Below are 288,358 nucleotides of genomic sequence, written 5' to 3'. Positions count from 1 at the left end.
TCCTAGTCCATCGATACAGAAAATTCCATCATCCTTTTTATAAGATACAGGGAAGGATTCATAGGCACTTGGTAAAGGACAGTCCCCTTCCAATGCATGACAGGGCCATTGCCCTCTCTCCACCCGTGCTGGATCCTTCCTCCTACAATGTTCCGCGGGGCAGGGGACACAGATTTCCCACACTGGTCCGATATGCTTTGTGAGATGTCCTCTTCTTCATCCTGTTTGCAGATACTCCAGTATGGCCTGTATCACCTCTGGACAGCGGGCCAGGTGTCTTCCCAAATGGGTCTTCATTCATCTGTATCCATGTGAGCAGCAGAGCCGCTGGACTCGGGTGAACATCCAATGTTCTCAGCTACGAGGCTGCCCACAGATGAGTCTTCTGGTTAATCCACCATCCAGGTGTCTGCTTTACAAGTCCAGCAAAAACAGGGCATCCCAAGCACTCTGTCGGCCACTGAGGCTGCCCTCGAGGCTGCCATGGCTCGCTCATGCTCCCAGCGGGCCCAGCCCGAGCCAGATGGTGCCTCCCCACCCTACCTCCTCACCGCAGCCTCTGCCCACCACTCCCCTACCCCCTAGTCCATTTTCAAATTAGGTGGTTTGTTGTCGTTTGTTGTGGTGTTTGTTGATGCTGCTGCTGTTGTTATGGTGTGACTCAGTTATATGCACATATTTTCCATTATCTCTCCCAGGATACAAGGTCTGGAAATAATACCCCTCCAGGGTAGACCTTGCCATGGCTCCCGGTCGATTATTCCTTTACTCACAATGGTACAGGGCTTCCAGCTTGAAAGTCAAAACTCTGCAGGCCTCTAACCATTGCTGGCATCCACACCCACCACTGTGTTTTCAAACACTGTTCCCGCTACAATGTCACCTGTCCATTTCTACCTTTGTCTGTTTTTTGATACCTGATACTGGGTAATCTGTGAATTAAAAGACATTGTTAGACACTGCTTGTCTGGTGACCCCTAGTTGGAGGCTGGTGCTGGTTTCCTCACAGTTTGAAGGATGCAAGCACAAATGGGCAGAGAAGGCACAAAGGCTCACTTCATAGCAACCCACTCTTGAGAAATTTCCCTATTTCTTTCTTGGATGGACATGCAGGCCTCCCTCCGTCCCAGACACTTAGGCCCCGTGCTTATCCACCCAAGCCTTCTCAGTCTGCTGCAGGCTGCCGCACTACTACGGGCTGGGAGTAATTTAACCAGTCCTAGCCCTTCCACTTCATGTGCAGTCAATCCTCCCACAAGACCTTGCCAAATTGAGAGCCTCGCAGTTTCCTGACTTCAGGGTCCTGGCCCTCTGCTGTTAAGCAACACATTTGAGAACTGAAGATTGGCTGAGCAGTCCCTGGTTGCCACTACTCAATCACAATGAACAACAGATGGAGACGCTGGCCTCCAAGTGCATGAAGCCACCAACTCCAGTCACTGCTCTGATCTCAGCATAACCAGGATATCCAGCCCAAATATCCGGCTTCCCCACCCTCTCCAGCCCAGGTTCCTCATTCAAGAAGCCAGGAACCTGGAGTGCTGCAAGTCTCTCGCAATGCCCGAGGGGAGTTATGCAGAATCAGGAGAGCCTCGGCAGCATACCTGACCTTCTGCCTGTCTTCCACAGCAGAACAGATGCCCTGGTTGCAGACGACTGGGTCCTGAATGTAGACTTCAGGGATCTGGTTGGACGTCCTGTTGCTCTGGTCACAGATGACAGAAGCCTCGGTAGCAGTACCAGGAGTCTGGGAAGAGATGTTGGAGACCCGCAAAGGCATAGAGCAAGAGAATGCATTCTGCCAAGGCAATCCCATCCCCCCAAGATAACAGACCCTTCGGCCTCCACTCCTTCCGAGCAAACCCCCGTCTCTAAGAGGTTCTTCTCTGTCCTTCCCTTCCCTTCTAGAGACCTTGTTACTACTCATTTACCAGCCAGGACTGGTGCTGGCTGAACAAGAGGAGCAGTCAGGGCGCTGGGTCACATCAGAGACCCTGAGAATGAGGAGAGGAGAAGCCAGGAGCTTAGACAATCCCCATGAACACAACTGCAAGTACTCACGTGGAGATGGGTTCCCTGCGAGACCGGGCTGCGGGGATGTGAATATCTGCAGACAGTGGGATATATGACAATGGTCTTTGGGGTCTGACTGGACCCTCTCCTTAATTCACCCCCTTTTCCTTCCAACCTCCTTCCACTCAAGACAATACTCTCAAGTGTGACCTCTTTTCCCTGGGTAAAACGAAGATCGCCGATTGCTGCTTGAGCGCGCAAAGCACCAGGAAAACGTGAGTATGGCCTTCTTAGAACATTGGCTCTTGCCTCTACTTTGCCCACTGCCCACGAGTCACAAAGGATATGCCGAGCACGGCTGGCAGCCACATTCTCTGCTGTCCTGGAACAGTTCCCTGGGTCTCTGTGGCACTCCCGAATGTGCCTCCAGGTTTCAACAGAACCTTCTCTCGTGCCCATTCACCTCTGCCTGAATCAACAGTCTCAACGCATTTGACAGGCAACCATGTGGTTTCAGCATTGTGCTTGTCCACTTTAGTGCTCCTGGACAGACTATTTTACAAATATGCCCACCGTGAGTGCACACCTTAGAGAGATTCTTCGCCAAGTGTGTCAATCAGGAAATAGCAAAACTCTGAGGATCTGGTCCTCAGTTAGCCTTGTTCGTTCGGCTTGCAAGTTAGGCTGCAATGCTACTCTGTTGTTCCCCTTTCATTTTCATTTCCTTCAAAGCACCCCTCCTTCACCTCATCATTCCTTCCCCCATCCCTCACCCTGCTCTTTCCATGTGTCCCTCTCTACCTACTGTCCCTTCTTCTTTCTTTGGCTCCTAGTTCTATGGCACTAAGCATGAGGCTTGATGCACAGGGCAATAAGCCGCAGCAGGCTCCACGGTCTTATTTTGTACTCACAGGCAGGGTATAATCATAGGCTAGCTGAGATCCCTTGGGAAAGATCGGGTCATTTGTGGGTTCAAAGTCACCGGAGTACGGGTCATATTGATAAATATGGGCCACAACAGCATCAGAGGCACATGGAACATTTCCTGCAAGGGCAGACAACCCTGTTAAAGATAAGCTGTTGACCACCAAGACAGAAAGGATGGCAATGTTTTAAGATGGTGAAAGCTGTGGAGAAAGGCATAGCTCTCCAAACCTTGGGGACCACACAGCCTCATATTTTTGGCTTCTTTTTCCTTCCTGTAATTGGGACTATCGAGTCCCAAAGAGAACTGAAGCCTTTCCCCAGCCTGGATGCAGGTACTAGAGAGGATTGATGGTAGACTCAGAGTTCAGGGCACAGTTGAATCTGTCTGGACAGTGACTGCTGGCTTGGCGCCTCTCCAGGCAGCCACTTGGTTTCCTTACCTGTCGGGGACCTGTGGGAAGCAGGACTTCAGGCTGTTAAAGGAGATACAACTGCACATCTGGAAGACACGATGCAGAGCTTGTCAGAACCTCCTTTCCCACCATACTCTGCTGAAAGCACCCCTCCCTTCTGAGGACTGGTGTTCCTGTCAATCTTCTCAATACTTCACCCTCAAAGTTTCTGTTTTCTGTAAACAGGAGATCCTTCTCCTGATGGGGCACCCATGCCTTGGACAGGTTAAGGCCCGAGGAAGCTTTGCCTAAGGTCAGGTGGTGATTCTCTTCTCTTCATTGTGACAAGGAAGCCCTTGGGATTACTGTACCCAATTTGAGACCCCTTCCCACACCGTGCCTCTTGGCCAGAGACACTCACCCATGGCATCTGATCTGGTTGAACACTGCTCGGCACTCATAGGAGAGTTGGGGGCACCAGCCAGTATTCTCGGGCCTCAGGTCAGGAGACTCTTTCTCCATGTCCCCTGTTCTTCTTCCCAGAAATCAAAGTGGGCAAGGCTCTACCAGGTTACCTAATTTAGGAGTTGGAAGGACTCATGTTAGTCACACATACAGGAGGCCTGTCCCTTCCCCTACAGATAGTACACTCACGAGAAGGTGTGGAAGATACTCGCAGGCATGGAAGAGGCAGGAATGTGCTTCACCCCAATTACTTCTGACTCTCTCATGGGTGTGACACGTTCAGAGCAAACTACAGGTTCTCTGACACCTAGTTTGTCCTCCCACCCCTACTTTTGCTCAGCTGGTCCCATACCCTCTACCAGGTGGAGTCAGAATTCCAGGAGAAAATAGATCCTATCTGCCTTCAAGTTTCTTATTCCATGGTTGGAGTGTTGGAGGAGGCAACCAGAGTGGCCACAGGAATTTCTACCCCCAGTGTACTTACTCTACCGCCAGACAACTCTATCTCCAGAGACTAAAATCCTGCTCTCCTCCTTCCCGCTCACCGCGGGAAGCATTCCCTGCAACATCACCTTCTCCTAACCACTGCTCTCCCAAGCCCCATAACAGTGCACCCTGATCCTGGGGTCCCTGCTCACCGTCACCAGCTCACTCCCTCACTCACAGCAACCCCACTGTGAGGCACAGACAGGTGTCCCTGAATCTCCTTCATCAGCCACAACTCTCTGCTCTGTTGCACCATCCCCTGCCCTGGCAAAGCCAAACACTGTCCTGGTTCATGGGTGAACACTTGCCCACCTCCCTTAAGTCCTGTATTGATTCACTACCCACATGGAAGTGAATGAACTTAGTCACTAGCTCAGAGGAACCCATATATTCCCCATTCTCCGTCCATTAGGATTTACCCTCAAGCCCTGCTTTAATCTCAAGAATTCCGTTGATCCCCTTCAAAACCAATGACCACTTGCTCCTCATCAAACCACGATACCATCACCTCCCCAAGACAGCTTGACTGCTTCATGCCACAAATACCAGCCCATCAAGGCTGAGGCAGGAGAGCGTGAAGTGGCTAACCGGGCATATCTTGTCTCCAATAATAACTACACCAAAGACATAAATAATCATAAAAGACTCTACACTTCTCTAGAGTCGTGGACCACTTACATTTATGAATCTTCCTGCATCCTCCATTTTCCTCATCTCACCATTTTCCTCTCCAACTGAAAATGTACTTTTGACCCCGGGTGAACCCCTGTAAGAGCCATTGGTACATAGCTTGGAGCCAGCGCCTCCTCGGAGGGCTGTTTTTCTCAGGACAAATGCTATGTATGCCCTCCCTGTCCTACCAGCAGATAGGTAGGAGAAAGCTTGGCCTCAGCAAGCTGTTTTTCTCAGACAAAAGACCCTCTGGGAGCTGTAGAGGTGGCTCAACTGCTAAGAGCACTGGCTGATCTTCTAGAACACCGGGGTTCAGTTCCCAGCAACCATATGTTGGCTCACAACTGTCTACAACTGCAGTTCCTGGGTTTCTGATGCCCTCACACAAATACATGTAGGCAAAACACCAGTGAACGTAAAATGAAAATAAAACTTTAAGAAGTAGTGTCTTTTCTGTCAGGAAAACAGGTCCCATTACCTCTGGCCAACCTTCCAGATGCTTCTCCATGTTTCACCAATAGCACCTGAGCACAGCTTCTTTCCTTCCTTGGTAGTCACCTCCTTGTGTCTGTCATCCTGTGACAGTTCAAAGAGCACAGGTTCTCCTCAGTAAACCCAGTCATCCCTTTCTGCCCCACCTCAGTCAAAAGTATTAGTAGCCTCCCTCAAGTTCCCGCCACCTGCAACCCTTGGAGCCCGCGCTCCTCCGTGATGTGGCAGGGTAGGCTAGGCGCTTTCAGGTTAAGCAGCGCATCTGGCCTCACCCTCACCGCTATAGACTTACTTGAGGAGGCTAAAAGGTGAAGGAATTGGGCGCCAAGAGATTCGGTGTCGGGTGGGGGTAAGGCGGGAATCTGCAGATCTTATTCTTGATGCCAGCCTCTAGTTACCTCATTGTCCAGCGGGTCAGAATCAAGATGTTGAGTTCTGAGGGAAGATGACCTTCCTCCCCTCTGCCACCTCAGTTTCCTGACAATGAGTTGCCAGGGCTTCTTTTTCTCTCCAGAGCACCTGTTCCTAGACCAAGGAGCTTCCAGGCTTACTCCCTTCATACAGACTTCTTCGCCAACTTGTGGCTGCTCTGAGACCCATCCTGACTCCCCAGTGACCCCTGTTCTCCCCTGTAAGCACCCAGTGACTCCCTGGAGAAAAGATTGCGCTCTCTAGTGGTGTTTACCTGAGTTGCCTCCGGTTTCGTGGTGCCAGCATTTTCAGGTTAGCTGCTGACCAAGCCCCTGTTGACCGTTCCAGAGTACACCAGGTCAGGGCTAAGGCCAGCACCTTGGCATCATGTGCCTCTCATCCCAGCACTGGGGAGGCAGAGGCAGTTGGAGCCCCGAGGTTGGAATCAGCATGGTCCACAGAACGAGTTCCAGGATAGCCAGGGCTGCACAGAGAAACGCGTGGGGACACACATACACACACAAAAAGGGCAGCAATAACTCGGTCTGTACATAATAACACTGAGGACCAGAGTCTGAACCCCAGAACACATGCAGAACTGCTGGTTGTGTAGGAAGGATCTCATTTTCTCAACACTGGGAAGGCAGGGACATGAGGACCCCTGGGGCTCGCCTGCCCATTTAACCAAATCAGAGACATCCAGGTTCAGTGAGATACTGTGCCTCAAGAAAGACGGTGCAGAGCGATTGAGCTAGACACTCGGACTCCACCTCTGGTTCCAACACGAATACGTGCACAGGGCAGTGTGCATCCACACCCACACAAACACCCCACCGTTCCCTGTGCTTGGGTTACTTTCACGCAAAGATGGAGATTTTGCTAACAGGTCCTATACAGAACCTGAACCTTCATTTCTTTAGAGCAGTGATCCTGGAACACTGACTAACTTCAGAGTGACCGATGCTTGTGGGTTCCTAGGTTTCTAATTTGTCCTTTTCTTTTGTTCTTGTTTTCAAATTTATTTAAAGATTTGCCGATTTATTTAATGTTTCTGGGTGGTTTGCATGCATGTGTGTCTGCGTACCACGTGTGTGCAGTGCCTTCAGTAGCTCAAAGAGCTTTTGGGACCCTCTGGAATTCACTTTGTTGTAGATGGTTAGTAGTTGCCATGTGGGTGCTGGGAATCAAGCCCACATCCTCCAGAACAGCAGCCTGGCTCTTAGCTTCCTAGCCGTCTCTCTAGCCACAAACATTGTGTTGAAAAACGGTCTTACTTTGTAACCCTGTGTGCTCTTCAATGCACAGTGTAGATCGGGCTGTCGTTTTACCCTCACTTGTCTTCATGCCTCAGCCTTCTGAGTGATCATAGGCATGAAGGAGCCCCATGGCAAGCTCACAGTGTCCTTTAATACACAGTGTTGAGCTCCATATTTGTCCGCTCAGGTTAGAAGGCCTGCGTGAGAAGCAGGATCTGGCATTGCACGACTCTGTTCTCTCTGCTGACGGTGGGGGTGTCTGCGGCTGTAGGCAACCTTAGTGATCCAGTGGAGGAGAAAGGACAGCAATTACCCACCTTCCACTGTCTTAATCCCTCAGTGCAAATCTCCTTTCATTTGTGCCTCTGTTCATCTTATCTCCCAGATAATTTTCAGGCACGTTTCATTAAGCAAGGTCATGTCCAGCTATACAATAAGAGGAACAATCGCTCCCTTTCATCTTCTTTAGCCTGAGAGGACACAGATGATGACAAATACAGTGACCACTCCTTTACCTGAACCATCCATAGAAGTGCATCGCTTCAACTCCCTTGGTTCTTGTAGGGGTTGAAGTTTCACCTTGCCTTTTCAGAGTTTCCAACACTTTCCCTTGCCTTCCCTTACTTTGCCACACAACTTCTATGGACCGTACCCTATTGTTAGGCAAACGCAGTCATTCATCTCACCAGAAAATCTGTTAAGGGCAAGTAGCATCCAGATCGCCAGACAGTTCTCTCACCTTCCAGACTACAGTTTAAACAGTCCGTTTTACCCTGCTCTCTCTGTGTTGGTTTTAAAGGTGATCTTTATATAATGTTGCAAAGGATTTTGCTTCTTTTGGAAGCGAACAGCAGGTCTTTGGTTATTTCCTAATCCTGTAGTTCTTTCATATAGTTATGAAAATCATCGATTCATTAAGCATCAATTTACTTCCAGAGAAGTCAGCTAAGATTTTCTGCATGACCTCGAGTCAAGTACGTCTAGTGGAAAGGGAGTTCAGACCATGAAGGTAAAGTGAGTCAAGGAGAAAAGTGAGCCAGGCCCACATATGGACCATGTTTCCTTGGGATGCATTAAAATTTAGCCTCTTAAAAGTATGGCAGGATATGACACAAGCACACTTTTTGTCTGGTACACTAAAATATTGAATGAGAGTAGATAATTTCTTATAACAACAACAACAACTACTACTACTACCACTACAAAAATATCACTTTGAAAACAGCTAGCAGGAGTATGCATAAGCTGGCCTAATGGTAAAAGTGTATAAGCTCATTTGCACATAAGATGGCAAATTCAAGGTCTATTTGGGTTACATAGTGAGTTCGCTTACAAGGTCCTTTGAGAAACATTCTCTGTCACAATGAAATGAAAGAAGTGTGGGATTTGTTCTATGTAACAGTGCGCATCTTGCAGGAGGTACGTCTAATTCCAGCAAGGAGTACTGAAACAGTTAAATATGGTACACAGAAAAACATCCCTAAATACAGTTTGAACACCATTTCTGGATGACACAGACTACAACTCCGAAGGAAAGAGCACTGGACCATGGGTAGTGGGTAGTAGTAGTGGGTCTTAACTGGAAGGTACTCCTCCAATAGTCATGACAGAGAACCATGATAAAAATAAAACTGGGAGTATCTGTGGCAGGGAAGCAAATTTGAGACTGTCAATTTATTTTCTACAAAATCATGACAGACTATGGTCTCTGAAGCACGTACCTCCTAAGTACAAACACTTTTATTCTGTAAGGAGGTAGGTTTTATTCTGTTAAGGAGGTAGGTTTTATTCTGTTAAGGAAGTAGGTCTGGTTCAAATCCTGCCAAATCCACACATGTCTGCCTTATATTCACTTTGGCATATTCGTGCTTCTGCATATGGTTTCAGCTTAGGTTTTGGGTTAGGAGAAAGCTGTTTTATCAGCATAGAGGTATAGCCTGACAGCAACGTTAGTAGAAACGGGCCCAGTATTAGCAAGTGGTAAGCATAGGAACCCGTGATCTAAGTAAGGTTTATGGATCAATCCATGCCTTTGCAGCCTCTAGAAAGACGATGTAACTGATATGCCGGGTATGTCAGAGCAGCAGATGAAAGGGATCCAACCTGCAGATTGCAGAAAACCTCCAATTCTCTGTTTATCATCACTACAAGTACCTGAACATAGTTTTCTAGCCAGGTGATGAACTGTGAGGCAGGTCTGGCATTGAAATACACAATCTCTCATGTCCTTTAAAATTTGTTCATTCAAGGAACAGGTGACAGCAACTGCTGGTGTGTATACAGTCAACAGTACATTTTCCTGTAATGGTTTCTAGTATTTTATAAGTGGAAATCAATTATTTATTGCAGTCTCATTAGTCACATTTTCCCCAAGGGCCATTTGTGTTTTTCATGTAATTATGCACTTGAACGGCTCGACTCTCTCACACCTCTGTTTTCAGTCGTGAAAGTCCTTGAGGTCCAAGTGCCTATCATTCCTGCAGTTTTGCCCCCGATGTTCCTAGATTCAGCATGAGTAGCTTGGCTTTCTATTTTCTGTACAAAGCAGTGTGTAGTAAAGCACAAGGTGTGGCAGCTGTGCATGACGTGATACCAGAGTTAATTTGTACCATCCACTTGATTACGTTAAGAAGCACTTAAGATATCAACCATCACACACATCACCCACGAATGGGTCTCTGAGGCTGTTTCCAGAGACGTGTCACTGAGGTTGGACTATCCATCCAGAACGAGGGTGGTCCCACCTCATGGTCTGGGGTGACAGACTTAAAACAACAGGAATAGGGAGAAAGTCAGCTGGAAGGTATTCACTTTTCTCTACACCCTGGTCAGTGCCACAGACCAAGGTCAGGGCCAGTCCTGGTGCCAGGAATGCTGGAGTGTGTTTCTCTGAATTCTGACCCTAAATAAATGGTTACTCACTTAAGCTGTTTTTGTCAGGTATTTCAAAACAATTAACAATAAGATCTGCAACAGGTAAATCTCCCTCTTCCCATAAGAATGTGGGCTCTCCACATTTGAGGCAGAACACTGAGAGACCATGACTACCCAGCTCCCTTGCAGAGACTCTCGGATGCCTTGGTCTTTTCTCCTCAGAACTTCTGAAATCCAGCTCTAGCTGGATTTAAAACCCACCCTGAGGGAGGGACTAGCTAGCGATCCAGGAAAGACACACAAACACTCCTGTGAACTTGTGCCTTCAGTTGGGCGACATGTGCCAGGATCAATAGGAGGGCAGGAGCTGGTGTGGGTGGATTCTGTCACCAGACATTGGTTTTCTTCTATCCAGGTTCTAGCATCCTCTCACCTCCACAGCTGATTCTGCATCTTCCTCCCAGTTCTTGGAGGTTATCTCTTCTGGGACCTAACACCGAACCATGTACAGGTGCCGACATGTACACGTCATCCAGAACAATGCAGCACACAGTTCTGCCCAGAGGAACTTCTCAAAGACACCATCCTTTACAAGACTGGACTTTGATGTGCCACACACCTCCTCGAGCACTCCCAAGGTCTCATAATATATGTGAAAGATTATTTTAGGGGTCAGCAAAGTAATCAACATGCGTTTATAACATTATTTAAAAGTGATGTTGGGTTAAAGGTGATGCGTGATAAAAGAAAATTGGGGAAAGGTGTCCTTCGAAGAACTTCCCTACAAGAATACCAAAATGACTCTCAACAGGCAGTAGAATGGATAGAGAGACACCTTGGCAGTTAAGAGCACTAACTACTCTTCTAGAGGACCCAGGTTCGATTCCCAGCACACACACATGGTAGCTAGCGAATATCGCCAACTCTAGTTCAAGGAGACCTGGCAGCTTCTTTTCCCTTCTGTGGAAATACATGAAGGAAAAACAAGCCTACACATGAAACAAAACTGACAATAGTACTTCAAATCTCCATGAAACAATTAATTGGAGTACCACTGAAAGGAATCATTGCCATTAACAAAGGCTAAGGGAATACAGGACAATGATGAGTTTGACGTTGTGTGTGTGTGTGTGTGTGTGTGTGTGTGTGTGTGTGTGTGTGTGTTTGTGTCTGTGTGTGTGTGTGTGTGTGTGTGTGTGTGAGAGAGAGAGAGAGAGAGAGAGAGAGAGAGAGAGAGAGAGAGAGAGTGAGAGAGAGGCAGGCAGGGGGAGGGGAGAGCCTAATATTCTGCCTGGAAAACCAGATATTTTCAATGTTCAGTCAGGAGGATCACAATTTTCAGACCCTTTTAGGACATATCACAATTTGTTGAGATCATTTCTTTAGAAAAAAAAATACCGTCACAGCAGAAAAAACTTGAAAGAACAGTAATCTATTTCAACCAGAAACTGACTACTGATAGACTGTTCTAATCTGATGTAAGGAACAGGTTTCCTGCTGTCCCCTTCATGCCTATTTTGTGCTCTTGGATTCTTTCCACACACCTGTTCCTCCTCCTCAGCTCCTTGTCCCTGGCCCCACTTGTACACAGCTGGGCCTCAGAGTCCCCTTTCCACTTTCCTTTCACAGGTTTGCGACTACCTTCCTTCTCTGCTTCCTTGAAGCTTCTTTCTTCCCCCTCTCACGGTCTCTGCCTAGTTTCCTGATTTCTGCCAAAACACGCGCACACGTGTGTGTGTCTGTGTGTGTGTGTGCGCGCGCGCGCGTGTGTGAGTGTGTGTGTGTGTGCGCGCGTGTGTGAGTGTGTGTGTGTGTGCGCGCGCCTGTGTGAGTGTGTGTGTGAGTGTGTGTGTGTGCGCTCGCGTGTGTGTGAGTGTGTGTGTGTGTGCGCGCGTGTGTGTGAGTGTGTGTGTGCGGGCGTGTGTGTGAGTGTGTGTGTGCGCGCGTGTGTGAGTGTGAGTGTGTGCGCGCGCGTGTGTGTGTGTGTGTGCGCGCGTGTGTGAGTGTGTGTGTGTGAGTGTGTGTGTGTGCGCGCGTGTGTGTGAGTGTGTGTGTGCGGGCGTGTGTGTGAGTGTGTGTGTGCGCGCGTGTGTGTTTGTGTGTGTGTGTGTGCGCGTGTGTGAGTGTGTATGTGTGTGTGTGTGCGCGCGCGCGTGTGTGTGTGTGCGTGCGTGTGTGTGAGTGTGTGTGTGTGTGAGAGTGTGTGTGTGTGCGCGCGTGTGTGTGCGTGTGTGTGTGCGCGCGCGCGTGTGTGAGTGTGTATGTGTGTGTGTGTGCGCTCGCGCGCGTGTGTGTGTGTGTGCGCGCGTGTGTGAGTGTGTGTGAGTGTGTGTGTGAGTGTGTGAGTGTGTGTGTGTGCGTGCGTGTGTGTGAGTGTGTGAGTGTGTGTGAGTGTGTGTGTGAGTGTGTGTGTGTGCACGCGCGCGCGTGTGTGTGTGTGAGTGTGTGTGTGTGAGTGTGTGTGCGCGTCTGAGTGAAAAGGATCCACATATGAGATTAACATAAAATACTGTATTTCTGAGTTGGCTTTCCTCAACGTACTAAGTTTTCCAATACCTCCCATTGTCCTGTAAATTTCACTTTTCGTTATGGCTGATTAAAATCTAAATTTTGTGTATGTCCTATATTTGCACTATCAATTCATCAGTTGATGCCATCTACACTGATTTCATTTGCTCATTATTGTGGAACAGAGCAAGAGTGAGCATGCAAATACCACAGTGATAGGACTTAGAGGCTGCATACCTAGAAGTGATACCGCTTCTGGTTTTACAGTTTTAGCCTTCTGGGAACTTGCACGCTGATCCCCGCAGCGGCTGCATCAGCTTATACTTGCACTGACAGTCATGGTTTCCCTCTCCCCATGACCTCACCTCAACGCATCGTCATTTGTTTTCTCGTGATACCATTCTCACTGAGATGAAATGGAAGTTCAGTGTACTTTTGCTTTGCCTTTCTCTGATGGCTATGGATGTTGAACACTTTGAAGATACTTATCAGCCATATGCTTGTTTCCAGACTGTCTGTTCAGTTGTCTGGCCCATCATATTGATGGTCAGTGTTGAAAACAAGGTATGTTGAAATACAGGAATGATATATTTGTACACCACATGCACTAACCTAAGGCTGACATGTGGCTCAGAACATGTAGACCTTACTGCCGCAGTAGGAAGACCTGAGTTCAGAAACCCAGCACACAGAATAAACAGAAACCCCAGGGCTAGTAGTGGACACAGGTGAATATTGGGGTCTTCAGGTGGAGAGTGATAGAAGAAAACACTTAATTTTGTTCCCAGGCCTACACAGACACACACACACACACACACACACACACACACACACACACAGAGAGAGACACACACACACACTCAAACTAAAGCAATATCTTCTTGGTGTAGAGTTGGAAGGACTGTGAAGGCTTACATCACTGAAAGAAATGGTTTGGAGACAGAAGTGTTTCAGGGTTTGGAGGAATTTCATGTTAAGGCATTAATCTGAATGAGACATTAAGCATCTTGGATGCATTCTCCTCATCAGAGTGATGTTCCCCACAATCACCTGCAGGATGACTGGAATAGGGAGTGAAGAATAGAATGACAGAGCAGGCCCAACAACGTCATCCTCACCAGAGACAAAAGCTCACACTTACTGTGTGTGCATACGAGACTCTCTGAGTATCAACCATGGGATTCCAGGTCTCCGATGCAGTGGGATTTGCTGACAAACAGAGTTTGAGACAACAGGGGAGACCAGGGAGACAAGAGATATGTCAGGATAAAAGACCACGACCGCACAGCTACAGAGCCTAGAGATGACCGTAAGGGAGGGAAGAAGGAAGCTATGTAAATTCAACTTCCCATCTCTACCCTGGAGTAGTTAGGTAATTCACTTAGACAGGAGTGTGAATTTTCAGTGATAGGAAATGAACTACCAGCCAGAGCTGAAGACATGATGGGTTTGCTTTTCACCCATTTGGAAGATACTCAGAACTGTATGCGTCACCTATTCATCATGAGCTCTTTAAACGTTTGGCCTAAAGGTATATCTTTATACATTTGAAAAATATAGCTGTTATTAAGCCTGGCTTTTCTCAACACAACATTACAGTATCAAGATTGCTTCAGACCTGGGCAAGTTCAAAGGTTTACAAATTGCATTTTGAATTTGCATTGGCAGTTTATGCTGTAGTTTTTGAAAGTGTTAACTGTAGAAGTTCTCAAATGAGGAGGAGCAGCAGAAAATACAGCTCGCTGTAAATGCTGTTAAAGTTGGGCTAACCCTTTTAACTCCTCCCAGAGGACCTGTTCAGCTGCTGCTTCTTGCAGACTTCAGGAACCAGGTCCCCACAATCGCCTTAATGTGACATCAGAACGTAAGTTTTTCAGATCCACTGACATTACTTGTACTGCTCCAGGATCAAATCAAATCCCTATTACGAGACTGACATCTGACTCTCTGTGCCTCTGCAAGAGGCAGCCGGGGTGTGATCACCATGTGCGTGCAATTCTGGAAATGTCAGTGTCTTCATATGTGGATGACGTCACAAGGAAAGATGACATGAATTACCTAATCTGCCGATTCTGGAGGAAGGAGACCAATTCAGAAGTCTTCTGTTGCCTGTTCTCTTGGGTCTTAGGGCTGGAGAATTGCATTGAAGCCAATCCTTGATTTGATCCAGTGTGTTCTGTATCTCTGCAAAGGGCTCTCCCTCTTGTTTCTCATCCATCCCCTTTCGGTCATGTTATCATCTCCTCACAATTGCACAAGTGTCTTGGGGATTTCCTGTCGGTGGTGCTACCCGTGCTCTTCTGAACCCTGTACTGCTGTGTGCAATCTAATTTTAACCCACATGTTTTGCTGCTGCATATCTCATTCTGTTTTATGCTCCTGACTTTCACTAGGTAAACACTTTCAGAACTTCTATTTATGGGATATTGATTTTGTCAAGTGGAGAACAGGCAGGGATTACTAGCAGATCTACTGAAAGTGCAAAATATATCAGTATCACTTCCAAACTGTGACACAAAATTGCAGCGTCTTGCCTCACAAGAATACGTACGGGGGTGTGGTGGGGGTCGGTGAGTTTCTGGGCTATGTATCCTTCTGTTCTGATGCAGTTCCAAACCAATCTAAAATGAAGATGTTCATCTCTAGTGTAGCTATCACATAGCAATATGTGGCCAAGTACCCAAATGTGCATTGAAACATCAAATACTTTAACTGTACACTCTGCTCAATATTTCCCAAAAATCTTTTTGTTATTAAAATACTATTTTCCCAGAGGCTATAATCTGTTCTTTGCCTTTTTGGCAGCAGAATGTTAATTGGATCTCCTTTGAGTTCACCTTGTGGGGAAAAGTGGGATAGGCTCTTCCTGGACCACAACAGTCAAGTGATAACCTTTAAGTCGCTCGAGTGTCATTCCTACACGCAGGCAATCACTATAATCTAAATTATATAAGGTCACCACCGTGTCCGCTATACCGTAAATTAAGAAACGTGTAGTCAAAATTCATCAATCCCTATTTATTTTCAACCTCTCACTATTATTCATGTTTATATAGTAGTTACTCTGGCAGTTTGAATTTAAAAACATCTCTCAGCTTGGGAGTTCATTGGCTGGAACTGTAAATTCAGCAAGTGAGGGGCATAGAGAATTTACCGCCTTGAACTCCCTTTCCCCTAGAAAGCTTGTGTTCGGCCTGTATGACAGCAGAGATGGTTTTACCTCAACACTTACTGTTCAAATCAAAACACTCTAATGATGCTCTGAAATGATGGATATGGTCAGACCTAACCATGGACGCCATGTAACGTATGAGAGTCAAAAACGTATGAGGGTCAAAACAGAACAGACGTGAGGTTTTAAACCTGTGAACTCTGACCGGACACGACAAGGGGAGACATACCCAAAAGTTTAACACTGAAAATTTACACAGGGATGCAAAGAGAACTAAAATATTCCAGATAGAGACTCATTATGAAAACCTTGGACGGGAGATTGTCAGATCTGAAGACCTCTGATACAAGGACACCAGGCCTCGAAAAAATCAAAGGGTCCAGGGACATCAGTCTCTTACTTTCCCCAAATGTCTATTGTGTTACTCCTTCTGTCTTCCCTCCTCTTCTTATGCTATGTTCTTCTACCAAAATACATTTCCCCTTTCACTTAACTGTGGAAACAAGGCGTGGCTTTGACATCATACCACTGCAGGCGCATGGGGACACATTCGTCTGTCACTGGAGGATCACAAACTTTGGAATGAAAGGAAGAAAGAAGGTATGTGATGGACGTCAGCCCAGCTTAATTCTCCAAATCCTCGGTTATTTCACAGGCTGGCTTCTCGGCCAGCAGACAGGGAATGTAAGAAGCCTGACTTCTCAGAGCCTCAGAAAATAAAGGAATTGTGGTGTTGGATAGCGTCACCTTCAAACACGTGTCATCACAAATACAAGCAGCAAGCCAGACAGGGTAAATCATGTCTGCAATCTTAGCCATGAGAGGCTGAGTCAGAAAGATCATGGTAAGATCCTTGGAGGTGAGCCTGAGGTACAGAGTGATCTCATGGTCAGCTGGAACTCCACAGTGAGATCCTGATTTTTTTAACGAGGCAGTGAAGAAAGGACAGAAGTAAAAGGACACTAAAATGTCTACATCGAGCTGTGGCCAGTTCGTTGGCTGTCTGCCTGGTGGGGCCCGCAGTTCACCTGCTTGGAACATTAACAGAAGACCTGGAATAGTCTGGCTTTAAAACGTTCCTGTCAATCTTTCTGTGCGTTACCCTGGGAAACAAATAAAGGGCGCTTTTGCGAAAGCCTTCTACCCGATGCCTGCTGCATGGACGTTGGAAGTTTCATTCAATAGTTAATTAAATAATAAATGACTTGTCTACTTGCATACTTGGTGGAGGTCACAACCCTCCTTGATATTTGTCTTATGGTGTTTTAAAAAACGACTCACATTGTTCAGAGCCTACAGCACATGTTTATTATTTGCCCCTCTACACATGCCTGGACACATTGGAAAGTCTTCGTGATTCCACATGAATGATTACATGGTGTGCCAGCGAGTGAACAATCACAGGACAAATGAAAATGCTGGCATCCGAGCCCACTCGGAATCCCAGTGATTGGTCACATTGGAGCACACAATACTGTTTTTTTTCTCTACGAGCCACAGAATGCAATTATTCCAAAGGAATAACAGAGAGAGAGAGAGAGAGAGAGAGAGAGAGAGAGAGAGAGATGTGCAACCTCAAACCTTACTCAAGTAAATGCCCTATACGATAAAAGGGTCTGGAAGCTTACAAAACTCCTGAAAACTTAATGATAATTTGTAGAAAGCCAGGCATGGTAAAACATGCCTATAATCTGAGCACTTGGGAGGTGGAGAAAAAAATCAGGAGTTCAAAATCATCGTCAGCTGTGTACTGAATCCAAGTCCAGGCTCGCTGTGTGAGATCTCATTGCAAAAAATAAAAATATTTAAAAACACTTGTTCCTTTAGATGAAACAAGATACTAAATAGGCAGTGCTGTAGTGAGACCTCCCCCTCTGGTCTCTTAGGTGAAGAAGGACATGCACTCCAGACTTCCAGTAAGAGAGACGGAGTTGGCAGCCCTTGAGCGTGGTAGGTGGCGGCTACGAGGCTGCAGCCCCTTCTCTCCATCAGAACCTGAAAACACAAAAGGAGAGGCCAGAGCCAAATCACATATGTGTCGTCACCCGGCAGACCCTCCCACTTTGGTGACGCACCCAACCTAAGGTTTGTCCCTGCATCTGGGAACAGACACGTCCCCTTATCTCTGATTTGGGCTCCACCATTTTTCCGTCACAGTCACCAAAATACCACTTTGTCAAATCTGGGGTCTGTAGATAGGATCCTCACTGGGTAAGGGACGTTCTGCCCCTCCTCACACTCCTCCCCTAGATTTTCTGGCCTAGTGTCCATCACCATTTCTCCCAGACCTCTGTGAGAAGCAGAGAGTCAATTTTCCCTCATTGTTCTTCATTTTAGTGTTTCGACCACCCACAGTGGTCCCCACTAACGCCCTTCATCAGGTTGTTCTTCCTTGTTGTTTGGTTTGTTCTGCTTTGGTCTGGTTTGATCTGGTTTGCTTTGTTTTGGTTTGGTTTTGTCATCAGGGCTCGGCCTTCCTTCCCAGCCTCCACAGCTATGGAATTCTCTCTCCTCTGAGCTCATGACTGGAAGGCACGCAGCCTCCATATCTATACATCAAAATGCTCTGAGGTCATCCATCCCCACGCCCTCGTTCCCTTTCAGATCATTCCTTCCTGTGCATGACCTCCCAGGCCTCTTCAGTCTTTAGTGAACAGGGAATGCTGACCTGGGCTGGGAGTCACATGCCTAAGTCTATTCCCTCTATTTAATATGCTCTTGAACTCAGATAAGACCTGGCCACGTTGGGAGCTCAGAATCATTACTAGAGACCATATTCTTGGAGAAATGACATCAGTGATCCAAACTCTGATTAAAATGATTATGGAATCTTCATTTCTCGCTTCAGAGAGCTACTGAGCGCAGGCAATATGTGGTATTGGAGTCATTGCTCGGGGGCCTGTGATGCCATTACCTGAAACTGTGAAAGAAAGACATGAGTGGTTGTGGAGATCCCAACATGTTGGAGATGCCAGGGTAATGAGACATCAGTCAAAGAGAGCTAACTAAATACAGGGAGTAGGACCAGTCCAAGAGACATTTATGTTGCACACAAAAAAATAGTTTGCCTTTTTTATTTTACACCGAGGTGCAATTATGAAATTGCCTTGGAGCTGGTCCAAATAGTATGAGAGTGTGAGAGGTCCTGTCTCTCATCCCCTGGCTGCAGCACTCTGGAGAGTGAGCCCTACATCTCCCGGGCAGCACAGTATAGCTGACCCTGGTGGTAGGGCCCTGTGTAAGCAGGCCTTAAGGGCAGGCCTAAGGGAGAGCTCACACAGCCACTCATCCTCTGTGAGGGGGCATGGGCACAGGACAGATACACTTATCCCCCTTGTCCCTCACCACCTGTGGCAGGTGGGAGAGCTGGCCTCTGGGTCATCAAAGCAGAAGTGCTGGCCCAGCACCTCACCACTTGTACGGCTTAGGAGGGAAAGAGCCCTGTACCTCACCTGTGCAACACAGTAGAGCTGGCCATACTGGCATAAGTATAGCTGTGGGTTTCTTGGCTCCTCAAACATAACAGTGGAAGAGCTGGCCCTGCCTCTTGCTGGCTTTGGCGTTGGGTAAGCTAGCTGGGGCAGTGTTGGAGATCTTGTCCTAGTGGTGTACTGGCAGGCTGACCAGCTCAGCTATCACTCAGGATCAGATCCAGGGCTTTGAGTTGGCCCATCCCAACATCATTGGAGTGCTTGCAGGGGCAAGTCCTGCAGAACCAAGCTGCACGACCTCCATGACACAAGGCAACAAAAGAATATTTGAGAGGAGTCCCAGGGAGGATCTAGTATTGATAGCATAGCGGAAGCCAGAAGTCTCAATCCAGATCCTTTTTGCAATGAATATTTGCAAATAAAGATGTGTGGACAGGTGAATAGAAATGGCAGATGAGTAGAACAGGATTCCAAGATGTGAAATTCACAAAGAATCTATTAGAAGTGTTTTTAAAAGGTAGAGTGATTTATAGAGAGTACAAATCTGTCCCTTTTATTGAGGCTACTGGTGGATAAATGGAAACAAAATAAGGAGAAATAAAACAAAGAAATTGTCTCAAGTTTCAGTAGAGCCTTTAGATTTTTAAACAGTGTTAAGACCCTGGGAACCCTTGAAACTGGACAAAACACATTTTGCAATTTTATATATCCAGGAAACTATGGGGGCCGGGATTAGAATGTGGGGGTTTGAATGAAAAATATTCCCCATAGTCTGAGGCATTTGAACCCTTGGTTCCCATTTGGTAGCAGTGTTCCAGTACCTTAGAAGATGTGACCTTGCCAGGAGAAGGATGTCACTGGGAGCAGGATTTGAGAATGTAAACATTCAGGCCATTTCTAGTTGCTTTCTCTGCTTTTCCTTAAAGATTAAGATGTGAGTCCTCAGTTTCCTGCCCTAGTCATTACATCAACTCCTGGCTGCCATGATTCCCTGCCACAACAGTCTCTTAATCCTCTGGAACCCTGAGCCAAAATAAACCCCTTCTTCTGTAAGTTCCTTTGGTCATGGTATTTTATTATCGTGGGAGAAAAGTAATTAATACAACTCATAAAATGTCATTGAAAGTTTGCTTCCTTTTTCGATTCATCCAGAGATGTTCAGCTGTTGCTTCCTGCAGGTTTAGGGCCACAGCTCTACTCAATCACTTTCATATGCCGTCAGAGTGTAAGTTCTTAAGATCCCCTGAGGTTCCCAGTGCTGATTCAGTGAATGTTCTCCATGCTCCATACAGTAGAACATAGGCAGGCTCAGGATACTTTGTCTTGTTGGCCTCAAGGCAGTTCATGAAGCCCTATAAGGCACTCAGCTTATCAAATACCTAGTATGAACCTAATGTCTAACTGTTTACCCCTGCCAGATGTTTACCTGAAAGGTTCTACCTGTCATTTTTCAGCAGTGATTTTATGGCTTGCCTCAGTGGGGAAGATGAACTAAATTATACCATCAACTGCTGCTCGGCAAAGAATTCCAATTCTATATTTTTCTATTGTCTGCTTTTTTAGATTCCATGGCTTCAAATTTTGAGGACTAAATTAAAACCGAATAATATATGTTTCACAAGGTTCTATTCAAACTATGCAATGCAGCCCTTTCCTTTAGTTATTCATTGAGTCCTATTATTCACCATGCCATTTGCCTTTAACAAGTATGCAAATGCTCCAGGATTTGCATTTCTAGCGTTTTGTTTGTATGTGTTCTTCTGAAAGGTGCATTTGTTATTGGTATGGATTTTAACCCACATAAGTAGGTGTTATGTATCTCATTTTGTTTTGTACTTCTTGCTTTATACAGATAATAAATCAATCATTCAAATTATTCTTCCATGTGCTGACAAAGAGATCAGTAAGCATATATGTATATTGTGAACGCCACTTCAAACGTGATAGCTATATTGCTATACCAATTTGGAGACGAACTGTACTAGTAACTATTATATAAATATGAAACTATTCTAAAAATAGTTTATTTCAATCACAATGAATCACAAATTAAATTATTTTCAAACCAATTGTTTCCATAATCAAAGATGGACTGATATAAAAGCAGCAGGAATATTTTTCACTTTCACCTTGTGAAAAGGCAGACAGATTTTAATTCAGTAACTCTTCTTTTTCTTCTTGTGCCTTCTTAAGTCTTTTTAGGTAATTTTTAGATGATGTAAAAACTGCATCATTTCCATGTGGCTTTCCAATATATCTTGTGGCAATAATGTCTCTCACCAAGTGGGCTTGGCACCTTTGTCAAAGAGCATTTGACCAATATGGCTGAAGTTTTATTCCTGAGCACTATGCTGTCCTTCTGGATTGTTTGTCTTTGTGCATGCACATACCAGAATAGTGTGATAAGTGTAGCTTTATAATGTAATTTAAACTAAGAAGTAGGGGTTGGAGAGAAGGCACTTGTTCTTACAGATGACCTGCACTCAATTCCCAGTATGGTGATTCTCCACATTTGTATCTATGTGTGGTTTACCAGTAGTTCCAGGAGATCCCATGCCAATTTCTGAAGTCCCACAGGCACTGTTTATGGATGTGAAACATATGCATAAATGCAGGCAAAACACTGACACATACAATAAAATAATCTAATGAAAATTAAAAAAAAAACAAAAAATATCAGACACTAGTCTGGTATATATTTGACTTCTGTCTTCACTTTTGTTGTTTTTTGAACATTGTTTCGACTATCTGTCAAAGTTCTCTTACTTATCAATACAGTTTTTGTGTTTCCTTTCAATTGTTCATGAGGTCGCTCCTAGTTCTGAGTTCTGGCTTAACGTACAGGAAGACTGCTGCCAGTGGGTCAGAGGTTCAGTTACCTGTATAGCTTTTCCTAGTTTCCGGTTCCCAGCATTTTAGGCCTGCAGCTCTTAAATGCTGCTGGCCTCTGTTACGAGTGGCTTCCAACTGTCAACCAATTTCCTGAAGCCTTCCATGTCAGGCAAGATAGAATCTAGTTCGTCATATAGCTGCTAAATAACCCAGGACATTGAATCTCTCAGCCGGTCTACCATGTCAGTCCCAGTACAGGAGATAAGTGTTCCAGATTTCTCCTGGTTGTTCAACAGTATGTATAATAGAGATAGGAGCATGGAGATACATGCTTGAGAATTATCCTACACCTATAGCTAGAATTCTATCTTGTTTTTATCATGGCCTATGTGCTATGGCTTCTCAACAAACCTCCACAGTTCTCACAAGTCTTAGAGTACACGTATTCTTGACCATCATTATATAGAGAGTGTTTAATGTATGGTGTTTGTATAACCAAATGTCTTCTTTATATTGTATCTGAGTTTAAATTTTAAATGGAGTTCAGATAAAAGTTAAATACCAATATACCATACTTCTGTGAATTCAGAATTGCAAACATTGCCTAGTGGTAACTACAAATCCAGAAGGACTAACTCAGCTATGGGACCAACATGGGTCAAAGATACCACTGTATAGCAAGACCTTGGTTCTTTTTAAGGAATACTTGACTTTAATCATTTGTCACTGTGGAAGTATGGACTTAGGGATCATTTGTCCATGAAACTAAACTAGTCAAGGAAGTAGAAGAGAAGTGAAATGTTTTTTCAGTCTTGCTCCATATCCTACTTTTTCATGTTGATTTTTTTTTACCATCCGATGGAGAATATCAGAATTCTGGTTAATAGGGCATCAGGACAAAAGGGAATAAGAGTAGGGATATATATTATCAATAACTTGCAGTGAAATGAGAAGAGGCATGGAAGGAAAGGTGGAGAATGAGTGTATCCAACAAAGTCTGGTTGAGATTTCTGTCTGTCTGGTGGGGTCTCTATTTCTGCATTGAGTTTGAACAATGGCAGATACAAAATTTCATGTGACGATGAAAGAGCCCATTGAATACTGCATAATGTTGACTTGGATACCAAATAAAAGACATTGTGACTGATGTTTGCTCTTTTGAACCTGTTGCCTGATCCTTTAATAGAATTGATTTTGAGCTAACTGGTTAACAAAGTACCCTTCCTTGATATGTCGCTTAATAAAAAACACATACTACTTAATGCCTTACAAAATTATTTATTTTTGGTAACACACAAATCTAGATGCAATGTGAAAATCCTCATGTTTCCACATGCATGTTTAAGTACAGTAGTGCACAATTATGTGTGCAAGTGAGTGCACACAAAGGAAAACACTGGCATTTGATACCACTCAGAACCCACTGATTGATTGATCATATTAGATTGCACAAAGCATTTTATAAGACACATAAAAAGCCCCAGCTTCCAAAGAAATAAGGGGTGGGGTAAAGAACATAGGAAAGCCAAGTAATTGCCCTACATCATAAAAAGGATCTGAAAGCTTATAAAATACCTGAATGCTTAAAAAACACATTAAGCACTTTGGACAGGAGCCATTTTGCAAGTTCAGAAACAGGAATCAATCAGGCAGTGCTTTAGCGAGGCCTCATAGTCTGGGTTCTTAGGTCAAGAGGGACATGCAATCCAGATGTCCAGAAGGCAGCGAACCAGAGCTTGCAGGCCTTGGTGGCATAGAGGGGTTGGGCAGCTGCAGTCCCCTCTCTCCAGCAGTACCTGGAGACAGAAAGACAAAGTCCAGAACCAAATTATGTATGTGATACTCCGCTCAGCTCTCTCTTCACCATGTGTGTGTGTGTATGTGTGCGTGTGTGTGTGCGTGCGTGCGTGCGTGCGTGTGTGTGTGTGTGTGTGTGTGTGTGTGTGTGTGTGACACAATCTTGGATTTTTCAGTGAGACCAGAATGTACCCATCCCCATCAGAACCCTTTATCTCTGTTGTTAGCTCTACCATCCCTCAGTCACAGCCAGCCATCCCTTTTTTTCAAACCTGGGGTCTCTAGACATGATCCTTACTGGGTCAAGGAAACTCCTCACCCCACAGGTTTGCTGGTCCACCTTACATGAAACTCCCTGCTAGACCTCAGTGACAATCTCTCTAGCTTCATTAATTGTCTTTTGTGCCAGCATGTCCACCCAGAGTGCCTTCCCACTCACAAACCAGTTTGGTATTTTTGTCTCACCAGTATGCAGCCTTTCATCTCAGACTTCCCAGTCATGTAATACTCCTCTGAACTCATGAAGCCCTTCATGTTTGAGTGAGAAATTAAAACCTACTGGTCAAATTTAACCTGAAACAACTGCCTAGGCTCCATATCATATCTCCATGAGGATGTTCTAAGTCAGTATCCATTTCAGACTCTTATCCCCTGGGCTTGTCCTTTCAGTCCTTCTCAGTCTACAGTGGACTGTGACACAACCACAACCATGCATGGGGAGGAGCCATTACACAGTTCTAATCCTTCTACTTGATATACTGTCAACTCTGCTATCTCAGGGACCTTGGTCTACCTGTTTCTTGATGTCAGGACACTGGCCATTGGTTATTGAACAAAGATGGCAGCAACCTGAAGATTTGCTGAGTGACCCCAAGGCACCATCTCTCCAGTCAGACTTAGGAACTTGAGAGTTTGGTTCTGAGCTGGTTAAAACCACCAACACTGGGTTCCCAACGATCAAAAACTCATCACACAGCCTCTTACCTCCCAAATACCCTACATACCGGGCATGCCACAGGGCTGGTGACGTGTCTGAGAAGAATTTTTCAGAGCCAGCAGAGCCTCAGCAGCCTCCAGCATCTCCTGCCACTCTAAGGTGGCAGAAACTGAAGCCTGGTTGGAGGCACTGGAGCCCTGTAGAAGAAAGGGTATGGTAGAATGAAGACTAGGAAAGTATGTGTCCTCCCCTACGACAAGTGACCCTCTAGCACCTAGTTTCTCCCAGTTGCTCCCCCACCTCCCTTGGTCTACTAGTGTCCCCATCCCCAGAAGCTGTTGCCTCCCATTGTTCTGAATCCCAAGTCTTTGCCAGGACCTGTGGCTGCAGTAGCATCGGGTCGGTGGTGGCACAGGGCTGAAGAATCAGGCTTGGGCACCTGGAAGAAGAGGAGAGGCCAACGGATTAAAAGTTCTCATGGAAATCTACTATCAGTAGACAGAGTAGCAAAGATTTGCAACATAGAGGTGTGGGAATCCAAATGATTGCGTGGGTATTTGTTCTTAGACTTTGGATAAACTCCTCCTATTGACAGACACATTTTCCTTCTATCCCTCTTTTTCCTGCATCTCTGAGAAAACAATTTGTACTGGCTTTTTCCTCTAGGGACTACAATGAAGATGTTTTAGTCTGAAAGTGACTGAAGGTATGTGAGGACCATTCTTTTGAGAGGCTCCATCCTGCTTCCATTTTACCTAATCACCTCAAGCCATGAAAGCCAATTTAGATTTATTTCCAGGAATTTTTTTCTGCTGGTCTCTAGGCATTTCCCTGAGGCCCCATGACCCTCTTTATAATACTCCAACAGTTCAACAGGACCTTCTTTCTGTCTGTCAAAAAGTAATAACATTCTCACCACTTTTGAGGGGCTCCTATGTGGTAGACCTTGTGGTAGTCCTCTTTCCAATGCTATACATATAGACTATGCTACACTTGCTGGGAAACAGAGACTTTGAAAAATAGACGCACATCCAGACAGATGTCAACTCTGAGAGTGTTCTGTCCTTGCCTCTTTGCCAGAGATGCTGCCTTCTCCTTCCCCTACTCCTTTACCTCTAACTTCCTATTCTCACCCACTTGTTGCTACCTTCCGTGGCACTAAGCACAACATTGGAATTCTCAAACACAGGACACTCCATGTTTCTTGGTCTACTCACATGCTTGGCATGGCAGAGGGCCCATAGGGCTCCCCAGAAAGGGACACCGTCAGTTGTTGCCCCATTGTCTCTGGAGTATATGGCACAGATGTTGTTTCTGGGAGCTGGCTCAGAAGCACAGGCCCTTGGGAGCTCTCCTGAAGTGGCAGAAATCAAAGATGAGAATCAGGCACCCAGATGTTTATAGAAAGATTAAAGAAGGAGTATAGTTTTAGATGAAAATAAGAACACTCAATCTTTGATTTGCCACGAGAGGAGTAGGCCATATAATTGGAAGTGGAAACTCTCTCTGGGATATAGTGGAAAGATTCTGGGCAATGGCGATGAGGAAATTCCCCTTAAGCAATAGACTCTTCTTACCTGCTGAGTTGCTGTGTCAACCTGGGCCTGGAGTTGGTGCACACTGTTTTTTCCAGCTGTAAAATAAGAATCATGTATGAGTTGGTGCTTCCTCCCCCACCATCCCTACTAAAATAGCCAAAACCCATACTGAGTTCTAGTGTCATCATAGATCTTTTCAGCTCCCTGACACTTGGCAAATCATTTCTTCTTGTAAATACTTAGTACCTGACACTGATTTTATTTTACACACCAGAGAGTTCTTGCTGAAAGTCACAATGAAAGTCAGTGATGGGACAGGTCACAGAACAATTCACGCTTCCTCCTACAAGTTCAGGTATGTCACTGAGTGAAAGATACTTACTGCGAACTCCTTCTTCCACAGTCAATTTCTTGACATGCACGTGCGATTTAGGGGCAGCAGCCATAGTCCCTTTCTGTCTCCGAACCACGTGTTTCTTTACCCGTGTGGCCTGCTCCTTCTTGGAGGCACTCACAGCAGAAACTGCTTTACGTACTTCCCTAAAGTAGAGGGGATTTAATATCTAATGTTCATTACATATAGAAGCCTGATTATTTCCTTTCCCAGATACTATACACAGGAAAAGAAGGCATAATTTTGACACTCCCAACACTTGAAGAGGCATAAATGTTTTTATTTCCTGATTTGGATGGTGATGCTATGGCTGTAACAGTTAGCAAAGCAATCTGCCACTGAGTTGGGGCTAACTTGAATCTCCCAAGTTGCACCAGCCACCATAACTTGCCTTAAATTTGTGCTCTTAGGTGTGGGGCCATCCATAGGAACATAGGAACACCAGGGCCACACCTCAGGTTCTCCCTAAGCCCAACAATTATCAATAGTTTATAACACTTGAGTTACATGTGGAGATTCATGAGCCCCTTCCCAAAGCATGCTAGATTATTGACTGGCTTGATGTTTTGCTGGTTACGTGCTATGAGTTCACAAGTAAAGTGGTCCTGACACAAGTGGAACACGCTGTCTTGACCTAGTCTTTCTTGTCTTTTGTGTCTCACAAACATCCTGCTTCTTGTTTCAATTGTTGCCCGAGCCTTGGTGGGGGAGAGGAGAACATGTGATACAGATAAACCAGTTATGGCTGAACATTTCCCAGGCACTTGTTTTCTGTCCTTTGATCAGTAAGGAATTGCTTACGTAATTGCATTCCACTAAACATAAAGAAAACAAAACAAAAAACACCTCTGGATTATCTTCTTTAAAAGTGACATGATAGCTGATACAGAAAATAATATACACTCCAGATAAAAGTCATCCCCTAAATGGCGGAAATGTTGTACGAGGTTACTAATTGAAAATTTTAGTATACAAAAACCCACTAAAATTCAATCAACTAGTTGCTCAAGGTGTTTTAATACAGTCTTCAATAACAGTAAAATAGACGACGTATCTGATGGGAATGTTGGCCTAATCACTGAAAGACTCAATGAGAGAAAACTGTTAAAATCTGGCTGAGAAAAATTAAAATAAGAGAAAGTATGAAGCTCATCAAAAGGTCAGGACTGTCCCTCGCTGAAATCATTAACAAAATAAAAGTTATCGCTCGAAGTTCTATGGGAATGTGTAGGACCCAAAATGGCTGACGACATTTGGAGGAGGAACAAAGATGGAGGAGTGAACTCCAGAAATAAAAATTAGTATACAATATGGTGGTAAGCGCCACAGCATGGAGTCACCATGGGACTGAACATACACATCAGTGAATTCAAAGGAATACCACAAACAACACTGCAAAACCTCTGAGATAAGCAGATACCCTCAAAGAAAATTTTTTTAAAAGCAAATACACCTCAATTGTTCCCATGGCTCACAAAGACTTACCTCAAATAAAGGCAAAGATTTACGTTTAAACTGCTAACTTTAAAAACCTTTGTCTGGATCATGACGACTGCCCTGCCCATTGGAGAAGCCCCGCAGGCCCCAAAATATTTCCAACACCCACCTTCCACTAGAAGGAGTCACATGGGAGCAATTATGTACGCAACCTATAGGTTGCAATCCCCTCAGGGAGGAAGGCTAGAGACAAGTCCCTATGGCCTCAGGGCGCCATGCCCAGCACAAACTCCAGGCTTTTAGAAAGCATTTGGACACAGAACATCCTGAGAGCCATGAGAAACATCATAGTCCTAATTAGAGGAGGAGACCACAAACAGGCCTCAAGAGCACCCCACAGAAGGACCACTCACCGTGAACCCGAAGGCCTCTGCATTTTCAGTTCAGCCAGTGGAACGTGTGTTCAGGCTGCTGAGCTGACCAGAGTGAAGAAGGAAAGGCAGACAAGTAACAAGAAAGTTCGGAGGGGAGGGATTTAGGACACAGGCCACACACCAGAAATGTATCCACTGGTTGAGCACAGTGTTCTAGGCTGAAAGAGGGAGGAACCAGGCAATGAGAGGAGCTGAGAGCTATGAAGAGGGCAGAGTTTGGGCTATGAAGAGGGCGGGTTTGAGCTACACAGGGGGCAGGACAGAAACTCCACACCCAGCGTAGAGGGTAGCTACGCAGATCCGTGAGCAGAAGTCCTAGAGTGAGGTGTCCCTGGAACCATCAGACAGGCTGTTGGAAGCATGATCTTTGGCCCCTTCTTTCCACCTCCTGAGTCTGCATGCTCATAGTATGTGGGATGAAAAACCCTCCATGTTGGTCTGAACAAGACAGGTAGCCCCTATTCTCGAGCCTCTGCATCTCCAACAGCTGTGCGGAAGCACAACACAGTACCCATATGTGGTTGTGGACAGCAGCCATGTTGGGACTGAGTGCCACCTTAACTCTAACTTTCAGATTAGGAGAAACCCAATACACTTCTCCCAGGACAGTGTGGTCTATGCTCACACCATGGAGAACTCATCCAACAGCCCAAGAGGGACCAGGGAGCCTGCTCCTCCACGAAGGAGATGGAGGGGCCGCTTCTAGAGAGCCCTGGCAAGCATGTCCAAGTTCTTCAGGTGAGGACCCCAGCCAGCCCTTGCCTCTCTCTCTATTCGCGGCTTGCCAGGCTGTCTCCCTTGCTCTCCCCCACACAGAACCTGAGCCCTCTTCTCAGTTCCAGCAGGCGTAATAAGGGTCCACCTGTCTGTCTGTTTCCTCCTCAGCAGAGGACGCTGACCAACCCAAGGCTGAGACCACGGGAGTCCTAGACAGGGACCCATGCACAGTGATCAAGACCTTCGGCACCTCAGGTCCCTACTCTCCGAAGAATCCTGTCCCGTGATGTTGAAATAAATGCTGGCATACTTTCCAATGTTCTTTGGCTTTGTGAAACTTCTTTCACATTCCGTACTCACATCAACTTAAGAAGTGTTGGGGATGATGTTTCGGTGATGCGGGTGGGAATATCTGAGAGGGGAGAGATAGAATCATTCTACCTGCCCCCAAAGCGATCGTGTTCCCTCCTTGAATCAATGATGCTTGCTCTGGGCAGGGGCATTTGTTACAATGCAGTCTCCACTCGAGTGTGTTTCCTCACAGATGGCAGCTCTTCCCAGAGCCTGCCATACAGCAAGGACCCTTGTCCTCTAAGAAAGCTTCATAGTTGAATATCTTGAGCAGTGGTTGTGAAGGGTGTGGGGCACACACACACATAAAGAATCTACAGAGACACTTAAGGGGCTTTAAAAATCATGCTCACAAACAGTATCCCCCCAATCACAGCTCCTCAAGACCAGAGACCCCCACAAGAGGTAACCTTGCCTCCAACTAAGCAAGGCTGCTCTCCACATAATGACGGTTTCTTCACTTCCTGGTGACCTTGGAAGTTACTGCAACAGAGTTTCCTCAGGGCAAAGCTGGAAGGGAGGAGAGAGCACAGCTGCTCTTTTTACCCTGAGGTAAAAGCAGGCAGTTTTACTGAACTATGGAGTGTATTTTCCCTGTAAGAGAACATAAACGGCCTATAGAAACACCGAAAAAGGTTTCCCCCTTTAAAGAACATAGTCTCCGGTACACTTGAAACTAGTGAATTAAAATATGCTTGGCTGAGGCCAGCTGACCCTCCTCCTTTCTTCCTGGGAGAGGGAGGACCCTCTCAGAGGTGGTGTATGAGCAGAGAGCAGGTTTTCAAATCCCAAACCCTTGTTTTCAATTCCTGTAGAACAGCCAGGGCGAAATGCAGAGGGAGGGGACTAGCCAACTAGTCCCAAAGCCCATTTGCTCACAAACGTCATTGCTTTCAAAAATAACTCACAAAGTCTGTATCTCGGCTCACTGAGTGAAAGGTACACACCTGGGGCAGGAGAGATGGCTCAGGGGTTAAGAGCACTAACTGCTATTAGAGGTCCTAATTTCAATCCCACCAACCATCTGGTGCTCACAACCATCTGTAAAAAGGGCTCAGAGCCCTCTTCTAGTTTGTCTGAGGACATCTGCAGCATTTCATATACTTGAAATAAATAATTATTTTAAGAAGGTACAATTCATCCTGGAGGAGAGTGTGTAAGCAGAATTCACTGTGGCAGGAGCAGGAAACTTTCCCAGTTTTCACAACTGGGAAAAATGAACCTCATTGAGCAGGGGACACTGGGATTTCTATTTCCCCTTTTATTGAACCCTGAAACACAGTCCATGTAAGGACATGGTCCACACTCATAAACCGTCCACCTCTCCTCAGGACAGTGGTTCCAGAAATATCTTCACAGACATATGCGGAGTTATGTCTCCCAGTTGATTCACAATACAGTCAGATCCACAGTGAAGGCTGGTCATTACCACTTTGTTCATCCCAGTGACTTAGATACATTCTGTCTATGGCACATTTGATGCTCTGAGCGTCATCTGTCCCCAACAGTCATCAGTCTACTCACTCGGGCCCTATGATAGCTGGTTTCCTATTGTTGTGAATAACACCATGGACCTAAAGCTATCTGGGTAGGAAAGGGCCTGTTTCATCCCACAATTTAGGGTCCTACTCTTAAGTGACCGAGGAAGACAGGAACTCAAGGCAGGAACTGAAGCAGAGTTTATAGAGCAAGGCTGATTACTGCCTAGTTTTCTTGGCTCGTTCAGCCTATTTTCTTATATAACACAAGGCCACTGGCCTAGGGACAGCCCTGCCCCAGTAGACTGGGCTTTCCACCATCACTGGTTAATCAAGAACATATGCATGCCAGTCTGACACAAAGATTTCCCCAACTGAGCTTTCCTCCTGCCAGATGACCCTAGCTTATGTCACGTTGACAAAAAGGTAACTAAATCAGTCCAACCTCAGTTGGGAGGTTGAGCACTATACCATAACGTATCAAGTCATAGTTGAACCTGAGGTCCACCATCCCAAAAGAAGCATAGAATTTTCAATTCCCAGCACACAGGTAGTCTGCCCGGTGTTTATGCGATCTTACTTTATAAACCTATGCGTGTTCATGTGAGTGACTGTCTTCCTCTGTGTGTGTGTGTGTGTGTGTGTGTGTGTGTGTGTGTGTGTGTGTGTGTGTGTGAGAGAGAGAGAGAGAGAGAGAGAGAGAGAGAGAGAGAGAGATTAAACACTGGATGTCTATTGAAATATTTCGTGAAATGTGGTTGGACTCAGTAGAGACACTAGGACTCAGGTAGGACAAACGCAGCTGGATTGAACTATGAGGAGCCCTCGCAAATGCTCCTCCTCCCATTCCATACCCCTCTGCCCAGCACTCACTAGACTCAAGTTTACGATGGCCACAGAAGTACAATCTCCCCACTGACCACAAGACACTCACTGGTGTCATTCAGCAATATCAGGACATTTTTGTCTCCCAAATGATGTACCTCTGCCACTGATCTCACCCTTGCTCCAATCACCTATCCAAGTCCTTCTAGGACAATGGTTCTCAGCCATTGGTTCTCAACCCCCATGGGGGTTGCATATTGATATCCTGAACATCAGATATTTTTACTACGACTCACAACAGTAGAAACTTAAGTTCTGAAGTGACAATGAAATAATATTTTGTTGGGGTATCACTGCATTTGGAAGGTTGAGAACGACTGCTCTAGGTGCTGACAAGCCTGTCTCTTGCCTCCTGCTCTGTACACAGCTACAGAGTCGCAACTTCACAGGAGAAGATACTTTCGTCAGTCACCCTGGGCTCTCACAAGTGATTCTTGTACACTCACCAATTAAACGTTTGTTCTAAGCCAGGACCCAGGACACGGTCCAGTGTAAGTGTTGGCTCTTCTCAGGCCCAGAGCATGTGGAGTTTTAACCCTGGGATCTCATAGCTGTATGCATGTGTTCACCCCAGCGTTCTCAAAACAAAGCTCAAAATAAAAATTGTATGCAATTAGGATTTAAAAGTATATGAAACATTGTGAAATGACTACCATCAAGCTAAAAAGCACATCAGTCGTCGCCCAGAGTAACCATTATTCCTTTGTGGTGAAAACACTCAGGATTTCTACCTTGCTGGTTTCAAGGGCACAGGGAAGTCTTAAATATATGCTGAATGTAAGTGTTTGATACAGATTTAAACTTGCAATGTTGTATCATAATGGAACCAAATAGTAGACAATTTCGATGTGTTTTAAAAGTTACAAACAGCTAACACAGCCTATTTATTACGTACTTCATAGAGCATATACAGCACCTATACAATCTTCAGCTATGAATACTCTTAACCATGAGCACCGAAGTCTACATTATATTCTTATACAAAAAATAAGTGTGTGTCTGTCAACGGGCCTCTTCCCATTGGCCACCTGTACCTCCCAGACGATGGCAACCACTGGCCTCTCACTTTACCTCTGAGAAAGCAGGAAACACATCCTTCTTTTTTTGTTTTTGTTTTTGTTTTTGTTTTTTTGGGGGGGTTCTTTTTTTTTTGGAGCTGGGGACTGAACCCAGGGCCTTGCGCTTCCTAGGTAAGCGCTCTACCACTGAGCTAAATCCCCAGCCCCCATCCTTCTTTTTTAAGTCTCGGTGCACCTTAGTCCTACTTCACCCATGTTAGTGAACAACAGCCAACTGAAAGCCCTGCCGGTATTTCTCTCTATTGCTAGCTAAATGGTGTTTTGTGTGTGTGTGCACATATGACTCTGTGTCTGAGAAAGGGTATTTTTTAAAGACGCTGTGGTTTGTACATTAGACTTTTCACATGGTAAGTAAGCATTGTCCTGCTTGGCTATATCCTAGCCCATCTTTACAGTAGGAAGAAATTTGACGTTATCTACTACGTTTCAGCACGTTGTACTTACACTCACTCTCTAGCACATGCAAGCCTTCCTCCCTCTGAATCAGCCTCCAAGGTGCCTGAAATTGGAGGATTTGCCTCCCCACACTCAGATCCAACTATACTGGTGATCTATTTGTCCTCTAACAGACATTGAGCTTATATCGCTAAAACAGGTGTTGGTGGTGATTCTTCCCCCGGCATGGGAATGCAGAAAGTCTTGCAATGATTAATGGTATTTCCTTTGGACACACCACCAATCTGGGTGCAGCTAGAATGCAAAGTGGTTCACATTTTAATGTTTTGAGATACGTGCATGGTGTTTTCTTCAATAGTTGCTGTGCTGAATGGGGGAATTTGCTCCTCGTTGACCCTAATTCCCAAATCTGCCAATATGGTAATACAAAGGTGAGTCGACATCTCACTTTGAATTTCACTCATGTTTCCCTAATGATTATTGCTGAAAACTTTTGTCTATATCTGTTGGCCTTTTGTATCTCCTTTCACCAATGTCTAATCAGGTCCTTTGTACATGTGTGATCCTCCTGCCTCAGCTTCCTGCAGCAAATGCTACTGGCATGTGCAACTACAACCGGCTCCTTTGTCCATTTGTAAGCATGGATGTCTGTGGGTTTATTTTGCTACTGAGTTCAGTCTCTTCCTTATATTTTTGATATTTATCATACCTTGATGCCCACATGAAGTCCTACCAACATTCACAGTATCTAGAGGACAGAGACCTAGCATTTGGAGGATTGTGTGCTGCCTAAATGGTTGTCTGAGGGACGGCACAAATTTTTCACCTCAGCTGAGACGACATGGCTCTCCACCCATTCAACACTTGTGGCTACAGTGAAGACCTGAGTTAGAGGAATGGACCTGGAGAGGCAGGTACTAAATAATGGTCAAGGCCAATGTGAATCTCTTGATACCCCTACCCCATACATCTTGAGGCTCACACAGGGTCCTGTCCAGCACACCCCATCCTCAGGGCAATTCTGGGATGTTTTGTCTCTTGGGGTGTGGTGGAAGTCAGACACTTATAAAGTTATAAGGACAGTTGATTGGAGTTTTTACAACAGTGGGCTGTGAAAGCTGGCAGTGAAAGTTTCCAGAGCTTAGCTTGGTCATTGCCTTGTGAGTGGGGAGTGTTTTTCCTTTTTACCTAAATTCTCACTATATCCAGCAGGTATGGCCTTGTTTTAATATGTGTGTCACTGGGAGTGGCTTTGAGGTTTCCAAAGCCCACAGCATTGCAGGCGACTGGCTCACACCCTCTCTGCATGCTTACTTTCTCAAAGACTTAGCTCACAGCTACTACTCCAGCAACGTGGCTGTCTCCTGCCTGCTAAGCACTATGTCTATCTGCCTACTGCTCTGCTTCCGGCCATGACTTTCATGACAATTTCTTAGTCTGTAAACAACCCCCAGCCAAACACCACTTTCTTTAGCTAGTTGCTTTGCTCATGGTGTCTCTTCAGAACAATACAGAAGTAGCTAAGACACTGACATGAAACTCATGATGGATATCACGCTATCCTAAAACTTACACTGCTCCAGCCTCAGTCTCCTCTAAGGAGATGGCAGGCATGTGCCAAAATGCCAGGCTTAGGTTATATTGCATGTGTTGTCCATCCACAGCTGAGAGGAAATAGTTGAGGAGCAGAGCTAACAATGGCAAGAGTCGGCATGGGCCCAGGCACTTGCATAGCACTTGGATCTCTCTCTCTCTCTCTCTCTCTCTCTCTCTCTCTCTCTCTCTCTCTCTCTCTCTCTCTCACACACACACACACACACACACACACACACACACACACTCAAACACAGAGTAAAGCTGGTTAGCTGGCCCTATACACTTGTGTAGATCATCTTCGGAGCACTGTTCATCAAGGATTCCTCTCCTTCAAAGTTGGTTACATATCGTGCAGCTGAAAAATCTTTCTCCTTCTACTGCAGATCAGAACCATGCATTGGCCGTCTTGCGCCATGCTTGTATCCTCAGTGATACAGATGCTGAGGTAGAACATTATGAGTTCAAGAGCTACACTATCCACAACACTTTCCACAAGAGCTACAACAAAGCAAGCATCTGCTTCTGACACCAATGTTATGGGTCTCGGGTGTTAAGACCTCAGGAACAAGCACGATGTTCTAGCAAGCTTTTAACCCACATTGCTGCAGGCGATGCCAGGGCATGCTCAAACGCCAGTACCATGGAGAGTTCCCCTGGATTGGGGCCTTTTTCAAGACTCAACACTAGATGTGGATCTTCTGACAGATGCAGTTAGTGAACATTTTCTCCCATTCTGCACGCTGTCTTGTCAGTGGATTAGCTGCTCTTTGCTGTTGATCTCATTGGTAAAGAAGGCCAGGGCTTTACAGGAACTCCTCATCTGTGGTGATATCTGCATCTAGCAATTTCAGAGGTTCAGGTCTGACACTAAGACAGTCATTCGTTTGCCATGAATTTCTCCACAGCCAGGTGGGTAAGTAACACTGCTCTTCTGCAATTGCCATGTACATTTTTAAGTGAATTCAATCTGGCCAACAAATCTTGCATGTATTTTCCTTCTGAGGATCACGGGTTTTATATAGTTACATAAAATCATAGATACGTAGATGATACTATCAAAGTAGAATAGAAGCAGTGTAGAAAGAACTTGGGGCTTGCCATCCGTGAGGAGGGAACAACGTGAGAGGAAGTGGTTGTGGTGGGTTATTCATATACTTGCATGATATTGTCTGCATGAAACTCAGTTCTGTGTAAAATGAATAGACACCATTTATGAAACAAAATGCCTACTGGTGTGTTGAGCACATCAAGGAGAAGAAGACTTTCAGGTCCAGGATTCACAGGGTCTCTTTGAGACAGTTTCTGCCTGTGGGTTTCCATGTGGTACCTCTTGGCTTCCACCAACCCATGGAAGAGAAACCTGGAGTTTGGTTACAGATCCATGGTGGACCTGGGGTGTTAGACATGGAGAACTTATGGATGTTCAGGAGACCAAGAAGAGCCTCTCTGTATATTCACGGAATTCGCCAACATGAGGATAGAACTGGAAACTGGAAATATTCAACTGACACATGAATGTGTTATGTTTTAGTAACTGCAATTCGCACAGTGCAAATTCTTTGTTCCCCAAGTTTTAAGCTAGAGGATTTATACACACCATTTTCAATAACCCTGTTTATTATGGGTCTTGGTGTACTGTGCGGGTACAAACTATTGATTAGAACGGACTTGGAGGAGTAAGGAGGAGAGGAGTGGAAACAGATATGCAAGTCAGGGAGGAATCCCAAGGCTCAAAGGAGTCCAGAGAATGTATCAAGTTCTTGGCCAGCAAGGACTTGTCTGCAGAATGGACTGTGAAAAACAGGGCCAGGGACAAAGGGATAAAAACATCAGAGGGAACAGAACATCAACCTTCAAAACACAATGAGATGAATGGCTTTTCGTACCCCTGAAACTAACTCCTTTTGCATGCCACATGCACGTGACACTTCTGGAAGATCTGAATGAGCCTGCATACTGTTGTGTCTGAGACAGGACGTACCTGTATGAAGACAGAGAAATGCTCTCCCTGGAGGCTGCTCTCCACCCGCATGCAACAGAAAGTTTGGGTCCTAACATTGAAGGATATGTAGATAGATCTCACTTCCTTCGCCATGATAAGCAAACTCAAGAACGTGTGGTGTCAGCTTCCATTCAGTGTGACTGATTGTTTAGCACAAAGGGACAGGAACACAGATCTTTAAGATTCACTGCCGTGTGGAATGGATGTAGGTCTTGGCTGGCTGTGGTGGATCCTACTGTTAGGATATGTTAAAGTCAGAGTCAGACAGATCACGAAACTGAACCCACTGTATCTACAGAAAGCTCCCAACTAACACTTGGTGAAGGCCAGCAGTATCATGACTAGGCCTAAGAATTATCAGGGCAAGGACTGGCTATGCTTAACACATTGTGCTTCCTAATTTTTTATTATTAATTGATTATTTTCTTGATATACTTCCAAAATTGTGCCTACCTCTTGGTCAGCCCTCACAGAATTCTTCCCGAATCCTGAATTCCCTTTCTCTCTGAGAGGTGGAGTTGTGGGCAACGCCCCTCCTGAGGTATCACCTCTCTACAGAATTAGGCAATCCTCTCCCACTGAGGCCAGACAAGGCAGTGTTCTGCGACAAACGTGCCAGGGGCCTCAAAGCAGCCTGGTGTTTGCTTTTTGATTGGAGTCTTAATCTCTGGGGCGTCCAGGGGTTGTGGAGAGTGACACTACTGGCCTCCCTAAGGAGTTGGCGTCCCCTTCAGTTCCTTATTCATCAGGGAAATGTAAATCCAAGTGACCCATGGATTCCCTCTTACACGAATCAGAATGTAAGAGATCAAAACCACAAGCAACAACACATACTGCCAAGGCGGTGGACAAAAACAAGACAAACACTCCTCCATTGTTGGTGGGATTGCAAGCTGGTACGACCACTTTGGAATTCAATCTGACAGTTCCTCGGAAAACTGGAAATAGTTCTACCTGAGGACAAGCTATACCACTCCTGGGCACATACTCAAAAGATGCTTTACTTTACCACAAAGACACTTGCTCCACTGTGTTCATAGCAGCCTTATTCACAATGGCCAGAAAGTAGAAGCAATCCAGATGTCCTTCAACTGAAGTATGGACACAGAAAATATGTTTCAGCTACACAATGGAATGCAACTCAGCTATTAAAAACACAGACATCTTGAATATTGCTGGCAAGTGGATAGAAAGAGAAAATGACATCCTGAGTGAGGTAACCAAATCCCAAATGACCTGAAGGTTATACATACACTGGTAAATGGATATTAGACAGAAAGTACAGAATACCCATGATAAAACCCACAGACCCTGAGAAGTCAAACAAGAATGAAGGCCCAATTGAGGATGCTTGATCCCACTTAGAAGAGGGATCAAAATAATCATGCGAGGCAGAGGGAGGAAGGGAGCTGGGTGAGAGACAGGCAGGGAGAGGCAAATAGGTGGCAGAAAGCCGGGTGCGAAGGGACAGGAGGAAGGAGTTCCAGAGAGCCAGGAGAATGAAAATATGCAGTTGACGGGGGTTAGAGAGGTTGGGGAGCCTTATGAAAGTCCCAGAGACTTGGGATGGGGAGGATCCCAGAACTCAATGTGGGTGACCTTGGCTGAAATGCTCAATAGTGTGGACATGGAACCTGAAGAGACCACCTCCAGTAGATAGACAGGATTCCCAGTGGAAGGATGGGGAAACAAACCCATCTTCAAATTTTTAGACTCCAAAATATTCCTGTCTAAAAAATGAAGGAATATAAATGGAACAGAGATTGAAGGAATAACCAACCAGTGACCTGCTCAATTTGGGATCTATCCTCCGGGAGGGCACCAATCCCTGATGATATTACTGATGCTATGCTGTGCTTATAGACAGAAGCCTAGCATGGTTGTCTTCTGAGAGGCTCTAGTAGCAGCTGATTGAGACAGATACTCACAGCCCAGCATTGGACTGAGGTCTGGACCCCTATGTGGAAGAGTTAGGGAAAGGATTGAAACATTGTACTTTCTATCCACCGGTCTCCCTCCCTCTGCCTTATTTCTTTCTTCCTGTCTTTATCTTCGTTTCAAGGCAAGGTTTCCCACACAGGATGGCATAGTCATCACGATTATGTACTTGAGCTTCTGGCTTCCTGCCTCTACCTTCTGAGTCCTGCAATTGTAGATATTTGTGACCACACCTGGCTTTTGGCTTGCATGGATAATTTCTGGGGCTCACAGTATCCCCAGACCCAATATGCCCTTTTATCAACACCAGAATACATTTTCATAAGTCCTATTGGTCAAGGACGCTCAGTCTTTCCCCAGAGTCTTGAGGCACCCCTATAGACACTAGATAGATGATATGGGTGGTGGGGTGTCCCATGCGAGCACCCCAGCCAGTGTCTGCCTCTCTCAAAGCACCAACTCTAGCATGTGCCACAAATTCTCTACTTGCTCGAGGATCACTTACTCCTCTGGTCTCCTTCCCAAAGAAGACGAGTCAGGAACTCAGATAGCAACAGAGTCACAGACATGGAGTAACAGGTGGTGAAGTTCTGTCTGCTGCCCTGAGGTCCTTACTCTCAATGTTTCTCAACTTCTAAGCACATTTCAGTCGTGTGGTTTTATAAAATCTGTTCTCCCTGCCACAGGAATGTATATCCTCTGTATATAACATTTGTGTGTTTCTGAATTGTGGCTGTATAATATTGTTGGCCAAGCCCACAGGACTGTATACATACGGTCTGTGTATGTGGTTTACATGTTTTGCAGTAGGTGCCAGTAAGTCACTAACACATGAAGGTCACCATAGTACTGCTTTCTGGTACTTCATTTCAAGTGGTTGTCACCATCAGGCACTGAGGGACAGCTGTAGTGCTCAGTGAGATGACCGAGGGTGGAAGGTTATGGAGCTGGGTCAGAAGGAGCCAAATTTTCCCAGAAATCACCCTAGGGCACAGAGGAAGAAGTAACTTACAATGCCACCCCGACCCGAGAGAGTTTCATTACCACAAGGTGTCGTTCATCACCTCTGGTTATTTATAGCACAATGTGTCACCCTGTGTGTTTCTGCCTTTTGGGAGAATTCGGATAAATAACAGCAGGCATGATCCCCACCTGTCTCGGGTGCTAAGAAAATCCACAGAGGCACAAAAATGGTTTGACTGTGGCTGAGGCTTTGAGTAGGAATTTTGGCTTCCTGGGTACTGGGATCCTGCCAAATGGATCTGTTGAGCTCGTGGCACTGCCTCCCGTACAAGGTTCCACTCACTATGAAGCATCTGGCTCTGGAACGATGTGTACAGAAGCTATGGGGGATCCCCTTTGTTGTATGTTTTCCACATTTAGAATGTGTTCCAGTGCAGCACCCCAGGGAATAATGCGCCAAAAAATCAGAGTATAACAGGGCCCACCCTACTGCTTGCCAAACTTGTGTGTGGCTGTAAGTGCTGCTCCCTGCCTGTAAGCGTCCCCTGAGTACTGGGAAGCTGCTGAGTACTCTTCCATCTATACTCAATGCTATCTTTCCTTCAGATTGTCTCCCACCACCTGTCCTGCCTATATGTTTCAAGTTTGTGGAGAAACATGTGAGGTAAGCAAGCACTCTTCTAGAAGAGCCCCAAAGGACAACGTCATGTGGGCACTTGTGCCCCCGCCCCAAAATGGGCCCAACAGAAGGCCATGCTTCTAGCCCAGAGGATTTGGAAAATGTGAACTATGGCCTTCCTGTTCAAGGGCAGGTTATCTCAAGACTTAGCTTTCCCTTCCATCCTTAGGAAAACTTCCCTTTGCAGCAGGGACTGCACACAATCCTGGTGGAGATGGGCATCTGGCAGGGAGCCCATGGCAGTATATGTCTAATTGCCAGAAAGTAGCTGAGGCCACCATCCATCTGCCCATTAGGAACTGGAGCCTGCCAATAGTTGGTTCGCTTTCAGTCAAGCCTATGGAATAGACCCCATGGTCCCTGGGCGTCTGAAGCCTCAAATGCAACGGGGTTTCTGAAAGGGTGAGAAGTGGGTGCAGATTCCCTGATTCCCCAAACTCTCAGAGGAATAGTGTACATTCTCTTAAGCTGTTCTGCTTGGACTGATTTGCTAAGGATCAGTTACTAATGGGGAAGACAACAGGAATACCCACAGCTTGTGAACAAGTGGGAGAAGGCCTGAGACAGCCTGGGAGGGTTTCCTGTGACCTGGGAGGCACAGAATGCGCTCACTTCTCAGTAAGACCCTGGGTGGGGTCCCAGGTTTGCAGTGAGTCATCTGTGTGGCTTGAAAAATTTCATGATGCCCTTTAACCTGAGTTAGTGCTTCTGTGAAGTCAATGGACACTGACCTTCAAGACTTGTTAAATATACAGCAATTTAAATAGCCACTGTGGCAACAACTGGAATCCTCTAGGCACTTAGGAAGCAGTAGGCTTTACTATTAAGGTAGGTGACCTTGTTCCTACCCAAAATTCACCTCTCAGGAGTTTCCCCACTGACTCAGGAGTCTTCTGGTCCTAAAAACATTATCTGGAGGCAAAATATCTCTCCAGTAGGGAACACAAAATCCTCTGTTCTGGACGGGAGGCACATCAGACAGCATACATTTCTATAAACAATGGTACTGTGAGGAAGAGAACGCTGGCCTTATCAGTGCACAGAATGAGGCCATGTGGTATGGACAGAAGGCCAAATACACTCCTTCCACGGCCTCCATGACCCTCGTCTCTCCTGAATCCTCCCATCAGTTCCGTCCGGCGAAATCTGCCTGTTGTCCTTGACTTACTTTTTAGGTCCTGGCCCCCTAAATCTGCCACTTGTCAAGCATTTCCAATGTGCTGGGACCCTTTCATTTCTTTCACAGCCAGGCTGGAACAACAATTAAGTCCCATCCATGACCTAGTGAAATGGCATATCCCAGCTCCACCGGGCCACAGAGGAGAGGCTCTGGGCACTGCCCCTTGTGCAGTCACACACATGTACATTACTTTGGCCTTTCCATCAGGACCTCAAGAGGGTCCATTAAGCAAGCCCCACAACATACATACTGCACAAGTCCCAGGGAACATTCCTAAACAGTCTTGTGGAGCCTTCCTTCTCTATCAGCCATTTCCAAATGAAAAGATTTTGTAAGAGAATTTGCCTCACTTCCACACACCTTCCGTCTCACCCCCAGCCTCAGGAATCTCCACAGTACTGTGAACTCTGCCTTCACTCAACAAAGAGAACCTCCAATTCTCCTCTCCCTTGGGGCCTTTGCACTTCCGGCTCCTCTCTGGACCCACCGTTCTCTTACAAGGCGTTCACTTGCAATCTGGGTCTGTGAGACTGTAAATTAATTGCAGGCAATAGTTCTCCCCAGCACACACCACAAAAGCAACTCTTCTCCTGAAAGAGGGGCAGATCAGTGTGGATACTTTTGAAAAACTTCATGTGTAGAGGAAGAGCCTTATGAAACCAGGATGGGTCTGTGATGCTGATGCAGATGGCAGAAATTTTCTCTATCCCCATGTGATCCTCTAGTCTTCCTCACTTCCCCTTGCTGCTTCTCCTCCCATTCAATTCTAATCCACTTTCCAACCCATTCTTTCTTGCTACAACACTGCAGGCTGGTGGACATTTTCTGTTTCTGCTCTAATGAGTGCACACAACCCTACACACACCCACTCACACAAACACAGTGTTCTCTTCTCCCCATACCTGCTGCACACTGACCTGTGGCCTCAGGAAGAGCCATTGTCAAAATTGCCCATATTCAGACACTGCTCTAGGGAACAGCTTTGCCTTCATGACCTGTCCCACTCTTGAGGCATCTGGGAAAAGGCTACACACTCCCCTTTTGCTGGCCCCAACAGGAACCCAGACATTCGCAGAGCAGAAGGCAGACCCAGTTGAAGGGGGAGAGCAATCTGACTGAAGGCTTTTGGGAAATCCAGAAATGTCTGTAGGATGTTCAAATGAACACTGGGTAGTACTAGAGAGAGTTTGAGGATAGGGGAGGAGGGGGAGAGAAAGAGCGACAGAGAGACAGAGGAGGGGGGAGATGAGGTTCTGATGCCTGTTCTTCCTTTCCACTCTTCAGGACACTGCTGGAAGTAGAAACTTTAGTGAGAGGATGTCACTCTCCAACTCAGAAGAAGGCGAAGGAAGTGGTGAGACTCATCACAGCTCAAAACCAACAGGCCATGAAGGGATTTAAAGGAGTGGAGGCCTCAATATAAGGTGCCCTAACCTCTCTCTCCCTGCACAGCACACAGAGAAAGCCAAACAGAGGACTCCCATTCCCCATTCAGCAGAACTTGATGTCCCAGCTATACCACCTCACTCCTAATTGATTTGGCAGAAGGCCACTGCTTTTAGTGTCAGACTGGCACAACCCTCCTCAATTGTCCTTTTCGTGGTGGACGCTTCATTATGCCTTAGGTCCTGTCCCCCGTCCATGGGTTCAAGGCAGGACCCACAGGTCACCCCTAATTAGAATCATAGTGTTCTCAGATTGCTCGCTTGTCAGTGGTACCTTCTATCTCTGTGACAATAAACAAGGTGAAACTGTTTCCATGGCTACCATTCCCTATCATCTCTGTACAGCGAAATCTTTCATTGAGCGACCTATGAATTTCTGTATACCTGAACATACTTTGATTCCAAATCCCAGGGTACTGGGACAGGGCAGCCTGGTGGCAAGGTTCCTAAGGCCATCGGTGTCAGAAGGGGCTGCCTCCAATGAATTGTCCTCCATGTACCCATCTGCAATGACATTGTCACCCTGACATGGTCCTCTCATCATATCCAACATGGTCAATTTTCAAAGCCCAGTGCAACAATGTGGGTGGACTGAATAGCTTCAGTCAGACAGGTCTGTAGGACATCATCAACCCTGAAGTCACAGGACAGACCTCCCAAATGCAGACCAGTCAGATCCTTCCCTGTAAATTTCTCAAGAGCCAAACCCTTCTGAGCAACCTGCCCCAGAACACAGTGTACCCACTTTACAGGAAGCTGAACTCTGTTGTCTCCTGGTAGCCATGCTTAAATTTTGCAAACACAAGGTAGAGACAGCAGCAGCTGCTCCTTTGTGGTTTCAAAGGTCACTGCAGCTGCCTGGTAGTGATCCTCTTGAGTCCTCCCTCTCACAGCCCCCTCCACCATAGAATGCCTCTCCTCACTCATACCAGAGAACTAATCCTCTGCAAAACTTCCCTGATTCCATGGCAACCGCCAAGGCTGGAGAGTTTCCAGACTGAGCTGACAATCTCATGGTACCATAGCTTCTTCGATCCTCTCTGCTCTCCATGTGGCTTTACTGACCTCACCCCAGCCCAGGTAAGGAGGCCACCTCTGAGTACTGCCTACCCAGATTAAACCCTGCCCCAGGATCTCAGCTTGAGTCAAAGGGACATTTTCTCAACATTTCTCATATGTCAGCCATCAAAGTGGCAAAACTGAAGGGACAGCAACAGCAAAATCAAGACTGAAGGACAATAAACAACAACTGAACCTCACACGTGCACATATTTTCCCTGGAGATTCTTCCATCCATGGTCAATTGATGCTTAAATTTAACATTATAGGGGGCTCCAAATTGTATTTCCAGGTTTTTTCTAGAGAACAGGCTCTGTGACTTCAGAAGCGTGTTAAAAGTTGAAAGCTAAAAGGCTAGGAAAAGGTCCCTCCGTGTGGACATAAGGAAAGTTGGCACTTGGATTAGGTTACAAATACTGTGCGTGTGTCTTGAAACTTATCAGCTCATCGCTTTCTGAGATGACTGGTAAGTTGTCTCGATCGTCAGGTAAAATTAAAATAAAAAAATTAAAAAAATTTCTTTCTACTCTGTGCAATATGAGTCTATTTTTGTATCTAGGAAAATCAGAACCATGTGTACCCTTGGAACCACACAGAGGCATGTAAATGCATGTTTGCAAAACCCTGAGTAACGGGGCTGGTGATGGTGGAAATCACATGGAGGGGCTTCTCTTAAATCTGTCACCTTTCCTGTATTCTTTGGTAAGAAGGTACAGTAGGACGATATGTGAGCATTACAAGATTTAAACAGGACCCATTGCCATGTGTCCTGCAAATAGATCTGTAAGCATTGTAATAAGCAACAGGCCTCCCACCTTTTAAAAGCTTCTGAGAAGCCGTAGGCCAGTCACAAGACTTTCCTGGGACCCACCTATGCACATAGTCCTTCCCACAAACAATTACCTGTAATGTATCCAGTTGTTTCTCTGGGCTGACAGGATCTGGACTCTCCTCTCTGGAACACGCACTACAACAGAAGGCTTGAATGCACTCATTCTTCCCTTAACCCTTTTCTCCCACAGCATCCAGTAAAGCCTAGGCTGCCCCCAAATGGCTTTCTTTTTTCCATATGTAATATTTTGATAATTCGATGAAATTTCAGACATTACAGGAAACATTCAAACTCACAGTGGGAGAATCTATCATGCCACACCCTCTCCCACATCCTGAAGATCTCGGGGACCCATCATAATAGGTGAGTGTAGGTAACTTTTGTTCTTCACAAAATTCCAAAGGGGCAAACACCCATGCTTCACACCCAGTTTCAGTGTCCCAATGAGCAAGCTACCTGTGACTTATCCATAGGAACCCCGGGTTCATTCTTCAGAGAATCGCAAGGATGGGCACACTGGTCCACTCTGTGGACTTCCATAAAATTAATACCGAAGACAAGATGATTAGAACAACAGATTTATTTCCTGATGGTTCTGCAGACTGGCAAGTACAAGATCAAAGTGTGTCCAGGCTTGGCTTCTGCCTAGCATCCCAGCTTAGCCTGCTTCTCACTGAGCCCTCACACAGCATCTCCTTCTAGCATTTGTGCATACACAGAGCAAGTTGTCTGCTGTTTCTTCACATGATGACATTAATCCCTGTACGTCAGCCTCCCACTTATGGCTAAGATCCATCTTAATTCCACACTTAAGGTTCCAAACCCAATAATCTCTGGGTTTAGGTGTCAAAAACAGCAACATAAATTGTGAGGAGACATGATTCAGTCCAAGGCAGACTGAGAAGATCCTGTTGCTGACACTGACCTTCTGCTGTTTCTGATTCCCTGCTGTCAGATGACTGACATGGTTACATTACCTTGAGACAGTGACACATACCACTTCCCTCATCCTGTTTAAGCAGCCAACTTCCACACTGCCATGCTGGTAAGGGAATGGACCAGTAGGCCTACCCACGGGAGCCAGTCCTCCATCGTCACTGCAGATGTCAGGGCCTCTCAAGCAGGGCCTGTCTTCAAACAACTTACAGGACAAAATCTTGGCAAGGGCAGTTAGCTTATGACTGATTTGGGCTCCTGGGAAACCTGGTCCAGAAGCTGCATCATAGAGAGCTCAGGGGTTCTGTCTCCGACAGCTCTCCCATCTTGTTCTGCCCCCTGGTGGTAGCTCAGCATGGCAACAAGTGCTGGCCAGGGAACCAGGAGTTCTATTATGGTTGCTGGACCAAAAGGTGGACCTTTCTCCTGGTTAGCATAGGGACCTTGTGGGAGTTGGGTACATGGACTGGAAAGGGACACAGCGAGGACAAGGAAACATATTCACCTCAGAAGGGAGGCCAGGACAGTTCTGAGCATTGGGCAAAATGTACCTGGCGATTTCGGATCAGCACCTCAGGGACTACAGATAGCCTGTCTGGAATGAAAGAGTTTGTCTGGCAAACTTCCTCTTCAGTGACAGCCCCACAACAAGCATCACTCCAACTCTTCCCCCAATCTCCCTCCCACTCCAGGTCCACCTACAACTCTGTAGTGATGCCCATGGGGACCATCGAAGACAAGCGATGGCGGATAGCCACAAATAGCTTCACACAGCACATGTAGTCAAAGGCCAAAGATGCCACCCTCCATTTTCCTCCGCATTGTGAAGCTACAGAGGCACTTCAAAATGGCACAGCTTCATCCAAATGATCCCTCATGACTTCACCTACAGGATTTCACAGCTCAGTGTGTGAAACCCAGCGCAGAGATCTATGTCGGGAGCTCTATGATGGCACTGACTGCTTGAAACACAGTATAAAATGTCCCTGCTTAAGTGACACTAGACCGGAACTTTTGAAAGAACCAAAGACAAGAAACCTGACAGGTAGGTGCACACTGGGATCAGGAGAGTCTGCTGAGGGCACAGGATCAAATACTGTCCCCCCAAATGAGGTATGGCTAAAATTTAAGCAAGCTTTCTTCTCACAGTGGGACCACTGAGTGTCTCTCTGCTCAGGAAGAGAACTAGTCTTGAGGCTTCCGGGGTCCAGTGGAGATGACGGGCAGAGATCGAGACAGAGGGTGTGAAAATCAAAGTGAAGTTGGAAGAGGAGGGAGGGAGGGACACGGAGGAGATAAAGATACAATGGAAGGGAGGGGAGGAAGTAACCTTGAAGTGAGAGACACAGGAAAATAGAAGAGGTCACTTATCAAAATTGTATCCACTGGTGGGGCTGAATGTACCAGACTGAAGCCGGGAGGAATCATGGGCAAGGGAAGAGTGGGCAGTCACAGGAAGGAGCACTGTGGGCAGGCAAGGGGAGGAGCAAAGTGGGCAGGCCCTGTGAAGGGGCACGGTGGGTAGGAAGAGACGGGGCAGAATGAGCAGGCCTAGACACAGGCCGAGTGGGCATGCGCAGACTGGGCAGACTGGGCAGACTGGGCAGACTGGGCAGGCACTGTGAAGGGGCGTGCATAGCATTTATACTCAATCAGAGAAATTGAGAACAGAAATCAGCTCCACTGATCACTGCAAGGGAGTCCTAGGAGTTCCTCCAGACAGAACAGACACTCTGGGAAGGATGATTTTTGTCCCCTTCTTTCCGCATCCTGGGTCGGTAATCTCATAGTATGTGGGCTGGAAGACCTTCCTGGGAGGCTGAGGTATGAACAGGACAGGTAGCCCCTCTTCTCCTTCCTCCACATCTCCAACAGCTGTATGAATGCACAGCACTGTAGGCGAATGTGGTTGTGCACAGCAGCCATGATGGGAATGAGTGCGGCTTCAACTCTCTCTTTCAGATTAGGAGAAACCCAACGCACTTCTCCCAGGATGGTGTGGTCTATGCTCACACCATGGAGAACTCATCCAACAGCCCAAGAGAGACCAGGGAGCCTGCTCCTCTGCGAAGGACCTGGAGGGGCTGCTTTCAGAGAGCCTTGCCACGCGTGTCCAAGTTCTTCAGGTGAGGACCCCAGCCAGCCCTTGCCTCTCTCTCCACTTGCAGCTTGCCAGGCTGTCTCCCATGCTCTCCCCTACACAGAACCTGAGTCCTCTTCTCAGTTCCAGCAGGCCTAATAAGGGTCCACCTGTCTTGTCTGTTTCCGCCGCAGGAGAGGACGCGGATCAACCGGAGGCTGGGACAATGGGAGTCCTAGACAGGGACCCATGCACAGTGATCAAAACCTTCGGCACCTCAGGTCCCTGCTCTCCAAAGAATCCTGTCCCGTGATGTCGAAATAAATGCTGGCATAAATGTTCTTTGGCTTTGTGAAATTTCTTCACTTTTCACACTGATACTCGCCTCGGATGCAATGACTGAGCTGTCAGATTTGTGACGCTAAGGGCATCAGGAGTGTAAATGGCAGGAACTAGTGTCTTTATTTGTTCTGAAAGGCCACTCACTCACACTCTTTTTTTTTTTTTTTTTGGTTCTTTTTTTCGGAGCTGGGGACCGAACTCAGGGCCTTGCTCTTCCTAGGTAAGCGCTCTACCACTGAGCTAAATCCCCAGCCCCTCACTCACACTCTTGAACCACTGCTGCTTTCACAGTAATGGTAGCATCACTGTTCAAGGCACAGAGACCAGTCAACAGGAAATTTCCCACAGATCCACCTGTGATCCCCAAGGGGCACCTGCATGTTCCCAAAAAACCAAGGATGGAATCGCTTGTGTCTTTGCCCCCTTTCATTGCAAAAATACCCTCATATGGAGTAATCCTGGGCCTTATTCATCAATTGGTCATGGAGGGGTAGAGGCAGGAGTATTACAAGGAGAAGGGTTCATGAACAGGGGGTCGGTGGCCCTTTTAGAAAGACTCTCTGGTTCCTGTTCTAGCCTTCTCTCTTCACAAACATTTCCCAGTCCACACATTACACCTCAAGAGAGACAGCCTGCCAGAGAAAACCTTTGTGCCAACTACACATGGTTTTTCTGCCTGTGTGAGCATTTCTTTCTTCTCCTTGGTGACCTTGAATTTCAGTGTAACACAGTTTCCTCAGCACAAGGCTCCAAGGGAGGATAGAACACAACTGAACCCTTAATTTCATGTGGAGGAGAACATGTTACAAATCGCAACCGCTTGAGGTGGACAGATGGCTCAGTGGTAGAGAGGACCTGGCTCACACTATGACTCACAATGGAGCATGGTTCCAGTACCCAGACACCTGTCTCACCACCCTTTTGACCTCTGTGGGCACTGGACACACACCCAGTCACAGATGTGTGCTATACAGCCATAGAGAGAAAATAAAAATCATAATGGAAAATAGAGAAACTGCAACACCAGGTAGCAGAGAGCGGGACATTAACACACTGGACTTTAGAACTAGGGGGAATTGGAATTCTTGGGACTCTCAAAATACATTGCTCTCTTTTCTGTGTAAATGGGGGCTTGTATCACACAGTGCTACCCAGAGTGTTGTCTCATCCTTCTAGAAATGGTGGAAATATTGTCTCCTCTTCTTAGGGACAACAACAAAAAGAGGAGCCATCTGCTTTCTATTGCTTTTATCCCATCTAGGTGGAAATATGTTTTCCTACATCTGGTATGTTCTGTAACAGTAGTGTTCCTGCACAATCATCACCCCGCCCCCCAAACAAAACCAGACAGGTGGGATGGACTTGGCATTTCGAGACAGAGATCATTCGATGGTGCAGGTAAGTAACAGGTGGACAGATAACATCCTTAGTGCTTTCAATGGGGCAGAAGAGCTCGCTAAGGTACCTATTAGTACTTTAGGATTGTGTGCTGTAGACAGTCTATCTCCATGGGTATTCTGGAGGAAAAAGAACTACCATATATGGCATTTATTATTCAGTGTTCACTATTGGCAAGGGGTTACCTGCTGATAGACACCTGGGGATGTCTGGCACACCAAGGAAAGGGCTTAGACTGATGTCCACATATTCATCCCCAAGAGCCCAACTCCAGAGAAAGTCAGAGATCATTCCCACAATCCCCACTACAGTCCGCCTCAGATTCTAGTGTTATGGTCACTCTCACCCCACCAGCAGACACTTCTCCTTGATGTCTACACAGTATTGAACGAATTGAGCAATTTAGATACAATGCTCTCTGGACTATATATATATATATCTGAGGGGAGGCCCCAAGAGTGCGGTGACCAGATCTGTTCACGGTTCTGTCTAGAGGCGGGGAGCTTTCCAAGGCACAGAAGCACACAAGTTAAATGTGCCCAGCAGTCTGTAAGAGTGAAAGGTCAGCTGAAAGGCCAGCTACTCTGCTCCTGATACCCACTGGAAGCTGGTCTAACTTATCACCGGATATTGGCTCCTTCAAATCCATGTCATGCAGGCCTATATTTCCATCAGGACCCTATCCACGCACACAACTTGTGTAGCTATGTTACACTGGACTGGTCCTCAGCTGGGCCATCAAGGCACTCACTGGCTCTGATCCAGGCTAAGACACACTTGTCTCTCACTTCTGTCCACAGTGAGACAACACTCCACACACCATCAGAATCCTTTACTGCTGTTCACACAGCTTTGTCTTTCTTTTTTCATTCATGAAACTTCCCTGGAATCTTACCAATACCCTCATAAAGCACTGAGCTCTGTCTCTCCCAAGCCTTGGGAGACAACCTCTGTTTTGTGCCCATGATTCAGGGGACAATCGCTGTACAGTGAATAGACAGTTACTACCATCCTGCTACTCCTTAGAAATGATGGATGAAAGGATGCAGAGTGTGTAATGCACTAGCTGCACGGGTGCCAGAATCCAGAGCAGACACCACAGCTGCTGGAGGTGGGCCTTCCCTCAGACTCACCTCAGAGCCAAGAGTGTCTACTCCCGGGTACTTCTCACGCCCTCTCTCCTCTCACAGCACAACTAAAGTGTGTGTCTTCTGCACACAAGTTCTCACTCTCACAGCCTAAGTCCAGTATCTTGCCAGGTCCACGGAAGCAAGATGTCTTCCAGGTATCCACAATATCCTACAGGGGTCTTTGGCAGTTTAACCGTCTCTAGTGCTGTAGGTCTCAGGTGCTGTTCCCTGACTTCAATAAAGCCTGCTGCTCCCTGCTGCTCCCCTCCCAGGTTGCCATGCCTCTCCTCTGGGCTCCCTGACCACCTGGTTCACACCATCACCCCATCACATCTGAATGCCACATCTACCTAACTTATTTACATGGAGAGCCTCAACCAGACTCTCAGGGGTGTGGCAGAGGCTGAATCTGGTGTATCCTCAGACTTCCAGTGCCCTGAACAGTGCCTCACGTATGGTAACCAGTCACTAGATGTATGTTAAATAAATGAGTCCATGAGCAAGGTGTCTAAGTCAAGTTTATTTCCCCTACATTCCAAAGCTCTGGGTTCATACAAGTAAATGTCACCTGGTTTTGTTGTGTGTCAGATTTTGGCCACATTTGTGTTTTGCCTCTTAATATCTCGAGCAGGGGATCAGTGTGTTGGAAATTCCTTCAAAACCTCCAAAAAAAAAAAAAAACAAAACAAAAAACTAACCACTGACGCTTATGTCGTGTATTTGAGATATAAAGTGACAGTGTGTCACATGTGTTTTGTGTAAATGAATAAACCTCTCCTAAATAAGGAACAAGGAAACACTGGATGCATGCCAAGCATGAACGTAGATGCTCCTACTTAATCACACGCCTTAGAAAAGAGAGGGTTTGGGAAAGATTTTAGTATGCCTTGACTTCCACGCTGATCTGACACAGTTCAAAGGGAGTCCCCTTTGATTGGTTTTGCTTTATGGTTCCTGGGATGGAGCCCATAGCCTTCCCCACGTGAGGAAAGACTTGCACCACTCAACCACCTCCTCAGCCTCCATCGCTTGATTCCCTCACAACCGTTCATCAACCGGAAAGGGGGTAGCTACAAAGCAAGCACGACCTTGCCGTGGGGATTGAGCGCCAAGTCACCGCGAAGCACAGAGAACTGGATGGAGCACAATACTGTGAATGCTTCCTGCCTCCACTCTGCCCCTGCACTCTTTCCACATCAGGGCCTCAGGGCCCGCTGCTCCTGCACCCCTTGGACTATCAAAACCAAAGCAAGGAAGCCTCAGCATCAGCCATCCCTGGTGGCAGCAGAAGCCCTGACTCTGGCCTGAGATTGTGACTGGCACCGGCACTGTCCCCGGTACTGACCATCGTTACTCCTACATGGCTCTAGCCCTGGCCCTGGCACTTGCATTGGCACTGGCGCTGACACTTGCTTCAGCCGTGGTACAGGCCCTGGGACCGGAACTCGCACTAACACTTGCACTGGTCACATCATCACCAGCAGCTGCTTCTGGGCCACCGCTCAGCACCGGGCACTTTCTCCTCTTCTTGCAATGCCTCATTTACTGCCACAGCAAGGCTCTGGGCCGGATGTCATTCACTTGGGCCACAAACTCCAGGACTTCCATCTGTCTTGTTTCCTTTGAAATCCCCACAAGAATACCGAGAGCAAGGGAGCGCTGTTGGACACCTACCCTCTGTGCACCAGATGCTTGTGCTGCACACAAGCTCTGGTGGTGCGTTTTGTGACGGCTCCCCAAGGACGGGATGCTTTGGGGCGAGCATACCTCCACACCCTCCACACCTCCCAGGACACCTCCTCTGGGACACAGCTGGCCTGCACGAAGATCAAGTCCGGGATACTCATCTGAAGGCCAGTCTTTGGCGTGCCCCTGTCGCCTGTCATGCCCCAGAGGCAGGGCAGGATGGATTTTTGGTTTTCCTGTGCGGGACATAGGAGTGCTCTGGAGGGCCAAGTTCCTTCACCTAGACCCAAAGACTAACTCGGGGAGGTCAGAGGCTCTCTTGACAATCTCGGGGAAGAAGCTCCTGCACCTTTAGGATGACACACTTCAGCATGTCTGCCCTTTTGATCCACACCGTCTTCGCGTTCTTAACCAGCAGGTACTGCGCCAGCAGCAGCTCAGCTACTTTCTAGCTCCCGGGGCCTCTGGGCATGCGCGCCAGGGGTGGTGGGGCCCGCGGGGTGCTCGGCGGGGGAACCCCTAGGGGCTTGTGGGGTCCACAAAGGAGCTCGCAGAAGCGCCTGGGCGGGGGCTACGTGCCTCAGAAGAAGTGCTCTCGGGGCTCGGGGAGCACTTAGCGTCCCCGCTGCAGGCGCCCCCGCGGGGTTTCCTGGGCAAGGAGGAGAGCAGAAGGAGGCCAGGGGGCCTCTGAGACCCGCAGGCCCTGGGTGCCACCTCTACCGCGGACGTTCTCACCTGCGGCTTTGGCTGGCCCAGGAAGCAGGAACTCGGGGAGGAGATGCGCGTCCACGGGCATTCGGCGGCCGGCCCGAGCGAGCGCTGGCTGCGAGGCCGCGAGGACCGTGACGTCGCCGCGGACGCTGCGGCGGCCGCCGAGAACACCCGCAGCCCCCGGCTCTGGAGTCCCAGGCCGCGGCCCTCAGACCCCAAGGACCAGGAAGCGGGCAGGGGAGGGGGCGCAGCCTCCGCCGCCTGGCTCTGCGGCCAGATTGCTGTGGGAACGCGCTGGCGCCGCCCCGCAGTGCCTCTGCCGGCCGGGGCCGGTACTGCAGCCCGGGGCCTGAAGGATGCGGGGGCGCTGCTCCCAGAGGAGGGGGTCCTGGTGCCAGCCTTAGAAGCGACCAGAAGCCTGGGGACCACACTTGGAGCAATACTCCCCCCCCCCTCGGTTGCCTCTCACTGGGAAGACTCCTGTCTTTGGATCAGCTGTGTCTCCCACTCCCTGCCACTGGAGGAGGAGGCTCCCTGGGAGACAGATGCCTCTGCCCCTGAGTGGAGGCCTTACTCCAGCAGCAGGCCCTTGTGCTGGCACTTCAAGTGCTCCACTTAGAGCCTCTTTGCTCATCAGTGTCTGGCCCACAGAGAGCACTCGGTGACTGCTCCTTTCTCTTGGTCTGTCTCTTCACTAACTTCATACAGTACACACACATTGCTTGGCTTAAATCACAAAATATGGCCTGGAGGAAAAACACAGCCCTCCCTGGAGATGTGCTGGTCTGTTTCCTTTCCTAACTTTTGGCCAGTACACCGGGGGGGGGGCAGGGGTGATACCATACCCCTCTGGTGTGTTACTTCTCCAGGAGATAGTCCAGAGGAGTGCTGGTTATAATCTAACTTTCCAAATTTAATGGTGTCTTGGTTCCCTTGGTTCTCTGCTTCCCACCTCACCGGGCGTCTCGCCCCTTTAATAAAGCTCGGGATCAATATCAACTCCTGGAGAGCCCCCAAGGAACAAGAGGTGGTCTCCACCCAGCAAGTGCTGCCTTTTTGGCAACATGTCCAACAGACTAGAATCGCATTTTTCATCCTACTCTTTCTAGACCATAACCATCCATCGTCTTTTCCTTAACATTGGTACCTGGCTCTACATCCCAGTACAATGGTTCCTATATTTCCACTTGATTTCTGATGCTTCTCTTGCCAGATTTCTCCCACTGCTGGCCTGCTGTGGAGAGTTGAACATCACTTTTCTTATCTGAGTAAAATAGCACCCCCATCATTTTTTCCTTTTAAATCTTTGTAAAAGGTGTGTGTTGTATAAGAACATCATAGTCAAAATCTGCCCACATCAATGGACACTTGGCTTGCACTAGAATTGCTTGCTCTGTAGATACCACTTCAAGGAAGGTTATCATCTGTAAAATGTGGAGGCTTGTCAACCAGACACAGACACACACACACACACACACACACACACACACACACCACACACACACAGACACAGACACACAGACACACAGACACACACAGACGACACAGACACACACACAGACACACGTAGACACACACAGACACACAGACATACATAGACACACAGACCCACACACACTCAGACACACAGACACACACATAGACACAGACACAGACACACAGACACACACAGAGAGACACACAGACACACACAACACAGACACAAATACACAGACATACACAGAGACACACACAGAGACTCACACAGACACACACAGACACACACACACAGAGACCGACAGACACACACAGACACACACAGAGACACAGACACACATATTGACACACACAGACATACACACACAGACACACACAGAAACACAGACACACACAGAGACAAACACACACACAGACAGACACACACAAACAGACACACACAAACAGACACACACACAGACACACACAGACACACACACAGACAGACACACAGACACACACAGAGACAAACACACACACAGACAGACACACACAAACAGACACACACACAGACACACACACAGACACACACACAGACAGACACACAGACACACACACAGACACACACACACACAGACACATAGACACACACAAACATACACACACAGAGACATACACACAGAGACAGACACACAGACACAGACACAGACACACACACACAAAGACACATAGACACACACAAACATACACACACAGAGACACACACACAGAGACAGACACACACAGATACACACACACACACACAGTATGTCTTCCATTGATCCCATTGATTCAGAGTACTATTCAGAGTTATCTTTATACTTGGCCTTCCGTGCCTAGTGCACATTTCTGATGCTTGTCACTGCCCTTTGTAGTTCTACTGCTGCTCTGGGTGGATATTCTCACGTTGTATATTCTAATTGATCTTTGACATGTCCCGAGTCGACCTCTGTCATACATTTGATAAGGCCACCTTAACAACTGTCCTCAGTTGGAGTTTGCTTTCAGTGGGTACTCTTTGCATGCTGGGATTGTTGTGCTCAGTCTCTTGTTTCTTACCACCCTGGCTAGGATGATGATACCACATTAGCTAATGTTACTACTGTGAGATTTTCTGCCTGTGGTTGTGGTTAACGTGAGGGACTCTGGTGCTTTTGAACCCAGTACAGCGTGCTGTAGATTTCTGGTGTCCTTTGAGCTAGCTGTCTAATTATTGTTGTTTTATCCGGGTCCAATTCAAATTGGTTGAGCCCTAATGCCTGTGGCCCTTTCTACTGTACCAGGAAGTGAGTGCTAGGTGCTATAGGCTCCAGGCACTGGAGTGGCCCAGCAGGGCCTAGCAGGAAATTGCATTCCTTCCATTCCAGTATTTAGGTTATTATGGTGCTCAGGGAAGGAGGTCAGAGGCCACCAAGACAAGCTCCAGCTGCCTGTGAGGCCCTGCTCTCACTTCTGCAGCTGCTTCTGAGCTGTCCTAGCTTCTCATGGGCCACCACACTCCCAACTCTGTAATGTAGGTCTCTTCTATAGAGCCACACAGACCCTTCTTCTCTGGCAAGTGTTTTCATCTTTCCACATCCCTGCCATTTCTAAGAGGTCTGATGGCAGCCAGGGAGGGAGACTGCTTTCTCTTACTCCCACACACCAGGTCCTTTCTCACCCTACAGGTAGGAACAGGTCATTTGCACCCAAGACTTTTGAACTCTTAAAAGGACCCAGTCACCCTGTGGACTGCTCAGGCAATCTTGATACACAAAGCGCTTAGTCTAAATGACAGCATCATTTCTGCCTCCAGATTGAACCCTCACCCTCAAGGGAGTTATCCACAGAGTTAGTTGTTTTTATGAGACCAACCGCTGTAGAACGCTATTTGCACATGCACTTTAAGTTCCCCTCCAAGGTGTTTCATTATTAATGATTCTCTCCTCAGATGGCGTTTCAACTTTAAAAATGAGGAAGGAAGGAAGGGAGGGAGGGAGGGAGGGAGGGAGGGAGGGAGGGAGGAAGGAAGGAAGGAAGGAAGGAAGGAAGGAAGGAAGGAAGGAAGGAAGGAAGGGGAAAGAATGCTGAGGGAGCATGCCAGAACTTCTGGCTGCACATTCTGCAGAGTTCTGTCTCAGTACACAGTCTCCTCTCATTCCCCTCTAAAGGCTGCCTTTGGATACTTGATGGATTCTACCAGTGGTTTGGAGACTTGTTTCTTGGAGCCTACTGCCTCCACTGTGAACCTTGCGCCAGCTCTTTTCTGTTCCTCTCTGCAAAGCCAGCACCACCCCAGAAAGATGTCTACTACTTACGTCTGTCCAAAAGCACACCATACTGGGCTCTGAAGTCCACAAAAGAGGCCAGAGGCCAAGGCCAGAATGCTTCCCACTACCCAAGAGGTGCCAGCACACAAGGACCCAGGCTTACAGTACCCTGATGCTATGCGTGTTTATGGTGTGTGGATGGAGTCACATTTCTGTCTTGCTTTGACTCTCTCTCTGTGCTATGGCTGAGACTTGGGCACTCTAAACTTGACCATTGCCACGGACTGCTGAGGTTGGCCTGCTCTGGGAAAATAAAGAGATTGGAAAGGGCAAAGAAACATTGCCATCCTCTCCTGAGTCAGGAATTCACAGGGTGATAATTCTTCTCTCAAGTGGTCAAACCAGTGGGAAATGCTGTACAGAGACAGGTTTGAACCGACATATCAGCCAAGACAATTTAATGGGCATCAAAGGTGGTAAAAGACTAGAAATGGGCTTATAGTATTTAGTGACATTTTTAGTGCATAAGCGCTTGCTAAAAGAGTTTACCTGTAGATGGGGATCTGGGCTCTGGTTGCCAGGTAAAAGGCAGGATGCCCAGGCAGACTTGACTTCAGGGGTACAGCGAAGATCTTTTTGGTGTATACTTTTCCTATGGGGAGAGGCAGACTTTTAGGAGCACAACTTCAAAAGCCTGAATAGTTATTATTTAGATGAAAATAAAATTTATCTAGATGCCCTGTTACTGTGTTTGCAGAGTCTGGAAAAATCCTCAAGCAATAGTCAGACATACTGAAAATGTGAAGAATTACTATTGCCATATTATCTCTAAGAACCAGCGAAATGAGAATGCTAGAGATGTTTATGAGAAGAATCTTTGAACATCTACACTGTGACTAATGCCCCATGCAAATTAAAAGATTGGTGTGTGTGTGTGTGTGTGTGTGTGTGTGTGTGTGTGTCTGTGTGTGTCTGTGTGTGTGTGTGTTGACATGAATAAAAATGTGTTCTTTGATTACAAATATGAAATCAGATCATGATATCAGGCAACTGCCATTCCAACAAATGTTAGGGCTTGGCATGAGTTCTGGACCTCAAAACCAGAAGCTTCTACAAAGTGATTTCTAGGCAGGCCTACCCTGCTGGGGACTGTCTCAAACTAAATGTCCTGGAGCAATATTTTGAATTTTATATCACTGAGTGAATTAAAGCAGAGAGCAAATAGTGCACAGTTGTGAGGGAAAGTCCATCATTGTAAGTGCATAAAAGTAGGTCTAAAGGGATACACAGTGAGCTGCTTCAGTCAACTTTTTGAGTGACACCTTTGATTTAGGCATTTGAAACTTACTTAAACTTTAAACTTACCTAAATTTTCCAAATTATATGTCCACAATTTCAGAAACCTGTTGATATATCTCCCCTTGATACCACGCAGTCAGACCTAGTCTAGGTGTTCTGTCATTGGAAATGGGTCTGGGTTTGGCACTGTGTGGACCAGGCTGATCTTTACTTGTGGTGATCATCTAGCCACTGCCTCACCAACTCTGGGGCTGCAGGCATGTGCACACAGCCTTGGCCTCTATGGGTGCATCTTTAAATCACTTATACTAATGCATGTTTCCCCTCCTAGTCTTTCACTTCCACAGTGACATAACAACTGGAAATGTGCACTGCTCTCCCTTCTACAGGAAAATCTTCAGTCCATGAGTTCTCCACCTTCTCTAGAGGGAAACTCCAAATATGTTGGACTGTTAGCCAAAGTGTCGTCCAGAGGTGATGGGATAGTATGGCACGACTGTGCCCTCACTGAAAATCATCAAGGTAAAAACAGTGTTAAGTCTGCTAAATTCAGAAACGCTCTTTCTGATTGGCTTTTAGGAACATATAGTTCCCAAGTGCAAAGTCTCAGGTTCAACTAACACCATTAAAATACAAATAAATAAGTACCCATAGGGAAGAAAAGGATCAGAAACAGAGAGAGATTGAGAAGCTGAGTGGAAATACAAATTAAAAATAAAGCTGGAGTATAGATTCCTGTTGAGGGTGATTTTGTACTGAGTTGATTCAAGTGTCAATTTCATTCTCTAAAATGCACAAATCCAGGTGGTAAGTCAAGAGATAGCTGATTATTGCAAAATGCACTGGACCTTGTAGGAGAGCACAGATCAGAATGCGGATAATGTCAGTCAGTCCCAGAAAGAGCCCTGTGTTCCTCTCTACTCAGTACCCACTGCCCTCCCCAGGTACACCTACCTTCCTTTCTTCTTTGTGTCAGCTTAGATGACTTTTGCCCATTCTGTCCCTCTTTACTTACTGAACCATCAGATGTTCTTTTGCCTGACTTCTTTTTCTTTTTAAATTGGGCAGTGTTTTACGTTTTAGTTTCCTCTACAATTTAATAAATGCTTCTTGATGACTGCACATGGGTAAGGCTGCTTGGTAGTTCAGAAAGATCACAGCGATGGCGTTTTGCTGACAGTGAGTAGTCTCAGGTAGTGAGTAGAATGCCTTGATGACATCACTGTCAAACCAGCAAGACTGCTTTTATGCACCCATCATTTTCAGGATTGTTGGTAACTTGAGCATACTTTCCCCAAATCACCCTGCCTCCTTGTGTCACAAGGCCCACTCCCTCACATGCACTTCAATGACCGGTAGTACCTTTGGTGCTCACACCCAGGGTTGTATATAAAGGGTTGGATGGATTCTTTTTCACCCCGAGTATGGGCAGGCAAATGGTAGCTTTCAGCTCAGGGTGTATGACATAGGCTTTTTTGAAATGTAGACCCATCAGCCTAATGGGCCTTTCATACTTAGGTGGTTTTCTTGTAAAACCGTCACCAGCAAAGCAGACTTTTGTAAGCATTCTATTCCATGACTTCTTTTTTCTTTTTCCTGTTCGAACAACTTTCAATACTTCTGATTCTCCTTGGGCATGAACTTTGGGTAGAGGGACCTCCCATTTTCCGGCCTTTACTTTCTGTTTCTGCTTAATTCTGTTGGAAAGTACTTTTGCTCTCCAGTACCACTCTCTGTCTAGCAGGTAGGCAGGGACTGCTCCCTGTGGAGTCTTTCTCTTTTCATGCATCGTTTTCATTTGGGTTTTCTCAGCCTGGCAGTGTTTATGGGAGAGCTTTACCTACAGGTCAATTTTTCTTTTGCCTTTTTTGAACATTCACAGTCCTTCCAGCCTTTCTTTCTCTTTTTCTCATGGTAGTCAAAACCATATCCATATCATTTGCGGTGCAATTCAATATATTCATTTTGTGGCATGATGACAGCCACAGAGCAGCCAACCTCGACCTCCTAGGTTTCAAACACCTCTTAATTTCTGGGTGTCACTGGCCCATTATGAGCCTGCTTTGCTCAGGCCTAAACAGGAAAGGCTGACTTCTTTTTCTTAGTATGACGGCAATGATCCACATTGCCTTCCCTATTTCTGACTGGTATCCCACTTGTCGATGAATATACACCCCCTCCCTGAAGATGGGTATTCTGACCACCTGCCAGGTCTGTGCCTCCCTGTCCTCAGGAGATGTGTTTCAAAGTCAAGATGTAACACATGCTAGACCTAACACTAGGCCAAACAAGACCAATATTTACTGCTTACCTAGGCATTTTATTCAATGCGAGGTTAGTCCCTGAAGGAGAAAAGACTCCGCAGAGTGCTTGGCAACATGTGAGGCAGGACAACCTACTGAGATTTGTGAATAGTACTGAAGGAAGGATCAATTTCTTGCAGACCACTGAAGTCAGGAAAAATGGGGGAGGAAATGCCATGTTAGCAGATTGCGGGAGAGGTTGCTAAGAGAGAGATTAGCGAGGTGGGATATCAGGCAAGACTTTTCCAGGGTCGAGGTTGGGGGATAGGAGCCCATTCCTGCTCAAATATTCTATTGCGAGGACTCCTTTCATATGTGGGGGAGAGAGATTATACAGTCACAGCCTGCAAGCAGGGGAAACTAAACAACCATGTATATTTGAGTCGCACCTGACCCATACTCCTGGCAAAGGAGAGGGAGTTGTGATCCTGAGAACAGGTGGGAGCTCTGACATTAGGGGATGCAGCTTCCATGATGAATACACTTTCATAAGCACAGTTAGGCCTAGGCAGCAGCTTCTCCATGAGAGGTCCAAGGGGCAAGTTGTAGTCCCAATGGGGGTTGATGTGGTTGAATTCCTAATGTGGGAATGCGCGTGCCACTTAAGGTGTGGTCGGCTGCTTGTGATGTGCACAACAGGATCAACGAAGGCTGTGACCCAAGAGCCTAGAATATGGGTGTTGTCTGAGCCATAACCATCCATTGGGATAGGAGGGTTGTTTGGCTCTGAACATGGGCTTTGAAGACCAGTACAATTCATGGGCCAGATCCAGGGCGCGGTCAAGTCCAGAAAGTCTATCATCAACACTCATATGAAGATAAGTCAGAAAATGACTACAAACGGGGCTAAATTATTTCCTGTTCAGCCTGATGTTCAGTCTGGTAGTACTGAAATGTGCCTTTCCTGTGGTAGTGTAGAGGAATAGTTGCACCATAACAACAGGGATCCTGTTGGAAATTCTAGGTAGGCTATTAATTGGAAAACCAGGCCCTCAATACAAGACGTAAATCAGGGAGCAACACCAGGCCAGCTCTAGATGAAAAAAATATGCAGGAATATTTACAAGATTTTAGAGATTGCTTTGAATCTTGGGTGTCTACGTAGAACAATGGTGGCCTTCTATGTTCAGCTCAGGGGTCTCTGAGAGGCAGTCCAGATTTAGGACTGTGAGTGGTGAACAAGTAGCATCAGGCATGGTATATTAAAATGTTGACATCATGGCCGTCTTGGAGTCTGTTTTATCCCTCTGCAAGCCTTGCATACTGTTACACACTGGTCTCTGTACAAAGATCAGTATTGCCTGGGAGCAAGGATTTGACATCATTAAACTTTTAAACCCATCGTAGCTGATGAAAGTTTTAGAATACTAGCACCTACTTTCTAGAGAAATACTGCCAAGTGTTTCCTGTCCCATCTATGGTCAGGTAGCCTCGGTGTCCTGCGTGCACTGGTGCAAGTGTCATTCCTTTGTGGATTAGGTTAGGATTGGGACAAAATACAAGCTCCAGTAGCAGCATTCTAGTATAGGGGTGCATCAGAGAGACCTCAGGGCCTGGAGCTCCAAAATTTGTCTATTGGAAGATCAAATTTTGCAAATGTAAAAAATCCCCCTCGGGTTCATTTAGCTTGTCCAACATTTAGCAGGGATTTTTACATACTGAAGCTTACTTCAGCATCAAATGTTACCAACAGCTACTTTCCTGGCCTTATGGTCATTGTGAAACCTGCCAGAATATTGATGCTGATGGAGTACATTTAGTGATCAATCATCTTTGCACTGCCGTTAACAAGTTCCGTACAGATGCATCTTAGCAGAGGAGGGAAGCCTCAGAGTTTCAGACTGGAAAGGCAAAGGAAAACCTCACAGGTTCTTTCCAGCTTCTGGCTATTATAAATAAAGCTGCTATGGACATAGTGGAGCATGTGTCTTTGTTATATGTTGGAGCAACATTTGGGTATATTCCCAGGAGTGGTATAGCTGAGTCCTCAGGTAGTATTATGTCCAATTTTCTGAGAAACCTTCAGACTTGATTTCCAGAGTGATTGTACCAACTCACAATCCTACCAAAAATGGAGGAAAGTTCCCCTTTCTCCACATCTGAATAAGCATGTTTTGTCACCTTAGTTTTTTATCTTAGCCAATTTGGTATCAGGTGGAATCTTAGGGATGTTTTCATTTGCATTTCGTGATGACTAAGGATATTGAACATTTCTTTAGGTGCTTCTAAGCCATTTGGTATTCCTCAGCTGAGAATTTCTGTTTCGCACTATACCCTACTTTTTTTGGATTTTTTAATTTACATTTCAAATGTTATTCCCTTCCCCGGTATCACTGACATAAGCCCCTATCATATCCTGCCCCTCCTTCTATGAGGGTGTTCACCTCATTATCCACGCACCCTTCCTGCACTCCCTGACCTTCCCCTACACTGGGGTTTCCAGCCTTGATAAGACCAAGGGCTTCTCCATGCATTGGTGCCCATCGAGGCCATCCTCTGCTGTATATGCAGCTGGATCCATGTATACCCCACTTTTTTTTTCCATCTTTATTAACTTGGGTATTTCTTATTTACATTTCGATTGTTATTCCCCTTCCCAGTTTCTGGGCCAACATACCCCTAACTCCTCCCTCTCCCCTTCTCTATGGGTGTTCCCCTACTCATCCTCCCCCCATTACCGTCCTCCCCCAACAATCACGTTCAGTGGGGGTTCAGTCTTGGCAGGACCAAGGGCTTCCCCTTCTACTGGTGCTCTTACTAGGCTATTCATTGCTACCTATGTGGTTGGAGCCCAGGGTCAGTCCATGTATAGTCTTTGGGTAGTGGCTTAGTCCTGGAAGCTCTGGTTGCTTGTCATTGTTGTTCATATGGGGTCTCGAGCCCCTTCAAGCTCTTTCAGTCCTTTCTCTGATTCCTTCAACGGGGGTCCTGTTCTCAGTTCAGTGGTTTGCTGCTGGCATTCGCCTCTGTATTTGCTGTATTCTGGCTGTGTCTCTCAGGAGAGATCTACATCCAGTTCCTGTCAGCCTGAACTTCTTTGCTTCATCCATCTTGTCTAATTGGGTGGCTGTATATGTATGGGCCACATGTGGGGCAGGCTCTGAATGGGTGTTACTTCTGTCTCTGTTCTAAACTTTGCCTCCCTATTCTTGTTCCCCTTTTAAAGAAGGAGTGAAGCATTCAATTTTTGGTCATTCTTCTTGAGTTTCATGTGTTCTGTGCATCTAGGTATACCCCACTTTTTAATAGGGTTATTTGACTGCCTGGAGTCTAACTTCTTGAGTTTTTTGTATATATTGTATATTAGACCTCTATTGGATGCAGGATTGGTAAAGATCTTTTCCTGATCTGTGTGTTGCCATTTCGTCCTATTGGCAGTGACCTTTGTCTTACAGAAACTTTGCAATTTTATGAAGTCCCTTTTGTCGATTGTTGATCTTTGAGCACAAGCCATTGGTGTTCTAGGGGTTAATTTCTGTTGCAGATCATCAAGTAGTTGAGTCCAGGATGGCCTCATGGCTGACCAACAAATAAAATCCAGGTGCTTCCTCCTTTATAGTTGTACCAATGCCATGAACTTCGAGGACTGGTCCCAAGAAATTGTTCGTTCTCGCTGCAGCTTAGCAGGCTTGCCCAAGACTAAAATAACATTTATTCCACACCGAGAAAGTGTCTCAAAGTATCCCAAATATTCCAAAGTGGCAAACTTCTCAGAACTGCTAGACTTTTGCATGATTGCAGTGTTCCTTCAAACCAAGCTCAGGTACCATGGATCCAAAATGAAATGACAGAGTGATCTGCTCACAAGACTGGAAAACATAAATGTAGGAGGGAAAATTGGGTACTTGTCTGGGGAATACAGTGTTCTAGAAGGACCATTGCAAGAGGTCAGAAGAGGCAGTCTCCAGGTCATTAACCAGGAGATCACAGGAAATACAATCTGATTCTTTTTTGGAATGGAAAACTGTCCTTTAAAATTAGTGCAGACAAGGAATAATAGCCTATCATCTCCCTTACAATTCTCTGACTGAATGAAGTACTTCAACAGTACAAAGTGAATTGAGATTATTATAGATTTTATCTTTTTATTTTTAACAAATAAACTTTTGTTGTGAAAATACAAATTAAAAAATACCACACACCTAAATTTTCCCAGTCCCAAGGTCTACTCAACTTAATGAACGTACATACAGTCAGAACCAGTATCGAAAAGAGAAGCTGTAAAGCATCACAGTAAAGCTTATTCTTTATGTGTCAAATACATTTTATCCACTTATCCACAAATATTAGTTTTATGTCAATTTTATACAACCTAGAGTGATTTTTGAAGAGGGAAACTTAATTGAGAAAACGCACCATTGTTTGGCCTGTGATATATTTCCTTGAATGATGGTTGATGTTAGAGTTCCCACCCCAATGTGCATGAGGCCATCCCTAGGCTGATGGCCCTGAGTTCTACAAGAAAATAGGCTGAGCAAGCCATGAGGAATAATCCACTAGACAGCACTCCTCATTGGCCTCCGCATCAGCTTCTGTCTCCAGATTCTTGCCCTGCTTGAATTCTTGTCCTAATTGCCTTTGATGGTGGCCTGAGATATAGAAGTGGAAAAGAAATAATCCATTTCCTCCCTGAGTTGTTTCTGGTCACAATGTTTTATCACAGCAAGAGAAATGCTAGCTAAGTCACTACGATAGAGTTAATACAAGAAAAAGAATTATCTTTCTATGCTCCTTCATATCTCATGCCTGCGCTCCTTCCTCAACCTGTAACACGAAGCCCCTTTTCTTCTTCACGTTCTACTGCACTGAGCATGTCTACATTACAACCAGCTATATTTTCCCTCCCTGATTTTACACCCTTTGAAATGAATGTGTAACTGTATATTTTTAAGGTATACAATGTAGTAACCTGCCATATTTATATTTTTATGATCATGAATACCAAGGGCAATGCAGAGGGAAGGACAAATGGCTTTAGAACTCAGGGACGCAGCTCACTGTTTAGCACAATCAGGATAGGTAAGCCTCAGTTGAGGCTTGGCCCCAAAGTCTAAAGGTTCTGACGACTTCATGTTATTATGGAGTTCTGCTTGTTTGCTCTCCTCACATCACCCTTGATCTAAGAATTGCATAAAAACTCTCAGGACTCTTTAGCCCCTCACTGGGCAGAATCTCTGGCATTCACAATAATAGTGTTTAATCACTTTCAGGCATTGCTACTAGAGCAGATTAGTGATTCAATCACTACTCTAGGAAAGAACTTATAGATGTAAATTGTCAGCAGGGACCACCACTCTTAGAAAGCATTTGGAAAAATAGTATTGTTAGTCAAGCTAGGCTAGGATGTTTTTGCTACCAGCTCTGGTGTAGAAAATCATAGGAAACAATTTGAAAGGCAAACTTTTCCCTCCACCCCACCCCACTCACACCCAGAGATGGCATGAGCCCCAGGAGTTATGAAAACACCAGGCTCACAGGTGAATTCCCCACTGCCCCAATTCCTGACCTAACTGGGACATCCCCCAGGACCCAAGTACACAGGACTTCCACCTTGCCAAAGACACACCTTCCTTCTGATTCTCAACTGCCTCCAGGAACAGATCCTGTGCTACAGCATCCACGACTCTGCCAACACCCAGAGATAGTTTGACTCCCAGGAGACCTGCCACAGCCAGGATCACAGATCAGATGCTCCAGAGCCCCTCCCACACCCAGAGACAGCTGGACCCAAGGATGCTCAACACAAACAGGATCACAGGAGGGAACAGGCTCCAGTCAGAGACAGCAAGGCCAGTTAACACCAGTGATAACCAGATGGCAAAAGGCAATCGCAAGAACTTAAGCAACAGAAACCAGTGTCGCTTGGCGATGACAGAACCCTGTTCTCCCACCACAGAAAGCCCTGTATACCCTAACACACCTGAAAAGCAAGATTCTGATCTAAAATCCTGTCTCATGTAGATGATAAGAACTTAAAGTGGACATCAATAACTCCCTTAATGAATATGGGAGAACACAGGTAAACAGGTAGAAGTTCTTAAAGAGGATACACATAAATCCCTGAAAGAAATACATGAAAGCACAATCAAACAAGTGACGGAAATGTAAAAAAAAAATCCTTAGTCATCAGGGAAATGCAAATCAAAACAACCCTGAGATACCACCTCACACCATTCAGAATGGCTAAGATCAAAAACTCAGGTGCAGGATTTGATGGTGAGTATGTAGAGAACTAGGAACACTCCTCCATTGTTGGTGCGATTGTGAGCTGGTACAACTACTCTGGAAATCAGTCTGGTGTTTCCTCAGAAAATTGCATATGCACTAATAAGTGGTTACTAGCCAAAAAGTACAGTATACCCAAGATACAGTCCACAGAACTTGAAAAGTTCAACAAGCTGAAGGGTCAAATGAGAATGCCTCAGTTCCACCTGGGAGGGAGAGGAAAGCAATCACAAGGGGGGAGGGAAAGGGAATTGGGGTAGGGGGAGAGGGGAACATGATCTGATTTTGGGTGGGAGGAAAGGACTGAAGCCCTGAGGGCCAGCAGAAAGAATGGAAACAGTGACCTTGGCAGAAAGTAAGTTGGGAGGACCCTCTAGAATGTACCAGAGACCTGGGAAGTGAGAGACCCTCTGGACTGAAAGGGGGGACCCTAGATGAAAGGCCCTACAGTGGGGAGAGGGGACTTATTGAATCTACCTTCAGGATAAAGAGAGGGCATCAAGTGAAGGATGGGGTTGTCATCCTACAGTCAAAACTCTGACCCATAATTCTTCCTGTCTGAAAAAAATACAGGGATGGAAAAAGAAAAGAGTCTGAGGAAAGGGTCCAGTGACAGGCCCAAAGTGGGATCCACCTCAAGAGGACGTCCCTAAGGCCTGACACCATTACTGAGTTGTTGGGCCATTCACAAAAAGGGATCTATCATGACTGGTCTCTAAAAGACCCAACAAGCAGTATAAAAAGTCAGATGCAAATAATGTGCACCCAACCAATGAACAGAAGTTGCTGACCACTCTGGTTGAATTAGGGGAAAGCTGGAGGAAGCTGTGTAGGAAGGCAACCCTGTAAGAGGACCAGTAGTCTCAATTAACCTGGACCACTGAGACCTCTCAGACATTGGATCACCAACCAGGCAGCATACACCAGGTGAGATGAGGCCTCCAGCACATATACAGCAGAAAACTCCTGGATCTGGGTTCATTCAGAGAAGATGCAACTGACCCTCAAGAGACTGGGGGCCCCAGGAAGTTTAGAGGTCTGATGATGTGGATGGGGTGGGGATGTCCTTGTGAAGACGGGGGTGAGGGGGTGAGTGCTGATACATGGGTGGATGTATGGGATGTAGAACTCTCGGGTGGGTGAACTGGGAGGGTAATACAATCTAGAGTGTAAGAGTAAATTAATTTTTTAATTGGACATAATTCTGAGGGCTCCACTATACCACTCCTGGGCATATACCCAAAAGATGCTCTAATATATAACAAGGACACATGCTCCACTATGTTCATAGCAGCCCTATTTATAACAGACAGAAGCCGGAAAGAACCCAGACGACCTTCAACAGAGGAAGGCGTACAGAAAATGTGGTACATTTACATAATGGAGTGTAGCTCCCACCTTGTCCAGCAAGGAAGACGCAACACCGTCAGATCCTTCTTAACAGCCTTTATTGCAGGACCACCTTCATTTTGCTGATACGGGGACCTCACGCAGCAAGAGTTCTTGCCTTATATAGACAGCAGGCTGAGGCTATGCTTATTGTCCTTCAGGGATTGGGGGAGCACGAATCACCTCATTAGCATGGTACTGCTTCCTCATTAGCATATTACCAGCCAACTGATGCCAGGTGCAAAGCCTGCGCATGCGCAGTCCCATTGTTCACCACAGGAGGGCGCCCTACATCTCCCCCTTTTTTGTTTAATAAAATGACTGGTCTTGATCTGGGTGTCATGTCAATCTTGTCATTGCTCCTGTCTTAGGTCGTTCTCATCCAAACTCGGCCTTACCCGTCATAGAGTTACCCTATCGCCACTGGGCCCCATGTCTTAGGTTGGTCCGAGCTCGAGGAAAGTTACCCGGCTCTGGATACAATGACTCCACATGACAGTGACAAAAATGATCTAGGGCAAACTCTTAATCTTTCAAAGAGGCCAGCCATATGTTGGGAGAAGCACCCTTTTTAATGGTGGTCATAACCTGGTAAACAACCACTTTGTGTCTGGCATGTTCTCTTTTTAAACAGCCAATAAGCCAGAGACATACTCTGCATCCCAGGAGGACAATAGCTCCCCAGGCAAACATGCCCGTTCACTCCTTAAAAAGGGAGAAAGCGTTGGTGATCCATGAGGTCAAATCTTCAACTGTGATGGGGTCCAACCTAGTGCTGTTGAGGACAGCAATCTGCATCAGCAATTGTCTTGATAGTTGCTCTGTTTTCATGGACCAGTTTCCTTTCAGATAATTCGAGATTTCTTTGCTCTGTTGAGAATGCTGAGAAAAATTAGCTCGCAAAGGAATAATGCATAAACGCTAAAGGAGGAAACGCAGGACAGCTGCGTCATATGACACAGTGCTTCAATTTGTTCTTGAACTAAATCTATCCTTTGATTAGCTAATAGAAAGCCAGATGCCAAATGGGTACATTGCTCACATTAGAGCTTATATTATATTGAATATTGAAATGTGGCTCTACGCGACCAAACGCAGGGCAGGGAAGAGTTCTTAACAGTAAAACATAAGGTATGCGACAGAGAAAAGTTAATGGCGGCATACCATTGGGGCATTTCTCCATTTGGCACTATACAGGGAACATCACACAAACAGGAGGTAGAGAAAAAGGTTGGCAAAACAGTAGAGTTGCTATGAACTGGCATGGGTACTGGCCAGGATCTGGCAATAGCCCACAAGATGAGTGAATCAACCTGGATTACCATTCCCAGTAGTAATAGTAGGGTTCGTTGTCTCATCTTCAGGAAGAGCAGAAGACAATCTTCCAGTCAAGCGCTCAGGTACCCAAATTGGATTTTCTTGATTCTGCAGAAAAACACAAACAGCTCCCCTAGATCTCGAAATCACGGGATCTGGGCCACGCCATTCATCAGTTAAGACATCCTTCCACTTTACTTCTGCATTAGTCATAGGTGTAGTAGTAGTATGGCCATCCGCGGCAGAGCGGCCATGTGCATCCAAAATTAAGAAATTTAGAGTAAAAAGAGCCAAAGAAAGTTGTTCTTTTGGTGTTCGGCGGCTGGCAATTCCCTCTTTTTGTTTTTGTATAAGCTCTTTTAAGGTATGATGCACTCTTTCCACAATCCCTTGACCTTGAGGATTGTATGGTAATCCTGTAGTATGACTGACCTGCATTGTCTGGCAAAATGCCCAAAAGGACTTTGCAGTGTAGGCAGGCCCGTTGTCTGTCTTGATACTATCAGGCTTTCCCCAGGCTGCCCATGCCTCTAAGCAACGACTAATGGCATTACGAGCCTTTTCACCAGTCATCAGAGTAGCGTGTACAATACCGGAACAGGTATCAACAGAAACATGAGCATATTTTAAATTTCCAAATTGAGATATGTGTGTGACATCCATCTGCCAAAGTTTTAGCGGGATCAGACCACGAGGGTTAATCCCCACATGAGGAGGGTGGTGAAGTTGAACACAACTCTGGCAACGTAACACCACATCACGAGCCGTAGCCCTAGAGATGTTAAATTTTTGTTGAAGAGTAAAAGCAGGAACATGAAACTTTTGATGAAATTCTCTAGCGAGATCAACCGGAGCAGTATGAAAAATAAACTCTACGAGTACTAGCATCCACCAGGGCGTTATTACTGGTCATGGGACCAGGCAAATTAGTATGGGCTCGAATATGTTGTATAAAAAATTTGTTTTTTTCTGGCCCAAATACATGAGCGGAGTCAGAAATTAAATTAAAAGAATCATGAAATCTTTTAAAAACTTCCAATACAATTTTATATTCCGTAATTTGGGGGGTGCCTGAACTGTATTGAATTAATACTGGTTCTTGAGAATCAACCCTATAGGCACCTACACCTGTTTTGGAGCCATCTGTATAAATATCTAATGCTCCCGACAAAGGCTCTGAGGCAGTGACCTTTGGAAAAATCACTGGATGTTCAGTAAAAAATTGTAGCAAAGGATCCTTAGGATAGTGATTGTCAAACTCTCCATCAAAACTACAGTGCAATATGGCCCAATCATCTATCAAGGCACACAATGTTTCTATCTGAGCTGTTGTATATGGTATAATAATTTTCTTGGGTAAAATACCAAAATGCTGAATACAAGATTTTACGCCTAACACAGCAAGCTGTGCAGAAGGGTAATATTCAAGGGTCTTATTAATCCCATCTCTTTCCACACCTCTGGGCAAAAGGAAGTAGCTTGTGTAGGCTTCACCATGCTTTTATGTTGAGGGTTATACGGAGGTGCTGTTGGTATAACTGCTTTCTTGTCTAATTGTCTGCCTCGTTGCCACGTTCACTAGCGTGTGGCCAGTCTGGATCATATCTCTCCCTCTCACATTGAGCAGCCTCTTCCTCGAGATCAACCTCAGCATCCTCACTAAACTCTGAATCATCTGACATTCCTAAGGTCAAGGTTTTTAAAGAAGAATATATCTTATTTGTTTCCTGGTCCTGATTATCCTCTTTTTTTATCTCTGCCTTCTCTCTGTTCCTTTTATCTCCTTTTCTTTTCTTTTTTTTTCTTTCGAGACCTTTTCTCCCTCCGATATACTTTCTTGTTGCTCTGCAAGGACCCTCTGACCTGTCTTAACGGCTTCCTCACATCGTTTATCCTCCAAGCAGGCAGGGACCATTCGCCAAAGAGGTTTTGGTCCGGGCCTAAGCTTGCCCTCTGTGGCTTCTCTATCCCACACAAAGAAAAAAAGAAACAAAATTACAAGCCCTACCCACAAAGGATCAATTGGAAACAACATTGCCGTAGTTCACAAACCTTTCGGCCTCTATACCAAGGCTTTCAACTTCACAAACCTTTCCGCCTCTATACCAAGGCTTTCAACTTCACAAACCTTTCCACTTCTATACCAAGGCTTTCAACTTCACAAACCTCTAGGCCTCTATACCAAGGCTTTCAACTTCACTAACCTCTCGGCCTCTATACCAAGGCTTTCAACTTCACTAACCTCTCGGCCTCTATACCAAGGCTTTCAACTTCACTAACCTCTCGGCCTCTATACCAAGGCTTTCAACTTCACTAACCTCTCGGCCTCTATACCAAGGCTTTCAACTTCACTAACCTCTCGGCCTCTATACCAAGGCTTTCAACTTCACTAACCTCTCGGCCTCTATACCAAGGCTTTCAACTTCTCTGCTTACCTTCAGAGAACTTTATTCATCGTCTCTGCTTACCTCCAGAGAACCTTATCTTCCCTTATCCGGGAATTTACCGACGTTGCTGTCCTGAATCTGAAGACTTCTGGATCCATGAGAATATTCTCGGGTCCCCATACAAGGCCACCAGTTGTAGCGCCCACCTCGTCCAACAAGGAAGACGCAACACCGTCAGATCCTTCTTAACAGCCTTTATTGCAGGACCACCTTCATTTTGCTGATACGGGGACCTCAAGCAGCAAGAGTGCTCGCCTTATAGACAGCAGGCTGGGGCTATGCTAATTGTCCTTCAGGGATTGGCGGAGCACGAATCACCTCATTAGCATGGCACTGCTCCCTCATTAGCATATTACCAGCCAACTGATGCCAGGTGCAAAGCCTGCGCATGCGCAGTACCGTTGTTCACCACAGGAGGGCGCCCTACAATGGAGTACTACTCAGCTATTTAAAAACTGATTTCATGAAATTCTTAGGCAAATTGATGAAACTAGAAAATATCATCCTGAATGAGGTAACCCAATCACAAAAGAAGACACATGGTATTCACTCACTGATAAGTGGATATTAGCCCAAAAGCTTGGACTACCTAAGAAATGTTCACCAATCGTATGAAGCTCAAGAAGATCCAGGAAGACCAAAATGTGGATGCTTCATTCCTTCTTAGAAGGGAGAACAAAATACTTACAGGGGGAAATAAAAGGACAAAGAGTGGAGCAGGGACTGAACAAAAGGCCATCCAGAGACTGCTTCACCTGGGCATCCATCCCATAAGCAACCATCAAACCCAGTCACTATTGCTGATGCCAAGAAGTGCTTGCTGAGAGGAGGCAGATATGGGTGTCCCCTGAGAGGCTCTGCCAGAACCCTACTGATACAGATGAATGTGCGTGCAGCTAACCACTGGACTGAACAAAGCTACCTCAGTGGAGGAGTTAGAGAAAAGACTGAAGGAGGTGATGGGGATTGCAACACCATAGGAAGAACAACAACATCAACCAACCAGACCCCACCCGTACTTCCAAGGTCTAACCCATGAAACAATAAGTGAACATGGAGGGACCCATGATACCAGCCACATGTGTAGCAGAGGATGGCGTTGTCCATTATCAATAGGAAGAAAAGCCCTTTGTCCTTTGAGGCCTCATTTCCCCAATTTGTGTGAAAGACAAGGCATTGAGGTTGGAGTAGGTTGGTGGGAGTGGGAGCATCCTTATAAAAGCATGAGGAGGGAGTATGGGACAGGGCCGAAAGGGGATTACATTTGAAATCTAAATACATAAAATATCCAAGAAAATAAAATTTAAAAAAAAGAAACAATAAATAAATAACAAAATGAGTCAACCCTGTAGATGGAAAACTTAGGAAAGAGATCAGGAGTCACAGATGCAAGCATTACCAACAATATACAAGAAAGCTGTGCTAAGAGGAAAACTCATAGCGCTGAATGCCTGCAGAAAGAAACAGGAGAGAGCATATGTCAGCAGCTTGACAGCACACCTATAAGCTCTAGAACAAAAAGAAGCAAATACACCCAGGAGGAGTAGAAGGCAGGAAATAATCAAACTCAGAGCTGAAATCAACCAAGTAGAACCAAAAAGGACCATAGAAAGAATCAACAGAACCAAAAGTTTGTTCACTGAGAAAATCAACAAGATAGATAAACCCTTAGCCAGACTAACGAGAGGACACAGAGAGTGCGTCCAAATTAACAAAATCAGAAATGAAAAAGGAGATATAACTACAGAATTAGAGGAAATTAAAAAAAATCATCAGATCCTACTACAAAAGCCTATATTAAAAAAAAATTGAAAATCTGCAGGAAATGGACAATTTCCTAGACAGATACCGAAGTTAAATCAGGAACAGATAAACCAGTTAAACAACCCCATAACTCCTAAGGAAATAGAAGCAGTCATTAAAAGTCTCCCAACCAAAAGGAGCCCAGGACCAGATGGGTTCAGTGCAGAATTCTATCAGACCTTCAGAGAAGACCTCATACCAATATTATCCAAACTATTCCACAAAATTGAAACAAATGGATCACTACCGAATACCTTCTACGAAACCACAATTACTCTTATACCTAAACCACACAAAGACCCAACAAAGAAAGAGAACTTCAGACCAGTTTCCCTTATGAATATCGATGCAAAAATACTCAATAAAATTCTGGCAAACTGAATCCAAGAGCACATCAATACAATCATCCACCATGATCAAGTGGGCTTCATCCCAGGCATGCAGGGATGGTTTAATATACAGAAAACCATCAACATAATGCGTTATATAAACAAACTGAAAGAACAAAACCACATGATCATTTCATTAGATGCTGAGAAAGCATTTGACAAAATTCAACACCCCTTCATGATAAAAGTCCTGGAAAGAACAGGAATTCAAGTCCCATACCTGAACATAGTAAAAGCCATATACAGCAAACCAGTAGCTAACATTACACTAAATGGAGAGAAACTTGAAGCAATCCCACTAAAATCAGGGAGTAGAAAATGCTGCCCACTCTCTCACTACTTATTCAATATAGTTCTCAAAGTCCTAGCCAGAGAAATCAGACAACACAAGGAGATCAAAGGGATACAGATTGGAAAAGAGGAAGTCAAAATATCACTATTTGCAGATGATATGACAGGATATTTAAGTGATCCAAAAAGGTCCACAAGAGAACTACTAAACCTGAGAAACACCTTCAGCAAAGTGGCTGGGTATAAAATTAACTCAAATAAATCAGTAGCCTTCCTCTACACTAAAGAGAAACAAGCTGAGAAAGAAATTAGGGAAATGACACCCTTCATAATAGTCCCAAATAATATAAATACTTTGGTGTTACTTTATCCAAACAAGTGAAAAATCTGTATGATAAGAACTTCAAGCCTCTAAAGAAAGAAGTTGAAGAAGTCAGAAGATGGAAAGATCTCCCATGCTCATGGATTGGCAGGATTAATATAGTAAAAATGACAATTTTACCAAAAGCAATCGACAGATTCAATGCAAATCCCATCAAAAAAACAATCCAATTCTTCAGAGAGTTAGACATAACAATTTCCAAATTCATCTGGAATAACAAAAAACCAAGGATAGGTAAAACTATCCTCAACAATGAAAGGAATCTGGGGAAATCACTATCCCTGAACTCAAGCAGTATTACAGAGCAATAGTGATAAAAACTGCAGGGTATTGGCACAGGGACAGGCAGATAGACCGGGGGAATAGAATTGAAGAGCCACAAATGAACCCACACACCTATGGTCACTTGATTTTTGACAAAGGAGCCAAAACCATCCAATGGAAAAAAAGATAGCATTTTCAGCAAATGGTGCTCGTTCAACTGGAGGTCAGCATGTAGAAGAATGCAGATCGATCCATCCTTATCACCCTGTACAAAGCTTAAGTCCAAGTGGATCAAGGACCTCCACATCAAGCCAGACACACTCAAACTAATAGAAGAAAAACTAGGGCAGCATCTGGAACACATGGGCACTGGAGAAAATTTCCTGAACAAAACACCAATGGCTTATGCTCTAAGATCTAGAATCAATAAATGGGATCTCATAAAACTGCAAAGCTTCTGTAAGGCAAAGGACACTTGGTTAGGACAAAACGGCAAACAAGAGATTGGGAAAAAATCTTTACCAATCCTACAACAGATAGAGGGCTTATATCCAAAATATACAAAGAACTCAAGAAGTTAGACTGCAGGGAGACAAATAACCCTATTAAAAAATGGGGTTCAGAGCTAAACAAAGAATTCACAGCTGAGGAATGCAAATGGCTGAGAAACACCTAAAGAAATGTTCAACATCTTTAGTCATAAGGGAAATGCAAATCAAAGCAACCCTGAGGTTTCACCTCACACCAGTGAGAATGGCTAAGATCAAAAACTCAGGTGATAGCAAATGCTGGCCAGGATGTGGAGAAAGAGGAACACTCCTCCATTGTTGGTGGGATTGCAGACTGGTACAACTATTCTGGAAATCAGTCTGGAGGTTCCTCAGAAAATTGGACATTGAACTGCCTGAGGATCCAGCTATACCTGTCTTGGGCATATACCCACAAGATGCCCCAACATATAAAAAAGACACGTGCTCCACTATGTTCATAGGAGGCTTATTTATAATAGCCAGAAGCTGGAAAGAACCCGGATGCCCTTCAACAGAGGAATGGATACAGAAAATGTGGTACATCTACACAATGGAATATTACACATCTATCAAAAACAATGACTTTGTGAAATTCATAGGCAAATGGTTGGAACTGGAAAATATCATCCTGAGTGAGGTAACCCAATCACAGAAAAACACACATGGTATGCACTCATTGATAAGTGGCTATTAGCCCAAATGCTTGAATTACCCTAGATGCACAGAACACATGAATCTCAAGACGGATGATCAAAATGTGAAAGCTTCACTCCTTCTTTAAAAGGGGAACATGAATACCCTTGGCAGGGAATAGACAGGCAAAGATTAAAACAGAGACAGAAGGAACACCCAGTCAGAGCCTGCCCCACATGTGGCCCATACATATACAGCCATCCAATTAGAGAAGATGGATGAAACAAAGAAGTGCAGGCAGACAGGAGCCGGATGTACATCTCTCCTGAGAGACACAGCCAGAATACAGCAAATACAGAGGCGAGTGCCAGCAGCAAACCACTGAACTGAGAATAGGACCCCCGTTGAAGGAATCAGAGAAAGAACTGGAAGAGCTTAAAGGGGCTCGAGACCCCATATGAACAACAATGACAAGCAACCAGAGCTTCCAGGGACTAAGCCACTATCCAAAGGCTACACGTGGACTGACCCTGGGCTCCAACCTCACAGGTAGCAAGGAATAGCCTAGTAAGATCACCAGTGGAAGGGGAAGCCCTTGGTCCTGCCAAGACTGAACCCCCAGTGAACATGATTGTTGGGGGGAGGGTGGTAATAGGGGGAGGATGGAGAGGGGAACACCCATACAGAAGGGGAAGAGAGGTTAGGGGGGTGTTGGTTGTGAAACCGGGAAGGGGAATAACAATCGAAATGTAAATAAGAAATAGTCAAGTTAATAAAGATGGAAAAAAAAAGAATTGAGTAGAAATTTTGATGGGGATTGCATTGAATCTATAGATTGCTGTTGGCAAAATGGCCATTTTTACTATATTAATCCTGCCAATCCATGACCATGAAAGATCTTCCAATCTTCTGAGATCTTCCTCAATATTTTTCTTCAGAGACTTGAAGTTCTTAATACAGATCTTTCACTTGCTTGGTTAAAGTCACACCAAGATATTTTATATTATTTGGGACTATTGTAAAGGGAGTCATTTCCCTAGTTTCTTTCTCAGCCTCTTTATCCTTTAAGTAGAGGAAGGCTACTGGTTTGTTTGAGTTAATTTTATACCCTGACAGATTGCTGAAGTTATTTATCAGGTTAAGAAATTCTCTGGTGGAACTTTTGTGGTCACTTAAATATACTATCATATCATCTGCAAATAGTGCTGTTTTTATTGCTTCCCTTCCAATTTGTATCCCTTTGACCTCCTTTTGATGTCTGATTGCTCTGGCTAGGACTTCAAGTACTATATTGAATAAGTAGGGAGAGAGTGGGCAGCCTTGTCTAGTCCCTGACTTTAGTGGGATTGCTTCAAGTTTCTCTCCATTTAATTTGATATTAGCTACTGGTTTACTGTATATGGCTTTTACTATGTTTAGGTATGGGCCTTGAATTTCTGATCTTTCTAGGCCTTTTATAAGGAAGTGGTGTTGAATTTTGTCAAATGCTTTCTCAGCATCTAATGAAACGATCATGTGGTTCCTATCTTTGAGTTTGTTTATATAGTGGATTACATTCTTGTATTTTTGTATATTAAACTGTCCCTTCAGCCCTGCGATAAAGCCTACTTGATCATGATGGATGGTAGTTTTGATGTGTACTTGGATTCGGTTTGCCAGAATTTTATTGAGTATTTTTGTGTCAATATTCATAAGGGAAATTGGTCTGAAGTTCTCTTTCTTTGTTGGGTCTTTGTGTGGTTTAGGTATAAGAGTAATTGTGGCTTCATAGAAGGAATTCAGTAGTGATCCATCTGTTTCAATTTTGTGGAATAGTTTGGATAATATTGGTATGAGGTCTTCTATGAAGGTCTCATAGAATTCTGCACTAAACTCTTCTGGTCCTGGGCCCTTTTTGTTTGAGAGACTTATTATTAACTGGTTCTATTTCTGTAGGAGTTATGGGGTTGTTTAGATGGTTTATTTGTTCTTGATTTAAATTTGGTACCTGGTATCTGTCTAGAAAATTGTCCATTTCCTGAAGATTTTCACGTTTTGTTGATTATAGGCATGTTCAGTACCTTCCAAAGATTTTTTTAATTTCATCTGATTCTGTTTTTATGTCTCCCTTTTCATTTCTGCTTTTGCTAATTTGGATACACTCTTCGTGTCCTCTGGTTAGTCTAGCTAAGGGTTTTTCTATCTTGTTGATTTTCTCAAAGAACCAGCTCCTGGTTTTGTCGATTCTTTGTATAGACTGTTTCCTTTCTACTTGGTTGAATTCAGCCCTGAGTTTGATTATTTCCTGCCTTCTACTCCTCTTGTGTTTATTTATTTCATTTTGTTTTAGAGATTTTAGGTGTGTTGTCAAGCTGCTGACATATGCTCTCTCCTGTTTCTTTCTGCAGGCACTCAGAGCTATCAGTTTTCCTCTTAGCACAGCTTTCATTGTGTCCCATAAATTTGGGGATGTTGTATCTTCGTTTTCATTAAACTCTAAGAAGTCTTTAATTTCTTTCTTTATTTCTTCCTTGATCAAGTTGTCATTGAGTAGAGCATTGTTCAACTTCCATGTATATGTGTGCTTTCTGTCATTATTGTTGTTATTGAAGACCAGTCTTAATAAGTGGTGATCTGATAGGATGCATGAGATTCTATCTTCCTGTGTGTGTTGAGGCCTCTTTTGTGACCGATTATATGGCCAATTTTGGAGAAGGTGCCATGAGGTCCTGAGAAGAAGGCATATCCTTTTGATTTAGGATGGAATGTTCTATAAATATTTGTTAAATCCATTTGGTTCATAACTTGTTAGTTTCTCTATGTCTCTGTTTAATTTCTGTTTCCAGGATCTGTCCATTGATGAGAGTGGGGTGTTGAAATCTCCCACTATTATTGTGTGAGCTGCAGTGTGTGTTTTGAGCTTTAGTGAGGTTTCTTCTATGAATGTAGGTGCCCTTGCATTTGGACCATAGATATTTAGGATTGAGAGTTCGTCTTGGTGGATTTTTCCTTTGATGAATATGCAGTGTCCTTCCTTACCTTTTTCAATAATTTTTGGTTGAAAGTAAATTTTATATGATATTAGAATGGCAACTCCAGCTTGTTTCTTTGGGCTATTTGCTTGGAAAGTTGTTTTCCAGACATTTATTCTGAGGTAGTGTCTGTCTTTGTAGTGTCTGCATGAAGCAAAATGCTGGGTCCTCTTTCCATATCCAGTCTTTTAGTCTATGTCTGTTTGGGGGGAATTGACTCTGTTGATGTTGAGTGATATTAAAGAAATATGATTGTTGCCTCCTTTTATTTTCGTTGTTAGAGGTGGAATTATGTTTGTGTCTCTTTTGGTTTCATTGCAAGGAAATTATATTATTGCTTTCTGTATGGTGTACTTTCTCTTCTTGTGTTGGAGTTTTCCATCTATTATCCTGGAGTTGTAGAAAGATAATGTGTAAATTTGGTTTTTGTCATGGACTACCTTGGTTTCTCCATCTATGTTAATTGAGAGTTTTGCTTGATACAGTTGCTTGGGCTAGCATTTTTGTTCTCTTAGATACATGATATCTGTCCAGGATCTTCTGACTTTCATAGTATCTGGTGATTGTCTGGTATAATTCTTATATGTCTGCATTTATATGTCACTTGACTTTTTCCCTTACTGCTTTTAATATTCTTTCTTTGTTTTGTGCATTTGGTGTTTTAACTATTATGTGATGGGAGGAATTTCTCTTCTGGACCAAACTATTTGGAGTTCTGCAGGATTCTTGTATGTTTATGGGCATTTCTTTCTTTAGGTTAGGGAAGTTTTCTTCTATGATTTTGTTGAAGATATTTACTGGTCCTTTGAGCTGGGAGTCTTCACTATCTTCTATACCTGTTATCCTTATGCTTGATCTTCCCATTGAGTCCTGGATTTCCTGTATGTTCTGGACCAGTAGCTTTTTCCATTTTCCATTATCTTTGACTGTTGTGTCAATGATTTCTATGGAAACTTCTGCTCCTGAGATTCTCTCTTCTATCTCTCGAATTCTGTTGGTGATGCTTATATCTGCGGCTCCGTGTCTCTTCTTTGGTTGTCTATATCCAGGGTTGTTTCCATGTGTTCTTTCTTGATTGCTTCTATTTCCATCTTTAATTCCTTGACCTGTTTGATTGTGTTTTTCTGGAATTCTTTCAAGGACTTTTGTGTTTCCTCTGTAAGGGCTTCTACTTGTTTACTTGTGTTTTCCTCCATTTCTTTAAGGGAGTTCTTTATGTCTTTCTTAAAGTCCTCCATCATTATCAAAAATGTGATTTTAAATCTAAATATTGCTTTTCTGGTGTGTTTGGATATCCAGTATTTTCTTTGATGGGGGAACTGGACTCTGATGATGCCAAGTAGTCTTGGTTTCTGTTGATTGGGTTCCTTTGCTTGCCTTTAACCATTAGGTTGTCTCTGGTGTTTGCTTGTCTTGTTGTCTCTGAGAGTGACTTGACCCTCCTGTAGGCCTCTGTGTCAGCACTCCTGTAGAACTGTTTTCCTCTTTTCTTTCAGCCTTACCTGAGAACAGGTGCTCTGATTTTAGGTGTGTCAGCGCTCTTGGAGATGACACGTCTTTCAGCTCTAGGCATGGGCAGGAATCAAAGGGTCCTGCCCCTTTTTGCTCATATAGGTCCTTGCACCCAGCAGGCACAGTTGGCACTATGTGATTCTCTCGTGGGTCTGGACTGTGGGCAGAGGGTATTCTCTTCTGACTTCTCAGGTGTATACACACTTCTGAGGGTCCAGCTCTCTCCCCCATGGGATTTCAGTTCAGAGAGCTGTTTGGCCCGTTCAGTTCAGTCCTGGGCTCAAAACAAAAGTACAGGTACCAGGGGCTGTCTGTTCCTATATTCCTGTGTCCATAGGCAATCTGTAGTTTCCCCTTGGATCAGGGATGTGGGCAGAGGTGTGCAGAGGTGGCAGTCTGTCCTGCGGTCTCGGGATGTCTGCACTCCTGGGTGGTCAGCTCTCTTCCCCACAGGATTTGGGTACAAGGAACTGTGGGATGGTATCAGCTTACTTCCGGGCAGAGCCAGAAACAGGAAGTTCCCTGACCCAGAGGACTTCTTCCTCTGTGTATTCTGAATCCAACAGGCAGGTCACTTGGTAGCAGAAAAGTGGGTCTTACCTCTGCTCTCAGCTGTGGCAATGCTTCTGGAAACTGTCTTTGAGCTCTAAGCATGGGCAGGAATCAAACTGTCCTGCCTCTAATTGTTCGTATGTCCTTGCACCCAGCGGGCACAGTTGGCACTATGCAATTCCCCATTGGGTATGAACTGTTGGCAGAGGGTAGTCTCCTCTGACTTCTCAGGAGTACCCACATGCCTGAGGGTCCAGCTCTCTCACCCATGGGATTTGTGTGCAGGGAGCTCTTTGGCTGGTTCAGTTCAGTCCTGGGCACAGACCAGAATCGCGGGTACTGGCGGCTGTCTCTTCCTAATATCCCTGTGTCCAGAGGCACTGTGTAGTTTCTCCTTGGACCAGGGACATGGGCAGAGGTGGCAGTCTATCCTGCAGTCTCAGGATGTCTGCACTCCGGGATGATCAGCTCTCTTCCCCCTGGATTTGGGTTGAGATGTGATTTTTAAATAAGAATCTTGCTTTTCTGGCATGTTGGGGTATTTAGGAATTGCTGTAGTGAGAGAACTGGGTTCTGATGATGCCAAGTAGCCTTGGTTTCTGTTTCTTAGGTTCTTGCATGTGCCTCTTTACAGCTTCTTATTTCTGGTGTTACTTGGTCTTCTTGTTTCTGACTGGAGCCTATCCCTCCTGTGAACCCATGAACCTGTGGTCTTAGGCGTGACAGCACTCCTTGGAGACCACCTCTCTCAGGGCAGCAAGATTTGGGTCTGGGAAGCTGTGCCACAGGTTTAACTCTGGGGCGCAGATGAAGACTGTAAGGTTTCAGTCCCCAGTTCTCCGAGATTCCTGAGTCCTGTGATCTCCCGGCAGGCTCCTCTTTGTTTCAAAAATGTTCATCTCACCTGTCAATACAATCTCTTAAACCCAGGATTCCTTCCCTCAACTTTTAACTCTCAACTCCATCCAAAGCTTTTAGGGAAACCTTAATTGACTATGCATATGGCTCTCCCTCCCCAACAGTACCCTACAGCCTCTCTTTGATTCTCTAAAAGGGGATAAATAAGCCTCCTCCCTCTGCAAGAGCTCTCTCCTCTGAGACAATTGGGACTTTAGGTACCATTAATGTGCCCTAAAGATATGATACTCACAAGTTGTGATCCAACAATGCCTTGAAAGCTTCTTATTTTTAACTCCTCCTCTACTCTTGTGGGAGCACTGTGTCAGCCCCAGGGAGTGCTGAAATGGCTCCACACCCTGGTGGTTAGTGCACCTAGAATTCTGAGGTTAATACACTTGCTATTATTCTTAGAAATGGCAGAGATAGAGTCCTACCTACAAACCTTAGACTAGGAACCTGATATTCTTGTCACCTCATTCATTCTCTCTCTCTCTCTCTCTCTCTCTCTCTCTCTCTCTCTCTCTCTCTCTCTCTCTCATATCCAATCACTACTCAGAAATCATGCCTTCTTTGCTATTAGCCTAATAAGATTCCAGGGACAATTTGGTAATCATTACTCTAACAAAAGAGGGGTTTCTGCCCAACCTCTGTTGGGATGGCTACACCACCTCCAGTTCTTGGCAAAGAGGCTCATCACTGAGGCTCCCTCAGTGTTTTTTATGGAGGAAACAGGGGAGCCATGGCAAAAATATGTTACTCCCCTAGGAATGAATCCCCCACTATTCAATTCAGAGAGTTACCCATTTCTCACCCTAATACAAGGAAGTATATGCTATTTATTTAACCCTCAAGGAAGCCAATGGGCCCTTTAGCCCTCTCTGAAAACAGTTTATATGCTGTTGCTTTGCTTTTTTGGTTTTCAAGATCTTTGTGAATTTAGACACCAACCCACTCTCCCCTCTGTTCATCTGTGTCTCCACCTTCTTACAGGGAAGGGTCATTCCCCTCTACATCCATCATGTCAGATCTCACAGTCTTCTGCCTGGTCCAATACTCTTGCTGATCAGGCTGCTTCTACATGAATATTCACAGCCTCTGTTAAGTAATCAGATCATTTTCATGTACACACACACACACACACACACACACACACACAAATGTAAAAGGGCTTGATACCAGTTTCCCCCATGTCCCTCTTGATCAATTTCATAGGATAATAAAAATATGCTCCTTTTGTGCATTCCTTGTTACTTCCTCAACTTTACAAACTAAGGCCACTAACACCTGAGGTCTCAAATTCAATGCCCGTTGCCTAATTAATGTCACCCACATCCCCAAACTCAGCCTCCAAAAAATGTCTTTATCACTGTTGACACATACTCCCATTTCACATGGACAGCAGCTCAAATGGGAGAAAGCTCAAAAAGATTAACACACTCTCCACCTTCACTGCCATGGGCATTGCTCAACAGATAGAAACTCATAATGGTCTTGCTCGTACTAGTTCCCAATCCAAGACCTCTGTTCACAATAGGAGATTGGCCATCAGGCAGGGATTCTTACAGTCCCCAGAGCCAACTCTAAATGCTTAACTTACAAAACAAAGAACAATCACCTATCTGCTAGCATACAATTAGCAACGGACCTAGCAACTCTACATATATTTAATATTTACAAAGACTCTACACTTCTTATTTATCCCCACTGGCACCAGGAGTAACCCCTCCCATCCTGGAATGATGGCCTGATCCCTTAGACAGAGTATGAGAGGGACCCAACCCTCCCTCTCATCATGACAGGAGGGGATTTTGCTTGTGTCTTTCCACAGGACATGCTGAGGCCTATATGGGTCCCAGACAGGAAGGTCTGATATCAATCAAGAAGATAGACACTCTATCAACAAGTCAAGGACTTATGAGGTGACAAAGACCCCACCCACAGCAGGACAATGAGATCTTCTAGAAAGGACATCTATGACCTGGTGGCCTAAGCCCAGGCCATGTGTGTCCCACAGGCCTCTGTCCTCCATTCTTATGGCTGTTTTTGTTATTCCCCATTACTAACTCCGGTACTACTGCCCAGCCACTCCCTAATCCTCCCAATACACAACACTGGAGATTTATTGTTAGAAAAACATATTACAGGTACAACAAAGTTATAAAAACAGAGGATAGCTCTCCAAAAGGGTGCCAGAAGCCTTTAAGAATCCCAATATATCCAGACTCACTTGGTCTTTATCACCCCTTTGCCTGGTTCCATTATTCGCAATCAAAAAGGGGAAAATCCTGTCTTCAAGATGTTAACACCTATGGGAGCTGTAGCTATTGGAATTGCAAAGTAGAGATATATTCAAACCAACAACCAAACCCCAAGAAGCTGTATATCCCAGTTCTCTAGAACTAACATTGGAGTGCAGGAGTATTTGGCAAATTTTATTCCCACCCATTTACCCTGTGGCTGATTTACACATTTCTCAACAAGTGTCCCAGCTCCACAACCAGTCCTCGTCTACCAATGCATTGTAGACCAAAAAGTCAAAGTCATCAAGGCGCTCCACGCCAACCTTTCCTGGTTACAATACATCCTCCAGTACATGGATGATTTCCTACACCTAATGACTCACCCCAATTCCTCCCAGTGCTTTTTCAGTGACTCTGTTTCCCAGTTATTGTTGCTAGCTGTTCCCATTAACTTCTCACTTCATGATCCCCATAGATCTTCACAGACACAAAAGTTACAAAGCATTTCAGAACCTTTTAATCTAGCCTTCTCCTTTTGCCTCATAGGGCCCTTCCAGGTCCCATTCTTCATGTTCCCATAATATCACTGACACCAAGCCTGTACGTGTTAGCCCCACCCCTAATCTTCTTACTGCAATAACACCATAAGTCCCTGTGCTAACTCCTCACTCCAAGGTATTTGCACCCCAGCAATGATTACCCCACAGGTCTACCTCTACAAGTTTGAAGAGATTGCCTGGCAGTGAGGACGGGACTGGAGAAAGAGATAAGTCATTCCCATGCTTGTCCTGGCCATCTTGGCAGGTACAACAGGTGCTGCTGGGGTAGCCCTGGCACAGACACAATACCTGGCTGATGACTTCCAGGACAAGCTTGACCACACCATGACCTTACAAACAGGAGAGTTCTTAACCTGCTGACAGCTAAACAGGAAGGGACTTAGGTTGTAGTGGGGGAGGAATGTTGTTTTTATGTGAATGAATCTGGCCTAGTAGAACAAAACATGCTCACAGGAGGAAATACAGAGACAAAGTGTGGAGAAGAGACTGAAAGGCTACCCAGAGACTGCCCTCACCTGGGGATCCATCCCATATGCAGTCACTAAACCAAGTCACAATTGCAGATGCCAAGAAGTGCATGCTGACGTGAACCTTACATAGATGTCTGCTAAGAAGCTCTGTCAGAGTCTGACAAATATAGAGGCTGATACTCACAGCCAACCATCAAACTGAGAGCAGGGTCCTCAATGGAGGAGTTAGAGAAAGGACTGAAGTAGCTGAAGGGATTTGCAACCCCATAAGAGGAACACAATATCAACAAACCAGATCCCCCCAGAGCTCCAGGGACTAAACTATCAAAGAGTACACAGGGATGGACCTATGGCTCCAGCTGCATATGTAGGAGAGGATGGCCTTTTCGGGCATCAGTGGGAGGAGAGGCCCTTGGTCCTGCCAAGGCTTGATGCAGCACTGTAGGGGAATATCAAAGCGGGGAGGCAGGAGGGGGTGGGTGGGTGGGTGGGTGAGGGAGCACTGTCATAGAAGCAGGAGGGTGGGGTATCCAGTTTCTGAAGGGGAAACCAGGAAATGGGATAACATTTAAGATGTAAATTAAAAATGCATTTAAAAAGCTAAAAAAGAATCATTTTCACTATCCTGGGTTTTTTGTTTTTCCATTTGAAATTGAGAATGGCTTTCAATGTGTTTGCAGAATTGAGTTGGGGTTTTGATGGGGATTGCATTGAATTTGTAGATTGCTTTTAGTAGGATGGTCATTTTTTACTATGTTAATCCTACAACCCATGAGCATGAGAGATCTCTCCATTTTTCTGAGGTCTTCTTTGATTTTGTTCATAAGAAACTTGCAGTTCTTGTCATACAGATCTTTCACTTGCTTGTTTAGAATCATCCCAAGATGTTTTATATTATTTGTGACTATTGTGAAGAGTGTTGTTTCCCTATTTTCTTTCTCAACCTTATTTATTTGAGTTAATTTTATATCTAGCTACTTTGCTGAATTTATTTATCAGCTTTAGGAGTTCTCTGGTAGAATTTTTGGGAGTGACTTATGCATACTATCATATCTTCTACAGATATTGATATCTTGATTTCTTCCTTTCCAATTTGCATCAGCTTGATCTCCTTTTGCTGTCTTATTGTTCTAGATAGAACTTTGAGTACTATAATGAATAGATAAGGGGAGAGTGACCACAAATACAGGAGAGGACTGCCTGGTCTGATCTGAGAGAAGATGAAGCTAACCCTAAAGAGACTTGAGACTCCAGGGAGTGGGAAGGCATGGTAGGGTAAGGGGAATGGGGACATCCTTTTGGAGATGGTGGAGGAGGAATGGGATAAGCAACTGTCTAAGGGTGGACCTGGGGGTAATAATGAATGATAAAAAAGATAAAGCAGAAAAAAGAAAAAAAATGGTCCCCATAGACTCACAGGGGGCTGACATTATTAGTAGGTGTGGCCTTGTTGGAGTAGGTGTGGCTTTGTTGAAGGAAGTGTGTCATTGGGGGTGGGCTTTAAGTTCTCAGATCCTTAAGCCAGGTCAGCAGTTCATGTCCTCTTTTGCAGCCTGCAGAGCCAGTTGTAGAACACTCAGCTCCTTCTCCACCACCACGTCTGCCTGCATGACACCATGCTTCCTGTCATGATGATGGACTAAATCTCTGAACTGTAAGCCAGCCCCAATTAAATATTTTCCTTTATAAGAGTTGCCTTGGTCATGGTGTCTCTTCACAGGATAGATACCCTAACTAAGACAGGCACACCCCTGGTACCAGTGCTGAGTGAGTATCTGATGGAGGATTAACTGTATGGAAGGAAGGAAGGAAGGAAGGAAGGAAGGAAGGAAGGAAGGAAGGAAGAAGGGAGGGAGGGAGGGAGGGAGGGAGGGAGGGAGGGAGGGAAGGGAATAATGAAAAGTATAAATGAGAAAGGGGATAAGGAAGAATAAAAAAGGAGAAGATGAGGAATGAGAAGGGAGAGGAAGCAGCAATAACTCAGGAGTTCCTTCTCTGTTCCTTGTGTCAAGTAATTGTTGACACTGTTGTACATTACATCATTTCCCAAGGGTTCTGTCATGGCTGTATGCCTCTTATGGTAACATTTTATTTTGAAGGAAGTCTTGACTTCTATTACCCAATATTCTATCCTCACACTTTTTCTTCCTCCTCCCTTGCTCCTCCCTGGCATTCATGGCTTTTTTTGGGTCAAGGCCCCCAACATTCGGCCAGATACACTGACCCTACTAGAAGAGAAAGTGGGAAGTAGTCTTGAACTCATTGGCAAAGGAGAAGACTTTCTAAACAGAGCACCATGGCACAGGCATTAAGACTAACAATAAATAAATGGTACCTTAGGAAACTGAAAGGTTTCTATAAGCAAAGGACACCATCACTTGGACAAAGCCTTCACAATGGGAAAAGATTTTTACCAGCTACACATCCGATACAGCATTAATATCTAAAATATATAAAGAATAAAAACTAAACAAAAAACACAAACAGAGCGCTGCACATCAAGAAAACAATCCAATTTTCTTTCTGTGTTTCCTTAGATGGCTTCCAAGTCTCTCCCTGGAAAGAGTCTCTTCCCCAGGCACAGTCATGTATGCCTCTTTAAACCACATGGTGGCACTGAAGCAGAGAGAAATGAGGACGTGGTTTTTCTTACCTCAGAAGGTCTGGCCACATTCTGACTTCTGTCTTTTGCTCCCACTGCACAGCTCCTTGGTTGTATTCCAATGAGACTCGTGGTACCTGTTGTCATGAGTTGTGTTCCTCAGAGGAGCAGCGGGTGGAGGGAGGATCAGCAGAAAGCAACCACAACCATAGTAGTAGCATGATTGTGGAGGGCTCCTAACTGAGAGCAACAAAAGGACACATGTTTTGTGTCACCTCATTTAAAGTTGGTCCTCTCTTTTATGGGAGATAGGTTTATTATCCTTACTTATAAAAAGGACACAAATTTACCAAGATTCATTCAATGGCCAATGCCACACAAATAGTTGAAACAGTATTACTGTAGCATTTGCTCTTAGCTTCAATATTGTAACTATGTCATCTAGAAAAGTTGAGATAATGGCTTCTCTCTGTCAGGTCTCCATGTGGGCTGGACCACAAGAGAACTGTTTACTGGAAAACACTGTAGAAGTATGGTGTCTCTGGGTGAACTTAACCAAAATTAAAAATGAGATCTAACTAATTTTTTATTCAGTAAGATCTAGAGCAAGTCCTAGAAACATAGCAGAGGTCATCGGAAGATCTTTTAAAGCATCAAATTAAACAACAGCTAGCACTCAGGAAGCAGTCTAGAAGAAAAATAACCAGATAGTCCTACATTTAGCCTATATCTGAGAGGAAGGAAGACCCTAAGCTTGGTAGTATCTGCTAGTCTCAAGTTGCCAAGCAGAAGAAACTCTGGTTAAAATTGGCCTGTGCTGGTGCAGCAATGTTCTGGAAGATTCTGGCAGCCTAGAGATTATAAGTAGGTGGCTATAACAGAGGTCACTGCCCAGGGTTCAAAAGTAAACTTCAGTGAAAAACTATGATTCTGTTATCTGTGCAAGAGCAATAAGGTCATGGGGATACAGATTTTGGCCTGTGTCCCTTGTCATACTGTTGCTGTTGTCTTAGGAGCATAGTACACACATATCGTTAGTATTTGGAGTCTCTGAAGCAAAAGTCTTAGCATTTGCTATAGTTCTGCAGTCAATGCTGCTAAGAGCCAATTTGTCATCCCATTCAGAGAGTTGGGATGTTGTAATCTTACAAAGATTATAGAAGTTTACTCTTTTGGTAGGGACAAGAAACAGAACACTTATGAGAAAATACAACACAGCAGACAGCAGACTTCCGAGAGGAAATTGATGTGCAGATGGGGAAGCAGAGTATGAGCATATTTTCTGGGACATATTACCATTTAATAGTGAAACATTTTAGGGATTCCAGTAAGATTAATCATGACTGCCCCCATACAAAACCATCTAAAACTCTGAGAGTTTTTTTTTTCTTATTGTTACTATTTATTTTCAAGTTAGGTTTTTCCATGTAGGCCTGGCTATTCTGGAACTTGATTGGCCTCAAACTCTGCCTCTGACTCCCAAGTGCTAGGATTAAAGCCTGCATCATCATGCCTGGCTTGGACAAGGTTTCTTTTTTTTCTTTTGGGAGAATACTCCACTGTAGCAAGAAGACTGACATGGCAATAATATTGGCTCCAGACTCTCATCTGTTAAGAAAATTTTGGAGACACCTCAAAAATATGTAAGATAAAGAGATTACAAACAGGACCTGGTGTTACAGGCAGAGGTAGGGCAGAGGCAGGTGGATCTCTGTACAATGGGAGCCAGCCTAATCTACACAGTGATTTTCAGGTCAGTAAGTTATACAGTGAGATGCTGTCTTTAAAAAAAAAGATTAGGAATACAAGTTCCACAGAGACAGCACTTGACCAGATGGCCACTGACTAACTGTCTCTCAAAGAGGAAAAAATCAAATAAACATGGGCAAAGGAGATCTTAAGAAGCCAAAAAGCAAAATGTCTTCATGTGCATCTTTGTACAAGCCTTCTGGGAAGAGCACAGGAAGCAGCTCTGGATGCTTCTGTCAAATTTTTGGGGTTTTCTAAGGAGGACTAAGAGAGGTGGAAGACTGTGTCTGCCAAAGAAAAGGGGAAATTTGAAGACATAGAAATATTATCATGAAAACCTATACCCCACCCTAAACAGAAAACCAGAAAAAAAGTTCAAGGAGCCCAATGCATCCAAGAGGCCTCCTTCAACCTTATTGTTCTGCTCTAAGCACAACCCAAAAATCAAAGGCGAGCATCCTAGCTGGTCCATTGGTGATGTTGCAAAGAAACTAGGAGAGATGTGGAACAACACTGCCGTGGATGACAAGTAGGCCTGAGAAGAAGGCCGCCAAGCTGAAGGAGAAGTATGAGGAGGATATTGATGCCTACAGAGCTACAGGAAAACCTGATGCAGTGAAATGGGTGGTTGTTGAGGCTAAAAAGAACAAGAAAAAGAAGGAAGAGGAAGACTATAAGAATAAAAAGGATAAGGAATGGTGGAAGAGGAAGACAAAGATGAAGATGATTAAGTTGGTTCTAGAAGTTTTTTTCTTGTCTATAAAGCATTCACCACCCCTGTAAATAACTCACTCCTTTTAAAGAAAAAAATTGGATGTAAGGCTGCATAAGATGTTTTTTAAAAACTGTACATTGGGGGGTTGGGGATTTAGCTCAGTGGTAGAGCGCTTGCCTAGCAAGCGCAAGGCCCTGGGTTCGGTCCCCAGCTCCGAAAAAAAGAAAAGAAAAAAAAAGTCACAGATGATTTAAAAAAACTGTACATTGTCTTAACGCACTACCAAATGAATCTTTAGGTAGTCCTATTGTGGTGGTATTTTTAATAGCCACTAACCTTGAGTGGTACAGTCTGGGGGTTGTAAATTGGTAAAGAAATTTAAAATAGGTTCTTGTTAGTGCACAGCACAAATTAGTTATCTATGGGAATGGCAGTTCTTTTGCTCTTTGTTTTGTTTTGCACCTTCAGTTATCTCTGGTGCAGCATATATGAAGATAAATATTGTTCAGTTAACTGAATATCACTCTGTAATTGAAAAAAACCTGGCTATTTATTGAAATTCTGAATGCTTCTAAATAATTTTTTATTTTAAAAAAGATTACAAAAAGCAGAGAAGAGAACTGTCACAAGAATAAAAGGATTTTCTTTTTCTTTTATTACAATTACCATCATAAGAGAAAGGATTAAGGCTAGGAAGAAAACTCAGTTTATGAAGTGTTTGTACCATGTCTTAGTTAGGATTTTACTGCTGTAAACAGACACCATGACCAAGACAAGACCTTATAAAAGGACAACATTTAACTGAGACTGGCTTACAGGTTCAGAGGATCATCAAGGTGGGAGTATGGCAGCATCCAAGCAAACATGGTAAAGGAAGAACATAGAGTTCTGCAGCTTCATCTGAAGGCTACTAGCAGAATACTGACTTCCAGGCAGCTGGGGTGAGGGTCTTAAGCCTATACCCACAGTGATACACCTACTCCAACAAGGCCTACTAATAGTGTCCCTCACTGGGCCAAGTATATACAAACCATAACATCCATGAGGATGTGATTCTGATTCTCAGAATCAAAATAAATTTCAGGCATGGTAGTATGGTTTGTGATCTCAGCTCTGGGAATAAGGACATAGGTGGATCCCTTGGGGTTCACACATCAGCCGGTCTATGCTAGTCAGAGAGCTCCAGGATTGTCTCCAAAACCAAGAAGTACAGTACCTGAAGAAGGCTGCCTGACATTGACCTCTGTACTCATGCACATGTGTACACCCATCCCAACACACATAGAAAAGAAAAATCAGCACCCAAATCCCATGGGGAAGAGAGCTGAACACCCACAAGTGCAGACATCCTGAGACCGAAGGACAGACTGCCACTTCTGCACACATCTGCCCACATCCCTGGTCCAAGAGGAAAGTGCACAGTACCTCTGGACAGAGGAATAGAGGAACAGTCAACCACCAGTACCTGCGATTCTGGTCTGTGCCCAGGAAAGAACTGAACTGGTCAAACAGTTCCCTGCACCCAAATCCTGTGGGGGAGAGAACTGGACCCTCAGAAGTGCAGACACTTCTGATAAATCAGAGGAGAATACACACTGCCCACATTCCCAACCCAAGAGGGAATCGCCTAGTGCCAACTGTGCCCCTGGGTGCAAGGACCTAGGAGCACTCAGGGGCAGGACACTTCTGATACCTGCCCACATCTAGAGCTGAAAGACAGTCACCAGGAGTGCCGACACACCCAAGATCAGAGCATCTGTTCCCAGAAAAGGCTGAAAGGAAACAGGAAAACAGTTCTACAGGAGTGCTGACACAGAGGCCTACAGCAGGGTCAAGCCACTTTCAGAAACAGCAAGACAATCAAAGATGAGAGACAACCCTATGGCTAGAGGCAAGCACAGGAACTTAACCAACAGAAACCAAGACTCTGGCATCATCAGAGCCCGGATCTCTCACCAAAGCAAATACTGGATATCCCAACACACGAGAAAAGCAAGATTTTGATTTAAAATCACATCTCATGATGATGATAGAGGACTTTAAGAAGGACTTAAATGACTACCTTAAAAAAATACATGACAACACAGATAAACAAGTAGAAGCCCTTACAGAGGAAACACAAAAATCTGTTAAAGAAGTAAAGAAAAAACAACCAAACAGGTGAAGGAATTGAACAAAACCATTCAGGATTTAAAAATGAAAATAGAAACAATAAAGAAAACACAAAGGGTAACAACCCTGGAGATAGAAAACCTAAGGAAGAGACCAGGAGTCATAGATACAAGCATCACCAACAGAATACAACAGATAGGAGAGAGAATCTCGGAGGCAGAAGATACCACAGAAAACATCGACACAACTGCCAAAGAAAATGTAAAATGGAAAAAGCTCCTAGCCCAAAACATCCAGGAAATCCAGGACACAATGAGAAGATGAAACCTAAGGATAATAGGTACAGAAAAGAATGAAGACTCCCAAATTAAAGGGCCAGTAAATATATTTAACAAAATTATATAAGAAGGTGCATGGGGGCTCCGGAAAAGGTGGCACAGGCCCTCCTGGTTGCCGCCCTCACTGAGAGCTCAAAAGCAGCCCCCCATGAGCAACTTGAGCCGCAGGACCACAGGTAAGAACAACTTTTCTGCTCCAAGCGACCAACCTGGTGGGCTCAGGACACCCAGAGACAAAATTCCACAGGGACCAGACACTTCCGGTTTTTAGCTAGAGCCACAACCTCGCTGATCCTGGCCCACAACTCACTGCTCCCAAATCCTTTGGGAGAGAGCTCACCGCCCAGACGGATGGGCATTACTGAGACTACAGAGTGGGAGAGACCACCAATACTGCCCACCCCTGCCCACATCCCTGACCCAAAAGGAAACTGTATATGGCCTCTGGCAACCGGAAGATAGGGGCACTGGAACGGCAGATCCCTCGCAGTCCAGACACCACCCAGAGCTGAAAGGAACAGCTCAATAGTTCTCTGCACCCAAATTCCGAGTGAGGGAGAGCTAAACCTTCAGAGGGGCAGACATTCCTGGGAAGCCAGAAGAGACTACACTCTGCCCATATTTCTGACTCCAGAGGAAAACAACTAATGCCACCTGGGACCCTGGTGCATGGGGTCTCCGGAAAAGGCAGGGCAGGCCCTCCTGGTTGCCACCCTATGGAGAGCTCAAAAGCAGAACCCCATGAGCAACTTGAGCCGCAGGACCACAGGTAAGACCAACTTTTCTGTTCCAAGTGACCTGCCTGGTGGACTAAGGACACAGGCCCACCCGAACAGCTGAAGACCTGTAGATAGGAAAGACTACACTCCCGGAAGCAAAACACTCTGTCCCCATAACTGGTTGAAAGAAAACAGGAAAACAGGTCTACAGCACTCCTGACACACAGGCCTATAGGACGGTCTAGCCACTGTCAGAAATAGCAGAACAAGGTAACACCAGAGACAACCTGATGGCGAGAGGCAAGCACAGGAACCCAAGCAACAGAAACCAAGACTACATGGCATCATCAGAGCCCAATTCTTCCACCAAAGCAAACACTGAATATCCAAACACACCAGAAAAGCAAGATGTAGATTTGAAATCACATTTGATCATGATGCTGGAGGACTTCAAGAAAAACATGACGAACTCCCTTAGAGAAATGCAGGAAAACATAAATAAACAAGTAGAAGCCTATAGAAAGGAATCACAAAAATCCCTGAAAGAATTCCAGGAAAACACAATCAAACAGTTGAATGAATTAAAAATGGGAATAGAAGCAATAAAGAAAGCACTAAGGGAAACAACCCTGGATATAGAAAACCAAAGGAAGAGACAAGGAGCCATAGATACAAGCATCACCAACTGAATACAAGAGATAGAAGAGAGAATCTCAGGAGCAGAAGTTTCCATAGAAATCATTGACACAATGGTCAAAGATAATGTAAAACAGAAAAAGCTACTGGTCCAAAACATACAGGAAATCCAGGACTCAATGAGAAGATCAAGCATAAGGATAATAGGTATAGAAGAGAGTGAAGACTCCCAACTCAAAGGACCAGTAAATATCTTCAACAAAATCATAGAAGAAAACTTCCCTAACCTAAAGAAAGAGATGCCCATAAACACAAGAAGCCTACAGAACTCCAAATAGATTGGACCAGAAAAGAAACTCCTCCCGCAACATAATAGTCAAAACAGCAAATGCACAAAATAAACAATATTAAAAGCAGTAAGGGAAAAAGGTCAAGTAACATATAAAGGCAGACCTATCAGAATCACACCAGACTTCTCGCCAGAGACTATGAAAGCCAGAAGATCCTGGACAGATGTCATACAGACCCTAAGAGAACACAAATGCCAGCCCAGGTTACTGTATCCTGCAAAACTCTCAATTAACATAGATGGAGAAACCAAGATATTCTCCATGGCAAAACCAAACTTACACAATACCTTTCTCCAAATCCAGCTCTACAAAGGATAATAGATGGAAAACTACAACACAAGGAGAGAAACTATGTCATACAGAAATCAAGAATATCCTTGCAATGAAATCAAAAGAGAGATACACAAACATAATTCCACCTCTAACAATGAAAATAACAGGAAGAAACAATCACTATTCCTTAATATCTCTCAACATCAAAGGACTCAGTTCCCCAATAAAAAGACATAGACTAACAGACTGGATACATAAAGTGGACAAAGAATTTTGCAGCATACAGGAAACACACCTCAGAGACAAAGACAAACACCAGAGTAAATGTCTGGAAAACAACTTTCTGAGCAAATGGCCCAAAGAAACAAGCTGGAGTTGACATTCTAATATCAAATAAAATTTACTGTCAGCCAAAATTCATCAAAAAAGTTAAGCAAGGACACATCATATTCATAAAATAAAAAATCCACCAAGATGAACTCTCAATCTTAAATACCTATGATCCAAATGCAAGAGCACCTACATACATAAAAGAAACCTTACTAAAGCTCAAATCACACCTTGTACCTCACACAATAATAGTAGGACATTTCAACAACCCTACTCTCGTCAATGGACAGATCATGGAAACAGAAAATAAACAGAGACATAGAGAGACTAACAGAAGTTACAACCAAATGGATTTAACAGATATTTATAGAACATTGCATACTAAAACAAAAGGATAAACCTTCTTCTCAGCACTTCATGGTACCTTATGCAAAATTGACAGTATAATCAGTCACAAAACACGCCGTAACAGATACAGGATTATAGAAATAATCCCATGCATCCTATCAGATCCCATCTGGTCTTCAATAACAACAATAACAACAGAAAGCCTACATATACATGGAAGTTGAACAAATCTCTACTCAATGACAAATTGGTCAAGGAAGAAATAAAGAAATTAAGGACTTCTTAGAATTTATTGAAAATGAAGATATAACGTACCCAAACTTATGGGACACAATGAAAGCTGTGCTAAGAGGAAAACTCATAGCTCTGAGTGCCTGCAGAAAGAAACAGGAGAGAGCATACATAAGTAGCTTGACAGCACAACTAAAAGCTCTAGAACAAAAAGAAGCAAATACACCCAGGAGGAGTAGAAGACAGGAAATAATCAAACTCAAGACTGAAATCAAACAAGTAGAAACAAAAAGGGACTATACAAAGAATCAACAAAACCAGGAGCTGGTTCTTTGAGAAAATCAAAAAGATAGATAAACCCTTAGCCAGACTAACCAGAGAACACAGAGAGTGTATCCAAATTAACAAAATCAGAAATGAAAAGGGATACATAACAACAGAATCAGAGGAAATTAAAAAAAATCATCATATCCCACTACAAAAGCCTATATTCAAGAAAACTGAACAATCTAGAGGAAATGGACAATTTCCTAAACAGATACTAGTTACCAAAGTCAAATCAGGAACAAATAAACCATCTAAATAACCCCATAACTCCTAAAGAAATAAAAGCAGTTATTAAAAGTCTCACAACCAAAAAGAGCCCAGGACCAGAAGGGTTCAGTGCAGAATTCTATCAGACCTTCATTGAAGACCTCATACCAATTTTCTCCAAACTATTCCACAAAATAGAAACAGAAGGAGCACTACAAACTTCCTTCTATGAAGCCACAATTACTCTTACAACTAAACCACACAACGACACAACAAAGAAAGAGAACTTCAAACTAATTTCCCTTACAAATATTGATGCAAAAATACTCAATAAAATTCTTGAAAACTGAATGCAAGAACACATCAAAATGATTATCCATCATGATTAAGTAGGCTTCATCCCAGAGATGTAGGGATGGCCCAATATACGGAAGTCCATCAACATAATGCATGTATAAAGAAACTCAAAGATAAGAAACACAAGATCATTTCATTAGATGCTGAGAAAGCATTTGATAAAATTCAACACCCTTTCATGATAAAAGTCCTGGAAAGATCAGCAATTCAAGGCCCATACCTAAACATAGTAAAAGCAATATATGGGAAACCAGTAGCTAAAATGAAACTAAATGGAGAGAAATTTGAAGCAATCCCACTAAAATCAGAGACTAGACATAGTTGCCCACTCTCTCCCTACTTATTCAATATAATACTCAAAGTTCTAGCCAGACCAATCAGACAATGAAAGGAGGTCAAAGGGATACAAATTGGAAAAGAAGAAATAAAAATATCACTATTTGCAGATGATATGAGAGTGTATTTACATGACCCCAAAGTTCCACCAGAGAACTATTTAACCTAATAAACAATTTCAGCAAATTGTTGGTGTATAAAATTAACTCAAACAAATCAGTAGCCTTCCTCTACTCAAAGGATAAACAGGCTGAGAACGAATTTAGGGAAATGACACCCTTCACAATAGTCCCAAATAATATAAAATATCTTGGTGTGACTTTAACCGAGCAAGTGAAAGATCTGTATGGCAAGAACTTAAAGTCTCTGTAGAAAGAAACTGAAGAAGATCTCAGAAGATGGCAAGATCTCCCAGGGTCATTTTTAATATAGTAAAAATGGCCATTTTGCCAAAAGCAATCTGCATTTTCAATGCAATCCCCATCAAAATTCCTACTCAATTCTTTACAGAGATAGAAAGCAATTTGCAAATTCACTTGGAATAACAAAAAACCCAGGATAGCAAAAACTATACTAAAAATAAAAGAAGTTCTGGGGGAATCACCATCCATGACTTCAAGCAGTATGACAGAGCAATAGTGATAAGAAATGTATGTATGGTATTGGCACAGAGACAGGCAGGTAGATCAGTGGAATAGAATTGAAAACCCACAAATGCAAAGGAGACAAAACCATCCAATGGAAGAAAGCTAGCATTTTCAAGAATTGATGCTGGTTCAACTGGAGGTCAGCATGTAGAAGAATGCAAATTGATCCATTTTTGTCACCCTGTACAAAGCTTAAGTCCAAGTGGATCAAGGACATCCACATCAAAGCAGATACACTCAAACTAATAGAAAATAAAGTTGGGAAGAATCTTGAACACATGGACACTGGAGAAAATTTCCTGAACAAAACACCAATGACTTATGCTCTTAGATCAAGAATCGACAAATGGGATCTCATAAAACTGCAAAGCCTCTGTAAGGCAAAAGACACTGTCATTAGGACAAAATGGCAACCAACAGATTAGGAAAATATCTTTACCAATTCTACATCTGATACAGGGCTTATATCCAAAATATACAAAGAACTCAATAAGTTAGATTCCAGAGAGCCAAATAGCCCTATTAAAAAATGGGGTACAGAGCTAAAGAAAACATTCTCAACTGAGGATTATCGAATGGCCATAAACCACCTAAAGACATGTTCAACACACTTAGTGATCAGGGAAATGAAAATCAAAGCAATGCTGACCAGACTGGCCTCAAACTCAGAGATCCACCTGCCTAGGCCACTACTCAGCAATGTGTATCCAAGATTGCCTTCAAACTCATGAGGAACCTATTGCCTTCCCATCCTTAAGCAAATCCTGCCAGTGTGCCCCACAAGAACCAGTATTTTGTTGTTTTTTGTTTGTTTGTTTTTTTATCTTTATTAACTTGAGTAATTTCTTATTTATATTTCTATTATTATTCCCCTTCCGGTTTCCGGGCCAACATCCCCCTCCCCTCCTATATGGGTGTTCCCCTCCCCATCCTTCCCCCATTACCAACCTCCACCCAACAATCACGTTCACTGGGGGTTCAGTCTTGGCAGGACCAAGGGCTTCCCCTTCCACTGATGCTCTTACTAGGCTATTCATTGCTACCTATACAGTTGGAGCCGAGTGTGAGTCCATGTATAGTCTTTGGGTAGTGGCTTAGTCCCTGGAAGCTCTGGTTGCTTGGCATTGTTGTTCATATGGGGTCTCGAGCCCCTTCAAGCTCTTCCAGTCCTTTCTCTGAGTCCTTCAATGGGGGTCCCGTTCTCAGTTCAGTGGTTTGCTGCTGGCATTTGCCTATGTATTTGCTGTATTCTGGGTGTGTCTCTCAGGAGAGATCTACATCCGGTTCCTGTCAGCCTGCACTTCTTTGCTTCATCCATCTTATCTAGTTTGGTGCCTGTATATGTATGGGTCACATGTGGGGCAGGCTCTGAATGGGTGTTACTTCTGTGTCTGTTCTAATCTTTGCCTCCTTATTCCCTTCCAAGGGTATGCTTGTTCCCCTTTTAAACAAGGAGTGAAGCATTCACATTTTGGTCACCCTTCTTGAGTTTCATGTGTTCTGTAATTCTAGGGTAATTCGAGCATTTGGGCTAATAGCCATTTATCAATGAGTGTGTACCATGTGTGTTTTTCTGTGATTGGGTTACCTCACTCAGGATGATATTTTCCAGTTCCCTCCATTTGCCTATGAATTTCATAAAGTCATTGTTTTTGATAGCTGAGTAATACTCCATTGTGTAGATGTACCACATTTTCTGTATCCATTCCTCTGTTGAAGGGCATCAGGGTTCTTTCCAGCTTCTGGCTATTATACATAAGCCTGCTATGAACATAGTGGAGCATGTGTCTTTATTATATGTTGGGGCATCTTTTGGGTATATGCCCAGGAGAGGTATAGCTGGATCCTCAGGCAGTTCAATGTCCAATTTTCTGAGGAACCTCCAGACTGATTTCCAGAATAGTTGTACCAGTCTGCAATCCCACCAACAATGGAGGAGTGTTCCTCTTTCTCCACATCCTCGCCAGCATCTGCTGTCACCTGAGTTTTTGATCTTAGCCATTCTGACAGGTGTGAGGTGGAATCTCAGGGTTGTTTTGATTTGCGTTTCCCTTATGACTAAAGATGTTGAACATTTCTTTAGGTGTTTCTCAGCCATTCGGCATTCCTCAGATGTGAATTCTTTGTTTAGCTCTGAACCCCATTTTTTAATAGGGTTATTTGTCTCCCTGCGGTCTAACTTCTTGAGTTCTTTGTATATTTTGGATATAAGCCCTCTTTCTGTTGTAGGATTGGTAAAGATCTTTTCCCAATCTGTTGGTTGCCATTTTGTCCTAATCACAGTGTCCTTTGCCTTACAGAAGCTTTGCAGTTTTATGAGATCCCATTTGTCGATTCTTGATCTTAGAGCATAAGCCATTGGTGTTTTGTTTAGGAAATTTTCTCCAGTGCCCATGTGTTCCAGATGCTTCCCCACTTTTTCTTCTATTAGTTTGAGTGTATCTGGTTTGATGTGGAGGTCCTTGATCCACTTGGACTTAAGCTTTGTACAAGGTGATAAGCATGGATCGATCTGCATTCTTCTACATGTTGACCTCCAGTTGAACCAGCACCATTTGCTAAAAATGCTATCTTTTTTTCCATTGGATGGTTTTGGCTCCTTTATCAAAAATCAAGTGACCATAGGTGTTTGGGTTCATTTCTGGGTCTTCAATTCTATTCCATTGGTCTGTCTGTCTGTCTCTGTACCAATACCATGCAGTTTTTATCACTATTGCTCTGTAATACTGCTTGAGTTGAGGGATAGTGATTCCCCCAGAAGTCCTTTTATTGTTGAGGATACTTTTAGCTATCCTGGGTTTTTTGTTATTCCAGATGAATTTGGAAATTGTTATGTCTAACTCTCTGAAGAATTGGATTGGTTTTTGATGGTGACTGAATTGAATCTGTAGATCGCTTTTGGTAAAATGGCCATTTTTATTATATTAACTGCCAGTCCATGAGCATGGGAGATCTTTCCATCTTCTGAGGTCTTCTTCAATTTCTTTCTTCAGAGTCCTGAAGTTCTTATTGTACAAATCTTTCACTTGCTTGGTTAAAGCCACACCGAGGTATTTGATATTATTTGGGACTATAATGAAGAGTGTCGTTCCCTAATTTCTTTCTCGGCTTGTTTCTCTTTTGTGTAGAGGAAGGCTACTGATTTATTTGAGTTGATTTTATACCAAGCCACTTTGCTAAAGTTATCAGCTTTAGTGGTTCTCTGGTGGAACTTTTGGGATCACTTAAATATACTATCATATCATCTGCAAATACTGATATTTTGACTTCTTCTTTTCCAATCTGTATCCCCGTGATCTCCTTTTTTTTTTTGTCTGATTGCTCTGGCTAGAACTTCAAGAACTATATTGAATAAGTAGAGCGTGGGCAGCCTTGTCTAGTACCTGATTTTAGTGGGATTGTTTCAAGTTTCTCTCCATTTAGTTTAATGTTAGTGACTGGTTTGCTGTATATGGCTTTTACTATGTTTAGGCATGGGCCTTGAATTCCTATTCTTTCCAGGACTTTTATCATGAAGGGGTGTTGAATTTTGTCAAATGCTTTCTCAGCATCTAATGAAATGATCATGTGGTTTTGTTCTTTCAGTTTGTTTATATAATGGATCACGTTGATGGTTTTCCGTATATTAAACCATCCCTGCATGCTTGGTATGAAGCCTACGTGATCATGGTGGATGATTGTTTTGATGTGCTCTTGGATTCGGTTTGCCAGAATTTTATTGAATATTTTTGCGTCGATATTCATAAGGGAAATTGGTCTGAAGTTCTCTTTCATTGTTGGGTCTTTGTGTGGTTTAGGTACAAGAGTAATTTTGGCTTCATAGAAGGAATTCAGTAATGCTCCATCTGTTTCAATTTTGTGGAATAGTTTGGATAGGATTGGTATGAGGTCTTCAATGAAGGTCTGATAGAATTCTGCACTAAACCCGTCTGGACCTGGGCTCTTTTTGGTTGGGAGACCTTTAGTGACTGCTTCTATTTCGTTAGAAGTTATGAGTTTGTTTAAATGGTTTATCTGTTCCTGATTTAACTTTGGTACCTGCTATCTGTCTAGAAAATTGTCCATTTCCTTCAGATTTTCAAGTTTTGTTGAATATAGGCTTTTGTAGTAGGATCTGATGATTTTTTTTAATTTCCTCTAATTCTGTAGTTATGTCTCCCTTTTCATTTCTGATTTTGTTAATTTGGACACACTCTCTGTGTCCTCTCATTTGTCTGGCTAAGGGTTTATCTATCTTGTTGATTTTCTCAAAGAACCAACTTTTGGTTCTGTTGATTCTTTCTATGGTCCTTTTTGTTTCTACTTGGTTGATTTCAGCTCTGAGTTTGATTATTTCCTGCCTTCTACTCCTCCTGGGTGTATTTGCTTCTTTTTGTTCTAGAACTTTTAGGTGTGCTGTCAAGCTGCTGACATATGCTCTCTCCTGTTTCTTTCTGCAGGCACTCAGAGTTATGAGTTTTCCTCTTAACACAGCTTTCATTGTGTCCCATAAGTTTGGGTATGTTGTACCTTCATTTTCATTAAATTCTAAGAAGTCTTTAATTTCTTTCTTTATTTCTTCCTTGACCAGGTTATCATTGAGTAGAGCATTGTTCAACATCCACGTATATGTGGGCGTTCTTCCCTTATTGTTATTGAAGACCAGCTTTACCCTGTGGTGTTCTGAAAGGACGCATGGGATTATTTCTATCTTGCTTTATCTGTTGAGGCCTGTTTTATGACCAATTATATGATCAAATTTGGTGAAAGTACCATGAGGTGCTGAGAAGAATGTATATCCTTTTGCTTTAGGATAGAATGTTCTATAAATATCTGTTAAAACCATTTGGTTCATGACTTCTCTTAGTCTGTCTACGTCTCTGTTTAACTTCTGTTTCGATGACCTGTCTATTGATGAGGGTGGAGTGTTGAAATCTCCTACTATTATTGTGTGAGGTGCAGTGTGCTCTGAGCTTTAGTAAGGTTTCTCTTATGTATGTAGTTGTCCTTGTATTATGGAGCATAGATATTTAGGATTGAAGTTCATCTTGGTACATTTTTCCTTTGATGAATATGAAGTGTCCTTCCATAACTTTTTTGATGACTTTTAGTTGAAAATCGATTTTATTCGATATTAGAATGGCTACTCCAGCTTGCTTCTTCAGGTTTTCCAGCCTTTCACTCTGAGGTACTGTCTGTCTTTGTCTCTGAGGTGTGTTTCCTGTAGGCAGCAGAATGCAGGGTCCTCATTGCATATCCAGTTTGTTAATCTATGTCTTTTTATTGGGGAGTTGAGACTATTGATGTTGAGAGATATTAATGAATAGTGATTATTGCTTCCTGTTATATTCATATTCGGATGTGAGATTATGTTTGTGTGCTTTTCGTCTCCTTGTTTTGTTGCCAAGACGATTAGTTTCTTGCTTTTTCTAGGGTGAAGCTTGCCTCCTTATGTTGGGCTTTACCATTTATTATCTTTTGTAGGGCTGGATTTGTAGAAAGATATTGTGTAAATTTGGTTTTGTCATGGAGAATATCTTGGTTTCTCCATCTATGTTAATTGAGAGTTTTGCAGGATACCGTAACCTGGGCTGGCATTTGTGTTCTCTTAGGGTCTGTATGACATCTGTCCAGGATCTTCTGGCTTTCATAGTCTCTGGCGAAAAGTCTGGAGTGATTCTGATAGGTCTGCCTTTATATGTTACTTGACCTTTTTCCCTTACTGCTTTTAATATTCTTTCTTTATTTTGTGCATTTGTGCTTTTGACTATTATGTGATGGGAGGAGTTTCTTTTCTGGTCCAATCTATTTGGAGTTCTGTAGGCTTCTTGTATGTTTATGGTCATCTCTTTCTTTAGGTTAGGGAAGTTTTCTTCTATGATTTTGTTGAAGATATTTACTGGTCCTTTGAGCTGGGAGTCTTCACTCTCTTCTATACCTATTCTCATTAGGTTTGATCTTCTCATTGAGTCCTGGATTTCCTGTATGTTTTGGACCAGTAGGTTTTTCGTTCTACATTATCTTTGACAGTTGTGTCGATGATTTCTGTGGAATCTTCTGCTCCTGAGATTCTCTCTTCTATCTCTTGTATTCAGTTGGTGATGCTTGTATCTATGGCTCCTTGTCTCTTCCTTTGGTTTTCTATATCCAGGGTTGTTTCCCTTAGTGCTTTCTTTATTGCTTCTATTCCCATTTTTAATTCATTCAACTGTTTGATTGTGTTTTCCTGGAATTCTTTCAGGGATTTTTGTGATTCCTTTCTATAGGCTTCTACTTGTTTATTTATGTTTTCCTGCATTTCTCTAAGGGAGTTCGTCATGTTTTTCTTGAAGTCCTCCAGCATCATGATCAAATGTGATTTCAAATCTACATCTTGCTTTTCTGGTGTGTTTGGATATTCAGTGTTTGCTTTGGTGGAAGAATTGGGCTCTGATGATGCCATGTAGTCTTGGTTTCTGTTGTTTGGGTTCCTGTGCTTGCCTCTCGCCATCAGGTTGTCTCTGGTGTTAGCTTGTTCTGCTATTTCTGACAGTGGCTAGCCCTTCCTATAGACCTGTGTGTCAGGAGTGCTGTAGACCTGTTTTCCTGTTTTCTTTCAACCAGTTATGGGAACAGAGTGTTCTGCTTTCAGGTGGGTAGTCTTTCCTGTCTACTGGTCTTCAGCTCTTCCTGTGGGCCTGTGTCCTTAGTCCACCAGGCAGGTCACTTGGAACAGAACAGTTGGTCTTACCTGTGGTCCTGCGGCTCAAATTCCTCGTGGGGGCTGCTTTTGAGCTCTCCATGAGGGTGGCAACCAGGAGGGCCTGTGCCGACTTTTTCGGGAGACCCAGTGCACTGGGGTTCCAGATGGTGTTAGGTGTTTTCCTCTGGCATCAGAAATGTTGGCAGAGTGTAGTCTCTTCTGGCTTCCCAGGCATGTCTGCCCCTCTGAAGGTTTAGCTCTCCCTCCCAAGGGATTTGGGTGCAGAGAACTGTTGATCCAGTCCCTTTAGGTCCTGGCGGTGTCTGGAGCGCAGGGGACCTGCCGCTTAAGTGCGCCTATCTTCCGGTTCCCAGAGGCCAAGTTTCCTCTTGGGCTAGGGATGTCAACAGGAGTGGCCAGTATTGGTGGTCTCTCCTGCTCTGTGGTCTCAGGAGTGTCCACCTGTCCGGGCAGTGAGCTCTCTTCCCCCAAGGAGTTTGGGAGCAGTGAGCTTTGGGCCCGGATCAGAGAGCTTGTGGCTCCAGCTAAAAATAGGAAGTGTCTGGTCCCAGAGGAATTTTGCTTCTGTGTGTCCTGAGACCACCAGGCAGATCACTTGGAGCAGAAAAGTTGGTCTTACCTTTGTTCCCGTGGCTCATGTTTGCTCATAGGGGGCTGCTTTTGAGCTCTCGGTGAGGGCGGCAACCAGGAGGGCCTGCGCCCCCTTTTCTGGGAGCCCCCGTGCACTGGGGTTCCAGATGGCTTTAGGTGTTTTCCTCTGGAGTCAAAAATGTGGACAGAGTGTAGTCTCTTCTGGCTTCCCAGGCGTGTCTACCCCTCTGAAGATTTAGCTCTCCCTCCCAAGGGATTTGGGTGCAGAGAACTGTTGATCCAATCCCTTTAGGTTTAGGCGGTGTCTGGAGCACAGGGGACCTGCCACTTAAGTGCCCTTGTCTTCCACAACCAGTTTTTTTTAAACTGATAATAAACAATACAGAACTTTTTAAAGATTTAATTTATTTATTTTATGCAGATGAGTACAATGTAGCTGCCCTTAGACACATCTGATCCCATGGATCCCACTGTGAGCCAACATGGTTGTTTGCTGGGAATTGATCTCTTAACCACTGAGCCATCTTGTCATTCTCCCAGACATTTATTTTAAGCAATACTTTGATAGTAAGACGATTTAACATTTATTTTTCAATTTTGTCTTTTATTGAAAATAGATTTTTGTCTCATCTAATTTATCATTAGTTTCCTTTTCCTCTATTCATTCCAGTTCCTCCTCATTTCCTGTCCCAGTCAGATCTTCTTTTCTGTCTCTCATTACAAAACAGACTTCTAAAGGATGATGATAAAATAAAATACAATAAGGTAAAACAAAAACTAACATATCAGAATTGGACAAATGAAACAGAATGAAAAGAGCTCAAGAGACCCGCGGATCCCGGCCCGCAGCAGCTCTCTGCTCCCAAACCCCGTGGGAGAGAGACCTCACCGCCTGATCAGGTGGGCACCCCTGAGGCTGCAGAGTGGAGGAGACCACCAACACTGCCCACCCCTGCCCACATCCCTGGCCCAAGAGGCAACTGTATAAGGCCTCTGGGTTCCCGTAGGGGAGGGCCCAGGGGCGGCAGGATCCCTGCGCCTGAGACACCGCCGGAACCTGAAGGAAACAGACCGGATAAACAGTTCTCTGCACCCAAATCCCGTGGGAGGGAGAGCTAAACCTTCAGAGAGGCAGACACGCCTGGGAAACCAGAAGAGACTGCACTCTGGGCACATCCAGACGCCAGAGGAAAACACCAAACGTCATCTGGAACCCTGGTGCACGGAGGCTCCCGGAAAGAGCGGCGCAGATCTTCCCAGTTGCTGCCGCCGCGGAGAGGACTTGAGCAGTACCCCACGAGCAAACTTGAGCCTTGGAACCACAGGTAGGACCAACTTTTCCCCTGCAAGAAACCTGCCTGGTGAACTCAAGACACAGGCCCACAGGAACAGCTGAAGACCTGTAGAGAGGAAAAACTACACGCCCGAAAGCAGAACACTCTGTCCCCATAACTGGCTGAAAGAAAACAGGAAAACAGGTCTACAGCACTCCTGACACACAGGCTTATATGACAGTCTAGCCACGGTCAGAAATAGCAGAACAAAGTAACACTAGAGATAATCTGATGGCGAGAGGCAAGCGCAGGAACCCAAGCAACAGAAACCAAGACTACATGGCATCATCGGAGCCCAATTCTCCCACCAAAGCAAACACGGAATATCCAAACACACCAGAAAAGCAAGATCTAGTTTCAAAATCATATTTGATCATGATGCTGGAGGACTTCAAGAAAGACATAAAGAACTCCCTTAGAGAACAAGTAGAAGCCTACAGAGAGGAATCGCAAAAATCCCTGAAAGAATTCCAGGAAAACACAATCAAACAGTTGAAGGAATTAAAAATGGAAATAGAAGCAATCAAGAAAGAACACATGGAAACAACCCTGGACATAGAAAATCAAAAGAAAAGACAAGGAGCTGTAGATACAAGCTTCACCAACAGAATACAAGAGATGGAAGAGAGAATCTCGGGAGCAGAAGATTCCATAGAAATCATTGACTCAACTGTCAAAGATAATGTAAAGCGGAAAAAGCTACTGGTCCAAAACATACAGGAAATCCAGGACTCAATGAGAAGATCAAACCTAAGGATAATAGGTATAGAAGAGAGTGAAGACTCCCAGCTCAAAGGACCAGTAAATATCTTCAACAAAATCATAGAAGAAAACTTCCCTAACCTAAAAAAAGAGATACCCATAGGCATACAAGAAGCCTACAGAACTCCAAATAGATTGGACCAGAAAAGAAACACCTCCCGTCACATAACTGTCAAAACACCAAACGCACAAAATAAAGAAAGAATATTAAAAGCAGTAAGGGAAAAAGGTCAAGTAACATATAAAGGCAGACCTATCAGAATCACACCAGACTTTTCGCCAGAAACTATGAAGGCCAGAAGATCCTGGACAGATGTCATACAGACCCTAAGAGAACACAAATGCCAGCCCAGGTTACTGTATCCTGCAAAACTCTCAATTAACATAGATGGAGAAACCAAGATATTCCATGACAAAACCAAATTTACACAATATCTTTCTACAAATCCAGCACTACAAAGGATAATAAAGGGTAAAGCCCAACATAAGGAGGCAAGCTATACCCTAGAAGAAGCAAGAAACTAATCGTCTTGGCAACAAAACAAAGAGAATGAAAGCACACAAACATAACCTCACATCCAAATATGAATATAACAGGAAGCAATAATCACTATTCCTTAATATCTCTCAACATCAATGGCCTCAACTCCCCAATAAAAAGACATAGATTAACACACTGGATACGCAATGAGGACCCTGCATTCTGCTGCCTACAGGAAACACACCTCAGAGACAAAGACAGACACTACCTCAGAGTGAAAGGCTGGAAAACAACTTTCCAAGCAAATGGTCAGAAGAAGCAAGCTGGAGTAGCCATTCTAATATCAAATAAAATCAATTTTCAATTAAAAGTCATCAAAAAAGATAAGGAAGGACACTTCATATTCATCAAAGGAAAAATCCACCAAGATGAACTCTCAATCCTCATCTTCGATTGGTTTATATACAAGTGTGCAATTTCTAGGCTTGAAAGTAAAATGATGCTATCTGGTGCTGGATAGAGGAGCCTTATTTTTTATTATGGCAGCTTGCTATTTTTGTAACATGGTGATTTGGTTGAACACAATAAAGTACAGTAGTAACTGATCTCCCCCTCTTCCTGGATGAGTGAGGAGATGATTAAATGTTGATGTCAGCATCCATGAGCATATTCAGATGAGCTTCTGCTTCTGTTGAAAAGGATGCTGTGTTTGATTGTGGTCTGAAGCTTTGAAGCACTACTTGGCATCTCCTTCCTTGGAGGTCTCACTGTTTAAACATAACAGATTTGATAGCTTGTTGGTAAGGTGAGGTCCAGCTTGTCTCCACTAGGTCATCTTCATGTGAATCCGGTGGTTATACGGTTTTGTTCTAGGGATATTTCATTTTTTTAATAACGGTTTTAGCTGACATTCATGGAGAGAATGAATCCTTAGAAGTGTGCCACTAGTGAAAGGAAATCCTGTCTAGAGTATGTTTCTTTACAAAGCTGTGTCACACCATCCTTTGGGCCCTCTGCTGGAAAAGTAGAATCAAGTCTCAAATAATGCCTTTTAAATTGTATCCTCTAGTATTATAGATGTAGGACAGTACTGTATCATACCTCTGTGGATGTAAAATAGCTTGTACCTGCTTTATGATACGTAGTAGTGACCGTGCTTTATCAGAGCTGTTTTTAATGATGTTGCTCAGAATGTTTTCTTTCCAGATGATGATTGAGAAGCTAATTTAAAAAAAATGGTGCCAGGTACCACAAGAGTAACAGAACTGTGCTGTTTTCTCGGGTTTTGTTTTTTTACTTTTTTTTTTTAATGGAGTATGCTGGATGTCTCTACAGTTTTGTTCAGATGACTGCAGAACCTGGAAAAGCTGTTGCTGCTGTTGATGCATAACACACTGCTATTATTGGTCTTTTTATATAAATATAAATATATATATATATACAGATAAAAAAAAAAGAAAGAAAAGAGCTCAAGAGAAGGCAAAAGAGAGACCAGCCCATTCGCCCACTCAGAAATGTCATCAAAACAGTAAACTGGAAACCATGATACATACACAGAGGACCTGGTGCAGACCCATGAAGATCCTTACAGCTGCCTTAGTCTCCGCAAATTCATATGTTCTTTGACTACGTTCATTTAGAAGGCTTTGATTTTTTTATGTTCTCCATCCACTCTGGGTCTTGCAAACTTTCTGCCTTCTCTTCTGCAGGGTGATGTAGACAATCATGTTTAGGACTAAACGTGTTCTAACATCTCTCACTCTCTGCTTACTTTCTGGTTGTGAGTTCTGTATTTGTTCCCATTTGCTGCAAGAGGAAGCTTCTCTGAAGATGGCTGAGCAAGGCATTAATCTATGAGTACAATAGATGTCACTAGGAGTCATATTATTGCTCCTTTTTATAAAGAACAATAGTACTTTGTTTTACCCTAGCTCCCTGAGCTATCTACTCTCATGTTCTTGGACACCCAAACAGTACTGATTACTCCCATGAGCTTTGTGCTACCATTGCTGTGGTGGTTATTCTCGGTAGTCAAATTAACTCTATCTGGAATGAACTACAGTCCAGAAATAGAAGGCACATCTGTGACCCAGATCTTGAGGTGGGAATAGCACACATTCTTAATCCAGATCAACACATGCCTTTAATCCAGATCTTGAGGTACACCTTTAATCATGGTCACACCTTCTGCTGGAGGACTATATAAGAGCCATGGAATAAGGAAGGGTTTATTCCTTCTTTGACTGTCAGCACATCTATTGCAGCCTACTTCTTCAGGATTCCTGCTTATACAGAAGACTGGTTGAAACATTCAGCCTTATAGGACTGAACAACTACTAGTTTCTTGTACTTTCCATTCACAGCTGCCCATTGTTGAGTTAGCTGGACTGTTGAGTTAGTTGGACTTCAGCCTGTAAATCATTCCTATAAATTCTCTTTATATATATATATATATATATATATATATATATATATATATATATATATATATATATATTCATTCCATAGTTCTGTAACTCTAGAAAGCCCTGCCCTGACTAATACAAGACATCATTGCCGATCAGAATGTTTGTTGGGTTGGTGTTTACATTTTTCTTTTGGAAGTATGCAGAGAACCTCTACCAAAAAACTCTAGAACACATAACATAGAACACGTAGGCACTGCACTAGCTCAACTTCTCCATGGTTAGTGATTTGTGTAGATGTTGTATTCGGCAATAGGGTCTTCCTGGCAGTTTATGGAAATCAATCTGTAGACTTGGTAGCAGCCTGGGTTTTTGAAGATTACAATGGGACATCCCTTTGGCCAACAACTCAATGAGATATATGTGATCTTCCTTGCCCCCAGGAACTGTTATGCCCAGATCATGAGACCCTCCCCACCTCTAAGAGACCACCAAGCACCACAACTCCAAGGCAAGCACACAAGAGACTTTATTCAAGTTTGGACTCAGGTCACAAACCTTCCTGATGCAATAGGTTAGGAAAGAGACACCCAAGTGTAGGGGCTTAGGGTTTATATAGGGAAAAACTTGCAAGCAGGGGCTTCCAAGCCTAGGCATTACATGATTGGGTATGTGGGTAAAGAAATGTTGGCATTTAAAGTGATTGGTGCACAGCATCTGTTCAAACTACAAGGAGAGACCACACATCAAAAAGGGACATCTTGGCCTGGGAAAAACTCATGTTTTCTTAACTCATCCTGTTATTGTGACAAGTTTATCCTGTTAGTGAGCCGGCCACCGCAGTTATATCTATTTTCAACTGCTGAGAATATCTTATTGTCTTTTTCTTTAGGAGTCCAAGGGTGGGGGCCACGTCACTCTGAGAACAAGTAACTTAAAATGGAGTTTGGAGAGCAAGATGGAGTTTGTCCTGCTATCTTGACCTCTTCAGGATCATCATCCGATAGTAGTCCACAAGGGCAAAGGGAGCAGAGACAAAGAATAGAGGAGGGGCAGTGGTCAGAAGTCCAGAGAGTACATAAGGTAAATGACACCTGGAAAAGGAAGATCAACTTTCCTTCAACTTCAAGGTTTATATAATTTTGGGGACGGGGGTCAGAATATCCAGGATGGGCAAAAGTCATTGACTGAAGACTTATGGTACCCAAATGCATACAGAAGGATATCAGGAATATGAGGTGTTAGCTCAACAGGGTCTCACTGGGAGAAAGGAAGGTGAACCTGTAATCTTGACCAAGGCTATATGACATTCTGCAGATAGAGATGTGTGGGGTTTTTGAACACCCCCAGACAGGGTCAGAGAAGAGAAGCCTGGCCAATGAAGGGAGTCTTCTATTATATATCAAATTCAGAAGCGTATTCTGTGAGAAGTAGTCTTCAACATTAATTAGCAGGGGTTTCCTATAGATGTACCCCAATACTGGCACCTGAAGCTTCTTGTGGTGACAAGAGATGGCTAGTTGGGCTTGGTATCCCCCATTATTTGGTGATTATTTTTGGATCACTGTTGGGAGCTATGCCCTTAAAACCCTCCATTATTGATGTTAATATTATAGTTAGAGTTAAGTAAGATAAAATGGAAAAATGCTAAAATGAAAATATGATGACTGAGTTCATTAAGAAGTCAGGATGAGCTGGAGAGATGGCTCAGTGGTTAAGAGCACCCGACTGCTCTTCCAGAGGTCATGAGTTCAATTCCCAGCAACCACATGGTGGCTCACAACCATCTGTAAAGAGATCCGATGCCCTCTTCTGGTGTATCTGAAGACAGCTACAGTGTACTTATATATAATAAATAAGAAGTCAGGATGATGGAAAATCCCTAGCCAGCTTCAGAAGGCTAATACAAATCTGGTGGTCAGGTTGCCTAATGATACCACAAACTTGTGACCTTCTGAGAAATCAACATTCTGTTGACATCAGTGGATTGCCTGACCACAAGAGCACAGTGTCCTTGGCCTATGTAAATGTTTCCCACTTCACCCCTCCCTCTGTTACCCATGCTATGGTATAAATTCAGCCTTGGGAAAAAAATAAAAAATAAAATTTGTTGCCTTGGGGGATTGGGGATTTAGCTCAGTGGTAGAGCGCTTGCCTAGCAAGTGCAAGGCCCTGGGTTCGGTCCCCAGCTCCAGAAAAAAAAGAAAAAAGAAAAAAAAATTGTTGCCTTGATCGGACTCTTGTCTTGGTGCCCTTCTTCATGTCTCTTGTCTTCCATTCTCTCCTAGGTGGTCCCCAACCTCCACTGACTGCCCCGTGGGTGGGGGCAAACTGATGCCCAGACGTGGGGCTTTCAGGGGTCAAAGAGGAGAGAACCCCACTCACCAGGGAAGGATAGGCCTATCTGTTCATCACAGAAGCACCAGAGAGTAACTTCAGCATGATACAATGCCACAGTACCCGCCGTGAGACAGTCCAGGAGATTATACCACGGCGCATTTCTTAAGGTAAGTGTAAGTGATGGGACAAGCATTCTACAGTCAAATCTTTTATGACAGGGCTCAAGGAGTCACTCAAGATGCAAGAAATTGGGATAAAAAAAGATCTAAAGAAATTCTTAGACTTTGTGGGAAATATTTGTTCACAGTCCCCCCAGGAGGGGACAATTAATGCAAAAAGACGGTGCAGAGTTGGTGATTGTTTTAAAGACTATTATGAGACTTTTGGCCCTGAAAAAATTCCAGTCGCTGCCTTCAGTTACTGGTCTCTTATTAATGATATCCTTAGGACCGCCCCTGAGTGGCCAGACCTTCAACACTTGGTCACAGAAGGAGAGCATTCATTAAGAGAATGTTCTTTGAGGGAGCCTGCCTTCGTCCCCTTTTCTGCTAATCATATTCCAGGAGAGGAGTCAGTTTCTGGCATTAAGTCACTTTCCCTGTCAGTCATCATTGACGTGGAGAGTGCCTCTGATCCTATCCCTGCTAAACCTATCCCCACTAAAAAGACTGCAGCTAATACCCCATAATGCAAAGCCAAAAATCGCCTTTATCTTTCTCTAAGATATAGACAAAAAAAATGAAATCCCCCCCAATGATGAGGTTAAATTAGAGGAGGGAGCTGCCAGTTATGAGTCAGAATGTTACCATGAGCTACCTAAAACTGCCACAATTTCTCTGGCCACAGCCACCTCTCCACCCACCCCCATTTTTCCCTCTGCTGTCTTATGGTGCTTTTGATACTGTTTTTGACTTCTCCCCCATCTCCAGCCCTTGCTGCCAGCTCACTGCCGATGTGGCATCGCTACGTCATATGGTATAAACCAGAAAATAATAAGTACAATTACCTAGAGTCCTTCAAGAATTAGAGGCAGAATTGACTGTTCTGACACCCTCACCTCATCCCCGGCTTAAAGCCTTAGAGCAGGGTAATAATCAAGACAAAAAACATAGGGTTTTGGCCTTTCCTCTCTCCCTAAGGAGTGGGGCTAAGGTCCCTAAGAGACTCCTCCACCTCAGATACCCTAGAAGAAGATGAGGATTTGGTAGCTGAAGAAGACATTAATGAGGAACCTTCCCCCCACCTGACCCAAAGGGAGTGAGAGATGACCCGACAGCCCCTGCGGTGACGAGCTCCGCACACCTAACTTGCCATGCAACCATTATCAGCCCCTAGATTATAAAATTTTTGAAAAGTTTAAAAAAGCAGTATCAAATTATGGCCCTGTAGTCCCATTCACACTGGAACTTCTACAATCCTCCACCGAGAGATGGCTCATGCCAAGAGAGTTTTCTCAGCTCGCCCGAGCCGCGCTCTTGGGAAGTGACTTTGTGCTCTGGAAGTCCGAGATGGCTGAGGAGGTGAAAGAAATAGAAGCTAAAAACCGTACACGTCAAGTCACTAGGTCATGGACAGCAAAAAGATCCTGAGTGAGCCTCCCTTCGACACTCTAGAGACTCAAATGCTTTTCTCCCCTGGTCTCTTGGTTCAAGTTCACCAGGCGTGTCTGACAGCCTGGAAGAAACTTCCTGGAAGAAACTTTAGGGAAAGTTGGCTTTTCCTCTGCGCTTACTAGGGTGCTGCAGGAAGCAGATGAGCCATATAATTCTTTTGTCAGCGGCTTGGCAGAGACAGCTGAGCACTTATTTGGTGTTCAAGAGCCTGAAAACCCCTCTATTAAACGGCTAGCTTTTGAAAATGCCAACCCCCACTTGCCAAGATATTCTCAATCACCACCGTTCAAAACCTCTGGCTGAATATGTGCACCTTTGCTCAGGGGCAGGGACAACCCATGCAACCAGCCTGGCGATTGGGGCTGTTCTTCAAAGTGTGGACCTAAGTAATTCTCAACCAACCTGCTTTAACTGCAAGTCGGTCGGTCATTTCATGCAAGAATACCCCCACCCTCACCCAACTGAGGGACAGAGGAATGCCCCCCCACCGATACGGGCTCCACCAATTGCTTTGTGTCCCCGTTGCCTTAGAGGCAGACATTGGACTAACAAGTGTAAATCCAAGACTGACAGCCAGGGACCCGCCTGTCACCACAGCAGTCGTGAAACCCCCTCCAGGGGAAGCCTCCGGCCTCCACTTTCAAGACAGACCCCGAAGCAATAGGGTTTGTTCCTCATCAAGTCAGCCACCCCTCACCCAATCAATTGCCAATCTCTGTCGAGCCACAAAGAACAGCTCAGGATTGGACCACAGTGCCTCCTCCAGTACAATATTAACACCCAAGGCCATATCCATGGCCATTCATGGACCCCTACCTCCAAATATTCTTGGCCTGGTTCTGGGAAGAGCTTCCCTCTCCCTGAAGGGACTCCAGATCATGCCTGGGGTTATAGACCCTGTCCACCAGGGAGAAATACAGGTCCTGGCCAGAGCCACAGCTGGCATGATAATCATGCCCACACAAGCCATTGTACAGCTGTTGTTTTCTATATCCAGGGTTGTTTCCCTGTGTTCTTTCTTTATTGCTTCTATTTCCATTTTTAGTTTCCCTTAGTGCTTTCTTTATTGCTTCTATTCCCATTTTTAATTCATTCAACTGTTTGATTGTGTTTTCCTGGAATTCTTTCAGGGATTTTTGTGATTCCTCTCTATAGGCTTCTACTTGTTTATGTTTTCCTGCGTTTCTCTAAGGGAGTTCTTCATGTCTTTCTTGAAGACCTCCACCATCATGATCAAATATGATTTTAAATCTAGATCTTGCTTTTCTGGTGTGTTTGGATATTCCGTGTTTGCTTTGGTGGGAGAATTGGGCTCTGATGATGCCATGTAGTCTTGGTTTCTGTTGCTTGGGTTCCTGTGCTTGCCTCTTGCCATCAGATTATCTCTAGTGTTACTTTGTTCTGCTATTTCTGACAGTGGCTAGACCGTCCTATAGGCCTGTGTGTCAGGAGTGCTGTAGACCTGTTTTCCTGTTTTCTTTCAGCCAGTTATGGGGACAGAGTGTTCTGCTTTCGGGCGTGTAGTTTTTCCTATCTACAGGTCTTCAGCTGTTCCTGTGGGCCTGTGTCTTGGAGCAGAAAAGTTGGTCTCACCTGTGGTCCCGTGGCTCAAGTTGCTCGTGGGGGGCTGCTTTTGAGCTCTTGGTGAGGGCGGCAACCAGGAAGGCCTGTGCCCCCTTTTCTGGGAGCCCCCGTGCACTGGGGTCCCAGATGGTGTTAGGTGTTTTCCTCTGCAGTCAGAAATGTGGGCAGAGTGTAGTCTTTCCTGGCTTCCCAGGCCTGTCTGCCCCTCTGAAGGTTTAGCTCTCCCTCCCACGGGATTTGGGTGCAGAGTACTGTTGATCCAGTCCCTTCAGGTCCGGGCTGTGTCTGAAGCGCGGGGGACCTGCAGCTCCAGTGCCCCTATCTTCCGGTTCCCAGAGGCCGTACACAGTTTCCTCTTGGGCCAGGGATGTGGGCAGGGGTGGGCAGTATTGGTGGTCTCTCCCACTCTGCAGTCTCAGGAGTGCCTACCTGTCCGGGGGGTGAGCTCTCTCTCCCAAGGGGTTTGGGAGCAGTGAGCTTCAGGTGCACATCTGTTGTTAATCCCCAAGATGCCAGTCACAAATCCACATTATAAAGATGCCAGAGCCCAAGGAGAGTGAGGGATATCAGAGGTTTTTTGGGCCCAGAAGTTAACCTTCTCTCAGCCTATGCTTACCTTGAGTCTGAATGGAAAAACCTTCCAAGGACTCTTAGACTCTGGGGCTGATGCCACAGTTATTTCTGGCAGGTTCTGACCATTGACTGGCCGTTAACTGACTCCACCTCCCATCTACAGGGAATTGGACACTCTAGAAATCCTCAGGTCAGCACTCAGACCATTAGGTGGACAGATTCAGAAGGAAATTCCAGAACTATGATCCCCTATGTACTACCTGATTTGCCAATAAACCTCTGGGAGAGACATCCTTTCCCAGATGAATGTTTTTATGTGTAGACCTAACAAGGTGGTTATAAAACAGATGCTCACCCAGGAATTCCTACCAGGACAAGGATTGGGGAAACAAGCACAGGATATTTAAAAACAAAACAAAACAATAGTCGTGACACAGAGGCTAGATAGAAGAGGTTTAGGATCCTCTCCTTCACATTTTCCGTAGTGGCCTCAGTCATGATCCCCAGGTTGATGCAGAAAAGGTCTCTTGGAGAGATACTGTCCCCATCTGGGTTGATCAGTGGCCAACAACTCAGGAAAAATTGGTTGCTACAAGACAATTAGTGCAGGAACAATTAGCATCTGGCCACATTGAGCCATCCTCTTTCCCCTGATATACCCCAATCTTTGTTATTAGGAAAAAGTCTGGAAAATGGAGACTCTTACAAGATCTCCGTGTGGTAAATAACGTTATGATACCTATCGGAGCACTACAACCTGGTCTTTCATCTCCTACTGCCATACCTGCCGAATTCTTTAAAATTATTATTGATTTAAAAGATTGTTTCTTTACTATATCTTCATCCAGAAGATTGTCACCATTTTGCATTTAGCATTCCCCAAGTTAATTTCCGGGGACCCATGGACCGCTTTCATTGGTGGGTCCTTCCTCAGGGCATGGCTAACAGTCCTACCCTGGCTCAAAAAATAGTAGCCCATGTAATTCAGCCTGTCAGAAGAGCCTGGCCACAGATATACCTCCTTCATTACATGGATGATATTTTGCTGGCTGCTCCTGACCAGCAGCAAGCCCTTTCATACTTTCGACATCTTCAGGAGGCACTCAGCTCCCAGGGGCTTAAAATCTCCCCTGAAAAGATTCAAATACAAGACTCTATTCCTATCTGGGGTATGACCTTGAGCTAGAACAGATCCGTACCCCCAAAGTTGAGCTCCAGCTCTCATCCCTTAAATCTTTACATGACTTTCAACAATTACTTAGAAAGCTTCAATTCATTCACCTCTATTTAAAGATTCCCCCCGAGGCTTTAGTCCCTCTCAATGAACTTCTTTCAGGAGATTCTCATCCCTTGTCCTCCCGAGCTCTCACCCCACAGGCCATCTCAGCAGTACAACAGATAGGTCAAGCTATTTCCTCTCAGGTCTCATTTCAGATGTATTATGCTGCTCCCCTATATTTTATTGTTTGTGCTACCACACATACCCAAGTGGGAGTCTTTTGGCAACAACCCTGGGCTCCCAAAGAAAAAGAACACCCTCTATTATGGGAATGTCTGCCCTCCAGTCCAAACAAGGTTTTGGCCACCTACACCTATTACTCCATATCTGCTGCTTTGATTATAAAAGGAAAAAAATGTTCAGACAGTATTTTGGATACTATCAGACCCCGACACTATCATTGTCCCCATATATTTCAGAACAAGTTGACTGGCTACTTCAGTCCAATGACGATTGGGCCATAGCTTGCACCTCTTTTGCAGGAACCATAGATAATCATTATTCAAATGACCCCTTATACAATTCATAAAATACACTCCTTGACCTTTCCTAAAGTTACCTCTAAAACCCCGTTATGTGAAGGTACCTTGGTATTTACAGATGGTTCCTCAACTGGCAATGCTGCCTGTGTTATACAGGAACAAGTTACCACGATACGGTCCCCATATTCCTCTGCTCAGCTTGTAGAGTTGTTTGCAGTACTCCAGGTTTTTAAAATATTAGCAACAACCCCATTTAATTTACATACTGAGAGGGACTATGTGGCCCATTCCATTCCAGTATTAGAAACGGTGCCATATATCACCTACTGCTTCCTAGTTGTTTGGAGAAATTCAATGCCTATTATTAAGAGGACAGAGACATTTTTCATGAGACACTTGAGGGCCCACTCTCGTCTGGGCAGCCTTCTGTCCAAAGGGAATGCCCTGGCTGATGAGGCCACCTGTATTACATTCCCTGCCCTTATAAACCCCATAGATCAGGCAAATCGGGCTCATGCTCTACACCATCTAAATGCCTCCACCTTGTGTCAGATGTTTAAGATCTCTAGAGATCAAGCAAGGGAAATAGTTAAGTCCTGTGGAGGGTGTGCTACCTTGCTGCCAGTTCCCCACTTGGGGGTCAACCCCCGGGAATTGGTCCCCAACGAAAGATGGAAATGGATGTCACCTACCTTCCCTCTTTTGGGAGGTTAAAATATCTTCATGTCACCATAGATACTTACAGTGGATTCATTCATGCATCCCCCCTCTCAGGAAAAGTGTCACATGATGTGATCACCCACACTTTACAGTGTATAGCTACTACACAGAAGCCACAGTTTATCAAAACTGGCAATGGACTTGGACACACAGGAGCTAAATTTCAACAATTTTGTGCCCAGTTTGACATCAAACATGTCACAGGCATCACATATAATCCACAGGGCCAGGGCATAATAGAGCAAGCCCATCAGACCTTGAAAAACATGCTTCAATGTTTAACAACAGTCACAGATGCCTATTCTCCTCTAACGCCTTGAAATAGGCTCATTCATGCCTTCTTTGTAGTTAATTTCCTATCCCTAGAACTTGAGGGTCGGTCTGCCGCTGACCATTTGTGGCATCCTAGATCACAAGATTCCCATGCATTGGTACAATGGAAGGATCCCCTCATAGAACAGTGGAAAGGACCAGACCCTGTCCTCATCTGGGAACAAGGATCCGCCTGTGTTTATGATAAAGAAAATGCTGGCCCAAGATTGCTGCCAGAGAGGTTTCTGAGGGCTATTAATCCACCCTTGTCCAGAAAGGAGCAGTTGTCTCCTCCTGAGACTTCTTTTTCTCTTGCAGATGCTGATCCTCCAATTGTTCCTGATGACTCTTGCCTGGACTATCATGACCACCAAGCCATCATTGCCTTTCCCAAGCCTACCACCAATAGGCATTTCCCCTGGAATTATACCTGGGTTGCCCTTTCTGATAGACATGACCCAGTTTGAGCCATCTCTAAGATTTCCACCACATCGTGGTGGCCCCCCAATCTGACCCCAGATTTGTACAAACTTGCCCAGAGCTTGGGCACCCCTTGGGGCTTAGAAGATAAGTTTGTCTTGACCCAGGCTCCTAAAGATAATCTACCTAGTACTTCCTTTTCTTCCATGTCCCCTCAGGGGCTGGCCCAGAGAGCTCCAAAAATCTATGATCTGGGCTGTGATAATCTCTATTGCCGCAATATTCTGGGGTCTTATGATTTTTATGTTTGCCTCAGCCTTCATCGGGATCATTCCCTCTTGCATAAGTGCGGAGGTCTTGATGAACTTTACTGCAGTTCATGGGTCTGTGAGACCACTGGCGATGCCTATTGGCATCCCACCTTTTCCTGGGACTTTATTACAGTGACTTATAACGCTTCCCATCCTACTTATATGCATGTCCCAGATTCCCGTTGTGAAGGTTCTAATTGGTGCATCCCCCTACATATTAAATTTACTTCTGCGGGTCGAAACCAGGATTGGACCCATGGATATACTTGGGGCCTTAGAATGTTTCAATCAGGTGCTGATACAGGGATTATATTTATCATAAAATTGTTAAAAGAGCCTGTGCATTCCTCTCCCCCAGTCCCCTTGGGCCCTAATCCAGCCTTGGGTTCCTCCTGCCCCTCCAAAAATTTTCCAGAGCCCCACGACAGCCCCCATTATGTACAATGATTCCAGCCTGCCCATTTCATCCAGCCCACCCAGGTTATTTCCCTCAGGTCCCCCTAGCTCCTCAAAGATTAACCCTCCCAATACCAAAAATTTGATTCTCACCTTGATCAATCAAGCCTTTTTTTGTTTTGTTTTGTTTTTTTTTGTTTTTTTTTTTTGTTTTTTCAATCAAGCCTTTTTGATCTTAAATCTTACAGATCCCAAGTTGGTTGAAGATTGTTGACTTTGCTATCATTCCCAACCTCCTTTTTATGATGAAATAGCTGTAGTTGGAGACTTTATCCCCATAAATCATTCCTGCCATTGCAAATGACTACCAGGGGAATGGAATGGTTTGTCCCTGTCCCAGGTGTCAGGGCTGGGGCTTTGTGTTGGGGTACCTCATCCCCCCACTATGTATTCCCACCTTTGTAATCAAACCATAGCCTCTGATAAATATTCTCAATATTTATTACCTCAAAATAATACTTGGTGTATTTGCCTTGATGGCCTCACCCCCTGTTTGGCTATGGGTTTTTTTTATCACCTATAGTCCTGATTTTTGTTTATTGGTTCAATTGGTTCCCAATCTTGTGTATTATCATTCTGAAGACATTTTCCATTTGTGGGACCAGTCATTTGAGTTCTCACCTGCCGGGGTCCAGCCTCAACACAGGATGGGAGTTCTCAACTGGAAGCAGGGATATCTGGAAGGCACATAATAAATGTACACAGACTACTCTTTGGGTACAAACTGACAGGCAATTTCAAGGCTTAAAGTCTCTCTCTCTCTCTCTCTCTCTCTCTCTCTCTCTCTCTCTCTCTCTCTCTGCTTGAGGCTGCACACACTCTGCATTCTCTTGCGCACTCTGCTTTTTTTATTGTGGTTTTCTTTTCTCAAACTCCCACACTCATGCACACCTCTGTTCATTACCTTTTCACTCTCACACACACTCTTCATACACACCTCACACATATGTCACACACACCACATGCACTCTCCTTTCACTCATACACACAATCTTCATACACACCTCACACATAATCTCACACACACCGCATGCACTCTCCTTTCACTCACACATAATCTTCATACACACCTCACAATCTCTCTTCACTCACTCTTTACATGCTCTTCTCATGCTCTCTCGCTCGCTCTCACATTTGTTCTCAGACTCGCTCTCTCATTCACTCCCTCATGCCCTCTCTCTTCACTCTTCACAATCTCTTCTCATTCACTCTTCACATGCTCTCCTCATGCTCTCTCACTCGCTCTCACATTTGTTCTCACATTCACTCTCTCATTCGCTCCCTCATGCCCTCTCTCTTCACTCTTCACATGTTCTTTCATGCTCTTCAGCCTTTCTCTTGCCCCAGTCTTTTACTGATAATTCAAAAGTAGGTAGAAAAGAGACATTGTATAATCATTGCCAAATCAAATTCAAAAGAATAAACACATCCCACAAAGAACTAAGAATTATAATTGTTCCCCAAAGTTTCAAGCTTTCCCTATTCCCAGGCCTATGGCCAAAATAATAATTGTAAGCTTATCATTATTTAAACTTTAACTGTTAACTTATTATACTTCAGAGCTCAAAGCTCCAAGGTCAGCTACTTGCATTTTCCTGTGAAGCTCTAATGATAAATGACACGGGCAAAGCTGCCGGGCAGTGGCCAGAAAGAATCAAGTTAACCCTTAACTCAGTGGTTCTGCTAGCTTTCTGTTCCTTGTACACAATGACTCTCTTAGGGATCCCAGCATTTTGACTTAGTTTTCTAGTATATAATTTTATATATTCTATACTTCTTTATCCAGGAACCACTCTCAAATGTTATGTAAAACGTATTTCCTAACCTCAATAACTTTCCCTTTCTTAAGATCCCAATGTTGGCTCTAATTCATTTCCTAATAATTTCTTTAAAGTTTCTTTGCAAGTCAAGCATTAATCTGGAACTACTATTGTGCAGTTATTACATTGTTTCCAAAATGAGAAAACAAAGCATGCACATGGGCCATTAGGACTGTGCTGTGCTGTGCTCCTATGCCTCAATTTCCAGTTGTTTAAGAATCATTACATCAAGAAACATCTAGTTTCACAGAATTCACCAGAGCGAAGGAGAAAGAAGTAGGAAAGTCAGATATAATAGAATAATTATGCACACCAAGGCCAACTAAAAGGCAGTCATGCACAAATGAAATCTATACAGCTGTTGTCCAGGGCTAAGGTTAGGAGAAAAGGGAACAACCAGTTTTTACAAAGAGCTGCTGTGGGCTGCTGAGATGTCTCCATCCCGGACTAGTGCAGCAGCCTCTTATTTCAGATGGCGGGTCCCCTGGAGGGATGTGTCTCCTGCTTCTCAGGGTCCAAGACACCACCCTACTTTACAAAGAGCTGCCATGGGCTCCTGAGATGTCTTTATCCCAGTCTACTGCTGGCAGTCCCTGTCATCGTATGTTGTCCCCAGCACCCACCCGCTGTGCTGAACTGACAGTGCAGAGAACCCATCTTGGCACTCACCATCTCTGTACTCCTCGGTTTGGGGGTGGTGGGTGCAGGAACAGACATTTCTTCCTTGGTCTTATCTAACTTCAGATATCAAGAACTTAGTGCCATCAACAATGCTGATGTCCAGAGGCTCCAACAATGGATTGATGACCTCTCTTACTCCCTCTCATCCCTCGCAGAAGTGGTCCTTCAGACTCACAGAGGACTTGATCTGCTCTTTTTACAACAGGGAGAACTCTGTGCAGCACTCAAAGAAGAATGCTGCTTCTATGCCGATAAGACAGGAATGGTTAAAGAGAGCATGAAAAAGGTCAGAGAAGGCTTAGAAAAGAGAAAATGAGAAAGAGAAAAAGCTGAGAGCTGGTATCAAAATTGGTTCTCCACCTCCCCTTGGTTGTCCACACTGCTTCCCTCCCTGTTGGGCCTCCTAGTAGGCCTTCTTTTTCTTATATCGTTTGGCACTTGGACATTTAATCATTTAACCAGCTTTATTAAACAACAGGTAGATAATATGGCAGCAAAACCTATTCAGGTATATTATCATAGGCTAGCTATGGAGAATGCCTTTGATGAGGGCCAACCTCACCTACACATCTCCTCCCAGCCCAGGCAAGGACCTTTTTGTCCTTCAGCCAAATGAGGCCAATATTCTTTTCTTGCCTGCTGTCCTGATGCCTTTGCTGAAACAACAACAAATTGGCACCCCTGTGTGCTGAGCTGGACAGTCAATGAAGGGTAAGAGAGCAATGTACACATGAATAAAGGGCCTAAGACAGGAGGGTTGCCATTAGCTGCTGACTTATCCCATGATGGACCCTGGCCACAAGATTCTCTTGGCCATGTGACAAATATCCTTCCAATCTAAGACAGGCACAGTTCCCAAAGGGCTCATTCCAGGACAGCATGGCCATTGGTCACCCTTTCATTTCATTTTACGGAAGAGGAAAAGTTGGGAGCTATGCCCTTAAAACCCTCCATTATTGATGTTAATATTATAGTTAGGGCTACATAAGATAAAAATGGAAAATGCAAAAATGAAAATATGATGACTGGGTTCATTAAGAGATCAGGACAATGGAAAATCCCCAGTCAGCTGCAGAAGGCTAATACCAATCTGGTGGTCAGGTTGCCTAATGATATGACAAACTTGTGACCTTTCCGAGAAACCAACATCCTGTTGACGTCAGCCTATTGCCTGACCACAAGAGCACAGTGTCCTTAACTTACATAAATATTTCCTGTTCCCCCCCCCCATTACCCTGCTATGGTATAAATTCAGCCTTGGAAAAAATAAAATCTGTCACCTTGATCCGACTCCTGTCTTGGTGTCCTTCTTCATGTCTCTTGTCCTTCATTTCCTCCTAGGTGGTGCCCAACCTCTGCTGACTGCCCTGTGATTTGGGGCAGATCGCCTTCATATATGTAGATATGTAGATATTTTAGGAAGCTTCTACTGTAATGGTTTTCCATGATACCCTCCAAATGTCCCTTAATTTTAGCTGTCTCTCTGTCCCCTCCCTCATTTTCTTCTTCCCTCACCACTTAATCTTCCTGTTTCATGCCCTATCAATTTATAACTATATATTCTATTTCCCTTTCCTAGAGAGATCTATCTGCCATCCATAGTCCCTTCCTCTATACCTAACTTCTGTGGTTCTACAGACAGTAGTTGGTTATCATTGACTTAACAGCTAATATCTACTTATAAGCAATTGCAAATATGGTAATATTTGTTATTCTGGGGCTGAGTTACCTCACTCAGGATATTATTTTCTAGTTCTGTCCATTTTTCTGTGAGCTTCTTGATTTTATTTCTTTTCATGGTTGGGCAACACTCAGTTGTGTAAATGTTTCATATTTTCTTTATCCATTCTTTCGTTGTGGGTCATTGTTAAGGCCTGTGTAATAGCTGCTTGTCTAGCCAGCCATCTTATGCTGTTACTAATGTTATAAGGAAATTCTCTTGTACTGTTACTAGGAAATTTTCTCATGCCCAAGTTGGTTGCATATTCTGTTATTTTCTATACTTTGATATTCTTAGAAATCAATCACAATAGAGGTCAGTTAGACCTGCTCTGTATAGGGAGCTACAATAATCTAGGACCCAAACCAACTGTCCAGCAGCCCTTCCTGCACCTGTGTATAAGCTTTTATGGTTTTTGCCTTTATAAAATGCCCCTGGGATGGACCCCAACATAAGAAAGACATCTGCACCAATACAAGAAGCCATTTGAAGTAAAATTTCCATTTTGACTAGAGGTTGAGAAAAGTTTCAAAGACCTCCCTGGGAATTAACATCCTACCTGGCAGAAGGAGTCATGTCTCTGGGTAACTGAAATCTTGTTTGGCAAGTTAAGCTGTGAATGTTAGGCAAGGTAAGTCCCCTGCCACACTTGAAAACCTCAACTAATGGGACAGGATACATATATAACAAAGGCATCCTAAGGAAGTACCCTATCCCTAAATCTTGGTTGGTGAAATAACATGGCATAGATGTTTGTGGATTTCAGTCTTAAAAGCTCTGTAAGATTCTGGCTCATGGTTACAGTCAGCTCCTGATTCTGGTCTGAGGCCATGATGAATCAGTCCTGGGAAGAATGCTCTATAAATTATCCTTTTCTGACATTGGTGTATGTGTGGTTTGTGGAGCAACTCCTGGAGCCCAACAGACATCTGGGTTGTTTCTAATTTCTGGTTATTATGAATAGAGCAACGGTGAACATGTTTGATCAAATGTTTGTGGTAGTGTACTTGGATCTTGAGGTAGTTCAAATCCCATCTTTCTGAGAAACAACACAGTGATTTCCATAGTGGCTGTACAAGTTTGCAATTTCACCAGCGATGGATGAATGTTTCTCTCACTCCACAACATTGCTAGCATAAGCTGTCATTTATTATATTGATCTCAGTTGTTCTGGGACTAAGATGAAATCTCACAGTAGTTTTGTTTGGCATTTCCCTTATGTCTAAGGGTATTGAACATTTATTTAAGTATCACCCAGTCATTTGAGTTTCCTGTTTTGAGAATTCTATGTTTAGATTGTTCCCTATGTTTTAAATGGGCTATTTGTTTTATTGAGATCTAGGGGGGTTTAAGGTTTTTTTTAATATTTTTTGGATGTTAACCTTCTGTCTGTCAGATATGGAGTTGGTAAAAAAAACTTTTCCCATTCTGTAGGCTGCCACTGTGTTTTGTTCAGGAAATTTTCTCCAGTGCCCATGTGTTCGAGATGCTTCCCCACTTTTTTCCTATTAGTTTGAGTGTATCTGGTTTGATGTGGAGGTCTTTGAACAACGTGGACTTAAGCATTTTTCAGGGTGATAAGAATGGATCGATCTGCATTCTTCTACATGCTGTCCTCCAGTTGAACAAGCACCATTTGTTGAAAATGCTATCTTTTTTCCATTGGACGATTTTGGCTGCTTTGTCAAATATCAAGTGTCCATAGGTGTGTGGGTTCATTTGTGGGTCTTCAATTCTATTCCACTGGTCTATCTCCCTGTCTCTGTACCAATACAATACAGTTTTTATCACTATTGATATTTAATACTGCTTGAGGTCAGGGATGATGATTCCCCCAGAAGTCCTTTTATTGTTGAGGATAGTTTTAGCTATCCTCGGTTTTTTGTTATTCCAAATGAATTTCAACTTGTTCTTTCTATGTCTATGAAGAATTGGATTGGAATTTTGATGGGGACTGAATTGAATATGTAGAGAGTTTTTGGGGAAATGGCCATTTTTCTATAGTAATCCTGCCAATCCATGAGCACGGGAGATCTTTCCATCTTCTGAGGTCTTCTTCAATTTCTTTCTTCAGAGGCTTGAAGTTCTTATCATACAGATTCACTTGCTTGGTTAAAGTCACACTGAATTATTTTATGTTATTTGGGACTATTATGAAGGGTGTCATTTCCGCAATTTCTTCTCAGCCTGTTTATCTTTTGTGTAGAGGAAGGTTACTGATTTGTTTAAGTTAATTTTACATCCAGCCACTTTGCTGAAGTTGTTTATAAGGTTAAGTAGTTCTCTGGTGGAACTTTTGGGGTCACTTAAGTATACTATCATATCATCTGCAAACAGTGATATTTTGACTTCTTCCTTTCCAACCTGTATCCCTTTGACCTCCCTTTGTTGTCTGATTTCTCTGGCTAGGACTTTGAGAACTATATTGAATAAGTAGGCAGAGAGTGGGCATCCTTGTCTAGTCCTTGATTTTAGTGGTATTGCTTCAAGTTTCTCTCCATTTAGTTTAAAGTTAGCTACTAGTTTGATGTATATGGCTTTTACTATGTTTAGGTATGGGCCTTAAATTCCTGTTACTTCAAGGAATTTTATCATGAAGGAGTGTTGAATTTCGTTAAATGCTTTCTCAGCATATAATGAAATGATCATGTGTTTTTTATCTTTGAGTTTGTTTATATAGTGCAGTACATTGATGGTTTTCCATATATTGAACCATCCCTACATTCCTGGGATGAAGCCTACTTGATCATGATGGATGATCTTTTCAATGTGTTCCTGGATTCGGTTTGCAAGAATTTTATTGAATATTTTTACGTCAATATTCATAAGGGAAATTGGTCTGAATTTCTGTTTCTTTGGTGGGTCTTTGTGGTGTGGCTTGGGTATAAGAGTAATTGTGATTTCATAGAAGGAATTTGGTAGTGCTCCATCTGTTTCTATGTTGTGGAATAATTTGGACAGTATTATTATGAGGTCTTCTATGAAGGTCTGATAGAATTCTGCACTACTGCTCCCAAACCCCGTGGGACAGAGAGCTCACCGCCCGGACAGGTGGGCACTCCTGAGACTGCAGACCAGAAGAGACCAACAATACTGCCCACCCCTGCCCACATCCCTGGCCCAAGAGGAAACTGTATACGGCCTCTAGGAAGCAGAAGATAGGGGCACTGGAGCTGCAGGTCCCGCACACTTCAGATACTGCCCAGACCTGAAGGGACCAGATCAACAGTACTCTGCACCCAAATCCCGTGGGAGGGAGAGCTAAATCTTCAGAGGGGCAGACATGCCTGGGAAACCAGAAGAGACTACACTCTGCCTACATTTCTGACTCCAGAGAAAAACGCCTAATGCCATCTGGGACCCCGGGGCATGGGGGCTCCCGAAAAAGGCGGTGAAGGCCCTCCTGGTTGCCACCCTCATGGAGAGCTCAAAAGCAACACCCCACGAGAAAACGTGAGCTGCGGGACCACAGGTAAGACCACCTTTTCTGCTCCAAACGACCTGCCTGGTGGACTAAGGACACAGGCGCACGGGAACAGCTGAAGACCAGTAGACAGGAAAAACTAAACACCCGAAAACAGAACACTCTATTCCCATAACTGGCTGAAAGAAAACAGGAAAACAGGTCTACAGTACTCCTGACACACAGGCCTATAGGACAGTCTAGCCACTGTCAGAAATAGGAGAACAAAGTAACACCAGTGATAATCTGATAGTGAGAGGCAAGCACAGGAATCCAAGCAACAGAAACCAAGACTACATGGCATCATCGGAGCCCAATTCTCCCACCAAAGCAAAAACTGAATAACCAAACACACCAGAAAAGCAAGATCTAGATCTAAAATCATATTTGATCATGATGCTGGAGGACTTCAAGAAACACATGAAGAACTCCCTTAGAGAAACACAAGAAAACATAAATAAACAAGTAGAAGCCTATAGAGAGGAGTCACAAAAATCCCTGAAAGAAGTCCAGGAAAACACAATCAAACAGGTGAAGGAATTAAAAATGGAAATAGAAGCTATAAAGAAAAGACACAGGGAAACAACCCTGGATATAGAAAACCAAAGGAAGAGACAAGGAGCCATAGATACAAGCATCACCAACAGAATAAAAGAGATAGAAGAGAGAATCTCAGGAGCAGAAGATTCCACAGAAATCATCGACACAACTATCAAAGATAATGTAGAACGAAAAACCTACTGGTCCAAAACATACAGGAAATCCAGGACTCAATGAGAAGATCAAACCTAATGAGAATAGGTATAGAAGAGAGTGAAGACTCCCAGCTCAAAGGACCAGTAAATATCTTCAACAAAATCATAGAAGAAAACTTCCCTAACCTAAAGAAAGAGATGACCATAAACATACAAGAAGCCTACAGAACTCCAAATAGATTGAACCAGAAAAGAAACTCCTCCCATCACATAATAGTCAAAAGCACAAATGCAAAAAATAAAGAAAGAATATTAAAAGCAGTAAGGGAAAAAGGTCAAGTAACATATAAAGGCAGACCTATCAGGATCACACCAGACTTCTCACCAGAGACTATGAAAGCCAGAAGATCCTGGACAGATGTCATACAGACCCTAAGAGAACACAAATGCCAGCCCAGGTTACTGTATCCTGCAAAACTCTCAATTAACATAGATGGAGAAACCAAGATATTCCATGACAAAACCAAATTTACACAATATCTTTCTAAAAATCCAGCGCAACATGGATAATAAATGGTAAAGCCCAACATAAGGAGGCAAGTTACACCCTAGAAAAAGCAAGAAACTAATCATCTTGGCAACAAAACAAAGAGAAGAAAAGCACACAAACATAACCTCACATACAAATATGAATATAACAGGAAGCAATAATCACTATTCCTTAATATCTCTCAACATCAATGGTCTCAACTCCCCAATAAAAAGACATAGATTAACAAACTGGATACACAAGGGGGACCCTGCATTCTGCTGCCTACAGGAAACACACCTCAGAGACAAAGACAGATACTACCTCAGAGTGAAAGGCTGGAAAACAACTTTCCAAGAAAATGGTCAGAAGGAGCAAGCTGGAGTATCCATTCTAATACTGAATAAAATCGATTTTCAACTAAAAGTCATCAAAAAAGATAAAGAAAGATACTTTATATTCATCAAAGGAAAAATCCACCAAGATGAACTCTCAAACCTAAATATCTATGCTCCAAATAAAAGGGCACCTACATACATAAAAGAAACCTTACTAAAGCTTAGAACACACATTACACCTCACACAATAATAGTGGGAGATTTCAACACTCCACTCTCATCAATAGACAGGTCATGGAAACAGAAATTAAACAGACACCTAGACAGACTAAGAGAAGTCATGAACCAAATGGTCTTAACAGATATTTATAAAACATTCTATCCTAAAGCAAAAGGATATACATTCTTCTCAGCACCTCATGGTACTATCTCCAAAATTGACCATATAATTGGTCATAAAACAGGCCTCAACAGATACAGAAAGATAGAAATAATCCCATGTGTCCTTTCAGACGACCACGGGCTAAAGCTGGTATTCAATAACAGTAAGGGAAGAACGCCCACATATACATGGAAGTTGAACAATGCTCTACTCAATGATAACCTGGTCAAGGAAGAAATAAAAAAGAAATTAAAGACTTCTTAGAATTTAATGAAAATGAAGGTACAACATACCCACACTTATGGGACACAATGAAAGCTGTGCTAAGAGGAAAACTCATAGCGCTGAGTGCCTGAAGAAAGAAACAGGAGAGAGCATATGTCAGCAGCTTGACAGCACACCTAAAAGCTCTAGAACAAAAAGAAGCAAATATACCCAGGAGGAGTAGAAGGCAGGAAATAATCAAACTCAGAGCTGAAATCAACCAAGTAGAAACAAAAAGGACTATAGAAAGAATCAACAGAACCAAAAGTTGGTTCTTTGAGAAAATCAACAAGATAGATAAACCCTTAGCCAGACAAATGAGAGGACACAGAGAGTGTGTCCAAATTAACAAAATCAGAAATGAAAAGGGAGACATAACTACAGAATTAGAGGAAATTCAAAAAATCATCAGATCCTACTACAAAAGCCTATATTCAACAAAACTTGAAAATCTGAAGGAAATGGACAATTTTCTAGACAGATAGCAGGTACCAAAGTTAAATCAGGAACAGATAAACCATTTAAACAACCCGATAACTCCTAACGAAATAGAAACAGTCATTAAAGGTCTCCCAACCAAAAAGAGCCCAGGACCAGATGGGTTTAGTGCAGAATTCTATCAGACCTTCATAAAAGACCTCATAACAATCCTATCCAAACTAGTCCACAAAATTTAAACAGATAGAGCACTACCGAATTCCTTCTATGAAGCCACCATTACTCTTATACCTAAACCACACAAAGACCCAACAAAGAAAGAGAAGTTCAGACCAATTTCCCTTATGAATATCGACGCAAAAATACTCAATAAAATTCTGGCAAACCGAACCCAAGAGCACATCAAAACAATCATCCACCATGATCAAGTAGGCTTCATCCCAGGCATGCAGGTATTGTTTAATATACAGAAAACCATCAACGTGATCCATTATAAAGACAAACTGAAAGAACAAAACTACATGATCATTTCATTAGATGCTAAGAAAGCATTTGACAAAATTGAACAGCCCTTCATGATAAAAGTCCGGGAAAGAATATGAATTCAAGGCCCATATCTAAATATAGTAGAAGCCATATACAGCAAACCAGTAGCTAACATTACAATAAATGGAGAGAAACTTGAAGCAATCCCACTAAAACCAGGGACTAGACAAGGCTGCCCACTCTCTCTCTACTTATTCAATATAGTTCTTGAAGTTCTAGCCAGAGAAATCAGACAACGAAAGGAGATCAAGGTGATATAGATTGGAAAAGAAGAAGTCAAAATATCACTATTTGCAGATGATATGATAGTATATTTAAGTGATCCCAAAAGTTCCACCAGAGAACTACTAAAGCTGATAAACAACTTCAGCAAAGTGGCTGGGCATAAAATTAACTCAAATAAATCAGTAGCCTTCCTCTACACAAAAGAGAAACAAGCCGAGAAAGAAATTAGGGAAATGACATCCTTCATAATAGTCTGGAAATCAGTCTGGAGGTTCCTCAGAAAATTGGACATTGAACTGCCTAAGCATCCAGCTATACCTCTCTTGGGCATATACCCAAAAGATGCCCCAACATATAAAAAAGACACATGCTCCACTATGTTCAAAGCAGCCTTATTTATAATAGCCAGAAGCTGGAAAGAACCCAGATGCCCTTCAACAGAGGAATGGATACAGAAAATGTGGTACATCTACACAATGGAATATTACTCAGCTATCAAAAACAATGACTTTATGAAATTCGTAGGCAAATGGTTGGAACTGGAAAATATCATCCTGAGTGAGGTAACCTAATCACAGAAAAACACACATGGTATGCACTCATTGATAAGTGGCTATTAGCCCAAATGCTTGAATTACCCTAGATGCCTAGAACAAATGAAACTCAAGACGGATGATCAAAATGTGAATGCTTCACTCCTTCTTTAAAAGGGGAACAAGAATACCCTTGGCAGGGAATAGGGAGGCAAAGATTAAAACAGACACAGAAGGAACACCCATTCAGAGCCTGCCCCACATGTGGCCCATACATATACAGCCACCCAATTAGACAAGATGGATGAACCAAAGAAGTGCAGGCTGACAGGAGCCGGATGTAGATCTCTCCTTGGAGACACAGCCAGAATACAGCAAATACATATGTGAATGCCAAAAGCAGACCACTGAACTGAGAATAGGACCCCCGTTGAAGGAATCAGAGAAAGGACTGGAAGAGCTCGAAGGGGCTTGAGACCCCATATGAACAACAATGCCAACCAACCAGAGCTTCCAGAGACTAAGCCACTACCCAAAGACTATACATGGACTCACCCTGGGCTCCAACTGCATAGGTAGCAATGAATGGCCTAGTAAGAGCACCAGTGGAAAGGGAAGCCCTTGGTCCTGCCAAGACTGAATCCCCAGGGATCGTGATTGTTGGGGGGAGGATGGTAATGGGGGGAGGATGGGGAGGGGAACACCCATAGAGAAGGGGAGGGGGAGGGGTTAGGGGTATGTTGGCCTGGAAACCAGGAAAGGGAATAACAATTGAAATGCAAATAAGAAATACTCAAGTTAATAAAGAAAAAAATAAGAATTCTGCACTAAACCCATCTGTTCCTGGGCTCTTTTTGGTTGGGAGACTTTTAATAACTGCTCCTTATTCTTTAGTAATTATGGCGTTGTTTAAATGGTTTATCTGTTCCTGATTTAACTTTGGTACCTGGTACCTGTGTTGTAAATTGTCCATTTCCTCCAGATTTTCAAGTTTTGTTGAATATGGGCTTTTGTAGTAGGATCTGATGATTCCTTTTATTTTTGTCAGATTCTTTTGTTTTGTTCTGATTTCGTTAATTTGGATACTCTCTCTGTGCCTCCTGGTTAGTCTGACTAAGGGTTGATCTATCTTGTTGATTTTCTCAAAGAACCAGCTCCTGGTTTTGTTGATTCTTTGTATAGTTCTTTTTGTTTCTACGTTGTTGATTTCAGCCCTGATTTTGATTATTTCCTGCCTTCTACTCCTCCTGTGTGTATTTGTTTCTTTTTGTTCTAGAGCTTTTAGGTGTGCTGTTAAGCTGCTTATGTATGCTCTCTCCAGTTTCTTTTTTGGAAGCACTCAGAGCTATGAGTTTTCCTCTTAGCACTGCTTTCATTGATTCCCATAAGTTTGGGTATATTGTGCCTTCATTTTCATAAAATTCTAAGAATTCTTTAACTTCTTTCTTTATTTCTTCCTTGACCAGGTTATCATTGAGTAGAGCATTGTTCAATTTCCACGTATATGTGGGCATTCTTCCCTTATTGTTATTGAAGTCCAGCTTTAGCCCGTGGTGTTCTGAAAGGACGCATGGGATTATTTCTATCTTGCTTTATCTGTTGAGGCCTGTTTTATGACCAATTATATGATCAAATTTGGTGAAAGTACCATGAGGTGCTGAGAAGAATTTATATCCTTTTGCTTTAGGATAGAATGTTCTATAAATATCTGTTAAAACCATTTGGTTCATGACTTCTCTTAGTCTGTCTACGTCTCTGTTTAATTTCTGTTTCCATGATCTGTGGGCAAAGGTGGGCAGAAGTGGCAGTCTGTCCTGCCCTGCAGTCTCAGGATTGCCTGACCTTCTGGGTGGTCAGCTCTCTCTCCCATGGGATTTGGGAGCAGGGAGCTGTGGGCCGGGATCAGAAAGGTTCGGTCACAGCCAGAAACCGGAAGTGCTTGGTCCCAGAGGACTTCTGCCTTTGTGTGTCCTGAGTCCACCAGGCAGGTCACTTAGAGCAGGAAAATTGACCTTACCTCTGTTCTCAGGCATGTAGTTTCTTGGCGGCTGGCTTTCAGCTCTCCGTGAGGGCAGCAACCAGAAGGCTCCTACCCCTACTGTTCCTAGGTCCCTGTGCGCAGAGGCCACAGATGGTGCTGGCATTTTCCTCTTGAGTCAGGAATGTGAGCAGAGAGTAGTCTCCTTTTGGTTCTCAGGGGTGTCTGCCCCTCTGAAGGTCTAGCTCTCCTCCCCACACAATTTGGGCACAGGGAGCTGTTTCACCGGTTCAATTCAGATCCGGGCGCAGATCTGAACCATGGGGCTCCTGCAGCTGACTGCTCCCATATTCCTGTGTCCAGAGGCACTATGCAGTTTCCTCTTGGGCCAGGAATATGGGCAAAGGTGGGCAGAAGTGGCAGTTTGACCTGCCCTGAAGTCTCAGGATTGCCTGCACTTCTGGGTGATCAGCTCTCTCTCCCATGGGATTTGGCAGCAGGGCCTGAGTCAATTTTATATCTGACTACTTTGTCAAATATATTTATGAGCTGTAGAAGTTTCCTGGTGGAATTTTTAGGGTCACTTATGTATACTATCATATTATCTACAAATAAAGATGCTTTGACTTCTTTATTCCTATTCATATCCCTTTGATCTCCTGTAGTTGTCCTAATTCTCTAGCTAAATCTTTAAGTACTGGTACAAGCAGATCTCTGTGCAAGTTTGAGGCTGTCCTGGTCTACTTTGTGAGTTCCAGACCAGCCTGGTCTACATAGTGGGTTCCAGGCTATCCAAGAATGTAAAGTTGACTCTGACTCAAAAAACAACCAACCAACCAAACCAAAAAAAAAAAAAAAAACCACCACAATCAATTAAAAGAAAAAGAAAAAGGGAGTTCTGGGAAGATGGCTCAGATATTCAGACTCCCTGTACCCACGTATAAGCTTCAGTGAAGCTAGAACTCAATATTTCAGCTGTCTAGCAAGTATCCACCTGTTTCCTTCCCCCCGAGTGCTAGGGTTACTGTTGAACATAACCACATCAAGCTTACACATGCACACACAAACAAAGGCACAGATGCATGTATACAAATAGATACACACAAAATAAAGAAATCACAAAAATTTAAAAATACAAACAAAGCAATAGTACATTTTCATATGCATATTTCCAAATAAATATATTCAGAATCAACTTGAAAGGACAAAAGTCAATCCATTAATGGTGGCTACTTTCAGAAGGGGAATGAAGATGACCATGGTAGAAGATATTAAACAGGGGGAACTGGATTTAATTTAACTTTATTTGTAATATTGCAACCCTTAAAAAGAGTTTACTTACATATTACTTTGAACACTATACAACATGGACATGCATCAAAAACATCACACATTACCCCATAAATATGCAAAACTTTTACATGTTGATGACTTTAGAAAGAAGCAATGACTTCAGACTGACAAAAATTTGAGAGCCCTGGAAACATATAAAGGGAGTAAATGAAACCAGAATGGGAGATAACACTTCCAACTAGTTAGTTTTCATTTTTCCACCTCTAAGATACGTTTAATTATTAATACGTTGTGATGAAACCATCTATTTTGTACAATTAATATATGATAATCAGAGGAGTATCTACTTAACAGGGCCATTATATAAGGTATATAATAATTACAACTTATTAAAAGGAGAAATTGTAGTGTTCAGGTTAATGTAAACTGTTATATAGTTTTATTTCTCAAAATCAAACAGCATCCTGGTTTTCATGCACCAAGCTCTTGTGAGGTAGTCAGCATGAGTCAGCCTCCTGTGTCTCACCAGTTCTGGGACACTGAGCAGATCAAGTTTCTAAGACTACAAGACTGAAAGTCTAAATTGGACCAAGGTTGAAATCATCAGGGCATTGCCAGCCAACAGGGTCTGTTGATAGCCAGTTAGTGATACCTTACCTCTGCCATTCCTAATCCAGTCATCTATCATGAGGCGAAGGGAGGTCTATGCAAAAGGAATATAAAGAGTAGAAAGTAGTGGTGTGCGGAATTATGATTTCAATATTTTATTTCAACTTTTTTGTACTTTGCAACTTTTCTTTAGTGATCATATATTACTTTAATGTTTGAAAATGTGCTTAAATGTCAAGATAAAGGAAAACTAGAGGACAGACACTTGAAGGGGACAAGGGTAGAGTAAAAGGTTTCTAAGGCTAGTCTGTGTGAGGGCAAGATATCAGGGAGTTAGGGGCATGAGCAGGGGACTATTCTCTCCAAATTGAACTCCCTTTCCCAGTGTACTAAGGACTTGAAGTGGTGTCCTGGCCAGCCATTGCATTTGCGTAGGTAATGACTGCAATGGAAACTATTTGCTGGAGAATTCGGTGTCACTGTGTTGAACCGCACATGGCTGAAAATCCCAGCTCGCGTTCTTGAGTACTCACCTTTCATTATCATTATCAGATAGTCACTGGTCACCTTCCAAGGTGCCTGACCAAATGCTATACTGTGTGAGGAAGAAGCTGCAGCAGAGGCAACAGTGGCCCAGAGGCAGCTTGTAAGGGGAGAAGAAACTTAAGAGGGAAAAAAAAGGGGGAATGAAAATGCAAAATCACTGTGGCCAGAGTGAAGTGGCCAAGGAAGGCTTACATTTAGAACTCAGAAAGGTCAAGTGTCGCTCTTAATTCTCTTACCCCGCACTTCAGAAAGCAGGTGGTACTCCTGCTGAGCCCAGAAGGGGTTTGGGAGAGCAGAGAGTAAAGGGTGGGTGTGGGGACAGTAGAGGGTGAAGCAAAGACCCAGAGGCAGATTCCTAAAACTCACCACAGTATCCTCTGTAGCCTTCTGCCCCAGCCCTCCCTTGTCACATAAATTTCAGTTGAACGTTTTTATCTTTGGCCCAGTCACTTACACTCTACGAGGAAGCCTTCCAAAGCAGATAATCCACTTTCAGCTGCCCCACCAAGACGACCCTCAGCCGCTCGGCTACCTGTCCTGCTCCCAGCCTAGGACACTTGGTTCCTCAATGCTCCATAACCACCACCGCAGATTTGCACGTCTCTAAGGAGAGACTAAAGAGCTCCATAGGGAGCTGGTTTTTTATTTGGTTGGTTGGTTTCAGAGTGCGGCGCTTAATCGAACTTTTTGCTCCCAAAGATCTGGAGCGCTGACTGGTCTCTCCTTTCAGTTTTGAAGAGTTCCCATGGGTTCCTAAAACTAGTCCTTCAGAAGTAGGAGCAACAGCCTGTGCGCACAACAGGCGTGCAAAATTAAAATAGTCACTTGTAGTGTTTCGAAAATAACCCCCCAGGGGGGCGGGGAGGACACATCGCCTACGCGACACATTCTGGGCGGAGGGTGACGGCTACTGGCCCGTGGGTGCAGCGCGCAGCTGCGGGACCCACGCCCCGCCCCCGCGTGCTCGCCAAGGGAGGCGGTGCCCAAGGCGCAGACCGGCTGTTGTCGCCCGAGTCTCCCAGCCGCCGCGGTCTCCTTCGGTCAAGCGGAGGATGCGGGCGCGGCACCCGGGGACCACGGGAGACTGAGTGGAGACGGGGTCTTCGCAGACTGAAGCCTAGACCGCGGGAGGCTGAGCCGCGGCCTGAAGTGAAACTCCAAGGCCGCCGGAGCGTGGTGCTGCGCGGAAACCATTGGCTACACGAGCAAGTGAGCACTTAGAAGGTTTCCGCAGGCCTGGAGTCCAAGTGTCCCGGGTGTGCAGTGGGGGATTAGGGACGGGGCACGATGAGGAGCCGGAGTAACTCGGGGGTCCGCCTGGACGGCTATGCTCGGCTGGTGCATCAGACCATCCTGTGCCATCAGGTAAGTGTAGGTAAGGGTGAAATGTGAGCTGCCAGGACACTGACCCTGGATGAACCCTGAACACATTTGTCTCTGGGAAGGCCCTAAAAGATCCTGAAGGAGAGTTGCATGGTGAACCTGGAGTAGAATCAAAATGTGGCATGAAGAACCACAGCCCCCCATCCATCCCTCTGCAGTGATTTCTGAATGGAAGTTTCTGAGCTCAGAAGTAACGCTACCCCCTCCCCCAGCTACAGCTGGGTTCCAGACGCAGAGTTGCAAAAAATGATAACACTTGTTTATTGCCCTCACCCCAGGTTTGGGCCATCTACTTCCACCCCTCCCAAAGATGCATGAGAACGTTTAGCCATCCTAAGAGACCTTAGACTACTGTGAAGGTCAAGGCACTTTGTGCATACTTCTGTTTAAACAGTTTTGCTCAGTGCCTCAGGCTGGCCTTGAACTTGGGATCCTCCTACCATAGCCATCACAGTTTGGACAACAGACCACAAGTCAGTGGGGTTATTTGTTTGCTTCCTAAGTCGTTTCTTTATGTTTCTTTCTTTGTTAGAGACAGGATTTTACCATGTAGCCCGTGCTGACTTCAAACTCACCATCCTCGTGGGTCATCCCTCCTGTGCTGGGATTACAGGTGTGCACCACTGCACCTGGTTTATATATGCTTTTCGGAGTTGTGAACTGGTTTTTGAAACCAAGTCTTTCTTTGTAGCCCATGATGGCCTGAAACTCACTATGAGGCTGGCCTTGAAGTAGCATCAATCTGGAAAATTATAGGCATAAGACACCACACCTGGCTGTATATATTTCTAAATATATTTTTCTACTCCTTTACTTCAGATTTTTCGATGCCAGTTGACTTTAACTTAAAAAATTATATTTTTCTTTTAAAATGCATGTGACAGCATCCTTTGTACTACATTTGGTAATTGCGTTACTAATGCCTTTAGTTTAATAATACCCACATTTTGGACTTGTAAGCTTTCAGCCAGCTCTTTCCTTATTCTTAAGGTAACACATGCAAAGAAAATAAGCTGTGTTCCCGTAGGAGTATGTTCTGCAATGCTGACTAGCAGCAGTAGCAGCACACTGACTAGTCCACACACTTTTATTATATACTTGAAACTTGCCGAAAGAGTAGATCCCTCCCTATATAGAAAAGTGAGATAATGGATGCATTAACTTGATTGTCAGTTCACAGTGGTGTATGTGTCAAATTGTCATGTTGCATACTGTAAATATGTACAACTTTTTGTTGTCGATTATAACTAAGAAAGCTGGGAGATAATATCTGCCTGCAATTGGTTAAAAGGAAAAAGAAAGTTCTAAAATTGGAGAATGGGGAGGTCAACTTTCTAAGTAAAATATTCCCTAGGTTGTGTTCCTTTTAACACTCTGAGGTTAGTTGCCTGTCCTCTCTTGATTGATCTTGCAGAATCCAGTGACAGGCTTGCTTCCGGCCAGCTATGATGAGAAAGATGCCTGGGTCCGAGATAATGTGTATAGCATCCTGGCTGTGTGGGGTTTAGGCCTGGCATATCGAAAGAATGCAGACCGTGATGAGGACAAGGCAAAGGCCTATGAACTGGAGCAGGTAATCAAAACAAAACTAGACAGAGATGTGGAGCTATGCATGGGTGTAGTCGGGGAGCAGGAATTGAAGGGAAAATTGCCCCTGCACCACCTTGCTGAAATTGCATTTTATAAAGTATCTTATACTGTGCCTGAAGTGTGTTTGGTTTAGGCTGGTCTGGTCTAGTTGGTTTGTTTATTGCAGTGGAAACTTGAAAACTACAGATTCAGGGAAGAGGGCTCAGAGTCTTCAATACTTTTGAAAATCCTACCCAGTATATTTCCTAAAATTAATAAGCCTCTTAAGTGTATTTTCAGGTTCTGACATTTTATTTTCATTGAGAAGAATATTTGAGAGCCAGATATCAACTATTTTATTCGTTTTCTTTTTTGAAAATACTTGTGGTGTCTGTATGAGTGCACCTGATGCAGATCAACAGGTTTTCCTCATTAGACAAAAGTAATAACTTGGTAGATCTTCATAACTCTGATGGCTATTTTAGAGAGCCTGTTGGCTGCCTGGGGACAAATTGAGGTCAGAGTCAGCAGATGACTTTAACCCAACTTTTAAGGCACCTTCTCCTCAATAAATCCTTAATATCCTTTATAGAACTTCTGAACACAAAGGAACTACATCCTTTTACATGTCTAAAAAAGCAACAATTTGGTATCCTTTGTATTATAGAAGACCTTTAATAATAAATACTCTGTTAGTTGTAGGTATTCCTAGATCCTTTTCCATTAGTGACAAGGAGACTTACCACAGCAACTATTTCTCCTGTTGTCTCCCTTGAACTTACGAAATCCGAGTTCCAATTATGATTTATAAATCAGGTTATTGGGATTTGTTTTCTTTAAAGCAGCAATATATTCTGAAGTTGTTCTTGGGAATGGGACAAGCCTCACTGGGTTATCTGCAGCATCAATAACCATTTGGAATTCTTTCAAGGCGTTACTGAGAGGTACAAAGCATTGTTGGATGTTTTACTCTAGCAGAGCAAGCACAGACTTTTATAGAAATAATGCCATAACAGAAATAATGCCATAATAGAAATCTGGAAAACATAGGGTATATTTTAAAAAAGTCTCTCGTTCTATATTCTATCAAAATATTTGCTATTTTGATCTCAGTAGTTTGTTCCTTATTTTGATTTTCTATAAATTAATATCAGAAGAACTTTGATTATGTGCCTGATATAATTTGACCAAAAATTTCAATATTGTTAGAATAAGTCTGTTGTCCCAATTCTGCAGAATTGTTGTCTTTCCTTATTTGTTCCAAGTGGAAAAATGAGGAATAGGGTGAATTGCCAGTTCTAAAATTTTTGTGTTCTATTATATAACCTTTCACATATCATATTGCTAACTTGGGAATGTTTTAGAACATTATGGAAGCAGGAATCAGCTTCAAAAAAGAAAAGCTCCTTTGGGGATTCTAATTTATATGTACTTGTTTAATGAATCAAAACTAATTTGATCATTATGTTCTATGTTTTGACAAAACCTAAGTCAGCAGTAATCTAGACCAGAGATTAGAAACCCAGCCATTTTTCTAAAGCATCAGATAATAAATATTTTTGGTGTATGGGTCACTCGTGTCTAATTACTCAGCTCTGCCAGGTGTAGCAAAAAAAGAGCCAGAGAAAATATGTAAAGATTTAGTATAGCGATATGTTCCAATAATACTTTATTTACAAAAACAATGATGGGCTGGATTTGTCCCTGACCTAGATGAATGATTCTCAACTCTGGCTGTATATTGGAATTACTTGGAAAGCTTCCCAGAGATACCCGACCTCACTTTAAAACAATTTAAGTAAGAATCTAGAAATTATATCCGTGAGCACTGGTCTTTTTCAAATTCCCTAGGTGATTCTAATACAGCAGATCTAATAGTATGCCTAGATAATAACCCATATAAGACTAGTAAATGAACACAGATTAACTCTAATACATTCACAGATTAAATTTCTACCTGCTTGCTGCCTACTTGCATTACTGTGTGGATTCTCCAAAGCACTGTTAATCATTTAGACCCTTTCTTCCAACTCTCATTTTTGCTTCTCTCTCATAAAATCAGAGAATCAATGAGAATAGCGGATGGAAATAAGAAATGGGCTTAGCTAATTTCCTTAGTCTATATTGGAAATAGAATTATACACAAGTATACATTCACAAATGTCCCTTTTAAAAAGACTCATAGCTATAAAAAAAAATAAACACTCAAGCAGATCCTGACCTCTCTTTGGCTGCCCCCACCACTTCTTGTTCTTTCTCAGTTTATTCTCTTTGTATCATCTCTCATTTGTTTTTCATGGGTTTTCTATTACCTTTTTGGGTAACTCTCTTCCCTTAGCTCTGGCCTCAGTTGAGATCTCAATTCCAGTTTTTATTTGTCTTCTTACTAGTTCTCCCTGTGTATGCTGTGGTTCTTCAAACTCTGTGTGCCTGAAAACCCCCAGCCTTTCCAAGTAAAACAAAACACAACACTATCAAACACTAGTAACTTGCCACTGTTTCTCTCTCTCTCTCTCTCTCTCTCTCTCTCTCTCTCTCTCTCTCTCTCTCTCTCTCTCCCTCTTTCTTTCTTTCTTTCTTTCTTTCTTTCTTTCTTTCTTTCTTTCTTTTTTTTGGAGGTGAGGACTGAACCCAGGGCCTTGCACTTGCTAGGCAAATGCTCTACCACTGAGCTAAATCCCCAACCCCAATGGTATTCTTAATTTACAGTCACCTTCACAGTATTACTTGGAAAATGTCTCATAGTACAGTCTGTGGACCACAAAGCTGACTTAAGATCTAGACTAAAACAGAAAGTGGTTATAGAGAATTGAAGAAGCTGTTCTATGCTATGATGTTCTAAAACATACTCCCTTCTCATGCCAAGTATGCATGAGATGTGCACATAAACATATAGTCAAAACACCCATGCATATAAAATGAAAAATGAGTCTTTAAAAATAATGTGAAATTTTAAATAAAAAGATGCTGTCAAGGCAGTAGGGCATATACTAGAGAATCCTTAGAGCCTTGGGAACCAGCTGATTTGCTTCTTTTCTCTGTGTGGATTCTCCTCTATTAGATGGTTGGCTTGTTTTTAGGTAAAACTGCCTTAACTTTTTATATTAGTATTTAAACTCAAGGAATCATAAGCCATGGACTTTTAGCTGCCGTGTGTTTTGTGATCCTATAAAGTAAATGCCATGTAAGTAACAGCCCAGGATAGGGTTACTTGTTCTCAAAAGGTCATGGACTGCCTGAGCTGCTGAGTAAGTGCTCTCATGTCTCAGTATGTTTATAACGGTCTCGTTTCCATTTATTTCTGCAGAGTGTAGTGAAGTTAATGAGGGGACTGCTGCACTGCATGATCAGACAGGTACGGCACTGGAAAGAACTTCCAATCAAACATAACAGCATCTTAATTATACTTAGGACCTTTTATTCAGATTCCCAAATGATACTCTCTAATTCTAGAAGGCTCGGAACTCTGAGATGGGGATGTCACAGAGAGACTCACCACCCTGCTACAAGTAGAATTATTTCCTTCCAGTCTTTTTCCTCCCTTTAGGAATTTTTTTTTTCTCAAGAAGAATCATCCTATTGGCAATTATGTGTACTAGATAAAGCATGATACAGTTCTTTGGCCTGGAAACCGGGAAGGGGAATAATAATAATCGACATGTAAATAAGAAATACTCAAGTTAATAAAGATTTAAAAAAAAACCTTATCTGAAACTTTTAGGTCCAGATCCATTCTAGAACTAATACATTTTAAGATTTTTTTAAAAAAATTAGCACACTGCACTTTATCTTATAATTTCTCATGTTTTCAGTGGATAGAGAAAATACTCTGAAACAAAAACCCCATCTCTTTGTAGGGAAACATTCCTTATATGCTAAATGCAGTAAGGCCTATAAATAACCAGATGTTGATTTGAATTTAGTGTTTACACCAATTGAGTTTTGATACAAAATCTACATGGAAAAAAAGTCTTTCAAAGTATTTTCAGTTTTAGCATTGGGGCAAAGGAATCTCAAACTTCAAATAATTGGTCTTGCTGGGCCTTGTGTGTAGCTGAACATCATTTTATATGTGACTTGAAAATTTGCAGTCCCTTATTGGTTCTGTACCTGCCAAAGCTTTGCCTCTTCATGGGTTGTCTGTCTCTTGCCTACTGACTTCTTGTGTGTTATGGATATTAATCATGTGTACATTGCAAATATTTTTATAGTCTACCACTTACATTTTGACTTTATGGCATTTTTCCACATGAAGTATTTTACTAAGGAACCTATAATCTTAGGTCTTAAAACATGGACATATTGAACCAGACTTAATTAGAGCAAGGTAGAAATAAATGGCTTTCAACTTAAAAACTTCCATGTCTACACGTGACTTTAAAATGAATATGTAGTTATTTATTGTATATATCTCTTTACTAGTCTCACATACATAAGTTTTCTCTGTGTCTTTATACTTCATTTATATTTTAGATAGTTATGCTTTGTCCTATTAAATAGGTATAGTCACAAATTTCATGAACTATATTTGAGATTACCATACATCAGAGACATAAATAATCACATCTACATGTCACGAACTAGGTCAGGAACTACTAGTTGCCTTTTACCTAAGGTTTCCTGTCTAGATTTCTGGTGTGTGTATGTGTGTGTGTGTGTGTGTGTGTGTGTGTGTGTGTGTGTGTGTGTGGTGTGTATTGGTGTGTGTGTGTTGGTGTGTGTGTGTGTATTGGTGTGTGTGTGTATGGGGGTGTGTGTTGGTGTGTGTGTGTGTGTATTGGTGTGTGTTGGTGTGTGTGTGTGTGTGTGTGTGTGTGTGCTAGGAATTGGACCCAGGGCCTTATGCATCCTCAGAATACATTACCACTGAGCTATACTCCCAGCTCCCAAAGATTCTCTTTTAGTTTGTAATTTTAGCTTTCTGTAATACCATTTTTGTGATTCTTTATGGTTCTCATTAACTTTTTTATGGCAAAAATATATCCTCTTGGGGTTAGAGAGATGGTTAAGAGTACATATTGCTCTTGCAGAGGACCTGAGTTTGGTTCCCCATAACCACTCATATTGGATGGCTTACAACTGCTTGTAACTTCAGCTCCAAGGAATCTAAAGCCGTCTTCTGGCCTCTGGGGGTACCCCCACATACAAACAACTATGCACAGGCACATTAATAAAAAAATCCTCATCTCTCAATTTATCTACATATTCCTAATTTCAATTCAAGAACAACTGTACAGCACTGAGTTTTCTCACTAAACTGTTCTTTTACATTTGAGCTTCCGGTTTCTCTACAACATGGCCAAGTAACCATTTGAAAAGCATAGAAAAGAGGCAGTGAACAGGAAATAGGTGGGTTTTTTAAAAAAGTTTCTTATTTTTTATTTAAAAATGACAGATTTCCCCAGTGTAGGATAAAAGCAGGTAACAGTTTATTTCAAATATTCACAATTCCCTGAAGGCAGAGTGCAGTGATGTGTGTATGTCAGAGCCCTGCAGATGCTTGGTAAACGGGTTGAATTTTCTGATTGGCCTTTTTATACTGTTTTCAGGTGGATAAAGTAGAGTCTTTCAAGTACAGTCAGAGTACTAAAGATAGCCTTCACGCCAAGTACAACACCAAAACTTGTGCCACGGTAGTGGGTGATGACCAGTGGGGACACCTGCAGTTGGATGCTACTTCTGTGTACCTGCTCTTCCTAGCACAAATGACTGCCTCAGGTCAGTACAAGGAGACAATGACTGCATGCTCCTGAGTTTGGATCATCTACTCTGGTTCGCCTGGTTTCTCTGTAGGTATTGACTAGAAAATGAATTATCTATTTATAGTGTTCAGTGAAGCAAATTAGAAATAACACCAGTTTATAAGTTTACTACAGCTAGAGAACTTTTTTGAGGTCTAGGCAATATCTTATTGTATTGAGAAGAAAATTTACAGTACTAATTAATGCTCTTTTGAAATGGAAACCCAGAAATGTGAGCTAGATCTTTAGTCAGGTGTTTTTATTATTTATTAATTCTCAGAAGCCAAGAGATGGGAAGGAAGGGTGAAGGTTTTTTCTTTTTTGTTGGCTAATTTTTATTTACATTTCAAATGTTAACAAGGTTTTTTTTCTTATTTCCATACTGTACATCAGTGTGCCTGTGGTTACTGTGGCTATAAAACCACACACTTTATATACTCTTTATTAGTATGATCTGAATCTAAATGTGTGTTTTTCATTATTAAATAATATTCTATATAAGTAGTTTTGTGATGATCTTTAGATGCCTGATATGTAAAAGAAAATTATAAGAAATATAGTAGCTTACATCTATCTATATCCTAGCACTTGGGAGGCAGATGCAGGCCAGCCATAGTTTACATACTAACTTCTAAGTCAGTGAAAGCTACATAGTGGGATCTGTTATAGATGTAAAATTGGAGATGGAAACAATTCTATTATATGGAGTTCCCAAACTTAATAAGAACAGTTCCAGATCATTCAGGGTAAGTTAATGTAATTTATAATGCTATTTTTTTCTGTGGTGCTGGGGTTTCAAAGCAGAGTATCATGCATTCTAAGACAAGCACTCTACCACTAAACTAAAATCTTAACCATTTATGGCCAGAGTTCCTTAATGTTAAAGGAACCCAAGATGGGAATCCCTTCAGAATACTCTCTAGAAGACTAGTAAGGGGGTTAGGGAAATACTTTAGTAATAAATAATACAAATTTCTTATAATGGATTGAAGTTGAAAAGCAACTTTTTTATATATAACTGGAGAAAAGACTATAAAAGATCTTCATAGAGAACTAGCAATACCTTGAATGTTTTTTGAATACTTAGGGAAGATAGAGTTAGAAACTGATTGCAGTGTACAGAATAGTAGCATGAAAAGCTCTAGCAAAACAGCCAAAAATGCTAAAAGTTTAAGAAGAACCCAATGCTTTGAAATTGTTCATTGGATATTGTTCAAAAGGATATGTAGTAAGTAGAGAAGCACTACAAAAATTAATTATTGAGAATGAGAAGACTGAGGTATCTGGTCTCAGCATAACCCCCGATCCCAACTCTTGGGAGGTGGGGATAGGAAGATCCAAAGTTGAAGGTCACCTTCAACTAAATAGCAAATTTAATGCTAACCTATGAGACCCCACCTAAAAAAATGAAACACCCATCCTCTTTCAGTGTGTGTGTATGTATCATGTGTGTAGTGTGTATATATGTAAAATCAAACTATAGATATAGAAGGAAATATTTGCAAATCATGTATAAGCGATTTATACCTAGTCAAAAGAACTTTCACAACTCATTATTTAAAAGATTAACAGAATAATTAAGTCAGATATGGTAGAGTGGTACATGCTTATAAACCTAATAGTTAAAAGGCAAAGGCATGGGGATCTCAAATTTAAGGCCATAGGGAGACCCTGTCGCAAAACAAAAGAGAAAAGGAAAACAAAAGAAAAATATTAGCCTCCTTTAAAATGGCTAGAGTAGGCTAGACAGATGGCTCAGTGTTTAATAACACTGGCTACTCTTCCAGAGGACCTGGGTTTAATTCATAGCACCCACTTGACAGCTCGCAACTGTCTGTAACTCCAGTTCCAGGCAGTATGATGCCTTCTTCTGGACTCAACAGACAGAGCATACATGTATCACACAAACATATATGTAGGCAAAAACACTCATACACCAAAAAAGCTCAATTTTTAAAATAAAAAGTGGCTAGAGGATATCAACTGATTTTCCTCTATGGAGTTTGTATAAATAACCATTAAAAATGTTGTCCATTATTAATCACTAGAGGAATACTGACCTGAATCATTGTAAAAACCACTTCAACCACACCAGAATGGCAGGAATCAAGAAGATAGATTTAAAAAATTTTGCTGAAGATATAGAGAAACTGGAACCTTTGTCCACTGCTCTGAGAAATGTAAAATGAGAGCAAGGGAGATGTCTCAGCAGGTAAAAGTGTTTGCTACTAAGTCTGACAAGCTGAATGCAATACCTGGACTTATATGTTGGAGGGAGAGAATCAACTGCCTTCAGTTGCCCTCTGACTTCCTTGTGTACCATGGCATGCATGCACACACATAAATTAAAAAAATAAATAAAATTTAATGTTTCCATACAACCACTTTGGAGAGCAGTTGAGCAATGTCTCAGAGGCTTGAATATAGAGTTACCATATGATCCAGCAGTTTCTCTAAGTATATAGATACTCATGAAAAATGGAAATATGTCCACACTGTATACATAAATATTTATAGCAGCATTATTTATGATGGCTACAAAGTAAAAACAATCTAATCTCTATCACCTGATGATTAGATAATTAAAATATGGTGTATTCACACAATTCAATATTTTTTGGCAATAAAGGGAGTAGTGATGCATTTCTCAATACAAAGGGAGCTTCAAAATACTGTGTTCAGTGAATGAACACTGACACAAAAGCTGCATGTGATACACTTCTCCTATTATATGAATGCACAGTGAGTAAAGAATTCCATTTCGTGGTGATGAATATGTCCCAAAATTGATTATGGTAATGGATATACACTGTAATACAAAAAAGCCAGTTGTGCCGGGCAGGTAAGTAGAGGCGATTGAAGTGAAGTTGATTGAAGCAGAATTCATTGAGTAATTTCCATTTGTGCGCCCTGCAGTGATAACCAAGTGTCCTTTTCTCTCAGGACTCCATATCATCCACAGCCTAGACGAAGTGAATTTTATACAGAACCTTGTGTTTTACATTGAAGCCGCATATAAAACTGCTGTAAGTACTTGCTTTATAATGAACTTTTAAACACAGAACAACTCGTTTCTTCTTATAATGAATGAATCAAAAAGGCTCATGACAAAACCATGTTCAATGTCTTTACTAAGATCTTCATTCCCTGCTTGCCCTGTCATCAGCGCTTTCATTTCTTTCAAAGTCTATACTTCATGGTGTGTGCTTGACAACTGGAGACTAAATTCTACTCGTTTTATTATATTGCTATTTTCATTTAATATATTTTATTAGACTATTTCTATCCCAGGCTGGTCCTAAACTCACTACATGAGGGTGATCTTAAACTTCTGATTCTTCAAGTGTGTTGGAGTTAGAGGCATAAGCTACCATGACCAGTTTTATGTGGTGTTTGGGTTTGAGCCCTAGCAAGCACTCAACCAACTGAGATATTTCCCCAGCTCCTTACAGTCTCATTTTAATTGAAACTTTTAAAAGAAGCATGATAACTGAGTGATGTATGGGCCACTTGGCTGTACACAAAATTTATTCATGTGTTTATTGTTGATTTAGAATCTTCTATAATAAAGGCTTCCCCTTATGAGTACCATATGAAGTATGTTTATATTAAATTGTCATCTATAATGTTTCTCTGTATAAAATGTGTTAAACACTACAGAAATGTTTTTTCCTTTGGTCTATTATGAAGTTTTTGTTGCTCTTGTTCAAACTTCAAATAATCCAAATGCCCTTGAACAAGTAAATGGATAAATGAATTTCCGTGTGTTCATAAAAAGATAATAATTGTTCAAGAATTTAAAAAATGAAATATTAAGCCATGAAAAAACATGAATAAATCTAAAATGCATAATGGTTAGTAGAAGAAGTCTCATAGGAAATGTCCACAAGCCTGGGCACGGTGGTTAAGCCTTTAATCTCAGCACGTGGGAGGCGCAGAGGCAGATGGATGTCTGTGAGTTGGAGGACAACCTGCTCTATATAGCAAGGTCCAAGTCAGCCAGAACAACATAGTAAAAGCATTTCTCTAAATAGTGTGTGTGTGTGTGTGTGTGTGTGTGTGTGTGTGTGTGTGTGCATGTGTATGTGTGTTTGTATGTGTGTGTGCACATGTGCGTGTATACATACATACATGCATATATGCATACACACATACATACAAGATGATTACACTAACATAAAACTCTAGACATCTGTACTGACAGTAGATTTGTTATTGCTATCATTACATTAACAGGGGCGGAGAGCAAGAAATGGAGTTTGGAAGCCAGGAGGAGACTTTGAAAGTTTTCAAAATTACATTTTATTGTTAAAGGTCCTCTGCCAAGACTGATGTCCAAAGCAAGATCAGATCTCTCTCCCTCCCCCCTCTCTCCCTCCCTCCTTCCCTTCCTCCCTCCCTCCTTCCCTCCCTCCCTCTCTCCCTCCCTCACACACACGTCTATTAAACATTTTAAAATAGGAATCATATTATGTAGTTTAAATATATTCCGATTTATATACACCATTGCACATCAATAAAGATATAAAACTTCTTACTACTGTGGAATGGATGAATGCAATCACTGAAACACAGGACAAATACTCCAGTCATCTCTGACTGTCCTTTTACTGTGTTTTCATTTGTTCCTGACTAACCCCCTTGTATTGAACATACCACTTTTCTTTAATTTTTGTGGTGCTAGGATTAAACACAGGACTTTATACATGGTTGGCAGGTACTCGATCGCTGAACTGTATCTCCAGGCAGCATTCTTTTTCACTTTTAATTGTTGTATTAGTTTAAAAGATACTACTTTTAAAATGCATTTATCATTTTCGCTAATGTTCGTTTCTCAATGCATATATATATATAAATATATATATATAAAACTTTGCCCATTTTTATTGGATATTTTCTTAATTTTACATTTCAAATGTTCTCCCCTTTCCCGGTTTCCCCTCCATATTTGATTGGTTAGACTCACCCCAAGGTATTTTATATTATTTGTGACTATTGTGAAGGGTGTCATTTCCCGGTACATACAGTGTGTTTCTGTATCTTGGCTTTTATAGATAGTGCTGGCGTAACCATGGGTCTGCAGGCCTCTGTAGAATGCTGCTTTAGACCCCATGGGTATATTTCTAGAAGGGGTACCGCTGGATCATATGGCAGGTCTATTTTTAATTTAAAGGAATGCCCATACTGATTTTCATAATGCTGGACTAATTTTCATGCCTACCAACGGTGTGTAACGTTTTCCTACACTTGTTGCTAGTATTTTTCTGATGACAGATATTCTGAATGGAGTGAGATGAAATCTCAATATAGGTTTGGTTTGGACTGATTTGGTTTTGTTTTTTGAGACATTTCTCTGTATAGCCCTGGCTGTCCTAGAATTTGCTCTGCATACCAGGCTGACCTGAAACTTAAAGGTCCATCTGTCTCTGCCTCCCGAGTACTGGGATTATATAGGCTTACTGCACTACCACCTGAATGTGGGCTCAGAAGTGTACTTACCTCTTTCCCCTGAGTGCTGGGATTAAAAGTATATGCTGTTACATCCACCTCAGTACACATTCTAGTCTGAGATTGAAGCATCTTGTAGCACCAAACACTGCAGAAGTGTTCAGTGAGGAACAGGGAATCTCAAAAGTACACTAGAAAAATATAAAACCTGAAGCAATCCCACTAAAATCAGGGACTTAACAAGGCTACCCACTCTCTCCCTACCTATTCAATACAATACTCGAAGTCAGAGCCATATATATATATATATATATATATATATATATATATATATATATATATATATATATATATATATATATATTTAAAAGGTACAGGAGCCTTCCAGTGGCTAAACTTGGAACAATTAACAATGCAGGCAGCAAAATAATGATAGCATTCCATAATAAACCAGCAAAAGTCTAAATATCCATAAAGTTATACTAACATTAAATAATTAAATAAAAGATTGGTAGAGTGGCAAAGTGTTTGCCATATAATCCTGACAGCCTGTATTCAATCCCTGGAACCTATGTAAAGGTAGAAGAGGAAAACCGAATCCAGAGAGTCGTCTTCTGAGTGCCACGTGTGCACTAAAGAATGAACACGTGCACACATGCGCATGGGCACACACACACACACATGTACATGCACACACGCACGCAGGCATGCATACACACAAACACACCAATAAGTAAACAACTAAACAAGAAAAAAACAGGGAATAATGAACTGCCTTCCTTGGAGAAGTATTATAATTAATGACCATAGAAGTAGCCAGGAAAATAGATGAGAATTATCATCCAAACTGCACTTGCTGTAAGCAGTTAAGGCAGAATGCTGGATCGGTGGCTGGTTGTCTAAGGAGAAGCACTGTATTTGCATGATCATCCTGTTGTTTTTCTGAGATAGAGTCTCATCTCAGGTTTGCAACCAGGAGCAACCCTACCTGGTGATATTTATATTGTATTGAACGCTCTCAAAGTATGTATTAATTAAAAAGAGAAAAGTAAAATGGGAAATGCTAGTGATAACCAAACTATTTGACTTTGAGTAGTTTTTACTTAGTGTCAAGGTCACAAAGGACAAGATATGAGAAAGCACTATTGATTGGAAGTCACTAAGGAGACATGGCAGGAATGCAGTTGAATCTTGGAATGTAGAAAAAGCACTAGTCAGGCATGGTTGTATATGCTTACAATTCCAGCTCTCGGGACGTACAGGCATGAAGTCCATAGTTAACTCAGTTGCTTAGTTGACCTGAGTCCTTAGCTTTAACAGTTATACTGTGGTTATGTTCAACATTAACATTAGGCAAAAACAAGGTCAAAAGCATTAGGGGACGCATTGTACTATTTTTGCAATTTTATAATCCTGAAGTTTTTTTAAAAATAAAAAGTTATTAGTTTAATTTTAATTATTTTTATATTGCCAAGGGGATGTTTATAGCTATGACTAAGAGTAGGTTTTGGAGTGGAACTCCTTAGAATGTACTCTGGATTCTGACACTTATCAACTACATGACCTTGGGTGAGTTACTTGCTGTTGTTCTTGTAACTTAGTTTCATCATCTGTTAAATGTAAAGATTAAGGGTAGCGAGATGGCTTGATAGTTAAGAGCACTTCCAGAGAACCCAGGTTGAATTCCCAGCACCCACACAGCAGCTCACAACTGTTTGACTGTTTGAAACTCCGGTTCCAGGGAATCTGATCTTTCACACAGACATACATGCAAGCAAAGCACCAATGTACATAAAATTAAAATAAAAAGCACATTTTTTAAAAGTAAGCACTGAGAAAGATAATGCATGTATTGTACATTTTTTATTTATTTATTTTTAGACTCCAGATTTTATTCCCCTCTTTGTTCATCCTCCAACTGTTCCACATCCCATACCTCCTCCCACCCCACCCCACCTCCATCTCCATGAGGATGTTCCCACCCTCTCTACCTCACCAGACCTCTAAACTTCCTGGCGTCTCCAGTCTCTTGAGGGTCAGGTGCATCTTCTCTGACTGAACCCAGACCCGGAGTCCTCTGCTGTATGTGTGTTGGGGGCTTCATCTCAGCTGGTGTATGCTGCCTGGTTGGTGATCCAGTGACTGAGAGATCTCAGGGGTTCAGATTAATGGAGACTGCTGGCCCTCCTAAGGGTTGCTCTCCTCCTCAGCTTCCTCCAGCTTTCCCCTAATTCAACACAGGGGTCAGCAGCTTCTGTCCATTGGTTGGGTGCACATATCTGCATCTGACTCTTTCAGATGCTTGTTGGGTCTTTTAAAGAGCAGTCATGGTAGTTCCCTTTTTTTGAGTGCCCCATAGCCTCAGTAATGGTGTCAGGTCTGGGGCCTCCCCTTGATCTGGATCCCACTTTGCTGGACCTTCTTTTCCTCAGACTCTTCTCCATTTCCATCCCTGCATTTCTTTAAGATAAGAAGAATTATGGGTCAGAGTTTTGACTGTGGTATAGCAACCCCATCCCTCACTTGATGCCCTGTCTTTCTGCTAGAGATAGGCTCAACAAGTTCCCTTTCCCCATTGTAGGGCATTTCATCTAGGGTCACCACCTTTGAGTCCTGAAAGTCTCTCATTTACCAGGTCTCTGATTCATTCTGGGGGGGGGGGAGTCCTCCCAACCTCCTTCCTCCCGAGGTCGCCTGTTTCCATTCTTTCTGCTGGTGCTCAGGGCTTCAACCCCTTCCCCCCACCCAATACCAGATCATGTTCCCCTCTCCTCCTACCCCCATCCCTCTTTCCTCCCCTGTCCCTCTCTCCCTCCCCCTTGTGGTTGCTTTCTTCTCCCTCCCAAGTGGGACTGAGGTGTCCCCTCAGCTTGTTGAACTTTTTGAGTTCTGTGGATTGTATCCTGGGTATTCTGTACCTTTTTTGGGCTAATATTCACTTATTAGTAACGACATATTGTGCATGTCCTTTTGGGTCTGAGTTACCTCACTCAGGATGATATTTTCTAGTTCCATCCATTTGCCTGCAAAGCTCAAGATGTCCTTGTTCTTAATAGCTGAGTAGTATTCCATTGTGTAAATGAACCACATTTTCTGTATCCATTCTTCTGTTGTGGGACAACTGGGTTGTTTCCAGCTTCTCACTATCACAAATAAAGCAGCTATGAACACAGTGGAACATATGCCTCTGTGGCATGGTGGGGTATCTTTTGGGTATATTCCCAAAAGTGGTATTTCTGGGTCTTTAAGTAGGTCTATTTCCAATTTTCTGAGGAACCCCCAAATTGATCACCAGAATGGTTGTACAACTTTGCAATCTACCAACAATGGAGGAGTGTTCCTCTTTTACCACATCCTTGCCAACCTGAGGCTTTGATCTTAGCCATTCTGATTGGTATAAGGTGGAATCTCAGGGTTGTTTTGATTTGCATTTCTCTGATCAGTAAGAACTTTGAACATTGCTTTAGGTGCTTCTCAGCCATTCGAGATTCCTCTGTTGTGAATTCTCTGTTTCGTTCTATACCCCATTTTTTGATTGGGTTGTTTGGGTTATTTTTAGTGGTTAGCTTCTTGAGTTCTTTGGATATTTTGGATATTAGTCCTCTACTGGATGTGGGGTTAGTGGAGATTTTTATCTCAATCTGTAGATTGCCAATTTGTCTTATTGACTATGTCCTTTGCCTTACAGAAGCTCTCCAGTTTTATGACGTCCCATTTATCAATTCTTGATCTTATAGCATGAGCCATTGCAGTTCTGTTTAGGAAATATCCCCTGTGCTAATGAGTTCAAGACTCTTTCCTACTTTCTCTTCTATTAAATTCAGTGTATCTGGTTTTATGTTGAGGTCCTTGATCCATTTGGACTTGAGCTTTGTGCAAGGTGACAAATATGGATCTATTTTCATTTTCTACATACAGACAGCCAGTTAGACCAGCACCATTTATTGAAGATGCTTTCTTTTTTTCCACTGTATATTTTTGGCTTCTTTGTCAAAGATTAAGTGTGCGTAAGTGGGTGGTTTTATTTCTGGGTCTTCAATTCTATTCCATTGATCAACCTGTCTGTCTCTATACCAATACCATGCAGTTTTTAATCACTGTTTCTCTATAGGAGAGCTTGAAGTCAGGAATTGTGATTCCCCCAGCAATTCTTTTATTGTTATGAATTGTTTTCGCTATTCTGTTTTTTGTTTGTTTGTTTGCTTGCTTTTGGTTTTTGGGTTTGGTTTTGTTTTTTGTTTTTTGTTTTTGCATTTCCAGATGAATTTGAGATTGCTCTTTTCATGTCTTTGAAGAATTGTGTTGGGATTTTGATGGGGATTGCATTAAATATGTAGATTGTGTTTGGTAGATGGCCATTTTTACTATGTTAATTCTGCCAATCTATGAGCATGAGAGATCTCTTCATTTTCTGAGATCTTCTTCAATTACTTTCTTGAGAGACTTGAAGTTCTTATCATACAGATCTCTCACTTGCTTGGTTAGAGTTACCCCAAGATATTTTATATTATCTGTGGTTATTGTGAAGGGAGTTGTTTTCCTAATTTCTTTCTCAGCCTGTTTATCCTTTGAGTAGAGGAAGGCAACTGATTTGTTTGAGTTAATTTTATATTCAGGCACTTTGCTGAAGTTGTTTATCAGGCTTAGTAGTTCTCTGGTGGAACTTTTGTGATCACTTAAGTATGCTATCATATAATCTGCAAATAATGATATTTTGACTTCTCCCTTTCCAATTTGTATCCCTTTGACCTCCCTTTGTTGTCTGATTGCTCTGGCTAGAACTTCGAGTACTATATTGAATAAGTAGGGAGAAAGTGGGCAGCCTTGTCTAGTCCTTGATTTTAGTGGGATTGCTTCAAGTTTTTCTCCATTTACTTTGGTCTTGGCTACTGGTTTGCTGTATATTGCTTTTAGGTATGGGCCTTAAATTCCTGATCTTTCCAAGGCTTTTAACATGAGGTGGGTGTTCAATTTTGTCAAATGCTTTCTCAATATCTAATGAGACGATCACATGGTTTTTTTTCTTTGAGTTTGTTTATATAGTGGATTACATTGATGGATTTCCATATATTGAACCATCCCTGCATCCCTGGGATGAAGCCTACTTGATCTTGATGGATGATCATTTTGATGTGTTCTTGGATTCAGTTTGCAAGAATTTTAATGAGTATTTTCACATCGATATTCATAAAGGAAATTGGTCTAAAGTTCTCTTTCTTTGTTGATTCCTTGTGTGGTTTAGGTATCAGAGGAATTGTGGCTTCATAGAAGGAATTGGGTAATGTTCTTCCTGTTTCTATTTTGTGGAATAGTTTGAAGAGTATTGATATTAGGTCTTCTATGAAGGTTTGATAGAATTCTCCACTAAACTCACCTGGTCCTGGGCTTTTTTTGCTTGGGAGACTTAATAACTGCTTCTATTTCTTTAGGAGTTATGGGACTGTTTAGATGGTTATCTGATCCTGATTTAACTTTGGTACCTGGTATCTGTCTAGAAAACCATCCATTTTATCTAGATTTTCCAGTTTTGTTGTGTATAGGCTTTTGTAGTAGGATCTGATGATTTTTTGAATTTCCTCCATTTCTGTAAGTACCAAGAGATTAAGATTAGAATGTATGTATGACATGAAAATACCTGTTGCTATTTGGCCTCCATGCGCTAGACTTTATGGGAATCTCCTTTGGGAAAAACTTTAGAAGTGTTTCTAGATGATGTGAGTTAAATTTCTTAGACTTCCTCATTAAGTGTTGAAGAGATGGCCAACTTCTTAGAGGCCCCAATTTAACTTAGGTCATCATCTGCTCCTTAATAGCCAGTGCAGAGGCATGCATGTGTGAATATGTATGTAGAAAATGTGGTGCTATTAATATTTTTATTCAAGAATTATACATCTTTTGAATGTTCAGTAGTTATTGTTTTATTATAGTTATACTTGATTATTTTTTGCCAGGACTTTGGGATATGGGAACGCGGAGATAAGACAAACCAAGGCATCTCAGAATTGAATGCAAGTTCAGTTGGAATGGCCAAGGTATATTTTCTTTCTTATTTTTATCAAGTCTGGTCAATGGAGTTTAATTATCTTTGTCAGAGATAAAATCTTAATATACATGTTGACCCATCAAATTGTTCTTTAAACCACAGACAAAATTCAGATTCTTCCATGAAACTATGAATATATATTAAAAACTTTTTATGAGTTTCAAATTTGATATCATATGGCTTTTGTGGCATGTCTCTATGTATCTTACAAGAACAACAAACTTTAAACAGTAGTCACAATTTTTGCCATTGCATAAGCTAAGGAAACTCTTTTCCTGCCAATAGTCCAGTTCCCCAAGCTTGGTATCAGGTAGCTACCTCACAGTCCTCCACCCCATGTACTCTTCTCTGTCTCCCATGTCATCATCCCCTTTGTAAGTGAAGGGTCCGGGGGTACCTGGAAGAGAATGGGGGACAAGAGACGTGAAGAAGGACGCCAAGACAAGAGTCTGATCAAGGCAACAATTTTATTTTTCCCCAAGGTTGAATTTATACCATAACATGGGTAACAGAGGGAGGGGGGAAATAAGAAACATTTACACAGGCCAAGGACACAGTATTTGTGTGGTCAGGGAATTGGCTGATATTGACAGGATGTTAAAAATGTCACAGGTTTGTCATATCTATTAGTCAGCAGGAGAATTTTATCATATTATTATTTTTCTTGACCACCAGATTTGTATTAGTCTTCTGCAGCTGGCTGGGGATTTTCCATGAACCTAGTCATACTTAATTCTAACATCAACAATGGAGAGCTTCAAGGGCGTCGCTCCCAACACCCCTTTCCGCTTGGCCATGTCTTTTCAGCCTACTGGCTCTTATGTTCTCTAGAAAGAGTAAGAATAAATAAAGCAGGACAGCAGGAGTAAATTCAAACATTACTATGTTAAGTGTGCCTGGCTCAGCACTTGTATTTAACAGGAAAAATGCAGAATGTTTTATAAGAAGTAAATACAATATATACTTATCATATCATATTAATACTGAAAGTTTAAAACCAAGTTAGGAGAAGTAAAATATAAAAATCAAAAAGAAAAGAACAATTCAAGCTAGTTGAAAATACACAAACTACAGACATGATGAACTACTACTACTCAACACTTCATTGTGTAGTTCCTCAAAGACTCTTGTGACCATGGTATGTTCATCAAAACCAGGAACTAAGTGATTATACATACCACAGGATCTATTCAGTTTTAAAAAATTATCCCAATAATTTCATTTATGATAAAATAAAAAGCCTTGTGACACAGTATCCAGAGCAGAGTAACAAGTTACATTTTGTCATAACATCTTTTTTGGCTCAGCCAATCTAGAGCAATACTTTATAATTCTTGACCTTTATGACATTGGCATTTTTGAAAAATACAGAGTAACTTTTGTTTTATTGATTAGTTTGGCTTGGTCTTTAGGCTGGAGTCTTGTGCTTACATACTCTACTACTGCTGTAGAGTACCTTTAATACTTACTACACATTTTTTGTTTGTTTGTGGTAAGGTCTCTCATAGACCATGGTGGCCTTGAACTCACTGTACTTACCTCTGGAGGTCACCTTGAACAGATCCTCCTGCCTTTGCCTCCCGAGGATTACCTGTGTGCCACCCTACTCCGAGCTTCCCACACCACTCCATGTCCCCTTTACTTTTCCTATACAACTTCAAACTGGTTATTCTATGTACTACAGACAACTACTTTTATTTTGTGTAGTATCTTTTCATGATTGACATGTGTTTTTAGGGAGACCACCACAAAAACATTTCCGTATCCCTCATCTAACATCAGGAAATGCATGGTATAAATTTGGTCCCATTACCATTGATCCTATCTCTGATTAGTTCATTAAGGTGCTGTCTACTAGTTTTATCTGCCTTAAATTTCCTATTGCTGTTAATGTATATTTTGTGCTCTGTCAACTTCTACTTGTCCTTTAGGTTTCTCAGTTTAGGTGTTATTTCTCCAGGGAAGCATCCACAACTGCTTCGTACTCTCTCAAGACAAGGTCAGGTTGGCCTCATAATTAAGGAATTATAGATAATCAATATATACTTAAGATAATATTTAACCTTCTTGGCAGTTTAATGCAAGTGAATAAAAACCAACACCTTCTAAAATCAATGTAGATATGGGGAGGTGGTGGCTCAAGCCTTTAATCCCATCATCATGAAGCAGAGGCAAGTAGATCTCTGGGTTCTAGGCCAGCTTGGACTACAGATCAAGTTCCAGGATGGCCAGGGCTATACAGAGAAACCATGTCTTAGATAGGTAGATGAATAGATATATGGAGAAAATTTACATTCCTTATATTAAGAATATTGTCATATACCACAAGTGATGAGTTACATTGGAATAATGTGCATAAAAAGCAGTTTAGCATTATGTCTCAAAAATTGTTCACATACTTTAAGCCACTGATTCTACATCAAGAAATTAATGCTTGGGAGAAACTGGCCATTTCCCTCAGCAGGTACAACACCCAGGAGAGGCGACCTGCACTTTGCCTGAGCAACAGAGTAGAACTGACCCTGGTTGTTGGGGTTGCCTGAGAGTAGGAGAGCTGCTTGACTGGATAGTGATACAAACTCTGTTCTAATTTTCCCTGGGCAGTATGGGAGTCAAAGTACAAATCACAGGCTCCTAGGAACAAAGAGTGTTATTTTATTTTCTGTTTCATCAAATACATTCAAAAGCAACATCATGCAACATTTATTTACTAGGAAGAAAAATATGTATAATATATCTCATTCTTGATTTTCTTTCTTTTTTTTCAGTTCTGGGATTTGAATCCAGTGCCTCGCATATACTAATCCACTGAAATCCTTTCTTCCATTCCTTCTTACAGGCAGCCCTGGAAGCACTAGATGAATTAGACTTGTTTGGTGTGAAAGGTGGGCCGCAATCAGTTATCCATGTCCTGGCTGACGAAGTACAACACTGCCAGGTAAAGAAGGACTGGACCATGTCATAGCAAATTTTATTCTTTTTTTTTCCTTTTTTCCGGAGCTGGGGACCGAACCCAGGGCCTTGCGCGTGCTAGGCAAGCACCCTACCACTGAGGTAAATCCCCAGCCCCCGCAAATTTTATTCTTGCTCAGAGTCAGACTTAGCATAGGCTTTAGCTTAAAGAGAGCAGCCCATCTTGTGATTATTCCCATGTGATCAGAAATCTTTATCAAGAATTCTATAGTCAGATAAACCTGGAATAGCATGAGCTATGAGATAGATTATGGGTATCTTAGTTAGGGTTTCCATTGCTGTGAAGAGACACATGAACAAGGCAAGTCTTGTAAAGGACACCATTTAATTGGGACTCGCTTACAGTTCAGAGGTTCAATCCATAATCATCATGGTAGGAAGCATAGTACTCCGCAGGCAGACATGGTGCTGGACAGGTCCATGGTAAAATTCCATTCTTAGTGTTGTTTATAATTGCTGCCTATATTGAAAGTTTCTTTTCCCTGGCATATGAAATTTCTCCCCTTCTTCAGACCCTGATTATGTCCTCTGATATCCTAGTGAATATAAATTAAACTTCTAGTTTTGAAAATGTTTTCTGTGGATAAAGTATGTCACGGGAGAAGAAGGGCGAGCTTTTGTGGCTAGGGAGAAGACTAGTGGACGAATGCGGGGGCAGGGAGAGGATGGACAGTGAATAGGAACCAAGTGCAAAGTCGGAAAATATAATGAAGCCTATTATCTTCCACACTTGCTGAAAATTATTCTGAAAATATCTCAGAGGCATATCTCTCCTTCCCTACTCTGCCTACCTGCTGTATTTTGTCTTAGTTTTATTATTTAAAATTTTTATTATTCATGTATATTTTCACATATATTATTCACGTATATTCACGTGGATTTTTTTCCCTGAATGCATACCTGTACCACATTCATTCCTGGTGCCCATGAAGTCATAAACAGATATTGGCATTATGGATAGTTGTGAACTACTCAATCCTCTAGAAGAACAGCCAACCACGGATCATCTTTCTAGCCTGATATATATATATATATATATATATGTATATGTGTATATATATATATATATATATATATATATATATATATGCACTAGGAACCAACAGAACTGTGCATCCCACAGATGTTAGAGCCTTTATCTATAAGCATTCTCCAATCAGCATGGTGAAACACTGAATCAGGATTAAGGAAAGACATGCCATACTAAGCAAGCTACTTCTTTAAGAGTCTCACTATTTGGGCTGGAGAGATGGCTCAGCTGTTAAGAGCACCCAACTGCTCTTCCAGAGGTCATGAGTTCAATTCCCAGCAACCACATGGTGGCTCACAACCATCTGTAAAGAGATCCGATGCCCTCTTCTGGTGTGTCTGAAGACAGCTACAGTGTACTTATATAAATAAATGAATAAATCTTTAAAAAAAAAGAGTCTCACTATTTAATAAAGTTTGGGTTATTCTTCGGATAGATTTTGTTCCACATACATCATTTGGAACCAAAGTTCACTTTGTAGCCAAGGTATTTAGTAACAAACGCTATTTCTTACCTTTACTTATTGCCTTTCTCTTAGTCGATCCTGAATTCACTACTGCCCAGGGCTTCAACATCGAAAGAAGTTGATGCCAGTCTGCTGTCAGTGGTCTCTTTCCCAGCCTTTGCTGTAGAGGACAGTCATTTGGTGGAGATCACCAAACAGGAGATCATCACCAAACTTCAGGTATGTCCACCTGTGGCTTCCTTCTCTTCAGAGCTGTGACTTTAAAGGGAGATTAGTGCCTTTAGGACCCTTGAGTATTGCATATGCCAGGGTCCTTTCCCAGGTTATACTCTTGTAAGAAGTATTTTACAAAACTCTCAAAAGCTTCTGCAGTTACGACTGTTGGAAATGGTACATCCACTTAGGAAAACAGTTGGTATTTTCCTAGGAATTTAAACATATTTGTAATGTGTGATTCAACAAGCATCCTTATTCCTCAGTATCTTCCGAAAAATGATAGTATATACTCACACTGTATAAGTTCACAACTGTTTATAGCAGCTTCAGCCATAATTGCAAAAGTCTGGAAACAACTTTCAACTAAGAAACATTATTTTTACTATATCCCCTTGAATATTTATTACTCAGCAGTGAAAGAGAACAAGCTAGTAAGGTCTGAGTATGAATGATCAAGTGTATTTTGCTAAGAGCTAAGAACAGTTCACAGAGGTTATACGTACTGTACAATTCCATGTATGTGACAGTCTGAAAAAGAAAAAAACAGTGAAGAAAACAATTGATTAAAAGAAGTTAGAGGGAAAATTATCAATAAAGATGTAGTTCTGGAGAATTTTGAGCATGAGGCAACAATTACCCTCGTAGACAATGACTGTTTGCCCAATCTCATGAAATTATGTGGAACAAAAAGTAAATTTAAACTGTCAAAAATGATATGGTAGTAAAACTGAAATATAGACTAGAAAGTGACTCTTTTATTATTATTATCATTATTATTATTATTATTATCATTATTATTATATCTTTTTTATACTCCAGTCATTATCCTCCTCCCAGTCCTCCATCCAACTGATCCTCATCCCATTCCTCCTCCCACCACCACCCTCCCCACCCTGTTTCCAAGAGGATATCACCACCCCACCAGGCCTCCCCACTCTTTGGGGCCTCAAGTTTCTTTTTTTTTTTGTAACAGCAAGAGGTAGTTTTATTAATGAGATCTCGGGCCGACACCGAGGTCTCAGGCCGACACGCATCTCACGCAGGAGATAGAGGAGCCGACCACGAGCCTCTAAAGGCAGGGGTTTATATAGGGAAAGCCAGGGGATTTCGCACGGTTACACACGATTGGCTGATTCAAATGGTGCACAGTTACTTTTGGCGTGGAGTTACATCAGCAAAGCATACGTGCAATCTAGTATCTCAGCAATGTGGGTAGGGTGACTCATCTCACTCAGCAGGGGGATGACCCATCCTCAGGGAGTGAAGGAAAGGGAGGGGGCGGCTCCAGATCCGGACTTTGTAAAATTTAACTCTTCATTCCCATCTACTTGTTGTGAGTAGTTCTAATCTTAGAACTACATGGAGAACTCAGCTTCATCTGGCATAACAGCTTGGTATTGTTGTCTTTAGTATCAGGATTCTAATCTGGACACTATCTAAGCCTATACACCAAGGTCATGACTAGCTTTTAGAACTTTTAAACTTATACAGATTGTGATCCCTGAAGCACAGTCCCAAGAAGTATTAGGAGTACTAACATATGTAATGTTACATCATTTGTAATAGAAATCAAGCCTATCCCCACACCTATCCCGATGGAACCCAGGGCAAACATGCTGAGTGTCCCTCTAGGTCCCGGCTCTCAGCCCCAACAGCTAGTACACGGCTGGTGAGGGCTGAGAATTGACGGCTGTCAGGGTGGTCAGCAGTACCAGGTATGGTCCTTTCCAGCGAGGCTCGAGTGTCTGGGCTCAGTGTAGCTGCAGTCTCCGACCTGGAACTGATGAGATGTCTCAGGGGTCCCCGGGCATAGGCTGCTGTCAGCTGTGAGCAGACTTCTTTCTGTATCACCTGTAGGTCTTTTAGCCTGGCATATAAATCATTACTATGACATGTTGGTTCAGTAACATCATCTAATACAGTCAGGGGAGCTGAGACCCCATATAAGATCTCAAAGGGGGTAAAGCTGAATCTGGAAGGGGTATTTCTTGCTCTGAAGAGAGCAAGAGGGAAGGAGTGCCACCCAGTCTGTGCCAGTCTCCATGGTCAATTTAATTTGGTCAGGGTCTCTTTTAGAGTTTTATTTATTTACTCTACCTGTCTTGAACTTTGAGGTCTGTAAATATAATGTAATTTCCAATCGACCTCTAAATACTTGGCCACACCCTGGCTTACCTTGGCAACGAAAGTAGGGCCGTTGTCTGACCAGATTACCTTGGGCTTTTTAGACCTGGGGAAGATTTCTTCCAATATCTTCTTGATGACTACCGAGGCCATCTCTTGCAGTTGTTGGCTTCACCAGGGCATCCAAGAGATGGTAAAGGCATCTGCAGCGCTGATGTGCTGGGGGGCAGAAGTTCAGCCATCCCAGATGACGTCGTGTTGTCCACCATGGCAGCACCCACTTGTCTCTGACCTTCATTCATGAAGAGAACTGTTCCCGTCTGTGGACAAGGTCCTCGGCTTTCAGCAGGGGTCAATCAGCCAGTCGCAGAGGTCTTTCCTCCACCCATGGGCTTCTGTCAGTGCTTGACACTCGTGCTGTGGTGGCTCCAGGTCAGGATTGGGCAGCAAGGTGACCAGATTGCCCCCAACAGGTGGAGAATCTAATCCATGTCAGCTGATCAGTGATCCCATCCTCTGGGACATTTCATTTAAAGGCAAAACATCAGCCACTCTACTGCAGTTTAAGTCCTGGATTGGGTGATAATTGTCAGAGCCCGGCTAGCAGGAATGATGTGTTCCAGGCAGAACGGCACTAAGCCACACACAAACATCTCCCAGCATCAGGTACTGGTGCACTGAGACAGGTCTTAAGCTCCACATACACAGTCTGCAGATATGCATACACATGGCCTCACCCAGCCATTTCAGCCCATGCAAGCCATTTTGGAGAGCAATTTTCTCATGAGCAAGGGATAGGGGCAGTCAGGGATGACCATGAACTAGTGGGTTACCCGGCCCACGCCACTGTTCTTCGGGCAGTCCATAAGTATTGTTCGTTGCCAGTAGCCCCTTGTATTCAAGGTCTTTGGATATTGGCCCACTGGGGGGGGCATAGGAGCACAGAGCATTGGGTCCCTGTATCCACACTTCCCTTCTATCTCTGTACATAGCCGGCATTCTAGGACCAAGAAGCTCTCCAGTGGCTCCTCTTGTTCTTTCTTGGGCAGTCCCTGACCCAGTGTCCTTTTTCTTTGCATTAGGCACACTGATCTTTAGCCAGGAATTCTCTTCTGTTGCCAGGTACTATCTTTCTAGGTTCCCTAACTACTGTGGCCAGTATATGTTCCTCTCTTGTCTTTTATCTCTCTTTAGCTCTCTAACTTCCTCTTCTTTTTGTCTCTTTTTTTTCTAGCTTTCTGCTCTTTTTACCTTTTTTTCTCTTTTAACCTTACTTTCTCTGTAACTTATACTAACTCTCAGCAACTTAGCTTAACCCTTTAAATTTTTGTAACTTTTTCTTCATATCCTTTCTTTATCTTAGCCAGATTGGTGGGGCGTTTTCCAGCCCCTCAGAGACCCACCCTTGGAGCCTGGGGGCAGACCCGGAGCACTCCCTACCTTCAGGGGTATTGAAGTCAACAGGCAGATGTGAGGGCCTTCCATCCGTGTCTGGAACATTCTTTCTGGCCTCTAGCAGGATTCCGTCTTTCCTCAGTGGTAAAGAAGACCTGTAACAGTTACTAACAAGTATCTCAAATGGGATGGTGAGAAAACAAGAGAATCTTGAGAATAGAGGTCTACTGAAGAGGGCAAATAGCATTTAGTCACACAGCTAAGCCAGGAGGCTTTCTTGGGACAAAAAGGCCTTGTACAAATAAGCACAAGCTTTGTCTATGAAACAGAAAGGTGAGCAGAGGCAGCTGATCTGTTATCGACTATCTCTCTAGACTTAGATTTTCCCTCAAGGAGTATCTCTCTTCAGTGTCGGCTTGGTGGCTTTGCCTCTCAAGAGAACTGGCCTCCAAATGACACTAGGCTTCTAGTAACAACTAATAACAACAGGATGGAGAGATGGTTAGAACCTGGGTGCTAGATGCCAGGTGGCTGACAAAAGAATTGTAACCAGTTCACCTGGGACTATCAGTACCTCAGTAGCAGCCCTTTACCAAACTGTCTCACTGGGTTAAAGGCCCATGGAAAAGAAAACATTAATCCTGACCTTGGCCACAGCCAAAGCCTGAATTCTAAATTTTGACTGGCAAAACAAAGTTTTTCACAGTTTGTTGTAGATTTTTTGAAACTATGTTAGGGGCTTCTCTGCCCCCCCCCCCCAACCTGGGGCATTTCGACCACAGGGGCAGGAACTGGCTGCTGTGGGGATAGGATCAAAGGCACTCTCCATGTCAATGATGGCACTCTCCATTTAATGCTGGAGACTGACTCCTCCCTTGGAATAAGGCCAGCAGATAAGGCAGGCTTCCTTAAAGAACTTTTCTTAATGAGCGCTCTCCTTCTGTGAGCAAATGTTGAAGGTCAGGCCACTAAAGGCAGAAATTCCTTTCTTGTTCTTGTGTTCTTTAGAGTCTTCCCCCGCCTCACAATCAGCCTTTTCAGATCGTTCCTCCTGTAGCATTTCTAATGTAGCCTGTCCCTTTAAGGTTTCTTGCTCCCAAGCAAAATTTAAATCTTTCCCAGCTTATCACAGCTATCCACCGTGAGATTTCTAGAGATAGCGAACTAAGGTGTAGCAATTTACTAAGAAATCTCTCTATAGAGTTTCTTTTTATCCTAAGCCTTTTTCTTTTAAACAGCTCTTGAAGAGCCAGAAAAATTGGGTGAGACTGAAAAGTCCCCATGCTCACTGCAGCAGCTCCCGCAGCTAGTTTCGCTTCCCCCTACTGTGTGGTCTGCGAGCACAAGCACAGATAAAACACTATGCTTCAAAAAATTGTGTTGGCTATCAACCAACACACCACCACTAGAGCGGGGTCCACAAAATTAAGTTTCTTACTCACTAAGCACTAAGGGGACCAAGTAAAACTCTTCAACGAACAAAGCAAACAGTTTCATGATTTCAAACACAGTCGTCAATCCAAGATTTCAAACACAGTCGTCAGTCCAAATTCAAAAACGAAACAAAAGCCCAAAAGACACTCGACAATACCACAGAAAACAAACCAGACAAGCAAGACTACGACAAAGCATCCAATAACCAATTTTCACAGATGCCTGGTACCTTTAGTACCTTGCCCAGACTGCAGCTTAACCTTAGCTGCTTCTGGGATGAGACGGATCATCTGATTCTACCTCCCAACAGAATTCCAAAGTATCCACTTGCCCTAACATCGGTCCAATGGTCCACCATCAACGACAAAGGGGTTATCACAGTCTGCCCCATGGCAAAGAAAAAGAACGCCAAACACAGAAACAAAATACAAACAACAGTAGGAATCCGCATCTACTCCCAGGCGCCTGTACGGGGTGGGAGTCCTTTATCCACCCCCGAGTGCACTCAAATCTGGGTGGGGATTCACCCCCCCCCACCGAGTGCAAACCTGTACGGGATCCCCGAGCACACTCTCAACTCAACCCTGTATGGGATCCCCGAGTATACTTTCAACTCAAACCTAGGCCAAGGCACAAAGCACAGTACACAATACACAACGCACAGCCGGGCCTCAAGTTTCTTGATGGTTAGCTGCATATTCTCTCATGGAGGCCAGACTCAGTTGTCCTCTGCTATATATCTATTGGGGGACTCATATCAGCTGGTGTATGCTGCCTGGTTGGTGCCACAGTGTCTGAGAGATCTCAGGAGTCCAGATTAATTGAGACTGATGGTCCTCCTACAGGGTTGCTCTCCTCCTCAGCATCTTGAAACTTTTCCCTAATTCAACCAGAGGGGTCAGCAGCTTCTATGAGCGCCCCATAGTCTCAGTAATGGTTTCAGGTCTTGGGACCTCGGTTTTAGCTGGATCCCACTTTGGGCCTGTCACTGGACCTCCGTTAACTGATGCTCTTCTCCACTTCTGTCCCTTCAGTTCTTTCAGACAGGAACAGTTCTGGGTCAGAGTTTTTGACTGTGGGATGGTAACCCCATTCTTTGTTTTTTTAAATATTTTTCCATCTTTATTAACTTGAGTATTTCTTATTTACATTTCAATTGTTATTCCCCTTCCCGGTTTCCGGGCCAACATCCCCCTAGCCCTCCCCCTCTCCTTCTATATGGATGTTCCCCTCCCCATGCTCCCCCCATTATCGCCCTCCCCCCAACATTCACGTTCACTAGGTGTTCAGTCTTGGCAGGACCAAGGGCTTCCCCTTCCACTGGTGCTCTTACTAGGTTATTCATTGCTACCTATGAGGTTGGAGCCCAGGGTCAGTCCATGTATAGTCTTTAGGTAGTGGCTTAGTCCCTGGAAGCTCTAGTTGCTTGGCATTGTTGTTCATATGGGGTCTCGAGCCCCTTCAAGCTCTTCCAGTTCTTTCTCTGATTCCTTCAACGGGGGTCCCGTTCTCAGTTCAGTAGTTTGCTGCTGGCATTCGCCTATGCATTTGCTGTATTCTGGGTGTGTCTCTCAGGAGAGATCCACATCCGGCTCCTGTCTGCCTGCACTTCTTTGTTTCATCCATCTTGTCTAATTGGGTGGCTGTATATGTATGGGCCACATGTGGGGCAGGCTCTGAATGGGTGTTCCTTCTGCCTCTGTTCTAAACTTTGCCTCCCTATTCCCTGCCAAGGGTATTCTCGTTCCCCTTTTAAAGAAAGAGTGAAGCATTCGCAATTTGGTCATCCTTCTTGAGTTTCATGTGTTCTGTGCATCTAGGGTAATTCGAGCATTTGGGCTAATAGCCACTTATCAATGAATGTGTACCATGTGTGTTTTTCTATGATTGGGTTACCTCACTGAGGATGATATTTTCCAGTTCCCTCCATTTGCCTATGAATTTCATAAAGCCATTGTTTTTGATAGCTGAGTAATACTCCATTGTGTAGATGTACCACATTTTCTGTATCCATTCCTCTGTTGAAGGGCATCTGGGTTCTTTCCAGCTTCTGGCTATTATAAATGAGGCTGCTATGAACATAGTGGAGCATGTGTCTTTGTTGTATGTTGGGGCATCTTTTGGGTATATGCCCAAGAGAGGTATAGCTGGATCCTCAGGCAGTTCAATGTCCAATTTTCTGAGGAACGTCCAGACTGATTTCCAGAATGGTTGTACCAGTCTGCAATCCCACCAACAATGGAGGAGTGTTCCTTTTTCTCCACATTCTCGCCAGCATTTGCTGTAACCTGAGTTTTTGATCTTAGCCATTCTGACTGGTGTGAGGTGGAATCTCAGGGTTGTTTTGATTTGCATTTCCCTGATGATTAAAGATGTTGAACATTTCTTTAGGTGTTTCTTTGCATTCAGTATGCCTCAGCTGAGAATTTTTTGTTTAGCTCTGTACTCCATTTTTTTAATAGGGTTATTTGCTCTCTAGAGTCTAACTTTTTGAGTTCTTTGTATATTTTGGATATTAATCCTCTATCAGATGTAGAATTAGTAAAGATCTTTTCCAAATTTATTGGTTGTCCTTGTGTCCTAATGACAGTATCCTTTGCCTTACAGAAGCTTTGCAGTTTTATGAGGTCCCATTTGTCGATTCTTGATCTTAGAGCATAAGCCATTGGTGATTTGTTCAGGAAATTTTCTCCAGTGCCCATGTGTTCAAGACTCTTCCCCACTTTTTTCTATTAGTTTGAGTGTTTCTGGTTTGATGTGGAGGTACTTGATCCACTTGGACTTAAGCTTTGTACAGGGTGATAAGCATGGATCAATCTGCATTCTTCTACATGTTGACCTCCAGTTGAACCAGCACCATTTGCTGAAAATGCTATCTTTTTTCCATTGGATGGTTTTGGCTCCTTTGTCAAAAATCAAGTGACCATAGGTGTGTGGGTTCATTTCTGGGTCTTCAATTCTATTCCATTGGTCTATCTGTCTGTCTCTGTACCAATACCATGCAGTTTTTATCACTATTGCTCTGTAATACTGCTTGAGTTCAGGGATAGTGATTCCCCCAGAAGTTCTTTTATTGTTGAGGATAGTTTTCGCTATCCTGGGTTTTTTTTTTTTTATTCCAAATGGATTTGCAATTTGCTCTTTCTAACTCTATGAAGAATTGAGTTGGAATTTTGATGGGGATTGCATTGAATCTGCAGATTGCTTTTGGCAAAATGGCCATTTTTACTATATTAATCCTGCCAATCCATGAGCATGGGAATTTTTTCCATGTTCTGAGAGCTTCAATTTCTTTCTTCAGAGACTTGAAATTTTTGTCATACCGATCTTTCACTTGCTTGGTTAAAATCACACCAAGATATTTTATATAATTTGGGACTAATTGCGAAGGCTGTCATTTCCCTAATTTCTTTCTCAGCCTGTTTCTCTTTTGTGTAGAGGAAGGCTACTAATATGTTTGATTTAATTTTATACTTGATTGCTTCAAGTTTCTCTTCATTTAATTTGATGTCATCTACTGGTTTGCTGTTTATTGCTTTTACTATGTTTAGTTATGGGCATTTAATTCCTGATCTTTCCAGGACTTTTTATCATGAATGGGGTGTTGAATTTTGACAAATGTTTTCTCAGCATCTAATGAAATGACATGTGGTTTTTATCTTTGAGTTTGTTTACATAGTGGATTGTGTTGATGGATTTCCATATATTAAACCATCCCTGCATCCCTGAATGAAGCCTGTTGATCATGAGGGATGGTCGTTTTTGTATGGGAAGGGTCTGGGGATACCTGGAAGAGAATGGGGGACAAGAAACACGAAGAAGGATGCCAAGAGTCTGATCAAGGCGACAATTTTATTTTTCTCCAAGACTGAATTTATACCATAACAGGGGTAACAGAGGGAGAGGGAAAGTAAGAGACATTTACGCAGGGCAAGGACACAATATTTGTGTGGTCAGGGAGTAGGCTGATGTTGACAGGTTGTCAGAAAAGTCACAGGTTTGTCATATCTATTAGTCAGCTGGATGTTGGTTTTTCAGAAAGGTTACAGGTCATCACATTGGGTATCTTGACGCATCATATTATAATTCATTTTGACCACCAGATTTGTATTAGTCTTCTGCAGCTGGCTGGGGATTTTCCATGAACCCAGTCATGCTTAATTCTAACCATAATAATACTATCAACAATGGAGAGCTTCAAGGGCATCGCTCCCAACATCTCCCCCTTCCTTATAGTCAAATGAAGAGGTGGTCAAATGACTGTGCTGTCCTGGAATGAGCCCCTCGGGAACTGTGTCAGTCTTAGGTTGGAGTGATATTTGTCACATGGCCAAGAGAATCTTGTGGCCAGGGTCCGTCATGGGATAAGGCAGCAACTAATGGCAGCCCTCCTGTCTTAGGCCCTTTCTTTATTTGTGAATATATCGCTCTCTTACCCTTCATTGACTGTCCAGCTCAGCACACAGGGGTGACAGTTCATTGATGTTTCAGCAAAGGCATCAGGACAGCAGGCAGAAAAGAATGTTGGCCTCATTTGGCTGAAGGACAAAAATGTCCTTTCCTGGGCTGGGAGGAGATGTGTAGATGAGCTTGGCCATCATCAAAGCATCCTCCATAACTAGCCTATGATAATATACCTGAATAGGTTTTGCTGCTTGTTGCACCCACCTCGTCTGGCAAGGAAGACGCAACACCGTCGGATCCTTATCAACAGCCTTTATTGCAGGACACCTTCATTGCTGATACGGGGATGACAAGCGGCAAAGTCGCTCGCCTTATATACACAACAGTATGCTAATATTCTTTCAGGGATTGGCGGGGCAGGAGTCACCCCACTATCACCCCACTGTCATCCCAGCTACTTGTCCTCCAGAGATTGGCGCGGCATGAACCACCCCATTAGCATAGTACCGCCCCAGCCAGAATGTCGCCAGGTATAAACACCCCCCCCCGCATGCGCAGTACTGTTGTTCACCACAGGAGGGCACCGGATCACCTCATTATCATACAGCTGCCCTAGCAAGGGGACAAGCCTGCGCATGCTCGGTAAGTTGTTTACATTCAGACGGTGCTGGATGTCGGCGCCATCTTTGTTTTGCCCCGCCGCTCCCTACAACTGCTATATTATCTACCTGTTGTTTAACAAAGCTGGTTAAACGATTAAATGTCCAAGTGCCAAATGATATAAGCAAAAGAAGGCCTACTAGGGGGCCCAACAGGGAGGGAAGCAGTGTGGACAACCAAGGGGAGGTGGAGAACCAATTTTGATATCAGTTCTTAGCTTTTCCTCTTTTTCATTTTCTCTTTTCCAAGCCTTCTCTGACTTTTTTTTTATCTCTCTTTAACCATGTTCTAAGACACAGGAAGTATCCAAGCACTGCTTTTCTCTTACAAACCAGAATTCACTGTGATTGTTCAAAGTTGGGAAATTAAAGGTAAAAAGCCAACCAGAAATAAGTACACTTGTTCGCATATACAGTTTACATAAAAGGAGGGCCAGACAATTGTTCTTTTTGATTAACCTCTGACTCTTAAAGACAGTGTGGTTCAAAATTAAAATATTCAGATATACTTAAAACACTGTTCTGTTTTGGATAGATGTGGAAGCTTAAAAATTGAATGAATTCATATGATTATAAATGTTTACCATGAAATATCACAGAAGGGATGCCACCAGGCAGGGAATTACAATTTTAACTGATATTAAATATCTTAAATAATTTGGAGAAACCTCAGCATTGAATTTTAACCATCAGAAACAAAATAAAGACATTAATAGCTATCCCATGCATGTTATGTCAGAAATAAGCAAACCCCAACTCAGTACAGTACAGTATCAATAACTGAAAGTTAAATAATATGTTGATACATAGAAGGAAAAATAACATGTTGATTGTCATTTTTTAAATTCTCGAAATAAATCAAATAGACAATTCAATTTGGGTTCCTGAAACAATCATAATTGCATTATCTAAAAGGCCAAATCCTAATCCAAATCCATTGTGGAAGAATACATATCTCAGCTGTCCTGGAATGGGTGGTAGAGCTTTCAATTCTTCCTGTGCGATGGCAATGGACTTGAAGCGGTGCAGTTCTTTGAGAAAGCAGCTCCTGTCAGTGGAGTGCAGGCTGTAAATGAAGTTGCGTGTGCCCTGTGCCGTGTTTAGTGCCTTCCTGGGCTCCTTCTTTGGATCAGTGCCCAGAAGCCGAGGAGTAGGAATGTACAGGCTCTTTTAACAATTTTAATGGTAAATATAATCCCTGTATCAGCACCTGATTGTAACATTCTAAGACCCCAAGTATATCCACGTGTCCAATCCTGGTTTCAACCCACGGAGGTAAATTTAATATTTAGGGGGATACACCATCCCCTTGTTTTAGAATTAGAACCTTCACAATGGGAATCTGGGACATGCATATTAGTAGGACTGGAGGTATTGTAAGTCAAACAACACAGTGTATTAGGTGATAAAATTCTTAAGAACAGAGGAAAGGGGCCAGGCAAGAAAGCTAGGGGGTGGCCCACTGAGAGCTGGTGGAACAACCAGATCAGGTGACAAACAGCATTCAGTCACACAGCTAAACAAACGAGGAAGCTTTCTTGGGATGAAAAGGCCAGTGCAAAAATGAGTGCAAGCTTTGTGCCTGTGAAACAGAAAGTCGAACAGAGGGGCAGTGGTCTGTTACCAGCTGTCTCTCTGGAGTTAGATTTTACTTAAGGAGTACCTCCCTTCAGTGTCAGCTCAGTGGCTCTGCCTCTCAAGAGACCCAGCCTCTGAAGGACACTAGGCTTTCAGTATGAATTAATAACAAAAGGATGGAGAGATGGTTAGGACCTGGGTGCTAGATGTCAAGCAGCTGACAAAAGAGTTGTATGGTTCGTCTGCTTTAGCGGGGGAGTTTCTTCCAGGCTGTCAGACATGCCTGGCGACCTTGAGCCAAAAGACCAGGAGAAAATAGCATCTGAGAATCGAAGGGGGGGTTGCCCGGGGGGGGGGTGTTATCTGACTGAAGCCTCGGGCATCAGACAGTAAGCTATAATTAGAGATAACTGGCTATAAGGACTCTTTCTGCTGCCATTCCTGAGGCAGGAGTCCACAGTTGCGCGGGGCTTCCTGCCTCTTACATCCAATAAAGAGATTGCTAACACTGGAATTCTGATCTTTAATAGAAGTATATCTCTCCCGTGCCTCTGAATACCAGGACTGCAGTAGTAGCCCTTCACCAAGCTGTCTCACTGGGTCAGAGGGCCATGGAAAAGAAAACATTGATCCTGACCTTGGCCACAGCCTCCAGTGGAGTAAGCTGAAGAGCCGGTGCCAAGACTTTCTCCTGTTGTCATCCTAGAGTAAAGCCTGTTCTGTCTGGCAAAACAAAGTTCCTGGCAGTCTGCTACAGACTCTTTCTGAAACTACCTTAGGGGCTCCCCTGTCCCCCAACCTGGGGAATTTCGACCACGGGGGCAGGAACTGACTGCTGTGGGGATAGGATCAGAGGCACTCTCTATGTCAGTGATGACTAACCGGGAAGGTGACTTAACGCTGGATACCGACTCCTCTCTTGGAATAGGGCCAGCAGATAAGGCAGGCTCCCTGGCAGAAAACAATTTCTCTCAAGAAAATTATTTCCAAGTTAAGCACCAAGAGGACCAAGTAAAATTCCTTGACAAACAAAACAGTTCTATGATTTTAAACACAGTCATCAGTCCATGATTTCAAACATAGTCGTCAGTCCAAGTCCAAAAATGAAACAAAAGTCAAAAACACATGACAATATCACAGAAAACAAACTAGACAAACAAGACCAAGACAAGTCATACTAACAGATGCCTGATACCTTTCAGTACCTGGCCAAAACTGCAGCTTAACATTAGCTGCTTCCGGGATGAGGTGGACCATCTCTGATCCCACCTCCCACCTCTGTCCTCTAGATTCCTTTCTCCTCCTAGAGCATCCTCTAGGGCCTGTGGCCTGTGACAACTAGCATGTCTGCCTGTTACAGCCATAAGCCCCTCACAGGATCCACAACAACCACCAAGGGGACTCTAACCCCTCTCCAGGGAGACTCAAACCCTTCAGACAGCAGACAAGACAACATGAAACAAAGACAAGACATGACACAGAGACAAAACAGAAAGTAACACAGAATACAAAACACAGATTTTCTCAAGCTGTCCAATCTCCTTGTCAATTGTAGTCTGGGGAATGGACAGTTCCTGGCAGGTGCACCAAAATGTTTTAAGACCCCATAGTGGCCTTACCTCAGTAGTGCCACCCACAGAGCACAGATTGACAAAGCGACCACTGCAATAGCATGAGGGTATAAGGTTTTAATGCACGTACGTGGGGTTGTTCATCCACGCAGGGAGAGGCAACCTCAAACCCAAAAAAGCACACAACTTTTATTCATTACAGAGGGCAGACTTCAGCAACAAGGTTAGCTGGCTCATAAAACAATCACTAATTCTGCACTATCTTTTGTGTCAATTGTTCACTCTTGGGGGAACTATGGACAAATATTTCCTACAAAATCTAAGAATTTCTTTAAATATTTTTTCTTTTCTTTTTTTTCTTTTTTCTTTTTTCCTTTTTTTTAAAACCCTATTCTTCACGTCTTGAGTGACTCCCTGAGTCTTGTCACAAAAGCTGACTGTAGAATGCTTGTCCCATCACTTACCACTGAGATCTGTGTCGTCCGGGGAGAAACACACGCCAAGCCTCTGAACCAAGGTCAGGCGGTCCATGGTTGCCAGAAGCGGGGGAGCAAAGGCTCCGAGGGGGAGCAAAAGCTCCAAGGGGGAGCAAAGGCTCCTACAAACAAGGAAGACAGGCCTGCCTATTCACGGGGGACGACGTTCTCCTCCAGGAGACCCCCTAACAGTCCCACTTTGGGCGCCATTTGTAAGCGAAGGGTCCAGAGTACCTGGAAGAGAATGGGGGACAGGAGACACGAAGAAGGATGCTGAGACAAGAATCTGATCAAGTCAACAATTTTATTTTTCTCCAAGGCTGAATTTATACCATAACAGGGGTACCAGAGGGAGGGGGGAAATAAGAAACATTTACGCAGGGCAAGGACACAATATTCGTGTGGTCAGGGAGTAGGCTGATGTTGACAGGTTGTCAGAAAAGTCACAGGTTTGTCATATCTATTAGTCAGCTGGATGTTGGTCATCACATTGGGTATCTTGACGCATCTTATTTTCCATGAACCCAGTCATGCTTAATTCTAACCATAATAATAATATCAGCATTGGAGGGCTTAAAGGGCATCGCTCCCAGCAGTTTTGATGTGTTCTTATATTCAGTTTGCAAGAATTTTATTGATTATTTTTGCATCAATATTCATAAGGGAAATTTGTTTGAAGTTCTGTTATTTTGTTGGGTCTTTGTATGGTTTAGGTATAAAGGTAATTGTGGCTTCATAGAAGGAATTTGGTAGTGATCAGTCTGTTTCTATTTTGTGGAATAGTTTGGACAATATTAGTATGAGGTGTTTTATGAAGGTCTGATAGAATTCTGCACTGAACCCATCTGGTCCTGGGCTCTTTTTGGTTGGAAGACTCTGAACAACTGCTTCTATTTCTTTAGAAGTTATGGGGTTGTTTAGATGGTTTATTTGTTCCTGATTTAACTTTGGTACCTGGAATCTGTCTAGAAAAGTGTTCATTTCCTCCTTACAGTTTTGTTGAATATAGGCTTTCGTACTAGGAACTAGGATCTGATGATTTTTTTTTATTTCCTCAGATTCTGTTGTTTTGTCTCCCTTTTTATTTCTGATTTTGTTAATTTGGATACACTCTCTGTGACCTCTAGTTAGTCTGGCTAAGTAAGGGCTTATTTATCTTGTTGATTTTCTCAAAGAACCAGCTCCTGCTTTTGTTGATTCTTTATATAGTCCTTTTTGTTTCTACTTGGTTGATTTCAGCCCTGGTTTGATTATTTCCTGCCTTCTACTCCTCTTGGGTTTATTTATTTCTTTTTTGCTCTAGAACTTTTAGGTGTGCTGTCAAGCTGCTGACATATGCTCTCTCCTGTTTCTTTTTGCAGGCACTCAGAGCTATGAGTTTTCCTCTTAGCAATGCTTTAATTATGTCCCATAAGTTTGGGTATGTTGTATCTTCATTTTCATTTCTACAAAGTCTTTAATTTATTTCTTTATTTCTTCCTTGACCAAGTTGTCATTAAGTAGAGCGTTGTTCAACTTCCATGTATATGTCCCCCCTCTGTCATTATTGTTATTATTGAAGACCAGGCTTAGTCCGTAGTGATCTGGTAGGATGCATGGGATTATTTCTATCTTCCTGTATCTTTTGAGTCCTCTTTTGTGACCAATTATATGGTCAATTTTGGAGAAGGTACCATGAGGTGCTGAGAAGAAGGCATATCTTTTTGTTTTAGGATGAAATGATCTATAAATATCTGTTAAATCCATTTGATTCATAACTTCTGTTAGTTTCTCTATGTCTCTGTTTATTTTCTGTTTCCATGATCTGCCCATTGATGAGAGTGAGGTGTTGAAATCTCCTACAATTATTGTGTGATGTGCAATGTGTGCTTTGTGCTTTAGTAAGGTTTCTTTTATGAATGTAGGTGCCCTTGCATTTGAAGCATAGATATTTAGGATTGAGAGTTCATCTTGGTGGATTTTTCCTTTGATGAATATGACTTGTCCTTCCTTATCTTTTTTGTTGACTTTTGATTGAAAGTCAATTTTATTCGGTATTAGAATGGCAACTCCAGCTTATTTCTTCTAGCCATTTGCTTGGAAAGTTGTTTTCCAGCCTTTTATTCTGAGGTAGTGTCTGTCTTTGTCCCTGAGGTGTGTTTCCTGTAGGCAGCAAAATGCTGAGTCCTCTTTATGTATCCAGTCTATTAGTCTATTTCTTTTTATTGGAGAATTGAGTCCATTAATGTAGAGAGATATTAAGGAATAGTGATTGTCACTTCCTGTTATTTTCATTGCTAAAGGTGGAATTATGTTTGTGTGTCTGTCTTTTGGTTTCATTGCATGGAGATTATAGTCTTGCTTTTTGTATGGTGTAGTTTCTCTCCTAGCGTTCAAGTTTTCCATCTCTCATCCTTTGTAGGACTGGATTTGTAGAAAGATATTGTGTAAATTTGGTTTTGTCGTGGAATATCTTGGTTTCTTCATCTATGTTAATTGAGAGTTTTGCTGGATACAGTAACCTGGTCTGGCATTTTGTTCTCTTAGGGTCTGTATGACATCTGTCCATGATCTTCTGGCTTTCATAGTCTCTGGTGAGAAGTCTGGTATAATTCTGATAAGTTTGCCTTTATATGTTACTTGACCTTTTTCCCTTAGTGCTTTTAATATTCTTTCTTTGTTTTGCGTGTTCGGTGTTTTAACTATTATGTGACAGGAGGAATTTCTCTTCTGGTCCAATCTACTTGGAGTTCTGTAGACTTCTTGTATGTTTATGGGCATCTCTTTCTTTAGGTTAGGGACGTTTACTTCTATAATTTTGTTGAATATATTTACTGGCCCTTTAATTTGGGAGTCTTCACTCTCTTCTATACCTATTATCCTTAGGTTTGATCTTCTCATTGTGTCCTGGATTTCCTGGATATTTTGGGCTAGGAGCTTTTTCTATTTACATTATGTTTGATGGTTGTGTCATGTTTTCTATGGTATCTTCTGCTCCTAAGATTCTCTCTTCTATCTCTTGTATTCTGTTTGTGATGCTTGGCTTGTATCTATGACTTCTGGTCTCTTCCTTAGGTTTTCTATCTCCATGGTTGTCTCCCTTTGTGCTTTCTTTATTGTTTCTATTTCCAATTTTAAATCCTAGACCGTTTTGTTCAATTCTTTCACCTGTTTGGTTGTGTTTTTCTGTAATTCTTTCAGGGATTTTTGTGTTTCCTCTTTAAGGGCTTCTACTTTTTTCCTTGTGTTGTCATGCATTTCTTTAAGGGAGTTATTTATATCCTTCTTAAAGTCCTCCACCATTATCATAAAATGTGATTTTTCAGTCTAAATCATGCATTTCCAGTGTGCTTGGATATCCAGTATTTTCTTTGGTGGGAGAACTGGGCTCTGATGATGCCATGTAGTCTTGTTCTCTGTTGTTTAGGTTCCTGCACTTGCCTCTAGCCATTGGGTTGTCTCTGGTGTTTGCTTGTCTTGCTGTTTCTGAGAGTGACTTGACCCTTCTGTAGGCCTCTGTGTCAGCACTCCTGTAGAACTGTTTTCCTGTTTTCTTTCAGCCTTGTCGAAGAACAGATGCTCTGATTTCAGGTGTGTAGGCACTCCTGGTGACTGTCTTTCAGCTCTTGGCATGGGCAGGAATCAGAAGGATCCTGCCTCTGATTGCTCCTAGGTCCTTGCACCCAGAGGGCACACACAGTTGGCACTAGGCAATTCCCTCTTGGGTCAGAAATGTGGGCAGAGGCTAGTCTCCTCTGATTTCTCAGCAGTGTCCACATTTTTGAGGGTCCAGCTCCCTCCGCCACAGGATTTGGGTACAGGGAGCTGTTTGACTGGGCATAGACCAGAACTGCAGGTACCGGTGCCTGACTGTTCCTATATTTCTGTGTCCAGAGGCACTGTGCAGTTTCCTCTTAGACCAGGGATGTGGGCAGAGGTGGGCAGAAGTGGCAGTCTGTCCTTCAGTCTCAGGATATCTGCACTTCTGGGTGTTCAGCTCTCTTCTCCACGGTATTTGTGTCATGGATCTATTTTCACTTTTGCCAGTTAAGCCAGCACCATTTGTTCAAGAAGTTTTTTTTTTGTTTTTCGTTTTTATCCACTGTATTTTTTGGGCAGCTTTGTCAAAGATCAAGTCTCTGTAAGTATGTAGTTTTATTTCTGTGTCTTCAATTCTATTCCACTGTTCTACCTGCCTGTCTCTGTACCAATATCATACATTTTTTAAATCACTATTGCTCTGTAATTCTGCTTGAGGTCAGGGATGGTGATTCCCCCAGCAGTTCTTGTATTGTTAAGAATTGTTTTCCCTACTCTGTTTTTTTTTTCTTATCTGAATCTGTGAATTGCTCTTTCCATGTCTTTGAAGAATTGAGTTGGGATTTTGATAGGGATTGCATTGAATCTGTAGGTTACTTTCGTTAGGATGGCCATTTTTACTATGTTAATCCTGCCAATCCATGAGCATGGGAGATCTCTCCATTTTCTGAGATCTTCTTCAATTTCTTAGAAAGTGACTCTTAAGTATATTACAAATGATTAGAATAACCACACTGAAGAATGTAAAGAAAAAATGGCTTAAATATTGGAAAACGGTTATTTTGACAGGATACTGTAAACCCAAGAGAAAATTAACCATATACAAACACGATACTCTTGTTCATGTGTCATAAAACTACAAGTATGCTTTTATTAATCCAGCCATGTTTCTATATTATTACTGCAAAACTGAGTAGTTTTAATGGAGGCTATGCGGCCTGAAAAATCTGAAGTATTTGTTCTTTGTCACTTTAATATGACGTTGGCAAATTTCTGCTCTAGTTGTTAAAATTGTTTCTCAAAGAGGTTGAACAAGTAATTGTATGGTATGTACATTAGGTTTTATAACTATTGAAGAAGTTCGAAATACTACATGGGGAAAGCTACAATGAACTCCTATGCTGAATGAAAGTAGATGGTATTATTGTAAAAGTGTGGTGGGGAAGGGGAGAATGAGAGACAGAGTCACAGAGACAGGGAATTTAACATAGGGATGTGTGCTTATCTGTATGTTGAGGTTGTCCAAATCTTGGGTTTTAAATAACAGTCTTGAAAAAGTGGATCAGGAATCCTTGATAAATAGCTGATTTGAGGATCAAACTAGGGACTATACAAAAGATCCTAAAGCATCTTAAAATTTCAGAAAGTAAAAACGTCAAAAGGTTGTGGAAGTGACTGAGCATGGTGGTACAAGCCTTTAATCCCAGTACCTGAGAAGTAGAGGCAAGCAGATCTCTGTGAATTAAATAGCAGTCTGGTCTGCAGAGTGAGTTCCTGGACAGTCATGGCTATATAGAATCAGACCACCCCAAAAGAAGATGCTTAAATGTGAAGTTTCTTCTTGCAGTAGATGTTAATTACCACAGAGACCCATAACTGGACAATGTGCAGAGTGATGAGAGCCTTTGTAACACTCAGCCCTAAATGGCATGTCTTTGTGAAAGCCCTCACCTCATGGCTCAGGTATCGATGTGGAAGAGGACACAGAAAGAGTTTAGGAGCCAAAGATGATGAATGACTCAAAGGAAACAGTACCATCCAGACATGATCAGACTGATACACACATGAACTCACAGAAACTGACAGCATAACACAAGACCTGCACAGGTTCAAACCAGACTAAATCCTAGCATGAAGAAGGGAAAGTAGACACAAAATCCCATCTTTCATAGTTAGAGTTTCTATTGCTGTGACAAATAAAATGCCCAAAAAGCAAGTTGGGGAGGAAAGAGTTTATTCAGCTTACACTTCCACACTGCTGTTTATCAGTGAATGACATCAGGACAGGAACTCAAGCAGGGCAGGAATTTGGAGGCAGGAGCTGATGCAGAGGCCATAGAGGAGTACTGCTTACTGGCTTGCTCATCATGGCTTGCTCAGTCTGCTCCTTTATAGAACCCAGGATCACCATCCCAGGGATGGCATCACCCACATGGGCTGGTCCCTCTCTTATTGATCACTAATTAAGAAAATGCCTTACAGCTCTTATGATCTCATGGAGACATTTCCTCTACTGAGGCTTCTTCCTCTCTTATGACTCAAGCTTGTGTCAGGTTGACACACAAACCCAGCCAATACACTGTCCTTAAATAAGAAGCTATTTGCAGTTGATATCTGCTAGGAAAGGAACAGTTTTCTCCAATGGAGTAACAGTGGGTATCATAATCACACCCCAAGGCAGGTCTCATACCCAGTGTTGGGCTTTAGAAATTGCCACTTAAACTAAATAAACATTGATCTCAGTTAAGTAAGATTAGTTTTTTGAATGCACACCATAATACTGGACATTCAGGACCACAGAAAGGATTCAGGAGCCTAATTGTAGTATTAGTCTGCTGTTAGAGTAGACCTTTTTTATAGGAAAAACCAGGTTCAAACATTTAAAGGGCAAGAAGGGGAGCAGTTGGCTCACTAGGCAAAGTATTAAGAGCTAACCTTTAAGCCGATTGGTCCTGAGTAAGGTAAGGGGGTGGTGGATGGGAGGTGAACAGGGGAATTTCAGAAAATTGAGATAACACAGCATGAATATTGTAAGTTTTTGGCTAATTAGTAGCATTCTTCAGTGTCAGCCACAAAAACCACACAGTGAGTTCATACGTAGGTGTAGAAAGTGCTGACTGGTGATCAGCCCTTACTTAAGGTATTTTAGAGATAGTAGTTCATATTGACCTTTGATGGGCCCTACATAAAGCTTTGTGTAATTTCTTAAGACTAGCAAATCTCATACAGAACATTCAGAACATATTGAACAAAACAGGGTATGTGCGAGTGAAAGAAGAGTGTGTGAGATGTGTGTGAGGTGTGTATAAAGAGTGTATGTGAGAGTGAAAGGGGAACAAACAAAGGTGTATAGAAGAGTGGGAGTTCAAGAAAAGAAGAGGGCACAGGAGAAAAGCAGAGTACTCAAGGGAATGGAATGCAGAGTATGTGCAGCCTTGAGCTGCAAGTAAGTGAGCAAGAGAGAAAAAGAGCAGAGAGTGAAAGAGAAGAGAGAGAAACTTTAAGCCTTGAAAAATTGCCTGCTAGTTTGTACCCAAAAGGTAGTCTGTGTATATTTATTATGCGCCTTCCAGATATCCCTACTTCCAGGTGAGAACTCTGATCCTGTGTCGAGGTTGGACCCAACATCAAAGCATTAAAACACATCATTAAATCAAATAAAGAACAATCTTTACCCTTCTTGAATATTCGGGTGAAAGATAAAATGAAAAGTAGAATATATAATAGATTTTTTTAAGTTTTTCAAACCTTATTTTTAATGATGATTCTTAAGTGCTTTAACCTCCCTTGTAGCCTACCTCCCACCAGAGGTAGTGGGAAAGAAAGGATACAGGGGAAGTAGACCTGTTTAGAAAGGTTCTTTGGAGCAACTCCCATCTGTGTTGTCTGGAAATCAGCAGTTCCATTCACAGGTCAGCAAGCGGTAGCTCTATACACTTGCAAATACTTCATGGATACACCAGCAATCCAGTTCATTAGAGTTGGGTTAGCAAACACGAATCAGCAGTGGTGGTATGACCTAGCAGAGACACCTAGGCCTCAGCCTAGGTACAAGTCAGCAGGAGGGACCAGAAGGGACAGCAGGAGAAGTCCTTGCTGTGCCTCTCTCAGAGAAGAGAAGATCAGCGAAGACCCACTGAACCTGGAGCTCACTGATTCAGCTAGACCTGCCTATAACCCTGAGGAATCCTCCCATTCCTGTCTCTGCAGCACTGGGATTGCGGGAACTGCCACCACAGCTGGCTCTTCACCTGGTGCTGGAAATCTGACCTTAGGTTCTTATGCTTGCACAGCAAACACATTGCCCACTGAGACATCACCTGAGTCCTGTAGTGTGAGATTTTAATTTGTATCCTGGAATAGAATAATAAAGGATGGTGATGGAAAACCCAGAGAAATCAAAATAGGCTTTATAATTTAATTAATATTAGAATATTAACTGTACCTTTTGGATACATTATTGGGTTCTTATTCCTTTCCCTCTTTCCTCCTCAATCCCTCCCAACCCCCAACACTAGGTAGGTGAGAAGATGGTTAGAGGGGAAAGGGCATGTAGATCTTTTTAGACTACTTCCTGCTGATTAGGAGCTTTGCCAAGGGGCAAGTCCAATCTTTATCATGAGGATATCCTCAACCAGCAGCCTGGCAAAAAAAGAGCAAAAGAGGCAATAGCAGCAGGAGAGGCAGCCTCTCAGGGCTCTGGCATTTTTTATATCCTCTGAAGAGTCCCCAGAATTCCAAATGTAAACTATCTTCAGCTGGTAGAGTCATGCCCCTACCAGAGCGCGAGACAAATCATAGTCAGCTGCTGTGGACACTTGATGCAGTCCCATATCCTACACGTGGATTAAAATAAAAACATACTCCTATAACATAACTGGATTTTTTGAGAATCCAAAATTCTCACTATTTTTTATTCCAATGTATATTCTGAAGGTATTTAAATTAATATAAGGAGATGAGATTTGGTAGGTATAGTGAAACTAGTCTTTATAACTTTTATAAATTGAAAATAATCTCAAACTTTTAAAAATATATGTTAAAAGTAAGATATGGTCTCTTAGGAGCTGCATTACTGTGGGATGGACTAGCTAGTTGCAGGTTTGGCCTAAGGTCAATAGCCATGGAAAAGATACTGCCAGGAATGTTGCTTTGGGGAAGAACCCATTACACACTTCTTGCTTGAAAGGACATTGCTGGTGCTGCTAAGCCGTCTTTGAATACTATGTCTGTATTGGTGAGAGATGGATACATATAGATGTTTGAGGATGTTCCTTCTTAATTATAGAGTCATACAGATGTACAAGCTTCAGTGCCCTTTTCTCTGTGTCCCCAGGGTCGTTATGGTTGCTGTCGTTTTCTGCGTGATGGATATAAAACTCCTAAAGAGGTATGTTTCTTTTCACCACAGGGAAATTGGGCGGAATTGCTCTTACTCTTTGTAGCCTTATTCAGAGATAACGGTTACTTCACTGTTGGAATTTTTAAAGATCATTAAAAGAAATAAGTGATGTTTGCTGTATTTGTTGGGCTTGGCTGCCAAGCTCTGCCACTGATAGTAAATAACAGTAAAATGTCAAAAAATAAATATAAAAAGGAAAGGCAGTCTTTTCTTTCAGTTGGTTAGTGTAGACACAAGGTTTAAACACAAACAGTATTTGCATACTCTCCAACCCCCACGTCAATGCTTAATCAGTACAAAGGGAAAGTCATCTTTCCATTACTACATTTTTGACTACCTGTTACAGTTCATTTTCTGTTGTTAATGGCAAAGTACCATACATAGACTGAGTTGTAAAATGGTGTACTTGGGGGTCACAAATTCTGTAGGTACAAAACTGTCCTACAGACAAGGGGATCCTACAGAAGGGGTCCACATCTGAGGAATACCTTCTTACTGACAGAGTCTTAAGTGTCATTCAAGTACCTCATGGCAAGATACAGGAAGCACTAGTGTGCCTCTTCTGTTCCCTCTCCTTCTGTCAAAGCCAGAGATTCAGTCTCCACTCTAATGGCCTCATTGAATCCTGAATGCTGCTTTGGGGAAGACCCTATAACACAATTATTGCTTGAAAGGATATTGCTGCTGCTACTGCTGCTGCTGCTGCTGCTGCTGCTGCTGCTGCTGCTGCTGCTGCTGCTGCTGCTGAAGTGTTTTTGAGTACTATGTGTTGGTGACAGATGGATAGATGTAGATGTCTGAGGATGTGGTTCTGCTTAATTATAAACTATTTTATCAGGGCAGTGGTTCTTATCTCCAAACCAGTAGTTGCAAGTTTCTTCATAGAGCACTTTCTAGGGGAGGGAGTATGAGTATGTTCTTACTGCCTTTCCTGATGCTGTCTTTGAAACAAATGGTCTGCAGTAAAACTCCTATTATAATACATCTAAACTAAGGATATACATCTAATCTCCGAATGACAGGACAAACTTTGTCTATTATATTTTTCTTTAGGATCCTAATCGCCTATACTATGAACCAGCTGAGCTGAAGCTATTTGAAAACATAGAGTGTGAATGGCCACTGTTCTGGACATACTTTATCCTTGATGGGATCTTCAGTGGCAACACAGAACAGGTAATGAGCTGGGAGAAGAGCTCTTAACAAGCTGCTCTTGTATTTTCTTTTGATTGATGGCTGTATCTGTTTTTACTGGCTAAATGGGAGTCTTCCTACTAAGGAAGAGATGGAGTTGTCTCCTACAGATTTATAGCTGATAGCAATGAATTAAGAGTTGGAAGACTCAGATTGTTTTTCCCCTCCAATCCTTACCATTGAGTAATCCAAATGTTGTCATTAAGTTTTTCAGATTCAGTGTCTCTGTAGGTGAGGGAAAATTTTTTCATTAGAAATTATCAAGTAAAGATGTTAAAATAGATAACACCACTTTCATCTTTACATGGTGTATGTGTGTGTGTGTGTACATATGTATTACACAATATGCCACAAATTTATATACTAAAAAGATTCTTTAGTATAGCGTCACATGTTTGTAATCCTAAAACTTAGAGCCTAGGGCAGGCAGTTCATAAATTTGAGGCCAGTGTAGGTTAGATAGCAAGATCATCTCAAATAATATTTCTATAAAAGATATCCCTGGGTGATACCGTGATGGTTAACAGTGCTGTTGCTTTTCCAGAGGACCCGGGTTCAATTCTTAGCACCTACATGGCACCTCATAAACTGTTAATTCCAGTTCCAGGAGCTCCAAAGCCTTCTTGTAACCTAGCAGGCACCCATGTTGGTCATATGCATATCTGCAGGCAAAATACTAATACACATAAAATAAAAATAAGTAAGCCTTTTAAAAAGATATTTCCAAAATTCTTATGCATCCACAAATAAAGATATGTTGTAAGTCGAAATTACAGTCAGTTCTAATATGAGATATCATCCCTTTAAAAAAATCACCATGCAATGCATATCCAAGAAATTACAAAACTACAAAATGGGAAAATGGGATAAGGAGCACAGTACTAAAATGTTTGCATACAAAGACCTGGAAAGATCAGGAATGCAAGGCCAATACCTAAACATAGTAAAAACCATATGCAGCAAACTAGTAGCCAACATTAAACTAAATGGAGAGAAACTTGAAGCAATCCCACTAAAATCAGGGACTAGACAAGGCTGCCCACTCTCTCCCTACTTATTCAATATAGTACTCGAAGTCCTAGCCAGAGCAATCAGATAACAAAAGGAGGTCAAAGGGATACAAACTGGAAAGGAAGAAGTCAAAATATCACTATTTGCAAATGATATGATAGTATACTTAAGTGACCCCAAGAGTTCCACCAGAGAACTACTAAGCCTGATAAACACGTTCAGCAAAGTGGCTGGGTATAAAATTTACTCAAATCAGTAGCCTTCCTCTACTCAAAGGATAAACAGGCTGTGAAAGAAATTAGGGAAATGACACCCTTCACAATAGTCCCAAAATAATATATCTCGGTGTGACTGTAACCAAGCAAGTGAAAGATCTGTATGACAAGAACTTCAAGTCTCTGAAGAAAGAAATTAAAGAAGATCTCAGAAGATGGAAAGACCTCCCGTGCTCATGGATTAGCAGGATTAATATAGTAAAGATGGCCATTTTGCCAAAAGCAATCTGCAGATTCAATACAATCCCCATCAAAATTCCAACTCAATTCTTCAAAGAGCAAATCCATTTGGAATAACAACAACAAAAAAAAAACCAGGATAGCGAAAACTATACTCAATAATAAAAGAACTTCTGGGGGAATCAATATCCCTGAACTCAAGCAGTATTACAGAGCAATTGTGATAAAAACTGCATGGTATTGGTACAGAGACAGGCAGGTAGATCAGTGGAACAGAATTTAAGACCCAGAAATGAACCCACACACCTATGGTCACTTGATCTTTAACAAAGGGGTTAAAACCATCCAATGAAAAAAGATAGCATTTTCAGCAAATGGTGCTGGTTCAACTGGAGGTCAGCATGTAGAAGAATGCAAATTGATCCATTTTTGTCACCCTATACAAAGCTTAAGTCCAAGTTGATCAAGGACCTCCACATCAAACCAGATACACTCAAACTAATAGAAGAAAAGTGGGGAAGAGTCTTGAACACATGAGCACTGGGGAAAATTTCTTGAACAAAACAATAATGGCTTATGCTCTAAGATCAAGAATCAACAAATGGGACCTCATAAAACTGTAAAGCTTCTTTCTGTAAGGCAAAGGACACTGTCATTAGGACACAAGGGCAACCAACAGATTGGGAAAAGATCTTTACCAGTCCTACATCTGATAGAAGGCTAATATCTAAAATATACAAAGAACTCAAGAAGTTAGACTCCAAAAAGCCAAATAACCCTATTAAAAATGGGGTACAGAGCTAAACAAAGAATTCACAGCTAAGGAGTGCCGAATGGCTGACAACACCTAAAGAAATGTTTAGCATCCTTAGTCATCAGGGAAATGCAAATCAAAACAACCTTGAGATTCCACCTCACACCAGTCAGAATGATTAAGATAAAAATCTCAGGTAACAGCAGATGCTGGCAAGGATGTGGAGAAAGAGGAACACTCCTCCATTGTTGGTGGGATTGCCAACTGGTACAACCATTCTGGAAATCAGTCTGGAGGCTCCTCAGAAAATTGGACATTGAACTACCTGAGGATCCAGCTATACCTCTCTTGGGCATATACCCAAAAGATGCCCCAACATATAAAAAAGACACATGCTCCACTATGTTCATAGCAGCCTTATTTATAATAGCCAGAAGCTGGAAAGAACCCTGATGCCCTTCAACAGAGGAATGGATACAGAAAATGTGGTACATCTACACAATGGAATATTACTCAGCTATCAAAAACAATGACTTTATGAAATTCATAGGCAAATGGAGGGAACTATAAAATATCATCCTGAGTGAGGTAACCCAATCACAGAAAAACACACATGGTATGCACTCACTGCATCTTAATATCACTAAGTGGATATTAGCCCAAAAGCTTGAATTACCCAAGATACAACTCACAGACCACATGAAGCTCAAGAAAAAGGATGACTGAAATGCAGATGCTTCACTCCTTAAAAGGGGGAACAAAAATATTCATAGGAGGTGATATGGAAGCAACATTTGGAGCAGAGACTGAAGGAATGGCCATTCAGAGCCTGCCCCACATGTGGCCCATATATATGCAGCCACCAAAACTAGATAAGATGGATGAAGGTAAGAAGTGCATGCTGACAAGAGCCTGATATAGCTGTCTCCTGAGAGGCACAGCCAGAGCATGTCAAATACAGAGGCCAATGCTAGCAGCAAACCACTGAACTGATTACAGGACCCTGTTGGAGGAATTAGAGAAACGATTGAAAGAGCTGAAGGAGCTTGCAACCCCATAAGAACAACAATGCCAACCAACCAGAGCTTCCAGGGACTAAACCACTACCCAAAGACTATACATGGACTGACCCATGACTCCCACCTGCATAGGTAGCAGAGAATAACCTTGTTGGGGCACCGCTGGAAGGGGAAGCCTTTGGTCCTGCCAAGGTTGGACCCCCAGTGTAGGGGAATGTTGGGGGGTGTGGTAAGGGGGATGGATGGGGAGGGGAACACCCTTATAGAAGAAGGGGAAGGGGATGGGATGGGGGCTTATGTCTAGGAAACTGGGAAAGGGAATAACATTTGAATTGTAAATAGAAAAATATCCAATAAAAAATCAAGGCAGAAAAAATGTAAACAAAAATTGTTAAAAAAATGTTTGCATGCTGTGTGTAGTGGTACACACCTTTAATCCCAGAACTAGAAAGAAGTGTATGGGTCTCTTTGAGTTTAAGGCCAGCCTGCTATAGCCAGTTTTAGGAGAACTGAGACTATATAGTAGGATCTTTTCTCAATAATTAAATTGTTTATTCAAATACATAAGTATAACGATAAGCCTGATAGATTTACTATGAAGAAGACTTGAATTTTGCTTGTAGAAATGTTTGACCTTCTTCCTACTACCTGCCTGGCACCTCTGCCTGTATGTAAGAGGAAGAAAACAGAAGAGAAATAAAATAAAATAAAATAAAATAAAATAAAATAAAATAAAATAAAATAAAATAAAATAAAATAAAATATGGAAATCAGATGGGGAAAACCAAAAGTAGAGAGAAAAACATTAGAATGTGCCAAGAGGAAAGGGGTCAGTTAGAGAGCAAGGTACACAGTTTGCAACCAGGGCATCTATCAGAGGCTCATAGCTTATAAGTTAAGATGTATTTAAAGAAAGGTCTTATACAGTTGGATGGAACGCTGCAACAACATATGTGGACTCCTGTAGTTCATTGACCTTCTTAGGTGTGTGCATGTCTGTGTAATTTTAGACAGTATAGTTCAACAGAATATGTTTTAGGAAAAAAGTTGCATAATAAGCACCCTTCCAAACTCCCAATCTAGGTAGGAGAGTGTCAGAGGCCTGCTCCAGCTGGGGAACGAGCTGAGATGAACACAGTTGGACAAAGGCCAAAGAACAATGATCTATGTGGCCTTGTAATTCTCTCTTACTGTTCTAGTGGGGAAGGGCAGAACCTGTTGGCCTCTGGAAACTTAGCTCTTTCTCACTGTTTTGTGCTAAGTGCTGGTTTCTTACTCTATCTCTATTGCTTAAGGACCTTTCTCTGTCCAGGCAAGAGGCTTGGGCTCATTTAATTCTTCATGAACCAGGAAGAAAATAGAAGAAAAAAATCTTTTACATAGGCAATTTGCACAGACACACATGAACTCATAGACATACCCATTCTGGTCAGGCCCCAACCACATATCTCATCAGCTTCAAAAGTGTTCATGCATACTTACATACATACACATATACCTACACATATATGTAAATACACACATGTAGGTGAACAGACATATACATATACATTTGAATGGATGGGGCATAGCCCGCCATCTACCATCTTAGTTCTTCACTCTGGACTTTTTATACTTTCTTAGACAAAGTTCTGTAGAAAATTACCACATAGATAAAATGTTACACAAAAGGGGAGTTACAGAAAGATGTTGATAGTCAGTACAAAGCAGTGTTTCATTCTATAAGCTCATTATAAGTTCAAAGCAACAGTTTCACATAGTCTCACTTTATCATAGTGCACACCTGTGACTTCATCTTTGGATCTGACTAGAATGAATGTGTTTCCTTGATTACAAATCTGTCCCACGCCTTTTTCTCTTTTTAGTGTAGTTGTGAAAGCTCATTGTATCCTTTATTATGCAGCCTTTACTTACTATTTTATGAGTGGGCATATTCTATTCTCGATTCTAACTTTATTATCTTTTTGGCAAAGCAATTAAAATCATCTCCTAGACCTTTCCCCCTAAAATTATTTGAATCAAATCAGGAATTCTATAAAAGCACTAATTCATCTAAGCAGCATTAATTCATGAAAGTTTATTTTTATGTTGATCTGCAGGAAATCTGTTCAATAGGGTGGACTGATGCCCAAGAATCCTTAGGATATGTAACAGTGACAGTAAAGGCATATCAGTAGCAAGAAGCAATCCTGGGATGAAGTTTCCAAAGATCCTGCTGACCCATTCTTACAGGTCTCCCATCATAGTCCATGCAAAAATGTGGGCTACCTTCAGGAAACTCACCTGCTAGCCTTATCCTATCTTAGATGGCTCCTGACAGGAGAAAAAGGTTAGAGGAGAAAGGAAACATTTATCTCTTTAGACTACTTCCTGCTGATTAGGGGCATTAAATTCATTAGGGTAAATCCAATCTTTGTAGTCAGGATATCTCCAACTTGTTCTGGTCTCCTTGGTCACAAAAATTTGACAAGCAGCAGCTACTTCAGTGTGTCCCAGTTCATCTCAGAGCACTGGCATTTATATCCTCTGAAGAGTTCCCAGAATTCCAAATGTAAACTATCTGCAGCTGGCAAAACCATGCGGCTGCTAGTGCATGAGGCAAATCATGACCACCTGTGAAGCAGCTGCTTCTCCCACACCTGGGATTACAACAAAAACATGTTCACGTAGTATAACCAGATTTTTAAAGAAACCCAAACTCTTACTACATTTTCCCCTTGTAGTCCAAAAAGGCCTTTGTTTTTTATAACATCAAAAAACTATTTACAGTTATAAGAACTATCAAGTAAGAATTGTGTTTACAATGTCCAGTCCATATATATTTGTCAATCTTGGAGAAAGTACTCCACTATCTATCCTATCCTGGTAAGTCCAAACTTTTGTATCTAAATCACTTTCATAATTTTCTTTTATACAACTATAAACACTTTTTAAACCCTAAAGGATTTCCTTAGATTCTAAACAACTTAAGCATTTATGTCTTTAATCTTTTAATAAGAAAGGCTGGAAGAATATACCTATATGTCTTCAACCCCATCAGAGACCTGAGAGAGATAAAAGTTTACTTGAGCAAGCAGCTTCCAAAACTGTAGAGGTTCTTTGGTGCCCAACATCTTCTTTGAAGTATGTTGGGGGTGCTGCCAGGAACAGATGTGAGAAAAGCCTTTTATTAGTAAACCAACTTAAATGCGATGTTCTTTAATGTGTTTGCAGACCACCTATCTGTTCCAGTATATCTTAATAGCCAAACATCTTTTGTTTCCAGCTATTTATTAACTATTTAACTTTGAAAACATATACAAAACTAAATAAAGCTTACTTCTGTAGTTAGCTAAAATAGTACCTAACAAAACAACAAAGTAAGATTATTTATAAGTGACTACTTCCTAACTTGCATTTCTAATTATCCTAAATAGTTTTCAATAGTAGCTTTTATAAGACCAGAACTTTATGTTACATTTTAAAATGAATTGCATATATACAGTACATTAAGCAAGAACTGAACAAAATAAGCTCAAATTTCTACCAATAATACAATAATCCGTGCCAATTAAAATACTTGAGAATAGTAGATTCAATAATCTACCTTTTACCCTATCATACTTTACCTGCTGCTGAGCCTTGAGAAAGGGCCTCAAAGTCGATTCCTGATAGCAAAACATTATACAGTATATTCTTCCTTTCCCTGCAGTCATTTGTTCAATGGCACCCCTTACCACAGCATCTACAAACCCTGGGAAGCCTCAGCTTTCTTACTGAGAAACCATTCCTCCCAGAAAGGGCTCATTAGTGTCTCTGGGACAAAGTACTCTATTTTTTGGAGTTAACACACAGGACATTTTGAGCTCTGAGACTTTCAAGGACTTGGTTACAATTTCTTTTCAAATGACTAAATTTACTTCAATTGAAGTGCTGGGCATTTTGATATCAAAGACCTTGTGCGGCTACTGGGAAAGGTAATAGTAGTAATCTTGTAACCTCAGGCTGCCCCTCTGATGCAGTTGGTTCAAAAGATAAGCACACAGGAGAAGCCAGGAAAAGTTAAGCACACAGCTGGTGTCTCCTAATGGAGAAGATATTTGGCTGTTCTCCTGGAGTGCTGGGGGAAAATGTAGTTTACAACCTGGTAATCCTTTGCTACCTGTTGAGCCAGGCTCCTCCCATATCACCCAGAATATTATGTTTGTTTATCCCAGACTCCTAAAACCTTGAACATTACTTCTAGGCCATGAAACTTGTTGTTGTGAGAGTGTCACTTGTAATTTATAACAACCTCAGTGACTTCTATGTTGTATTATGTTTCTTTCCATTACTCTCCTTAGACCCTTATCCTAAGCATTGTTTCTGAAGTCAAGAAGAAGCTGTCTTACAGATAAAGCCATATGGCCTTTGCAAAGAACTTCAGTGTGAACATTTCTTAAGCCTTGTTGTACTCAAGGGGCTGAGATAATTGTTACTTGATTTTTCTTCCAAAATTGGGCAGTATTTAAGTACAGCTAAAGTAAATTATCTGGGTCAGACTCAAGAAATCCTGGCCCAAATCCTGGTTACCAAAATTGGGCTGATCCTAGTTTCATTCTTACCTCACCCTGATCTTTTTTTCTGCCTGTCTTGAAGCCTCCAGGAACCCCTCCACAATACTCAAACTGTACCCCAATCTATTAAACACATTTGAACAAGTTTGTGACTTCATCAACATCCTATTTATACCATGAAGCAGCTGGGATGAAGCTATTGTGTTGAAGAAGTATGTACTGTGTTTTCTGCCATAAATTATAGGGTTTTGGTTTTGGTTTTGTGTATGTATTTGTTTTTGTTTTATTTCCTATGAGACCAAGGCCTTATATATGTATATGCTAGACACTCTGAGCTGTATCCTGACCCTTCCCCTTTTTATAATTTAATTATTATTATGTTTCAGCAAATGTTAAGTAAATAACATAAACCTGACCATAACAGCAGCCAAATCTAGAGAGGAGAGATGACAGGGTAATGGGAAAGTGTGTATAAGAAAAGTATAATAAAATGCACATGTTAAATGTCATAATAAGGGGCTGGGGATTTAGCTCAGTGGTAGAGCGCTTACCTAGGAAGCGCAAGGCCCTGGGTTCGGTCCCCAGCTCCGAAAAAAAAATGTCATAATAAAATCCTTTATTTTATATACTAATTAACAAAAGCAATTCATAAAAATGTAGTTGTAAACTCTTAGTCAATGGTCTGGAGGATTTCTCAGTAGTTATAAACATTTGTTGCTCTTGCAGAAGATCAACGTTCAGGTCCCAGCACCCACATCAAAGAGCTCATAACCAGTGGCATCTCCAGTTCCAGGGGATGCTAGGTCTTCTTCTGACACACATGTGCACGCACACACCTGCATGTGTGCACATACATGCACACACACACAGTTGTGTACATGCATAAATAAAAATAAAGCTTAGAAAGAAATAAAATAAGAGCCAAGTTAAGGACTGGTGAGATAGCTCAATGATTAAGAGCACACAATGCTTTTCCAGATGACTCAAGTTTGATTCTGAGCACTCTTTGTCATGCAGTTCACAATACTTACAGGAGTTACAATTCAAGCTTCAGGGATCTGACATCTCTGGCCTCCGAGGGTACCAACATACATGTTCATATATTCACACAAAAACACATAGGTGTTTTAAAAATAATTTTTGCCATGCATAGTGGCACATGCCTTTAATTCTAGCACATGGGAGGCAGAAGCAAATGGATCTCTGTGAGTCTGAGGCCAGCCTGGTCTAAAGCATGAGTTCCAGGACAATCAGTGATACATAGTGTGGCCCTGTTTTGAAAATAAAACAAAAATAAACAAAAAACAAAAAGCAACATTTAAAAGTATTTTTAATTGAAATAGAATTACACCACTCTCCCTCATCCTTCCCTTCCTCAAACCCCTCCCAGCTTGTCTCTCAAGCCTCGTCCACGTACTCTCAAGTTGATAGCTTCTTTAAAACACTATATGTCTACAAACAAAAGCCAGAATGTTGGAGAGATGGCTCAAAGGTTAAGAGCACTGGCTGCTCTTCCAGAGGACCCAGGTTCAATTTCCAGCAACTGCATGGCAGCTCACAATTGACTGTAACTCCAGTTACGGAGCTCTGACACCCCTACACAGACATACATGCAAGCAAATCACCAATGCATATAAAAAATTAAAATGTATCATTAAAATTTTAATTTAGAAAAATCATTAGTAAACAAAGTTCTTACTAGTGAACTACAAGTTCAGAACCTCTTTGAACATAATCCTCGTGTTAAAGGACTTCAATTACACATACCAACTAAGATGAAAATCGAATTAAATGTATTAAACTATACAAAATTTCCATGCTACATTCAATGAGTACCTGCCTTAGTTAGGGTGATATTGCTATGACAAAGGACCATGATCAAATGCAACTTGGGGAGGAAAGGGTTGATTTGTTTCCATATCCTGAACCACAGTGTATAAATTAGGAACATGGAGGCAGGAGCTGATGCAGAGGCCATAGAGGAGTACTGCTTACTGGCTTGCTCATCATGGCTTGCTCAGCCTGTTTTCTTATAGAACCAGTGTAAGGGGGCTTGGAGTCAGGACAAAACACACCTAGACACCAAATTTTTGGCAAAAAGGAGCAGTGTTTCTGCAGGAGTGGTTTATAAAGAGAGAATAGGGGAAGTCTGTGTTAGGCTGAGTTGGTGTACCCTGATTGGCCATGTTAGCCAGTATAGCCAAATAATAAAATTTGATTGCTGGACTTGTCATTTTGATACTTGTACTTTGGTGATCAGTCACAAGAATGAGTCAGTGGCTAAGTAAGGGAATGTTTGTTGGGGGCTAGCTTTAGAAAAGTAATCTAGCTTTCTGATCCGCCATTGTGGGTGGAGCAGCCGCCGCGATGCAGATTTTTGTGAAGACCCTTACAGGGAAGACCCTCACGCTCGAGGCTGAACCCTCAGACACTATAGAAAATGTAAAGGCCAAGATCCAGGATGAGGAAGGAATTCCTCCTGATGAGCAGAGGTTGATCTTTGCTGGTGAGCAGCTGGAAGATGGCCGTACTTTGTCTGACTACAACATTCAAAAGGAGTCCATGCTCCATCTGGTGCTGAGACTTCGTAGTGGCGCTAAGAAAAGGAAGAAAAAGTCTTACACCACCCCAAAGAAAAACAAGCATAAGAGGAAGAAGGTCAAGTTGGCTGTGCTGAAATACTATAAGGTGGATGAAAATGGCAAAATCAGCCGACTTCGTCAGGAATGCCCTTCTGAGGAATATGGTGCTGGAGTTTTCATGGGTAGGCACTTTGACAGGCATTACTGTGGCAAGTGTTATCTGACTTACTGCTTCAACAAACCAGAAGACAAGTAGTTGTGTATGAGTTAATAAAAAGAAGGAACTCAAAACAAAACAAAACAAAACAGAAAGAAAAGTAATCTAACAGTTTAGCAAGAGGGAAAGAGGAAGGCAAGACCTGCCAGTGTCTTGGTTGCCATGCTTGAGCTCCTTAAAAAGCCCTTTACCCAGGACCAACAGCCTAGGGATCACACTGGCTGCAATGGGGTGGGCTTTCCCCTGTCAATCACTCACTAAGAAAATGCTTTACAGACAGGCTTGCCTGTAAGCCTAATCTTAGGGAGGCACTTTTCCACTGAGGCTCCCTCCTCTCAAGGTGATTCTAGTGTGTGTCAGGTCGACACAGTACTGTTCCCTCTTTCCTGTCCATTTTACCTGGTTAAACAAGCTCTGTTGTGATAGAGCCTTTTCTTTGGCTGTATCCTTCTGCTATGATTCCCACATAACGTTTCTAAAATTTTGGTTTTCTTCTTTTCTTTTTTCTGTAGGTTCAAGAATATAGAGAGGCTCTTGATGCAGTCCTCATCAAGGGCAAAAATGGAGTCCCACTACTTCCAGAGCTGTACAGTGTTCCTCCTGACAGGGTGAGTTGGATAGTGCTGGACGGTTGACAGGAAAGGATTTCTATGTGTTTCTATGATACTGACTTATCTGAGTCTCAGTGTTTATGACTTTGTACCTTATGACTTTAATATTCTAAAGTTTGGGTTCTCAGAGTAGGATAACAGAAATACGATTTTATTCCGTCAGTAATAAATTGTTAAAGCAGTCTCAATTATGGTGCTCTTATACAAAGAGATGGAAATGAAAGCAGGTATCATTTCTGAGAATGAGGAGATCAGTAGGTGACCCAGTCCTGTCAGCTTGTTATCCTCTGAAGCCAGGGATCTGAGATGGCCGGTGTAAATCAGACTTAGGAAAGTGAAGCAGGTGCTGTCGTTGTTTGTGAAGGAGAATTAGACATGGTAGAGCTGCAGCTTTACATTCTGGTGGGATTTGGAGAATGAGCTGCTATCAGCCTCAAGTGTCCCTTGAGGATTTATTATGAATAGGTTTCATCCACCCCTATTCCATCTGCATTTTCATAAGATTCTTCGGTGATTCACTCACATATTATAGCTTGAGCACTGTCCTACTTAGCTTTTCAATCCATTGCCTATAAACTATAAATCACAATCTAGACTGCAGTATTTTGTTATCTGGTGTCTTACGCTTTCTAGCATTGCCTCTTATTTGATCTCTCTATCTCGTCGTTTAGGTTGATGAAGAATATCAAAATCCTCACACCGTGGATCGAGTCCCTATGGGAAAATTGCCTCACATGTGGGGTCAGTCCCTATATATTTTAGGAAACTTGATGGCGGAGGTAAGGGAAGACTTGAAAGCTATCCCACCTTTTGTTTATTTGTTTACCATAGTCACCATTATAATCAGATTGGCAATGAACTCACTAAATTCAAATAATTTCTTCATCCTTTTATACTTTGATATTACAGCTTTTCCTCTAGCTCTTTGGCATAGGGGTATGGCCATTACTTGACAAAAATCTCTTGCTCCCTGGCAACTATCTATTCTGCTGCCCGTAGCTCCCTACTTGGGCATTGCACTTGGTGCTGTTCAGGAATCAAGTTGTGCATCTTTCCCTTTCAAAACTCCCGTCATTGGTGTCTTGCCTGGTGACTAAACAATGCAGTTAGGCGTAGTGATTACTGGTGATGGATTAAATGCCAACCTTCCTAAGCATCATAACATTTCATTCATTCATTCATTCATTCATTCATTCATTGAATTAAGTGATCATTTGGGGTACTTTGACCATGTTTTTTTGTTTGTTGTTGTAGTGGGGTTTTTTGTTACTGTTTTTTACTTTTTAGTAAGAAGCTTCCTAAATGTTCTTTAGATCAAAATCTTATAAGATAGCTCTTAATGAGGTACAATTTTATATCCAGTTTCCTGGGAGGAAGCATTTTGAGCCTACATAGAAGGATATTACCTAGTCCTTTCTGAAAACCCTATTTTCAACACTCTATGTTAGTTTTAAAAGACAAGGTCTTGCTATATAGCAGTAGCTGGTCTTGAACTTGCCACATAGACCAAGCTGGCCTTGAGCTTGCAGTGATCCTTCTGTGTCTGTTTCCTGGGCTCTGGGATTACAAATGTTTTTCTTCACACCTAGCATGATTGTTTTGATATGAGAGCCCCACATTCTTGGAGAATCTAGTTTGGAACTTAGCTGGCATTTCTGATGAAGATTCTTACCTGTTTATGTGGCCATTTATTTTCTACAGCTCTATTTTTTGTTTTGTTTTCTGTGGCCATGGCTGTTTGATAGTTGTTAACTGACATGAGCTTGGATCTAGCAATAATGGGCATAATGCTTCAAAGTAATCTTTGTCCAGTACCTTTCCTGTCCAACAAGAAATGAAATAGGATAAAAAGGAAGGATTCAGTATTATTAAGGAAAACGGTGGGTGAGTTCATCTTATTTCACAACATATGGAAAATAAGTAAAAAGATTTCTACTAGTCAAAAATCACAGCAGGCACATGGACAGACAAGCAAGCAATGCTTATTATCAGTTTTTAAATTTAATCTATTTTGAGAATTCCATGCATGTGTGCTGCATTTATGTTATTTTCATGTCTTACTCCATTTCACGTACAGAGGCTGCCAGGTGCCTCTCGCGTTGCTTATATGTATATTTAGGATTGACCACTTGGGATTGGATAACCTGTTAGAGGGCTCATTCCTGGAGAATACTGGTTCTCCCTGTCTCATCAGCCATTAATTGCCTATAGATCTTTGTCCAGAGTCCCCTGAGATTTTCCACATTCATGTTGCCATGTCTATTGGTTGTGTCATTGTGGAGGTCTTACTTAGGTGACCACGCTTTTTTTTATATTTCATGAATGCAGCTTCCCTATCATATATAGAAAGTACAATACATTTCAGCACATGTCCTGGTCCCCTAGTTATTAAAAATCTTTCCACTTGCTCCACCATTATATTCTCTGAGTCTTAGGTATAGGGGTATTGTAGATGTGTTGATAAGGGTTGATACCCCAAAGTCATTTGTTCTCTGCATTTTAACCACTTGTGGTTTTCTGTCTGCTGCAAAAAGAAGCTTCTTTGATGAGAGGTGAGAGCTATATGTACCTGTGTGTATAAGGATGGTTACTTAGAATTCAGTTAGGAATTAATACTGGTTAGGAAAGTAGCAATAGTAGGTTCTCTTCTAAGTTTTATGACCCTAACGGCCAAGGGTAATTGGCCAGGTTTCCAGTATCAGACACGAGTTGCCTCCTATTGAGTAGTCCAATCAGACAACTGCTGGTTGCCTCTATAAGTACAACTGCTGGGGCCTTGGGGATATCTTGCCATATTGTGGTCCATAGGTTTCATAACTGGCCAAGACTATTGATTGCTTTTCTCTCTTGGCACCCCGCTTACCACTTTTGGTCATTAGAATTCTAATCATCAGGTAGGAAGCTTTCTGATCAGTTCTGGCTTAATGCCTTCAAATTCTGTATCTAAAGATATGGTGTCTTCAGCTATTAGATCTACCTTCAAGTTCCGTGAGGCAACCAAAGAAGATGGAAGTAGCCTACATTAATACTATGGTCTCCCTGTCTGTCTATCTGTCTGTCTGCCCTGCCCCCGCCATGGTATTATTTATCCCTTTGCTATCCTTCACCCTTTTCAGTTAAATCTTCCCACACCATTTTCCTATTTCTAAGACATTAATTTTTGCTCATTTGTCTGTCATAACATATAAATATATCCAAAGAAGATAATGGAATAACCAGAAACTTTCTATTTATTTATAATTTATAACCTACTATTCTTCAAAAAAATAAGGATTTGTGGCACCTACTACTGTCTTCTTTCTGTCATTTTCCCCTAAAATACTAACTTTCCTTTTTTTTACATTTTTTTACTATTTTTAAATTTTGTTTTATTATCATTTTATTTACTTATTTTATGTGTATGGACGCTTGTATACTACATACCATATGTGGATAGTGCCACTGGAGGGAGAAGAGGCATCAGCTTGTCTAAAACTGGTATTAGACAGTTGTGGGTGCTGGGAATGGAAGACTCAGGTCTTCTGTAATGTCAGTCTGCATACAGGGCACTATCTGAGAAGATCTGGGGGAAGAGGGGCCCTGGCCCAGCCGGAACTGCCAGAGGGTTATAGCTCTTCAAGAAGAAGCCAGAACAAGGTGGGCTGCTGGGCCACTTCTAAGGTCTCAGTTTCCCTTGGAGTTGGTGGCAGACAGTAGGATACAGCAGACAGCTAGGGGTCAAGGTTGGGGTGACCAAGCAGGAACTAGCTGTGGTCAGGCTCTCACACTGGCTGTTTGGGCCAGGTTGAGGTCCAGCTTCTGGAGAGAAAGCTCTTCCCTGGAGTGTTAGAGCTTGATAAGACAGGAATTTTCAGAAGATCTCTGGTGAAATAACTCGTGCCCGTTATTCCTTGTGGACAGGGCCTTATAAACATTTGGGGGCGGGTTGGAGTCTAGAGGCAGATGCTTTCCAATGACTTGGTCTGGGACGCCTCATCTGCATGTGGAAGGACTTCAGGTGTTGTCCCTATGTGACTGATTGTCACAGCCCTCTCAATGGTCTGCTGTGGTCATGTGTGCCAAGACAGGAACCTGGTCAGGAGTTTATTTAAACGCCTACTAAACATCTACTTTTCTCAAGTATAAGAATTGCCAGGGATGGGGTTGGGGATTTAGCTCAGTGGTTAGAGCGCTTGCCTAGGAAGCGCAAGGCCCTGGGTTCGGTCCCCAGCTCCGAAAAAAAGAACCAAAAAAAAAAAAAAAAAAAAAGAATTGCCAGGGTTTCTGGGTTTCTGAATCTGCTCTACCTTACCAGGTTTTCTGTCTGGTACCACAGTCCACTGCCTCACATTGTAAGAGCAGCCAGCGCTCTTAACTATAGAGCCATCTCTCCAGTACCCTAGCTTTATTTTTTGAGGCTTATTAATTTTGTTTTTATGGGTTTTCTTTAGGGATTTTTAGCTCCTGGAGAAATTGATCCCCTGAATCGTAGGTTTTCCACTGTCCCAAAGCCAGACGTAGTGGTTCAAGGTATGTATTACTTACTCTTAGCAATAGAAACATTATATTATATTATATTATGTTATATTATATAATATTATATTATAAGTCTGATTAGGCAAAGAGATTTGGGGGCTCTATCTTAGGCTTCAAGTCTGTAACAAATTTGATTTAGTTTGGTTTCAAAATTACTGTTAATAAGTCAATGAAAGATGATCTCAGAGGTTATAAAATACTATTTGATATACCTCATTTCTGAGAATTCTTTTCTTTAAAATTTTATGGTATTTTATTCCACTGGTCACTGTTATATTCTTTTAAACCACATTTTCTGTGCTGTTTCTGCTAGTATTCTTTTCTTTTCATAACCCCCTATGCATTAACATCCTCCTGCATTATGGTGTTAGGCCTGTATCCCTCATAGTACATTTGCTTCTAATCATTATCTTACTAGACAGTATGTCTAAAAATTTTCCGTTGAGAAACAACTTAAATGTGAGAGTATCTACAGTATGCAAAACACTGAACTGAGTTCTCTAAACATTAAGAATCTGAGTCTTGGGCTGTGTGTAGTGGTACATGTGTTTAATCCCAGCAGTGGGGAGCCAAAGGCAGGCAGATCACTGAATTCAATTCTAGCTTCTTCTATATCAGGAGTTCCAGGCTAGCCAAGGATACGTACGTAGTGAGACTGTCTTAGGGTTTCTATTCCTGTGAAGAGACGCCATGACCAAGGGAACTCTCATAAAGGAAAACATTTAATTAGGGCTGGCTTACACTTCAGAGATTTTGTCCACTATTGTCATGATGGGAAGCTTGGCAGCATGCAGTCAGACAGGATGCTAGAGAGGTAGCTGAGAGGTCTACATCCAAACCATCAGGCAGCAGGAAGAGAGAGACTGGATCTGGCTTAAGCTTCCGAAACCTCCAAGCCCACCACCAGTAACACACTTCTTCCAAAAAGGCTCCACCTACTCTAACAAGGCTGCACATCCAAATCCTATCAAATAATGCCATACCTTATGAGCCTATAGGAGCCATTTTTCATTCAAACTATCACAGAGATCCTGTCTCAAAAAATCCTAGTCAAAATTTCAATGAATGAAGTTTGTGCTAAACACAAAAAACACAAAGCTTGATTCTTTCCTATCCTTCTTACTTCTCCCAAAAAAATGTTGATTTTTTTTTTGGTGTTAAATACATTTATTGTAAACTTTAGACACAAAAATAGGTTCTCTAGGCCATTCACATGCACATAAAACCCAGAAAGCTGCAAACTACAACAATGATATAATTATACAAAGGATGACACTGACAAATACAGGGCTGTTTTCCATGCAAGTAGACCAGAAGTATTATCTACAAAGCCTTATGATCCAGAACTGTTGTTACTACCAAACCTCTGATTAACACTGTGAAGTAAGTGTTTTGGAAGGCAGCTCCACGAGTTGGCTAGCATATCTTTAAAGCAAATGACTGCTTCTAAGCTTAGCCGTACAAGAGATTTTGGTTGGACTGAAAATATAAGTACTTCGTTACTGTGTGCAGCCCTATGATGGACCAGCAGATTGTTGGCACAACCACCAAAAACAATTACTTCTCCCTCATCGCTCGCACAAGCTGTATGCCATAATCTTGGTTTTTCAACATAAGAATGATTAAACTGAATCCATTCATTTTTACTGATGCAGTAAGTCCAGGCATCACTTAGTGGCTGCTTTTCAGTGGTAAATCCTCCGAAGAGAAAAAGATGGTCTGAAGAGACTGCTGTCAGTGAGTGCCAGGAGCGGCCAACAGGGCATATACCTTGTGGAATTAGTTCATTCCACTCCCATGTGTCCAGATTAAGATAGTGCAGATCATTCATTCTAGTATCTCGGTATCTGCCACCAAACACAAAACCCTTGTTTCCAACAGTTGCACAGGCATGGGCAGCACGAGGTGAAGGTGCCTTGCCAGTGGTGATGGGCTGGCTCCAGGCAAATGTTTCAGTGTCTAAAATATGGACATGATCATTCCATCCTCTTGGATGACTTGAATTCCGAAAAGATGTTTCATCAAATTCAAACGTCCCCAATACTTTATCTTCAGGTATATATCCATAGCCTCCAAAAAATATTAACTTGTTTTTATATACCCAGACACCAAGTTTGTCCTTTGATGATGGAGGAATTCCTTGGCAATCAATTCTTTCCCACTGTAACACTCTGTCTGCAGACCTTGAGTCCAGCATGTAGAACTTGTTTGTGTTGCCTCTGGAATGGTGGCCTCCAAACAAGTACAGCACCCTGTCTACGCACACAGCGCAGCTCCCAGACATGGACGGGGGCACATCACCTTCAGTGTTGATCTTTTTCCATCTTCCACTCTCCATGTTGTAGATCCACAGTTCTTCTCTGGGCAGATAGAAGTCATAGAGTCCTCTCACTTGATTACTCTTGTAGCCGCCCCAGACGAACATGTGGCGCCCATCGCTGACAGCGACGTGGCCGCTGCGCTCGGCCGGGCAGGCCAGCTCCATGGCCTCATAGCCTTCGAAGGCCGGGCCTGGCATGTCCTCCGCTCGAGCATCCTCGTTGCCATCAGCCATCTTGAGGCTGCACCGCTGGGCACCGAGACCGCTCCGGCTCCGCAGGCAGGAGACAAAGGAAAGCGGAGCGGTGGACCGCGGCGCGCAGCCAGCGCTGACGACCCGCCTCTACTGTGCTGCGCCTCCGCCTCCGAGCCGAGCGCTGGGGCGCGCGCCGACAGCGGCTGAGGGTCTCGCGGGGACCACGCTGCAGCCCGGACCTGGCTAGGAGCGGGAGAGCGGCGAGGCGGCTCTCACTGGCAGCCCGCCCCGCCTCCGGCCGCGGGGCAAATGTTGATTTTTTTTACCTTCTATTTACCTATTTTTTCAATATTTCCATTATCATTGTTTTTGAGAGTAGACTTCTTGATGTGAATTTTCATTCAACATCACTCTTCAATATGGTATTAAGTCCTACTATAAAGATTCTTTTAAATGTCCCTTGGATTTCAGGTTGATTCTGTACGAAAAATCAGCCTATGTTCTAAAGCTTCTTATACTTGATACTCTGTGTGATCTATTTAGGTGGCCGTTGCACCTCATTGTTGCTAGCAAATGTTTTATAGAAACTATTATTCTTCATCCCCCATAAAGAGGCATCTTTTCCTCTGAGGTTTAAACCTTCTTGCTATGTTGACCTTCTGTTTGTTCTAATTCATATATTTATGACTTTGAAGCCCAACTCACAGTCTTCTTCCTCCTCCCAAAATCCTGTCATAAAACTAGATTTCAGCATTGATGTAGATGCTATCTTCTATTTTTATCCTTAACATTTTTAGATATCCATGACACTAGTACCCTTTCTCTGTATCTCTAGATTACATACAATGTCTTTGTTACTTTTCTATTGCTGTGACAAACCACTATGACCAAGGCAGCTTATACAAGAAAACATTTAATTTGAGGCTTGCAGTTCCAGAAGGTAGAGTCCATGACCACCATGGCAAGGAGCATGGCAACAGGCAAGCAGGTGTAATGCTGAAGAAGTAGCTGAGAGCTTACATCCTTATCTGCAGTTAGAAGACAGAGAGACAGAGAAAGAGGAAATGGAGTGTGAGAAAGACAGAGAGGAGAAAGAATAGGAACTAATCAGGAATAATATGGGCTTTGCTACCTCCACTGACACATTTCCTCTAAGGAGGCTATGTCCCTTAATCCTTCCCTCTAGCTGAGGGCTAAGCACTTAAAGGCTATAGGGGCCCTTCTCATTCAGACCACCACACACACACCATGGGTCAAACTTTTGGATCTTATAGGTGTGTCATTCTTTTGTTCTGCTAACAATGTTACATGTGACAATAAAAAACACACCATCCCATGCTAGCACCACTTACTCTCTGGTGCCAGCAGACTCCATGGCTAGCCCCATGCAGTGATCGCCTACCTGCAGGTTCTCTTGTGGCAGATCCTGCTTACGTTTCCAGCCACCCACACCCTGTGGTTAGCTCTCACAAATCCCCATAACCCAACCCACAATACTCTAGAGGCTTGTAATTTATCAGTCAGATTTATATCAGTAAATTCTCACCCCACAAAACGTCCACGCAGTGAACTCAGAGCTAATTGATATTGATATGAACTGCCCACCTAGATAAGACAAATTGTCGTGTTATTATCCATCCCTGTAAGATATTCGTAGCTACCTGTGGCTATTTAAAGCCATGCAGAATCTGGATGTCTATCTCTTTCTCCATCTACTTTCCTCCTCTGTCTCTGTCCCATCTCTAAAGTTCTCTGCCTGCCTTCCTTTTCCACTGCCCAATCACAGGCTCTTGCCTTCCCTTGTGCCTGCCCTCACCAGCATATAAACAGCAACCCACAACAATGTGTCTCGGTTTTTCCCTCCTTCCTATTTGTCTCTAATTTCTCCTAGTCTGTTCCTCTCTACCTCATGTTTGATCACCTAAATATCCCATTCACCAATGCATCATATTGTTGCTATGTCTGCCGAACTATTGTAGTTCAAGATCAATTGTATAGGCTACACTTTCTGATCCTAAACCTACTAGAAGATATCATGGGGAAAGTCCATGATAAGCAGAGTGGTGGCATTGGATGTCCATAGTCTCCAACTCCGCTTCCTGTTTGTTGGTTTTTGTTCTTATTATTAGACAGCATTTTCATATTTTTTCAGCTATGCCTTGTTTCCACCTAATATATAGACTGCTACTTCATGCCAGCTCATTTTCATATTCTCATGTTCTTTAGTTTCCCAACTCTTCCCACCCCAATAATCTTACCCATACGTGCTCCCTTTTCTTTAGTCTCAGAAAAATGTGTTTATTCTCCTACTCAAGATAAATTCCCCCTTTGCCACTTGATCCTATAATCTTCTTTACAAATAGTCCTTTGAAATAGTCAGATTTCCCCACTCCAGTTTCTTTATCTATTGTTATATTAATCTCCATCTGGCTTTCAGATGTGGCTTCTTTTCACATTGATATTTCTGCCTCTTTGTAGTCCATTAATTCTCTAGTTCTTTATAGTGTGGTTTAATACTCTGAAATATTCTTGCTTAGTTTCCAGAGGCCTTGGCATTGTCAGTCTTAGTAGATATTTTATTATCAGTGTAATAGCAGATCTTTTAGATAGACTTGTCATATATCTTTCTAGAAACTTAATTTCCACAGTGTCCATGAGCATATGTATTTGTAGATCTCCTTCAACCTGTTTGAAGTACTTTTCTACCTTATTCTTGTCTTTCTCTTCTTTTATTTCCCTTGAGCTATTGGTATTACTGAGAGCTCTGTCCATAGCCTGCCATTTGTCTTGTTCTGAATAATTGGTCATGTTTCTCAGTTTCATTCCAAAATCTTTCCCTTTTCCCTCATCTCACATGATGACCTCACATCCTATGCTATAGAGAAAATATAAGACATGATACAAGAACTTCCCTTTGTCCAAGGCTTATCCTTATCAATCTGTTCCTGAGTTTCCTCAAAGTAATATTCCAGTTCCTCTTTTCTTGACAATATGTATTCTCTTCCCATCTCATCTGTTTCTAATGAGTTCTTACTTGAATGTGTCTATGCACTGTAGGCTCAATATAACTAAAGCTGATCAGCTGGATCCTCCTACTTTATCAGCTAATCCTACTATGCCTTCTGTGTCTGTCATTAAATACTCCCAGCATACAGAAATGAACACTCAAAGAACACTTTTCAATTCCTATTTATTCCTCTCAGATTTCCTGTGTTTATAAAACAAGCTCTGGCTCTTTTACTTCTCCAGTCACTCTAAAATCCATCCTGTTTCTGACAGTGCCAATAGCATGATTCTAATGTAAGTTATCAACACACACGCCCCCTTACATTACTGCATTAATTTTGAACTGATATTTCTGTCTTCAGTCCAAGCCCAATACAGTCTGTCGTCTTATCAGCTTATTATAACCCATATAAAGAAATGTCCATTCATTCTTTAATTATTAACTTGAGTGTACTCTTTTAAGGTACAACTTGGGTATATTATTGCTCTGATTATAACTCTGCGGGCATTTTGTATTTCAGTTCTTTTGACATAACTTACAAAGACTCTTTGTAGTTTACTCTATTTCTCTTCACTCTCCTCCACAATCATAATTCCTACTACAAGGACTTGGTTCACAGGCTGAGGGTGTAGCTCAGTGGTACAAGTGATTGGCTGTTCTGTGAAGGCCTGTCTTCATTCTCCAGCACAACTGGAAGCAAAGCAGTAAAAGCTAACTTTATAACTTTGTTCATGCTGTGTCTTTTATCTGAAACAGCTTTTCCCTTACTTTCACCATCGCCTCTATCAGATTAACTTCTTTCTGCCCTCCATCAGGAGTCATTATGTCCATGTATATACCCCTTGTATCTGACATCATACTCTCATTTATATTTTATAAATATAAACAAGAATTTATTTGCTTTGTTGAATGTACTCCTGGGACCTCAAAGTGTTATTTACCTTGATTCTCCTTTAGTCCCTTTTACTCCTATAACTAGTTCTATGGCCCCATGTAGAACCCTGAAGTTCTATAGAATGCAGCCTGGGAAACAGTGCCCAACAATAATATACAAAACCTTAACATGTATCCTTCCATGATGAGCTAACCTTGTCTACCTTTCCATTTTCATTCATTTTATTGCTTAGTAAAATCTTTCATGCCATAACATTGAAGCCTATATAGTTTGCTGCTGCCTCCCCAACTTTAGACTAGAATAACTATCCCCTTGCAGTTTACTTTTTAAAAAAAAGTATATGGGCATTTTGTTTGCATGTGTCTTTGTGTGGCAAGTGACTGTCTGGTGCCTGGGGAGGCCAGAAGAAGGCATTGGATCCTTTCTGTCTTACTTAGAGTTTTACTGCTGTGAACAGACACCATGACCAAGGCAATTCTTATGAAGGCCAGCATTTACTTTGGAGTTGGCTTACACTTTCAGAGGTTCAGTCCATTATCATCAAAGTGGGACTGGAGGAGCTGAGAATTCTGTATCTTCACAAAAGATAAACAGGAAAAGATTAACATCCAGACACATAAGAGGATGGTCTCAGAGCCCACCCCAACAATGGCACACTTCCTCCAACAAGACCAAACCTCCCTGGGCCAAGCATATTCCAACCACCACATTTCTTCTGAAACTAGATTTGAAGTTTGGAGGCCACCATGTAGGTACTGAGAACTGAACCTGGATCCTCTAGATGAGAAGCCAGTGCTCTTAATTGAAGATGAGTTGTCTCTCCAGCACTCCATTCAGTTTTTGTCCTTCTGACAAATTTACTTATTATTTCAAATCCAGTTAGCTACCAGCTCTTTCCCCCTACCTTCATTTACTTAATTTTTTAATTTAACACATATGGATGTTTTATCTGAATGTACATTTGAGCACCAACATGTGTGCATGGTACCCTCAAATGGCATTGGATCTCCTGGAACTGGAGTTACAGATAGTTATAAGCCATATGTACACATAGATATTGATAACTGAATCTGGGTACTCTAGAAAAGCAGCCAGTGCTCTTAACTACTGAGCCATCTCTCTAGTCTGCCTTTCTTGAAACCAACCTTTCTAACTCAAGACTAGGTAAATGCACCTTCTGGGGGGTCTCGTGATATATATATATATATATGTGTGTGTGTGTGTGTGTGTGTGTGTGTGTGTGTGTGTGTGTGTGTGTGTGTGTATTTACCCAGGAGTCATTTTCTATTGAATTAATATTTCCTTTTACCATAACACCCAGAGCTTCTTACAGGAAAAGCTACTATATTCATCTCTATATCCCCAGCACCTTCACCACACTCCCTGTAAACCCACAGTTGTCAGACCTGTATATTACTGACTCAGATTTTCAGCCTCAGTTTACTCTCCTTCTTCCATTCTCTAGCTATAGGGCAACTCTAGTGTTTCATATATTCTATATTGCCCTGACACTCCTAGCACTGACATTAGTTGTGCGTATATTGAAGAGCCTGGGCAGTCAGCTTTCACCAGCACTATCAGAAAAAGACTGAGGATTAACAATTTCCCATTACAACATGGAATCTGATAACTACTGAAAGCCATTCAGTAGGCACACATGGGTACCTAGCCAAAAAGCTTCTTCTCATATTCTACTTAGTTTTTCCTTTCCTAGTTATGCAGTTTTTAAAATCTAGAATAATCCCTGATTCAGTAGACTTCCTCAATAATACTTTCCTCTCTTGCCCTCCTAAAGAAATTATACACTTGAAAATATTTCTAGGGGTCTGGAGAGATGGCTCAGCTCAGCAATTGAGAGTACTTGTTCATACAGAAGACCCAGGTTCACTTTCCAGAAGTCACATAGTGGCTTATAACTGTCTATAACTCCAATTTCAGGGGATCTGATGCACTCCTCAGACCTCCATGGGCACCAGACGTTTATGTGGTCCATAGACATACATGTAGTCAAAACACTCATACACATCAAATAAATGAAGTTTTAAGTTTCTGTTGGACGAAAAACCTTCTGTTGATCTCATCTTTCTTTCCTGTAGTCTCCATTCTGGCTGAAACAGAAGAAATCAAGGCCATTTTGAAGGACAAAGGAATTGATGTGGAGACCATTGCTGAAGTGTACCCCATAAGAGTACAGCCAGCTCGTATTCTCAGCCACATTTATTCCAGTCTAGGTAAGGAGATTGGCCAGCCTGCTAAAATCAAGCTGTTATGTGATGCGGGCTGGTTTCTTTCCATTCCCCACCCCGATCTTTAACTTGTATTGTTTTATTACATTGGATCCAAGAAGGAATTTAGACTCTGGAATCCGAGTTTCTGAACTAATCTTTTATGAACAGGCTTAATAATTTTAGGTGTGTTTATGCATACTTTGGTATGTAGAACAGTCTTGATTCCAGACAGTATGCATACTTAACTAGCATGCTTTCCCCTTTCTTAGAAACTATATTTCTGTTTTGAATACATGCTAATTTTATGTAGATTAGTGATCAAGGAACTTATTTAAGGTCTTTTTTACTTTGTTGTATAATGAGCTAATTATTAACAAATTCCTTAATTTAATACCTTTTTCTAAATAATTATTTTTATTCTTTTTATTAAATTTGATGATAGAACTTTCATATTAAGCAAATATACTGTTACCAAACAAAAGATATGGGTGCTGGTAGTCTGTAGCTCAGGGTCAGAACCCTTGCCTAGACTATACAAAGCCTGAGTTCCAGCCTTTTTAACAAAAAAGAAAAGGATATGCAAAATTTCTAAACTATCTTTGCAAGAGACTGATTAAACATGCTTCCTTCAAATATCCAGGTTCTGATCCCTAGTACTTAGGAACATTACCTTATATGGCAAAAATAATTTTGCAAATGTTGTTAAATTAAGGAACTTGAGATGAGAATGATTGAGGTGGACCCCCAAATACAATCATAGGGTCAGAACAGGCTACGGAAGTAGCTGTGATATATTTGGGATTGATAGTTTGAATTACGGTCTATGGTCCAGCTAATACAACAATGACTACCTATAAAGATAAGGTCCAAGAATCCAGGTAGTTTTATTAATTCACAAGGCTGGGTGACCTAGCTGGTCTTCAGTATACACTGAAATCCTAAAGAAGTAGGCTCTAATCCCAGTGAAGGCAAGAGCAAGTTTCCTTCTTCCAAGTCCTTTATATAGGCTACCAGTAGAATGTGTGACCATATTAGAGATGGGTCTTCCTACCTCAAAAGATCTGGATTAATAGTTTCTTCCCACCTTAAAGATTTGGATTAGAAGTGGATCTTCCTGCTTCAAATGATTAAGCAAACATCCCTCACAGGTATGCCCAGACATTTTAGGGGTTTTAGTTAATTCCAAATGTCAAATTGACAACCAAGAATAGTCATCACAAGTCCACCCCTTATCAACTTGACACGTAATCCTATCTCCTTATGTCATGCTTAATTTTTAAATGACACAATAATCAGGTTATAATTATAACATTATATAACTATCATCTAAATAATAGCAAACTCTTTATGTATTTAACCAGGTTATAATAACTCCTAACATGATATATCTGTCCACTGTACAACAGCAAGCACTTTATAAATTTAGAATAAGTGGCAATGTCACTTGAGGGAACGTCTTTTTAGTATCTCGAACTTAAGTGTGCTAACCATTGGTATTCTCTTAATTGATGTTACATTGCTTTCCTAATCCAAAGTCCTAAATAAAGTGCATGCCACCAGTGAGCAGCATGGTCAGGCCTGTCACAGCAATATTTATGTCCCTAGTACCAACTCTGTCTTTGTCAGTGTTCCATTGCTCTGAACAGACACTATGTCTATGGCAACTTTTATAATGGAAACATTTCATTGGGTCTGGCTTACAGTTTCAGAGGTTTAGTCCATTATCATCCTGGTGGGAAGCATGAGAGCACACAGGCAGACATGGTGCTGGGGAAGGAGCTGAGACTTCTACAGCAGAATCTACAGGCATCAAGAAGGGAGAACCACTGAACCTGGCTTGGGCTTTGGTTCTTCTTATTTGGTTTGGCTTGGTTTGGTTTGACTTGGTTTGGTTTGGTTTTTTACTTTTTATCGATTCTTTGTGAATTTCACATCATGCACCCAAGTCCCACTCATCTCCTGTCCCCTCATATCTGCCCTCTACCCTTGGACCTTCCTCCTCCAAAAGAAACACAAAATATTTTTAAAAGCATAGAAAGCATAGTATGTTCCACAGTATACCCCTCTGTCCAACCATCTTTACTTGCAAATGTTCGTCACAATGAGTCATTGATCTGGTTCGAGATCTCTGGCTTCTATCACGCTATCAATATTGGATCCTCAGTGGAGTTATCCTGTTTCATGGAGATTTCTGAAGCTTTCAACCCCAGGACTGGCCCTTTAACACACCTCAACAGTTCACAGATGATTCAGTTATTCGTGTGTACCAACTAAAAGCCCTGGATCTGAACCTGAGTGGTAGTTAAACTGGTCAGTGAGCCAGCTCTTCCTTATCTGCACCACCAGCACTGCTCTGGCTAGGCTGCCCAATGCCACCATTAGCAGGAGGCAGGGTCAGCTCTCAAGATCTCTGGGTGGGACTCAGCAGCACCCAGGCCTCCACAGCCAGCTCCACAATGCTGCCCAGTCAAGGTATGGGGCCCATTGTCCCAAGTGCTGCAGCCTATGAGGAGCTGAGCCAGCTCTCTGTATTCTCACGTCCTCAGGACTGGCTCATCTGTGCCTTTGCCATTAGGGACAGCTCTGCCCTGTTGCCCAGGTGCAGGACTCACTTTCCTGAGTGCTGCTGTTGGTGAGGAGCAGGGATGGCTCAGCTGTTCTCATGACCAATTGCCTCAGTGCTGAAGGCAAGGGGTGACCCCAGTGCCCACTGGATTGGGCTTTTTAAACCTCAATTCTCACCCCCCCCCCCAGTGACACACTGTGTCCAACAAAGCTACACCTCCTTTCAAATAATGCCATTCCCTGGTGGCCAAACATTCAAATCTATGAACTTATGGGAGCATTCTCATTCAAACCACCAAATTGGAGTTGTATGGCTATGAGGATTATCAAGGAATGCTTGTATCCCTTTGAAATCAGGATTGGCTAGAAATAAATTCTCTCCAGAAGGAACCAACACTATTGAAACCTTAGTTTTAATTTTTAAATTCTAAATGTAAGGCTTTGGAATACATTCAGATTTAAGGTTTTAGGTAAATGATGCATGCTCAACTAAGAAAAAAATATGAATATTCCTATTTTTAAGATATAAAACATTTAAGGGTCCTAGTACTTAGGATAAGGAATATTCTATCTATGCCAGCAGAAATACTGCCAACTTAGACTGACAGAGTCAGATGACAAGTATAGGACCACCTGAAAGAAGTCTTTTGGATTTCCAGAATTCTACAGTGGGGTAGCAAACAAATGAAACTGCTCATTTGCAAGCACATGCTACCTTCCAAGTAAAAAGGATAGCTCACAGGGCGCCACTTTGAGTGGTGTGAAGCTCAGACTCAATGAAAGGGCTATCAAGCTACTGCTGAGCATTGAAATCCAATGACTTGCCTATCTGGGTCTAACATTTCTTGGAACTGGTAAGACTTCCTGCCATTTTCTCCTTTTTTAAATAATAGGAATGTCTATAGTTTGTAACCAACCCTGTCCCACTACTGCATTTGAGGTTCAGCAATTATGTTTTCCAATCTTGTCCCAGGATGGCATATACCAAGATTCTCATTCATACCTTAATAAAAATATTTGGACTTTGGTCTGATGATATTGGAAAGATATTGGACTTGGTCTGATGCTATGATATGTTAGAGTTTGAGAGATGTTGGGATGGTGTACGTGTATTTTACAAGTGAAAGGAAATGTGTATTCTCAGGACCCAAGGGGTAAACTGAAGGATGAGAAATATCTCACCCCAGACATCCATTTATAATTCTGGGAACCTGTGAGCATTATCTTGTGTGTCAAAGAAGTCTTAGCAAATATAATTAAGAATTGTGAGATATGGAAGAATATTCTGGATTATCAAAGTAGGTCCTTGTGGTTTTTGCGTTTCACCCCACTGCTAGGGCAAGCAAACTGTGGAGATGCTAGACAACATTTACCCTGCACTAATGTCGGGTGATGGGAAGCATCAGTGCGCTGTTCTGGGAGTGGGAGAATGCAGCCTTGGGTTAGGATGGGGGCCTTCAGCCCGAGTGAGAAATGGCATAGGTTGACGCAGAAGCTGGGGTTCCCAAACTGCAGGGCATTCAGTAGCTGCTGAAAACCACATGGAGTCTGAATGAAGGGGTATCAGGCCTGTGATGAGGCCAGGTCCGGTTCTCAGACTTCTGGACATCTAGACGCTGGAAGTCTTGGAGTAGCTGAGAATGGTGGAGGCCAATGGGCTGAAGAGGAGCCCAGAGCCGGTAGAAGAATGGGGAACTCCGGCTTAATTTAGCAGTGGCTCAGCAGTGACGAGTCCAGGAACATGGAGGGGCCTTCTGCAGGAGACTCTGTAGATGAAGTTTTCCTCAATGATCTCCACGGTGGTTCTTAATGAAAGAGATAGTCCGTGTTCATCCATACTGTTTATTGACTATTCATTGTGGAAAATGGGTGCATACCACCCAGAGATTAAATACCTTTTGTAGGAAGGAATGTCTGGGAAGGGAAGCTTATTGACTAAACCCTCAGGGCTTCTAGGTCTCTAGATACCTCCTTAGCATGGAGAACTCTGTTTTGATGTACGTGACCATAGGTTTCTATGTAGGGAGTGTGGTCATGTGACAGGGCCCGGGTAGGAAGCAGGTGAACCTCCTACCAGCCTCTCTGGGTCACAGGACTTTCAACCTGTCCAGCCTTACCAAGTTTCCTGGTATAGCCCACTGCTCCACAGGCCCTAAGTGTAAATTACATGTATCTCTGTAACAGGGGATCAAGAGGAAGATCAGACTGTAGAAATAGGAGTTATAATGTCAGAAGCAGGAGATGGGAGTGATAATACAAGCAAAGGAATGCAAATATCTAGATTCTGAAATTTAGGAACTAGAAGATAAATGAATTTCTCTCTGGATACTTAGGTTTTGAGTTTTAGCTCTGTAGTGCTCTTTTTGGACTACTTATTTCTAGCACTAATAAGGGTATACATTCGTGATTCTTTTCTAAACTTTTAAATTTCATTTTTTAATTCATTTTGGTAAGTGTGTGTGTGTGTGTGTGTGTGTGTGTGTGTGTGTGTGTGTGTGTGTGTGTGTGCACGTGCGCGCCAAGGTGTATGTATGAAGACCAGAGGACAACTTGCAAGAGTTGATTTTCTCCTACTATGTGTTACCCATGGATTGAACTCAGGACATTATACTTAGCACCAGGTACCTTTACCCCTAAAACCATCTCACTGGCCCAAACTTGTACTGTTTTAAGCTATTATATTTATGGTTGTTCATTATAGTATCAACAGGAAATTAACACAATCTTAAATCAAGCCACAAAAGGTTGTATTTGTAAATTGGATTATAATATAACTTGTATATTATACAAAAAGATAATTTGTAAATTATATTATAATCTAATTGTAGATTTGATTTTTGATTAAGTATATAGCTCACTAGAGTGCTTATCTGCCATGTTAAAAAAAGGGCCCTATTCTGGGGTTGGGGATTTAGCTCAGTGGTAGAGCGCTTGCCTAGGAAGCGCAAGGCCCTGGGTTCGGTCCCCAGCTCCGAAAAAAAGAAGCAAAAAAAGGGGGGGGGCTCTATTCAATAATTATCTTATAAAAATTATATACATTGCCAGTTTAAAATCTTAAAAGAGTGCTTCTTTAAAATATCTCATGACCAAGCCTACAATTATATTATTCCCCAGGAGGCTAAGAAAAGAGAATTATGTGTCTCAGCCTGGGTGTGGTGCTGCATAGGCAGACCCTGTGTCTTCAAAATACAACTGTGACAGTTTCAAAATACCAAAATTGCTTGAAATACACATCAAACAACAGTTACTGTCCTACCAAGAATAAAGAACTACTTCCTCACTAACTTGACAGCTAAATAGTTTTTATGCCTCATTCTAGATCCTTTAGAGTTCATGGGCAGCTCCTTTTTAATCTTGTTTGTTTATCTATTTATAGACAGGGCCTCATGTTGCCCATGCTGGCCTCAAATTTCTAGGCTCAAGTGACACTCCTGCCTCAGTTTCTCAAGTGCTGAGCATAGGTGCCCACCTACCATGCTGTTATTTTAAGTTATGAGACTGATCATCTTTATGAATTTATTGAACTTAATAACTATTAAATACAAATCTTAATACAATATGAATTCCTTTCTAATATGTAAGTGCACATAGCTTGCTTTTTATAGTTAGATTGAGTGTACATATATTGTGTTTGTGTTTGCCTAACTTTTTATATGCATCTTATATTAAAATAAATGTCATTCCATAAAATTATAATAATTACCCCCTTATTTTTGAAAGTCTGAGTTGTTTCCAAAGGTTTTGTCCTTCTATAAGTGCCTATATGTAGATCACTGTTTCCTTGGAGTATATTTTCAGAACAGGTATTCTGGGTAAGTATAAGATTATCTTCTTAGCATTTACAACATGCTGCCTGACTATACCTCAGAAAAAACAAATAATTAACAGCATTGATTTTTATATCAATAAGATATACCTTTATGTTTTTAACTACCCCACCAACGGTTGGGTTTTATTATTTATTTTGTTAGATTAATAATTTTCATATGCAAAATTATTTTAATTTCCCTTAATTCCTAGCAATAGCACATTTTTTCCATTTTGATTTGTTTAAAAATTTTTTGTCTACTGGTGTATAGTTATATAGTGGCAAGTAAATGCTTTTATGTATATCACTTTTTTAAAAGTGCCACAGGGAGGAGAGCTGGCCCTGCCTTGCCTGTGCAAAGTGGGAGAGCTGGTCCTGGTGGCATAGGCACAGGAGAGCTGATGGGCTGACCAACTGAGCTAACATCCAAGCCCAGACCCATGGCTTTGAATGGGCTCATTCCAACATCTACCTAATCTGTCAACTGCTAGAGCACATGAAGGGGCTGGTCCTGTTGACCCAAAGCTGCAGGATCTCCATGACACAGGGCAATAACAGGATATCTGAGAGGAGTCCCAGTGAAGATCCTGTATTGATAGCATAGCAGAAGTCAGAGGCCTTGATCCAGACCAGTGACTCATTGCAATCAACATTTGCAAGAAAAGAAGTGTGGACAAAAGGGTATACTGTGTGATACACCCTGACATAGCATATCTTCCATGGCAAGATTGTTTTTGTTGTTCTTTCCAAGGGAAGGTTGCAAGGGTGGAGGGCAGATATGGAGGGATGGGGAGATGAGTGGGATTGGAATGCACAATGTGAAATTCACAGAGCATCAACAAAAAGTTTATATATAACATATATATGAACTTTTAATTGATGAATAAATATGTATATGTGATGTGTGTATATGTATGTGTGTATATCTATATATTTGTATGTATATATATACACATGTATGTGTATATATATGTGTATATATATATATATATACCTGTGGTGCACACATATACACACATATAGAGAGAGACAGAGACAGAGAGAGAGAGAGAGAGAGACAGACAGACAGACAGACAGACAGAGAATGTTCCAGGCAGCATGGTGGCCATGGCAAGAGGATTATGGTAAGTTCTAAGCCAGCCTGGGTTACAGGATAAGTTTCATGCCAGCCTATAGTGTGAGACCCTGTCTCAAAAAGTTCCATTTATATATGTGCACATAATACATGTATGTATATTGTGCTCCTGGATAAATCTAAGGGATCACACACTTGTTATAATGTCATATCTCTAAACTCCTGAATCTGTTTTGTTGATGTTGAGAGATATTAAGGAATAGTGATTATTGCTTCCTGTTATATTCATATTTGGATGTGAGGTTATGTTTTGTAATTTTCTTCTCTTTGTTTTGTTGGCAAGACAATTAGTTTCTTGCTTTTTCTAGGGTGTAGTTTGCCTCCTTATGTTGGGCTTTACTATTTATTATCCTTTGTAGGGCTGGATTTGGAGAAAGATATTGTGTAAATTTGGTTTTGTCATGGAATATCTTAGTTTCTCCATCTATGTTAATTGAGAGTTTTGCAGGATACAGTAACCTGGGCTGGCATTTGTGCTTTCTTAGGGTCTTTATGACATCTGTCCAGGATCTTCTGGCTTTCATAGTCTCTGGCGAAAAGTCTGGTGTGATTCTGATAGGTCTGCCTTTATATGTTACTTGACCTTTTTCCCTTACTGCTTTTAATATTCTTTCTTTATTTTGTGCATTTGGTGTTTTGACTATTATGTGACGGGAGGGGTTTCTTTTCTGGTCCAATCTATTTGGAGTTCTGTGGGCTTCTTGTATGTTTATGGGCATCTCTTTCTTTAGGTTAGGGAAGTTTTCTTCTATGATTTTGTTGAAGATATTTACTGGTCCTTTGAGCTGGGAGTCTTCACTCTCTTCTATACCTATTCTCATTAGGTTTGATCTTCTCATTGAGTCCTGGATTTCCTGTATGTTTTGGACCAGTAGCTTTTTTCATTTTCCATTATCTTTGACAGTTGTGTCGATGATTTCTATGGAATCTTCTGCTCCTGAGATTCTCTCTTCTATCTCTTGTATTCTGTTGGTGATGCTTGTATCTACAGCTCCTTGTCTCTTCCTTTAGTTTTCTAATCCAGGGTTGTTTCCCTGTGTTCTTTCTTTATTGCTTCTATTTCCATTTTTAATTCCTTCAACTGTTTGATTGTGTTTCCCTAGAATTCTTTCAGGGATTTTTGTGATTCCTCTCTATAGGCTTCTACTTGTTTATTTATGTTTTCCTTTGTTTCTCTAAGGGAGTTCTTCATGTGTTTCTTGAAGTCCTCCAGCATCATGATCAAATATGATTTTAAATCTAGATCTTTCTTTTCTGGTGTGTTTGGATATTCCGTTTTTGCTTTGGTGGGAGAATTGGGCTCCGATGATGCCATGTAGTCTTGGTTTCTGTTGCTTGGGTTCCTGTGCTTGCCTCTCGCCATCAGGTTGTCTCTGGTGTTACTTTGTTCTGCTATTTCTGACAGTGGCTAGACTGTCCTATAAGCCTGTGTGTCAGGAGTGCTGTAGACCTGTTTTCCTGTTTTCTTTCAGCCAGTTATGGGAACAGAGTGTTCTGCTTTCGGGAGTGTAGTCTTTCCTGTCTACTGGTCTTCAGCTGTCCCTGTGGGCCTGTGTCCTGAGTCCACCAGGCAGGTCGCTTGGAGCAGAAAACTTAGTCTTACCTGTTGTCCCGTGACTCAAGTTGCTCGTGGCAGGCTGCTTTTGAGCTCTTGGTGAGGGCGGCAACCAGGAGGGCCTGTGCAGCCTTTTCCCGGAGCTCCCGTGCACTGGGGTCCCAGATGGTGTTAGGTGTTTTCCTCTGGAGTCATAAATGTGGGCAGAGTGTAGTCTCTTCTGGCTTCCCAGGCATGTCTGCCCCTCTGAAGGTTTAGCTCTCCCTCCCATGGGATTTGGGTGCAGAGAACTGTTGATCTGGTCCCTTCAGGTTCTGGCGGTGTCTCGGGCGCAGGGGACCTGCAGCTCCAGTGCCCTTATCTACCGGATCCCAGAGGCCATATACAGTTTCCTCTTGGGCCAGGGATGTGGGCAGGAGTGGGCAGTATTGGTGGTCTTTCCCACTCTGCAGTCTCAGGAGTACCCACCTGTCTGGGTTGTGAACTCTCTCTCCCAAGGTTCTTGGGAGCAGTGAGCTTCGGGCTGGGATCAGTGAGGTTGGGGCTCCAGCTAAAAACCGGAAGTGCCTGGTCCCAGAGGAATTTTGCCCCTGTGTGTCCTGAATCCACCAGGCAGGTCGCTTGGAGCAGAAAAGTTGGTCTTACCTGTGGTCCCACGGCTCAAGTTTGCTTGTGGGTGGCTGCTTTTGAGCTCTCCGTGAGAGCAGCAACCAGGAGGGCCTGCGCTGCCTTTTCTGAGAGCCCCCGTGTACCGGGGTCCCAGATGGCTTTAGGTGTTTTCCTCTGGCGTCAGAAATGTGGGCCGAGTGTAGTCTCTTCTGGCTTCCCAGGCGTGTCTGCCCCTCTGAAGGTTTAGCTCTCCCTCCCATGGGATTTGGGTGCAGAGAACTGTTGACCGGGTCCCTTCATGTCTGGGCGGTGTCTGGAGCCAAGATTTTTTTAAAAATTAAAATTACAGAGTTCAGAATTAGCCTTATGGAAATACCTGCTAAGAGAGGTAGTCCTAAATCCTACCTAGACTATATTTATTAGTAAATTATGAGCATTTGTTACCTCCTTTCAGTGAAAAAATCAAACTTACCTACTAGAAACCCAATGTGAGGATTAGTTTTAGCATTCCCAAAGTAAAACCAGGGATGAAAAGAAATTCTTTGATGTCTGTATATTCTGCAACTAATAATTTCATCAATATTTTCTAAGAAATTATAAGGCATTGATGAGATCTAAAACATATGAGTTATATCTCAAATCTCTTAACATGTCATGGTTACCAAAAAACACCCAACTTTGAAATACTATTTATTTGATGGTTGATTGGTTGCTTTGTTTGCTGTTGTTATTGTTGTTGTTGTTTGTTTGTTTGTTTTGGTTAGGTTTTTTATTGTTGTTTTTTCATGACACGGTTTCTCTGTGCAGTTCTGGCTGTCCTGGAACTCACTCTGTAAACCAGGCTGTCCTCAAACTCAATAGAGATCCATCCAACTGCGTCTGCCTCCTTAGTGCTGGGATTAAATGTGTGTACCACCACCTCCTAACTTTGAAAGACTATTTAAATTTGTTCAATCATTGTGGCATGTGGCATAAAGTTTGAGTATGATAGATTAAATGTATATGACTATTTTGATTAAAGTCTGTTTCTCTATTTGAGTAACTTAATTCTATTTACAAAGTTTTGTACCTTTGTTGCTATAAATAATAGACTAAGTAAATAATGGGTATTCTTAATGGGTTTCCTGTCACTTGAACAGTATATTAATTAAAATCCTTCAGAAAAAAATGATAGGATGGAACATATATAGTCCTAGTATTTAGTATACTGGCAGAAAGGGTAAAAGGTCTTGGGACCCTTCTCAAAAAAATTAAAAATAAAATAATGAAATTTAGATGGAAAATTAAGGGAATTGCACTCAAGTGGCAGAAATAATATTGAAAATGAAGAACAAAACTGGAAGACTCATACTAAAGTCAGCACATACTACAAGTCCTCAGTAATCAAAATGTATGGTGCTGGTATAAAGTTGGACATAGAGAACAGTAAACTAGAATGAAGGAACCAGAAATAAAGCTTTTTATTTGTAGCCAGATGATCTTCATTAAGGATGCCACTGAATAGGGAAAGGACAGTCTTTTCAATGCATAATTCTGCAAAAACATGTCTACATGCAGAAAAGTGAGATTTATTCCTTACCTAACTGTATACACAAACAAATCATCAAAATATAAAATGTAAAACTAAAATTCTGAGAAGAAAACATGAAATGTTTTTTGCCATTGGATTTGACAGTGATTTCTTGAGTGGATATGATTCCAAAAACATAGAGGCAACTAAAGGATAAAATAGAGAAATGGAACTCCATCAAAATAAAACCTAGGTGCTTAAAGAGAGCCATCAGCAAAATGAAAAGGCAATTTTATACAACAGGACAAAATATTTATATATTATATATGATAATGAATTGATTTTCAACAAGCATTAAGAACTACAATTCAACACAAACTATTAACAATTGATCAAAATCGAGCAAAGATTTAAATGTCTTTAAGTCTGGTGAAATGGATCAAACGATAAAGGAATTCATTGCATAAGGCTGACCCTCTGAGTTTGGTCCTCACAACCCATGTAAATGTGGAAGGATAGATCCATCATCATAAAGTTGTTTTCTGACCTTTATGCGTAAACGTGCATACACACACACACACACACACACACACACACACACAAAGAGGCACACAAGGCACACAGGCATACCAGGAGAGAGGGAGAGAGTATTTAAAAAGTAAAAAAGACTTCTTCAAAGAAGAAATTCAGAGGGCCAATAATTAGATTTTTAAAACCTGCTCAGTGAGCATGGCTGCTCAACTATCTCCATAGTTGCACATGCCAAGGAGTCTAGTAGGGTCATATCAACATCTTTTTTATCTTTTTGGGAATTCTCTACACTGATTTCCAGAGCAACTTCACTAGTTTGCAATTACACCGAGAGTGAATGAGGCTTCCCTTTCCCCACATCTTCACCAGCAGTTGGTGTTGCCTAAATAAGATGTATATAATGGCAATGCCAGTTGACATTCCATTGTGGATGGGAGAAATCTTACAGTGCCCCACCCCTGGATGAAGAGCTACAGGCAACTAATGGCTGGTAAGTGAATGAGAACCAGGATTCTCCGGGAAACAACCCATTGATAGATTTTCCAATCCTATATGGTCAGCCTTGAACACATACATATAGGCAACACTAAATGGACTCAATAAGATGTGTTTTTATATATGCATATGCATGTATATACATGTGTGTGCATTATAAAATATTAATAAAGAGGCTTTGAGTTTGAAAGGTATTTGTGAGGGATATAGGTGTTCAAGGGGGTGAAAATTATGCAAATACAGTACTTATATGAAACTCTAAAAAGTAAAACTAAAAACATGTCAAAAACAGATCAGTAGGGATATATAAACCAAAAGTACAATGAGATACCTCTTTACAGGTATTATAATGACTGTTGGTGAAGATTTGTAGAAACAAACACTTGGGAACTGGTGGAGGAATTTTAAAATGGCAAATTGGCTGTATATAAGGGTGATGGTTCCTTAAAACATTAAACATGTGAGCTAGAGAGATAGCTCAGTGGTTAAGGGCACTTGTGTACTTGCAGAGGACCAGGTTCAATTTCCAGCACTGGGATGGTAGCTTACAACCAGCAGTAACTCAAGTTTCAGGAAAGCCAATTCCCTCTTCTGGTCTGTTCTGATACTGGACTCATAATACATACATATACATAGAACAAGAATAAATCTTTTTTTTAAGTGAAACATAGAACTGGTATATGATTCGGGAATTCTAAGTATATGCAGAAAGGGAAATGGCAGGAGAAAGCTGAATACATTTTTTCTACATTACTGTCCAATATTGTTTACAAGCGCCAAAACATGGGAACACTCCCAATGTCCATCAGCGATTGACTAGAAAAGCAAAGGTGGCATATACAGGGATGGAATATTAGACCTGGGAGGGAAACTCTAATATGTGCTATGATATGTATGAACTTCGAAGATACTATGCTGAGTGAAACAAACCAGCTAGGTATAAAAGAAAAGATAGTGATTCTAGTCAATATGAGGTATTTTGAGTAGTCAAGTTCATAGATGCAAAGTAGGAATTTGTTGTCAGAGACTGGGAGGAGAAGTGTTTAATGGCTATAGAGTTTCAGTTTGGAAAGAGGAAGTAGTTCTGGAGAGGTGAATAGCAGTGGTGTTTACACAATGATGTCTTTAAAGGAAGTTACTAAACCGCACTCTTAAAATATTAAAATGATAGATTTTACGTTATGCATACTTTGGTGTAATCAAAAAATACTAGCAAAGGCTCAACTGGCAAGTGCTTTTACCATCATGAGGTCCTTTACTAGTATTTCAGTTTGATCCTAGAAACTCAAAGTGAGTTCAATCTCAGACCCAAAGGAATGAGCACCAGCTCACAAAGGTTGCCCTGTGACCTGCATATGTGTCACGTCATGAGTGTCCGTGCACATATACACACACCGTATACAATAATAGTTAAGGTCTTACTAACAAGAACTCGTGGATAGAGCCAGTTTTGATGTTAATTCTAGAACAAATATGTATTATTCAGTGGAACTTGGAATCTAGCCAAGGCATCGAACATTCTCTGGTCTGTTCCTTTACAACGTTTGGCGGGGGGCATTCCTGAGGGTGACACCTGAGGGGTTCCACCAACCTACATATATCCTTATGTGCATGTTCATGAAAAGGTTCATGTTGCTGAAGATAACAAATCAAGTACTCATAAAAATATGTTGTAGCCAAAAACATGTAGTAGGGGTTCTCTCAGTACTGACAAGAATTGGTATTCAACGTATCTCAGAGGAAAACATTTTTAGAACAGTATGTGAAGTATTTACTGCTCTGATGATAGGAAAAATTCATGTCAGTGAATGAACAATTTCCTTATTGTACCTTAAACAATATTTAATGTGGTTTTATATTTATATATAATATATAGTTATATATGAATATAATATATTTAACACAGATATGGATTGCAAGATAGATTCAAATTTTAGAAAGCTAAACTCTAAAAGGAAGTCATGTCAAACTCAAGGAAATGAGGTGGCTGTCTCTCTCTCTCTCTCCATATACACACACACACACACACACACACACACACACACACACACACACACACGTACATTGTGTTATCTGTATAAACAAATACTGCTTTAATTTGTACACTACACATTTCCTGATCATTTCTCAATTCTATGTCAGGATGCAACAGTAGAATGAAACTCAGTGGACGACCCTACAGGCTCATGGGTGTACTTGGAACGTCAAAACTTTATGACATTCGCAAAACTATCTTTACTTTCACTCCACAGGTGAGTGGGATAATTTGCAAAATTCATTGAGATGAATGGAAATAAAAGGGAGAGAGACTGCAGAAGTAAAGCATTTGCTGGAATTGGATTAGTCAGACTCCCACAGGGCCTTGCATATCTCAAATGGCTCAATAAGTGTTTGTTGAATTGAACCAAATTGAATTTGCAGCATAGACCTTTGCCAAGTGACTGTTAGTACCAACAGTAGTCCCGGGTGGTAAATTGTGATTGTGATTTTCTAAATGTTCAGGTCCTTACATGGTTTTTCTTATTTTCAGAAGTTAAACGAAGACTGTATTTATCCTTTATGAGTGAAACGCAGCCTATTTTATTTAAGTGATAAATTAAGTGTTTCCTGTGGTGAAGGAGTGCTTTCATTTGCATGGAAAACTTCAGTGTCCTTTAAAGAAAAGTATCAGGACTATTAAGCTGTAATTATACATATTGGTGGCCTGACATTTGTTAATTACATAATAATAGATCTAAGTTCAATTGCACATGGGTATGGTAGTAGAAATTATTTTTTGGGAAGTAAGCCATGCATGGTGTCACATGCTTGTAATCCCAGCACTTCAGGGGGTGAGGCAAAAGACTCATATGTTCAGTGCCAATCTGGGCAACATGGTTAGCAAGGTTCCACAGGAGCATTCTGTCTCAGCCAAGAGCTGAAGCTAGAGCTCAGAGGAAGTATTCACTAAACATGCACTAGGACCAGGGTTTTAACTTCAGCACCACAGTAAATATTTTCTGGAAGGAAAATTTAAATTCCCTGTCATATCTAAACCAGTGCTGCTGAGACAGACATAGACAAAAGATGAAGTGATTCTCCACTCTATTTCTTACTTTTCCATTCATTGATGAGATGGGTGTGTGAGTCCACGTACTGTCTTTGAGTCTTATTCTTCATATTAAAAGAAAAAGGGCAAGTTGGGACTAGTGGTGCACGTCTGTAACCCAGGCCTCAGGAATTCCTAGAGTAGGGAGATTACGAGTCCAACCACTTAGGAAGAAAGGGAAGAGGGAAAGGAGGAGCTGCCTACAGTAGTCGATTATAGGACTAAATGAAATTATACACTTGAAAAGATTTGTAGGCACCAACCATTTAAAATTATGAGACACTATTGTGCCTACTATTGGCCATCTCCACACTTCGGAAATTAGTAGCCATTAAATTTGAGAGTACTGTTTTTTTTCTGTGACGTGCATGCCTTCTCAATAAATGAACATTGAAATCGATGTAGTATGTGCTGTTTGTAGAGCAGACTTTTCTGCATGATCGCTTTTCCTTTTCTCAGTTTATAGACCAGCAGCAGTTCTACTTGGCTCTGGACAACCAGATGATAGTCGAAATGCTCCGGACAGATCTCTCCTACCTCTGCAGCCGGTGGAGGATGACAGGCCAGCCCACCATCACTTTCCCCATCTCACACACCATGCTGGGTAAGGGCTCAGGGAAGCAGGGACTGAGTGCACGTTTGAATTAAGTCCCATGTGTAGTTCTTCAGCATCCCACAGTAGAGCTGCTCCTTACAAACCGTACAGCAGTACGTACCAGCTTATCTTTTGTGCCAGACAGTTTACTAAACTCTGGACACAGTGGGACAGGCAGGGACAGTTTCTGCTCTATTTAAGCTTATGTTTTAGGAAGTGAAGACAGTGAGTATGAAACAAATGGATACCTAAGAATATTTCAAGTGGTTTGAGAGCCATAATTGAAAAATGGAGCAGAGAATAGTTTCCGATAATGATTTCTGAGGCACTTTTCCAAAAACTGTATTCAACAGTTGTTTTTTTTAATTTTTTTCTTTTATTGGATATTGTCCTTATTTTCATTTCAAATGTTGTCCCCTTTCCAAGTTTTCCCCATTAAAAGCCCCTATCACACCCCCCTGCTTCTATGAGGGTGCTTCCCCACATAACAACCTTTTCCCACCTGCCTCCCCGCCCTGGCGTTCCCCTACACTGGGGTATCACACCTTCACAGGACCAAGGGTTTCTGTTCCCACTGATGCCCTACCAGGCCATCCTTTGTTACAATATGCTGCTGGAGCCATAGGTACATACTCCATGTTCAACAGTTGTTTTTAAAGACAGTGCTAGTACATCTCCATCTATTTCATTCCAGTGGATCATCAAGATTTATAGGGAAGCTCCCAAGTTCTCCTCCCTAAGCTTGTCCCTAAACAGGAAGATCTAGGCTGGGGAAAGTGCAAAGGCTTTTGGGTTGTGTTGGGGGCAGGGAGAGGTGCTTCCTTACAAGGGAAGTCTTGGTCGTTGTGAGTTCCTGCAGGATTAAAATACTGAGGCTGCTTCTTTCTTTCTGTGTCTCTGCTGTTGCTTCCAAAGATCTGTGTGTACTGCCAAAATGCATAAAATTCCTTTTCATTAAAAAGAACCCTTTATCATGAATCATTCATAATCCAGACAGACTGGGAAGACTTTTGGTTGCATCTGAAAAGGGCTTCAAAATAACAAGAGCTGAGAAAGTAGGGTAGTCTTTGTTCTTTTTGTCTTTCTTTCTTTACTTGAGACAATTAACAAGTGTCCATTTAATAACTAATGTATTCTCACAATTGTCTTCAAATAGTGTACAGTCTTAATTTAGAAGGCAAAGTGAATAGATAAAAGTAGCAACAATGATAGAAGCAAATCCAAGGCAGTAAATTCAGAAGTATGGAGGCACGGAAACCTGCCAGGGTGCCAAAGAAAAATTTTCACCTGATGTGACACTTAAGCTTTTGGAATTGCTTTTGGTTTTTCTTGTTAACAAGATTTTATTTTAATGTATGTGAGTATACAGACAGGAGCATGTGTCCACAGAGATCAAAAGAGGGCATTGATAATAAGCCAATTCAAGCCAAATTAAAGTATAAAGGCAGGTTTATTGGGGGCAGCTGATCTCACAGGAGAAGGTCAGGGAAGTTGTCAGGCAGACAGGGTAACAGAAAAGGGGGTGATGTGCAGAGAGAGAAAGTACACCTACATAGAGAAAGGAGAAATGCAGATAAAGGCCAAGATGTCTGAGGTATGTAGTGAAGGCCTGAGCCCTTGGGCTGGAAAGTTCAGGGTAGAGGGCAGGCTATGCCAGCCAGGCCTTGTAACTGGTGGGGACTAGAGGACTCTATGAGGACCTGAATGCCAGGTCAGCTTAGGTATATTAAATATGCACCTCAGCCCTTTGTCCTGAGTCTGAAAGCCAGCTGGCGTCAGATCCCCTAGTTTTGTGACACACCTGATGTGGCTGTTGGGAACACAGCCTGGGTCATCCAGAACAGCAACAAATGCCCTTAATTACTAGACAGGCTTTCCTCCCCTGACTCTCTTGGAACTTTGTAGACCAGGCTGGCCTCAAACTCTGCCTGTCTCAAGATCTGCCTGTCTCTGCCTCCCAAGATCTGGGATTAAAGGCATGAACCACCCCCACCATGGGATTGTTAATCTTCACATCGGAGGAGGAAAGAAGAATGAGATCTAAACTGGGTTGGGGGCTGCCTTGAGTGAGGCCTGGAGAGAGGGATGAGCCTGTACGTGAGGCTGGTGAAGAGGCCAACTGGAACATACACGAGAGAGTACCATGATTAGCAAAACCAGCAAAGCAAGGTAGGATCAGATTGTGAAGACTTAGACTTCGAAAATCAGCAGAGACATTTAAAACAAGTAGAAGTTATATAAGAGGTTGAAACCTTCCAAAGTTTTTGAGTAAGGAGTGATATGAGGAAACCCTTCCAGTTAAGGTCACAGGCCTCCGTGTCCAGATGCTCCTCTGAGCTCTGTGCAAAACAGAGGATTTCCTTTACCAACTGGGCTTCCCCTTCTCTGCCCCTATCTGGGGAACCCGAAATCTTCCTACAGAATGTCTTGTGGCCTTGGTGAGACTACAGGTTTAGCTTCCTTTCTCCCCATCAGAACCTGTCCAGCAGGCACCTGCAATTCTTGGAATGCTTCTCCATGCAAATGAGGCGTTCCTCAGTACCCTAAACTCTGGCTGCCTCTTTGAAGCTGGTCATCTTCATGGCTGGTAGCCCACAACCCCTGAGGAAAAGGGAAGACCACAAAGTGACATGAATTATATTTAGGGGATATTTGTTGTTGACAGTAGTAGACTGACATCAGGGAAACTAGTGAACATGTGAGGTAACGAGATAATAGTCTACATTGGTGGTATTGAAAATTGAAGAAAGCCATTTATTTTGTTCCATTTTCTTTTGCTCTTTAATGCTTTTGACACCAAATTTTACTCCATGGCCCAGGCGGCCTAGAAACTCGCCAAGCTGAACTTATAGCAGTCTTCCTGCTTTAGCTTCCCAAATGCTGAAATTACAGGCATTTGCCAGTATATCTAGCTATTTTATTCCATGTATTTATTCTGGTTTTCTTTGTTTTATGTATGAATGTTTATAAATATTTACTTAGTTATTGTATGTAGTGGCTCTTATGTCAAAGTCAGAGGACATTTGCAGAGGTTGGTCCTCTCCCTCTATTATGTGGGTTCCAGGGATCAAACCCAGGCCATTAGTATTGGCAGCATCATGCCATCTCACTGGCCCACTTTGATTTCTGAGACTGGATCTTATATAGTACAAACTGTCCTCAAACTTGATATATATCTAAGGTTGGCTTTGAACTCCTGATCTTCCTACATCTGCCTCTCAAGTACTGAAATTACAGATGTGCACCACTATGCCTGGCTTTTACTGGTCTTTGTTATTTTGTTTTGTGTTTTGAAACAAAGTCTCAAGATATATCCAGGCTATTGTGGAACTCATTATATAAACCACCCTGGCCTTGAACTCATATCTTCCTGTCTCTGCCTCCTGAGCACTGTTAGAAAGGACAAATTGGAAAAGGCAAATCACAAGACTATCATCAGTTTTATATAAAGCAAATAATTAGTACCTTTCTAGAGGAGTTTAAGCATATGCACATGTTTGCACACACCAAGGCTCATTACAAGATACGTATCATAATGATAGTCCCAATGATGCCAGGAGAATGAATATTGACCCAAATCATCATAGCCAAATTAATTAAAGCAAGCTTTTTTTCATGTGCAGATGCTGCCTCCCCCTCCCCTAAAGTGTAATTTAAGGGGTCAGCGTTGGACATAGGAAAGGCAAGAGTTTTTATCAGGGGTAGAGTTTTTCCAAATGGGATTTTTGGCAGGCTAATAAGTGGGGTTACAGAAACAGCATAACAAGATGGTCATCACAACTTTTTGGAACACAGACATGGTTGCAGTTTCCTGGCACAGGCAGCACAGAACCATTTGGAGTTAAGGTTACCGGTGGGCAATCCTTCAGAAACAAAGACTTGATCATAAATAGGAAGTAACCTAGCTTTCCTTCAATATACAATAGCTTTCGATCCTAAGGTGGAGGTGGGCTGGTTCATCAACAGTATGTGTCATAAACATTTGATAAATAGTGCTGGGTACTTGCAATAAACAAGATGATGCCTTTGAAGACCTTTACCATTTGTCCGTTCTGCAGTGAAGTTGATTCTCACATTAATCAGTGAAGCTCAGGGTGGTCAGTAGGAGTGCCTCGTTACTGGCACTAACTGGACAATGTTTGAAATAATTGAATTTTCCCCCTAGTTCTATGATAAAATGACAAATTTTTTTTTAATATTTCCCTTTAAAGATGAAGATGGAGCCAGCTTGAATTCAAGTATCCTGGCAGCACTCCGGAAAATGCAGGATGGTTATTTTGGTGGGGCCAGGTAAGTGACATATACCCTGAACCAGGGGAGACAGAGCACAAGAAACTGTCGATAATGCTTGAGCCCCGCTTATAATATGAGAGAGTTAAAATTAGATTCGAATAGATACTGCAACAAACAGACTTAGAAGACTCCACCGCAGTCTCTCCCAAGACATCATTTCAGAAGGCACTGTAGAGGGGTTAATCTTTATGAATGATAGGATTTCTGTTCTAGTCCTGGTCACCAAGTGTCTTCGTATCCCCTTCTCAAAAGTCTTTGAGCAAATGGTACCAGCTTCCATTGATTCTTGCATGAAGGAATTATTACTTAGTTATAAAATAGTCTTCTAGAAATTTGTCTGCATACTACATATAAACCAAGGCTCATTTGACAGTGTTTCTATCACTTTGTAGACATGTATATTTGGAATTCTTATACATAAAAATTAGTCTTATTTTGTGGTTTACGATTAATATATATTCTTTGGATTCTTATTTTATTCAACATATCATGGCCCATTCCTATCGGCATTTCTTTCATTTTTCAAGTTATCCAAGGTCTGGCCATTGGTAACCCCTTTAAACTGACTTCTGTAGAAAATTAATGTCACTTGGCAGATCTCTGAGTTCAAAGCCAGCCTGGTCAATAGAGTGAGCTCCGGGATAGCCAGGGGTATACGGAGAAACCTTGTCTCCGAAACAGACAAAAAGTTAGTACTACTAGCTTCACTTGGAATTGTGAAGGGGTTGAGGATTTAGCTCAGTGGTAGAGCACTTGCCTAGCAAGCGCAAGGCCCTGGGTTTGGTCCCTAGCTCCGAAAAAAAAAAAAAAAAAAGAAAGGAAGAAAAGAAAAGAAAAAGGAATTGTGAAATTAGCTTCTTAAGTAGAAACTGATATGATTTGACTTAATTTATTACAATGTATACAATGTTCAGATTCGGTCTCTTATTTCCAAAATGGTCCTTTGATGGTACCTTTAAATTTTTTTGAGATTTCTTTTTATTTTTATTCTATGTGTATGGGAGTTTTGCCTACAGGTATGTCTGAGGTTAGCAAGCAGCAACAGATCCCTTCAAATTGGAGTGAGAGACAGTTCCAAGTCAACATGTGGGTGCTGGGAATTGGGCCCAGGTCCTTTGGAAGAGCAGTCAGTGCTCTCAACCATTTAGCAGTCTCCAGCCCCTGGCGGTATTTTTTAAATGATGTTATCTAGAGCTGTGTGATTTCTTCTCATTCTCCATCTACTTCTCTAATAGCTAATACAATTTTTAGCAGACACTCAACATAGTATACAGCAATGGAAACACATAGAACTAATCTATTGGAGAATTGTAAACTCTAATTAGTGGCCTTTCTTTTAAAGTCTCCACAACACATTTAAAATATGCTTAGCATTCCTTTATTCACAAGCGTGGCTTATTTATTCATGTTTAATTTTTGGACTTGAGCAAAGGGTTTTTGTTCATGCTAGGCATGTACTTTACTAATTGAGCTATACTCCTAAAATTGTGTTACCTTGAAAAAGATATTGCCTAAATTCCTGTTTTCTGTGTACCCTCTAATTATAAGGATCCAAACAGGTAAGCTGTCAGAGTTTTTGACAACATCTTGCTGCACACACTTAAGCTTCATGGACCCTGGACCCGAGGGTAAGCTGTACAGCGAAGATTATGATGAAGACTATGATGATGAGCTGGACTCTGGCAACTGGATGGATAGCTATGACTCAACACGTAATGGTAAGGAGGCCTTAACCAGTGCTGGATGGCCAGACGAGTGGCACAAATGATGGTTTAGCGTCATTGTTCAAAAATCAGGCTTCCAGCAGCCTCATATCCTATGATCCTCACTCCTCTTGGACACATCTACACTTCTACTTTTCTTTGGCTTCATTTTCCTTCCTTATGCTTATCTTTGGTTTCTGGTCTAAAAACACTGTGGTGCCTGATTTTGGAGTGTGGGGCTAGACTATACCTTACTAAGGTTAGGGAGGATTTCTTTCTTGAGCATTGGGAGTAGCTGGGGACTTGAAATAGAAACAATGGTGAGTAAAAAATAGTAGATCAATTGTGTAGTTGAAAATACCATATATATATATATATGTGTATATATATATATACACATACATACATATAACTTTTGGCATTAAGAATAAATAAATATGAAATTTGATTAGAGTTATGTTTAAAGTTTCTCATAATTCAAGGTATTATATTTTACATACCATTAGAGACATACATTGATATTTATGAGGTCTGTATAGTTTGAAAAGCCTACTCAGAATGCCTGTTGCTTTATGTGACAAACTAGACAAATAATGTATATTTAATAAATGCTAAGGATATGAACATGATGCTATGACGAAGCACTCTGATAGCATGGATTTAAAATGACTGAGAAGCACTGACTGCAGTGACAAAGTACTGACCTATGCAAGACAAGAATTACATTGTTTGGATCCCAAAAGAGAATGGTCGATAAGAGAATGGTTCTTCTAACTACCTAAATTTTGGTGGACCTGTTTTTGTTGTCTGGTATTTGACTGTTAGCATCTATTTTAAGATACTAACAAACATAATCTCATATGTAATAAAAGCCGACACATTAGAAGTAGTAAGTAGTACTTTTTTATTTGGGCTCAACACTTACCTTATATCCTTCTTGGTTTGCTTAGTGTTTCTTCTTTCATAAACCATTTTTAAAATTAAATGAAACTGATATCCCTTTACTCAAGTATTTGGATTATACTCAAGGTTATGATACCTGTCACTGGGATGTCATTGTGTATGAGTTCCAGTCGTGCAGCTCTGCTAGTTCCCATTAGTCACATCAGATCACTGACAGGCTTCTGAAGAGGTCACTGAACATTGTCCAGAACCAGATGATGCATGACTTTGGTACTGATCCCAGCACTGTGCTTCTCTAACTGTAACATTATGAATGTTCATAAAGTATGAGGTTTCCATTCTCTGTATTCAGAAATGATTCTAGGTCTGTCCAGCCTTTGGACATGGTGACATGATGTCATCATCTGCAAAGTTCATGCTCAAGAATTTTGCAGTAGAGTTACAGAAAAAAATCTCATGTTTTGAGTAAGCTCATGATTTTCTACCAGGCCTTATTCATAGCTTTCCTTGGCTTCATGCGGCATAAGAGTCATGAAACTGGACATCCTTGTAAGATGTATACCTGTAAGAGAGTGAGTCCAAAAGAAGGCAGAACATACATACTTTCTATAACAATTCTCAGTGTCTTAGACACTGCCTGTTCCATGGTAACAACACATATTTGGTAAATAAATAAATAAATAAATAAATAAATATTGATTAAAAGCAGTTTGTGTTCAATAGTCCTATCTTCACCAATGACATAAAGAAGCTATTTTGTTAGTGTTTAGAACTAGTGCTTGTACATTCTGTTTACAACCAACTCAGTATATGGTGGAAGACTTCTGCCCTTTTCTGACATTTCTTCCCAAAAGTCTCTTCTACTAGTGGGACTTGAAGGGCCCTGCCCTGCTCCTTCTCCACTGTTTGTCCCCTTTTTGCCACCACTGCTGTCACACAAAAATAATGAAATACTTGCTCTGCTTGTTCTGGAACAAACTACTTTTATGCTTTCAGTAATTTTACCCGTGTCTCAGCAAAATTGAAGAGCAGGTGGGTCCTGGTGAATGGCCATAACCTCTAAATCTTCATCTATGAGGTTGTGTAATGATCACAATGTGCTCCTTTTTCCTTCATGAGCTAAGAACAGCCTACTTCTGACAGTGTTTTAGGTACAAGAGCCCTTCATTCTGACTGCAGGATAGATTTTGAAATAACTAAAATGTTCATTTTTGTCTCTTCCCCTTTCTCAACTAACCTTTCAGCTCGCTGTGGTGATGAAGTTGCCCGTTATTTAGACCACCTTTTGGCACACACTGGTCCCCATCCTAAACTAACTCCCACCTCACGGAAGGGAGGGCTAGATCGGTTCCGAGCTGCTGTGCAAACAACTTGCGACTTAATGTCCTTGGTGGCCAAGGCCAAGGAGCTGCATATACAGAGTGAGTAATGCCATTAGTCCCTAGCGTCAGACACAAGGTGGCATGAAGCCCAAGATGGGGGGCAGGACATTGATTACATCATAAGGAGGAAGTTGGGTTTATTCATTGCTTTGTTCCTGGCCTCTTGGGTAGCACCTAGAATTTTGTAGGCACTCAAATACTTGTAAAATCACGGAATTAGATATAATGTTGATATGGAGACTGTCATATAATCTGGTGTAACCAGGAAAACAGCAAGACATGGGACAAAAGAGCATATTCAATTTTAATATAGAAGTTAGATGTGGAAGAAGAGCTTTCTCATTTGGAAAGTTACTTCTTTGAAGGTAATTTTGTTTAAAGAGAAAGCATCATTAGCATACTATAAAACAGGTGAAACAGACACAGAGACTGACTCTCTTTAGCTACAACTAGCTCTCCCTTTATGCCCACTATAACTGGGCACCCAGTTGTTCTAGGCATGCAGATCTAGGATAGAATAGTGATTCTTCACAACATCGCCACAGTCCTCTGCATAACCAGTACCTTCCTTTAGTAGTTCTTTCAGAGGAGGACACCTTCTGTATATTTGAATAGTAGCCATAGTTCCTAAGACTGTGCAGTATTTCTATGGTCATTACACATGGAGGAAGTGTAGGGCTCCTTGGCCACATCTACATGACTTGAATGTTACATTATACCAGGATGAGAATGTTTGAGATGCATGCTCTTTTACCTAAATCTTCATTGACCATTACTAACCAGATACTAAATGTGAGCACAAGTTTAACATTGAGAATAAGGAAAAACTTAGTATACACTTTGGTTATGTTCCCTATAGAAAGAGTTTGTGCAAGGACAAGGATCATTAAGTGAATCAGGAAACCCAAATTTAATTTCCAGACCTGTTATTTACTTGATTGGCTAGTTATTTGAGCTCTGAGTAGTCTCTCTGTATAAAATGTTGAAAATGATATGCAGGTCTCTCCTTGGAGGTTATGGTAAGTATTTTAACTATGTAAGTAAAACATTTTAGGAACATCTCAAAGTTGATCAACAACTCCATGTTTTTGATTCCTTAGCTAGATTCATCCACTTCCAACCTCTACAGATCAAATATTAGCCTAGGAAAGCTAAGAAAAAGTAAAATGTAACAGTTTTTTCTCTACGTGTTTTGTTAGATGAAAATATCAGTGATAGCCATCTTTTTTATAGTGATCACACTAGTAAACATAACATAACATAGACATATCCCGTGTCTATTTGATGGCACAATTACAGAAGATCTTTTCAAAAACATAGAAATATTTATTACATTAAAAATTATTTAATATCCTATATTTCTTTTTATTGAAATCAGTGAAGAAAAGTTTTGTCATTTTTTTCTGTAAAGAAATGGGCCATATGTTACCTTCTTGCTGCGGTCAATGATGTATTTTATTAATTTTTTACTTATCTTAACTTTTCCCATAAATGTCAACTTCTTGCAGATGTTCACATGTATCTTCCTACAAAGTTATTTCAGCCTTCTCGCCCTTCACTCAACTTACTTGACTCACCTGAATCTCCACAAGATAGCCAGGTAACTGTGGACATAGTTCTGTGAGCTTTTTGAAAAAGTCTGTCCTTCTTAATGAAAGTAATAAAACTAGCCAGTATGAATGCTGGTGTTCAGCAAAACTCTATCAGATGAAATGCATGCCTTTTAAAGGTTACTCTTCAAGCAGGTAAGGTTCTCTTGTTAGACTTGGAGAGAAACTACATAGCTCTGTCAGAGCTTGTTGGTTTTGTTGTTTTGGCCTTGCTTTTCATTAACAGTTTGGAAAACAAATTGAGGCTGAGTCACAGGTAACCCAGACTGGATGTTAAGTTACTTATGTAGATGAGGATGGCCTGGAATTCCTGATCCTATTTCCTCAGCTTCCCAAATGCTAGGGTTACAGATGTGCACAAGCATATCTGGGGAACATTTGGAAAATTCTTATAGGAAAGATTTCGAGGTGGAAAGATAACTCATTCCAAGACCTTAGTTTCTTTTCATCATTGCTTACTCCAAAGGTTCCTTCTGTTCGTGTAGAAGTCCATCTTCCTAGGGACCAGTCTGGGGAAGTGGACTTCCAGTCATTGGTTTCACAGTTGAAGGAGACCTCAAGCTTACAGGAGCAAGCTGATATACTCTACATGCTATATACAATGAAGTAAGTAATGGATATTATTGGTATACTTTAAGGTACATATTGTGAGGAAGTACAACATGTTAGCTATAACAAATACCCAGGGTAATCAGCTTAATAAAAGATATGTTTAAAGTCAATTGCTTATTTTAGTATTTATAGTTTTAAGTTATTTATTATATATATATGAGTGTTTTGCTTGCATGTATGCCTATGAACTCTGAGGCCAGAAGACAGTGCCAATCCTGTAACTGAAGTTATAGTGGTTGTGAGCTACCATGTTGGTGCTGAGAATTGAACCCTGGTCCTCTGGAAGAGCAGCCAAATGCTGTAACTGCTATACAAACTCTCTAGCCTAACTTGTCCTCATTTTACTGTTTTTCCTTCTGTTTCAAACTCATTTTTAACATAGTTCAGAAAACTTTGGTTGTTGGTAAGAATACTACAAAGAATTTTAACAAACGATCAGGTCTCTACTCATGTTTAATATAGTTTTATACTATGGTAGACACCTAGCTCTCCTGAATTATTTATTATTCAAGGGTAAGAAGTATAAAAAGTCTCTAAATAATAATCTTCCAAGAAAAATTAAATGTAAAAAATTTAAAAAATAGGAAACAATGCAAAAATCAATGCTTCAAAAGTATAGAACACACAAGATATTAAACTAGATAATCTTAAGTTCTGAATAAAAGATAGTCAACACCCAAAAATAGTAATCTGAGTTTTATTGTTGATTATTTTAACTATATAAAAGTGGGTTTTTCATATGAAAAAGAGAAAAAAAAGGTTTTATTTTGGCTCATAATTTTGGGGGTTTCACTCTATGATTGGTTGGCCCTAATGCTTTGGGGTCTGTAATGAGGTACCAGATCATGGCAGCAGAATAGGCTAATAACTGGGTTACAAGAGAGAGAAAGTAATAGAACAGTGTCCTAATATCTCCTGCCTAGAGGGTCAAGGGTTTAATCACTGAGTTGTAATTCGGGATCAGCAGAGGCCACATCAGGAATCAAAACTGGGTGACCCTTTCCCTCTCTAGGGTGGTATAGGAAAAAGCCTCTTGGGGAGCTTAACCTTCTGTCAACAGTGATAGGACCCTCCTGCTGCATATCAAAGCAAGCTGAAATCAGAAGCCATACTTCATCTCCAGAAAGCAGTAATAAGGCAACACCCCCTTCCCCTAGTGGCACATTATCAGAGAAACCCTGCTGGAATGGGTTAATAAGTTCCACATATTCTAACATATTACCCCAAGTGTCCAGGATACCAGTGAAAATTGATTGTCACACCAAAAACCCGGAATTCCTCAACTTGAACTTGCAAAAGGAATTGCTAGAAGCAGCAGAGATAAGGCAGATGCTAGGATAAACAAGAAAGCTTGTAAAGGGACTGTCAAATGCATCAACAAATGATTACAAATACCCCAGAAACAAATGAAAAATGCAGTGTCTCAGTACGGAGGTAGAAAGCACAAATGAATCCTAAATAAAAATTTTAAAAATTAAAAATACAGTAACCAAACTGAAGCAGTGGAATGTAAAACTTGCTGTCTGTCTGTCAGTCTGTCAGTCCATCTGTCTGTCTACCTATTGTTTTTTCAAAACAGGGTTTCTCTGTGTAGCCCTGGCTGTCCTGGAACTTGTTCTGTAAACCAGACTACCCTGTAAGTCAGAGATCAATCTGTCTCTGCCTCTCAAGTGTTGTGATTAAAAGCATGTGTCACTGCCATCTGACTCTAAGTGCTTTTTAAATATCTATATTAGTTCTTTCTACTTTTGGTTTGTCCTATAACTTTCACATTCTTCATTTTGCTGAGTGAATCCTTTTTTTATAATTTTTTTATCTTTATTAACTTGAGTATTTTTTATTTACATTTCAATTGTTATTCCCCTTCCCGGTTTCACGGCCAACATCCCCCTAACCCCTCCCCCCCTTCTATATGAGTGTTCCCCTCCCCATCCTCCCCCCATTACCATCCTCCCCCCAGCAATCACGTTCACTGGGGGTTCAGTCTTGGCAGGACCAAGGGCTTCCTCTTCCACTGGTGCCCTTACTAGGCTATTCATTGCTACCTATGCAGTTGGAACCCAGGGTCAGTCCATGTATAGTCTTTAGGTAGTGGCTTAGTCCCTGGAAGCTCTGGTTGCTTGGCATTGTTGTACTTTTGGGGTCTCGAGCCCCTTCAAGCTCTTCCAGTTCTTTCTCTGAGTCCTTCAACAGGGGACCTATTCTCAGTTCAGTGGTTTGCTGCTGGCATTCGCCTCTGTATTTGCTGTATTCTGGCTGTGTCTCTCAGGAGCGATCTACATCCGGCTCCTGTCGGTCTGCACTTCTTTGCTTCATCCATCTTGTCTAATTGGATGGCTGTATATGTATGGGCCACATGTGGGGCAGGCTCTGAATGGGTGTTCCTTCTGCCTCTGTTGTAAACTTTGCCTCCCTATTCCCTCCCAAGGGTATTCTTGTTCCCCTTTTAAAGAAGGAGTGAAGCATTGCTGAGTGCATCCTTATGATGCTATTTAAACATCTTCCACTTTCCTTTGTTTGTATTGCCTATAAATTGATAGTTATTGCCACAGGTTTGATAGATTTGGATTCAATTTTTAAAGCAAGACAAATTCAGAGGTGGTTATATCATACCAGAAAAACATGTAATGTGTGGCTGTTACTTTTTCTCTAATGTGGAGCGTCAACCCCCACCCCCAAGCTTTGTACATGTTAGGCAAGTGCTATCCTATGATTTGGACTTAAAGCTAATCTTGGCTACATAGTGACTTCAAAGCCAGCCTGAGCTACACATAGTGTTTCCAAAAAATAATGGCTAGGGATGTTGTTCACTTACATAATATGCAAAAACTCCTGGATTCTATCACCAATATGGTAACAAGAACAACAAGAAGATTAGTCAGATATTTTTCACCTATACTGGCTTTTCTTCTAATGATTTTAGTGGCTAACACTGGCCACTCCGATCTGTCATTTTATGAGGGGTTGCCAAATCTTGTTTTCAAATCTACACACAGATCTTTTTAATGCGCTCATTTTAACAAGTTCATTCCCTGTTGAAATTTCTCCAATTTGTTTCTCTTAATCAAAATCAAAAAAGTTCAAGAGTTAAGGTAGCACACAGGAGCCTCTATAATAAAGTTCTCACCTGCTTCTAGAGCCCTCTCCCTGTGCCCTGTAATTGGGGTTGTAACCATACCATGCCGTTTCTCACATCTACATGTTTGCTCTCCCTTCTCTTCTCTCCCTTCTCCTCTCCCCTGCCCCTCCATAGATGTGATCTCCATTTACTCTCAAATATTCACTCAGGCTCTATTTCCCAAAAACCTGTAAACCTTTTGCATAAGCACACCATAATGATTAAAATTTATTCTATCTGTGGGGACCTTCTTGTCCTCCTTCTTCAGACTGATTCACAGTCAGCTTCTGACACAGCCTCAAAGAAGCTAGCTTGAAACCTGCCCCTTTCTTCTCCTCTGCTCCTCAAGCAGTGGTCTAGCACAGTACACATGACTGTTACTGTATTGCCTTGCTATTTTCATGCATTTATCTCACCTTTCTACACGAAGCTCCTCGGTTCAGGGACTGTCTTTTATTGATTTAAGCTGTAGTGCCTGCCACATGTAAGGATTTTGACAAATGAATGAACAGCCGTATTCGGTCCTTATACTTTTTAATGAGGGGGTTGCTTACTAGTAAGTACAAGGCCCTGGGTTTAGTTCCTAGCACCGAAAAGAATCCAAAAGGTAACCCAGAATCACAAAAAAATAGAAAAAGAGAGAGGGGACATTTTAAATGAGAGATTCAGTACCTACATTTATTATAGATGTAGAAATCAGTTCAGAAAGATGTACCAAGGTCAAGGTCACAGAGCTAGGGAAATAGATTAGATGAAAAGCATTATTGTTTTTGTTTTGTTTTGTTTGATGTTTGTTTCTGTGAACAAATGGCCTGTGCCATTTTTCCACCTAATATTATTTAATGAAAAAGTAAAAACAGGCAGGTATTCCCATTATCTGAAACTTCACATGCTCTTTTTACAGTGCTCAGGATCAAACTGAGGACTTGTTCGTGCAAGGCCAATCTTCTATTATGCGGCTACACCCTGAGGCCTTGGGTCTTACATTTTCACACTGAGCTTCAACAGACTGTTAAGCAAATCTGACTGTTGTAGAAACTGAGTTTGACAAGTCAAGATAATGATTTTAGAGTCCCGCATCCTAAAGTCGTGAAGTTGTACTTAAGACAGTAATAGTCCCATATTAAGCTAGTCGCAAATAGGAAAGACTTACTAGCCAGGTGCTTTGGCATTCACCTCTAATCATAGCACATAGTAGGTTGAGGCAGGAGCACTTCGAATTAAAAGCCAGCCTGAGCAATATAGTCAGACCCCATGGCAAATCAACAGTAAAAAATAAAATAAAATAACCCCCAAAAGTCAGATTTTAGTTATGTTGGTCTGTCCTGGTTTTTTTTTTTTTTTTTTTATTAACTTGAGTATTTCTTATATACATTTCAAGTGTTATTCCCTTTCCCGGTTTCCGGACAAACATCACCCTCCCCCCTCCCCTTCCTTATGGGTGTTCCCCTCCCAAACCTCCCCCCATTGCCACCCTCCCCGCATAGTCTAGTTCACTGGGGGTTCAGTCTTAGCAGGACCCAGGGCTTCCCCTTCCACTGGTGCTCTTACTAGGATATTCATTGCTACCTATGGGGTCAGAGTCCAGGGTCAGTCCATGTATAGTCTTTAGGTAGTGGCTTAGTCCCTGGAAGCTCTGGTTGCTTGACATTGTTGTACTTTTGGGGTCTCGAGCACCTTCAAGCTCTTCCAGTTCTTTCTCTGATTCCTTCAACGGGGGACCTATTCTCAGTTCAGTGGTTTGCTGCTGGCATTCGCCTCTGTATTTGCTGTATTCTGGCTGTGTCTCTCAGGAGCGATCTACATCCGGCTCCTGTCGGTCTGCACTTCTTTGCTTCATCCATCTTGTCTAATTGGGTGGCTGTATATGTATGGGCCACATGTGGGGCAGGCTCTGAATGGGTGTTCCTTCAGTCTCTGTTTTAATCTTTGCTTCTCCCTTCCCTGCCAAGGGTATTCTTTTTCCTCATTTAAAGAAGGAGTGAAGCATTCACATTTTGATCATCCGTCTTGAGTTTCGTTTGTTCTAGGGATCTAGGGTAATTCAAGCATTTGGGCTAATAGCCACTTATCAATGAGTGCATACCATGTATGTCTTTCTGTGATTGGGTTAGCTCACTCAGGATGATATTTTCCAGTTCCAACCATTTGCCTATGAATTTCATAAACTCGTTGTTTTTGATAGCTGAGTAATATTCCATTGTGTAGATGTACCACATTTTCTGTATCCATTCCTCTGTTGAAGGGCATCTGGGTTCTTTCCAGCTTCTGGCTATTATAAATAAGGCTGCGATGAACATAGTGGAGCACGTGTCTCTTTTATATGTTGAGGCATCTTTTGGGTATATGCCCAAGAGAGGTATGGCTGGATCATCAGGCAGTTCAATGTCCAATTTTCTGAGGAACCTCCAGACTGATTTCCAGAATGGTTTTACCAGTCTGCAATCCCACCAACAATGGAGGAGTGTTCCTCTTTCTCCACATCCTCGCCAGCATCTGCTGTCACCTGAGTTTTTGATCTTAGCCATTCTCACTGGTGTGAGGTGAAATCTCAGGGTTGTTTTGATTTGCATTTCCCTTATGACTAAAGATGTTGATTTTAGTTATGTTGGTCTGTCCTGGTTTTTGTACATCACCACTTCCCACCTTACATGTTAGCAATAAACTGAGAACCATGAATTTTTTTTCTCTCAGAAAGAGCCAGCCTGGTCTCCTACAGGGTTGCTGGGGGCTATCAGCCAATGTCCCCAACTCCCTGCTCCCTCTGAGAGTTCCTTTGCCTTATACTCTTCTGGGAGCCAAAACTCTTTGACCATACCCAGTCACTACTTGCTAGAATTCTATCTACCATCGAAACCTACTTCACCATCACTCCCCTGGACCCATCTCTGGTTTCTAATAATAAGCAGATAATAGGTTCTGAGACATCACAAAATGTTTTTCACATTTTAAACTTATTTTAACAATTTCAGAGTTAGAGGAAAGTTGTAAATATAGATAGAACAAAATATTTGGATATCCTTTACTCAGATTCCAGATATTTCCACCGAGCTTCTCTCTGTATCGCTGTGCATCTGTGATTTCTTCCTCCTCTCTCTTCTCTTCACTTTAGCACTCTGCTCTATTCTCTTCTCTTCCTCGCCCTTTCTTCTTTCCCTCTCCTCCTCTCCCCTACCCCTCCATAGATGTGACCTCCATTAACTCTCACATCTTCATTCAGGCTCTATTCCCAAAAAACCTGTAAACCATTATACTATACCTGTATAGTATAATGATTAAAATCAGAAAATTAAAATAGTGCTAACATCTATTTGTATGAATTGTAAAATAAAATCTTAAATTGTGTGTTTTATTCCATTCTTGTGTGTCCCGTGTCTTCACTGATCTGGAACAATTCCAAAATTAAGATACTAAAGACCATTTGTTTCTAAATGGCCCTAACTTTGGGGTTTGGGACATTCCTCCTTAAGTAGATTTGGGTTATGCATTTTTCTGCAGGCCTGCCACTCAAGTTCCTTCTGTGGAAGCCCTGCTAGCCTTACTGCTGACATTGATTTTAATCACTTGAGTTGATCCTTTATTTAAGGAAGTATCTTCCAGTTTCCTTCATCAAAAAGTAATTGTGTTACCCTTTGTGATTAAACCATCCTGTGGAGATACACTTTGAGCCTATATAAATAGACTTTTTAAATTGCAATTGCTCATTTTGTACCCATTTGACTTTTTATGCACTTTTTATTTCATGGTTTTTTTTTAGTTGATATTTGAATAGATAATCCATTCTTATAGTTCAGATTTATTTTTGGATTTATTTTATTTTATGCGTATGATTATATGAATGCTTGCATGTATGCCATGTGCATATCTGGTGCTTGCAGAAGTCAGAAGAAGGCATCATGTCTCTTGGGACTGGAGTTATGGATGGTTGTGAGCCATTATGTTGGTGTGGAAAACTGAACCTCTGTTCTCTGTGAGGGCAATACATGCTCTTAACTACCTAGGCTGGTCTCCAGACCCTCATTGTTCAAATAATATATAGTAAAAAGGTCAAATGTTTTTCCTACCTGTTTCTAAATACCCAGCTTTTTCATAGGCAATGTTATTTTTGTGTGTTCCTAGGTATACTCTATGCACATATATGTAAATCTAAACATATGTGGATATTTATAGCCCTATGTGCCCAAAGTAATAATAGATTGTTCTATACTCTTTATCACCAATACTATATATCTTAAAGATCACTACATATATATTCTAATTACCTATTGCTTCATTAAAAAATTCACCTTGGGGTTGGGGATTTAGCTCAGCGGTAGAGCACTTGCCTAGGAAGCTCAAGGCCCTGGGTTCGGTCCTCAGCTCCGAAAAGAAAAAAGAAAAAAAAAATTCACCTTAACCCCCAGTGGCTTGAGCAGGATGATAACATAATAAAAATGTACTTTAACAGTTCTGGATTGCCAGGTTTTCATGAGGCACTTCTTGCGCAAGGTCTCTCATTTATTTTTGTCAAACATGGATTCATGAATGAGGTCAGCCAAGGTTTGCTCCGTCATATACTCAAGAGTAGATACAGGCTGTTGACTACAATATCATTACCTACAGCTCTAATATCACCAAATCCTCACAGCATGATGACGTGGGGTTCTTATGATGTCATAAAAGACTGTGTCTTTAAAAGTAACCGCAGAAGTCACTCAGTCCCTTTTTACCTCAGTCACAAGCACACCTGGTGTCCTGCTGGTTTGGGTTGCTTGGTTTGGTCTTTGTGTCCACTTAACCTGAGCTCGAGTTATCTGGGAAGAGGAAGGAGCCTCAGTTGAGAAAACACCTGCATCAGATTTGCCTGTAGGCAAGTCTATAGGTTCTTTTATTGGTTCATGATGATTGATGTAGAAGGGCCCAGCTCAGTGTGGGCAGTGTCACCCCTGGGCAGGTAGTCCTTAGCTGTAAAAAGTAAGTAGAAAGTAGGCAGAGCAAGCCATGGAGAGCAGGCCAGTAAACGGCACTCCTCCATGGTCTCTGCTTCAGTTCTTGTCTTGACTTCCCTCAGTGACGAATCATTACCCACACATCTAAAATGAAATAAACCCTTTCAAGCTGCTTTTGGTTATGGTTTTTACCTGACAGTACATAAATCTTCCCTATGTTTCTCCTTTTCTCTTGGAATTTCTATTAGTGTACATTAATTTTACTGTGGATTGCATATGACATTTTCACACATGCATATAATGTATTTTGATTATATTCACCCCAACTTACCTTCTTTTGCCCCACGCCTGCCAATCCTATCTCTTTCCCCAACTAGTCCCCCTTGCTCGTCCATGTTTTATGGGTTTTTTTCCTGAGACAGGGTCTCACTATTTAGCTCTGGCTAGTTGGGAGCTTTCTATGTAAACTAGACTGGTCTTGAACTCAGAGATATCTCCCTACCTCTGCTTCTTGAATGCTGGGATTAAACGTGTGTGTGTGTGTGTGTGTGTGTGTGTGTGTGTGTGTGTGTGTGTGTGTGTGCGCGCGCGCGCGCGCGCTGTACTCAACTCTTCCACGTCTTTTTGTTGATGATCAGTAAGTTATATTAGGGTTGCTTGTAGGAGCATTGGTACCTGCCTTTTCTTTTCTTTCTTTCTTCTTTTTTCCAGTTGTTTGTTTTCAAGATAGGGTTTCTTAGTCCTGGCTATCTTATAACTAGTTCTGTAGACCAGGCTGGCCTTGAACTCACAGAGATCTGCCTGCCTCTGCCTCCCTGTGCTGGGATTAAAGACATGTGCCACCACACCCAGCTTTTTATTTTCTTGATATGTTAAAATGTATTATGCAAAACATGGAAGTTGGGGTGAATATAATCAAAATACATTATATGCATGTGTGAAAATGTCATATGCAATCCACAGTAAAATTAATGTACTTTAATAAAAATTCAGAGAAAAGAAGAAATGTAAAGTAGATTTATCTACTGTCATCATCTGCCCAATATATGTGGCTTTTTGTTTACTCAAGTATTGCATATCTTTTACCACTGTTCATTACATTTTTATTAAACTAAAACAAACTCTACTACCTTAATCCATCTGCTCCCAGTCCCTCCATCTGCCCAGCCCTAGTCAACTATAAGCATACTTTCTGGCATTTGAGACATTGTCTAGAAATTGAATCCAATACTTCAATGTCCTATGTGAGTGACAACTGTCTCTCATTTGGTGTAGTATTTTCAAGGTTTCTCTCCATGTTGTAGCAGACATCAGAACTTCAGTTCATTACTGTCAGATACTACTTGCATGGAAGGAGTCCAGTTTCCTGACGGGCTCTTGGGTGGATTTTACTTTTCAGCTTTTGTGACTAATCCTGGTATAAATTTTTGTGTACAAGTTAACACAGCCATGTTTTCATTTCTCTAGGATACATAACCAAGAGTAGAAATACTGAGCCTCATGCTAACTGTTTACCCACTGTCAGAACTGCTGGGTGTTTCCAATATCTGCAAATAGCCTACCAGAGGCATTGTGCCAATTGTCACTCCCACCAGGGACTGTTTAAGTGATAAGCAACATCCAATACAATGATATCAATCTGGGGAATTTTTAACAGCCTGATATAATAAAATGTTATCTTGATGTAATGTTCATTTAAAATTTTCTTGTTACATGTGAGTTTGACTGAATTATCCTACATCAATGGGTATTGATATTTATTCTGCTCAATTTTCTTCTGTCTTTATTTGTTGGAGTTCTTCATTTTTTACCAGAATTGACCTAGAAATTTAAAATATTTATTATTTTATAATTTGTCTTACACTTTGCTTAGTTCTTTTCAGTAAGACCTCTTTATTGTTTTATTTGTGTAAACATATTGAACTATCCTTTATAGCGCCTGGTGATGTTTGATACTTAGAAAATCCTTTTCCTTCCAACATTATGAGCTAATTTTCCCACATGTTTTTAGCACTTTAATACTTATATATCATTACACAGTTAGACTGTCAGGCATAAGTCTAACTTTATTTCAGGCAGCTATTTGATTCTTTTCACATCATTTAATAAATTATCTACATTTGGCATATACTAAATTCCAGACTGCAGATACATTTCTATATCCCTCTAGGTTGGTTTCTGTAACAGTAATTGCATAATAATCATGTATCTGGATCCTTTCGACACAAACAATTCTAATACCATTAGTCCATAAAATACAGTATGCGTGCAGAATTTTGAGTAGTTAAAACTGTTTATAATTTCAACTGAGTTGAAGCTTGAGACGGAGATAAAAGAACACAGTATGCAAAAGCTAAATTACAAAATTTTTGTCAGAACATTTGAATTTCAAGATCGACTCTTAATTATGGATTTTTAAGGGTTTTTTTCCACACAAGAAAGGTCCTTAATTGAAAGCAGGGAAGAAGTGAGGAAGAGAAAAGTAAAAAACTATTTAGAAAACTAAATAGTTTTCTACTAAAGGAGGCTAAAACAGGCATATTCATTATAACACTAATAGAAAATATTTTTCTCATAATTAATGTACTTCAATCTTTAAAATCCCAGAGGACCTGACTGGAACACTGAATTGTACGAAGAAGGAGGCAGTACTGTGAGAGAGCTTCTTAGTGAACTATATGTCAAAGTCGGTGAAATTCGGCACTGGGGTCTGATCCGATACATCTCTGGGATCTTACGGAAGAAGGTGGAGGCACTTGATGAGGTACTAATAAATTCTTGAATTTACACATAATCTAAATGGGGGGATTTTAAAGTTACCAAGTGCTCAGAGGTAGGGCCTTGGCCAGCATTCCTGGAATCCTAGGTTCCATTCCTTGTACTACGTGGGGAGAACAGCTTGATTTTTCTATGATGTTGTTGTTATGGGTTTTTTTTTTTTAAAGCAGCCACAACCTCTAGTTGTTTTGATCACATATGTAAAGTTTCTGGTATTCAGTTAGCCTTTTATTTGTGAGTGTCGATTATATGTTACTGAACCATAAGATCTACAGACTTTAAAGGTGTTACACGCAGAAGAGTTTGAGATCTTAGTGAATTTACACTAAGCTGAAAGTCCCTGCCTTCCAGAAGGTTTCTTCCTGAAAATCCGTCTTCTGATCATGTTTCATGAGAAAGAGAACTTGGTGTGCTGGTGTAAGTTGGGGGGGGGGGGGCGTAAAGTTTTGTGGCTAGAAATCTGAAAGTTTTTTTTTAAGAGTAAGCTTTGCTACCTCTTCCTAGGCCTGCACAGACCTTCTGTCCTACCAGAAACACCTGACAGTAGGGCTTCCTCCAGAACCTCGAGAGAAGACCATCTCTGCGTGAGTGGGTCATGGGGTTGGGTTTTGATAGAGTTTCTCTGCACCTTTAAGAAATTGTATGGACTTAGCATAGTCCTCTCACCCTACTCTGTATAATATCTTATACGCAAAGCCGCAATCATAGGAGAATGATGGGGTACAAGAAGGTGAAAGAGAATTTATAAGAATACTTAAAATATTTCTTATTGACTTTTCCTAAATCCCTTAAGTCTACTCATTGTAAACACACACACACACACACACACACACACACACACACACACACACACACACACACACAGAGGAATATCAGGAATTAGAAACAGACAAGTCAGCCATAGTCCAAAAGAGAAATAGAGGAAAGTATGTAGTTAGAGCATCGGGTTGCTATTGATGCAGCTCTATGCTGCTGAAGAAAGAATCAAAGGTATAAAGGTCAAAGTTGAAAGGGGAAATGGGCACTTACAAAGCATTCAGAGGTGGCATGTCTACAAGAACACTGACATCAGATTGCCACCTGCCCAGTTTGCTGCAACTTCTGATTAGCTGTATTCCCCTAGGATAGACTGGCACTAGAGGGAAAGGAAAGGATGTTTAATCCCGACCCATAGTATCCACTTACCACTAGCCACGCTAGGAAAGCTTATCTGCACTGAGTCTACCTAGTTTCATGTTATGATAGTGCCATTATTTAAATCTACAGGCAGATTGTATTTAAAAGAAATATTTTTAGAAGTATTCTAACTTCATAAGTGATCAAAAATAAATCTGGTTTTCTATGAAAGAATTACCTAAAAACCAGCATACCTCCCCTACCTGCCAGTTCTACTTCAATAACTAGTGTAGTAGAGGTGGTGCTTTTAATTGACTAAGTTTTTTGAGACAGTATCACTGTGTGCTCCTGTCTCGTCCAGAACTTTTAATTCTCTTATACCTCAGTCTCCTGATTATATGATTATAGGTCTGCACCATCATGCCCAGCTAGTGAGCTTAACCAGGGATAGACTAGAGAACGGTTAGCAGGGATGGCTTGGTGGTATCCGCAGACTACCCTGTTCCCAGTTCATATATAGGATTTCAGCTGCCTGCGAGGTCCAGATCTAGATGGAGGCTAGAAAGACATATTCTAGGACAAGTTGCCACGGATTCTATATGTAAAGTCTTAGTTGTACTTTAGGAAAATAATTTGGCTAACTTTCTTCTACTGCCATGACAAAATAGCATAGACTGGATGTTTAAACAATTGACCATGGCAGTTTCACAGTGTCAACAGGATTGGTTTCTTCTAAAGGCTGTCAAGGACTTTGTTTTAGTTGTCTTCTTGGCTTGTATATAGCTGTTTTCCTCTATGTCTCCTGATATTTTCCCATCTTATCCATGTCTCTGTGTCCAAATGTCCCCTTTTTATAAGGACATCAGTCATATTAGATCCAGAACTATCTTAGTAACTTCACTTTAATCACTTCTAAAGATCATATTTTTCCATTAAAATCACACTTTGAGGTACTAAAGGACTGAATTTCAACATATGTGTGTTGAAGGACACAGTTTAACCTATAACTCCTTGCTTTTAGTAAACACAACCTTGTGTCACAAATAAGATCAATGTTGTCTCACTATGGGCATTTGAAAAGAATATGCTTGCCAACTACACAATGTCAAGACTGGAGAGATGGCTCAACAGATAAGATCGAATACTGCTCCTGCAGGACCTGTTTGGTTCCTAGCACCCAAGTCAGACAGTTCCCAACTCGTTACAACTTCAGCTCCCAGGCGTAGGGAGAATGATATTAACACCTTTGACCTCTGAGGACACCTACTACAGTCAGATGCACATTACCCCCTACACAACTCTCTCTCTCTCTCTCTCTCTCTCTCTCTCTCTCTCTCTCTCTCTCTCTCTCTCTCTCTCTCTCTCTCTTAAAAATAAAATCTTATGTCATGCCAATGGGAGCAAGCCATGGGGTTTTACCAGTTGTGGTCATGAAAATTATAACTTAATGAAGTCAGAGTGGGCTTCAGAGGCAATGAATGAGCATTCGTTTTGAAAAAAAAGTAGAATTGATTAGAATTGAGAATGGACTGTGGCAGTGGCTTGGACTAGTGGTGAGATTTTAATTTTTAAAGTACATTTAAGGTAAGTTATTGTAGAAGCTGATCTTTAGTCACTGTTTTCTTTTCTAGGCCTCTACCGTACGAGGCACTCACTAAGCTGATAGATGAAGCCAGCGAAGGAGACATGAACATCTCCACCCTGACACAGGTGGGCAGAGTTATAAAATGTACGCTGGCAATTGACAAGTCAATATTTGTAATTGACTTGACAATTTACAAAGACAGTAAAATGCATTGTGAAAGCTGCACTAAAACTTTTATCTCCATTCTTTACACAGGAAATAATGGTCTATCTTGCCATGTATATGAGAACTCAGCCTGGCCTTTTTGCAGAAATGTTCCGACTTCGAATTGGTTTGATCATACAAGTTATGGCAACAGAACTGGCCCACTCTCTGCGATGTTCAGGTATTTATAAATTCAGTAACTAATTATAGGTGGAATTCGCATATGTGGAGTTTGGAACAGGGATGAAAAGGAAGATAGAGAAGCTGTGTGTGGCTGTTTTGTTCCAGAATTTATTAGTCACTAACAAAGGAAGAAAAAGTGTACTGGTTCAGCAACTTTCAAATGTCACCTCTTGGAGACTCTGCATTGCACATTCTTCTTAACTAAGTCCTTTTAGCTAACTTCTTCCTAACACTTCAAGGGTTGTGTTGGATTCTGACTCATAGAAGGAAGCTTCTAGACACCAAGTGTGAGTCACTCACTAAAGTAGATCATAGCGGTAGTGGTATGTTAATATCATGATCGAACAAGGAAGGAAGTATTTTATTAACATTTATCTAACAAGACTCTAAAATATTTGTAGGTTTATTTCTCAATGTAACAAATTTTAGTTGAGAAAATAATTGTGGCCCGAGGAAGCTATACAGCAGAATTTTCACACAGATTTATCTACCTTTTCACAGTGCTTTGCAACCTTCGACACCTATGAAGTTCATACTTGAGAACCATGTACTTGAGTTTAACAAAAAGCCAGGCACCTTTAATCCTAGCACTCAGGAGGCAGAGACAGACAGATCTCTGACTTTGAAGCCAGTCTGATTCACACAGGGCTACATGCGGATCCCAAGTCTCCAAAAAATTTCAAAAATGCTTAAATAGGTTTACAAATTTGTATCAGGACACGTTTATAGTTATATGTGACTATATATAATCTGCATGCAGGCTGGGGGTTAAATGAGCAAAAGTATTAATGACAAAATCAAAGAACTAGAGATGGCATAGAAAATATAATCACAGTGACAAAACTCAAACAAAAACTTGTTTCATTCAAATAGCCTTAAATGGCATTTTAAACATTATTTTTAAATATACGTATATTTGCATGTCTGTGTAAGTGCACATATGTGAGTACATGTTCCTGTGTAGTTCTGAGAATATCAGATTCCCTGGAGCTGGAGTTACAGATAGTTAGGTTTTGAGCCAACTGACATGGATGCTAGGAACCGAACTCAGGATCTCAACAAAAGTAGGGTCGCTTATAACCAACCAATTAGCCATCTCTCCACTTCCCACATGGCTTTCAACTGTTTTCTCTGAGGGTCTGGAGGGATGGTTCAGCTTCTATCCAGAGCACCTGGGCTGGAATCCGAGCACACACAAGGTGACTAACAGCTCTCTTAATTCCAGTCCCAGGGGATTCACTGCCCTCTTCTAGTTTCTTTAAACACTGCATACACAGGAAACATTGACATACATGCAAGGAATATACCAATACTCATAAAATAGGTAGATAGGGTCTACATTTTTGAGATGTTCCCAAGTAGCCAAGGTGAGCCTAGAATTTGTGATCCTTCTGCTTTTACCTCTAGAGTACCTGGATTATAGACAGGCATCATAATGCCTGATGCACAAGGGCTTTTAATTGAGATCTATCTATCTATAAACATATAGATAGATAGATATCATATATATATGTATATATATAATTCAAGGATATATATATTCATATGTATCTTCAAGATATATATATATATACTTTAAGAAGAGAAACAATAATTATTTTATGACTATTATTTACCAAATGCTGTTATTTGCTTTCATATTTGGATGTATTATCTTATTTAATCCTTACAACAACCCACTAGACAATACAATGTAATTCTGTTTCTGCAAATAAAGAAACTGAAAAATCAAAAACAAAAAAGGAAGGAAGGAAGGAAAAGAAAAGTATCAGGTAGGACAGAGAGGCAGATGGATGTCTCTCTGAGTTCGAAGCCAACCTGGTCTACAAAGCAAGTTCCTAGATACCCAGGGCTACACAAAGAAACCTTGTCTCAAACCTTTCCCCCAACAAAAATATTAAATATTTGCCCAATGTAACATCACCAGTATATAATAGAATTTGAAGCCATGTCTGTTTGATTTCAAATGATTTCCAGTTGGTACATTTTTAGAAGTAAATGTTTTGTATAGGATTCTGCAAGTGTGGTATCAAGGAATGTTTTTTTCAGAGGGTTTGTAGCCAAAAGCAACTTCTGTGGAGGAAAAGATTTATTTCAGCTTACAGCTTAAAGTTCATCATGGAGGAATGCGGGTAGGCAGGGCAGGAACTCAAGCAGGAACCTGGAGGCAGGAACTAAAGCAGAGGCTATGGAGGAGTGCTGCTTACTGGCTTGCTCCCTATCGATTGCTCAGTTTACTTTCTTACAGAACTCAGGACCACCTTCCCTGGGGATGACACCACCCACAGTGACCTAGGCCCTCCTATATCAATCACTAACCAAAAAGTGCCCCTACAGGACTTGCCAGAGGCAATCTAATGGAGCCACTCCCTTTTCCCAGATGTTTCTAGCTCTTATCAGGTTGACAAAAACCAACACAGTATTCAACAATAAACCTCAGTAATGATAAAACCTCTCAGTCATTCTTTACTGTTCCTTGCCTGTAATAGAGCCTTCCTTTTTTTTTTAAATTTAGAGAATACTTTATTAGTTTTTGTAATCAAACCCACGTAGATAAGACCTTACATATTTAATACAGTGTGTTACCCCTGTCCAAATGGAAAAAACTTAAGTTCAACATTTCTAGACCAATATGGCTGTTAATTTCTGTACAGTGCCAACTCAACACAGTAAACGGGGATACTTTTTTCCAAAGTTGACAGCACAGCTAAAGTTTCAAAAAATTCAAATTATATATCTGTATATATATTTATATTTATATAAAAAGACCAATAATAGCAGTGTGTTATGCATCAACAGCAGCAACAGCTTTTCCAGGTTCTGCAGTCATCTGAACAAAACTGTAGAGACATCCAGCACACTCCATTAAAAAAAAAAAGTAAAAAAACAAAACCCGAGAAAACAGCACAGTTCTGTTACTCTTGTGGTACCTGGCACCATTTTTTTTTAAATTAGCTTCTCAATCATCATCTGGAAAGAAAACATTCTGAGCAACATCATTAAAAACAGTTCTGATAAAGCACGGTCACTACTACGTATCATAAAGCAGGTACAAGCTATTTTACATCCACAGAGGTATGATACAGTACTGTCCTACATCTATAATACTAGAGGATACAATTTAAAAGGCATTATTTGAGACTTGATTCTACTTTTCCAGCAGAGGGCCCAAAGGATGGTGTGACACAGCTTTGTAAAGAAACATACTCTAGACAGGATTTCCTTTCACTAGTGTAGAGCCTTCCTGTTAGCATCATCAAAACCATGGCTCTCCATTTTATAGGATTAAAGCCCAGATTCCTGGGTCTGGCCTGTAGCTACTGAGTAGTGCTTCCTGTAAAATATCTTATCTCTCTCTACTCTTGGAGATTGATGTCTCCTCTGATTTCCAAACAATCACTGGTTATATTGCTCACTTAAACCATGTTATACACAATATTTTTGTTGTTTTTATTGTTCTTTCTCGTATTTACATGTTCTATCTCTCCAAAATTAGTGGTAAACCCCTCAAAGTCAGGTGCTATGTGCCATACCTGCTTGTACTAACATGGCTTAAAATGATGACCTATATGCAGTTCTTTCAAAAAGGTGACTAATGTTGATGAACACATTGCGGTTCTCAGTATTCTTAATAAATTCAGACTCACTGTTCTCTTTTAACCGTTTACACTGCGAGCTTTTGAGTTTAACTGTGAGCATGTGCGTTCACTGCTGTTCTCTGAATGCCCTCCACTTCTCTTGTTATCCTTAATTCTTTCCACCTTCAAATAAAGACTATAGGGAGTTGCCCAACAGTTTTGAAATAGAATAGAAAGAAACTAGTGGGACAGCTAACCTACAGTCTAGGTAGTTGGTTCTTAAATAGTTAAAAACCTAGTGTTGTATGAATAGCCAATTATATAGTGTTAGAAATTTGTTCTGTAACTTACATCATCTAAAGTGACTTAGAAATCCAATGAAAGGAAATAGAGGGTCTAACCTCCATTTTAGAGAAAAGGAGAGAGCACATCAACATGAGGAGACCAAGTGCAGTCACCATGTTCCTGCAATTCTGTCACTTAACAGGCTAAGGCAGGAGGATGATGAGTTTAAGGCTAGCCTAGACTATGTAGTGAGAGCTTGTTTCAAGGAGAAAATGGAAAACAAGGATGTGGGAAGCAAACTAGAATTGACCTTCTGCCTGCATTTCTGATCCTTAGCTGAAGAAGCCACAGAGGGCCTGATGAATCTCAGTCCTTCAGCCATGAAGAATCTCCTGCATCACATCCTCAGCGGCAAAGAGTTTGGAGTGGAACGAAGCGGTAAGCCCCAAGCATTGGACTTCTACTTCAGAGAATTGAATTTTAGTCCTCAGTTTTAAAATGTTGTTCTAAAAGTGTGGATGCTTCAGTACTTCTAAGAAGGGGGAACAAAATTTCCTCACAGGAGGAAATATAGAGACAAAGTGTGGAGCCGAGACTGCCACACCCGTGGATCCATCCCACATGCAGTCACCAAACCCAGACAGTAGTGTGGATGCCAAGAAGTGCATGCTGTCAGGAGCTTGATATAGCTGTCTCCTGAGAGGCTCTGCCAGAGCTTGATAAATACAGAGGCATTACAGCCAAACACTGAACTGAGAACAGGGTTCCCAATGGAAGAGTTAGAGAAAGGATTGAAGGAACTGAAGGGGTTTGCAACCCCATAGGAAGAACAACAATATCAACCAACCAGGCACCCTAGAGCTCCCAGGGACTAAATCACCAACCAAAGAGTACACATGGAGGGACCCATGAGTCCAACAGCATGTGGAGAGGATGGCCTTGTCTGGCATTAATAGGTGGAGAGGCCCTTGATCCTGTGAAGGCTTGATGTCCCAGTGTAGGGGAATGCCAGGGGGGAAGCAGGAGGGAGTGGGTGGGTGGGTATAGGAGCGCTGTCGTGGAAGCAGGGGGTGGGGGGATGGAATGGGGGATTTCTGGAGGGGAAACTGGGAAAGGGGATAACATTTGAAATGTAAATAAAGATAATATCCAGTAAAAGAAAAGAAAAAAAGGAAAAATAAAAGTAAGAATTGTATACTGGAAAAAATAATAAAATGTTGTTCTTTATCATGGGAGCTATTAGCCCCCAAATAAATAGAACTCCAATAAATAAAACATTTAAAAGCAATGCTATCTTTGGAACAAGACTTGAAAAGTAAAAGAAAAATTCAATTTAACAAAAGGTTTTGAACTAGGGAGATGGCTCAATGGTTTAAGTGTTTGCTGCCCATACTTAAGCTGAGTCAGGATCTCTAGTACCCACATAAATGCTGAGCTCAGAAGCGTATGCCTGTACTTCCCTCACCCATGTCCCAGTTTGCCTTCATTGTTGTGGCAAATACCGTGACCAAAAGCAACTTGGGATAGAATGGGTTTATTTGGCTTACAAGTCCTGGTCACAGTCCATCACTGAGGGAAGCTAATGCAGGAACTCAAGCAGGCCAGGAACTGAAGCCATGGAGGAATGCTGCTTACTGGTTTGCTCCTCGTGCCTCCTGCAGTTTCTTCTTACTACAAAGTAGGATCACTGGCTCACATTGGCTCAGCCTTCCCACATCAATCATTAACCACAAAAAGGCGCTGACAGACTTGCCCACAGGCCAGTGTGCTGGAGGCATTGACTCAGCTGAGGTTCCCTCTTCTCACATGACTCCAGTTGGTCTTAAATTGACAGGAAAACAAAAACAAACGAACAAATAACTACTCAACACACTCCTATGTGGAGATGGAAGGCAGAGAAAGGGGGATCTCAGAAACCTTGTGGGCCAACTAGCCAGTATGTGCAGCATTTCGCTAGAGAGACCCCTGTCTCAAACGAGGCAGAAGTCCAGGATGTACACTCAAAGCTGTTCTCTCACCTCCATAGGCATTCTATGGCAAACGTGTTTGCTCAGTTGCACATGCACTCTCCCTACGTCTTTCTGTCTCTCTGTCCCCCCTCACCCATCCACACACACCACGTTTTAAAAAAGATTTGGTAACATACATATGTAACTCATATGTGGAGGCCAGCCAGCAACTTGCAGGAGTTGGTTCTCTCCTTCCAACATACGTGTCTCAGGAACTGAACTCCGGTCATCAGACTTGGTAGCAAGGGCTTATACCTGCTGGCCCTCATGGTTCCTTTTTTTTTTTTTTTTTGGTTCTTTTTTTTTTTCCGGAGCTGGGGACCGAACCCAGGGCCTTGCGCTTCCTAGGCAAGCGCTCTACCACTGAGCTAAATCCCCAACCCCTCATGTTTCCTTTTTAACTTTGTAGTAGATTATCTTTCATTTTCCTAAGTCAAGAGGACAACTGAAAACTCACAGTCTGAATCTTTTTAGTATTCAAAATTTGGTAATTCGGTAGAAATGATAATGTTATGGGGGTTGTATGTTGGTAGTTGCAACATATCTACTATGTCCTTTCACCCTTAAATTATGATACCTATAGAGTCTATAACAAGCCCATCTTCATGTGCACTTTTACACTTTAATTAACAGGTGTTAATTCATAGATCACTGAGACTGCATGCATTATTTTAGTGCATGAATACAGCATGTGTCAATCAAAACCAGTGTGTATTCTGTGGTTTTGCCGCATTATTTATGCTGTATACCTAAAGGAGCAGAATCAAAACCTAAAGAAGTGAAAAAGTGATATCTCATATATTCAACTATTAATCTTGAGTTATACTTTTTCAAGTGGAGGGATGGCCATACTTTAGCATGTTTGATTTTTGTTTTGTATTATTTAAGTCTCTTGTGTCCTTGCATGACCTCCAGGGAGAGATGTGACTGGGGTAGTGAGGGAATGAAGAAAAGACAACCCTGTACAGACACACAGAGAAGCTGAAATCATGGAGGGCCTATTGTATATGTCTGAACAAGGAGGCTGGGCTCACCAATCTCCATAGCAGCAACCTTAAGGCTGTCAACATCAGGGGAGAAAAAACTAAGGTAGACATTTCTGCACATACTAACAAGAGTCACACTCATCCCCAAGGAAGGCCTTCCCCCTGAACCTCACCTGGGGAACGCTTTGCCACTATCCCCCATGGGGCTGAGGCATTGAGTCCTTAGCATGGTCATGCCAGTGTCAACAGCACACACTCAGGACTTCATTTCCTTAGGACCCCTCCACTCCCCACAAAAGTTAGATAACAGGAGCTGGAGAGACAGCACGGCAGTTAAATGAACTTCCTGTTCATTCAAGTTCAGTTCCCATCAGCTATGTAGATCAGCTCACAACTGCCTGTGACTCCAGCTGCATAGAATCCAGCTCCCTCTTCTGCTCACATTTGACATGCATTTGTGTCTGCACAGTGTACATGCACATACATACACACAATGCACAGATAAAAATAATAAAAATAGCCAGGTGATGAGAGTGCAGGCCTTTAATCCCAGCACTCAGGAGGCAGAAATAGGCAGATCTCTGAGTTTGAGACTAGCCTGGTCTTCAGAGGGAGCGCCCAGGACAGCCAGGGCTATACAGTGAAACCCTGTGTCACAAAACGTCGTCGTCATCATATATTTTGAAGTTAGAAAATAGTACGCCTCAAGCTGGAGGTAGTTGTAAAATGCAGATTCTGAATTAGCCTGATATGGAACCTGAAATTCTGCTGTCCGTATCTTCTGTAGTACTGATGCTACTGGTCCGAGAACCACACTTAAAACTGCAAGGTTATACTAGGTAGGTTTTTTTTTTAATTAAGTTAAAAACAAAAGAAGAATGCACAGGTAAGTATTTTTTTTAATGGTAGAGAAAATGAGATGGATTATTCTTTGATATCTTATTCTATGCAGTTCGTCCCACTGATTCAAATGTGAGTCCTGCTATTTCCATCCATGAGATCGGTGCTGTCGGAGCAACAAAAACAGAACGAACTGGAATCATGCAGTTAAAAAGTGAGATCAAGCAGGTAAGACATAACCTGGAAAATTACTGACATAGTCACAATTAACAGCATTCTTAGCTGGACATGATGGTGCATGCCTGTAAACTTACACACAGGGGACAGAAGTTCGAGGATCAGCTACAAAGCAAGATGGAAGCCTGTCAGGAATACTGGACACACTGTCCAAAAACAAAATCCAAACCAAAACGTCATTTTAGATGAGACTGTGTTGTTTTCATGGCCGTAGTGTCCTGTCCCGAGTGTAACCGGAGCCATTTGTTTTTCAGGTGGAATTCCGTAGGCTGTCTGTCTCACCCGAGAGTCAGGTGAAACAAGGAAGAGTGTTTTAACAGATTTTAAGCAGCCATAGCATGCTTCAGCTCACAAGCTTTCCACAAGCCATGCCACTCCATGGAATGTCCCTCAGAGCAGCTGTTTGTAGACAGCATTCCCTTTTGTTGATCAAATGACTTAATTTTAGGAGGAAAGTATCTGGCAACAGGTAGCAAGAAACCGATGTCTTCAGTTTCCTTAGTATAACTAATGTGCAATGCAGAATGGACTTTCTTTATAAAAGTAGACAGACGTACCGCTTTTAAGAATAACTAGCTGGAGAGATGGCTCGGCACTTAAGAGCAGTGACTGCTCTCGCAGAGAACCTGGTTTGGGTTCCCAGCACACACATGGTGGCTCACAACAGTCTGACTCCAGTTCCAGGACATCTGAGGATCCCTTCTAACCTATGGGTACTGCATGCACATGGTACACAGATGTACATGCAGACAACATACTCATACACATACAATAAAAATAAATAAATCTAAAAAAACAAAACAAACAAAAAACCATGGGGCCAGAGAGATGTCTTAGTAGTTAAGAGCACTCGCTGCCTTTATGAAGGAACCAGGTTGAGGTCTCAGCACACACATGACAGCTCACAAGTGTCCTTAACAGTAGTTCTAGGGGATCAGATGTCCTCTTCCGGCTTCACAGGCACCAGCTACCACATGGTGTACATACATATGTGCAGGCAAAAAGAACGCATACATAAAAATTTTCAAATTATATTAGTCCTTCAAAAATTAAAAAAACAGGTACAAGAGAGAATAGCAGATTAGGTGAAGATTTTAGTTTTAAATCTTTTGGGGGATTTTAACATGCACAAGCACCATAAAAATAAACAACAATAATGTTTTATTAGATTTTCTTCCAAAATTAGATTTTATCACTGCTCTGAGAGGTATATGGGTGGCACTGTGTACGTGAAGAAGAACTGCATCTAAACAGACTGGGAATCATCGTTGCTAAACAATATATTAGAGCCCCCCTTCTCTGCAGCTAACAATGAATGGCTTGTTGCATTATACAATGAAATGTTTAGTATCTTTTAAAACGGTGGGAAAACATTCGATTTTAGGATCTCTGCATTGAGAAGGCGCTAATGCAAGCCCTTCTAGTAGCACTTCCTTTTTATTGTTTGAGAATTCCACACACGTTGATCAAATCTAATCCTCCATCACCCCCTCCACCTTTCCATACCCCCTTCCACTTTCCTTACGCAACTTCATGGACTCATTCTGTCAAAGCCATTGAGTCCACTTCGTGCTACTAGTGTGTGCTAATTCCGTTTAGAGGAATGATAGTAGTAAGCTCTCACCTAGAGTCTATGACCTAAAGACTGGACTTGTAGAGATCATTTGTATAGTTATTAATAGTACCTCATAAGAAAGGCTTAAAATCCCTCATGCTTTCAATGTAGAATCATAATAGCTTAAGGCATTAAAGCATCATGGAAAGCAGAGGCAAAATGAAGATTTTGCTTCTTTAAAGGGGGCTCTGAAACGATTTAGAAGAATAAACCAGTGCTTGAAGCCTAATTTTAAAGGAAATTTAAGTACCTTCCTTAAAGATCCCTTGGCATTTGTATTTATTCCAGGGGAAGACTGGAATTAGAGCATGGACTGGAGAGATGGCTCATGCCTAAGAGCGCTGGCTGCTCATCCAGAGAAGCTGGGTTTGGTTTCCAGCACCCACATGGTGGCTCACAGCCTCTGTTATTCCAGACCCAGGGAATCTGGCACCTTTGTCTGGCCACCACAGCCACTACACACATGTGGTCCATAGATATACATGTAGGCAAAACACACCCATACACATAAAATACAAATTAAATAAAATACCAAATACAGTTTAAAACTGAAAACCCCGCATGCTACAGTTCTTGCCAGGTAATTTTTTTTATCTGAGCATTTCCTATTTGGAAGTGGAAAGGACAACTTCAGTGCTGAGTAATTATTCATTGATGTGATTGGTTAACAGTCCTTGTTTTGGTTGAGGGCGACAGGCTAAGTGCATTATAGTTTGGGGGTTTGTTTTGTTTTATTGCAACAAGGTCTCTCTATGTAGCCTGGCCATCCTGGAACTCAATATGTAGCCTAGGCAGACCTTAAGCTCACAGAAACCTGCCTGCCTCTGCCTGTAGACTTCTGGGATTAAATGTGTGTATCATCACACCTAGCTCACATTATAGTTTTTATAGACATCCAGTATTATTTACACATTTTTATATTATTGGAGTGTGAAGTCCTTGTTGCCAGCTAGATTAAAATTGGCCTTTCCAGCTACTTGAGGTTTTTCTCCTACATATTCAGTACCTATAGGTCTTCAAAGGAGCCCAGACGGTTAGGACAATAATTTGGAGGAGAGGGAGACTACATCGTCATTACTTTTTATTTTATCACATTGCTTGCCATCCTTGCATGCCTGCCTGATATTTTGTATTGTTCTCTGCCACTTACCAGTACTCTAATTTCTAGGCAAAGATATTTCGGGGTAGTTTTTAATTTATTTCACCCTTTAGCATGGCATTTAGAGTAAACTTATTTCACAGGCTTTTAATGGTAACATGCCGGCTAATTACTTAACTGCTCCATAGCATAATAATACCACTAATAGCTTTTTACAACACAAATAATGATTGCCTTATCTCGCCTCTTTAAAAGTTTTATTTTCTCAATTTCTTTTATAGACTAGTGGTGGTCATCCCTCAAGTATAGATTTGATGTCACCGACCTTTCTGGTAACTCATTTTATGTTATCTCATGCTTCATTCACAAGTGTTTTGATATACCGTTATGTAGATCATAACATAGTATTTGACTATATAAAAAAACCAAACTGGGGGCTAGAGAGATGGCTCAGTGGTTAAGAGCACTTGTTGCTCTTGCAGAGGACCTGCATTCCATTCCCAGCCCCCACAATCACAACCATCTGTGGCTTTCAGGTACTCCTGGGGTATCCATTCATAAAATAAATCTGAAGGCTAAACACCTAAGTGAATACATTGACCCAGAACTATCATGACTATACAAGAAGTGCCTATAAAGGGGAGAGGTCTGTTTCTTTCCTAATAAGTTAGGAAAGGGAGTTCCACCACTTTCTGATTTCCAGAAGAAAAAAATTTAATAAGTACTTCTTATGGATATTTATTCTTTGAGCTGTGCCATCGCCATGCATCCAACAGTGGACTAGGTAGCATGAACATCAGTTTGGAATTGACTTGAAAATCTGAATTCTGGTCTGTGTCCTAGTGATGCTGCATCAGAAAGACTGGGCTAGGCCCCAGCAGCCCGTTCTAAAAGGCTCTTCAGGGAACTCTGAGGCACTGTTAAATTTTAAAGGTACTCGGTTATAGCCGGTCCCCTGAGAAGGAAGTCAGTTAGGAAATGAACTAAATGCCAACTTTATGTCAGGCCGGGAAGAAACGACACTGAACAAAACAGAAATGACGTAATGAAGCTCACAATTTAGAACGATTCTTTTCTAATTAAATTTCTTTCATTTTTGTTTTTCTACTTTATTAGAATATAGTAAGCTGTGAAATAATGAGTTAGGTTATGACATTTTCTTATGTGAACGATATTCTTTAATTATATATTTTACTTTAAATCATAACAAGTTATTCTTTCATTTCTCACAAATTAAAGAAGAGAGCTATTAGAAATAATATTTTGGCTAACCTTAAGTATCACATTAAGAGGAGTTGTCCAGTTTGGTGATTTCCATGTTAATGATGAGATATCAGTGATTTAGGAAATTAAAATGACAGAAATTATTTTCTTACAAAATATTTCCATCATCCTTTATTTTGTATTTATTTCTGCATCTGATCTGTCAAATAATCATTTTAACCAATGAATTTCCCCCTTCATGTAGCTTAATTTTCCGAGTTTTTATGTCGTCATACACATTTCTGTCTCATTCCTTTTTATTGCACGGTGATGCCCATAGTAGTGCTGTAACACGTTCTCCATCTGCTCATCAGTTGACAGACATCTAAGTGAGTTTATGCACAATGTCGCTATAAACCTTTAAGTACAGGTATTTGCAGGGTTTATTGTAATCAAAGCACTGAGAGCAACTTGAGGAGGATTGTTTTATTTTATGTCACAGTCTGATTACAGTCCATCCTCGAGGGAAGTCAGGGCAAGAATTCAAACAGGGCAGGAATCTGGAGGCAGAAGCTGATGTAGTTAGAGACCAGGGAAGAAGTTCTGCTTCCTGACTTTGCTCAGCCTGGTTTCTTGTATAGTCCAGGACCACCTACCCAGGCACCACACACAAAGGCCTATGCCTTCCTAGATTGGTCACTAATTAAGAAAATGCAGTATTACAGAGCAATAGTGATAAAAACTGCATGGTATTGGTACAGAGACAGACAGATAGACCAATGGAATAGAATTGAAGACCCAGAAATGAACCCACACACCTATGGTCACTTGATTTTTGACAAAGGAGCCAAAACCATCCAATGGAAAAAAGATAGCATTTTCAGCAAATGGTGCTGGATCAACTGGAGGGCAACATGTAGAAGAATGCAGATCGATCCATGCTTATCACCCTGTACAAAGCTTAAGTCCAAGTGGATCAAGGACCTCCACATCAAACCAGACACACTCAAACTAATAGAAGAAAAACTAGGGAAGCATCTGGAACACATGGGCACTGGAAAAAATTTCCTGAACAAAACACCAATGGCTTACGCTCTAAGATCAAGAATCGACAAATGGGATCTCATAAAACTGCCATGCTTCTGTAAGGCAAAGGACACTGTGGTTAGGACAAAACGGCAACCAACAGATTGGGAAAAGATCTTTACCAATCCTACAACAGATAGAGGCCTTATATCCAAAATATACAAAGAACTCAAGAAGTTAGACCGCAGGGAAACAAATAACCCTATTTAAAAATGGGGTTCAGAGCTAAACAAAGAATTCACAGCTGAGGAATGCCGAATGGCTGAGAAACACCTAAAGAAATGTTCAACATCTTTAGTCATAAGGGAAATGCAAATCAAAACAACCCTGAGATTTCACCTCACACCAGTGAGAATGGCTAAGATCAAAAACTCAGATGACAGCACATGCTGGCGAGGATGTGAAGAAAGAGGAACACTCCTCCATTGTTGGTGGGATTGCAGACTGGTAAAACCATTCTGGAAATCAGTCTGGAGGTTCCTCAGAAAATTGGACATTGAACTGCCTGAGGATCCAGCTATACCTCTCTTGGGCATATACCCAAAAGATGCCTCAACATATAAAAGAGACACGTGCTCCACTATGTTCATCGCAGCCTTATTTATAATAGCCAGAAACTGGAAAGAACCCAGATGCCCTTCAACAGAGGAATGGATACAGAAAATGTGGTACATCTACACAATGGAATATTACTCAGCTATCAAAAACAACGAGTTTATGAAATTCGTAGGCAAATGGTTGGAACTGGAAAATATCATCCCGAGTGAGCTAACCCAATCACAGAAAGACATACATGGTATGCACTCATTGATAAGTGGCTATTAGCCCAAATGCTTGAATTACCCTAGATGCCTAGAACAAACAAAACTCAAGACGGATGATCAAAATGTGAATGCTTCACTCCTTCTTTAAATGAGGAAAAAGAATACCCTTGGCAGGGAAGGGAGAGGCAAAGATTAAAACAGAGACTGAAGGAACACCCATTCAGAGCCTGCCCCACATGTGGCCCATACATATACAGCCACCCAATTAGACAAGATGGATGAAGCAAAGAAGTGCAGACTGACAGGAGCCGGATGTAGATCGCTCCTGAGAGACACAGCCAGAATACAGCAAATACAGAGGCGAATGCCAGCAGCAAACCACTGAACTGAGAATAGGTCCCCTGTTGAAGGAATCAGAGAAAGAACTGGAAGAGCTTGAAGGGGCTCGAGACCCCATATGTACAACAATGTCAAGCAACCAGAGCTTCCAGGGACTAAGCCACTACCTAAAGACTATACATGGACTGACCCTGGACTCTGACCCCATAGGTAGCAATGAATATCCTAGTAAGAGCACCAGTGGAAGGGGAAGCCCTGGGTCCTGCTAAGACTGAACCCCCAGTGAACTAGACTATGGGGGGAGGGCGGCAATGGGGGGAGGGTTGGGAGGGGAACACCCATAAGGAAGGGGAGGGGGGAGGGGGATGTTTGCCCGGAAACCGGGAAAGGGAATAACACTCGAAATGTATATAAGAAATACTCAAGTTAATAAAAAAAAAAAGAAAGAAAGAAAATGCACGACAGACCTTGCTACAGGAGACATTTTTGTCCTTGAGAGTTCCTCTTCCTAAATGACTCTACCTTCCATCAGGTTGGCATCAAACAAGCCAAAACAATTATGTATTTTCATTTCTCTCAGATCTATTTTTACAGGACGTGTATTAGTTACTTTTCCCATTGCTGTGAAAAAAATACCTAACAAAAGCAACTTATGAAAATTTTTAAAAAATTAAAATGTTTATTTTGGCACACAGTCTGAGGGCACAGTCCACCATGTGAGAGAAAACATAGCCACGGGATCATGAAGCATCCAGTCAGCTTGAACCTGCAGTTAGGATCGGATGAGGAACTATTAGACTTCTGCAGAGCTGAAGCACTTTGCATTCCTGACACTATGCTTTAGGATAAGCAGGCATGGGCATTTGGGGAGACTTTTGTTTGATTTTTTATGGGGGGGGCTGTTTTCTTTAGTTTGGATATGGGCTTTTTGTTTTGTTTTGATATTATTGGTCTTTTTGCCTGTTTGTTTTGATTTCCCTTTTTGTGGTTTTTATTTGGTTTGGGGCCCTTTGTCTTTTGGTTTTCTTTCTTTTTGCAAACAATCCATTGGGATACCCACTTTTGTGCATGGTGTCAAACAGGGACTACTTTATTCTCTGCCATGGGGGTATTCAGTTGTTCAGCACCATTTGTTCAAAAGACTTTATTTTCTCCCATTTAATTCTCTTGGAACTTTTATTGAAGATTAAACAAAATGTGATTTATTTCTGAATTTTGTGCTATTGATCTGCATGGGTCGATCCTATGCCAGTACGACATAGTTGAAATTACTATAGCTTTGCACAGTGCATTATGAAATTGAACTATATGAGCCTTCGTACTTTTTTCTTCCTTTTAAAGGTTGTATTAGATAACATAGGTCCCTTAAACTTTCACATGAATTTTAGGAACAACTTGTTAATGTCCCTCAAGAATTTAACTGGGACTTTGATATAGGCTGTGTTCAATCTGTAGATCAAAATTACCATCTTACTCACGTCCTCTGATTCGTGGTTGTCCTTCCATTCATTTAAGTAGTTTATTTCAGTATATTTTACAGTCCGCAGACATGTTTTATACCTTTGTTATATTTATTCATACAGTTTGGCTTTTTGTTTCTTTTAAAAAAAAAAAAGACAGGGTCTCTGTGTGTAACCCTGCCTATCCTAAGAGTCACTATGTAGAACAGGTTGGCCTCAAACTCACAGAGATCCACCTGTCTCTGCCTCCCAAGTATTGTGATTAAACGTGTGCACCACCAAGCCTGGACCAATTTTTTTTCAATACTGTTTTAAAGGGGAATCGATTGTTTTCTTTGTTTTGTTTTCAGACTGTTGGCTTCTAATACTTAAACAGATCTCATCTTTTAAAAAATAGGTGACAGTCCTGAGTGTATTTAGAAGCCCAATTAAGTGGTTTCTTTTAGAAGTTGGTGTAGTCATGGTGTTTTCTCTCAGCAACAGAAAAAGTAACATACAGAGGCTTGTGTTAAAAGTCGTGAAAGTAACAAACACCACCAGAGAGCAGCTAGAAGTTAAAGAGATAAAGCTAGATAAGCAGACAGTTTGGAATGTCCTGCGTTGTTGGTATTTTTATGGTTGTTACTCTGAATCACCAGAGTGATTTATGCAATAATTTCCCCAGGGAACAACACACCAGTTAGTTATCCAATACCAAATGGTCGACCTTGAAAACATTCACACAAGCATCATTGTACAGACTAAGCAGGTTGTTCTTGTGTATATGGATGTGACAACTATTGACGGAAAAGAGGCCATGAATTTGAAAAAGAGCAAGGAAGAATACTTGGAAGGGTTTGGAGAGAAGAAAGGGGGAAATGAAGTAATTAGACTATAATCTCAAAAAATAAAATACGTTATTTTTCATTAATTCACTTATTTTTTCACTTTACATCACAATCGTTATCCCCCTCCTGCTTCCCACTCACACACTCCCTCCCCCAACCCCCACGCTGAGAGGATGGAGGTCCCCTTGGTTATACCCCGACCCTGGCACATCAGTGACTATACAGTGGTACAACACTGCAAGCTATACAGAGGTTGACTAGTTTTATTGTCATGTCCTTACATTGGCTCTTTCATTTACTGTGTGCTTTCTCCTTCTATAGAGAATTTACAATTCACTGTGTTGTACATTGTTTATCATCTTTAGGTTTTGAAATTAAAATATAAGTGTTATGATACGTTTATCTGTGATAAGAGGTCACTTTTGATTTACACTTGTTCTTCTCCCAAGTCCCCTGCAGCCTGTATTTCTGCGAGCAGTGGGTCCTTTCCTACTGTATGTGAGCCACAGACATCTAAAGATAGTCGTCAAGGCCAATGGCAACGCAGGAGAAGACTAGATGGAGCACTAAATAGAGTACCAATTGGATTTTATCAAAAAGTGTGGAAAATTTTGCAGAAAGTGAGTATAACACAGAGTTATTCTTTATTTCCCTCTTAAATTCTGAGTTGGTCTAGCTAATGGGACATAACATGGTTGTAATTATATAGGGAGGAAATTCACAGATAAAGTATAGAGAAAAACACAAAGCAATTGATTTATTGTGACATGAATAATTTAGTCTATTTTCCTTATTGTTACGATGTATTGTTTCTAAATAAGATTTTAATAATCATAACCTCTCTGCTTAGGGCTATAGTCGAACATTGTGGAATATTGCAACACATTTGCTGACAGTCAATAATATGCTAATAAGTAGCTCACTTTCTTTGTTGGTACTATGAGAGTGGAGATGTTATTTGTAACTCCGAGCTGTTCATATTTATACGTAACTACAATAAAACAATGACATATGTGGGGAGCTTGCACAGGCAGCTCTAACTTACATTCTTTCTTAGATGAATACCACTTAACAAATGAAAAGCTGCAGTGATGCTCTTGTTGATAATTGGCTTCGTTTTTTGTCTTGATTTTGTTTTGGGGGTGTGTGTGTGTGTGTGTGTGTGTGTGTGTGTGTGTTTATATTATATGTATGTGGGCCTGAATATACATATGTTCATGAAGTTCCAGCAGAAGTCAGAGGATGGCATCAGATCTCCTGGAATTGGAGTTGCAGGCAGTTAGTTGTGAGTGGGGTCATGTGGGTGGGGTTTTCTGCAAGACTAATGTCTTATTTAGTTTTACTGCTGTGAACAGACACCATGACTTAGGTGACTCTTCATCTGAAGGCTTCTAGCAGAACATTGACTTCCAAGCAGCTAGGATCAGGGTTTTATAACCCACAGCCACAGTGACTCACTTACTCCAACAAGGCCACACCTACTCCAACAGGGCCTCACCTTCTAATAATGCCACTCCCTGGCTGAGCATATAGAAACCATCACATTCCACTCCCTGGCCCCCATAGGCTTGTTCAAACATATTAGTCTATGGGGCCCATACCTAAACATAGCATAATAAAAAATGCAGTTAGTCCAAATTCAAAAGTCCCCATAGTCTACAGCAGTCTCAACAATGTTAAAAGTCCAAAAGTTCAAAGTGTCTTCTGAGATTCATCTACTTAACTGTAATCCCCAAAGCAAGACAGGAAATCAGCTAGAGAAACTCCAAAGTCTGCATCTCCATATCTGATGTCAAAGCAGTCTTCAGCTCCCCAACTCCTTTTCATCTTTGTAAACTACAACAAATGTCTACCACCTGGGCTGGTTCCACTCCCTGTTAGCAGCTTTCCTCAGCAGATAGCCCATAGCTCTGGCATCTCAAACATCTTGAGGTCTCCAAGGCAACTTCAATGTTATATAGCTTCTTGTTCCAATGTCTGGTATCCACACATGATCTTCTGGGCTCCTCCAAAGGAATGACATTACTTCTCTAGCTCTGCCCTCTGTAGTACTCTAAGCTCAGGTCGATCCACTCTACTGAAGCTGCTGTTCTTGGCAGTCATCCCGTGGTACTGGCATCTCCAATACACTGGGGTCTTCCTCTGCAACTAGGCATCACCAGTAGCCTCATAGGCTCTCTTCATAGTGCCAAGCCTCAACTCCTTTGCATGACCCCTTCAGTCCTGGGCCATCAACTACTACTGAGGGTGCACCTTCACCAATGGCTTTCCATGGCCTTGCACAGTGCCAAGCCCCAGCTGCTCTTCATGAGCCCTCCATGCCTTCAAAACCAGTACCACCTGGGTGACTCTTACACATTACCAAGAACAGCTGCGACACTAGGTATAACCTTGGCTATCTCTGGAACACAGCTTCTTTGTGCTCTCAGAAAACACTTCCCAGGAGATTTCACCTCAGTGACTCTGGTCTCTTCTTAATCACCACTAATTTCTTAGCTCCAGCTAACCAGCATCAATTGTCCTAGTAGTCCCTTTTATTTTTCGCTCTAAAGCCAGAGCCACATGGCTGAAGCTCCTGTGTTCTGCTGCTTTCTGGGGCTAGAACATGGCCCCCTTATTCTCTTACCAGCTTTGTATTTTCTGACCCCCTCTCAGCCTATCCTTCAATTTCCTGGAACTTGCTTTGTAGATTGACCTGGAACTCAGAGATCTGCATGGCTTCATCTCATGTAATTGCTAGGATTAAAAGTGTGGTCCACCATGCCTGGATTTAAGCTTTTCTTCACCTAGAACCTGCTTTGCTTCAGAATGGCTTTGACCTCAGAGATCTGCTTGGCTTTATCTCCTGGGATTAAAGGTATATACCTCCATACTTGGATCTAAACTTTGCTGGGTAGGATCTTGCCCCCAGAATTCCTTAATGTGTTATCTCCTAGAACATAGGGTTCAGTTCTATTTCACTTCCTGGTATATCTTTAATAGTTGAACCACATATTTTATATTTTTCCTTTCTCAGCTTGCTATACTTGTTTAAAATGTTCTTCATGAGACTTAACCAGAGGATGAAGTCTATGATGGGCATTTCTGAGACTTCCTTTGTCAATTCAATTAATCTGAGTCTCTTCGCCTTAGCTTCAGGCAGATTCTTCAGACAAGGGCAAAAAGTAGCCACATTCTCCACCAAAATACCACAAAAAGAGTCTCTATGCCACATACTGAAATTCCCCACTGAAACCTCTTGGGTCAGGTCCACCCAGTTCAAATCACTCAGAAACACAGTCTTCCATATTTCTACTAGGATAGCCCATAAAGCCCCATTTAAAGCATTCCACTGTTTTCCAAATCCAAAGCCCAAAATCCACATTCTTCCCATAAAAAGCATGGTCAGGCCTATCACAACAATACCCTACTCCTGATACCAACTTCTCTCTTAGAGTTCTACCGCTGTGAACATATACCATAAGCAAGGCAACTCTTATAATAAGGACAACATTAAGTTGGTGCTCACTTATAGGTTTAGAGATTTAGTCCATTATCATCAAGGCAGGAAGATGACAGCATCTAGTTAGGCATGGTGAAAGCCGAGCTGAGAGTTCTACATCTTCATCTGGAAGCTGCTAGCAGAATACAGACTTCCAGGCAGCTAGGATGAGAGTTTTATAGCCCACAGCTACAGTGACACACCTACTCCAACAAAGGCATACCTACTTCAGTAGGGCCACACCTTCTAATAGTGCCACTCCCTGGGCCGAGCATATAGAAACCACTACAACTAGTAACTGCTTTTAACCTTTGAGCCCTCTTTCCAGCTCCGAATTATTTGTTTTGAGACAGGGTTTGTTATTGTCCAGGCTGGCCTCCAATTCAAGATCCTCCCACCTGAGAATCTAGGAGTGCTAAGATTGCTGGCATGCACCACCACACCAGGCCTAGATAAAAACTCTTGGTGTGATTAATATTTCTTCTTATTTCTAAGGCTTATTACACAAAAGGCATGTAAGGGCATGTCACACCAGTATGGTGATGCTAGTTTTTAAGAGGACCAGGAAGACCATTATGCTCAGTGAATGATCTCATGTATACAAACACAGTCTTTTTTCTTTCTCCTGACATAGCTCTCATGTATCTCAGGCTGGCCTCAGTGAATGATCTCATGTATACAAACACAGTCTTTTTTCTTTCTCCTGACATAGCTCTCATATATCTCAGGCTGGCCTCATTTTAACCAAGGATGACTTTGCTGATCCTTCTGCCTTTGCCTCCTGGCTGCCAGGATTACAGGTTTGTACTCCCACACCGGGTTATGCTGCTCTGAGAAGTGAGCCAAAGTCTCCACGTGTGAGGCAAGCACTGTGCCAACTGAGCTATATATCCATTGCGTAGGTCTCATTTACAGTCTCCTGGGTGCTGCTTTTGCTTCATTTCCCTTAAGAAGGACATGAGAAATAGTTCGCTAATGGCATCATAACCTTGACGTAGGGTTTTGACCCTGTCAGCACAGTGATCTTCCAGGGACACAATAGAAATAGCAAAAGTTGATTCCTCAGAGTCTTTGCTCCAAGGACCTTCATTTTATGGTTGCTTGGAGCCTGCTTTGTTACAGCTAACTATTCCAGCATGACAGATACTAGTGTGTATTTTCTCTCTCCAGTTACTGAGGGATTGCCACAACTCAACTTAATAGACATGTCTTAGGTGCTCTGTCCACAAAAGGACATCTGTTCTTTGTCATCAAGGAGGTAACTCTTGTGGCTTCCTTCCTTCAAAGCAACTGTTACACAAAGTCAAAATGATTTGTAATAAAGATACCTAATCACAAGGCAAAATGATTCTTGCCACTGTGACGAACCATCTGAGTTCCATCCAGGGACCCACATGATGGAAAACAAGAACTGACTCCTGCAAGTTGCCCTGTGACGTCTACACATTTGTTGACTTGTGCCTGCCATGACCACCACCACACACAAATAAATGTTTTTAAAGGATGCTTAACCACAAGGCTGTAGGAATAAAAACAAAGGACTATTTAAGTCTGCCAGGGAAGAATGGTAGATTTTGGCAGAATCAAAACCTAGACTTGGTGTCTTAGAGAGGTTAAACCCACACCTGTCCAGACAGGAAAGTAACAATAAGTTCTATATGTTTCAAAGGTGGTAATTGAATGTACAGAAATTACTTAGAATCTGGAAAATAGCATGTAATTGTCCAACTGAGTCAGTAAACCTGTTGGTTATATGTGGTTGTTTTATATAGTTTTGTTTTCTATAGAATCTAAAATAAATGATTAATTCCCACTGCTTTTTAATCGTTGATTTGATATACTAGAGAAAGGCAAAGAATTCCTCATGTATGTATTGATCCAGGTATGGTGTTCCACACCTGTGCTTGAAAGCACTGAAGAAATGAAGACAGAACTTCCAAGAGCAGCCTCAGCCACATAGTGAATTTGAGATAAGCTTAGGTTACATGAGACGAGGTCTCAAATAATGACAATGATAATGGTTTTTGAGTATCTACTATGCACCAGACTGTCTTCTGGTTATTCCCATTACAAAAGACAAAATAGCCAACAATTCTGTCTTTGTAGAACTTATATTATTCACAATAAGTAATAAACAGAAAATAATATATTTACAATGTTAAAAGATGGGAAAATAGGACAGGAGAAGAATAGCGATAAGGTATGCATGCTATGCGTTCTTCCACTTCTTCCCCTGTGGTGTTCAGGTACTGTGGCACACCAAATGGGGAAGAATGGAGCAGAGCTGTCCTGTAGTCCACATCTTCCTTTGGTGTGACCAGACTCCAGTACACAGCAGATAAGAAAGTGTGAAGAGAAGTCCAGAATGGGTGGGTCACAGGATCCCAGTGCTACAGTGACAATAAGTGGGTCTAAGGGTTTTGGACTCCCCAGACAAGGTTAGAGAAGGAGAAACCCTGCTGGTAAAGGGAGTTCCCCATTTTTGCCAAGCTCAGAAGGCTATCAGAACAATGGTAGACTTTGACGTTAATCAGCAGTGCCCGACAATGAGGGACTCAACTAGAATGAGTAGGAATGGGTCATGTATATTAATGTATACTCCAAGCCATTGTTTACAGCCTAAGTCTATTAACTTTCTTAAAAAAATAGTGTGTGTGTGTGTGTGTGTGTGTGTGTGTGTGTGTGTGTGTGTGTATACATGACAGGGGGGGGCACATGCTGTAGCATCCATGTGGTGGTTACAGAACAATTTTGTGGAGTATGTTCTCCATTTCCTTTACTTGGGATTATGGGAGTAAAGTCATTTTATTAGGCTTGCATGGGTGTTGGCAAGCACCTTTTACTGTCAAGCATCTTGTCAGCCTTTGAAGCACACTAACAAACATGACGTCTCTCCTTCTGGCCTCCCAGTTGTTAGTGATCTCTGGCAATAACACGCTTTTCTATTTCACAGTGTCACGGGCTTTCTGTGGAAGGTTTTGTTCTTCCCTCTTCAAGCACTAGGGAGGTAAGATTCTATTTTCTCTTTACAGGACAGCAAGCTTGCCGTCTGAAACTTCTCCATTATCAGCTGTTGAATTGATAGTGATTGAATCGATATTATCGAAACCAAATCTATCAATTAGTTTTTAGAGTAACAGACCTCCCATTTTACCAAGCAACTGACTGTGAGACGCATGGAGGACGTAAAGATGGAATGGGGATATTAGACAACGATAAGACGGCGGTAGAGAGCTGGCTCGCTCAGTAAAGCACTTCGTTGTGCGAGCATGAGCGTTTGCGTCTCCGAATTGTTTTCTTAGAGCAGAGTCCCAGAAGGAAGATTTTAGGTTAGAGGACATTTTCACTTTTATGACTCTTGTGCATTACCAGATTGATTAAACCCACTTACACCATTTCATCAAAGGGGCTGAAGCCATATTGTAGTTACAGGGCTTTTTACTTCTTCTCAAAGGACAGGATTCCTGTCCTTGGATGATGGGATCCTAGAAAGTGACTTTTTTTTCTTTTTCTGTCACAGATGACCCCAGGCGAGATTAAATTCTCTGTCCACGTGGAGTCCGTCCTGAACCGTGTGCCTCAGCCAGAGTACCGTCAGCTTCTGGTTGAAGCCATCCTCGTTCTCACCATGCTGGCAGATATTGAAATCCATAGCATTGGGAGCATCATTGCTGTGGAAAAAATAGTTCATATTGCCAATGACTTGTTCCTTCAGGAACAGGTGGGTTGCCGAATGTGGATCACACCTGTGGTCACTGCATCTAGGAGTTTAGGGGCAGGAGGATTGGAAAATCAAGGCCAGGCTCAGCTATTTAGTGAGCTCAAGACCAGCTTTAGCTACAGGAGACCTAAAACATACAGCTGATGTTTCCTTCTCTTAGCTACTATGAGAGAAGACAGAGGTATCCAAATGAAATATGAAGGAATGCAAGCCAAGGTGGGCATCCCAATGTGGTCTCACCAGGGTTATCTCCAAGTGCTAGTAACATCCTCTGTTACTAGCAAATGTGGCTCATTTAATCAGTTTTTAATTGATATTTTATTTTCAAAATGCTTTATAATAGAAAATTCTAAATAGTAATTAAAATAATTTAAGGAGTCGAGTGACAAGTTCTATGTATAGCAATTCATATCTATCCTTCAGAACCCTTCATGTCCCCTTCTGGTTAAACAGCCAAAGAATTGGTGATGGGGTGGAATACTAGAGTTTGACTTAGTAGGATCAGTAAAACTTCCTGTTCACTGTGTTTTCCTACCCTTTTAAACCAAATAGAAAACCCTCGGCGCAGATGATATCATGTTGGCAAAGGATCCTGCATCTGGCATCTGTACTCTTCTGTATGACAGTGCACCCAGTGGCAGATTTGGCACCATGACCTACCTCTCCAAGGCAGCTGCCACCTACGTGCAGGAGTTTCTGCCACACAGCCTCTGTGCCATGCAGTGATGGCTGTGGGTTCTGGCTGCTAGAATACTTCAGTATCTAGCCTGTCTGGTTGATTGTGCATGGAACTGACATGTTAACACCTGATCACTCCCCCATGCCCCTTTCCTGCCCCATCCCTCCCAAGAAGAGACAACTTTGCTGATAATCTCACTACTTTTGAAGAAAAGAACCCTTACCCGGTGACTCACCTCCAGAGTGAAAGTTCAACCGGGCCTGCAGTCACTATCCCTACTCTTATGGTTCATAAAAGTCTGCATGTGTTTTTATTCTGTAGAGCTGTTACCAGCTTAGTTTTTAAACTCCTTTTGGGGAGCAGGTATTCATAACTTATTCCTGTAAGTTGGTTTTCTTCTTTGTTGGTTTTTACGTGTGCATATGAGTGGTGGGTATTGACTGGGCCATCATTTCAAGAGAGTCGATGCTAAGTTGGATTTTATGCTGCTGTCAATTGGAACTGTCTACTCTAAGTGCCTTTACTTAGGAAAAGCCAGATCTTGACTTCCTTCTTCACTCAAAGGTTGCTTCACTCTGAGTGGTGAAATGGTGGTTTTGTTGTAGAAATACTGCCTTTCATTGTTCTCTCTGTATCGGCCTACCGTCTCTGTGGCGAAATATTAAAAAAATGTAAGCTCACATGGAAGTTTAAGGATGTCTGTGTTAATACTCGGAATAACCCAGAGAAATGGAGCCCGGAGTGTAATTCCAGAAGAAAGGAAAGGAGAGAAGTTGTATATGTGGCGCTTTACACATAGGGAGCCAAGAGACTGTCAGAGGTAGGTAGGTTGTTTGTGGACAGCCTTGAACACCCAAATCCTTACCTCTGGAGTGTAGCCACACACAACACAGAGAGTAACTGAAGCCTATCTTAAGCAAAGTGAAACTCAGCATCCAGTCTGTGGCTGCCTAACTGAACACCACTTTCCTGTCCCTTGGTTTCCCATCTCACCAATCAGTCCCCAGCACATCCAGCTACCTTTCATTCCCTCCACATTTATTCTTCAATTCCTTCATTTACATTTGTTTTTAATTTTTAATTCGAGTTAAATTAAATTACATCCTTTAATCTTGATAACTGTGGTCAAATATCTATTGTTATACATATCTGTATGTGCTTGTAAGTGGTTCAATAATTTGTAACTGTTTTTGATATGTCTGTCTGTCTCTACATAGATGAACTGAATAAGAATGTAAATAATATTGCAAACCAAGCCTGGTCATACCGACAGCTAATCCAAGCACTTGAGAGTCTGAGGCAGGAAGATTATGAATTCAAAGCCAGTCAGGGATACATAGCAAGTTTCAGGACAGCCTGGGTATGAGACCCTGTCTCAAAAACATTTGAAAGCTTGTTGTGCATGTGTGAGCGAGTGGTGTGCTGGTCTCAGGCTGACACTCGAAGGGTAGTAGAAATATACCTTCTGTCCTATTTTCTGCTTCGCTGAATAGGTAGCCTGGCTTAACAGAAGTTTCTCCTGATTTTCCTTGTTTCTAGCCAGAGGATTTCCTTCTCAACTCCCCTTTCCCTCAAAATTTTAAGGGTTTTCTCCCAGAACAGTAACAGGTATAATGGGGCAGTGAGCTCAAAACAGTCAGAGCGAGGTGGAGTCTTCTGAGCACCCCGGCTAAATGCAGTGTGCTAGCAGACAAGCGGTAGAAGCAAAGGGCTGCCAGCCACCTCGACCCTCTCCCAAACCATGGAAACACAGTGAAGAGCTTTCTGAGTCCTGGCTTTCTGGTCACTTCTGAGGAGAGCACACAACCTGTTTCTGCACCTGTTTGTCTTTTATAGGCCATGAAGAGAAAGCCAGCCAAGCACTGTGGGTGGGAGCTCCACTCCTTCCTGACCCTGTTTTTGAATTGACACTGATGCCTACATTTCTCTGGAGTCACTGATTTACCTGTGGATATAATGCTCAGACAGTGGTATTTAATTTTAGAAAATAATACTGCCATTTTGTTCATTTGAGAGTGTTAACACGAAGAAAAAACATGTTGGGACTTTTAAAAAAAACATGTCTTGAAATTAGAATAAAGACTAAGAATTGACTGTGTCTAGTGTTACTGCACAAAAGCTTATCCGGTTTGTGACTGAAGCTTATTCATGATTATTTCACATAATATTTTGGTATACAGTATATGCAAAGCTCATTAACTGGATCAATAAAACTAACATTTATATACTGTGCATTATCATATATCATATACCATATGTAAAAAACATAGGTTTAGTGCTATCTTTAGAGAGACTGTCCACTAAAAATATGATGGGTGTTCAACTCTAGTTCAACTCTATAAGTGGTGTTTCTAGACTACTGGAAAATAAGTTTGTTGTAAGTATTCTCAATATTTCACATAGTGTTTAAAACACTCACTGGTTTGAGCCTGGTGGTCATAGCACATGCCTTTAATCCTAGCACTTGGGAGTCAGAGGCAGGTGGCTCTCTGTGAGTTAGAGGCTAGCCTGTTCTACAGAGTGAGTTCCAGGACAGCCAGGACTGCATAGAGAAACCCTATCTTAGAAGACAAACCATAACACAAAACAAACCCAAAAACTCACTGGCCATTTCTATAAGAAGAGAGTAGTTACCCAGCAAAGGTGAACAGTGTCTCTACATGCCCTGCCTAATTAATTTAGTTTTACTACAATCTGGGAATTTGACCCAACTGGTATGGCAAAAGTTGTAACCCTTAGCCATAGTTTACAGAATCATATGTGTGTGTTTTCATATATGCCAAGTACTTGTGTGTCGTGCTGTTGTACATGCATGTGGAGGCCAAGGGCCAACCTTCGGTGTATTCCTCAGAAGTACCTCCTGCCCCCCCCACACACTTTGAGGTAGAGTCTTTTACTGGGATCTGGGACACACTAGTTAGATAGGCCGACTGGTCAGTGAACCTCAAGGATCCTTCTGCCTGGGTTCCCAGCACCATGCCCAGCGTTTTCTATGAGTCCTCATGCTTACATAGCAAGGATTTCACTCATCAAGCCATCTCCCCAGCCCCTTAGTCTTTACTTTTTGTCCAATTGAAGTATCTTCCAATCTTGGTTTGATCAGTATAGTCCTTATTTATGCTTCTTTTCCTGGTATCATTTGTAATATCACTTTCTGTCACTCTCACAAGTATTCTAGGATCGATGATATGATCACCTTGTGTCTAGTAGGAGTCTGATTTCTTTTCAGGCTGTACCTCAAAGCCAAGAACCTTTTCTCAAAGCACTAGAAGTATTTGACATCAGTGAATGGGATAACAGGTAAAACTTTGTGCACATATTAAAGATGTTTGATATAAGTCTTTTAAAATAAATACTATGTTTGTTCTTGCCAAATGAATAGGCCATCTTACCTTTGCAGTCAACATCTGAGACAGGTAGTAGTGCTATTATCCCCATCTTACTAAAGGTGAAAGAACATAGGCCATGAGGCTGAAGCAAATTGCCCAAGGTAAATTAGCTAAGTTGCTGTTCTGGGATTTGAGCTCCTGTACTGACTCTAGAGTTCCCATTCATAACTATTGTATTCTTCAAGGAAGATATGTTAGGAGATGGGGAAGAAAAGGCTCAGAAGGCTTAAGTATCAATGAAAAGGCTGTGAACTGAGCAACGTCAGTCAATGGCAAAATGCTATCATATATATATATATATATATATATATATATATATATATATATATATATTCATTTTTCCTTTTCATGCCTCTGCCAGCAAAGGGAAAGCCACAAAAGAAAGTGTCCTGTCCATTCTGACTTCGCAAGTTCCAACATTACCTTTGGCAATGAGAGAAAGTCACTCAAGTAATTGTTTAGGGACATCACATCTCCTATTGCCTGTTTATCCCAGTATAAAGTTTCTTACTGGGAAAGGATCTTTGGCTGTTTTTGCAATATATATAATGTGTATAGTAACCCTTATTAAAATCCGGCCCTCTGATCTTTTTCTAACTCAGTGTCTCTCTTTCGTCTCCTTTCTGGAGACAAACTACCTACCTCCTCATAATATCCACATGGAGGAATCTCAAAAATTATTTTTCTTCCAACTCAAAGATCTTCACCATGGTATAGAACAGGTCTTAATTTACATCCAATTTGTGAAAACAAACTCTTCCTCTCTCTCTCCGTTTCTCCCCTTTCCTTAACCTCCTCTGAGGTGGGCATTAGTACACGTGTGTGCATGTGTGGAAGCCAGAGATTGGCACTAGGTGTCTGCTTCAATCACTTTCCACCTTCTTTGAGAGACAAAGTCTCTCCCGTCGAACCTGCACTCAAGGAGATCTGCCTATTTCTCTATCCCTAGCACAGAGATGCAGTCAGCTGGCTTTTATGTGGGTGCTTGGGATCTGAAATCAGGTCATCATGATTGTCCAGCAAACACTTTACTGACTGAGCTACCTCCACAATCCCAATTTATGATTTAATTTTTTAAAAAGAATTTCACTCCGGTGCTGCAAAGAGATACCATGTCTCAAAAAAATAATAGGTGAATGGCACCTGAGAAGTTATGCTTACAAAAACACACATATACACTTGTTGCGTGACAAACTTTTCCTGGGAATACACAATAAACAGTCTACTCATGGTAGATAGGGAGCCCACAATAGACCAGAGTACAGATACCACAAAAGTCAAACTGTGTGAGCCACTGAGTTTTATTGCGGTTATTTATAGGACCAGCAATGACTCAAAGAAAGCTGCATCACCAAAGCCCACACCAGCATGGGTGACAGTTCACCAAGTCTGAAAATCTAGAGCACACTGCACAGCTTTTAGGCAGCTCAACAAGTTGGAGAGTGTCCTTTCCAGGTGGCTCAGCTAGCTTTGATTCTTCAAGGCATTTTGGCTGGTCTCTGCTTCTTCCAAGAAACTTTGCTTGTCTGAGAGGGACTCAGCAGTGTTTACTCTTAGGAAAGAGAGAGCACCTAAGGAATCTGGTCAGTTTCAGGGACTTCCTGAGCTATTTTAAGTTGTTTGTTTTCTTTCTTAGGGAATTCTGAGCTATTTTAAGTTGTTTATTTTCTGTCTTAAGGAACTTCCCCGCAGGAGGGGAGTGTTTCAATCTTGGAAGAAACAACTACCCAACAATCCCGCACACACACCCTCTGCAAAGAGTAGAAAGAAAGGCCAGAGAGATATTTAAGAAACTTGAAACCAGAGATGGCGGTGGGTGCCACATATACGTATGGGTTTAGTTTTTGTTCTGTTTTGGTTTGGTTTTTGGTTTTTGGTTTTTTGGTGGATGGAGCAAAAGTCCCCATGAGCAAGTTCCATTAAGTGCCAACTGCCAACACAGAAAAATCTCACTCATTTTGGATGAAAAATAAGCTTCAACCTTTATTGCTCAGAGAAAGAAAAATATACCTGCCTTTTTATTGCTAAAAGTAAGGGGGGGAAATCCTAAGAAAAAAAAAACCTTGTCCTCTTTATTGCTGAAAGAAAAAAACTCAAACCATTTCTGTTTTATTACTGAATGAAAGAAGTCTTGTCCTTGTCAGTAAGAAGCCTGCTTTGTGTCCTAGTGCAATTATCCCATGACATATGAAGGTTTATAGAATTCTAATTGCAGCTTTCATACAAATGTGGGCTCAACATTACTTATATAAATTTAGGAATTCTATAAAATCATTATTAGGAATTATGAAATCATCAATTTGTCCACAGAGCATTACTACAAGAGAGTACATTTTTGTTAATCTGCAGAAAATCTGCCCAATAGGCTGGCTAATGCCCAAGAATCATTAGGATATGTAATAATGACAGGAAAAACATATCAGCAATAAGAATCAATCCGGAGATGAGATTTCTAAAGGCTCTGTAATTCCAAATTTACCCATTGCAGCCATGCAAACATGGTGGGTCATCTCCAGGAAAGTCATCTGCATTCCTTTAGCCTATCCTAGATGGCTCCCAACAAGAGATAATGGTACACACACACACACACACACACACACACACACACACACACACACACACACCAACGAGTAGAAGGAAAGGCCAGATACATATTTAAGAGAGTTCAAACCTGAGTTGATGGTAGTCAGTCTGAAGTAGTAGTTGTGTGAAGGGGAGAAGCGGTGCATTTAAGGCTTGTCTGAGGAGTGGTGATTGCCAATGGGTTGGATCTGCAGGTGAAAGAACAGAAGGGGATGCAGAAAGCTCTTAGTTTCTGGCTTGTCCAACAGGGACAGGTATAAAAATGGAGAAAAGGCTAAAAAGGACTTGGATGGGGAAATCAGAAGTTTAGTTTTGAAAACATGAAAGTTATATCCAGAAGTTATAAGCTATAGCTACCTATTTCGCCTACACTACCCTGGCTATCTTAACCACTTATAACTTCATCTTTAATTTTTGGAAAATTGTGTGTGTGTGTGTGTGTGTGTGTGTGTGTGTGTTTTGTAGAGCACAACATTATTATACCTAGCAACTGTGGACAATTTGAAGCATCCCCATATCACACACCTGGAATTAAAACAAAAAAAAAAAGAGAGAAAATTACGTAACTGGGGTTTTTTTTTTTTTTTTTGGTTCTTTTTTTTCGGAGCTGGGGACCGAACCCAGGGCCTTGCGCTTCCTAGGTAAGCGCTCTACCACTGAGCTAAATCCCCAGCCCGGTTTTTTTTTTTAAAGAAAGCAAAATTCTTCCTACACTACCCTCTAAGTTCTTCCTTGACACTGACTTTTTTCTTTTTGGTGCTGCACAGACGAAGCACAGATTTTTGTCTCTGAACTAAGACCCTACTCTTTTATGCTGGAACTGGTAGCTTTCTCTTCGCCCAGATTTTAACCTTCCAAAGGTTTCCAACAGTTCTCCTTCACCTCCTTCACTCTTCCCACTATCCAAGTAGCAAGGAGGTCCTATTGAGCGTCCCCCGAGCCCTGCTCTTTCTCTTCCCATACTGGCAGCCTAGTTTGAATTACGGATCACTCCTTATCTAGACTTTTGTGGCGTGCATTCCTCCAGTCTTTCAAGTCACTAATTTTCATACACACTGCTGCTCTAGAATATTTTTTCTGAAGATTATAAGGAGTTTGGGTCTAGTTCACTTACCTGGGATACACAGACTCAGGTTTCATTCCCAGCACTACAAAAAACGCCTCCCCATTTCAAAAAGAATAAACTGTGTTTTCATCAGCCCAGTACTGAAGCCTTTCGTGATCTCACCTGTTTCACTAAAATAGAGTAGAGATTTTTGTATTCTTCATGGATTTAGCTATTTTGATGTGGGAGACAGGGTTTTACTAGTAGCCCTGGCTGGCCTAGGCTGCTCTCAAACTCGTGATTCTTCTGCCTCTGCTTCTTGAATGCTCGGATTGCTGGCACATGCTACCAAGTCCAGCTTTCTTCTTTGTGTCGAAATCGTTTCTATGCTATTATTTGTGTGTGGGGGGGTGCTCCTATGTAGTGGTGTATGCCTATGGAGATCAGAGGACATCATGCAGGAGTTCCTTTCCATCTCCACCATGTGGAATCTGGAGGTTGAATTCAGGTCAGCAAGCTTAGGAGCAAGTACCTTTACCTCCTGCGTGCGCGAGCTTGCCTGTCACAGTTCTTTGTATTTTTATCTAAGCTGCTCCTTCCAGTCGGTGTGTCTTCTCATCCTCATCTAGCACAGTATTGTACACCCCATGAGATATCTCAAATGCTAGTAAGAACCCTGTTTAACCATTTATTGAATATCCAATATTAAGTACCTAATGCTTATTAAGTAAGCTAAGCACCCTCCATTCATTATCTGGCTCTTTTATGAATATGGCTTCTAATGCAGTTGCCTAATTTTTTCTGTAGTAATGCAGATCCCCTAAGGGTACACCAGATCTTTGACTCCATAGCTAAACTGTACACTTAGTTGCTAGAAGTGCCTGAGTAACTGAATGATTACAGTACTTTGAACTAGTTCTATAGACAGACAAAGCATAACTCATTCCATTCTAATTGGAGAACAAATGCATCACACACACATACTTCAAGATTGCAAGAATATTAAGCACTAAGATACTAAATCGAATATTGACCATAGGTGTAGCAGGAAGTCAAACTGGAAGAATTAAATTCATGTAGTAAAAAGAGTATTTTGAGTTTTGATGTTAGGTAGACTTAATTTTGGATTGTTTTCCTACCTCAGCGTGATTGAGACTGAAGATGATTTTCGCTCTTCGAAGTATATTTGTAAGGAGGACATATTACAGCTTCCTTCACAGAACTGTTGAAGTGATTAAATAAGATAATCCCCAAAGTGCTTACCACAAAACAAATGTTTAAAGAAAGCTAGAATTTTAAAGAAGTTACAAATCTGAGCTTGTCTCGGAGGCCTTGGTAGGTCAGTTGAGGACTGTATAAGTGTTAGGGACCTAGGAATTAACCAACTAGGCTCAGATCATGAAGACATCCAGATCCCAAAACTTCTGATGGAAATAACACTGCTGGGGACACACTAACGCCCTGTACACTAAACCTAAAACGTTTGCTCTAAACAGTATTTAGCTGCAGAAGCAAAAGGAAAAAAAATGTCCGTGTGTGTTGGGGGCTGGGGGAGCTGTGTTTTCCAACTTGGGAGACAACGGTGCTTTTCATCATGGGAAAGCTCCAGGAGGACTTCTTTGGTTAGATTCTACCCTGAAATTTCCACAATCTCAGTCAATTTTAGGAAGGTGACCTCGAATTTGTCAGAGTGGATTGTTGCTGAGATCGTTAATCTCTTACAGACAGTGATAAAAAGTAGTGAACTAAAGTTGCAGCATGAAATTTACTCTGTAAAAATTTCAAACCATCCTCAAAGTCAGTATAATCAGCTGGAGTAGCTGGGTGGTGGTGGTCCTACCTGCTATTGAATGTGTACTGTACCTCCTTTTAAATATTTAAATGGTGATATTTGAAGTTTGAAAACTTAAAAGTGTTGAGACTCTTAGCGTCAAAACTTGAAACAGTGGTTTTAATGTTTAGCTGTGTGACTGTTCCGCTACCATACTCCTTAAAAACTACATCTCCCAGCATGCTTTGAAGCTGGTCTGACCTCATTTCAAATGGCCCCGTAGGGCAACAAGGCTGGTTACTTTTGACCGTGCTACTTGTGTCATGAAAAAAATCGATCCCAATTGGCAGTTATTTGGCTTTTATATCTGTCAGGCCCCCCTTTTGAACTGTTGTCATTAATAGAATGTTCCTAATCTGGATGGGCCCATCCATCCCCGCAGTTGGACGAGGGACTAGGGAAACTGTCTCCAGCGATCTAAATAGGAGGGAATGTTGACTAGGGAGCACCGCTGGGGCCGAACAGAGGAGCAGGAACCGGAGCTCAGGCTGAGTCTGAAAACTGTTGGCTCCAGACTTTGGCTCGGGGACGATTGGAAGTAGGAGATGGAGATACCAGAGGAACCCGCCAATAGTGGGCATTCGCTACCCCCGGTTTATATTTACAGTCCCGAGTATGTCAGCATCTGCGATTCCCTTGTGAAGGTCCCCAAACGGGTAAGAGAGATCTGGTTCAAAGACCAGGGTTTGCAGGGATGGGGGTGGGAGGGTGTGAAAGGGAGTACACTAGGAAACAGGGAAACCTGGACTGAAGGATACCTTCAGCAACAATTTAACTAGCAGTGCCAGACACGCTAAGCTGAGGCAGAAGGAAGTTACCTTCAGGGAGCGCAGCAGGGCATCCAACGCTCGAGTGGGGGCGGGGGGCGGGGGATGGGAAGGATTGACGAAGAAATGAGTGGAGTTTCCAGTAGGAGGGTATCATTGAAGTCCTGGACCACGAACTGTTAGGCGAGAGTAATTCCATCATTTGTTTTAAGAAGGCTGGGTAGCTTCGAATCTTGGCGATTTTGAGAATTTGTGCTCGTCTTAAGTATATTCTGTTAAAGTGACAGAAGGGAGAAGAAATAAAGTAGTTAGTTCTCCACTCAGGATGTTGTTAGCGGCACTCAGGATGTTGTTCATGGCATTTCAATACATTGAACCATGAGAAGATTCTGTTCTGCCTTTCTTTCATGCTGTTTCAGGCCAGTATGGTTCACTCTCTGATCGAAGCATATGCCCTGCATAAACAAATGAGGTAAGTACCTTTCTGAACGCGATCATTTATGAGGGCAGGTGTGTTCCTAGCCTTAGTACTTTGTCTCCTAGTGGGACTAATCAGCGTGAAGTGCTGCTTTCAAAAGAAAAAAGAAAAGCTCTTGTAGGAGTGTTTGTAGTCTTTGTTAGATGTCTGTACCTCAGGAAAAGCTTTTGACCGATTGAGAACACTTGGGAAAAGCACACAAAGGAGCTAAGATCCTTCAGAAATGACTTTGCTTCTAGATAGATGGGGAGGTGTTTCGCAGGAAAAATGTTCAATTTTGTTTTATATTTGGTCTAGATTTTGTTTTGTTTGTTTTCTAAAGTTCAATTCGAGACTTTTAGACCTGCTACCCCACCACCATCACCACCGACCTTTAACCTGGTCTCTTGACCACACAAGAAAGAGCTAGCTGCGTGCGTCTTAAAACCAAACAAGCCCCAAACAAGCTTTCTGTTGACTGAAAATTCTATATTTAATGTCATAAATGAAACCATTGTGGATCTGGCACATGTCAAATCGGGTTTTGTCAGTACTAACCAACTAGGTGACTGGCTGTGTCACCTAGTGCTTCATTTTCTTCACAGAAAGCAAGATAAAAGGTTTTCAGATTTTATCCTTAGTATTAAGTCCTTTTTAGTGTGTACATTCTTTAGGAATGTTCTGTTGTTGTTTTGAGATAGGGTCTCCCGGTGTGTAGCTCTGGCTAGCCAAGAACTGTTAACACCAACCAGGCTGGCCTTGAACTTTCCAAGCTCCACCTTCCTCACCTCCCAGGTGCAGGGAGCAAGTGTAACTCACTATACCCCTTCTGAGAAGGCTTTTCTACCTATGCTTAACTCCTTTGTTCATCAAAATAACTATCTGCCTTTCTTTAAAGTATTTTAACTTTTTTTTCTGAGCCTGGTGGTGCAGGCCTTTACTTCTAGACCTTTCAAAGGCTGAGACAGGAACATCACAACTTCCAAGCCAGCTGGGTAGCTTAGCCACACCCTGTCTTAAGATTAAAATTTTTAAAGGGATTTAGGATATTGTTTAACGTGTAGAACACTTGTCTAGCATACAGGAGACCTAGGCTCCCACACACAAAATTAATACTTAAAACTATTTTATTGCAAACAAGATGTCAAAACAAAGCTGCATTAGCCTGAAGTGAAGGAGGGGCTGGCTGTCAGTGTTCTTTTGTTTTAGGATGTGATGAATTAGAAGGGAACGAGCTATGAGGAAACAATAAGAAAGGCTGGGAAACATAATCCAATACGTCATAAAACATCAAGAAAATGGCTCTCTGCAGAGCCTTAGGCTGCCCTAGAACTCACTAGAAGAGATCAGGCTGGCTTTGAATTCACAGAGATTCCTCTGCCTCCCGAGTGCTGGAATTAAAGGCACGAGCCATTGTACTAGGCTCCTTGACATTTTTTATTTTAAGCAGTTTATTACTTTGCGTTTATTTTGATGGAGTGTGGGTGCATGAGGGGCTGGTCACATGTCACAATACACCATGGAGGTCAGGAAAGAACTATCATGTGGATCCTGGGGATTGAACTTAGTTTTTCAGGATTGGTGACAAGTGACTGCACCTGCTGAGCCCTCTTGCTGGTCCTAAAATTTTATTTTAGTGGACAGCCTGTTCACCTCTCATGGTATAGACGTGTACTTGAAGAAAATAACAAGAATCCTTGATTTTGTCTATATATTTGACTTTTGAGGTTGAACCACGAGATTTCAAACACCTTGATTATACATACTAGTTGTCTCAGTACCCTACCTGGACTAATTCACAGTAAACTCATGGTTATACTTACATTCCGAAAACATACATGGCTACCTTTCTGTGGCTAGAGCGGTGCTCCTCTCATTTGAATGGGCAGTCATCTTGTTCAGATCTCTGTTCTTGTTAGAATACAAACTGTGGTTTACTAGGCCTAGGGTGAGACTTTGGCTCTGGCTTTCTAAGGAAGAAATGCCACACTGCGCTTGGATTGACCACCTATTCAGCAGCAAGGGTTAGAGAACACAGCTGCAGCAGAGTCTAGAAGAGGAGATGGGAAATCGGCATTTTAGAAGCCAAAACTCCCATGGAACTCACTTCCTTTATTCTCACTCTTTTTGCCCTTTACTGTGAGGTCCCAGGCATTTGCTCTGTCTATCTTTCCTCTGGGAGATAGATGTAAGAGACCAACTAACAGAAACTTTCTATATTAGTGGACGTTGGGGAGATGGCATAGAAAGTAAAAACACTTGTTGTGCAAGCACTAGGACCCAAGTTCCCCAGAATCCACAGGAAAGGTTTTGTCATACATACCTGTAAACTCAATGTCTTGGCAGGGGTAGACAAGAGTCAGAATCCTTGCTGGGGCTTGCTGATTACCAATCTAAATCCATGTTCACATTCAACGAAGGACTCTTGGCTCAAGTGTATATGCATGAGAATTATAGAGCAGAACATGTGACATCCTTCTCTGGCCTCTGTACATGTACAGACTTGCAAACCCCCATGCATGCATGATCATACCATACACCCCAATAAATAAAACCTTTTTATATTTGACTTCTCTTTTTTTGAGTCAGGGTCTTATAGAACTCAGTTTGATCTGGAGCTTGAAATGTAACCCAGGCTGGCCTCACACTCTCAAGTGCTATGAGTAGAGATATTTGCTGCCCTCTCTAATACGTTACCTTTATATGTTTGGAGGAGGGTGGGAATCAACCATACAGCCTTTTACATGTAGATTTTGTATGTCTGAGCTATACCCCCAATCTAAAGTCCAATTTCCCTACTTTTTATACTAATATTGATGATAGTTGTCCAAGAACTTTGTTATGTGTTATCATCCCATTTCTACATAAGGTCCACTAAGTTGACTCATTTTATAAGTGAGAAAGCTGAGATTCAGAAACGTCAGCTTACCTGAAGTTACAGAACCAGGAAGTATAGAGTTAGGAAAGGAATTCAGTTCTCTGGCTCCAAATTCTGACTATTTGATAGCCGAGCTGCCTGTTAAAATAAAGATACACAGGGTTAGGGACACAAGGTTTAGTACTAACCATCTCGCTGAAAGGATTACCCAGACCAAGCAGCAGCAGATTTAAATGGAAATAGCTTTGCCAGTTTGCCACAGGAGATGTAACTCACAGAGTCAACTTTATATTTCAGTCTTTTAAAAATACAGCTTTCTATTTGCTTGTTTTATGTATATGAGTGTTTTACGCGCGTGCGTGCGTATTTATGTGTATAAATATTTGCCTTTGTGTGTACCTGGTACTTACGCAGATCAGATGAGGAACTCAGATGTGAAACTGGAATTGCGCATGGTTGTAAGTCACCATGTGGGCGCTGGGAAATGAACCCCAGTGCTTTGCAAGAGCAGCAAGTTTTCTTAAACCCTGAGCCATCTTTCCAGCCCCAGAATTCTTCCAAATTTTTAAACTTTTATAATTTATTTATGTGTCTATTCATTTATTTAGAGGGATGTGTGGGCCATAGAGCACATGTGGAAGTGAGAGGGCAGTCAGTCCTCTCCTTCACCATATGGGTTCCAGGGATTCAACCCAGGTCGTCAGGCTTAGTGTCTGGGTCTTTCACCCACTGAGCCATCTTGCTGTCTCCCCGGGTTAGTAAGTTCAATGTGGCTAAACTAGGGACCTTGATCCATGGTTATCTGTTTGAGGTAAATATAATTGTTTTCAGCTGTGTTCCCTTACCTAAAATCTCAAAAGGAGGCTCTGTCCTCTTGCCTCTCCTTGGTGGGGTCAGTGGCATAGATGGAAGGAGCGAAGGCTAACCAGTGCAGTGGGGGACAGAGTGTCTTGATGACTTCAGCTCACGGGGACCAGAAGCGGGGAGTTGTCTTCTCCTTTCACACTGTTGGCTGCTGTTTCCTGCACCTTGTGTACTATGGGTCTGACTCATGTATCTGTTGTTCCATTATTATTAGGATAGTGAAGCCCAAAGTGGCCTCCATGGAGGAGATGGCCACCTTCCACACTGATGCCTATCTTCAACATCTCCAGAAGGTCAGCCAAGAAGGGGATGAGGACCATCCAGACTCCATAGAATATGGACTAGGTATGGTTTCCTCAGGCAACAGTGGAAGATCAATAGTCATCACTCCCACCCCCTGCCTGTAGTTATGTTACTTATGTCTGTCTCTTTATGCATATGTATAGGATATGTATGTATATTTGTGTGTGGCAGTGTGCATGTGTCTGCTAGTACATAAGTGGAACTAAAGGTCAACACTGGGTGTCTTCTTTAATCAGTCTACACTTTATTTTGAGACAGAGTTTCTCAATGACATTCAACCTTACCATTTTGACTAGGTTGGCTGGCCAGTGACCTCCAATGCTCTACCTGTCTTCACTCCTTCAGTGTTGTGTTAGTAGACCCCATGCCTCCTACCTAGATGGCAGGCATTGGGCTGACTGAGCTACCTCCCTAACCAGAAACACTTCATTTCTTTTTTTGTTAATCTTTATTTTCAATTTTATG

The 288,358-nt window shown here is 42.1% G+C and overlaps 4 protein-coding genes and 3 pseudogenes across 16 annotated transcripts in view; 3 read left to right on the top strand and 4 right to left on the bottom strand.

The window, feature by feature from the left end:
- Positions 1-301, bottom strand: part of Spin1-ps2 (spindlin 1, pseudogene 2) — an 824-nt pseudogene extending 523 nt beyond the window's left edge.
- A 22,892-nt stretch (positions 302-23,193) lies between these two features.
- Positions 23,194-53,792, bottom strand: Dmrtc1a (DMRT-like family C1a). 4 transcript variants are annotated; one of them, XM_039099390.2, is made up of 8 exons: positions 53,376-53,654; positions 45,140-45,203; positions 26,586-26,743; positions 26,243-26,298; positions 25,883-26,019; positions 25,044-25,104; positions 24,733-24,862; positions 23,194-23,727 (listed from the first exon to the last, which is right to left on the bottom strand). In XM_039099390.2, the coding sequence occupies exons 1-8, from the start codon at positions 53,434-53,436 to the stop codon at positions 23,615-23,617; spliced, it is 780 nt and encodes a 259-aa protein (XP_038955318.1). In that variant the 5' UTR covers positions 53,437-53,654; the 3' UTR covers positions 23,194-23,614. The 4 variants fall into 4 exon arrangements, with proteins under 4 accessions (XP_038955318.1, XP_063135797.1, XP_038955317.1 ...); XM_063279727.1 differs by lacking the exon at positions 45,140-45,203 and having other exon boundaries at positions 53,376-53,792; XM_039099389.2 differs by lacking the exon at positions 53,376-53,654 and having other exon boundaries at positions 45,140-47,527.
- A 5,820-nt stretch (positions 53,793-59,612) lies between these two features.
- On the bottom strand, positions 59,613-60,367 carry Nsa2-ps16 (NSA2 ribosome biogenesis factor, pseudogene 16; annotated as a pseudogene).
- Positions 60,368-137,236: 76,869 nt separating this feature from the next.
- Phka1 (phosphorylase kinase regulatory subunit alpha 1) lies at positions 137,237-276,001 on the top strand. Of its 5 annotated transcripts, NM_022626.2 has the most exons (33): positions 137,581-137,658; positions 139,091-139,249; positions 142,553-142,600; positions 144,795-144,963; positions 147,930-148,012; positions 156,386-156,466; positions 159,317-159,415; positions 161,019-161,165; positions 183,658-183,711; positions 184,777-184,899; positions 196,003-196,098; positions 196,773-196,880; positions 200,532-200,610; positions 209,130-209,264; positions 223,612-223,721; positions 225,017-225,161; positions 229,364-229,442; positions 230,994-231,163; positions 233,296-233,472; positions 234,942-235,033; positions 235,510-235,649; positions 246,309-246,465; positions 246,984-247,063; positions 249,227-249,305; positions 249,436-249,565; positions 253,767-253,868; positions 257,378-257,493; positions 257,757-257,795; positions 260,498-260,548; positions 266,345-266,515; positions 272,330-272,383; positions 272,897-273,097; positions 273,650-274,456. In NM_022626.2, exons 1-33 carry the CDS (start codon positions 137,581-137,583, stop codon positions 273,821-273,823), a joined length of 3,726 nt encoding a protein of 1,241 aa, NP_072148.2. In that variant the 3' UTR covers positions 273,824-274,456. The 5 variants fall into 5 exon arrangements, with proteins under 5 accessions (XP_006257164.1, XP_063136353.1, XP_063136354.1 ...); XM_006257102.5 differs by lacking the exon at positions 233,296-233,472 and having other exon boundaries at positions 137,237-137,658; positions 273,650-276,001; XM_063280283.1 differs by lacking the exon at positions 257,757-257,795 and having other exon boundaries at positions 137,244-137,658; positions 273,650-276,001.
- Positions 195,016-195,559, top strand: Rps27a-ps3 (ribosomal protein S27a, pseudogene 3; annotated as a pseudogene).
- Positions 201,760-203,398, bottom strand: Klhdc2l1 (kelch domain containing 2 like 1). The gene has a single exon (XM_039100178.2). It carries the CDS (start codon positions 203,168-203,170, stop codon positions 201,950-201,952), a length of 1,221 nt encoding a protein of 406 aa, XP_038956106.1. The 5' UTR covers positions 203,171-203,398; the 3' UTR covers positions 201,760-201,949.
- Positions 276,002-282,836: 6,835 nt separating the features above from the next.
- Positions 282,837-288,358, top strand: part of Hdac8 (histone deacetylase 8) — a 207,626-nt gene continuing 202,104 nt past the window's right edge. For 5 of the 6 annotated variants that reach the window (XM_063280147.1, XM_017602109.3, XM_063280146.1 and 2 more), the window contains exons 1-3: positions 283,141-283,280; positions 283,811-283,863; positions 287,805-287,935. In XM_063280147.1, the coding sequence (XP_063136217.1) occupies positions 283,170-283,280; positions 283,811-283,863; positions 287,805-287,935 (295 nt within the window). In that variant the 5' untranslated portion in view covers positions 283,141-283,169. Of the gene's footprint in view, positions 283,281-283,810; positions 283,864-287,804; positions 287,936-288,358 lie in introns of all 6 variants that reach the window. The other variant, NM_001126373.2, reaches the window with a different exon arrangement.

This window comes from Rattus norvegicus, chromosome X (assembly GCF_036323735.1).
Source record: "Rattus norvegicus strain BN/NHsdMcwi chromosome X, GRCr8, whole genome shotgun sequence".
In the NCBI taxonomy this organism is placed as follows: Eukaryota; Metazoa; Chordata; class Mammalia; order Rodentia; family Muridae; genus Rattus; species Rattus norvegicus.
The sequence above is the reverse complement of the archived record's forward strand: the minus strand, read 5'-3'. Positions and strand labels throughout refer to the sequence as shown.

What these genes read in the sequence shown, in the direction of transcription:
- Dmrtc1a (XM_039099389.2), bottom strand. Translation starts at nt 45,354, where the DNA reads ATGTTTCCTGTAATGTCTGAAATTTCATCGAATTATCAAAATATTACA. An exon ending in CCCTCTGCCATGCCAAGCAT is followed by an intron (nt 25,105 to 25,882) that starts GTGAGTAGACCA and finishes CTCTTCTTCCAG; the next exon opens with GTGCCCAAGCCTGATTCTTC. An exon ending in CGATGCTACTGCAGCCACAG is followed by an intron (nt 24,863 to 25,043) that starts GTCCTGGCAAAG and finishes TTTCTTCTACAG; the next exon opens with GGCTCCAGTGCCTCCAACCA.
- Phka1 (NM_022626.2), top strand. Translation starts at nt 137,581, where the DNA reads ATGAGGAGCCGGAGTAACTCGGGGGTCCGCCTGGACGGCTATGCTCGG. An exon ending in TGCACTGCATGATCAGACAG is followed by an intron (nt 142,601 to 144,794) that starts GTACGGCACTGG and finishes TACTGTTTTCAG; the next exon opens with GTGGATAAAGTAGAGTCTTT. An exon ending in GCCAGACGTAGTGGTTCAAG is followed by an intron (nt 200,611 to 209,129) that starts GTATGTATTACT and finishes TCTTTCCTGTAG; the next exon opens with TCTCCATTCTGGCTGAAACA.
- Klhdc2l1 (XM_039100178.2), bottom strand. Translation starts at nt 203,170, where the DNA reads ATGGCTGATGGCAACGAGGATGCTCGAGCGGAGGACATGCCAGGCCCG.